Source organism: Streptopelia decaocto, assembly GCF_964273445.1.
Source record: "Streptopelia decaocto genome assembly, chromosome: 7".
Taxonomy (NCBI): domain Eukaryota; kingdom Metazoa; phylum Chordata; class Aves; order Columbiformes; family Columbidae; genus Streptopelia; species Streptopelia decaocto.
This window is the reverse complement of record NC_138661.1, coordinates 31,541,818-31,830,175: the sequence shown is the minus strand read 5'-3', so window position 1 is coordinate 31,830,175 and position 288,358 is coordinate 31,541,818. Positions and strand designations below refer to the sequence as shown.

The 288,358-nt window shown below is 37.7% G+C and overlaps 1 protein-coding gene across 1 annotated transcript; it reads right to left on the bottom strand.

Moving 5' to 3' along the window:
• Positions 1-85,706: 85,706 nt before the first annotated feature.
• Positions 85,707-213,594, bottom strand: STXBP6 (syntaxin binding protein 6). Its single transcript, XM_082058392.1, has 6 exons — positions 213,475-213,594; positions 176,935-177,120; positions 120,461-120,591; positions 118,669-118,834; positions 93,206-93,363; positions 85,707-88,828 (listed from the first exon to the last, which is right to left on the bottom strand). The coding sequence occupies exons 2-6, from the start codon at positions 177,086-177,088 to the stop codon at positions 88,805-88,807; spliced, it is 633 nt and encodes a 210-aa protein (XP_081914518.1). The 5' UTR covers positions 177,089-177,120; positions 213,475-213,594; the 3' UTR covers positions 85,707-88,804.
• Between the last annotated feature and the right edge of the window lie 74,764 nt (positions 213,595-288,358).

Genomic DNA, 288,358 nt, shown 5'->3' with positions numbered 1-288,358 from the left:
AGTAGCATCCATGTAATATAAAACATTTGTATAGGTGCTTATGCAGTTGGGCCCAGGGTTGGTGCAAAAGGAATTGCAGTTTTTTGTTGTTGAAATTTGCTAGTTTATATTGGAATACACTCTTAAATAAATGTGGTTATGTTATACATAATTTAAATGCACTTTTCTCACTTTATATATTTTTGCTACTGACTTATTACTTGCTGTTTATTTTATACTTATTTTAGACTATGGAAATTATGTTAGACAAAAAGCAAATTCTTTTTCACTGAAAACTGCAATGCCTGCAGTTGGTATTGGTCAACAGAAAGGGCCCAATTCCTCTTCACGACAACACCTGACCTCATATCACACAACCAATGCTTCAAAAGTTGAATGAATTGGGCTATGAAGTTTTACTTCATCCGCCATATTCACCTGACCTCCCGCCACCTGACTACTACTTTTTCAAGCATCTTGACAACTTTTTGCAGGGAAAATCCTTCCACAGCCAGAAGGATACAGAAAATGTTTTCCTGGAGTTTATTGAATCCCAAAGCACAGATTTTTATCCTACAGGAATAAACAAACTTTTATTTTTTTGACAAAAATGTGTTGATTGTAATGGTTCCTGTTTTGATTAATAAATATGTATTTGAGCCTAATTATAATGATTTAAAATTCATAGTCCAAAACCACAGTTAGTTTTGCATCAGCCTAATGAGATGCAGTTTGTCTTTGAGAATTGGATGCATCAAAACACCAAATTCTCTGGGCTAACATGACATTTTAGAAATCATTGCTTCTTTCCTTACTTTCACTCACCACAGGCTGTACTTGTTCTGCTTTGTGCTTCAGTTAATAGTGTCTTCATCTCTCTGCAACACCTATAGGCTTCATTGCCTAGCTACACTCAGCACAGTCAGCCTCACTGTGCCAGTCTTCAGAAGCTGTTATCCATCATTTAACAAATGTGTCCCAAAAAGTAGAGATCCCTCCTCCTTGACACACCTTTCTTTCAGAAATATATATTTTTGAATGGTTTGGTCTCCACAATGTTCATACCATACATCTTCTGGTAGCATTTAACCTCAAAGTTCAGCTGGCTTTGTATTATACAATTCTAAAACTACACAAGAACACAACATTTCATGAAACACTTTGAATAACCTGCAAGTGATATTATTGAGGAGCTAAAAACTGAACCCACATGGAGTTCTGATGGTTTTGAAGACGCTGGATACAGAAGCCACACCGTATGCTTTCAAATGCAAGACTGAAACTTGGCTAATTGGAGAATCTTAACAAATCAGAGAAAGCGTGGTGAAAATTGTGTGTTATGTTTCAAGTGTTCATCAGCCTTTATAATTATTAAGGAACATTTATCAGTCATGAGCTGCAAACAGTGAAGTAGATTATAGTCAGTCTGTTTACCACTTCATACTCCTGTTTCAAAACAGCTGAAGTAGATTCCACACAGACAGAACTTTCTGCCCTGCATATTTTGTATACGTACATATGTTGGATACCATCCTGCTTCCTGATGTCAACAGCTGCTATCATACTTTTTTATGATCTGTCAGAATAAAAAAAAATGTTTAAAACACTGATAATTTAAATATCAGCATCTGAAGGTGTTAATTCTTCTGTTCTCATACCTACTACATATGTGTGTCAAATTTTTTACTAAGTTATTTCAAAATTTCTATTAAAAATCATACTGGGATAAACCTGAAAAGGTGAAACAAGCAATGCACAAAACTTACAAAAATTATAATATATCTTACACAAAACCTAACACCCATTTAACTAAGGAGGTGCAGATGATAGGTGCAAGTATACAATCTGGGTACAGAATTGCCTATCTTGTCAATAACATGCTATGTCAGGAGATGCTTATAATTCAAACCAACAAGATACCCTCTCCTTTGAGCAGTCATGTCACATAAGATTGCACACCACTGTGTACCCAGCATTCAGTGCACTGATATTCGCTTGTCACTGTTTGTCTACACATACATGGCAGGTGACCGGCTACTTCTGCAGCCCTGGTCCCCAGTCATCCAGACCATTGAAAGCATTGAGCTACACTGCTGCTCTTTTCCTCCCTGAACATTCAAATTTCTCTTTAAAGGAAAGGAGGATGTGTGAGGTCTTGATGTGCATGCAGGTACCATTCTGTTATAAAGCCTTTTCTCATATAGTTGATTTGGCTGTGAACATATTGAAGAAGACAACTTATCTTAAAAATGAACTCAGGTCAGACTTTTCTAGACACTTTTGACAAACATCAGGCATCTCAACAGTGTATGATGCCCCTGTCTTCCTGTGCAGACTTGACTGAGTAATGAGAAACCCTTAGATAACAACAATTTACCTACAGGCTCCATAGGATTTCTATATTTAGCCATAAACAACGGCAGTAAAGGAACATACTGTATTTTCCTTCTGCTCCAGTTAGTGTTAAGTGTTATAAAAATTAACAGATACAGACTGTTATATTCGTTGCACCAAAATCTTTGTAGAATGTGACATCACCATGTACCTTGTAAGTGGTGAGACATTTTTTTCCCCACGTACTTTGTTTCTAAATAAAGCAACAACAATTTTGCCCTCCTCCCTTTTATCTCTGGTTTCTAATGCTGTGATATTAATAAGGAGTGACATGTTTAAAGTCTTTATTTATACTGGTGGAAAATATTTTACAAGATATATATTATGGTGCTCCAAGATGAGGACACTTTTATGGTGATTTTATGGTGGAAAGCAAGAGAAGATTTTCCTCACAAAAAAATCATTAGTCAAACCAGTAGATCATTATAGTAAACTAAGAGAGATAAATTATTTTTGTGGAAATTTCAAGCTGTGTAATTCACACAAGTGCCCTCTGCTAAAAGCTCTGTGATGAAATCTGCCTGATCTATGCACTATTTACTCTGGCCAGCCCATAGGATTAGATTCGGGCTCAAAGTGGGAATAAGAGGAATGGAAATGTTTTTGGTCTGATAGCAACAGCTGTTACAGCATAAAAATGAGTATCAGTGCTGCTGACCCACCTTCTTCATCTTGCCCTTCCTGGAGATTCTCTTATAATCTGAAGGTCAGTAAATTCCTTAAGTATTCAGTAAAATTTCCCAAGGCCTCCCACAAACATTAGGAGCTTCTGCTTGTTACTGGGGGTGGGACAAGACCATAATGAGATTTAGACTCTTTCTCCACAGTGGTGTGACAGATTTCTCCTTTTTCTTTTCTCTGTAATACAGAGCAGATTCCCAGTGTTTCTTTCTTCCAACCTCATCAAGTGAGAACATGCACAGCCAGCTTGATGCAAGAAAAGGAATAGTTAGGTCAAGTTACTGCATGGTAAATCCAGTAACTATCCACACAGGTGATGAGTCTGGTTAGATTTCGGGTCTTCTATGCTAGAAGAAACAAATAAAATACTTTTTGTAGTGACAAGAGGAGATAAAGCTATATCTGTAAATCTTCTTGCTCAAAACAACAGTGAAAGAAAATCAGGGCCTGCATATAAGGGATCTTCTACTTCGCACTTCTCAGAGCCATTCCTCAAGGACACAACTTCACCCTCGATAACCACACTTTTGATTTAAAAATGAAGGCACACTAAAGGCCATAATCTCCATCTCATTGGTAATTATAAGCTTTTAGATCATGCGGAAAAGTTCATCATTCTCCACTGCAGAAGGGAAACTAGTGTTGCAAATACTGACACAAGTGGCTTCCTTTTCCATAGTATAGTGATGTATTCTTTTCAGCTTTCCAAAACTCTTTTTGTAAGCCTGAGTTTGTGCTTAGTTTTGCAAACAAGCTATTTATAATGGCACAATGGCTTCGCGCATTTACTCCTAGGATCTACACTTATTAATAATCAGAAAGTTCTTTACTATATCTACTTTGGAAAATACATCAGTGTCCTAGGATATTAAGTCCTGCAGAAGTTTACAGACTTACTTGAAAGATTAGGCATATCTAAACATTGCATACGGTTCATTGCTGACCAGAAACATTTCTGAGTTGCTGAGTTGCTATCTTGGATTGTTTTTTTTCTTTTAAAAACCTGAGATTGTCAGTACTGTTTAAAAACATATGGTCTTACAAACAGGCTAAAGGCCATGGAGTAATGGAGGCTCTTCCCACAACTGTTGAACAACTGCGTGTTGAAAGCACCTAACACGCTATTATGCCTTTCACCTAGGTGGTAGACATTTCCTAGTCTAGTTCTGTAGGACAAGTAGGAGTGTCCTACTGCATGATCCTATTCCTGAATCCATTCCTAATTCTTTAATACCTCAAATTTTCTTTTCTGAAATTAAATTTTCTTCTGTGGTTTGAAAGTGTGGCCTCTGTGTGAAACAGCTGGTGCCTTTCCTAAACGTTTTTTCTTCCCTAGCTGGCATACTGAATTTACACAGAAAAAATTTACACTAGAGCACATACAGTTATTGAGGTTTTGTTGTTATTGGTCTTCTGCAAAAGCACTTTTCCTGTATACTAAACATCTGAATTGTAATGTTTAGAAGTACACAGAGCTTTTTTTTTTTTCATATTATGTGGAAGGACCATTTGGCATGTGTTGTCTGTTAGACTGGTTTGAAAGATATGAGTGACAAGTCACTCATGTTTGCTTGCACTGAAGTTGCTGCATTTTCAAAAATACTCTGTGCAAATATTCTATTGAATGCACAGCATAATGCAACACTGTGCCTGAAAAAATTGTCCAGATTTTCACAGAATCACAGAAAATTTGATTTTTCAGTTTTTATTAGAGCAGAAATCAGATATACAGTTATGATTGAGGAGTCCTGAGATGACATTTTCTTTACTTCAGCTGTTCAGTAATTTCCTACAGTATCATATTGACACAAAGGAATGGAAATACATTTTCAAAACTCTTCACTCAAAATAAGTGAAGGAATCATATTTCTTTCCACAAATTGAATTAATACATCTGGCTATATGAAGCCTTTTCCAAGATATGAAACCTCACAATGCATTTTCAAATTATTTTATGGTACCAGAAGGGTAACATCTGACCAGGGAACCTGGCAAACACTCCTCACAGGGTAAGTTCTGTAGAGTAAAGACAACACTCACCTGCTCTATCATTGCCTAACAGCTCACTCCTTTTTCTAAATAGTAGGCTAAGCCTTTTCAAAGATCTTAAGTTGCTACTTCAGACACATTTAGATGTTGATATGCCTCTACCCACTGTCTGACCCACAAAGTTTCATTTTGGCAACAGAATCATTAGTCAGTTCTGAAAATCCTGGCCCTCTGCATGGTTAGACAGCTGCACAAGATGCCGGGATGCCACGTCCAGTAAAGCCAGTTGGCATCTTGTGATATTGCAACAAGAAGATTTATCTGGGATTTTAAGGTATCAGGAATGAACCCAAATCTAAGTTTGACATCATGTAGGATATTGCAAGAAACAAAAGGGGAGAAAATAAGCACATATGTTTACTATGTTTCCCATTTCTAAAAAAAAAAAAAAAAGTATACAAAGAAGCTTGGATTTTTTTTTTTTTTTTTTTTTTCCCAAAGAATTTAATCATTGGGAATTTCTGGAATGTGGAGTCTTTTACTCCCCCCTCTTATAGAGAGTTGAATGCTATAAAATTGCATACAGGGAAAATTCTGAACATTAAGTGAAGTGGTCAGTTTTTAAAAAATATCTAATAAGCATTTAGAACAGTTTTTTGAAGATTTTTGAATGAATAAATAACAGATTTTTGAATAAATACTTTTCTCAGCTTGTCTCTTATTATTTTGTTACTGTTCCTACTATTACCCCTGATGTTTTCTGGTGTTGGGAGGACCTGATTTTGCAACATAAATTTCTGTAGCACCAAAACATGCATTATTTTCAAATTTGAAAATACAAGATTTGATGACAATTCTCTCTCCTTATAATAACTAATATTTAAATCATTTTTTCGACCCATTATTCTATATGAGAAAGTTTGGATAATACTAGATATAGGAAATAATATGAAATTTCAGTGCAACAAGAGGAACTCAAACATATTTTTGTTTTATTGAAATAGCATGTAACATCTTTGCAAATGTGGTAATCCAAAACTGAGACAGATTAATCCTTGCTAGGAAACAGATGAATGTATTTTCTGGTAGATTGTATCTAATTCTGATTTCATGCTGCAAACCAACTCTTTAATTTGTCTGATTACCTTCTAATTTAATTTTCAGCATCCATCAGTTTACGTTATAAAAGCCACTCATTACAGATCTTAGCATTTAAATTAATTCATACTATTAAACTGACAGCTAAAACTTCAACAGGGTTTTTACATTATTTTTGCCATAGCTAATCCTACATCCTTTTAAACAATAGAGTCTGAAATTTCACCAAAGGAAAAAAAAATCTGCCAGGTAATATTGGAATCCTTTTCTTTCTATTGATTTCCTAGTTAGTATCAAGCTTCTTTAAGCCCTTCTCTAAATCTGTGCTGTTTGAGCCACCCTGCGCAGGGATTGCTCTTCAGTCACTTATCTGAACCTGAGTGATGGCCATATCAGGTGCTAAGGAGATCACGATCAGAAAGGAGGCCTCTTGCCATGCTCTTATGAAGTTTGCTAAACCACTGGAAAAGTCTATTGTAGTTTAGTGGTATCTTATACACTGTTAATGTCACTGAAGGCTCAGGGCAATGGTGACTCTGGCTGATAGTGTTTTCATCCAAACCACCTGGAGGAATTTGAATTCTTGGAAATATTTCAGATGCTCATAGAACACATTCTTGGTCTGTTTAGCAAGAATATCTAAATACAAATTAGATTTTAAATGAAAATCAGACAATTTTTTTCCTGTGTTTGTCCATTAGAAAAAAATGAAAGGAAAATGAAGTAATATTCTTCAGGTTATTTCCCAAAGTATCTGATAATACTTAGTGAACAACAATTTTTTTTTTCAAACTCCCCTGTAACAAGCACCAGCTATCAATGATCTAGACAGAAGTCTGTTTCTTTTACTGCTTTGTAAGCTCTTTTCTTTTAATTGAAGCTATATTATTACAATTCTATTTTAGATATACCATAAAAAATGTAGAGACAGTTTGAAGACTATTTCAGCTATACACAGGAATAATTTGATGAATAACCATAACAAATACCTTTGTTTATATAAATAAATTCCCAGCTGTTTGAAAATATCATTCCTTTAATATCTCCTCAAGAGATCTACATGTTGTCTGCAATCAAATTTTTAATAAGATTTTATGTGAGGAAATGTGATTTTTTTTTCCAAAAATATTGTTCTGTTTTCCCCTCTTCTTTCCCTAACTTTAAATGAATTGGTGGTAAATATCAGACATATTTAGGTTAGAGGAACATGAACAGCAGAACTGACCGTGGAAGAAGATGGTATTTATGCTTTATCTGTAATGCTGCCAAATCATCTGCTAGTTGCCCTTTTAATAACCTCTTTTTATTTCACTTCTGCTAAAAATATCTCAAAAGCCCTTGGTGAAGACATAATTTAGCAAAATCCAATATCCTGTAAGAAACAACAGGTTTAGGAGTCCTCAACCATGCCCTAGAAAAACCAAAAGAACATGAACAATCTACAGTATTTCTGGGAAAAGACTGTGTTGTAATCCTTTGCCGGCCAGAATCAGCGGAGATTCTAAATCTTCTCTTCTAAATGTTAACCCCACAACAGACAAATCTCAGGGAAGAATCTTTGATGCTTCTCACTGATTTTAAGAATAGCTCAAACATTATTTTTCTCTTCAAGGAAATGGTACATTAAAAATAAAGGGGCGCATTGGAGATTAATTTTATTTGAACTTGCACAGTTTTATGTGTTATGTTCAGATATCAGAAAGCTGATGGAAGAATGCTTTAACAGCAGATTGAAACAGAATAATGAGTAAAATGTGGTAAGGTAGAGGGCAAAGGGTCAAGTCAGGATTCTGTCTTCATTCAAACCTCGTAGCCTCACAGCTGAGCTGGAACACAATTCAGAATATAGACCTTGAATTTCAATTACTGCTGCTATGTCAGGGCAGCAAACGAATGCACTTGTACTTATTTGGGATTTAGATCAAAATAATGCAATTCAACCCTTTATGCATTTGATGGAATTTCTGTTTAATCAACTTCAGCAAGTTGATTTTTTTCCCACAAGTACCTACAGAGGGATTTTTGCAGCAGAATGAGAAAGTGAAAGCATTTTAAAAATTTGCTATGGACTCCAATAGCCGATTTTTTTTTGACAAATCGTATCTCAAGATTACAGTGTTTCTATATGCAATTATCCTTTCCCATACAGCAAAGACACCATTTATCACATGAGATGTGAAATTTACTATAACCTTGGGTTTTGACAGCAACGTCTGAATGATCTTCTAGATAGCTTTGCCTGGGCAAATATCAAAATATTAGAATAAACAGAAGTAAATTATCTGTTTCATATGTTTAATCTCAGAACAAATGCTCAAAACCCAAATATTTAATCTGTAGCTTGATGTATGTCTTGAAATTTTGACACCACAGTCAACTCTTCAAAATCACAGAATCACAGAATCATAGCATCACAGAATTTTAGGGATTGGAAGGGACCTCGAAATGTCATCTAGTCCAATCCCACTGCCAGAGCAGCAACACCTAGATGAGGTTACACAGGAACACGTCCAGGTGGGTTTTGAATGTCTCCAGAGAAGGAAACTCCATAACCTCCCTGGATGGCCTGTTCCAGTGTTCTGCCACTGTCACCATGAAGAAGTTTCTTCTCATATTTAAGTGGAACCTCCTTTGTTCCAGTTTGCACCCATTGCCCCTTGTCTTTGGTTGTCACTGAGAAGAGCCTGGCTCCATTCTTGTGGCACTCACCTTTTACATATTTATGAACATTAATGAAGTCACCCCTCAGTCTCCTTCTCCAAGTTAAAGAGACCCAGCTCCCTCAGCCTTTCCATGTAAGGGAGATGTTCCACTCCCTTAATCATCTTTGTGGCTCTGCGCTGGACTCTCTCCAGCAGTTCCCTATCCTTCTGGAACTGAGAGGCCCAGAACTGGACACAATGTGGTCTCACCAGGGCAGAGTAGAGGGGAAGGAGAACCTCTCTCGACCTACTAACCACCCCAGTTCCAATACACCCCAGGATGCCATTGGCCTTCTTGGCCACAAGGGCACAGTGCTGGCTCATGGTCATCCTGCTGTCCACCAGGACCCCTGGGTCCCTTCCTCCTACACTGCCCTCTAATAGGTCATTCCCCAATTTATACAGGAACCTGGAGTTGTTCCTGCCCAGATGCAAATTACTTTAAGGTGCTTAATCAAATACTGATAACAATGCCATTTTCAAGAATTATTAAAATATAAAAATATATTTTTGCATTATTCTTTGTGAGTTCAATTTGAAATGGTTTCTCTGTGACTTCATCAATGTTTCAGAAGCCCAGATGTGACAAGGAGGTGAAACATCTAGTTTCCACCCTCTGGCATGGCTTCTCAAACACAGGTGCAGAAATCTGTGCAGACAAAAACAAGAATTCCCCTTACACCACATTTTAACAACTGTGATACACCTGCCTTCAGCACCACTGCCAGTATATGGCTGGATGGCTGGATAGTGGTGCATAAAGGTAAGTAACCATGAGCCAGTCCTTCATAGCCTGGCAGATCTGGGTTCAGTGCTGTGTGATAAAATGGCATAACTTCGAAAAGCAGTACAGTTTCATGTATGACCCTACATTTGAAACAGGGCTAATCAGTCCATCAGTACTGTGCTGATGTGGCTGTTTGTTTCTGTTTGGATGGCTAGCTGTAGCTCTGTAGTAGACACTCACACATATATGCATGTAAGATAATATTCATGCCTATTGTTAACATCTATTTTTAAAGGTTGAAAGCCCTACTTACCTCTAGCAAATGCTGCAAACAATTGACTCACAAGTGAACTATAAATAATGTACGCAGCACATAGCCCATGCAACATACTGTTCTAATGTTACTGAGTATTCAGAACCTGCTGCCTCTGGTAGCTATATACGTCATGTTCATGACAGGTTTAGGCTTCAGTAGCCTGGAGCCTAAGATCTGGCATGTGTTTTGGAACTAGAGCACTTGCAGATTAGTGAATACCAGCCATAGGGCCAGGTATGATGTGGAAACTTGAAAATACCATGTGTCTGTACTGACATCATGAATATTACCCCAGAATAATAAAAAATATAAAGGCTGGCAGGAGGTGAGGCGGAATGACTGACAAATTCTACCAAGCATAATGCAATTTAGGCAGCTATAGGCCCAGCTTCCAACATTTGAAAGCTTCTGTTTTAGTTAGCTTTTTGAAGGAAAGACTACAGGCATGGAAAATGGGAAGAAACAGGGTTTAGCAAGGATGGAACTTAGCAGACTAAGCTCATAAGTGGTTGGCCAACATCAAAGAAAATGTGATAGAAGATGGAAACAGCTCTGGAAGGGCAGCTGCATGTTTCTACCATGCTGTTTTGGCTCCCTTCCAGTCAACAAACCAGCCCCTGTGCTGTTCATCTGTACCCCAGGAAAGGGCAGAACACGTGGTTTGCTGGTGGCATCAAGGGAGAAGGAATGGATCTTCCACATATTGCCAGCCAAACTGATGTAGTAAGTCTCCAGTATCACCATCACAACAGGGCAGCCCTGCAGTCAGTTCCTTATTTGGAAGGAATAGAATAAGAGGAAAATGAAACACATGGGTTAAGAAAGGATCCCAACTGCTGTAGGCTGGTGCACGCAGTATCAACTCAGTGTCTATGTTCAATGCTGCATCATACCATATTCCAAGAAGGTTTATTGCCTTGGAGGCAGGAGGACAGAAGATCACAGAGGCAAGAATCTAGTAGTGAAATGGCTCACATATCACATAGTACTTATATAGTATTTTCACAACCAGAACCTGAAATGTTGTGATAAACACACATCTCAGCTGTTTCTGCATAAAGTCAGCTGGTGTTCATCACACCTAGTAGCTCAAGATCTGTATGGTGAGAATGTAGATACTTCTACAGATATTGAAAAAAACACCACTGCATTTGTCCTGTGTTACTTGTCAGTAAGCTTGCCAGACCAAAGCAGGTTGCACTGAGCTATCTTGGAGTCTGCACACATACAATGTGAATTGTGGGGTAACTAAGCAGTCTAGTTGACTAAATTAATGTATATACCTGCATATATGCTGTCTCAGGGCATATCAAGGATAGGAGGGTCATTAGGCGCAGTCAACATGGCTTCACCAAGGGGAAGTCATGCTTAATCAACCTCATAGCCTTTTATGAGGACATAATCAGATGGATAGATGATGGCAAAGAAGTGGATGTGGTCTATCTTGATTTCAGTAAAGCATTTGACACAGTCTCCTGCAGTATCCTTGCAGCTAAACTGAGGAAGTGTGGTCTGGATAACCAGGTAGTGAGGTGGACTGCAAACTGGCTGAAGGAAAGAAGCCAGAGAGTTGTGGTCAATGACACGGAGTCTAGCTGGAGGCCTGTATCTAGTGGAGTCCCTCAAGGAACCAGTACTGGGACCAGTACTATTCAATATATTCATCAATGAGGGAATAGAGTGCACTGTCAGCAAGCTGGCTGATGACACCAAACTGGGAGGAGTGGCTGACATGCCAGAAGGCTGTGCTGCCATCCAGTGAGACCTGGTCAGGCTGGAGAGTTGGCCGGGGAGAAATTTAATGAAATATAACAAGGGCAAGTATAGAGTCTCGCACCTGGGCAAGAAAAACTCCAGGTACCAATATGAGTTGGGGAACGACCTGTTGGAAAGCAGTGTAGGGGAAAGAGACCTGGGGGTCCTGGTGGACAGCAGGATGACCATGAGCCAGCACTGTGCCCTTGTAGCCAAGAAGGCCAATGGCATCCTGGGGTGTATTAGAAGGGGGTGGTTAGTAGGTCAAGAGAAGTTCTCCTTCCCCTCTACTCTGCCCTGGTGAGACCACACCTGGAATATTGTGTCCAGTTCTGGCCCCCTCAGTTCCAGAAGGACAAGGAACTGCTGGAGAGAGTCCAGCGCAGAGCCACAAAGATGATTAAGGGAGTGGAGCACCTCCCTTACATGGAAAGGCTGAGGGAGCTGGGTCTCTTTAACTTGGAGAAGGAGACTGAGGGGTGACTTAATTAATGTTCATAAATATGTAAAAGGTGAGTGCCACAAGAATGGAGCCAGGCTCTTCTCAGTGACAACCAAAGACAAGGGGCAATGGGTGCAAACTGGAACAAAGGAGGTTCCACTTAAATATGAGAAGAAACTTCTTCATGGTGACAGTGGCAGAACACTGGAACAGGCCATCCAGGGAGGTTATGGAGTTTCCTTCTCTGGGACATTCAAAACCCACCTGGACGTGTTCCTGTGTAACCTCATCTAGGTGTTGCTGCTCTGACAGTGGGATTGGACTAGATGACATTTCGAGGTCCCTTCCAATCCCTAAAATTCTGTGATGCTATAATTCTGTGATTCTATGATTTTCTTGAAATGCTTCTACGCTTTGTAGAGATATGTAACTTCAAGGCCTCTGACTAGTTACCAGGATGTCATTCACCTGCCAACCCTGAAACAAGTGGGGCAGGCTGACACTTGGTTGTTGTTTTTCAGCTCTGGCTGGGTAATGAACAAATCTCCATTCATAGTTTGATTTTAAAGTTATATATCAGTAATGTAAAAGGCTTGCATTACAAAAAAGCTATCACAAAGGAATCCTAAGGAGGTCTAAATTAGGCCTGACCTCTAGCAATACTTGCTAGCCACCTAAGCATGTTCCAACATGCTTATCTGTTTCTGTGGGACATTTCATGCTAGTAAGGTATTTTTAAGTCTTATTTCTGCATGAGGACACATTTTTGGATAAAGATAGAAATGTCTAAACTGGTTCTTTTTGTCACACTATGTTATCATCACAAAAGCACTTTAGGGAGAATAGATTCTAAATAACACAGTCTAGGTTCGGGCTAAAATCAGCATGCTCCTAATCAAAATCTCCAAACGGAGACTAATTAGACATGAATGGGGTCATCCTTGCTTTTTGCAGAACCAGAATCTGACCCAGATTATGAAAAACAATACCAATTGTATTTTTACCCAATTGGACATTAGAGGGATTCAATGGCCGAAAATAATCCCAGAAGATTTCTGGGTGGGTGTGCCTGTGGATTTAGAAGGTATCTTAATTTTTGCCTTCTAATTGTGACAACAGAAACTGAAATTATTTGTTTCAGCAGCCATTCTCTCCCCAAGTCCTCTTACTTCAGGAGAACACTGGAATGCTGTAGTTGTCAGTACAGATAACACCTTCACATGTATGCTGCTCGCTGACCTCAAACTACATGAATAAAAGGCCAAGAGAAACCATGGTAGAATAAGATGCAGTGTTTTAGTAAGGAATACATGTTTTATATTTTTTGGCACTGGGCCACTCTGTTCAGAATTAAGGGATGGATTATTGTGGATTTGTTTTCTTTCAGGAATTAGGGCTGGCCCTAGCTTAACTTCAGTACTGCAGAGGTATTAACTGCAATGCATTTCTGTCTTACGGCTTCATCCCATTTAGCCATTGTGACTTTGGAGTGACTTCCAAAGCAATCCAATCAGAATGAGTTGGCAGATTAATGTTAACTTTCATGTCAGGACTGAAGGCAATGCAAAATGAAAATGCTAAAAGTAGAGGCATTGCACCAGCCATACAGTAGATAAAAATAAAACCAAACTGTCTCATGTGAGCTAATGAGCCTTTGTTTAATCTACAAATGAGTGAAACATTGGTAAACTGCCTTTCTGCATATTAATCACTCTCAACATTTAAAAAAAATTGATGCTGTAGCCTCTGACCAGTATACTGGATCATATCCACAAGCTGCCTTTTTTAATCTAAAATTTTGGATTACCACAGAATTTTCCACCTTCCTTAGCCCTAGAAGCCACTGCATTTATGATATATTTTATACTGCAGTTCCTCAGGAAGAGTACTGGCAAGATTAGAAGAAAATTCACCGTTTCACCTTCTGTTTGGGCAATGATTCAAATTGTGCTTTCCTCCTTGCCACAAATCAGTGTGAAGTAGGCTGATACATTTTAGGGCTCAGAGGCCAAGGAGGGAGTTTGGAACAGTATAAATTAATTCCTCCATACAAGCTGAATATTTATTCTAATCCTTCAAAGATCAATGATCAGTGCAGCTCTTTGGCAGGACTGTATTACAACTAAGTAGAATCTGTATTGTTTTGTGTTACCCTAGCCTCTAGTCTAACACATTCCTCTCAATTTGATGGCTTAATTTCCATGTCCGTCTAAAAATAATTGTTTCTTCTCACCTGCATGTTGCTAGCTATGGAGATGGATACTTTTTGGTGTCACAACATTTGAACCCTGTATATGGAATGCAAACGATTCAACAATGTGTGGTACTCTTGGATTTCTGGTTGAACACCTTCTATTGAATGTCATTTATCATGGGCTAAAATGATATATGGCAAACAGCAATCCTGAAACATGTTTTTCAGCCATAGTCCATGGCTTTGGAGAGTCATTTTTTCAGTAGAAATTGTAAATCTTAGACAAGAATAAATAGTTAAATCTCAGTGATATAGCTGTACTCATAAAATAATTTCTGTCTACATTAGGTCAGTGAGGATGTTCTTAACAGCAACACAATACACTAACATTACAGTACCAATCAAGGCTATTCCAGTTTTAACTTCTCAGATCTGTAAGCAAAGCTGGTGAGTTCCTAGGTCATAATCAAATAAAACTAAGTTTGTTGTTCTTCTTTCAACATTAAAGATATTTTCTTTTTACCAGGGCATTTTTTTCTGTTTACTGTTACCCATTTTCCTGTATGTTAGAAGACAATTAAAAAAATAAAAAATCAGTCTTCCTGACTTTCTCTGTACGGTTTTAATAACCCCTTGCTTTCATATGCAAATATTCTTCTCAGTACTGTATTCCTTCCAAGATTCAAATATCTTCTGTTATTCACAATAGAATGCAAGTCTGGATATATAATTTTGTGTGCCCACACATTTTGCTTCATATAAGTTAAGTGCATGGCAGAAAAAAAATCTGACAGTGAAAAATAGCAGGCAATGGGTCTCTGAACAAATTATTGCTTTGATAATTTCTTATATTCACATAAGATGACACAGATGTCTTCTTAAAATATACTGAAACATTAAACAGTAAAAACAAACAAACAAACAAAAAAACCCCCAACATTTCTGACCTATAATAACATCAACCCTATAATAGGGTCACTAGAAAACAGAAAGATACCTCCCCATACTTACCATATGTAATTATTCTAATGAAAACATTCTAGGCTAATAATATTGTCAACAAAATATCATCTGCAAAGTTTCTGACATTTTCTAAAAGGTCAAAACCTGAGAAAAATTAAGTACAGAACTGATGGAAATAATACGAGCTAAGTTTGTTAGATATAAGTTATCAAATGCATTTTCACAGCTTCTACTCTTGGCAGCTTTGATCCTTTGTTTTATGCAGAGTGGACCTATTCACTCTGGAGGTGGTTGTTGATAGCTATGGATTCACATGGGATGTCGAGGTGGAGGACAGCTCCTCCTGCAGCCTTTTGCTTGATGCTAGCAGAACTCCTGGCACAGTGATGCAGTTCTTATATAACATCCCAGGGTTAAAAGCTGGGTTTCCTCCCATTTCCAGCAGTGTGCAGCTTGCATTTCTTGTTCTGCAGTATCATAGATATCAAACTTGACACTGCTGAAGGACTAATTAATCACTACTTACTACTGAGGAACCTCAAACCTACTTAGTCTTTAGGTACTATAAACTGGACAAAGCATTTCCATCTTTTGAACATTTCTCTTGCATTGTTTTAATTGCTTTTTCTTTTTCTCTAAATTTCACAAGCTATGTACTATGGTGATATTTATGGGGAAAGTTATCTTCTTCAAATGTTATTTATTACAACTCAGATGTCAGGATTTTTGCCAGCACACACCACTGAAGTTTTACTTGTACAATGGAAATCACTTGTTGGAAGACTTTTCTTTCCTCAACAAAAAATACAGAATAATGTATAGGACATTCCCCACAAGTCTAATATAATTTTGTAATGAGGAGTAGCAAATTCCCTACAAAAATAATTTGCTGCCTTCAATGTTTTTAATAGAGCATCACTGCTTACACTAGTCTCTTTCTCATCCTTTTTGATTTAATAACATCTTGTTATTAAACTGAATTAGAATAAGAATGAACCCTGGATGAAATAGTAAACACATTCATAACTCACAGTATATTATTTCTGCGAACATTATGTTTTGTCAGGTCTGTTCAAGTATCTAAGGGTGGCCTATAAGAAAGCTGGAGAGGGACAGTAATAGGACATGGGGTAATGGCTTTAAACTGAAAGAGGGTAGATTTAGATTTCATATTAGAATTTCTTCACCATGAGGGTGGTGAGACACTGGAACGGGCCTCCCAGAGAAGCTGTGGATGCCTCATCCATGGAAGTGTTCAAGACCAGGTTAGATGGAGCTTTGAGCAACCTGCTATAGTGGACGGTGTCCCTGCCCATGGCAGGGGAGTTGTAACTATATAATCTTTAAGGCCCCTTCCAACCCAAAGCATTCAAAGTTTCTAGGATCAAATAAAATCACCTTCTGCTTAAAATGATCCAACTGTTTTGCAGATCACTTTACCCTGGAAACAAAGAGCTCATAATATGTTGCTGAAATTATATAAGGAAAATAAAGGAAATAAAAACATCGATTTGCCTAGAGATAACAACATATGTTATAGATTATTCCGATAGCTATAGTTTCTCCAAGAAAATTAAAAAGCTTGGCAAGATTAACTCCCACATATTCATAAAGTCTGTTGTGTTCTGACTAGGACAAAACAGAGTACCACACGGTTTCATCCTGAAGATCTCTGAGCTAGCTCCAGGCTTGCTGATATGGTACTTCAGCACAATGCAAGGCTACAGCTAACACAGAGCTATCAGATAATATTTGAAAAAAATACAGCTGTGGTACTTCAGTTCTGCATCCAGGCTAACAGATCAGACCTGTAAACCAGTGTGACACTGTATTCAGACACATTACTTTTCAATATGGAGTCGAGTTGCAAATGTCATGCATGACACAATGTGGAAACATTTAAGTAATTTTATAATCTTCAGGATAAAATAAATAACAAAATGATCTGTCAAACCTAGATGAAAACAAAACTGACAAATTCTGCAGGAAGAGCATTAAAACATATCTCATAACATCATTCTGAAAAATAATATATTTTAAAATTATAGTGATTAAAACATTAAAGGTATAATGAAACAAGCTTAGTTGTTCTCTCTATTATGAGGACATGTTAGAGTTTAAATAAAATAAGTTTCCAACATGTTTTAAATATTGCAAACCACTAAATCTTAAAGTTATTCTAAAATGATATTTTTAAAATTTTTTTTCCCCCAAATATTGTTCAACCAAATTGGCTTGTAATAATTACACTTGAAAATACATGCATCATTTGCTGTTGTGGGACGATGTTATGCAAATATCTTATTTGGCTTTCAGTTGTCCATACACCACTTCATGTTCACCTACTTCAATTACACAGCTGGAGAATCTGCAACAGGAATGATTATTTTTCTTAACTGTGGATTTGCCCTTGCAGCTACAGAAACAAAATGTGTACATTTTTCCCTGAAATACAATTTAAAAATAGAAAACTGCAGATTACCATAACACCCCTAAGGTTAAAAAATAGCATTTCTTAATTTTTCTTTCTTTATATTTTTAGAAATTATTGAGTATCAAATTATTCTGTGAAGTAACTTTTTTATATCACCAGCAAGCTGAAATCTCAGATAAGACTAATCCTTGATTTGATTTTTTTTGCAGAGGCTATATAGTGGACTCCACTTTAATTGGATGCCAATTGTCCAGACAATCCTGACAAAAGCTGATTTTCCAGGCTAAATCCATTTTCTATTTGGCATATTGAACCCAGTGGAATATTTTTTAATTCATTATTTATGGTCACTCTTAACAAATTCCTTTCATCCACTAATTGTTTTCTCCATTCTCTTATGACTGTATTTTTTTAAGTGCTCCATGTGTGCATTAGATGTTGAAAGCAATTGAAAGACAGTACTTGTCTGAGGGAGCTTACAGCTGGGCTACGGACTTGCAAACAGTTCTGCACCTGCCCAGTTTCTCTTTGTGAAAAGTCCCAAAGAACTGTGATCCTGAGCAACATCCAGTTCTATATCATTTAAAAAAGGAAGAATTCAAATTGGAGAGGAACAAACTTCATATCTGTTGCAGGGATGTGATTTATTGCAGTGAGACAGTATATAAAACAGGGAGTAGGCAGTACTGAACTGAGAGATCAGACAGAGGGGACATGAAGCAACCAGAACTTAAATTTCCAAGTGGGATTAGCTTTAGTAATGCTGATTGGTAGGTACTTGTTCTCTAGTGAACTTGTCAGTCCAGATTTAGGAATATCTTGCACATGGAAAGAACCACGGTCCTAAGAATAGAACCCATAGCAGACAGAGACTAAAAAGTCACCCAAGCCGGTCTATAAGAAAGACCAATGAAGAAAAAGAAGAGGCTGTTGAACAGCAATGTTGCTGAGGCAGTCAGGAGGAAATGTCTTTCTGCAATATGGGGGAATTTGGATCTAGGTTATTAATCCTAGCTTCTAATGGCCTTTCTCTGGGAAAAACAGGGAGAAATTATTGTTTCTCTTTTTATACCACATCCCAATGAAGAGATTCAAGTTCTCACCTACCTTGCATGCCTGATTTGGAAGAAGAATTTGAAAGCATATCTTCCACCTCTGCAAAAAATGAACTAGAAGTGAATTATTCAGAGTTAACATAACATCCATTCCTCTGGCAACAGGACATTTGAAATCCGATTTGATAGTTGGCAAATAAGGATGTCTGTAAGATTAGTCCCAACTGAGAAGCCAAGTAGCAAAATGCTTAATTTGAGAATCTGCCATGTTCACATTCGCAGCTGCTCAGCATCTTCAGGATATGCATAGGATATCACTATCCAGCATCAGAAATCTAGGCACCTAGAAGAATTTATTGCTTGAGTATTTTGGTGCTGAGATAATTTCAGTGCCTTTCAGGTTAAGTAGCAGCTAAGCAGGGCTTTCTGAGGGTCTCACAGCTGGATTTAGAGCAATGAAGTGGCAGACTAAATTTAGAGAGCTGAAGTGCTATCTAAATTCCTTTGTGAAGCTATGTGGGAGAGGTAGGGAGCTAATCTTCTGTTGGGGGAGGAAAGCTACTGCCAAAGGCTTGGACCTAAGGTAAGCATGTGCCAATGCAACTACTGAGACACTGAGATTTCAGTACTTGCTGGTTTGTGACTATGCTGAGCTAACAATTATGTTTCTTGCATAGAAATATAGGGAATTGCTTGTACAGAAATATAGGGAAGTATTCACCACCAGTCCAAGGTCCCTGCTTAGCTCCGAATCTCCTCCATACTTAATAGAGTACTCAGAACTAAAGTATTTGAACTTAGATACCTTAAGTAGGTGTTGTCTATGTAGCCTGAAATAGATCACAAATGGGAGATCTGGTTACAGTCAGTTTAGTTTCTGAGTTTCTATACATCAATTTCTGCTTCCCAATGTCTCCTTCCTGTCCTTCAAATGCCTGTAGTAAACTAGTATGTAATCTGCTACCTATATATAGTACCTTCCTTTTTGTGCATTCTCTTATGCACTGCCTGCACACAAGACCACACTTAAACTCCATACTTACTTGCTAAAATCTGCTTCATAACTATTCTGCAAAGAAAATGATGATGACAAATAATATTATCCAAAAGTATCCCATTCTTCTTATGTGACTAAATTGCTTTCCTTTTGAGAAGCTGTGTATTAAATTTTAATCCTGAGAGAACATTTGTCAATAAATTACAGTTAGCTAGTAATTATATAAATTAATTTTAATGGAAATATTTCCAGAATTTAAGCCACAATATAATCCATATAATAATCTAATATTAATAGATAGTAATATATTACTAATAAATACTAATATATTTGTGATTAGATAAATAGCATACAATAGCTAATATTTTTGGCAGTATATACTGATTTGTAGAAACTCATACCATTTACATTGTTGCAGCTTGCTAGAATCTTCATAATTAATGATACTCTTTCACTGAATTTTCTACTAAACTTTCTTCTGATGTGGTAGTGCAGTTTTTGTCAACTTTGAATACCTCATTTTGCCAGAGGAGGAGCTTTTCTTCTTGTAAAAGGAAATTATAACCCTTTACACAGCAGACATGGATATCTAGTAGATGACTGCATTGGTATATGTATGGCATGTAAAACTCACCTCAAAGGCCTGTTCAGACAAGCAGTCACATCTGTGGAGTGTTTGCATACAGACAGAATTGCTCAGATGAGGTGGAGATTTCCATAAAGCTTGGTGGTTTCTAGATTTTGTTCCCAGATATACTATCAATGTGATTGCCTTTAACAACTTCTCATACGTGCATATCCTTGTGATATGTAATTGAAAAGCTAATGAATACCAAGTCGAACACAAGCCAGCAGTGTGCCCTTGCAGCAAAGAAGGCCAGTGGTGTCCTGAGCTGCATTAGGAGGGGTGCTGCCAGTAGGTCGAGGGAAGTGATCCTTACCCTCTACTCAGCATTGGTGAGGCCACCTCTGCAGTACTGTGTCCAGTGCTGGGCTCCCCGGTACAAAAGAGTTGCTGGAAGGAGTCCAATGTAAGGCCAGGAAGATGACTAAGGGACTGGAGCACCTCTCCTATGAGGAGAGGCTGAAAGCTGGGACTATTCAGTCTGGAGAAGAGAAGGCACAGGGAGATCCTATTAATGTATCTTAATACCTAAAAGAAGGGTATAATGAAGAGGGAGCCAGATCTTTTCAGTGCAAAATGAAACACAGGAGCGTCCATCTGAACATCAGGAAACAGCAAGCACTGACACAGGTTGCCCAGAGAAGCTGTGGAGTCTCCAACCTTGGACACATTCACAAGTCATCTGGACATGATCCTGGCAAACAGCTCTAGGTGGCCCTACTTGAGCCTTTCTGTAATTTTGTGATGCTGTGATTTTGTGAACTCACAGTGCACATGGAAACTAAATTTTCATGAAGTATAATGTATGTTGCACTGGGCTTATCCTGTACAGATGGTTCTTATATACACTTGGGTTTAATATACTGGATTTATTTATTATAGGATTCTGTATGAACATCTGAAATACAGCTCACAGAGACATTTTTTGAGACTAAGAAGAAATCTTGTTTTCATGCTTTATCAAGAATTTAAATAATTATTGAAAAATTGATTGAACTTTTAATTCCTATTTTTGTTGGAATTACACTGTAATTTAGCCTTCTTAAAACTGTTTCATATACTTGATATAAGCATAACCTAACCCTATTTCTTTTGAGATACCAGACGTATTGCTAAACAAATAACAGTTATTAGTGAGAATTGTGATAATCTTTATGATATCAAATGTCTGTTCCAAATCTATTTACAAAATCACATATAGATTAGTATGAGGCTTTTTTAAAAGTTATTTTGTGTAAATAGCATAAAAATACATTGCACTGTGCTTCACCATGTAAATATTAACAAAGTATTGTTATCCTATATACTGCTGGATCAAATGATCTATATTTCAAGATGAAAGGTTAAGAATGGGTTTGGACTGTTGTCTTGAAAATTCATGTAATTACTAGCCACATGAAGAATAATTCATAACAGTGTGATAACTGTATTGCTCTAAATGTGGGTTTGGTTTTGTTTTTCCTATCTGTATCTCTCAATAATGTATGTGCTAAAACACCCTTGAAGAATAAAATATAGAAATAACATAAATGGTATTTCTCCCCTTCATGCATGCTTGCTGTATCTAACAGTAGCGTAGTAGTAATTTCCTCAATAGTGGTTCATTACCAGCAGTTAAAAACGCCTTCTGGCAATTAACTAATTACCTTGCCTTTGACTATGGTGAAAAGAAATGACTATCAAGGGCATTGTTTGCTCAATTAACCAAAAGCAATAGACACATGCTTAGTAATAATTGTAGAAGGAAATGCCTCCAAAATGCACCCATCTTACTCAATTTTTCACAGGAGCTGTGCAGCCTGAAATGGCAAATTAAAGAAATTTAGAAGAACTAACATGCTTTTTTTTTTTTTTTTTTCTTTTTCCCCCAAACAATTGCCAGGACAAGAACATTCTTCTGTGAAATGTAAGTTCCTGGGTTCAGCTGAGGTTCATGGTATTCTCAGAGCTCATACTAGTGCAACCACGAGCAGCTCTGGCCCGGGATGGTCTCTGGTATCCCACGAGCTGGATGTAGCCCAGGGGATGATTCTGCTTGGCCAGCTGCCTTCTTCTCAGATGAGCTGCCACTGCTTCCTCCATGTGGGTGGAGAGATGGATGGATGGGGATGTCTGCCTCCTACAGAGGCCCCAGCAACACCTCCATATGGCCCATGCAGAAAAGACAAGACAAATCTGGTATCTCTCAGTAAAAAGATCGGGCTGTATCTCCCAGTCATAATCCCATTAGGATTTATCTAGTCTGTGTAATATTTGTAACAAAAAAGCCTCAACCCACCAATTTATAAACAGTTACATAGCATATTATGAACTAATTTTTTAAACAAAAGAGATGACTTTTGTTAAAAAAGTTGCTGATGTCATTTATCATTTTTCTTTTTTTTCAGAGGAAAAAATTACACTTTTTACATCTCATAACACTAAATCAGTTATCTAACAGGAATCATGAGTGACACAAATTTAATGGCAGTTCTTATCTTTTTCCTCATGTTCTTAATGCTTCTCAGTTCTTTCTGTTGTAACACCAGGACCCAAGCTGACTTCACATTTTGTCGTATGACCAAAATGCCACTGCAAGGTGGGGTGCTTTTTTTTCCCATGTCCCTAGAGATACCACAATAATTCATTTTCTTATAACTGACTGGTAACTTTCCAAAAACATTTGAACATTATCAGTGACTTCTCTTTCCTCCCTGTTAGTGTGATACTAAACTTAAAGAACCAAAAGAAGCAAAAACTCCATCTTCCCTGACCCCTCCCACACCCGGCCACAAACTACCACTATTTTCTGGCTAGGAACAAAAGCAAATTTTAGAAACCTGGAGATATGATAACTGCCAATATTTCTCTCCACTTTAGAAATAATTAAAACATCAATATGTTCAAAATCTGGAATTATGGGACCTTGTATTTTAATAACAATTACAAAGCATCTAAGAAAAAAGCCAGACTTATTTTCTTCTTCAGAAAGTAACATTTGTGGCCTTTCCATGTAAAACACTTTCCCATCAGTGATGTCTCTCTAAACTCAGTTACACCACTTATCTTCCTTAACAAACCAACCCAACAGTCCCCTACATGCAGTTTCCAAATTCTTCATGTTTCCCATTGTTTTGCCTGTTCTCAGCACTAACAGGATTTACTTTACATTTTGCAGTGAGTAAGGCTCTTTGGAAATCTCCTTGTTGAAGGAAAAGCAAGGCATAAAATGCATAAAGATGGAGATACCTTACATCTAATTCATTTCATTAAAGCCTTTTGACTAAATAATAAGATCCTTGTCCATGTCTAATGATCCAATTTCATAGAAAGTCTTCAAGTAATTTTAATGAGTGATCAAGACTTAAAGAAGGTTTGTAGAAAAATTATCTCATACACAGAACTGCATATGCTAATGTGCTCAAACCCGTAGTTAATGCTTATGCTGTTGAGTGACTCGATCTTCTTAAATAGATTTCATATTTATCAAGATGAAATATGTGCAACTGAGATTAATTGGTAAAAACCTGAATAACATTTCTACTACCTACATCAGGTCAGTCAAACACTGCACACTACTAAGTTGACTATGAAGACTGTTCAATATCCCTGTTCTCTCATTGCTTTGCTTGTTCTCATTTAACATGGAACTACAGGCAATACCCCTAGCAGATCAACTGATATATTAGAGCCTATTCTTCTACTAGCAGCAAAACTATAAACCTGCCTTTGTAATAATTAATATTATGTTGCTTCTAACCTAACAGGAAGTTTAATGTTTTTTATAATCTTCATGAATCACTAACCTATTAAATAGGTTAATGTTGACCCAAAAAGCTACTCTAAATAACACAGTAAAGAATCAACTGACAATAAAAATCAATGTGTACAATATTTCAGAAGCAACAAATCTCATGCCTGAAAGACAACTCCTGCTCTTTAGTTTAACTCTAGATGATTAAAAGCAGATGGAACTGAATGTCCATATGTCTTAACATCCTGTGGGCTCAGCATCCTGTGGCTTTCTTTTTCTTTATTCTTTGACAACCTCTATCAGTTCTTGAAACCTTGGAGAATTAAAGCAAGCTTAGGTGACTAAAAATGTCTAGATTCCCTGTGGCTGTTTGTCAGAAACCATTACTAATAAATGACGATTTGGAAAATATAGTCTTCTATTTTATTGCTAGAGTGCTAAAGACTTCTGCAGGTGAAGTAAAATGTTAATGTGTTATCCAAAGGAGGGGACAATTGCCCAGATGATTTTAAATGACAATAATGAAAATCTGCTTTTAAGAATTAGATTACATTTGTAGATAAAACAGAAAACTTTTGTTTACAGTAAAATTTACCATCTAGATGCTGCTGCCCTGTGATGTCTTAAAGCCTTTTTTAAAAATGTCTTTCAAATGAATGGGTGATGAAATCACAATAAAATAAAGAAGTGTACAGTGCTGTACAGTGTCTACAGTGTCTACAGTATAACAAGGATGAAGTCTTCACAGGACAAATACATATATTCTCTTGAAAAACTCTTGAACTATGTATACAGTCATTAAACTTAGAAATTTCTACTAGAATTGTATATATGTGAATACCAAAGTTCAAAATAATGAAATAACTGTCACATGACAGTGAAAAAAATGAGATCAATTATTAGGCTAAAAGAATATAGTTATAAACTTAGCTGAAAACAAAGATGTATATAATTTGCATAAAATAAGCCTACTTGGAGAATGTAAACAGCTGCTTATTGACTGAATTGAAGGTTTGTATAATCAGCAGCAACAAAGAAAAAAATTCTCTGTCTGTTTCCTTCTCTGTAATACTGTGTTGTCAGAAAAGACATTTTATCTGTGCTCTCCCTGTACTCTGAATGGAGGATCATGTTCCAGCTTAGCGTAAAGACAGATGCAGTAACACATCATGCCTAAAGTAATATGCCACTTACACAGCAGATGGAGCCCAGTAACTCAGACTAGTTTGGGAAAATGACCACAAAAGAAGTATTTTAGCATGAAAGGAGAACAACACAGCACAACAGAAGGCATTTTTATTCTTCCCAGTATATTCTCAGTAAGCTTACCCCTTACTGAAGAAAAAAGCCCATTGCGGTAATTGTCTCTCTCTGGCCTGCTGCAGCAGAGCAGACACACGCCAGTTAAAGATGTTCAGTGATATCACTGCAACAACCCTTGAAAGGGAACATTGGTCATTAATATTTTAGGAATAGCTTTTTCCCTTCTGAGGCAAATATTTCACCTGTTCATTCATCTGCAGAGTGCTGTTCCTTTTACCTTCCTTGTAGGTTTTCCTGAAACATGTGATGGAGATTTTCAAAAACATTTTGTTGGTGCAGCCATGGGTAAAAGTCCCCTTGATTTTCAGTTGGAGCAAAGATCTGTAAGTTCTACTTATAGTTTCTTCTTATGATAGGCTTCTGTCTTTCTGGCATCCTCATAATTTTTAATGCTTCTAAGCTATTTTTATCAGTCATTCAACAAATACTCAAAAAATAGTCTGCATACGATTAGTTTTGCAATTTTTGAAGTACAGAAACTATAACCTCAGACATAACAAAATAAATTTTTAAATATAATTATTTTCAATAGTTCAGCAGCAATAACTAGGATAACTCCTTCTTTTTGAGTTTCTATGAAACTGGATTTGTAGGGCTCTTAGAACAAACAGAGAAAATGCCTATGCCATTTTACAGGACACTTCAGAATGGTAACATCCAGGCTGCACAGAAAATGGCTGATTTCCACTATAAACAAAAAAGGCATTAGCATTGCATAATAGCTTCAGGGCAGGTTTCAGCTGCATTATGTCACATAGGGATGAATGTGAGAATTGCAAGGTGATCTGGGGTGAAAAGCACAGTATGTTTCCTAAACTAGAAACAGAAAAAACCTATTGAAGCATCCTGATAACACTTCCAAAACCACCAGAAAATCAACATATCTCCTTAAAAGTCTTCCTAAATATCTAACACCTCGGCTCAAGAATACCTATGTCCTTACTATAGAAGATTTTGTCTGGATTACAGATTACAGCTCAAGATAAATATATTTTAGTCTAAATCTGCAGCATCCTTGATGCTCGCCTCTGTGTGTATATGAAAGGCGTCCTTTGACACTTTAGCGCTCCCAATGTTTGTCAGTTCTGTGACTCTGGCTCCAGGCTCTCAGATAGTCATGAGACAATCTGAGGGAGTAGCCAGAGGTTTGAAGTTAACAAAAAGTGACTGAGTTTATATCTAGGACTATGTTAAATAAGGTTAGGTCAGCTGGTTTAAGTAAGCATGCTATTTATAGTGTGTGCTGTTTTTAAGTAAGTGTTTTTCAAATGAAAACTTAGGTTAATGCCTCATTGTGCCCCTCAATTTGTCCCTTAGCTCAAAGAGACATGTTTGTGAGATGTCATTCACAGATATCATTTAACATATTTTTTTTTACCTATTCATCTTGTCCTAGATGAGTTATTTTATAGGTGGAGGAGGAAACTAAATGTGTACATTCACATTAGAAGCTACACAATATTATTTAACCACCAAAAGAAAAAATATAAAACCACAAAATATTTGGCAAATTATTTGAACAATTAGTTTTGAAAAAACATAGTCTGTGTACAGAGGTTTATAGATGTTAGAGCTAAAATTAGCTAAATAATTTTTTCAGCAAATTATACCAGTGAACGTTAGATTGGGAAAAAGGCAGGGCCTCCACTTCAGGGTTATGATATTACTTTTCAGTGGCCTAGCAGTAGAGTTTCTGAGAAAATGTCATATTCTTTTATTGTCAAACTACTAGCAAAGATCTGTCTTCTTAGGGGCAGATAATGTCAACTCTGTGACAGACTGGGAGGACTATCTCTGAAAGAGAACTTTGAATGATAGCTGCTTCATACTGAACAGAAGGCTGGAAAAGAAAGAACAAGGGGTATTGTCTCAAGATCAGTGTAGCTGGGACCAGATACAAGTACCAAAGTATCAGTTCTGTGTATTTTGTGCTTGGGCTTCTTTTGATGAATAGCTAAAAAGTATTTAGTTTGAATGTTTTTGTATGCAGTATTGCAGTGTGAATGTTTCCTATGCAGCATTGCTTACAATGTTTCTCCTGAGTAACTACCAGCTGTAAGTAAACATTTCTGGAGCAGCTAATTCTGACAAGAACCACTAGATTTTCATACTCCTGCAACAAAGATGACTACACAGGCTGGAGAAAACCTAGTTGCAAGCTCTCAGACAAGTGTAATAGGCTGCAATACCATGTGGCCAGTCATGCAATGAATGGGAAACTCAAGATCAACCCTTATCACTGTGCCATTATAGTTTTATGAATGCATAGCATGGACGTTCATCTTGTGCTAGTTCGTCAGTGGGACCTCTTAATTTTACCAGTTAGCACCACAAATGTGCTTACATAGGATCCTTCTGACATTTTTTATTTTGTCTTTTTTTTTCTAATTTATGCTTGAAATCTTTTCTACCTTGATCATTTGCACATTCATTGCATGAATAAATTAGTGTAGAAAAGACGAATTTTTCTGCATTGTCTAAATTTTTCTTAAATTAATATATTTTAAAATTTTCTATAATGAAACATTCTGCACTTTTTCTGTACTAAAGTACATTCCAGCACCTAAAGTTTCCTCTGCTTCATTTCTTATTTTTCTTCTACTTCTCTTTTTTTTTGTTTGTTTGTTTGTTTTCCTCAAATGGTGCAGTGTAAATAATATACAGACAATTTCTGACAAAATCAGAAATGAGCATCATCAAGCTAACATTTTGTTATGGCACAATATCTGAGTAAATGTGTTAGCATCTGGTACTAAAAAGAAAAAAACCTGAGTGTTCCAGTTTAATGAAATGTATTTCTTAGTTCCTTAGGTAGACTGATGTAAGAACAGTAATTCATCATGAGACATTACTGGTCTAAGAGAATGCTTAATGTTAACGTATTAGACAAATAAAACTGAGATTGGATAAAACTGTCCTTGAGATGTCTTCCCATGAACTTCTCATTAAAGTGCTAAACATCACGTGCTACAATTTACTCTCTTGTATATGATTGTAGTTGGTTAAACATGTATACTAACCAAAGACCTAAGATGTCACCATTACATTCCCTTCCTAGTTCCCTGTAGTGGTACTGGGAACTAGTTGTTTCTCTGCATGGCACCAGTGCTTCATGCTGACCCCCTGATGTCCAGCATTGGTGGCAGAGAACAAGACTCAGCCCAAGATGAGGTGGGTTTATCCCTGTGGTCTAACATGTCTCAGTGTTTCTTCTAACACAAGGGTTGCAGCTGACCTTGTTGAAATATGTGTAAAGGAGGGCAAAGTACTGGATTAACTCAAAAATTTGCCATATTTTAGACTACAGATTAGGAATAAAAATCTAATTCTACAACATAGTCTCTTAGGTGAAGTATTTAGTGGACCAGTATGTATAACTAAGATTTTTTTTGTCCCAGAGATTGTTCTTCATTTTCAGTAATCTGATGAAGGCCCTATGTGAATATGTTACTTCTTACAGATTACTTGTAAAATACTGCTTAGAATAAGAGCTATTCATAACTTAATCCTTATGCTACCTACCACCTATTTTACCTACCATTCTTCACCAATGAGCTGTAAATGGTTGTCAAATTTGATGATGCGATGGGTCAAGTAAAAGGGGTGGGAAATAAAGATGAAAGATACAGTATCTCATTCATGAAGAAAAATAATGTACAAGGAGCAGTAATCTATAGTACTACCTTTCTGACCTTCGTGTGTGTCCCCAAATTCGTCAGTGCTTCTCAGCATAGTTATGTGAAGACTTACAGTGAATGTATTTTTAGAGGGGCATGTTTGTGTAATTGCACTCAACTATCTCCAATTCTACCAACACTCTCGTGACCCAAAATGCATTTTTATATGTTTGTCTACCTAACACAAACATGACTTGTAAAAAATGCTTGCCAAGCCTTGAACATTACACATATGAGTCAATAATCTTATCTTTTATTTTTACACATTAGTTATAGCAGCTGGTGGCACTAACAAGAATTAACATTCCATAATACTAGGTACTGTGACTGTTAGCAGGTGTTCAAATCTCTTATCTTCAAAACAAATGATGAACTGGTGCAACAAAATTTCGTACAAGCTATATTCAGGACAATGCTCTGAAGTCATATGTACACGGATAATCTCTAGCACCGAAATGAGAGAAGAATGAATGAAAATCCTTGTGGAAATCCTAAATGCTTCCGCTGAAGAAAAGTAAATGCACTGACAAGTGAAGGAGCATACAGGTCTTTGAGTAGATGCTATAATAATATGGATGCTAATTGCTTGTTTATTGCTTTTGAAATGTTACTTGTTCTACACATATTGATTAAACAGTATAAAGAACAACCCCAACAAAATCCATTAACTCACTTATATTGAAGATAAACTATTTTATGGTAATTGATTTTCAATTTAATTATTGTGCTCTGAGTCTGCAACAAGGCATGTGTAGCGAAACTCTCATTTTTTAATGGGAACTCAATATTTTATCAAGCGTTTCTAGAAAATATTATGCAAAACATTACTATAAAATTTGTAATACTGTAACCAGACTGTGGATCGTGTTACAGGGAATAAAGTGTAGTGATCAAACAGAACAACAAAATAATCTGCATCTGACAAGGATTGTCAAAATGGAAAAAAAAAATCAAGTATTTTTTTTAGTAGTGTCCTAAAGAAATAGATGCTACAAGGCCAACCTTTCTCTAAAAGTAGTGTTATGGTACTTAAACCAAACAGTTACGAGCAGTTAAGAATCTGACAGTTTGGAACCTTATTAAAAAATATATGGTATCTTATCTCAGAAATTGTATAGTACAGTTACCTAAGAGGATGAGTTCAGAAGAATGACAAAATATATCAGCTAGAATGATGAAACAGTGAAACATCATATTTTTCAATGATACCCACTAATATCAGAAAACAAGACTAGAAGGAATATTTTTCAGAAGAGCTGATTGCCAGATTAGACTGACAGGTGAGGAAGAGGAACATATGCTTTGGAAAGACAGGGTTGAGATACTGACCAGCAGTCTGAAGAGAAAACAAACATTCCTTACCATGGATCAATTTCTGCATAATCTATGAAATTGTTACCAGAGGTGCTGTAGAAATAAGAAGTTTGTCTTGGTCAAAGGATTATGGTGCCTGTGAGACTTGTCAGGACACTGAGGCTTGTATCATCAAGTGTGGAATACATTACACCCAGCTGTAGCCCTCTGAAAGTAGTTAGTCTAAACTAATCAGTGAGACACTGTCCCATCCCAGCCTGATGGGGTAAGGTCAAAGGTTAACTTTTGAATACTCTGTGGAGTAACCTGAAGTGACGACAATCATCCAAGAAGTTCAATTAAAACACGAATTTACTAGAAACCACTCAGTGGAATGACAATGAATAGTGGCTTGGCAAAAGTTTGTAACTATGTCATAAAACTTAGCAAGACTTTAACAACAAAACTCACAAGCTATTACTCTTCTGTGCCCAGAATAAAGTTAGAAAGAGAGAGGGAGAGGAAAATGAGAGATAGATTAAGATATCAGAAGAACAGTAGATCTCTGTTGTCTCGGTGGTGGGTGTGAAACTTTGTTAATGCTGCGCAGCACACACACACATATATACAAACATACACAAACATGCATCAGCAATGTCCCAAGTTAGGAAGTTTTATAACCCAGTGCATTTGCTTGTCTCTTCACTCTGCTCGCTCTTCATGCTAATTAAGAAGATTGTTCCAGAAATGAGTTGGTGGTTGAAAAATCAGATGAACGGTCACAGTGCTGACCAGAAGTGTTTTATCTGCTAGGGGTAGCTGGTGGCTCGTGATTTCTCCTCGTGGTTGATTGTTTGTTAGATGACCCATCTTAGTTCCATCTCAATTAACCAGGAATGAGGACTGAGACCCCAGTAGACCTCGTGAAAGCAACACTGTTGTCTTTACCTCAAAAACGTATGCCTTCGTTTTGCAGACACCTTGAGAGGAAAAGACAGTGTCTGCCTTCACAGCCACCTATCTGTTCCTGTCCAAAGTTGCAAAAAAACCAGCTGTTTAAGGCATAACATATACCATTAGTGAGTCTTCTGTTTTGCAAAGGATGGGGAGGGGCGCTTCAAGGCTGCCACAGACTCCCATTGTATCATAAGTATCCAAGGTAAGTAAAAGGTAGCAGCAATCTTCGACTGACTATAAAGCAAGCAAGACAATAGTCTACTGCATCCTGTTGAAAGTGAATGCAGTTGATTTCTTTCAAGATAACTTATTCTCAACATTTATGAGAATCAGTCATGAAAATTATTAAATCCTCATCCATTACCACCTTATGGCCAATGTGAACACACCAGAGGAACTGAGACAGCAACAAAAACACCCAATGGCACATCAGAATTAGTTAAGATGAATAAAAAGGATTCCAGAAGAGAAAGTAATACCAGCTGAGACTAGGTACAAAAAATGAAGTCCACCAATACCTTCTGTGCATGTTTAGAGCTTAAACAGCAAGGTTTCAGTATGGAAAATCCTGCTAAAATGTGTGCTATGTCTATGACTAGGACAAAATAGTAAGACAATCTTTAAAAAAAAAAATCCAATTTGCCAGTTGAATTACTTCTTTAATGAAATAATGGGAAATAAAGCATTGAGAAATGTCCCAGAGAATGGGAATGACCCAGAGAAACAGACCACTTTTTAAATTTAAATAATTTTTTTACTTTTAGAAGTATTATTGCTTGGTCAGAATACAAGGCTTTGTCTTCTGTAACCATTTCCTACCAATGCACAGCAAATGGCGTAAAGCTGGAGTTCTGCATAGGGTAGTTCCCACCTAGAACCTGTTGAGTGTTCTCTGCAGGCTGAGGGAAAATGCTTAGGGGATGATGCTGGGAACCTAGAGACATGCTTTGAGCCCAAATACGTTGTCAGTTTATCCCGAAGTAGCAATGGAATCAAGCCTGTGTCTTGAGCTAGATGATATATTAACACTCCATGGAAATATAGAAAAAAGATGCTCAGAAGAACCCAGGTCAACCAGTCTCTTCTTCTACTGCAGGTCAAGTTAATTATGATTAACTGACCTTTCTGACTGCTGGACCCTTTTAAAAGGTAATCTTCTCAGTAAACCAAGAGAAAAATACGTAAGTCTCCCAAGTCACCTGGAAATGCTAGTCTTTATCTGCTGTAGTTGCCAGGCAACCATCACAATCTTCCAGTTACTAAAAATGATCTGACTTAAGTTGACCTTACTTTTGTGCTATGGTTACCCCTACAGCCTTCCCCAAAATAACAAAATTCTGTCAATCTGCCAGAAACAAAATTCTGACATTACACTGAAATTTTGCAGCCCATTAGTCCATAATATGAACTACTGCCTTTAGGTGCCCCAAAGGGATGAGCTGCTAAAGCAACTAATTTATTTCTCTTAGAAGTGAGGTTTTTGTTTTTCAGTGCATGTGCATTTCTTTCTTTCATCTTTTTAAAATGAATATTCCTGTTCATTTTAAGCATGTAGACTTGGGGACCTATTCAGTATTGCAGTCTTAGCCAAAATCTCAATTACATTAGATAGGAACACAGCCTATTTTTAAGAATGCAGTATGGGGCCTTCATGGCCTTAGAGGAACAAAGCCTATGTCAGTAATTAATGTGTGTCGCTGTCAACATATAGATAAATATCAGCACGGAATTGACAGTTTAGAAATTCCATGCAAACCAAATCGCATAAGGTTTTAATTTATTTAGTATTTATCACTTATATTGTAAAAGAATCTCTTCTACAGAAGTAGGTAGACATCATTCCTACTTCGCAACCTGGAAAAATAAAAAGAGAGAGATGGTAAAGGTTCTTAAAGACAAAGTACTCAGCCTAAATTCAAGTGCTACTTCATAGTCCTAATTCAATGACATCTAAAGTTCTTTGAGGAACCACTCAGAAAGAAACAGTATATTAACGAGGGAGATACTAGTACAATCTTTAGCTCACCTAACCTTACCTAGCTTAAATGGTTGCATCCAGCATGTTTAGTGCTGTTGGTCACTTTTCCTTCAAGCTAACTCGTTTTTAAATAGTTTTACAATAATCTGATAAAAGCAATATGAACAATCAGTGAGTAAACCAGACCTGCAGTTCAAGTTACATTCTCTCTACTGGCAACGGAGAGAGCTCCCAAGGATGGTTCATCCCATTCGAATGGCATAATTATTTCTGTATTGACAAGAGTTAGATGCAATCCAGATGAGTAACTTAAAACAGATACCTAACTCTTAGACAGTTGAGGTTCAGTGAGTTGAATTACTCAGTTATAGGTAATCAATGGAATGTACTATGCAAGTGGAATTTAAGTTCACACTTCAATTACATCCAACAAAGGTAAAACTACTCTCACAGTGATTTATCCACTGAACACTACCCTTTCTGTAGACACTTCTAATATGTTGGAGAGATTTTTCTAGTACTTTAAAAAAGATCTTTATTAGATTAAGTGACTCACTGTTTCTTTCCAGCTAGATTTCATTTATGTTCTGAAAGCTCAACAGCTTAGCTTGGAAAGTGATATAATTGTATTATAACAATATGACTTGTACTGAACCTACTTAAAAAAATAGCACAAGGTTGTCAAGTAAAATATAACAGTGCTAAGTATAAGAAAGTTATAAAGACCTCCAACAAAGAACACAGTGATTCAGGATCCCTCTTTCTGAAGTTCCAACTTACCTTCTGTATCACTCAAAAAGAAACAAACCTCAAAGGATATATAAGCAAAATTTTCTTCTGCTTTACACCCTATTTGGACCTTATATTTAAGGTAATGTAACTTTGCATTTCTTTTCCCAAGATGTTGATGTTCACATACTGCCAGTGATGTTGATAATGAAATTAATTCAGTGATGCATAAACCTAACTTTATTTCCTCAGCCACTTTAAAAAAAATGAATGTGAAATAGTATCTTGAAAGTGATCTCCATATACTTCATAAAAAATTCCTCTTGCGCATGTCCTCTTTCTATATCATACGAAAATACTTCCTGTTGAAGTTTTCAGGGAGTTAAGATTATTATAATAGCCTTACAGTCTGCATGAAAAAAATGCTGATTCATGTGGTACCTCAGTAAGAACATATCTAATACTTCAGCTGTATTGTTGCTCAACCTTAAGCTGAGGCCACACCAGGCAATAATATCTAAGGTATTAGAAAATAAGTTTCACAAATACTTTGAGCCTGAGCAGTTGACCCAAAGAGATGCTGACTGCTCCTCATACTTCTTTTCATCCCTATGCCATTTTATTCCCTAATACCAGAAAAATTGTTTGTGGGGCTGCATAGTGAATGTACAGAGAAACTACAGACTGCAAGAACCGTTCCTTCAGTTCTCTATATTATCTGTCTGTCTATCTATCTATCTATCTATCTATCTATCTATCTATCTATCTAATCTATATATTATCTATATCTTGCTGAATTGGTTCTAATTCGGGTCATTTCCTCCACCCCAATTTTAGGTTCATAGCCTTATAAATGTGGCATATGGCATAAAGGTGAGGAAGGAAGATAAGATGGGACAGAGAGGCACAGAAACAGGAATGAACATGGGGGTCCATTCCGCTACTTGACTATGCTGATCTATGCAGATTTAATGTTTGTGAAAAGATCATCAGAGGCACCTGAACATTAGAACTGGAAAATGGTTGATACGGGCATGTTTAGTGCTGTTGGTCACTTTTCCTTCAAGCTAACTCGTTTTTAAATAGTTTTACAATAATCTGATAAAAGCAGTGAGTAAACCAGCTTACGCATATGTTTAAGATCAGCAGGTTTAGAACAGACCTGCAGGATTTTAACATATCAGATCCCATGGATATTTTGTTTCAATGGCACCTGCTGTTTTTCGTATCTGAGTACTTTCAATGAAGATATCAGCAGAGCAAGCAACGATGCATCTAGTGAGACTGCGTTCAAAGATGAATGGTATCTGGAAGCAGGACAACAGCAGACTGAAAGCAGATATGTTAGAGGATATAGCGTCAGTGGCTGGAAGCTATTTGGATAGCAAATGCTGCAAGTTTTATGAATGACTGTCAGGAGCCACTGGTATAAAATAAACCTTACATAAGCCACATAGAAGCTAGGGAATATACTTGTAAAATATTTTATACTCCCTTCTTTAGGATCATATGGCAGATCTGGTTCTAGGTCAACCTTGGTAGAGCGGTACAGAATCTCCCTGAATTAATTTCTAACCTTAGAAAAGCATATCTATCAGAGATAAAAATAAATACATTCATTAATATAATGATGGAAAAGTCAGCATGACATATCATTCCAGTAGCTAGTTATTCACAATTTTTAAAATGTAAAGAAACCTACTGTGAAATTATGTGTCTTCAACTTCCAGCCTCTGGATGCTGTCACATGTTTTTAGGCTAGTCTTAGAACTCATTCTATACCATCTAGCTGTTTAGATACTATGAACAAATCATCCCCTGACTTTCTTGAAGCTAGCATGAACAGATATTTCCTAGAACTTCTTGCTACTATGAATGTTTTTCTACTATTTTTATCATAGTTATGGTAAAGGCCAGCTTTAGGCAACCAGAAAAGTAGGTGTGGCAGACATGTGATGTCAACCATATGCCTCCAGGATGGACAGTTGTGGCTTTGGCTGCTTTGCAGGAGGAAGCAGGAGACAAATTATTCAAATAGTGAAACTTCCCAAATAATCCAAATCTCCATTTTCCATCCCAAATGTTTAACCTAAAAATGACAGAAATCAGCCTAAAAGCAAGAATTTCAATGACCGTAGTTGCCCAAATATTTTCCTAAAAATATTAACACTAATAAAAGGCATTTCATCCAAGAATTATATATCATTTTACTAGCAATCATACCCAATTTACAGCCATAAAGGAACTGAGTAGTCACTTGCCTAAAGTCAAAGTACTATTCAGAAACAGATCCAGAAATAGAAACAAACATTCTCTTTGAATATTCATCAGAGAATGCATCAAGTGTGTTCTGTGGTTTAGTATAGCTATTTAAAGCACAAGTGAAGTTTTTAAAAGTTGATCTGTCATTTAAATATTAAAATCATGATTTGGTATGAGTTCACACAAATGATGCTCCAGAGAAAAATGCACAAAGATTTAAAAAGAACTATTTAATCATCATTTAAATGGGAAGGTTTTTGTGGTTTTGTTTTGTTTTGTTTTCCCCTCTGCCATATTCTTTTCAATAAGTTTAAAACACACAAGAACTTTGAACCACTTGATTACTTGAATCTTATTTTATTTCTCTTTATGTCTAAATTTATTTGGTCAGGTGTGATTGCATCACCAGGCCCTTAGCATCAATAAACCATGCAGGTCTAACACTAGAGAATGAACAAATACATACTTGTGGACATCCGCTGTCCTGATTTCATGCAGCTGAAACTGTGGGTTAACCCAACAGCTGTTCATGTGCATCATTAGTGTCCTCTGCAGCACTATAATGTAGTTGTCATGTGCTGTATGACAATAAAAGTACAGACGAAAAGAGAGTCAGAGCTCTGAACACTAAGAAGTCAAAGTGTGAGAAGAATATGCAATTTAACAATACAGTAACCAGCAGTATTTATTTTATTTCCATTAATTTAAAATCAGAAGTGTGCTTCAATATGATTTCAGTTAGATTTTGAATCAAGATCTTCAATCACTCATGCAAGCTGCTGCACTGACATCAGCTATCAAACTAATGGTAAATTAGAAGGCTGATGATACATTATGACAGTTGTATGGCATTGATAGGAATGTGTGCATGACTAAAGTGATTCAGCACCCAGTAAAGGCCTTTCAAGGCCCATTCAAACTACAGATGTTCTCGACTTTGTGACTGTGCTACTCTTACTCTCTGTTTTGTGCAGTCTGTCATCACGTCAGTTATTGATTTAATTTACTCCACTGGCTTTACCCTGCTTAACCACATTAATCCCAAACCTGCTTACACCCACGTATCTTTCTCCCATTCCTAACAAAACTTTGCTGAATGCGAGTGCTAAAAATTTGCACCACTGTTTGCTTTTCATCAAAATCCTAAAACTGCTACTCACACCTTTACATTATCAGTAGTAGAGAAGCGCTCAATAAAAGGTCCATAAATTCTAAACTTATCTCCAAGATACGAATGATAAGAGGCAGCAAATCTGCTCTTCCACCAACTCACACTGCTCAGCTGCTGAGCTACTCATTGCTGGTGTCAGATTTTGCTTCCTGGTTCTACCTGTGTCATCTTCAGCAATTTTTCCCAACCAAGGCTGGGAACAAGGGGATGCATAGAAAAGTTATGTCTGTCCCATATAACGAGATTAGAGTTTGTAGGCTTTTATGTTTTAAAGTTTTCTTCAAGCACCTGTGGCAAATGTTTTGCATATTCTTCTCATTGATTGAAGAGGAGAAATCTCTGACACAGAAATGTATATAGGAGATCATACATAGGGATGGTGGAAAGAAATGACTAGGAAGGTGTTCTGCATTGGAACGGGTAAATAATGGGAGTTCAAAATGAGGTAGCTTGCTTATCAAGACCATTCAAATACTGTTACATAATTAGTGTTACTATGAGGTCTTGGGCATCAGAACAATTTGCTTACTATTATTGCAATTTTAGCTAAAACATAATATCAAAATGCAAATGCACTTTTGCACTGTTTTCTCTGATTAAATACAGAGTTAACAGGTGGTAATCTGTGAAGTAGTAATTTTAAAGTTATTTCATTTCCTGAGATTATTTAGAAATAAACAGAGATGATTTTTGGTATAGCTGATTGTGTAATAAAGATGAGGAATAAAATGCACAAACGAGCAAATATTTGACAAATTATCCAGAATAATCTAGGATTTGAACAGCTTCATAGGGTAGTAGAAAAATGCATATTTCTGTTGTCAGCTGATAGAAAACACCTAAGGCTGGATGTTGAACAGACAGCTCAGAGAGATGAAGTAACAAGTGTGAAGATGGCAGCTGAGACATACTTTCCTGACTCTTTAAATTTTCTGATGAAGCTCAGTAAGATGCCATAAAGCAAGGGCTTTGAAGAGGCAAAAGGCTGCTCAGGCATTTTTAACACTTGAGATAAACAAGACTACATTATGCCTCAGGAGAATGCAACATTTCTAGAATGGTACCAGGCTAATAAAAATATTTTCCAGAAAAAGAGCTGGCACATTATTGCCAGCAGGATGAAAATTTGTGAAACGTGCTTGGATCCTCTGAAAAAAAAAGGTAAAAAAACCTCACAGACATGACTGGCAGTAAATGTAGAAGAGCAAGTTGGATGTTTTGAGCAAGTTGGATGTTTTGTTTGGTTAAGAGGTTTTATTTGCACAGACCTTTTCTAGTATGTCACACACGGCTGAATCTTGATGGCCCTATCCAGGCTTTAAATTTTAACCCTCACTCAGAGGTCACTTCCCACAGGACAGTATCCTGTGGCTACTGCCAGTTCATAATGAGAACAACTTATAGCAAATCCAAGTGTTTGGAACATTTCAGTAGACTGTGAGTTTAAAGTGGACCTTCACTTTTTTAATGTCTAGCTTTTGAATTTAATAGCTATTTTTATCATCTTTATAACCTCTGGTCAAATGAAAATCTGTTCAGTTTAATTTTCAGTCTCTCTTTAGGGTTGACCTTCTAAAAAGGCAGTGATTTACAAAAAAATTCCCACTTTGTGAGACCACAAATAGAAGGGCCTGACAAAATGGGGAACATTATGATTTCTAGCCAAAAGAGCTCCCTCAAGCCTTGGCCACAGGATGCTTCTTTTGGACTTTGGCCTAATACTAAGATGCCAGTGTATATATTAAGCCACAATATATTCTAAGGCTAGTGAGAAAATCGGCATTCTGTCCCCACATGCAAAAAAACCTAGGAAATCTCCAGACTACCCTGAAGTCACTTGAAAAAGTTTTACTCCTAAAAATATTTTTAGTCTGCCAAAATTAAAATATGCCTGCTCCAGGGCTCTCTCCCTCACACTACTCATCAGGCTTCATATTCAGCTCCTGTTTCGTGCATGTAATCTAAACAATCACTGGCATGCAAACAGGTACCAATACCCATTTTGATGAACAACTGCATCAGGACCTGCAGCAAGAAAATGTCTGGTTAAAATACAAGCACTTATTTGAAGTTATACTTTGATAAACCCAGGGGACGTCAATGAATCCAGCTGCTGGTTTTTGTTGAACACAGGGGAGCAGTGCACTCTTGTGGTGACAGGGCTAGCTGTATACACAGATGGACCACCTCCAACAGGCCCAGGGAAATGGTTGCTCCCTGCTGCTTGCTTGGTAGCCAGGAGGCCACTTCTGGTGTACCCAGTCGAGGCTGAGACCATCGGAACAAAGAGATACAGGGAAAGTAGAGAAAGACTTCTGGAGGGTCACAGAGATGATAAGAGGGACTGCTACACATGCCCTGTGACAAGAACCTGAAGGAAAAGGATTTCTTGGGCTTCAAGGAAAAGGCTGCGGGGTACAGCTGCAGTCTATAGGTATATATAAAGGACGGTTGTAAAAATTCTGCCACTGAAACCACCAAATGTGTTTTTTGAGTTATTAGTAAGAGAATTTACATTTCCTTTCTGTGTTGCTCCAAATTTTGGAAGTATAAACAAATACAAATGTTTTGCATATATGTAATAGAAGATTGCCTTCTTCATACTCTTAAGACTTACTAAGCAGCACTGCAAATGAATCAACAGCAGTCAGGCACTAAAGGATGAATATTGATTCTACTTGACTGACACCCATTTAGCTCACATTCATGATCAGGTATGACATAATGGGACAGACGGTTAAATTGTAAGACTCTTTTGGAAAGGAGAATTATCAAAATGTTTGGACAAATTTATTTGTACCATTAGTCACCTCTAGATCTGGGAAGTATGACCAATACCATGCTACCATTAGTGACAGAGCAGAAGTTAAGGAATAGGAATAACTGTCTGATGAATTAAATATATATAAAAATGAATTTTATGTCTGCTCACAGTTTTTAATGCTCTGATTCTCTGCTTTCTGTATGTAGGACCATTTCAGTTTTGCTTTCTGTTACTGAAAGGCTCTGAATTATCGTTGATAAGATTCTTTACAGCTTTCAGCTGACAACTTTTTCTCTGCTTCAGCAAATACATCTTCTTTGTCTATACTTTTAAGCTCCAACTTATTGTCACTTATGTTTAATGAAAATGTAGAATCATGTATTTATAAAGCAAAGAATGGAAACTGTGGGTTCCTGCTGTGACTTATATGTCTACAGCACTATAACTCACTGGCAAAGGTGCTGCTTCCTTGTATTTCATACAGATGAGGACTGAGTACATTTATCTCCTGCAAATAGCCACTCACTTCCTTTATTACTATCCTGTCTTATCCCTAAGACATAATATCTATATTTGCACCTAGCTATATCTGCTAGGAAAATATCATCTGATGGTGTGGCCCATTTTCTACAGTAAAACTCTGCTGTTCCTGATGGAAAGAGTTGACTGTCTTATCTTAAATGAGACAGTAAGACTTTCCAACCAAGTACTACCTTCTGCTACTTACTTGTACACCATTAAGTGAAATTCTATTCTATTCTATTCTATTCTATTCTATTCTATTCTATTCTATTCTATTCTATTCTATTCTATTCTATTCTATTCTATTCTATTCTATTCTATTCTATTCTATTCTTATTCATTATGCCTAACTGAATTCATATACGAATTACATGTAACTGCTTAAGTTGGGGATTCCTGACATATTGGGAAGAAATGTATCTGGCTTTAATCCTCAGTCAAAATAATCCAAGAAAAAAACACTTCATACGGCAACATTATGTAAGAATATATTGGGATGGGGCTAGAAATGATGGTACTGGATGAGTCACTACCTTGATCACTTTCCTATAGCACAAAGAAGGTCTTCCATTACATGTCAGCCTTGACTGTGTCTGATGAAGAGCAGCAAGTGAACAGCCTAATTTCATGAAGTCTTTTAGAACACAATAAATTTATACTGCTTTGTTATCTTCTCCGTTGTATATGTCAGGAAAAATAATCAAGTTCTGGCTGATTTTTGTCTCAAAAAAATCTTGATCAAAAGCTGAACCTGCATGTCTTTTAATGCCTCATATAGTCTATGAATTATAGTGCTACATTTTATTACTTTGGCCTTTTCAGTATTCAGCAATTTACCTGACTGATCACTTTTGCTTTCCTCTGTTTATAGCTTCATTGACTTCCCTGGTCATTATCCAAAGTAAGCACATAAAAATAGAATTTGTACAGGAAAAAAAAAAAAAAAATATTTCAAAATGAAAAGTAGATGAGAAATTAAAATGTTCAACTTCTTCTGAAGTAATCTGAAGCCAAACCGGAATGACGTGTCAGAAGGTCTCATGGACACTAACGATAAGCAATGAAATCTTGACTTCAAAAGTGAACAAAACAGCTAGGAATTTGTCTTCACTGCAGAATTATTAATCACTCTAAATATACCTTAAGTATGGCCACAGTGTACAAATGCCATCTGTGTCTTAGGAGATGCCAATGAGCTGTGGTCTGTCTTAAATGCTGTGCACAAGTGTAACCCCTTCTTGAAAGCTAATTTCAAACTGATGGATCTGAAAGGAACATACATGACAACTTAATAAAACTCACTACCTCGTATCATGACTACTGCATAATGAGAGCACATATTTAGTCGCTGAAGTGCCAAGTACCATGTACTTTCCTACAGTTGCCTATGAGGCCAGAAAAAAACCCACCAGGCTCATTTTCTGAAAAACACTGACTACACAACTCATAGAATAGTTGTGCTTACCCTAATGCAAAACCCATGAGGATATGACCTCCAGGAGACTTGTTGTCTTACTCAGCTGAGTGCTGTGCCGACTGACTTGATCAGGAAAACTTGATTGTAGATGAGCAATACTAACTATGTATTCAGTACATAAATTTACCAACTTGTTCCTTGTGGGTTGTCTAAATTCATATGATGTGAATTGATCTATAACATAGTCTTATACATATAATAAGTTAGCTAGTCTGTTGTAAGAGTAGGCCTTGGTAACAGTGGGAATGCCCTGTAGTGGAAAAACCCGACGTGATGAAGCCAAGGACAAGAAACAAAGGACTTACAGTGAAAACCAGGTGTCTTCTCCTTGCAACAAAGTATATCCTATGATTATGAAGCTAGCAACTGTATATCTTATGACCATGAAACTAGCAACTATTAGCAACTATTAGCGATGGGAATGTAGCTTGTAAAATCTTCTCAGCCGAACTAACTTTGCAAAATGTAACTAATCAGTATGTAACACGTAAGCCTTAGACTATATAAATGTCTCGCCTCTGATCAATAAATTGGATATCTTGCTTGCATCAAGTCGTGTCCCCGTCTCTTAGTCGCGGCAAATGGTGACCCCGACGTGATAACGTGATGCGTGATCGTCTGTGACAGGATCGCAGGTCCATTAACCGCCTGCCTGGTGGCAGCCCAGGGCGAGGTGGCCGGCCGCGACATCCCGCAGCCGCAGAACTTGGGAACGAGCTGCTGAAAGGAAGCAGGACAAGCCGGCCGGCAAATCAATCCCTCCGTCTGGAACGAGAGGTGAGCCGCTGCGGGAAAGATGGGGAATCAGGAGAGTTCCCCCGAAAGAGACGTTTATGAGCACATGAAAACTCTGCTTAATAAGCAGGGAAGAGGAGCTCTTTCAGGACAAGATCTTAAATTAATCCTAAAATGGGTGCAAGTTACGGTCCCTACGGTGACTGCTTCCTCAATTTTTACGCTTGAACTTTGGGACAATATAGAGCAGAGGGAATGGAATGGAGTTAGCGGTGGAAATCATGGGACTGCCTTAAAAGACCTTGGGGTTGAACGATCTGCTGCTGCTGGAATTTTTGCAGCGTTGCAGCCTGATAAGTATCCTGAAAGTTGCTGTGAAGTTTACCCGGCTTGTGTCTGCGATACCCTCCCTACTCCATCCCCTGCTGTACTGTCGGCGCCCCCGATGGCTCAGCAGTCCGGGGCGGGGGGAGGAAAAATGCCGAGCGGGTGGCCTCCTGTACCATCGTCCAGAGGATTGGAGTCGGACAACTTACTCAAAGACCCTGTGAAAGCTGAGAATGCTAAAGTCGTAAACGAGTGTACTATCAGTCCTTTTACCAATTTTACCAGTTTGCTTTTACTGTTTTTTAACCCTCTAACCCCTACGAAAGAGCAGAGGGAGTCACCGGATGAGAACTGGGCAAAGGAACTCTGTGAAAGGTAACAGCTATAGATCATTAGAGACACTAATTGAAACACCGTAATCAGGGTCCCAATGAGACTTACACGCAATTTATTGACCATCTTCAAGAGGCCATCAGTAAGCAGGTTAAAAACTTGGAAGCTGAGAAAGCATTGGTGTTTCAATTAGCAGTAGAGAATGCTAATGTTTGCTATCAACATGTTATTTGCGAGTTTTACAGTGCATATTGTGTGTTTCTGTGTATTGCCTCTCTGAAAATCGAGCGGCTTGTCAGGAATGTGAGTTAACTGTTTTCAAGCAGACCTGTGCGTTTCCCCCCCCCCCCCCCCACCTCCTTCCCTCCCTCCCTCTTCTCAAGGTTTTTACTTGCAAGATGGGGTCAGGAATAATTGTTTTCAGCTGTGTTCCTAAAAAATCAGTATTGCGAGGTGTTTTAAAACTTGGGAAAGCACTCGGAATTATAAGGAAGGAAGATCTTGTTAAATATTGAAATCAGTGTTTGCTGCTGTATGAGTTAAATGATTAGGGAAAGTGTCCGGAGAATAGAATCTTGTTGCAACTAATGTTGTTTTTGAGGCCAGCAGAGCGGGACAAAATGAATCCCTGCAAGAGATCATTAAATCATCTCAGACAGCTGAGAGACTTAACTGATAACACACAAGTCGCGAAACTTGTTAAAGTCTGCAAGGTTCTTTCCTCATTAACCTGTGTTCTTTGTGGGTATCTGTTTAAGTATGTTGCAATTTTGGTAGGTCTGTGCTGTATGGTACAATAAGTTCACAGTCTGTTAAATCATGAGAATCCGTTGACTCAAAATGTGCATTTTGTGATGGTTCGGAAGATCATGAGTGATTTGATTCCTTGCTGCGTGAATGTGGTTGTAAAAATTTTGCGTGTAGTAGCTGTTGTTTTTCTCTCTAGCATGCTAGCTTTATTCCAATATCCAGACTTGCGCAACTCTGTGACAGGCTGTCTCTCATCTCGGTACACTAAATTTGGCTTTTTCATATGCACATCAAGTAAAGAATCCAGGTTTTGGATTAACAGTTATAGCGCACCAGATGAGACACTGAAAACAAAACAAAGCAAAAAGGAAGCCTTGCCCGGTTCAGCTCATTACGATGGCGGGGGGGCGAGTACTAATGGGCTCCGGCGCCGCTGACCTGTTTTGTCAGGGAGACCCAGAGGTACCTCCACCTGCCTGAGCAGTGAGCGGCTCAAAGGTGCAATGCAAAAATTGAGATATTGTCTTAAATTAGTGTGACTATAATCTATCTGCATATTTGACCTGGGTATTTGGTTTTCACATCTGAGCTCAGTATTTTGGTTTGCATATTCATATTTGGTACCAAAAGAATCTTTTCTGGGGAGATAATTACAAAATGGGAACCGGTTCCACTGCTAAAATTCCACCTTGCTCCCCCTTTAGGATGCATCCTTACACCTTGGAGCAATTGCTTATATTGTTAGAAAAGTATTTAAATTGTTAAAATGCTATGATAGATGTGAATTTAGAAGAGGTTGTATTTAAAAGTTGCTAGAATATTAACTGATTTAGATTTAGGAAAATAGAGTAATGGATTGAGGTTTATTATACTGGTTTATACTTTATACATGTCTAATTGTAAAAGGTAAATAGAACTAAGGAATGTGTAACTGAGAAGTTTCCCAGAGCCTCCTTCTACATCACTGCGCTCACCCCAAGTAGTAGAGCAGTTACTGCAAGAGATTAACAATTATCTATGGGACATATTGTACTCTCTACAAGTCCCTGGAATTCACCTGTTTTTGTTATTAAAAAACAAACTGGCAAGTGGCGCTTGCTCCATGACTTGAGAAAAATTAATGACGCTATGGAAAACATGGGAGCCCTGCAACCCGGGCTACCGTCACCTACCATGATCCCTCGAGATTGGCATTTAACTATCATAGATCTCAAAGATTGCTTTTTCAATATTCCATTGCATCCAGACGATGCTCCTAAATTTGCTTTTTCGGTCCCTAGCGTCAACATGCAAGCTCCTTTGCAAAGATACCAGTGGGTTGTGCTACCACAGGGAATGAAAAATAGCCCCACAATATGCCAATGGTATGTGGCCAAAATACTTAGTCCTGTCAGAACCGTGATGCCTGCTGCATTGTTATATCATTATATGGATGACATTCTAGTGGCAGCACAATACTATGAAGTTATGGAGAAAGCTGTAGCCCTTGTCATGGCTGCTGTAAAATCAGCAGACCTCTGTATTGCGCCAGAAAAAATCCAAAAAGTGCCACCTTGGAAATACCTAGGATGGCGTATAAGGGCTCAGACTATTACTCCGCAACCTTTACAAATACAGGCGAATGTAAAAAATTTACATGATGTGCAGAAACTGTTAGGAACAATCAATTGGGTCAGACCATTGCTGGGAATCACTAATGCAGATCTCAGCCCCTTATTCGAAATGCTTAAAGGAAGCTCGGACTTAAACGCTCCACGAAGTCTCAGTCCTGAGGCCATAGCTTCCTTGCATAAAGCTGCAACAGCGATTACCTCCAGACAAGCACATCGATGGGAACCAGAATTGCCTTTTCAATTAATCATCCTTAATCCTGCTCGACAGCCTCATGCACTCATTTTTCAATGGGACTGCCAGAAAACGGACCCTTTACTAATAATTGAATGGATTTTTTTGCCTAACCAAGCCACAAAGACTATTTCAACACAGCATGAGATGTTTGCATCTTTAATCATCAGGGCTCGACAGCGATTACTTACCCTAGCAGGCACAGACTTTAGCCTTATATGTATGCCAGTGACAAGTGTTTACCTGCAATGGTTACAACAACAATCAGATGCATTAGGCATAGCTCTAACTGGCTATGCAGGTCAACTCACTTCTCATCCGCCTTCTCACAAACTGTTAAGCATTGACTTTCACCTTTTACCTATTCCAAAGCAGAGTGACCAACCTTTACAGGCTCTTACTGTTTTTACAGATGGCTCTGGGAGATCTCACAAGTCGGTTATCCTTTGGTGGAATAGCCAATACCAACGGTGGGAATCTGATATCGAAACTGTTCAGGGTTCTCCTCAAATAGTGGAATTATCCGCAGTTGTTCGAGTTTTTCGTAAATGGTCTGTTCCTCTTAACATAATTACTGATTCTGCTTATGTTGCAGGAATTGTTAGCCGAGCCGAAGCTTCTGTTTTACGAGATGTTTCTCATGTTGCATTATTTGACTTGTTACAGGAACTTATCTTCCATGTCACACAAGCTAAACTTAGTCATTCTTTTTTCCACCAAAATGCTGGAGGCCTAAAACGACAGTTTAACCTTACCTCACAACAAGCCAATAATATTATTGCAGTGTGTCCTGATTGTCAAAGACACTCTTTTCCTTCCATAGCAGAAGGAGTCAATCCCAGAGGTTTACAGAGTCTTCAACTCTGGCAAACAGATGTCACTCACTTTGCCGAATTTGGTCGTTTAAAGTTTATTCATTGCTCTGTTGATACATTTTCGGGAATGTTATTTGCCTCCTGTCATACAGGAGAAAAAGCACGCGATGTGCAAAAACATCTAATGCGCGCTTTTGCCACTTTAGGGGTACCCTCTCAAATTAAAACAGACAATGGTCCCGCATATGTGTCTCAAGTTTTAACAACCTTTTTTGCTTTTTGGGGAATTTCTCACGTTACAGGTATCCCTCATTCCCCCACGGGTCAAGCTCTGATAGAACGCTCTCACCAAACCTTAAAACGCTTATTATTAAAACAAAAAGGGGGAATAGGGACTGCTACGCCAGAGGAGCGAATACAGAAAGCTTTGTACGTTTTTAACTTTTTGAATTGTTCTCTATTAGATAGCAATCCTCCGGTAGTTCGCCATTTCAGCACAAATAACCTTTTTGAACCCAGAGTGAAACCGCCGGTTTTGATCCGGGACCCAGAAACAGGTATGATAATGGGACCCTATCCCCTTGTCACATGGGGAAGAGGCTATGCTTGTGTTTCAACAGAAAGAGGCCCTCGCTGGATCCCGGCGAAAAACGTGAGACCCTACCGAGAAACGCTACAACAACCCTCTGATGGCGACCCCAGTCCTTCAAGGAATATAGAAGATACAGAGAATTTCGACGGGCACCTGTGAACTTGATCTCTGAGATTTACAAGTGGGAAACCGTGCGAGTATTATTGACCATATTTGAGACCCTAATATATGGCAGAAGCGTTGGAGCATATACCCATATATGAGCGGGCGCTTGACATTTCTTGGTGGAGGGCGCCGGAGCAAAGAGAATTAGAAAAGAGAATCAGGTGTAAAATATGGACTCAATTTGAAGAACAGTTGCGATACGTACAAAAATTCTGGGCAAGAGGAGATACTATCTCCTTCTGGGGTGTATGGACTCTTATACAACATTGCTTTTATTACTTTTATTGGGATATTGACCCATTGTGGGCAAAATCTTGTCTTAGCTGTCAAAAGCCTCGTTGTTATGCATGGGTTGCCCTAACTTGTGGGGGTTGTGGAAGAACTAACTGGAGAGCCCAGAAAAGGATTGGAAGTGTTTTTTGGTGTAGGCAGTGCGATAGAAGAAGAGGGAATGATTTGCTTTGGAACCGACGCCTGAAACGATGGTTAGGAGTACCCATACAAAGCAGTACTAGGGAAGCTTTAGATAACTTTGAGTCTATTGATCAGCTAGTGCTAGGGTTAATTCGATGGAGATTGGAAGTGGATATAAAACATTATAAGTGGCACATAAACAGTAATATTGCAGCAATCAGGTGTCAACAACTTGTACCGCTCTGTGCCAATAAGGTTATCCCAGTGACCTTGTTGGGAGTTAATGAGACATTAGATGTTGAAATAGCGGCCACTGCCCTTTATCATTTGAAATTTTGTGCCTCTGAGGAAAGTGCAGAAGAGAAAGAAAAGAAATAGAAAAAGGAGTGTGCTCAAGAATTTTAGAACATGGGCAAAGTGTTAGTCTCTTTGTCATTTATTATAGGTATAGGCTTTTGCTTTGATTTGCATCATGTTGACCCTCGCACTAACGTATGGCTTACCTGGGCAAATCGCACTGGGACTACAGATTTTTGTTTATCCTTAGCGCAAGTAGGCGATCCCTTTAGAACATGCTTAATAGGCTATCCGTACTTAGACCCGCAAGATTTTGTTAGATTTGTAAATACCTCTTCTTTAGAGAATGAACTCAATCACACGTATCATTCCTGGCATGAGCAAAAAGACTCTTATGGAGACTATGAAGCGGTAGGATGTTATAAGGAAAATGACTGGCCAGCACAAAGGGGAGCTCTTTATCAGAGAAGACTGATTGAATTGCTTAATATTTCTAGCCCTTTGCCGGTACAAGAGCTGCAGTTATGGGGCTCTTTTCCACCCTTGACAGGTTGGGCTGATGTTAGTCGATGGAAAAACTGTTCTTTCTTTACCCCTAAGGTACTTCCGGTCAATGGAACTGGAGTGATTGAATTTGGGGACCTTCTTGAGAGCTACTTGATACGGGAAGGTGATCCAAAAACACTACAAAGATTAATTTCATACCAAAATGTATCAGGTGCTTCATTCCATTGGAATGTGTCACGCAATATGGGTTCCACGTACATTGGTAAAACTTTTACGGGACAAGTGAAGCTACCTGAGGGATATTTCTTAATTTGTGGAGATAGAGCATGGCCAGGAATCCCCTACAAGCCAATAGGAGGTCCTTGTTATATTGGGAAGCTTACTTTATTTGCACCCCATATGAGAGACCTCTTTCATTCTTCTACTATCCCGTCTTCCCGAAGAAAAAGGTCGTTACGCCAATTAGGCCCAGATTGTGACGACCAAGTCAACCTAGGGTCTTTAGGATCTACTGTAGCCTTATCCTTCTTTTTACCTGGAGGAATGGCTGCAAGCAATTGGAATAAGATTAAAAGACTAGCCTGTTGGGCTGTAAAAGAATTCAACACAACCTCTGATATTCTTTCAGGCCTAGCCAATGATGTAGATAGCTTACGACATGCAGTTTTACAAAATCGTGCAGCTATCGATTTTCTCTTGTTAGCTCATGGACATGGCTGCCAGGAATTTGAAGGGATGTGCTGTATGAATTTGTCTGATCATTCGAAAAGTGTCCATAGGCAGATTGAAGAATTGCGGGACCGAGTACATCTGGTTACAGTAAGAACAGACGGGTTTGACAGCTGGTTGGCTTCTTGGGGTATTACAGGATGGATGAAAGATTTGCTCAAACAGGGAGTTTCTATTCTTTTAATAATTTGTGTGCTGTTAATAATGATTCCGTGTGTGTTGCAGTGCCTTCAGAAATCGATAACTGCTTCAATGAATAAGATCTTCCTTGTACAGCAACAGGGCTTCGCAAAAACCCCCAGTGCTGAAATGTTGGTGAAGCAAGATGTCCTGGAATTAGTCGGACGTCGACCCTGGGAAGAGTCAAATGATTGAAAACAAAAAGGGGGAGATGTGGGTTGTCTAAATTCATATGATGTGAATTGATCTATAACATAGTCTTATACATATAATAAGTTAGCTAGTCTGTTGTAAGAGTAGGCCTTGGTAACAGTGGGAATGCCCTGTAGTGGAAAAACCCGACGTGGTGAAGCCAAGGACAAGAAACAAAGGACTTACAGTGAAAACCAGGTGTCTTCTCCTTGCAACAAAGTATATCCTATGATTATGAAGCTAGCAACTGTATATCTTATGACCATGAAACTAGCAACTATTAGCAACTATTAGCGATGGGAATGTAGCTTGTAAAATCTTCTCAGCCGAACTAACTTTGCAAAATGTAACTAATCAGTATGTAACACGTAAGCCTTAGACTATATAAATGTCTCGCCTCTGATCAATAAATTGGATATCTTGCTTGCATCAAGTCGTGTCCCCGTCTCTTAGTCGCGGCAGTTCCTTTCTCAAAATATCTGAAGATTTTAGAGAAATTAGCTCTGGGAAATCTACTAGGAGAAATAGTAGGCTATTAATCTCATATGCTAAACTGAAGTGGCATTGTGACAATACCTCTGAAGTGTATATTCTCATCCAATGCTCAGAAGAAAGTCCAGTCCAATTTGAGGTAGTAGAGAGAAATGGCAGGACAGAGAAGATGGAAAATAATATCTAAAACCACCATTGTTATTTCATGAAACCGTATTATGTCTTATTTGTTCCTTTGTTTTTCTCCAGGACTTTTCTGAGGCATATAACAACACATGAGGCACCATCTAGTGGTGTCATAAAAATTTACACAAATTTTGAGACCATCTACATCAGGGGTGGCAAATTCATTTTCACCCGGGGTCACATCAGCCTTGTGTTTACCTTCAAAGGGCCAAATGTAATTTTAGGGCTGTATAAATGTAGGAGTAGTTACAGTCCTAAAATTACACTAAGCCCTTTGAAGGCAAATGCGAGGCTGATGTGGCCCCCAGTGAAAATGAGTTTGACACCCCTGACCTACATCGTTTTTAGGGACGTCTAACAAGTTACTTTGATATAGAATTCATGAATAGTGAAACCTTGATTTTTTCAGTCAAAATTGCCATAAAGGTGTCATCACTGATGCAAAGTCAGAACAATATGTTAGAAGCTTCTAAATGAGACTATAATAAAAGAATCTATCACAATTTCAAATTCTGATAATCCAGTGTCAGTTACTTGAATAAAGACATATGCAACCAATACACAGCATTCATCTTTGAAGTGAAATCCCCAGTCCAAATAAATGGCAAAGTCAAAGGAGAAGTCTACTCTGCAGATTCTCATTCGATGCTGAATTATTTGATTTCTGCTGCAGTGTATGTTGACTATTTGTGTAACACAATCTATTAGAGATGACGTCTTATGTGCTATTGGTTTCTGGGTCACAGCTCTTCACTTAAGTCTCCTCAGATCTCTCACCTTTGGAAACCAGATTAATGATTTAGGGTTGGAAGGATTTGCTTTCTTGAAAAAGTGGTCTTTTTAGATCTTCCCCAAACTGAGTTGATTTGCAGATCATCATTTATCTGTCCTCAGTCACTGAGTTGCTTCCACATTTCTAAAAATCATGCAGTTCTGTTGCTACATTTCCTATATCAGCCCTTCCCCAGTCCCACTTCTCAGGCAGGAAGTGCAGATCTATTTGATAAATCTGTGTTTTAGCATCTTCATATATCCATATAACACAAACTAGATTACTGTTTTTCCTACAAAATACTGCTCTTGTTTAGGACTGATAGGATTACCTTTCTGTGTTATGCAGAACAAGATGTACAAAAGCAAAAATATATTTTTATAGTAGGTGACACTACAAGAAAAACTTGAAGCTGTACAATGAAGATCTGCAATAGATCATTGTCATTGCAAAAGGCCCCCTTTTAATGGTCTTCATGAATGAAAATTGCTTTCCAGTGTATGTCGTATTAAGTTTGTAAGCCTTCTCAAAATCAGTGTGATATTTGTTGCTATTTTATCACTATCCTGGTCCATTTGTGGGATTTAAGAGAAGATGCTTAAAATTATGAGGTTGTTTCTAATTCTGAACAATTAGTCTATGGGGATATAGCTGAAGATTTGGCAAGGAGATTAGTTAAATGTAAATACGCTCAAGCGACTTGCATCTGTCTGTAGAAAAAGCACATACATCACACTAATTGTTTTACTGACCTTGTGTGCTTGATGAGTAGAACCTCTGTGTTAGATAACATAGGCCTGTGAGAAACTCTAGGCACCTTATCACTATGTCTGAGATCCCTGCTTTATTGTGGGAGGGAGTGGGAGGCTGCGTCTGCCTGAAGCCTTGAAATACAGGCGAGCTCAGCAGGCCCAGTGATCTTCCAGAAGGGCTGAACTGACCAGCGCCTGCATCCCCGCTGGTGTCACCTCTGCCTGGGAGCTCAGGTGTGGCTTCGGAGATCCCCCAGTAGAGAGGTAACTAAAATAAAACTTGCTCTTTGCAATGCATTTGTGACCTCTGGCTCTTCTTGCGACATGCCTGCGTATGTGTACACATTAGCAAGTCCCAAAAGCATTCAAATCAATGAAAAGGCTAGAACTAGAATTTTTTAAAAGCTGTGTAGTGATTATATAACTTCTAGAAAATACACTAGAATGGTAAAAAGCAACCTGTACAAAAAAGAACCTTATAAGTTCCTGCTTTTAGAAGGATACTTGGTACAGGCTGATACAGTGTTAGATTAAGATTAAAACTCCCTTCAGTAACAAAAAGATAGGTTACTTGTATTTGTGAGGAGTTAAGCAAAATTTCCTCAGTGTTTCTGGTAAATGTGTACATGGCCTTGTGCAGTCTGTCCCAGTCTCACTATGCCTTTACTTTGGAGTAAATTGCAATAACTTCAGGTTAGAAATAAATAACCTCTCAGAAAAGCCAATCAGTTCATCTGATGTGCCGCATTCACGCTGCTCAACTGCTTCTGTCTAGCTTGTAGGTTGCTAATTTGGAGATATGTTTATTTTGTCACATGCTATGGAGCTCATATATCCCAAATTTCCTTCTCTGAGTGAATTACAGCGTGTGGATTCAGCAGTCATGCTCGAAATAGCAGGTTTTAACAACCTAAAAAAACAAAACCAAAATCAAAACCAACCAAACAAAAAACCACTATCAACCAACCAACCAACAACAAAAAAGGTAATTTATCTCAAACTTTTCTTAGGTTTACAGTCTGTCCTAATTTGCAATTGCCTCCAAATGTAATTACTGCACAATTATTTTTCTCTAGAATTCCTGTGTTATGAAGATATTGTGAAAAAGTATTTTGATCCTTTCTCACTGACTTATTAATCTTAAAATTTGTTCTCTTATTAAGATAATTTTCTCATCACTACATAGTACTACATTGTTTCCACAGCACAATAAACAAACAAACAAACAAAAAAATTGTATGCAAAATATCTCTAAAAAATAGTCACTTAGTAGTGAGTCAATCCCACATGTATATATCCTCTTCTTATTTAAAGCATCTTGAACCTAAAATAGCTGCTGCTGGTTTTGTTACAATATCAGATCCAACTTAGCAAAGGACATGGTAATGACTTTTTTCCAGAGAGCCAATTGCAAAGAATGTTGAAGCAAATCCAGAGGCTGAAAAATGTATACAGGTCTCAGAAGTCTTCATGAAAACTTAATTTTAGAAGGATATGAGTATAGCCTCTTGCCATGTGAAACAATGGAGGTGAAAATCAGACTGCAGAGTAATGACAGTTAAGCATTTGAACTTTCCAAATGAAATACTGGTACGAATCCTCCACATATCCAGTCTTATTAAAAGTCTCCATGCTCCTCTGGAGAAAATTTCACTGAATCCACTCCTTGAAGTTCTTTGCTAAGCTACTTGAGAGAATACTTTCAAATCCTGATAACAATTCATTTCTTTACATCAACTGCGCTCAAGCTTTTAAAAATCAGCCATGAAAGCCTCATGTAAAGTTATTGGTCAATGAATTTATAGAAACACATAATTTCTCAACTGGGGACAAGGTTTATATGAGTATTGGGTTGCTAACTACTTCAATGCTTTGTTTCTTTTTGTCTGTCGTGCTGCCTAGTGAAATTCACATTGATGTTATAGTGATTGAGAGAAAGAGAGAGAGTAACAGGGATAGCCAGAGTGAAATCCCAAAAAGAAAAAAGTAGGTTTTGTTCTCCTTCTCCAGTTCAAGATTCACAAACATGAACCTGCTTTGTGGATGTCATTGCCAAAGAGACTTATCCTTTCATCCTCACCAAAAATAGATGAAAATGATAGAAAATAATGAAATCATTCTTCTGCTTTTTTTTTCCTGAAGAGTCAGTAATTAAAATAGTTAGAACATATGTCATTGGTATGAAAGTATCTCTCAAAGCAGCCAGTGCAATCTGGTCATTCAGATCAGGTAACGATTAGCAACTGCTTTCAACTGTCAGTTATACTGACTTTACAGGGCAGGCCGAGTAGGAGATGGTCAGCTTAGCAGCTGAGTAGGTCCTTAGTGAGTGCAAATGGCAATTGTGTACTGGACTTTGACAACTAATGGGCATGCAAACATCTAATACATCTAATGCCACCATCACTTAATGCTAAACAGGAGAGACTTCTGCCACCAAGTAGGAACAGTGGAATTTACCAATGTGAGCTGGATCAAATCCAAAGAGAACAACTTTGTGAGCAAAACTTCAGTAAGACTAGAAAAAGTTACTTTGACATCATAGCTGTCATCATCTAGTTGCTCTCCTTTACAAATAAAATTTTTGTTGAATTCTCTGTGATATCAGGACTTTCTGTGGCAGGTAAATGTTTGCCTTTTTATCACTTTTCCTTTGTAATGCATCATTTTAGGTTCTGCTCTCTGTGGAAAAAAAAAAAAAGAAAAAGTACAATGTCACAAATAAAAATTTCAACATTTATTAACTCAAAAAATATTACATTTTCCCATCTACTGAAAACAGGAAATTACTGTTAAGAGAGGAGTTCGCTGTCATTATACAGTTATAAACTAAATACAAATGAAAGCTCCTGCATTTACTGTGCAATCTTGCATGCGCCAGTGTGATACTTCTTAGACTAACACTAATATTCTAACTTTGGACATTTAGGCCGGTGGTAGCATTGATTCCATTCCTAGTTCATGTTCCAGTCATCCAGTTGAGATCTTATAGCCAGATACTTGCCCCTACTTAGAACTCAGGTTGCTTCTGTATGTCTTTGACCCAACATAAAAGATGTCTGCGGTAAGCAAGAGCTTGGGCATCTGGAGGGTGAGAACTTGTTATGAGGCAGTGTACTGTTAGCTTCCCTACACATAAGCAGTATCAGCTTTATGAACTGTCAATAGATGCAGTGGTGACCTCTAGAACAAAGCAGCAAAAAGTTAGACAGATATAGGTCACACGTGGCTCATATAAACTGGGAAAGAGGAGAAACAGGCTTCTCAGAGTTGACACCATGTTCAGTGAGAATGTAACACCAGAGAGTTCAGCCTCCTGGGAGAGGCTGCACCCTGTCTATGAGTATATTTGTTCTTCACTGTGCTTTACCAGGGGTAGAGGTTGACTTACGACAAGAGAAGCCAGACATAGAAAAGGGGCCTGCAGATGCAGATGCACATCCCAGCAGAGAGAGAGTTCTTTGTCCTTTATTCTGATGTATGCCGAGCAGATGGCTCAAACTGACCTCTTTGACTTTGAAAGGGAAGGAAACACAAGAACTTCATGCTTGCGTAGTTTGCATCAGTTTCACTCAGGAGGCTTTATTTATCTAACAAAGGACAGGGCCATCTCCTAGCTGTAAGCTGTGCCTCCTGTGCCCTGACATGAACTTTTCCAGGCCAGATTCTGAAAGAAAGACCCAAATAATGTACTGCAGACAGTGTCCCACTCGCTGGTGCGACAGTGAGAGAAACAGAGAAGATCTTGATGCTGCACAAGCATTGCTCAGCAATAGCTAAAACATCCCTGTGTTAGCAACACTGTTTTGGTCACAAACCAGACACACAGTTCCATAGGATGAAGAAAATTAACCCTATCTCAGCCAAAACAAGTACAGTGGCACAGATATCAATATCATTTTAGCTCAGTCATAAATGGAACTAATAAAATTACAATAAACTATAGGTAAGTTCATAAAGAAGTGTCTATGTTACAAGGTATTAGTTTGCTGATTCTCATGTTGAATTTAATCTGGGAAATCAGCTACACTGAAGTTGTCTTTTTGAATTTTTAACAGAAAAACAACATAAAATCTACTTTGAAAAAAAGAAAACTAAACAAAACAAAACCACACCACAGAACAGCTGTATTGAATAAAGTTCTAATGCCTAAATGCCAAGTGTCATATAGAACAAGCAGAAAGGAGGACTTGCCAAACACCTACAAACATTGCAAAGGTTTTAAATCCTCATGAGTGTCTGAGTGCATGAGATAACAAAGAAATATTATTTACTTACATATATCACATAGAAATAGTGTTACAGAATACATTTTAAAAAGAAAAAAAGATGCTGATGGCCAATGAAAGAACGAAACTGCTGATGATGTTGGCTAACAGATTTTATATGCTTCAAGGGAAGTGATGGGACCAGTCTTGATTGATACTAAGCTTGCCTTGATAGTCTATTTTTAGAGGACAAAAGGCTCAGACAAAATCCTCAGGACATATAAATTAGGACCATGATAGCTGACTAAGTCCTGCAATGACTGAGTTCCTGATCACAGGGTTTAATGTGCTTGGAGAAATGGAAAGTATCCTATTACTCCCTCCCTTTCTGAAACTCATTGAAGTAAGTACTTGACAAAAAGCTTTTAATTCAGTTCCTTTAAGTGAGAGCTATCGCTGTTCCACAAGTTCAGTACATCTGCATCACCCTTCTCTTGTTTGTGTTTCAGGACCATTGAATATAGAAAAAGTAGCAGAAAACAAACTACAGATAGTGTCTTATTCTGGCTCAGAAACTGCCATAAGCGAACTGGAACTTCAGAGGAACAAAACTATGGAAGAAGCAGACCTAACTGAGCAGAGTCTACAGTATTTTTCATGTTTATAATCATCCATAACGTCAGTATGCATAATAGTGAACTTCAATTTTCTCACATTTAAGAAGTAAATATAATTGTGTTGTCAAAATAATATTTTTTAAGTCTATCTAGAGACAAACAAACATATCCTTTGCCCAGGGACTGTTTCCACTTAGTCCATCAGTTTTAAAGCTATTTTGCAAGCTAGCAGGACAATATAAACACAATTTGATGGCTAAACAGGAAGCCTAAATGAAGTAGGAGACAGTGGGTAATAATTCGAGGTAGTACCATATGGGAAATTACAGGACCTTTGACATTGTGCACCCCACAGCTAATGATAAGGAATGCAAGGATCAAAACTACCTTACTAAGTCATCTTTGCTTTAATATAATACTTTGGACCTGTCGAGGGTTAAGATTGCGGGGTGACAATAAAACCCTGGCAGATGTATTGTTAACCTCCTCTCCCCCCCACTTCCCCCTTTTGCCCCTCCCTCTCCCCCCTTCCACTCAGCACAGGCGATCGGGAGGGAAAGAAGAACAGAGAGAAGAGAGTTGGAAAAATTAAAGATGTTTTACTAATGCTACTAATAAGAATAGAGAAAATAATACAAAATATACAAAACCAATCTTGAAAGTCTCAGCAACTGCAGAGCCGGCCACTAAAGTCCTGGATTAGACTCTGCAGCCAAGCGGAGCTGGATTCAGTCTCTCACTAGGCCTCAGTTCGCAGGGACGACCAGCAAGATCCTCTCCTAAGGTCGGCCATAAGCAGAAGGGAAAAGGGCAAAAGGCAAAAGGGACCAGATCCTTGTGATCTCCCACTTTTATATGAAGTATTCACGTGAATGGAATGTTATACACAGTTGGTCAGTTTCTTAGTCACTTGTTTCTCGTTGCCCCTCTCGCAAGATGTCCATCTGTGCTTATCAATAAGTTTGCATTCCATTGCTAGGTTTACCAAAACATGTGTCTGGTTCTCCAGGAAAATGCAGTTAATATGAAGGCTTTAGCTGACAGGCAAAATTCACTGAAAGAGAAACTTGTTTTTTAACAAAACCAGGACATTACCATATCCATTTTGGTTAGGTAAAACTTGTACACTATTCTGAACTGACTGAATCCCTCAGTCTCTACTGGATTTTGTTATAAGGCTATGAATTTTGCTGAATTTATTTGAAGGGAGAGACTGAGTGGTAAAGCGGTAATGAAAACCTACAGATTTGGTTTCTATTTGGTTAGCAGAGCACTAAAGAAAGAAGATTGAAGATAGCAATTATGATGGAGTCAAGAAGTGGATAGGGAAAGAAAGGTACTGGGAGTGACAAAAGGTCACTGATAGCAGGTACTGAGTGGCATCAGAACTGAGCTGCACTCTTGATTTTGATAATGGGAAGACCAGAAAATACAAAGTTTTCTATTTTCTCTTTTTCCCTCTTCCCTGCCCCCCCCACCCCCCACCCCGTATTTTATTGCTATGAGATCTCCTGAGTGCATGCTTTGTTTTTCCTTGAAAATATGTGCATAATTAACATGTGAATGTGTTTAAGTGGTAAGATGTATATTATCCTGCCATCTAGCAGACAATATCGTGAATCAGATTATGTTTTCTTCAGCTCTAGAAGCGTGTCTGCCTAAAAGTATTCTACCATACAAAAGGAAGTGGGAATTATAAGCCGTTCCATATCAAAACAGAGAATTTAAACAGAATGTGGACTCTTTATAAGTCACTGCCTAAACAGTAATTCAGATGGCCTTGCTGTCCAAATTCAAAAAGCTAAAGAAAGTCACTTTGTTAGTGCTTAGATGTTAAAAACCAGACAACTATACCGTAATTTCCTGTTTTGAGCTTCCCTGATGAGTCAGTTTGCCTTCTTCCTTCATTCTGTGTTACTGATGGATTTAATTTGATTGCAACAGTAACTTTGATTTGATAAGGGCATTGTTCAATTTTGTTCAGCATAATTTAAGTACAGAGGCTAAATTAGGATATTCATATATTTTAAATCTGATTATTTATTACCTTGCAATCAAAGTCATAGAAGGATATAGGTCTGGATATCCCACCTCACAAGGTTAAAATGTCATCCCAAATGATAAACCTGTAAGCTAATAAAATGGCTTCTAAATCTTTGTGTATTTTCTTCAAAGAACATATTATCATCACCATTCTTTGCCATAAAAAAAGGTAAATTGCACTTAAAAACTTTCCAAGGGAGATTTAGGTTGTATTCACATCAGCAAAGTTCTCCCTGCTACATATCCTTTTATCTTACAAATAAGAAATATTTTGTTTCTTTAAATTTTGTTTGCATTGCCTTCACTCATGCTGCATGAAATGAAACACAAAGGTCTCTCTCACGTTTTACCAAGTTTCATAGTATAAGATGAGATATTTTACTCTATAATTGTTAAAATACTGCCATAGTGAGTTGTAGACCTCTTATACCCAGGAATTATTTGTGCACATTAGCTTTCTGAGCTTGACTCCTGCTTCTTTTTGTACATCTGGACCAACGCAACTGGTCATTAAATTAGTTTCATGATCTGTAAATACCCACTGTAATTTGGCAGCTATAGAAAGTTTTAATAAAAACCACTATTTTGGAACCTGATATAGCTGAAATGTGCACCTCCCACAAGATTACTAATAGTCAGAACAAGCAGCTTAGAAAGCAGGCAGTAAATAAGCTCTGTAATTGGAAATGCCATGTGTTCTGTGGGACGAAAAGTTGATTTTAACAGTTACTTCAGTCTTATTGAATTGATTTCACTCCACAGGCCAGATAATATCTATGTAGAACAACTGCTGTAGCAGATGTAGAATAGGCTGCTGAATCATACGTAGAAAAGTAGAAAAGTTTCAGGACAAAGACAAATTCTGCTGTGTGCAGTGGCTCTGATTCTCAAGAAAAGTCATCATGATTATATACACAAGATAAGGTTAAACACTGACACAGTTTTTTGCAGATCTGGGCCAAATATGATGCATAAAATAAAGGGAGTATTTGCATAATAACATAATTTACTAAAAATAGCTACAATACTGTCAGCTTTGCTTCCACTATTTCACAGCAGTATAACAAATCTCTTGTTTAACTCAAGCAAATAGACAAGTTTTGTATTTTTTTTAATTAAGATACCAGGGCATCTTTTATTATTTGATTTTGTTCAATATTTCATCCCCAGTGATCTCCAGCTCTACTGGAGATATATCAACTTACATGTCAGAATTTGACACTAACCTCAGAGATTTATTTTATTACTCCTGGGCTTACAATCTTTATTTTGTTCCACATTGGCTCTCCCCCAAGCACAGCTTGAAATGGATTAAAACTGAATATTATTACTTGTGACAAATCCCCTGCTAAACATGCAAAAGAGCAATACATTGGAGATATCTGAGTTTATTTCTAATAACAAAATTGTGGCTAAAGTGGCTTCTGAAAATAACATTCACTGATTCAAAACTTTTGGACAGAATTATATTAATGGATTTAATTTACCGCCAATTCCTCTTGATGAATGCTAATGATTTTACAGTGGAATAAATCAGGGCCTGGGGAACGTTGCATGAACTTTCAGAGTTCATTTTGCTAAGACACTGGTAAAATTCAGCTTGTAAAATTCTAGGCATCTAACTAAGATCTTTAAATTAGAAAGCTGTTGTCTCTAGGATTCTTTTAAAGACAGCAGAAAGCAAGACTTCCACTGTGAATTATCTTCTGGAGGGCTCAGAACATTTTTGCTACAGGTGTATTGTGGGACAGGCAGAGTCTGGTCACTTTGCTATCAAAACCAGGGAGATGGCTGGAGTGCAAGACTTCCAGCTTTTAGGTTCCCTAACCACAGAGTCCAGACATGGACCTGTCACACACTTTAACCTCCTGCTGGTTTCACATAACCTCTCTTTCCATTTGGGGATGGTAACCTCACAAGCACCCTGCCTTAACCACCAGCTTTCCAACTTTTATTACACATATTTTTGCGCTTGGCAGATTCATGAAATGGATGTAGATCTTGCAGATAAAAAAAGTTTCCACATCAGCTGAAATTTCTGTAGAGTGCGATGGCTCTGGCTAGCAAAGATTGGGAGAGTTTGGAAGACCACTGTTGTGTATGGTTATCCCACATCACCATGTATGCACTGTTGCCTTAATGACATTTTTACAAAAGACTGTGTGGAAGTAATGATTTGTATGTTAATTTTACAGGACTTGTGCTGTTACAGATGTAAGATACTAGACTAACAATGAATTTATCTATTAAATGACTTATGAGGCTGTAAAAACAGAGTCCCTAGGAAATTGTCATTGCTGTTTCTTATGGCTGTTTATAGTATATGCCATGCAGTATATAATGTGTAGGAGAAAGTTTTCCTCTATATACTTTGAGCAATTATTTTTTACATAGAAAATATTTTCTTTCCTCTCCAAATAACCATTTATTCTGTTGGCAAGAAAGGTTTCTTTAGAGTAGAATTATTATTATGTAAGAAATCTGTACTGTCATGTTTCTGAAAGCTCCGATAAATTACCTAGCACTTTCACAGAGATGTGGTACATGACTGATGGTAGAACAGCTGTATTAGCATTTTTTCCTGTCTCATAAAGGCAAAAGGGCCAAACATTGTCATAAATAAGGGAAGTATGATTTATTTTTTATTACCACATACTTTTCTAATTTAAATCCAAAGAAAGTGTAACGTTTTTCAAAAGCACTAAAGCCCTAGTGTCCTTTCCAGAAGTTACTGTTACATTGGGGGCTATGGCCACAAAAAGATGTAAATGTCTAATGTGCCTGCTTAAATGCTTACTGTGAAACATGACATACTAAACTGAGATGCAGAAATTTTCATGTCCTCTTATTTCTGCCATAGGGCTTGCCAGAGTTAAACTAATCCTTACCAAACATAAGTAACTACAGCTATAACTCTCACCTATAATTGCATTAATTAGTGAGATGTATAGTTCATTTCATCTGTGGTACTTGTAGTAGTTAGCATTCCTGAGTATCAACTGTCCAATAAATGTGAAAGAGAAGGACAGCCTTTCACCCAGAGCTTAATGATCAGCATACGTACTGGCACGTGGAAATTCCAGCTTCATATTTTTTCTCTTCTTGCTTGGGAAGGTTTGATTCCATACTGACCTACAAGCAGAAAAACTAGTTTTCTGCCAGGCTAAAAAAATCTACAAGAACCCAGACTCTCTTGGTGAAGACTTTTGATTTTGTACAACACAAATATCTCTGACACAGGAACTGAAACCCAGGTCTGAAAGTGTTTCCACTCTGCTGGACCACTAAGGTGAGAAGAGTCTCCTTGTAGTGCTTTCTCAACAGATAACCAAAAGGGATTTTAAACGCAAAATTTTCATGCTATCATAGAATGTAAATTAGTGTTTATAACCTTTTAAATGCAGAAAAATGCACAATGACTGGTCCAAACAGGAAAACAATTTAAAAAAGATCGAGGTTTGATTCCAGACAACTCATTGTCTTCTCTGGTTGCAGCAAAATCTGTATGTCACTTGCTGATCTCTGAGGGAGTTTTTCCTCCCTCAGCTCTGTCCAGTTTGCTTCCTGTTCCTCCCAGCAGCAGTAGGATCTCCTCTCGGCCTTCACTTCTCCAGGCTGGACAAGCCCAGTGCCTGTTGCTACTCCATCATACGCTCCAGCGCCCACCACCTTGGTACTATCTGCTGTACTCGCTCCAGCATATCAGTATCTGTACTTGTCATGAGGACCCTCAAACTGGACATGGCACTTCTGACACAAGACCATTTCCCCAGACCTGCTGGCTATACTCATGTCTAATAGGCAGGGGATTTTTGCTGCATCAGTACATCATTGACTAGTGTTCTCCTTGTCATGCCTTAAGACCCCTAGGATCTTTTCTGTAAAGCTGGTACTAGCTGGTCAGTTTTCAGCCTGCACTGTTGCGTGGGCTTATTGTTTCCCAGCAGGATTTTGCACTTGTCTCTGCTGAACACTATGAGGTTTCTGCCAGCTCATTTCTCCATTCTTTTGACAGCCTTCCGAATGGCCTTACCTGTCAGTATATCATGGCTGCTCATTGGTTTGGTATTATCTGAAGACAACATTTATTTATTAATTTATTTATCTATTTATCTAAGTAGAAACCTTATTCGTTCTGGTTAAAAATAGAAAATGTCAAAGGAGTTCAAGAGAGAGTCTAAGAACTTCTGTTTATTACATGTTCTTTCTGTCCCTTATGCTCTGGGGAACATTTTGCAAATTTTTGTATTCCTATCAATATCAGACCTGCATTTTGGGAGGCTGTAAATGGGTTTTCCACTTAGATTATCTCTGTAACAAAGCTACTGATGCACAAGAGGGCAGTATGTCACAGGAGAATCCAGCATTTGATTTATAAAGTACAGTGTTACTGTTTCTGGCATAAAAAATATTTTGGGGCTGATATATCAGTTCAGTCATTTTAAATCCAGCCACTGAACCAATTTAATGAGCCCAGGGAACTGAGCAAATTAAACATGTTTTCCTACATTTTTCTAGCCTTTACATCTTTACTGACTATACAGGCTTTGTATATGCTATCTCATACTAATGAATATAGGGAATTCTGCCAAGAGTGACAATATTACAACATTGCTGCAAGCTGCAGCTAAAGTGTCATAATGGCAACAATTAACTCGGCAGCAAGCGTTGGCTCTGAAACTTCAAGGTCACCTTTCTGTACCAGCAGATGAACTTCCAAAAGCTGGTGTTTCGCCACCCTAAGGATCCTGGAACTGAGTTTTTCCTCCTGTGCAATTTCAGGAGACGCAAGAAAGATTTTTGATGAATATTCACATACCATATTTCAATGTGCGTGACCATGAAGTTAACTTTGCATTTTGCCTGGGATTCAGCATGACAAGTTAATTTAGGCTTTACGACATTTTTAAGCCCCCTAAGACACCAAACCATGCAATTATCACCATGTAGTCTACGCAGTGATCTGTTTTACATATTGTGAACACCTCTGTGGTATAGTAATGCCATTCTTAATATGTCTACTTTTATAGTATAAAAGAGCTAAGACTCAAAATGAATGTGTTTGTGCTGCAGGTCTGGAGAGAAGTATTTGAATACTGTCATAGTTCATTATTTTAAAGCACCTTGTAAACTCTTTTCCCACAGTATAAACCAGCAAAATACATCAATGTTCCTCTTTATTTCTGTAAGTCTCTCCTACTGAGGCCAGTGACTGGCATATTAGGGGGCAGCATACAGGTACATTTAAACAGCAGTGTGAGAAAGCCTATATGGTATTTTCCCAAAATGTGTGGCTCGCACCAGTAGTATTATTCAATGTACTCTAAACTTATACCTGACTTAAAAACAAAGTGAACAAGTCATCAGTATTTTATACTAGAAAACATTTAAAGGAACCAATATTACAGAAATGTAGAGCATTTACATGCTGGGGAAAAACAAACAAACAAACAAACAAACAAACAAACAAAAAACCCCACAAAAAGTATCCTATGAAATGTCACTAATTTACTTTTAAAGTACTGTCTTCTCTCAACTTCTCTCTTCATTGTTTGTGCAATCCTGAGAGAAATAATGCTCCTACAATTGTGCAAACCATTGATTATTTTGTGCTCTTCAGATTAAACTGTCCCTTAGCAAGAGAATATTGTTCCCTGACTTTGCAGAGAGAAGAGCAAAGAGGAGGGGAAAGAAAAAGCAAAGTCCAAACATGTTCTGTTGCGTCTCAGATATTTGAGTTTCTAAACCCGCTTTCAAAACAAGAGTAGAGGCAATACAGCCGCAAGACATCCTTCGCAAACTCAGTAGGGTATGCTGTGGAACACTAATTTAAAAATCTGTTCTTCAGCAAGAACAATCATTGGCATTACAATATTTCTTTACATGCAATCCTTTCCAGACGAGAAATCCTTCATACTAGTAAACTTCTTTTACCAGCTGCAGTCACTCAAATGAATATTACTCACTTGATATCATAGCATCTTGCAAAACAGAAAGAATAAAACATTCAGCAAATAGATATGCTTAAAAGGAGAATGACTTGCATCCTTAGGTACCAGGAGGCTGAAAAGCTATTCTCTTAAATTTCCTACTTCATTCCCAAGGGCTTGGAAATTTCTAACCTGGGCTGAAAAAAACATTTAAGCTATATGAATGGAATCAGTCTCTGAATGCTTAGAAATATAATTCAACCATCAGTTGAAACACAAGCCAAGTAATGCTGAAGGTATTCTAAATTAAACTTAATATTTTCATTTCTGTGTGCTTCTAATTAATTAATTGCATGCTGATGATTTGCAAACATTTTCAAACTTGATTCTGTGAAATTGTTTTTTGTTTTTTTCCTAGGATATTCTTTCACCCAAGAGGCAATTGGAAGTCTTACTCTAAACACCTTATCTACCGTATATAATACACAGACTGTCAAATTTTTCATACCATGCTTCCAGTGCAGAATCCTCTGGGTAGTTTCCACTTGGGGTATTCCAGATAATTTCAACAGCAGTTTTTCTATGCATCATTTCTTTGTCTTCAGAGAAACTGCTTTGAATTCGGTCTTAGGTTCATCACTGGTGTGTGAAACCATAAGCGCTTCTGACAAATCTGAAAACTGGATCGCTTCTAAGTTTTCTGAATTTTGACAGTTGTCAAGACCTGTTCTCAAACTGAGAAAAAACCCAATCAAAACCCACAGCCAAGCTTTCCTTCATTTTTATTAATTTGTGTTCAAATCTGGATGCAAATTTAGCAGCATTTATCTCAGCACCACCTACCACATTTTGTAATAGAGACAAAGCTATGATATCTTATTGTGTGCTCATTGTGCCAAAATATTCAATATGAAATCTAATCTTTTACACCTTAGTAGCAAATACTTGATATAACTGTAATGTGGATGTCATTCAGCTAGACAGCATGAAAATGTTATCACACTACATTTGAATAAAGGCTTGAACATATGTTGCTAAAATAGTGCTTCTTATAATTGCCAGGGGAATTTTGTTCTTTTTGCACACATGCCTTGTAAAGCACTTATTGTTAGATAACTAAAACATCTCACTTGTAGTGAACTTCTAAAATATTTTCAAAAACACCTTGAAACATCTATTATTTTAATTGGGTAAGTAATATTGGAAAATACTTTTTTTTTTTCCCCTATGTAATTTTTTATTGCAGTAATACAAATCTTCTGACATGAAATAGTTTAGAAATGCTGACATACTCCCACTGCCTAGCTCCCAGGTTCCACTTGCAGTCCTCCTCCTCACAATTATCTGTACTGATAGCCCCAAGGTGTTAGGTCAACGTCTATCTCAAATTCTTGAAAAGCGTGAGGGAGGTAGGATCTCTGAAGAGTCTTGAAGCCCAGATGTTTGCTGGGCTCATCCCAGTTGGACTAGAACATTCAGTTACTGTTAGCTACCTGTGCTTTTTGGATAAAGAAACAGTTTCTGAGCCAGTTGCGGCACAGGTAGTGCACTCATACCAACTGTAACAGGTTGTCTCCCTGGGTAGCCAAAAATGATGCAAACTGAATAGTTCTTGATGAGCTTCCCTGCAGTTAGAGTTGGGGCAGGACTAGTAGGAAAGTTCTGTAGAAGTTCACATACTTTCAGCCCTTGGCTTTTTGCAAAGCCATACAATGCTGTTAGATATTTGCATTATATCATTGCTGGGGTCTGTGTATTTAGAACTGGCAAACAGAAAATGCCCCCATCACATGGCACAGGCAGTTCATGAACACAGAGCTTAACAAAAACATGCTTAGACTGTGCAGCCACATCCAAGATAATTTCAGAGAATTTCCTTGATAGCCAGCAGTCCATGAAAACTGCAAGGTCCATGAATTTTTCAGTAAGGTTTCCACAGAGCAATGGAAATCCCCCTGCTCTGGACATCATTCTTCAAAGCTGTTAGGATATGGGAGACTGTAAGAGACTTTTTTTTTTTTTTCTTCCTCAAAAAGAGGGTTTAACAAGTAGTGAAGTGTGGAAATTGGCTGGATAAAAGATTAACTTCTGCTACCAATACAAGTCAAGGCTGTGGTCATTTCTGATTCTCCTTCTTAATGTTAGAGGGTTCTGCACTTTTTGATTCAGTCCATACCTCATCTGTAGGACTGGGTCTTTATCATAGTAATACCATATACATTAAAATAGAAAATACAAAATGCAAATGGGTAAGGTGGTAAAAATATAAAAGCTCCAATCACTTTTTTTCCTGTGGAGAAGACTAAAAAGCCTGAAAAAAAAATTGTTTAAAAATACTTTTACATCAATTGTTTGGTTTATATATCAAGATTTTTTCCAACACACACACACACACACACACACACACACACACAAATGTATTTTTTAACATTTTCCAGCCTTATTTTTAAAATAAGATACTTGTTATAAAATCCCCCAAATATCTCTAAGATTTATAAAAATCCAATTCAATTAACATTCAAACACAAGATGTTTTAGATTTTGCAGCTTCTTCTGATACAGTATTGTCTCACTGATGCAAGATTTGCAGTCTTAGAAAAGCAACACCCTCTTTGGAACTGGTGGAGTTGGTAGGGATTTCTCTTTGGATGTACTTTTTTTTTAGCAATTTCTATGTTTAAGGTGCTTGTGTAATTTTCTTATGTTTCCCTGTCAATGATATTTCAAAACCCTGCCCCATTGCTCATTTTTTTTTTGCTTTGATATTTTGCAGCTATACTCACTTAATGCTGGGTTACAGAGAATGGGGTAATTCCTATAGTTTCTCCCTCAACTTTGCTATCTCTTTTATTTATTTGGTTCACATCTTACTTTAAGTGAAACTAAAAAATCTAGTGTGAGACTAAAGACAGTCAACTGTGACAATGAAAAAAATCAGGATATGTTGTACTGAAGTTCATCAAGTTGCTTTTTATCTTATCAACTATTTAAACCATTCTGGTTTTTGTTTTCTATGTATCCTGATACAAATGCCTATCGTAGACAATATATAAAAGATTAATTCAGTTTATTAGCATTAGTACTCATTTCCACAAATATGTGTTATTGTCTTTTACAAAGTTCATCAAGTTACAAAGATGGATTTTTCAGTAGTCAAAAATGAATATATAATGAATTCCATCCAAGCCCTAGAGTATATTCTATTATGGACATTGCCCTGTATAGGTGAGAGGAATAATTGTTTTTCTGGCTTCATTTTCTAATGATGTGAGTAGCATAAGATATGCATAGAATAAAAAAGCATTTTGGTGGTGTTCACAAATTGTCCATGTAAAAGGTCCAATAAATTATATTGGTGATTGTTGCTGTCCTTACAACCTTCTCCTGTCTGCAGGAAAACTTCCCAGTGTGAAAACCAGATGGGATTTATCAGACAAGATGCTCAGCCACTGGAGTGGGACTGAACAAAAATGCACACCTTTAGTCATCATCATATATTCACAATCAGGTACACTTCCCGTGTATGAGCAGAAATACTTTGTCACTGGAACATATAACGGAGCTGGATAATTTGCTATTAAAAAAAAACCAAAACAAAAAGAAAACCAGAAAACAACCAACCAACCAACACCTAAACAAACAGGTAACTGAAAGCTAATGAAATGAATAGAAATTACATGTGTCCCATGATTTCAGCTGGAAATGCATTGAATGAAGAAAGAATTCTGGCTAAGGAGGAAGGCCATAATTCACATATGCTTGTTCTACCTTGTATTTATATACTTGGTTTATTTTTATTGTTAGCTTTATATTTTAAAAGATGCAGTAATGTGCTTTGAGAAGAAGAAAAAGACAACTGAATGTTCTGAATATTCTATTGTAGAAAACAAAATGAAAAACTGGGCAGAGGATGGATCATGAATTTTAAAAAGAGCTCATGAATTTGCAAATGTGCCTGCTTAGTGCAGATAGTAGCAACACCTCCTCAGACATCATGCTCTCTAATGCACTTCGACATGGTTACTTGAGAGGTAGTAAATGAACTGCAGTCCTTGTCCAGAATATTTGATCAAAAGGGAACAGTCACAATTGTGCCAAGCTTAATTCACAAAAAAAGGTATGGAGGAAATTAATGCAAGCATACCCAGCCTCTAAAAGGATTCCATGAACCTTTCTAGGACAGCAGCTTTTGCATAGCAAAAAAGCCAGAGGCTGGAAACCAATTTAAGAAAATAGGAAGCATTTATCGTTTGTATCAGCTGGGCTATGGTGTGTTGGCACAAGAAAATTTTCAATTGGAACAGCTATTAGCAGGGTGTCAAAGTAGACTTTATTTCAGAATCTTCTGGACTTCTGACCGTATTTTATAATAAAAAGTACAGTTAGAAGTTGAGTCTTTCTTCACACATAAGAAGATTAATGGCCCTATTCAGCTCACATTTTGCTTTATCCTTTATATTTGTATTAAGTATTAAAACACAGAGCAGTATCTCAAGAATCTCTGAACTACAGCTCCAAAGCAGAACAGAAAAATCTCAGATGTGTCTCCCACCAGCTTCAGCAAGGGGCAACCTCTGCCTTTCCTGTTATAATGTTGGGACTTTAATGTCTCCACTTTTTTTAATGCCTGAGCTCTCTTTTATTTTAAAAACCAAATTTATTTCTTTTTAAAACAAGTTATCCAGACTGCAAATCAAGCAATTCTATCTTTTCAGAATGATGAGACAAAACCAGTGTACTTACATGTAAAACAGTGACATGTACATATAAATAAATTAAAAAAAATAGAATTATTCTGAATATTCTTTTATTTAACTTTGGCCACTGTGAGAACTTCTGGAGTTAATTATAAAAGCAAAATGAATACAATACCTAACTTTTTTCATACTTATTGTCACAGACCTATCTTAGTTGGTCTGCTAACTAATAACAAAATAAACATAGATGTTAACCTGTATTCAGGAATGCTTTGTAGGTCCTACAAGCTGATCCACATGGAAGTCATGAGAGCTGCACATGTCTACAGGTGTTTTACTGAATCCATCTGTGCTGTCCAGGTCTGACATCACCAGTTTCCCTTACAACACATAATAGAAGTCTGTTACTAAGGGGGTAAAATAACAGTGTCATTAATTCTTGTAATAATGTTACTAGTTTCAAGGTATTTTCTACATGTCTTAAAATTCTGGTTGCTGAGACTCGTGATTATGAAAGGCTTTTGGCTTTCCTTGAGAAACGTGCTTTTCTTAATACCCCTGGTTGAAGAAAAGCTTGCATATATGACCTGATTGTATGCTGACAGTTCAAAACAAATCTGAAAAAAATAAGTAAAATATTTTTAGCATCTTGACAATTTTAAGCTAAACTCTCACATTATTGTCCTTAATTTCATTTCAAACACTTAGCATCATTAAGCAGCGTGGCAACCAGAAAGCCCTAATCTTAACTTATTAGTAGTACATTACTAAAAAAAAAAAAAAAAGAGAGGGAATATTTAAACTCATTTTTTTTTCCACAATCCTCTGTTACTCTGTTAAATGGTGTGGTAGCTAAGTTACCTCTCTTATGGGCTGGTACTTGGTTCATACTATTGGTCTTTAGCAGCTCAGCCACCTGTCCTGCCACATGGGGAATTCATTATCTTCTGGAAATTTAGACAACAAAATGAAAGAAAGAAATCAAGAATAAGAGAAAAAAAAAAAAAAAAAAAAAAAGTAGAAAAGGGGAATACATCTCCTGAGAAGAACTAACTTCTTATCACTCATTGGAATGAAGGTTAAAAGGATTATAAAACAAACAAAGAAACAAAAACCATCCAAGCAAACAAACAAACAAACCAAAAACCAAACCCACCCTGATTTTATTTCATCAATGGGAACTGAAAAAAAAAAAAAAATCACACAAACTGCTTTTTGCTATGAAGCTTTGCCAGAAATAACATATTACTGCAAGAAGCATTTGCTTGCAGATCTTTCAATTCCACACATTTCATAATGGACATGTACTATTTGGCATTTAGATGCATGTAAAGAAGCAATACAGCAGCACTTTTATTTTTGTTTTCAACACAGCGTTTAGGCTCTTGGTCCATACTTTGTATGTGATTCATCATACAAACACTATTCTGAACAGTAATTGATGCATTTGGCAACAAGTTCTCTGTGGTGGTTATCCCTGTATAAAGTCCAGGTTCTTCGCAAATAGTATTGATTTTTACAATACTTGCTATGGTCTGAAACACTATTTCCCATTTTTAGAGTTAGACTGAAAAAACACCAAAACCAAAACCATTATTAGTTTCAGGTTCATGAATCTGAACATTTATTGGAGCTGAATTTTTGAGCAGCCAAATGTTTTCTACCACCTATTATTGCTGAAGCACAGCCCTATCTGGATATACTTGGAAAAGTGCAACTCAGGGCATCAGAAAGGTTCACATCAGATGAAACAGGGACGGAATTCCACTCACATCTGATGAAATAGGGACAGAATTTTACTCCCCAAGGAAACATTTACCTGCCTGGGCTCTACAGCCATCTTCTTTCATTCTCCAGCCACTATATCTAAAAGGGAAAAAAACATGAAAGCAAGTTCCACAGACTTGCTACCTCTGCAAGACTATCATGTCTGGAATTAAGGCAGAGATCTGTGGAGAAAAAATTGTTGGTGACATGACTGCAAAATACTGAATCATGAACCTGTGGGAGTCAGTTTCAAGCTGATTGTACATAAACAGACTGGCCCTTCCTAACTAATATATGTACACACAGTAGTACATGCACGTATTTCTATCAAGCTTGCATATCCATAAAATCATCTCAAAAATACAGACCCAAAGGTTTTAATATAATTACCATTTGGTTACTGGTATAAGCATCTTTTATATAGTTTAAGACAGGTGATGAAGAAGGTGAACATATCCAATTAAAAATGCAAAGAGAATTTGATCCGAGAGAATATGACTACAGATTATGATCAAGCCTGTTGAAGATACAGTCTTGCTTTTACAAAATGTACACTGGCATTCCAAATGAACAGAAGTGGCCAGAACTAGCTTGAACCTCCTGCCCAAATGCTAAACATCTCACCCTTAATATCTAGGACTACAGTGAAGTTATTTAAGCAACTGCATGGGGAAATCCTAAAAGAAACTGAGAGAGTAAGCAAAATACATTTTCATATTTTTTATGCTTAACATCTGAACTGTATCTGTCAGAATTTGCGTCTTGGTCTACAACATATAAATTGCAGTTTTGTGTAGTATACAGCTGTAGAGTTTTCTGCTTCTGCACACTCAGACAGCGAACTAGGAGGATGACACTCAGTTAATCAAGGTATCTTAAGCCGAATTCTCCCCTCATGTACATTATGGCAAACATAGTCACTCTATCATTTGAGATTATATGGAAGTAATTCTAATAATGAACATAGTTAATTAAAAAGTGTGTGCTTATTGCTATAAATACAGAGGTGATTTACACCTTCAGATTTGAATTACCACCTTCTCCTTAAAAGTAGGATCCTCTTCCTGAGAACAGCAGGTTGTCACTGACAAGTAGAAGTCCGGAATCAATGAACTCAATAAGCATTATTTGACAAAAAAATCACCCACCATCAGTACAGAGCTGTATCAGGTGGAAATGTAACCCCTTAAGCATATTTCCAAAACCCGCTTTAAAGTGTTATCCTGTTAAATTTGAACCCTATTGGTAGAAAGGACACTTTTAAAAAAAATTTTAATCCTGTTTCTTTTTGATACATTCTGACAGAAAGACCACAAACTGATTTCAGCAAATGTGCCCACTGTTCCAATCACTTGTGAAACCGTAGGAGTTATTTTAATAGACAAGATTTAAAGTAGACCTTTACCAAGCATGACCTTCTATTTAAAACTACAAAATATAATGAAGTAATCCTTATGTTAAATGAAAGCTAAGTAAAATGCAGAAAATACAAGCACAGAGTTCAAATATTTAAACTTAGAAACAATTGTTTAATGCAATATTTTATTAGACATTTAATCACATTTCACTCAGAAAGTGAAAATAAAATCACAATCAGTAAATCACTCATTTCTTAACACTTCTAATTTTGTAAAATGAAGCTAACAGTACTGGATAAATGTTTTGAATTAAATCTTTTGACATTCACTAACAACTCCACTTCCATTCATGGGAGTTATGGTGTACGTGATTGCTGGTTAGAACCATATGTTTCATTGCAGGGTTAATCTGTTTTAAATGGAAATATAACTGGAGGTACATATTGGATCATCAACTAGATCTAAAGCTTGACAGAAAAAACTGTAGGAAATATGTATGCAAGATGTAGATCAATGGCTCTAAGCCTAAATTAAAATAATTAACAAACAAATAGGAAAAATTATATATGCTTTTTAAGAGGTCTGAACCATATTAAAAAAAAAAAAGAATGTTAGTGTTGATTAGAATGCAAATAAGTAATTTTAAATTACTATTTCATATGCTTCACAGAAACCATAGTGTAAAAGCCTTCAACACCTGTAAAAGTTGCAGTTTTTTTTGTACATTTACTTTAAAAGGTGAGTAGGGCTGATCATCATAGGATATCAGATGTTCAGAAAGACGTTAGTTTCTTTGGCTAAGGAGCAGACACACAATAAACAATGGAAGATTTTCTAATCTGTCAGTACCTTAGCTCCCGAAGGCCTGTAATGTTATCAGACGCTTCACCTTACTTAAGTTAGTTGAGACAATGTGGTCTCGTATTGAAGGATAAAATACAGCTGAGAGTGGGACAAACCCTAGATAAGGTGATGTGATATGCCTCACCATCACTGACTCCTGTTAAACCTTGCATCAGAAAAACTCATGGACCAAAGTGGCTAGCACATTGCTTTCAGCCAACTAAGCAACATCAGATGCTGCTTTGTGCAAATTACATGTGAAACATCTAATTCAGACAGAGACCTAGCACCATGGGATGTATTCCACTGCACAGAGTTGAAGGGATGCAATATAAATGTATGAGCATTCTTATCTCTGTCTTTTGCTCTTGATGTTTTGAGATATAATCCAAAATACTAATTTATCAAAATCTTCTACAGGCAGGCTAGAAAAAAGCAAACTTAACAATTCCTTTCTGGGAATGCTTCAATTTGAAGTTTTTATATTCATACTTACTATTAAATGTGAACAAAATAAGAAAGGAAACTAGAAAAAAAACAAACCAAACCAAACCAAACAAAAAAAAACAAACAAAACCCTCACATAGTAAGTGCTATGCATGAAGTCGTATTTTATTTCTGTGTAGCTATGCAATGATATTTGTCTTATACTTTGGCAACATAGCTGTTCAGTTACCCTCACAAAGATCTTAACAAGGCAGTTTTGATTAAAGCCAACTGCGAACTTCAGATCCTGCTCACAATGTTCAGCGACATAGTCTAAGATTATTCAGAGTATGACAAGCCAGTCAGTTTTCCTTTTTTTTTTCCTTGTCTTTGATCTTTATACTTCTTATTCCTCCTAATTTCCAAAAAGCCTTAGAATTCCTCTGCAAAGAGAGAGATGTAACCTCAATAGATTTTTCTACTGTCCTGTGTGCTGAACCGACACATAAAAACAGTCCTCAAGGAAAGGTCACTTACAATCTGATTTAATTCTCTGTGTAACGAGTACATTTGAGAAGCCACTACAAGGATAGTGATGATGTGAAATCCAGTTTGATTGAGTCTATTTAAGTGAACAGCCAATAAAATAGAGATCAGAAGTCACAGAACCATTAATGATATGGATGAAAATTATATTGAGGTTACCTACCCCAAGAGAGGATAAATCACACCTCCATCATTTCTGGTCTTCAGACCTCTCAGTGATGCCCATTCAACCATATTTACCTCATTAAGAAATATTTTCTATTGTCTAAGATCTGCTTTCCTACAATTGTAATACCATTGCTTCTTAAACTATCTATTATGAAACACTTTAATCCTCTTTAATCCTTTGTTCTTCATATTACCTTTTTATAGATTTGAAAGTCATTATCATGTATTTTCTGCTTTCCTTTGCTACACTAAATGACTTGGATGTGTTCAGACTTTCCTTATCGCTTACACTTTGCAGATCATTTTTGTTGCCCTTCAATTCTAGGCTACTCTGTACTCATGTCAGAACTCTCTCTGTGGAAGAGTCAGTCAAAATGCAATCAAGACTGAAATTTGTTACTTGTCCATAACAGAAGTAGTAAAAAGTGTTTGGGTCTGTGTGAACTACATATATATATATATATATATGTACACACACATATATATGCACGAGTGTGTATATGTCTATATCTATATTCAGATATAGACATATACACACTCGTGCATATATATATTTTAATCTGGAAAGGCAAAGAATGGAAAAAAAAATGATCATAGGAAATTTACAGTTGGTTTTGTAGTGAAAGAGAAATGATGAAGAGGAGAGCGCTGGGGAAAGAAGGATGCCAAAACTGCAAAACTGCATTAAGCAAAAAGAAATGGGAATAAGGATAAGGTAGAAATATACTCTACAATTGATAGTTTGAATGTTGCATACGTATGGGTGTAAGAAACTGTCCGAGAAAAACTGGATTATTGCCAGAGAGAGGAAGTTGGTCAACTAAGGTGTCAGAAAACAAGGAACAAGCAAAGCAGGTCAAAAATTAGCCAACATAACTAATTTGAGGAAAAAAAATAAAGCTATCTACCTGAACAAATGTATTGCTGTATGCAGAAAAAGTCTGTTTTTGTTCAAATGCAAGAAATACCTCAAATGGTTTTTATTTTAGATTTGTTGTCATGGTGAGGCTTCAGCTATGGTGTTACCCAGCCATGTTTTATTCTGCTGGTCTAAGACAGACAGGTTTCAGCTAGGATAGAGTTAATTTTCTTTCTAGTAGCTGGTATAGTGCTGTCTTTTGAATTTAGTACCAGAAGAATGTTGGTAATTCACTGGTTTTGTCGTTGCTGAGTAGTTAAGGACTCTTCAGCTTCCCATGCTCTATCAGGTGCACAGGAATTTGGGAGGGAGCAAAGCCAGGACAGCTGACCCAAGCTGGTCGAAAGGGTATTTCTTACCATATGATGTAATGCTCAGTATATATGCTTTAGCTGGCCAGGGGTGAATACCACTGCTGGGGAATAAAGGAGCTATTGGTGGTGTGAGCAGTGAACAATCACATTGTGCATCACTTGTTTTGTATATTCTACTATCACTGCTATTATTACTACTTTCTCTTCCTTTGCCATCCTATTAAAATGTTCTCATCTCAACCCATGAGGGGTTTTTTTCCCTTTCTGTTTCGTTCCCCCATCCCACTGGGGTGGTGGGAGGTGAGCAAGCTGCTGCGTGGTCCCAGTTACCTGCTGGGGTTAAACCACAAAATGGTCAAATACCTGAGGCACGTTTTTTAAAAACATAAAGCTCAGGTTTGCTTCATTAAAACAAACAAACAAACACAACACAACACAACACAACGAACCAAACAACAACAACAAACCTTTCATGGCAAACTCAAGAAAAAAACATTTGATGAAGACAAGGTGACTGTCTGGATAAGTATTAGAAAGGTGTTATTTTGAAGACTTTATATGCTTCCAATATCTTGAGCAAAATTCTGTGTTCAGTGTCCCATGTCCTTCCATATGGCTACTATCAAACATGCAAAAGACTAACAACTTCATTAGTCACTCTGTTCCTTTGGCTTATCAGACAACCTGCATTCCGATGAAAGCTTCTCGGATCAAGACAACAGTTATCACAGCAATATTCCTGCCTCCTCTGTACATTCACCAAGCTGCTACACTTTGTATTTTCTGACATAGAAGAATAATCTTTCCAAACAGTACAAAACCAGACAGTAATTGGTTTCTAAGAATAGAACAAATCACAGAGATCTCCTGCTGCTTAGCCTTGCTTTAACAGGCAACAGCAGAAAGTGAGTCACCTGATAAATACTGTAAAAGGGGTAAAAGTTACAAAAAATAATGCAGGCCATAAGGCTATGACTGCATACACTCTAACACACTGTTGGAGTTTCTTCAATCACAGTGTGATGAGGATGCCAAATCTGCTTTCTGCAGCATACAAGAACTTAGATTCATTTTTAAAAAGCCAGTGAAACAATGTCAAGATTTGTATGTAAATAACTTCAGTTCCAATACAAACATTTTTTGCAAATATAATGTGAGGAATGTATCAGCTAGAACAGCATATCAAACAAAAAGAGCCAACCTCAGGACATAGCAAGCCAATACCCAGGTCTTGCTTGCCAACATCCCATCTTTTGCTCACAACTAGGTCTTAGCAATCACAGAATTGGTGTCTGAACTTTTTTTTTTTTCCCTATTCTTTGCTATGCTAGAACGGGTTGGAATTTAAACTCTATTACTATGCTTCTCTCTTCACCCAAAATGATAAAAAAATCTCTGAACCTCTCTGAACTTCTAATGTCAAAAGAGAAATTCTGAGCACAGCAACCCTAGAATTTTGAAATCTTTAGAGGCCTAGGATACAATCACATCATATTGTAAGCAGGAAAGTAGCTGAAGGGCTTCTGGTTAAATTCTTTTCTTTGTCCTCTATGGATCTTGCATGATTTCAATAACAGCAAGTTGAGCAAAACATAAAAGAAATGGACAGAAATGGTGCTAAATTTATCTTGATCTAGTTTTGACCAGGGCAGAGTTTTTTGTTTTTATTTCTTTCTTCTTTTTTCCTTTTCCATTCTTGGTGAGGTGCTATAATCACCTGTTATCATCCAAGTTACAGACCCAGATGAGACCATATCACCACATCCAAGATGTTTTCGAAAGGACAGTACAGACCATACTCTTGAAGATATTGTTTCTCAGTCCAAAATACAGATCAAAGACACTTCCAAGATATTTTCAGGATGCAGGCAAATAAACCGCTTCCAATCACTTATTGTATTTTTTCAATGACCACAGGTTCATGGGACATAGGGGTTGGCTGATAAATGTCAAGTTAAATATCTCTATATACAATCTCAGTTTCTTTTGTGAGATATTCAGATACCATTTAGCTCAATAGTAATGACACTTTTCTTGGGAGTTTTTTCTTCTACATTATTCAAGTTCTGGCCTTTATGTGACTTGAAATGTGTCATTAATATATTTTTTCATTAGCTTTTTTTTTTTTTAACCTGTTTCACTCCCAAATACAATATTAGCAATTGTGTCTTTGAAACCAAGGTTATTTTGAGATTTGTCATAATGAACATTCTTCCAAGAAACAATACCAACTCTATTCTACTCTTTACCAGTTTGTCTAAGTCATGTGCCTTGTTTGCCAGCAGTGCAATATTGTCAAATCAAGTTCATTATAACTTTGCTGATACATGGCATTGTTTTCCTATTTCTAGCAACTGCATTTTTCGAAATAAGTTAAAATTCAAAGTTTCTTTTTTTTCTCTCTCTTTTTGTTTTCTTTTTCATGGCCAGCCATAATTATTCTAACAGTCCTTTGTGTAACTTTGCCTAGCATGTATCTATAGAAACTTACATAAACACCACATATATATATTTCTAAAGCTAGAGAAAATATCAGTGCAATGACTTGGGTAGTTAAAGAACACACTTCACAGAGCAGCTTGGATTGGCTTCTCAGTTGAAGGTCAGAGCTCTCATCTCCTTAAATGACATTCTGCACATCCTGATCAATCTGTCAGAACTCCTGCATGTGCCCTTCAGTGCTGAAGAGAAGCAGAATTTAACAGAAAGCAGATAATCAATAGTAGTTATGTGATGTAGCAAGGTGAGAAGACACATTATTTATGAAGGATGTTTAGGGAAAGATAGTTTATTGTCTCCTATATAGCCTGACCCGTTACCTAAGTTTAAAGAACAATTAATACAACATTGCAGTTCAGGCATATATCTGAAAGAGGAAACTAAATTCTGATGGAGAAACTGCTCTGGTTTTTGTACCTTATTTTTTTTTAATTAGTAATGCATTAATTGTATTATAGTATTTCATGTGTTGTTCTTAAAGAGTAAGACAATTTATTCAAAAGCACTTAAGGTTTTTAGAGCTTTTCTCAATTAATCTTTGTATGACTAAAATAGGCAAACAAAAATTATTTAATAGATGAGTACATTGATAACACAACCCACTATTTGAGAGTTAAAATTAACTAGCAAGAAAAGTCCCAGATGATTCATGTTTCTTGAAGACCATCTCTTGATGTTTTACAGGAAACCATTGTAACAGAACCCTGTGCTGGGACAATTTGCAGAACGTTATCTGAAAAACTTTAGAAAACAATCCCCGTTATTTGAAGAAGACAGCAGAGCATAAGCTAAAACAGAAGTGATAATATAAAGAATTGTGTCTGAAGCAGAATGACCATAACATAAGAGGTGACAGCTACAACAGTAAAACTAGATGGTATGGTCATTAAAACTGGAGCCTGCTCAAATTTTCCTCCTTTTTTGCTAGTAGTGACTTTCTTAACAGTTTGCACATTAAATGTGGGACTCAATGGAAAAACTGTTTTTTCAGAAACGTATAATGAATAGTACAACTGTTTAACATAGTTTAGGTGATTTTTAAAAGATCAAGATAATTATCACTGCTAGAACAGTATAACTGCTTATCAGTTTTAATTGCTTCAAGAGACAACTGTAATGCTGTAAGAACTACATATACAAATTCACATATACATTTATTCAGAAAAAGTAAAAAAAGATACTACAGCAATTGTACTTTTGCCTTTTCACTTGGGTGATTGATGAGGACACTTCTCTCCTTCAGAACAAATAGGCTTGCTTGAATTCATGACAGAAAAGCACTATGAAGAAAAATGCTGTGAATTGCTTCTTTATTTTCTGCAAATTCAGTATAATTATGCTATTACTAGCAACATATTTCAAGGACTAAAGTATCATGAGCTCTACTCTGCAGCTCCAGATATAATTTCTACTGTACAGGAACAAGAACTAGTTGACAAAGAACTCTGCTCTTCTTTGAGTCACTGTTTCTCAGACTAATTGTCAACTACTTAATTACTGACAATTACAACTAAAAGTGACTTCTAAAATCCTCTTTCCCCTGATGAATAGAAAACAAACAAACAAACAAAAGCACAAAAGCTGAACTGACATGGTTGGAAAACTATAGACGGGAAAAAATGCACACGTTCAATCTGACCTCAGCAGTCAGATCTAAGTAGGCAGAAATACATTTTCTAACAGCAGTTTTATTAGCACATTCTTTACACCTTGCCTCACTAAACAGTGGAATCTGAACTAATGGTTGAGATCATGATAGTTAAGGATTTATGATTAAGTAGACAAATACCCTACTGTTTCAGAAATAATTTTCTAAGAAAATATTTTATTTTTTGACAGTTGTCTGGTTCAGGTGACCTCATCTTTCATCTTACAGTGGTATAAATAAAAAAACAGGGATATGGGATACAGAACTCAGAAAATTTAGGATTTTTATGTGAAAAGTGAGTCATATTGTAGAGTCACATTACAAATTAAAAGTGTGATAGTATTGGGGATATGTTTTGATTATTGGATGTGTACGTATAATAAAATTTCTACATATACATTTTGTGTATCTGTGAATTGTTTTCCTTTCCATACAAAGCCATGAACAAGCACCAGCTGAGTGTAAATGAGACTTGTACAGTTCCCAGTCAGTTCCAACCTCCAGGAACAGTGCTTGAGAGATAAATGTTTACATTAAAAAAACAGTTGTTATTTTCATAGAAAACTGTGAATACACAATGAGGGAGATGATGATAAAAACCTGAAAAAAAATTAACCCCCAAAACAGAGGGTCCCTCGTGCCAGTGTCATTGCAGTGTTGCTTTGTTTGCAAATCAATAAAGATGTAATTTATTGTAAATTGAAACAGACTCCAGTGACTGCAAGGATTAATGATCACGACAAATCGAACCAGTGCATGCATTGCCTTGTCTAACTCCATTATGACCCAAAGTTATGTTGACCAAGAAACTGAATTTATAATTCTGCTAATTTTAAGTTGACATTAGGTTTCCAGATTTAACAACCATTACAATTAAGAAAGTACATTTCTTCATATATCTCTTTCTCAGATGCTCCAGAAAGCCCGAGAAATCTGTTTTTTTCTCTTACAACAAATCTACTGTGCTAATCCCTCATTTTTCAAAGACCTATTATTTTTTTTTTCTTCTTGCATTCCTTGCCTACAGCTGGTAAGACATTCTATGGTGCTCACAGAAGTAATCTATTTCTCAGGTCCTACTTCCTGTAATTCACACTTTGAGACATAAGGAATATTAACTTTCCAACCTTTTCAAAGGAGCTCTAAATGACCCGATTTATGATGTTGGGTGGGAGAGTCTTAATCTCTTTGGTCTGTCAAGACTGAAGGAAAATGTGATGTGCCACACATCCCACCTTCTCTTTTCCCTGGCTATCTCTAAAGAGCTTCAAAGTGTGTGGCTCACTTCCATCCTACAAGGCCAGGTTTTGTTCTTCCAGAGGCATACAGAGGGAAAGCACGAGAGGAGAAGGGAAACTTGTTATCTAACACAAGGCATATATCCAAGCTAATGTTCCACTCCAGAAACTGAAATCTCAGATCTAGAGGTATCCTTGACCACAAGTCAATTTTAACTATCAGGCTAAGAACACCTACAACAATAATAATGAATTTCACAAGAGAATCTGTACTCTATTGGTAATTTTCAACATTTAAGAGCCCAAATTATTAAATTGAAAGTTAGTTTCTATATCAGTGAATGTAACTTGCAAGATTATGTAAAGGACCATCACCACCTGTTCTCACTGCATGACTCCCGTACTGGGTGTCATCCATGGCTGGTGCTAAGTCTTGTTTCCAAAAGTACTTCTCATCCTATTCCATGTTGAACTTTTGCAATACAGTCTCTTTCACTTCAACTGACAATTCCAATGCTGAGTTTCTAAATTTCAGAAGCAAGGATGGGGAAGACTTTGAAGGGCTTTTTAATTTCATTCAGCTGAGTAAAGAAAACAGCTCAGGCTGCCCGAAATACAGTTTGCAGGATGAATTCCTATAGCAAATACCATGGCAGAATATTTTGGATGCTTTATTAGGATTTATCTTCTTTTCCTTGAATTACTTCACACTTTTAGGAGGGAGACTCCGTGTGTTTCAAAAGGGCAGCTTAACAAAAGCTGGCACAGACAAGGCACTCTGTGGGGCTCTGACACAGAGATGCTTTTGTCCTTTACACTAGACCAGAGAATGTCAAAGAACTGTCTAAGCACAAGGCAACAGACATTTTTTCCTCACAGCTGCTGAAGCCTTTGTCAAAAGGCAGACAAACACAGCGTTACCCAAAAAAACTTAAAAACTGGGTTCTTTCATTGCATTGATACAAATGCATTCGGCTTGAAAGCTGACAGCTTCTTGCAGTGCTTGTAAAGTCCAAGTAGAGAAGCAAGGAGATATATTATGCAACATCAGATTGGGCTTCGCAGGCACTGTATACTGTACATCGTGAAAGATATCATATTGCTAGACTGGGAAGGTAAAAAAAAATGTCAGAAGCCTACTTTTGTTTCTGATGCTTTTAACAAAATGATAAATTAAAAATGTTTCCATTATGATCCTGATATTTTCTACTAGGAATGAAGAGATTTGGGGTTTATATTCTCAGACCTCCATTCTATTGTTGCCCATTAATTTACCGTAAATTGCTTACTTCTATGCCTTAGTTTATACCTGTATGAAAGAAATTTGATATTCCTCTTTGTATTCTTATGGAAGGGTGAAGATATCTACATTCAAGATAGATACCTTGCATTATGACAGGTTCAGCATAGACTTTGGAGAAAAATCTTTAGCAAAATTAAGGAAGACTAGGCTGGTGATCTAGCACTATGAATTTCTATTAAATCTTCTCTCAAATCCTTTCAGATATGCTGAAAAACCTTCACTAAAACTTTGCTGTTGTGACGTGAAATATCCTCATTTTATGTGCAGTGCACATCTACATCTTCATCAACAAACAGTAAGAAACTTCAGCTGATAAATAACGCAACAGGAGCTGTTCAAAGTGTAAGGGCCAAAGATCATACTTCATGTTGGCCTTAAAAAATCCCGAGAGCTTAACTGTGGAGCAATCTCTTATGATGATGGACTTATGAGTAATAAGAGCAAACACATTATACCAAATGTGGAAAGACTGTACAGGAGTGGGAACTAGGAAAGACAGTTGGGGTAGTAAGGAAAGCCATAAATAAACTTGCACATTTACCGTGCCAGGCCGAGAGAGAGAAAAGGATTGTATGAAGCATACCCAGCCAACGAACATGAACACATAACCTCTTCCTTCCCACTTACTTTTCCACTTCCAGTGCCATTGCAGAGAATGTCATACAGAATAGAGACTTCAGGAAAAAAGGATTTTAATGTAACACTTCCTAAGTTGAGGTAATTAGCAATAGCAAACAGTTAATGATGCTTTCCTCATGAAGCATCCTCATGCTAAGAGCAACGAGCCCTTGCCTGGCAGATAAATGGTACCTTTCTCAGCCAGCTGTCTAACAAATGATCCTATATGTACACCTATTATTTAAGTCAGAAACTGGCAGCTCTGCAATTGTTCATGGCCTCAGTGAAGAACAGAACCTGTCGTGTAGTTTGAGTGCTTTAACAGACCTGGTTTCAGCTTGTTTGAAATGCCGAACAGCTGCACTTGGGGAAGTGACAGAACAGGTAAGGTAGAAAAACCAAGGGTACTCAGTGGGTTTAAACCCCCTCAGGACTATCCTGAAGAAATTTTGCTAGAATTTGCTGCTAAATTTGTAGATGGTTCCCTACCCATTTGTGAGAAAACACTCATGGCAAGCGCTCCACCACTGCTGTCCTCTTCCCTGGGAGCTGCATCATCACAGGGCTCACTTTTACGTTTGGTTTTTTTTTTACTTAATACTTGGCATTAACACTGATAATCTGCCATGTTACTATGTTTCTGTGTAACAGGATCTTTACGCACAATTTAGAGTTGTTCAGGCATTGCGAAAATAAATAGCAAATTACTTTTTTGTCTTGTAATTCCTTGTCAACCTTTACCAAAGCTAGTCACCATCACGTTTATTATGTATTAAGAAATACTATCACAATTTGGATTGCACGAGGTGACAACAGGCAAAAAGATGTAATAACTCAAATGATAATAAAAAAGTATAATTGCAACATACATATATTACCATAAGTGCTTCCAGATGATGTACAAACCCAGCCGAAAAAATATGCTATGAAATGGATGCTGAGGTTTCATCATTGTTGGAAAAATTAATATTTATATAAGTTCATGTCGTTAACCTCCTAGTAGCTGACCACTTCCATAAGGAACAATAATTTTGAAAAAAAATAAAGCAATTTTTATCCTGAGACATTGCAATCTTTAGTGAGTACTGCGTAGGTCTACTGATCTTCTCACTACTTGAAGTAGTGATATTGTGACTTGCAGCTGAAGGTGATGGGCTTCTTAGTTTCATTTTCTCAATCAAATGTTAGGCCTTCAAGAGTGTGACTGCAACAAGATTCTCCAACAGACTGAACACACTAGCGTATCTTTTACTTATAAATCCTAACAGATTGAATCAGTAAACAATCATGTTTGAACCTCTTCCATGACTCAAAGATCATTAAAAAAGCCCCCATCATCTTTATCATAAATTATACACAGCAGATTAGGCTGATGATTTATGAAAATCGCAAGATTAAAATAAAAATGCCAATGCGATGAAATTGATTAAAAAAAATGCTCAGAAAATGAACCAAACATTTTCTGTTCTTACAGGGTAAATGTACAATACCAATGGAAAAAAAGTGCCAAAGTGTTATGCATAAACTACACGAAAACGCTGTTCTAATCAAGTTTACTTCTGATCCACCAGAAATCTGTTTCTTTTACTAAGAGTTTCATGCAGTTTGGGCATTGGACATGTATGGCATTCAATGTCAGATGGATGACATGCATTCTAGTAAGATCTACCTAGTAACTAAAGTAATTTAACCAGTTGACAACAGATTAGGATTTTGGGGAACAGGTTTAAGCCTGAAAAAAGAGATGGCAACAAAGTCATTTCATATTCCATATGATTCTGCAAGGAGGCCTCATCTGAACATAAGGGATTGCTTCACTGTGTGTAGAAGAATTTTACCTTTATAGATTTATTCCCATAGGGTAATTAAAATTGTTTTTGCTTTGATTATAAAGTATCAATACAATTAGATGGCTAAAAGAATATAATAATGATTGGAAAATACGAATTTCATAGCAAATTGAAAGCAAATTAACACAGAAGTTGTCTTCAACCCATACAGCCTTTAGGCAGGATGCTAATTAAACCTGTGTTAACTGTTGTCTGGAATCTGCCTGGACATTAAATCCTTCAACCTAGTTCCCATTACTTTTTTTTTTAATAGTATTCTTTCTAGAGAAAGTTTTCATCACTACAGTGGAAACTAATTTTTAATTGAGTTTCGCTAGAGTGAAATATAAAAATGTGATTTAAAAATTATTTATATTTTGAACAGACAACTCAAATAATCCAAGGACAATTTTCATCACAGTTAAAGTATTTAATGACAAAATCAGGGTTTCCAGTAGTGACTCAAGAGAGCAGGTCCCACTTTTTTTTCCCCCAGAATGGCACAAAATTTCTACATCTTTGAGAACTTTCGAGGAATTGGTTACAATAGATACCAGCGAGTGTTACAATTTTGGCGTAACATGGCAAAACCTACCTACCTTTAAGATCACTTTTTAGATAGCACATTTTTGTTAATATTTCACATAATGCACAACTTTTGCTAGACACAAAAGTAGCCTTTTAAGACAGAGTTTGCAGTACAGTATTCAAGTCTAACAATACATTATTTTTATTCTTTGCAGAACTTTAAAAAGATAAAGAAACTATTGATGTTGTTACAATTTACAAATACATTCCTTCATATGAAACATTGACCTGAATTATAGTATATGTTATGTACATGACTATCTAATAATAATAGGTTGTACATACTACAAGCTAAGTTCCAGAAGAAATTACAATGCTATAAGATATACCTTTGGATAGACATTTATACACCTCTGATTTTTTTTTTTCTAAAATCTACCAAAACTTGTAGTTTAATGAACAGCAAGAACAAAGTAAACACATCGACAAACTGAATTTCCTTCTTTCGATAACACTAGGTGATTTAGAATTCCCACAGTAAGTGGCTTTTCATGGTTGGATAAAATCCTGAGTTATGATACATAACACAATACCCTTAACTGGAGAATATAAAAGAATGCTGAAAAACTGTCAGTGAGACTGAAGTAATGTTATAGAACAGTTCAACTCACAAAAGGTCTGGAACTTAGCAGTGCAACTGTAACCTTGTCCTGTCCAGCTGATATTCATGTAAACACCTGAAAACCTATGACTTTTTATCTGAATTTAGACAACTCATTCTTTTCAGGTTTATCTGATCTGGGCTTTAGACATTTCTTCTAAATTATTGACAAGCTTAGAAGGCCAGCTAGATGGCAGCAGTTCAAAACCTATTCCTTCTTTCTCTCAAGAGAAAGACTTGTGAGGCCAGCAGCAGAATACAGTTAAAAAGGTAAGAGTAGAAAAGATGATGACAGAATACAGCTATGTGGTCAAAAATGTACTCTCTGACTTGATTTCTAATGCAGCTATTTTTAAAAAATAGCCTAACATTTTGTCTCTAGCAGTTTAATTTCTAATGAGGGACTGTCTTCCTGGTTAATTTGCAGAAATACCATAGTTGTTACAATAGCCTGCAGAAAGCCACTGATGTTTCCTGGGCAAGGATTAATTGTATGCAGCCCAATGGAATGTTCAGAACCCATGTCGTTAATGAGCCTGTTCTGATTTATAACAGATGTGGCCAAATTCCTTTTCAGTTGTTGATGCTGGATGCAGTAGCTGTTAGAGCTGATAATAAATAGATCTCAATGATCGTATGGTACTACACAGATGACAAATATACCCCTTCTCTCAATTCCCAGTGTGATATTAAATAAAAAGCTTCATACAAAACAAATTTGAATTGCAGGAAAAAACCCCAGATGTAATGTCTGAATGGAATCACTTAACTAGACAGTGCCCTTAGTTCAAATGAGAATGCCAAGCACCTTTCTACAGAGTGAATATTTCTAAGAGATCTTCAGTTACTTCAGCTTGCAGTAACTAAAATATTCTCAATTACTACAAAAGCTTTTATCCCTCTTGCAAACACTGCTCTGAGGATTTTACGCTGTTTAGTGTCATTAATAATGCAAAAATCTTATTCTACATTGAAAATGAAAACTACAGTACATTCATATAATGCCAGCTTTCTGTTTTTTCGGTAAGATGAGGACAAAAATTAAGAGCAGGCATCTTTGGAAGATGAAGGCTGAAACTTCTAGGATTTCTGTATCTGGCTTACTGGTTTAAAATAAAAAGTGCAGCATCTTTTTTTAAATTTTTTTTTCCTTCATTCTAGAAGCATATTAGAACATCTTAAAAAAGAAAACAGCTGTGAAGAAAAAGAGTAACCTACTTATTTTTGTGAGGGAATACAGTGCACATATTGCATATACTGAACACAGAACGAAGTAGAGTCACCCTTCCAGTGACAATATATATTGAAAACTGAGACCCAAACTATAAATTATGATTCTGGTGCACTAAGACATGCTTTTTGAAAGCCTCTATTTTAAAAATCAGATGACTAGCTAAAAAAAAAAGTCATTCTAATCAGACAAATTTCTGAAGTGTTCCCAAAAATTCTTTCTGTAGAATTTATGAAAAACAGACGACATGAAAAATAGTGCATTCTCATTTTCCCAGGCCCTTGCATTCTCATTTACATAGGCCTTTAACCATGGAATCACAGGCAAAAAGAAAAGAAAATGTTATTTTATACCAGATTGCTAAATTCTAGATTGTGTTTGAGGCACAGCTATACGTGTATGGATGTAAAAATTACTTTTATCCTCAGTTTTGTAAACTCAAGCATACATGCTGTAGGTTTCATTATACTATTTAAATGATCAGTCTGGAAGAGAAAATAGGCATATTCAAAATGCAGCACTGGTAACAGATTCCCCTATGGAATTCAGATATGCACTTTGAATGCTGGTGATGGCACATGCAAAACTTCCTACGTTGGGCAGAAAAAACAAGTTTTTCCATTTCCCAGGACAAAGCAGCCTATTCTCCACTGTAATTACAACCACAGGTGTTTAATTCCAACATTCACATTCTGCCGATGCTACATAAAATGAAGAAAAGTATACCCCCCTTCTTTGGATTTTATTTCCACACAACCAGTTAACTCATTTTCTGTACAGCTGGGGAAGAATATTACTATTTTAATCCCGATCAGTTTGTCATTTGGTCCAGTTCCCCTGTTTGCTTTGACTCCTGTAACAACTGAAATACAGATAGAAAGTACTGCAGGACTGTGTAGCAGTATTACAAAAGAGCAACAAAAGTAAGTCAAAAAGGTAGAAATGCAACACTTTTTCCTGCATAGAAACTGAAAGAATGCATCTCCACTGAACTGGAAGAAAAAAAATACACAGAAGTCTGGACCTCCTGTAAAAATTGCTGAATGTAGCCTTTTCAGTTTCTCTTGGGAAAATTTCAGCTTTGGGCAGTATCTCAGCATTTGTGCTTCATGGCAAGCTGAAAAAGAAACAAAAAAATGAATTAAAGAGAGATCACATGTAACGATAGCTATATCAAGCTAATGAGGGTAGTCTGGATCAGAAGAGTTTGCAAACTGAATTATCCAAAAGATGCCTTAAATCTCTGATTTCCTTGCACACAGTTACGCAGCTGTTCCCTTTACTGTGGCAGATAGTCAAAGTCTCCTTTTGGTATCCTGAGGAGGCAGCTTTATCTGCTTCATAGCTGCATTTCCCCATGTTCTGGTATTCTGGTACCTACGAGGAGGGCTAGACCAAGACACTAGAAACAGAGACATACATTTAGACCTAGTGATTTGGATTGTTAAATACAATCAGAAATTCTAGACAAGTAATTTAAAACACCTGTTCAGCAGCTCTGCCACTACATAATGATGAAAAATTAAGGACTGATTGCCTTTCTGCCTCTGTGATTACTGATTATTTAAATTTCAAATAATCCAAAAATTGACTTAAAACTGGGAATGAGAGGGAGAAGAAAGAACTAAAGTAGTTAAATACTGTATAAAAAGTACAGACAAACTGACTTTGCCAAACAAGGCAAGGAACTTTTTTTAGGTTGTGTATAATAAAGAAATGATATCTGTAGATAATAGCATGCTAACAAAGATGAGATGAGTAAATCCTCTAGGAAGTAACCTAGATAGCAGGAACTGGTTGGGGGAGTTAACATTTCCTCATTTGCTGCCAGTGAAATGAGGACCAATAAATGACTCAAATTTAATCGATGTAAGCCTTTTATACTCAAGAACTTGGTCATAAATATGCCATTTTAAAAATTATGATTTGTAGAGATAAACTGGAAGGGCACTTCGGCATGAAAGAACTCCAAACAGCACTTTTCTTTCTCCCCTCAAATGACAAGATATTTTTCAGAAAAATCTCTCTTTAGCAGCCAACTCCAACAAGTTTTTATTATATAGAATCCATAACTCTGAGCTCTTATGCAGTCACCAACACGGAGAAGGAATTTTTTAGAGGCAAACAAAGAAGGTGGAGAAGATGTAATAAGGAGGATTTGATAGATACCCTCAACTAAGTTCCAGCCTTTCCACAACTAAATAGAGCTATATGCTTTCATTCAATAAACTCTGATAACCAAAACAGAATCACTCTGTGATTGCTACTGTTTCTGGAGCAAAACAAGTGGCAGTGGTTTCCCCACCCTGCCCCATCATGTGACTAAGGTGTTTTTTAAAGATGGCAGAACCTGACATGTAGCTGAAGTAGAATTATAGAACCACTTAGACTGGAAAAGACCTTTAAGATTATCCGAGTCCAACTGTAAACCTAACAATGCCAAGTTCACCACTAAACCATGTCCCTAAGCACCACATCTACATGCCTTTTAAACACCTCCAGGGATGGTGACTCCACCACTTCCTTGGGCAGCCTGTTCCAACACCTGGCAACCCTTTCCATGAAGAATTTTTCTCTAATATCCAAACTAATTCTCCCCTGGCACCATCTGAGGCCAGTTTCTCTCATCCTATCTCTTGATACTTGGGAGAAGAGACCAACACCCTCCATGCTACAATCTCCTTTTGAGTAGTTGTAGTGAGTGGATAAGGTCTCCCCTCAGCCTCCTTTTCTCCAGGCTAAACAACCCCAGTTCCCTCAGCCAGCCCTCACAACTGCTCCAGAACCCCTTGTGCTCCAGGCCCCTCACCAGCTTCATTGCCCTTCTCTGAACTCTCTCCAGCACCTCAATGTCTTTCCTGTAGCGAGGGACCCAAAACTGAACACAGGATTCAAGGTGCGGCCTCATCAGTGCAGAGGACGGGGATAATCACTTCCCTGATCCTGCTGCCCACACTATTCCTGATACAAGCCAAGATGCTGTTGGCCTTTTGGCCACCTCGGCACACTGCTGGCTCATGTTCAGCCAGTTGTCAATCAACACCCCCAGATCCTTTTCTGCCAAGCAGCTTTCCAGGCATGCTTTCCCAAGCCTGCAGTGCTGCCACAACTCTTCAGGCCCAGCCACCTAGACAGTTTTTTACCCAGCAACAAGTACGTCCATCCAAGCCATGAGCAGCTAGTTTCTCCAGGAGGATGCAGTGTCAAAGGCTTTACTAAAGTGTTGGCAGACAACATCCACAGCCTTTCCCTCATCCACCGAGCAAGTCACTTTGTCATAGAAGGAGACCAGATTAGTCAAGCAGGACTTGCCTTTCATAAACCAACGCCGACTGGGCCCGGTCGCCTGACTCTCCTGTACACGCTCTGTGACGGCACTCAGGATGATCTGCTCCATGATGTTGCCTGGCACCGAGGTCAGACTGACAGGCCTATAATTCCCCAGATGCTCCTTCTGGCCCTTCTACTGTAGATAGGTGTCACATCTGTTAACCTCCAGGCAACTGGGACCTCCCCGGTCCTCTTGAACCTAATAGATTCCCAGGTGGCTTCCCTATGTATTTTTGTGAGATAACAGTAGAAGAATTGCAGAACTACTGCACTTCTAAGATATAAGTCAAGATTTGGGGCACCAAGGCAAAAAAATTTGCAAGAAAAAAATGTAAATCCCATTTTACTATATTTTCCTTATAATCTTTAAGATGACAAGTATTCTCTTGCAGTCCTCTAAGAACCAATCTATATTTTGTTTTCTTCAAACACAAAGATGTTGTTTTCCTGTTAAAAAGACAAAACCCAGGCATTTATTACAAATCCTTCAGTATCAGACACTGCAAGACTTTCACTCTCCTGATTCAGGCAGTTAATTGGGATAGCTTCAACAGCACATGGCTTTACGCTCATCTGAGGAATCTCGTAAGCTGTAGAACTGCACTGGCAGGAAGGTTTCATAAATCTCAACCCAGCACACAGTCCAAATGGAGCCTATCCTTCTCTATTTTGCATCATTTTGACATTTGTCGCAGAAACTGTTCTCATCACTGCCACAGAGACATGTAAACTCAAACGATGATGTACAAAACCCTGATTTTTTCACATATTTTTAATTTGAATAACAAAATAAGAGACTTGTATTATGGATGGTTTTAGCTTTTCCTCCAATCCTGGTGTATTTCCCTCCAATTTTTGTTTCGAATTATTGCATCAGGATTTTGTACATTTTCATTTCTAAATATGGTAGAGCACAGGCTACCAAAGATGGTATTTTTATTACAATACTTCATTCTTTAATCCTGAGATTTTTAAAATAAGATTTTCCTAATAGAACCTGTTGAAAAGATTTGTTTCCATTTACAGGATGTTTTCATCTGTGGAACTGCTGTTCTGCACATGTGGAAGATAAAAGGGCAACAGACACTAATGAAACCTATTCAAATCTTAATTCATAGCAGCCCAAATACCAGAGGCATTTTTCACTTTTGAACTTGCTACCAAGCAGCACTCTACTCTAAAGTAGCAAACCTTTTACCACCAAAACTAAAGTCGTGGTAGCTGCTGTTTAAGCTTGGCATAGTTATCATCACTGGGGGAAGGGGTAGGGAGGATGAAAGGGATATTAGATGCAAGAGCCCAGGAGTAGGCTCATACCATACTCAGGCCATTAAGCTGAACCATGCTAATCTAAATGGACCACAAATTGGAGAATTATCCCAGCAAATATTAAAATAAATTGATTTGTGACATTTTAAAGACTACATAAGACAGAGGCTTGTATAGAACATCAAGATATCAATCCAGGATTTCCGTTGTTAATGATGTAGCCAGGCATATTTTGGTATACGCATGATAACGCCTAGTACATGTGCTAAGCAGCAAAACTATCAAACTTGCATGCTAAAATGGCTGTTGATGTTCAGAAAACATCTATCTTTTTTTGAAAAATATTTTCTCTGATGAGGATGTGTTACACAGCCACCAAATTGAATGCTGTAGATGCCTAGATTTTTTTTTGTCACAGAGATGGAAGCTCAGCACTATTCTGCAGTTGCAGAAGCAACAGGCACAGTACTATCAATACCTTCCACACATTCCCGAGAGGGAAAAATTCCTTAAAATCCCCATAAATAACATTTCCAGAAGTAAAAAGATACATCTTCAGAAAAATACATTACAGACCTATGACTACTTAGCAGAGAGTATTAACAGTAATTTCACTGTACTGCTGCACAAAATATGAGGAATAGTACCAAACAGTAGTGGGAAGATGGATTCGAAATATGCTTCAGGTGAAGGTAGGTAGGTACTGGAAATCCAGCAAACCTTAGATCTATGCACAGAAATTACGAACCAGAAATCTGCCACGTGAGGAACAGAATCAAGGACAATAGCAGCTGTTTATAAACGGTGACTGACTGTAATTCTTTCTAGAGCTTCCTCAAAACAAAGGATAGTGTGAATTTAACCTACTGAGAGCCTTAGCCTATCAAAATATTACCTTGTGTGCAGTTTCTGCAAACTGCTGAGCACTGTTTTTCAGCTCCTCTGTCTTCTCTTCTGCTCGACCTAGCCGTTCACCACGCTCATTCAAAGCCTGACTTGCCTTCTGTACTGCACTTGTCACACTGTCTGCTGCTGAATGGAGTATGCTATTTCCTGCAATATGAAAAGAAACTGTTAGAACACTCAAATATATATAAGCTTTGTATTAAATACAATTATTTTAATTTATAATGTTCTAGACCTGATACGTTATTTGCTATTTTACCATCTAGCTGCACTTTGATTAATGGGATAAGTTATTGTTTTCTCACTCAAGTCATATTATTAACAAATTATAAACAAGTACCCTACAGCAACATAATAGCAGGAAGTAGTGGACATAACTTAGCTATGTATTATTTTTTAAGCCTTATACTGATACATCATTTCAGGAAGCTATTCTATTAAACCAATGAAACCATTCACAAGCACACACAGCTTCTTCACAATGCTCTCATGTTAATACAGATTAACTTTCTTTGGAAGTTGCACTATTTCTCTAGAAGGTAAAAGACTGACACCGCAGGACATGTCTGTACAGATTCACTATTTTTTTCCATATTTGTGGCAGAATGCAAACCCCCCTCTCTCCCCCTCCCTTCCTTCGATATGGAAGGCGCAGACACATCTCCCTCTCTCTCTGTTGCTTGAGGCTAACAGCTTCTTTTGTTTGATCCCAGAGCCCGCTGGCCAGGGTCGTTAAGAGAGAGGAGAAGGGAGTGAAGAGGTGCCAAGGAGTTGCTGGGCATCCACGGCCAGTGTGGGGGATGCTTGGAAGCTTCAGGGGCACCCCACAGCCAGAGTGTGGGTGCAGAGAAGCTTCTGGAATGCCTACAGTCAGATCTGATCAGGCTATATAAAATGGGATTCTCGTCGAGGCTCCACCCGTTTTGCGTGGACCTCTTGGAGCATGAGCGAGATGCTGCCACTGAGAGCCCTCCCAGGACAGGGACGCCGTTTGCCTCATCTCCACATGTAGGTGTGTGCTTACTCCGTGCTTCAATATAAGCACGTGTATTTCTTTAATTCCTCGCAGGATCGCGAGTGCTTACTCTGTGCTTCAACATAAGCACGTGTATTTTCTTTAATAATTCCTTGCCAGATTCAGGCAAGTGTATACTTTTCCCAGACTCAGGGATGGCTCTGGCACTGTTTTTGGTGAACCATGTGTATGCACACTGTGGATCTCTAGTGGTACTAGTTACTGCACCTTTAATAATTACCTCAGCTGATACTCGAACCTCTATTCAAGTCACTTTGGAGAGCTAAAACCCCATTTTCCACCGGTCAAACTGCTGTACTTTTTTTTACCAAATAAAAGTTTGTTTTGGACCCTGTAGTCCCCTAACTAACTCCAGGGTGCCTCCGTGACAATATTATAATAATATTTCATGTACAAGTGCACCTCAAACACTATTACTACAGTTATTTTATGCTGCTCTGATTTATCTACCTTTGACCATTCTCCATATGGAGTACCAGCCATGTTTCATGTGACAACATACTTTATTTAAATTGTAGTATTTAAAGTCCTAGTAAGGCTCAATATCTTGTAACCCTTTAGCTTTACCATCCAAATCAACCAATCAGCTTCACTGTTTCTTCTCTGGTGTCTCTTCTTGATGTAGTATTTTCTTCAAGTTTTCAACACAACTGCATTTTCCTCATCATTCATCCCTTTTAAATGCTCATTCTTTTCAGTACTCCCTTCTATACCGTTTCTCAAGAGAAGAGATTATCCTCTTTTTGGAATGAACTGCTGATGAGTGTTTAAAATATGAATGACAGTACAAACTGAAAACTCTTCAGAGAAAGTTACATGTTATCAGTATGAACTGGTACATATTAAAATGCCTGTAGGACAAAAAACCCCAATATTTTGTCCTATCCTTTAATCCTTTTTATCAAAGGGACTAGTAAAAGTTCAGCTTTTTGCAACACAGTAGTCCCTTGGTGTCTTCCACAAGCTTTAAAACTTAATCTAGCTTACAGGGAATGTGTTATCTAGGAATTTCTTGCCTAGACACATAGAAAGGCACTGTGAGAACCAGAAAGCCAATACAGAAGGAGCATTAACCACCAGGCGCGTTGCCACTGCCAGGTTTCTCAGCTGCCCCAAATACTGTAATTGCACAGAGCCTTTTTGCACAGCATTAAAACCAAATGTATAATACTTTTAAATGAATGAGGCTGATAAAGGTACAAAACTAGTTCAACATACGAAGCTCAACTGAGCACTACAGTAAATCTGTTACAACAAAGTCTGCCATTCTAATGGACATACAAAGACAATACGAACCTACCGCTTTTATCCTTAATCTGAAAAGTGTGTCTACTTCAAAAATATTGCCAGGTTAAAAAATAAAACCCGAACATTAATTTGAGGGTTATTTTGCTATTAGTTTCACAAGAAGAACAAAAGACCCATTCAGACACAATTTACAGATAATGCTCCTTTCACTAGAAACAGCAAACAAACAACGAAGAGTGAAACTGAAGGTTGCGCCAAGTAGCCTGTGGAACAACAGGACGAGCTGCACATGCAGGAACACTTGAGATAAAAAATTGCCTTAGAAGTTTATTAAACTAAAACACAACTGGTATCAAACTATGGAGGTGGGGGAGGGACCCAAGAACCTACACACTGTGACTCACATATGATGAGTCAATGTAAGAAATACCAAGCAAAGAACATCCTGGTCCTCCTTTATACCAATATTGTTACATTCTTCACATCAGTAATTAAAAATAACAGATGTATAAGGATATGAAACAGCTACAGGTTTGGATTTTTCTATTGCTGCATGGAACAAAGAGGCTGCATTTAAAAAGAGAAAATAGGAAAATAACAATTGGCATTAATGTTTAAAAGATGAATATCTGATAACACTGTGAGCCGGAATTTGCAGAGACAGAAACAAAACTTTATCTTTTCAAGTGGTCTCTCTACAAGACACTGAGGAGTCCAATAATAAAACCAAGTAACTTCAAACATTGTATTCTTTCTTACTTCAAGATTTTTCAGTCAATTGTTACTTTGTTCATGATTGGCTCATTTAAAACCAGTTCTTGGGAGATTATTTTGGCTTCTGTTCAGGTAGCTTTTCCTATAAGCACACGAACTGGCCAACGTGTCACTGGAAACAGTTTCCCTTTTTTGGTGGTGTGATCTCTAACCTCTTGTATAAATAAGAGTTAGTTTTCTAGGATAAGAGTTTTAAAAGCTCTCAACACTGCATTAACTCTGTTGCTGCTTTACAGGATCACAAAACTTCTGCTAAGTTCAAGTGAAGCAGGGCACATGGAGAGCTTTATAAAACTAAACATCTTCTGAAGTCAAAACATGCTGGGGAGTAGAACACATTGCTGACCTTCTTTCAATGTCAGTAGGAAATCACAGAATGAAAATATTCTGTATTTTTGTATTCCTGAAACTATCAGGATTTGTGGTCAAAGATTGATATCTATTTCTCCACAGCACAGAAGAAAGAACTTGGAAGCTGCGCACAACGATAGTCATTGTTTTTCTCTCTAGCAAATACCGAATTGTGTTCTCTCCAGGTAAGATCTGCTGTATTTTTCTATGGGCAGTGACTTGCAGAAACTGCTATTCTGAGACTGTTTTGAAAGACTACCTTTGGATAAACCTTTCCAATGGAATGTCAGTAAAATAATAATTAAAAAATCCACTCCAATCTATGAGCAACACAGAAACCCATATGTCAGTAGTCTATTGAATTTCACCAGTGTATTTCTAGAGCATGTGTAGGTGGTTGCTGGTATGACTGACTGCGCCTCGTCCTTATATTAGTATCACTGCAAGAACAGCAATACTGGTACTGGATGTATTGAAGAATCATCCCTACTAACAAATCACCTACAGCCTGCAAAATCTTTAAGCTGTTTTTCAGAAGAGGATAAACTATTGGGATTCAAGATCTCCAGAGAAGCTTGTTCCATGACTGAACAACAAAACTGTCTGAACTGCACCCACGTAGGTGTAAACTTGTGCCCGGCAGCTGCACTGAGTCACTGAAGAAAAACGTAAAGAAATGTGATTGTCACCATCTCTGGAAAGGCTGTTTTCCATCTTTGTTCAGTTTTTACCAAAGATGTGACAATTGCTGTTAACCACCTTTAGATATATATATAGATACATATATATAGATATGTATATATACTTTTTTTTTCCCCTCTATGAAGACTCTGACAAATTTCAGGACTCTTCATCTACTAGGTTAGAGACACAAGCTCCTCAAAGGAAGATTTGCAATAGCTTTTCACATACATCTCAGGAAAATGATTTTATAACACTTGCAAGATGAGATAAACACCAGTAAAATATGGGTGTGGGTCAGCTGATGTTCTGAGGTGGTTTTAGTAAGAATGAACTTGCACTGTTCCTAAGATGTCCAAATCCAAGGGCCTGTGATCTCAAATTTTGCATGGCTACAAGTTCTCGCCGTGAGCAGCAAGAGTTGCATGCCCATGTTGCTGCTTTTTCTAAGGTATACAGAGATTCTCCCACTTTCGGAGCACACATATCTTTCTGTAGTTTTGTAGAACAGATCCCAGAGGTTGAGACTACAGATTTTTCTCTTTCAAATAAACATGAGAGGAAAATAGAAAGGTTTACATACGTTATGATTTTATTAAACAGTTTTTTTAAAGTCTCTATTAAGGGCAGGCACACAGCTGTCTGCTACCTAATAGTATTTGCAGACCCACTGAGTAACTGGAGTGAAAATATTCCCAGGTAACATGGGAAAAATATGAATTTATACTGAGTTTAATATAAAGTATTAGGTTAATATTAATTTCTAGTATCAATAAAACATTTATGTTTAGGCCAACTTCAGTTTGAAACTAAACAAATTGATCTTAATTCAGTGGGTTTCTTCAGTTTAATTTTGCTGTATATAAAAGCACAGAAACATATTCCTAATTGATTTTCAGTTACTGAAACAAGTGGCTTAATAAGGTCACTTCTAATACAGCTTTTTCTTCTATAATACTTTTTGTCTTATTATCTGAAGTTGTCTACTTAAAGGGACATACAGATTTCCAAATCAATCAATAACTACACAGCTTGGTAGTCCAATTTGCTAAGCAAATTATACATTGTATTTTGAATTTGCTATAGTGAAATATAAACCATTGGAATTAAACACCCCTTTCTCCTTAGAAAATTCCATTAGTGACCTATATTATTATACATAAAGTTATCAGGGCCCCGAGGCACAGGAACAGCAGAAGGGCAGTGGCCCTTGGCTGAGTGCTTTAGACCAGTGATCCCAGCAGTGTTACTTGCTTGTGGACTTAAAAACTGAAGAAATAACACTTTGCAGGAAGCACCGTCGCTCCTCTCAGACTAATGTTTAAATTTTTCCTTCTTATGTTCACAAGTGGTATCAGAGGGTCTTACAGCCCATGAAATCAGGTGACATTGCTTTAGGCCTTTTATCACGCACAAGAGAAAAGTACATCCTTAACCCAGTATCTGAAAGATAGACACTATCATCCATCAGCATGGGAACAAGTCTATTTGTTGAAGAAACTAATTGGTCTCTAGAGATATCATTATTTAGTTTGCACTATTTGTTTTATCACACATTCATAAAAAGGTTCATTGCATTCTTCATTAGCCGTGTCAAATATATTTCAGGGGATTTATCTGTACATTAGTAATAAGACTCTACAGTGACTAATTTGTAAATACAAGCATTAGCTTTTTAATTGTATATGCATTAAATACAGCATCTAGCAACTACCTTCTTCCAAGAAGGAAATAAATGCAGTTACCTATGATAATTAAGCAGCTCCATCTATCATGAGAAAACTTTTTTTTTTTTTTAATGTAAACAGATATTTATGGTTCCCATTGAACTACATAAAACTGGGCCTGTGTCACTAAATAAAGGCTGAAGGCCTAATGACAATCATTTCAACATCATTAATAAGATCACCTCTATCACAGTGTAATGATTCTAATGCTTACACATACTGTTTACAATCAGATATACTGGTGCCACTAAAAAGCTCAACAGAATTTTGGAAATATTGATTGTAAGTACAAAGAATAGCTTTTTTTCTCCTTCACTATTTTGTGTTTTGTTAACTGCCTGTGCACTCATCACTTAAGAACCAAAAGCACTGAACAATTAGAATATCAATACAAAACTAAAGGACTCTGCGGCAAAGGGAAAGGTGCTCAACAATCAAGAATGAACATCTTGTGAAAGAACGAAGCATCGCGGAGGTGCTTTTTGTAAGTGGGAAAGTGGTCTGAAGAAGGGAAGAGGCTACAGAGTAGAGCATTATTTCTCTTGTAAGTTACAAAACACTTACTGGAAAAAACAGTTAAAATTGACAAAAGCCAAATATAAAAAAAACACTAAGAGAGGAAGAGATGAATATAAATTCTGGTGTTCCTGACAAAGAATCATGAAAGAAACCTTAAGACTGGATTTCTAATTATAGCTAGGAATTAAGATCACTTTCCAGTTTATCTTATCACTCCTCAAAAACGGAGGTGACCAAGACAAAACATAGCTTCAAAAGGGAATTTTGAAAATAAATCACGTTTTTAATTTCCAACTAAATTTAATGATGATCCTTTTGACTTATATAACAGACCAGTTTTAAATTCTTCCTTCGTTATAGCAGTTTTCTAACCTTGGATAACAAAGATTATTATTAGACTCCATACACACCTATACAATTTGATTAAATTATACATAAAATCACAAAGAAAAATCCCGGTTTATTAATATTTTAATCTTGTGTTTGCAGGTTCCAAGTCTCTTACCAGCAAGTTACCCAAGCATGGGAAAAATGCTCAACATGAACATTAATTTCAGGCCAAGTATTTATGTGATTTTTAAAGATAATACATCTATTTTTAATGAACTTCAGAAATATAATAAAGTTAAGTTTTTCCCTTAAAGAACCACAGTTAATTTCTTAGGTCTCTCTTAGCATTTCATCCTGTCACACTGCTAAACAGCATGAGCCTTGGTGATGACTTAAAAGGAATGCCAGTACTAACTGGCTACCATTTGGACTTTGAACTGCTGATCATTACCCTTGATGTCCACCCACCCATAGCTTTGCCGTGAGGATGGTAGAGGAGACAGCGCTGAATGCCTTGCTGAGCCAAGGAAAATGAGATCTGTTGCTCTCCCTTCATCCACCAAACCACTCACTTCATCACAGAAGACAAGATGGTTGGAAACAAATTGCTTTTAACAAATCTCTGGTACCAGCACTCCTTGCTCTCTGTGTTTCTAGAAAGGTTTTCCATAAGGATTTGCTCAATAGCCTTAGAAAGGTAAAAAATATATTTCAAGTTAACTAGCAATTGAAGTTTTCAGGATAGAATTACTACCTGGCTCAAATAATTGTTAAATACTAAAGCTTCTCTATGGATGCAAATAGAATTCAAACTCATGAAGATCTCATTTAATCTTCAGTCCTACACATAACATGGCTATTCAGGTTGGATGTTGTCTTAACTGTCCATGTCAAGTATTAATTTTCAAACTCCAGGCTTGATAAAAATTACTACCACCATCTGCGTGTCTCAAAGTAGAAGCAGTGTGGCTTTTGTGTGTGTGTTTGTTTTGTTTGTTTGTTTTTCTTTCTTTTTGATTTGTCAAACCTTTTTTATCTAACTCCATCTTTATTTTCATAAAAGGTTTTGAAAAACACCTACCCATAATTACTGCACAGCAGAGATCCATAGTGTTTCCTTGACACTAAACTCATTCACTACTCTTTTTAATAGACAGTCATAATGAGACATTTTTTTACCTAATGTCGTTTTGTCTTCAAGAAGATGAGATCTTAAAAAAAAAATTACCTTAATTACCTTCAAGGTTCAACAGTTCAATATTTTCATTGCTAACAAGGAAGGCGTATCCAAATTCTCAATGTGGCTTGCAAAATGTTTAATTTAGAAAGAGCTGTATTACAAAAAAACCCTCCTTTTATGGTCCTACAAGGGACTACAGAAATCCCTTCCACATACAGCTAAGCAGGATAAGCTTTCTTACCACAATTGGAAGAAAATGGAAGTATTATCTCTGATCCTAGTGCTCTTTTATTTTAAATACTGACATTAAACAACATAGGGACCATAAAAGTGAAAAAAAAAAAAAAAGAATTCTTTTATGAGTCTCTTGATAATGAGATCTACTCAGATTCTCTTCTGTTTTATTCGGTACTCCATAGTAACACCGAGGAAATTATTCATACTTTTGAACAGCTAAACTAATATAAATGCTTTTATACAAACAGATTATTTGTGTTGACTGAAAAGATAAATGTTCTTACAGACACTTAAAGAAAGTTATGTTGCATAGACGATATGTGAAATAATGTTATCTAAAGCTTTACAAGTATTACTCTGTTGGGTGATCTAAGTAAGATCAGATTAAAAGGTGGAGAAACAGGATCAAAAAATATTTTCTCCACAGAAAATCTGTCAAAGATCAAGAAAAAGAAGAAAAGTCCTGCACAGGAAAAGTGTTTCTTAAGAGTGCCTGCACTAGGCAGGAAGAGACTGATCTGACCAAACTACTGATTCAAATTTCAAGGAACAAAATCAGAAAAATTAATTTAACATATCTTTGCTTCAATTTATTGTAGGAATTTGTCTCTTATTTTACTTTGCTCAAAATGTTGTTAATTCTTCGGGGGGTGGGGGAGTCGATTATGCTGTTACTTTTACTACATTTTAAGCAAATATCTTCTTACAGATAAATCCTGACATACTAAAATTGACATTAGATAAGATTTAATGGTGACAGTTAATATTAGTGTTCATATCAATGATAAATAATTACAGTCAAGATTATTAACCCAGTATATGACATACAGGCCAAATATACAGAAATTTGCACCTTTGGAAAAAGCTTCATATGTAAAGATTCAAGCTGGAAAAGACTTTGTATGTAATAATGTCAAAAACCTTGCAGGAAGAAAGCCTAATTTGCTGTCTAAAAAAGGTAATGTTCTTGGGGATTATAAGCCAAATAAAGTCTATAAACCTTACTGAGCAGTGATATTTAACCAGTATAACAACTAGGAGTTAAAGGGGCTCATTCTGGAAAAGTTCTGGAATTCCACAGGATCTCAATTAATGCCACTATTACAGTCAACCTGCCAAGGAGCCAAATGTGCAATTAAAACAAAGAACAGCAGCTCTGCACCATGGCGAGCTTCCATTAGAGCATGAGATGCCCCATTTAAACACTTAACTTAAATGCAGTTCTATTGGACCCACAAGTAGAAAGCTGTGAAAGGTGTGAATACTGAAAAAGCTTGCAAGCTTTGCTGCTTCCAGTGAGCTGACTGGTAAAATCACTGGAATTGGGATAGCTTCCATGTGGAGTTTTATGACATTGATATCATCCCATAAAGAAGAAGTACGGGTTTTTTTTTGGTTTTTTGGTAGGCAAAATCCTGTAGTTCCTATATTTCCTCATGACTGCAAGCTGAATTATCCAATCAAATTCTTTCAAAATCAGAATTTTTTCTGTAAGGAATATTCAGAAAGAGGAAACAGATTTCATACAGGATAAAAAGACAGTGACTACTATAAAAAGTTATATTTCATAAGACAAAAAAATCTATTTTGAATTAAAACCTGTGGTAGGTTGACCCTGGTTAGTAGGCAACCTCCTACCCAGCTGCTTGCTTACTCCCACCCACTGGGTTGAGGGAAGAGAATCAGAAGGGCAAAAGCAAGAAAACTCAAAGGTTGATATAAAACCAGTTTAGTAAGTGAAGGGGAAAAAAATAGAAAAAAAAACAGATGATGCAAAACTAATCACTTGCCAGTCCCTGAGCAATGGCTACCTTGGGAAAAGGTGACCTCAACCCAGTTCTCATTGCTGAGCACGCTGTTACATGCCATGGGGTATCTCCCTCATCACTGTGGGCCAGCTTCCCTGGATATGGCCTGTCCCAGGCTACTTGCTGGGGGCAGACAGAATGAGAACCCAAGAAGACCTTGACATGCTGTAAGCTCTGCTCACCTAAAACACTTGTGTGTTATCAACACAATTTTGGTCACAAATCTAAAATATAGCGCTTTACTGGCTCTGTGAAGAAAATGAGCTCCATCCAAGCCAAAACTGATACAAAACCTTATTAATGTTTACTTTCTCAAGGCAATCCAAAGGGCTTACACCTCTCCAGATGCAATTTTTTGTTGTTGTTTTGTTTCAAATTCAATTCACCAAAGCACTGACATTTCTTTTAGGGTGGGTGGGAGAATCAGGTAGCAACATGTCCTGAAGATAAAACCCAGTATTTTTCTAAACAAATGGACTGCTTACAGTCATTATGTCAATCCTATTGATTGAGCTTCTGATTAAGTAGTGTTAATTATTATTAAGAAACATAATACACTAACCTGCTACAATGGAGGCACATAACACAGTGTATTTGTCAACAGATTCACACTTCTAAATCAGGTAGGTGACAGTAAATTCATGTCTGCTACAAACTCAACCTGCGTATTTACAAAAAGACTATTTAAGTAGTATATTCAAAATCACCAACTTCTGTTACCACATAGGCTGAAATCAAGTTGTAGCTCATGTGTAAGAATGAAGAAGAGTGAGTAAGAAGTGGTCAAGGTCAGGATGGAGTCAGTCAAGAGTTAGAAAACATCAAATGAAAAATGCAGCGTCTGGCCTGCGACTGACTGTCTGTGCGAGAGCAGCTGCCCTCAGGCAGAACATGGTCTGGTAATCTAGGACCTACACATTTAAGGGAAATATTTTAGCAACATCCCAGCCATCCAGGACTGGTATAGCTATGTTTATGCCTGAATGTTTTTTCTGCTAATTGTGCACACTTCTCCTATGTTTTGATCAGCTATTGTCAATAATAAGAATCAACTTGAATGTAGCTTGTATCTAATAAGTCACTCTGAAAGAGAGCACTTTGCAAAAGCCACGTCCTCCTCTACCCTCTGTACTTAAGCACCAAAAACACCGCTACAAAAATAAGAAAGTGACCACAGGCAGCTCAGGTTTTTTACCTGGCATTTATTCAGATGGGAATTTAACTGCCTAGAAACAGATTTATGTTTTTTCCAATGAAAAGGGGAAAGAGGATGTTACAAATTTCTCTAGTCTGAAAGCTTCCCCTAGGCTGACAAGGCTCAGGTCACTCCCACATATTACCCAGATTCAGCAATCAAACTGAAAAATTTTGTTAGGAAAAAGAATCATAAATAAATAAATAAGAAAAAAAGAAAGCACTTGAGATAGTTGTTCATTACTGTAACACAGCACTGAAGACATGAAGGCAAATCTCTTTCTCCACTACCACTTCACCTCTTAAATAGCCACATGAAAGCCTTATTAAACAGCTTGAGTTATTAAGTAGAAGATTACAGAAATAGCATTTATGTGATTATAATCCTATTAGATAATTCCCTCTCACAACTTAATGAACTCCCGTATCACATGAATGGAATGTTCTCTAGATAATTTCAGTATTTTAATTATCAGCCAGAAGGGACGACTTAGTGATCTGAAAGACAGAACATTCATAGAAAGTAGTATTTTTGCTAGATTTATTAATTTAATTATAACTTTGAAGCACTTAAAGCTGCAAATTTAAATCTGAACATCCATTTCTCAATTTATCTTTCAAGGGCAATATCCTTCCCAACTAAAACTTGAGCCTTAAAATTTAGACATCTCCCAGCTCAGCCTGAACAGAATGATTTCCATAGACTTTCACCTTCTTTGAAAGGAAACAAAACAGTTCTGTAGGTCTTTGCACCTGTCTTGGTTTTGTTAAAAACAAGACCAGTTAACAGGTGACCTTGTTTTTTGTTAAAAACAAGACCAGTAACAGAGCGCATCTGCCATGGTTTATTGTTGCCTTGCCTTAAACCTTGACAGCACCTGAGTCTGGAAAGTTTATGACCTTCAAAAGAAGAATTATTTACCAAGGTCTGGTAACTGTTACCAGTGGTACATATTTTGCACTTAGTTCAGCCTGTACTGACCATGCAGCATTAAGAGTCGCTGTACTCTCAAGTCATGGATCAGTGTTTGATCTTTCTAAAAATCCGATGCTGCTCAGGAAAGTAATGCAGGTTTCAGACTAAAAAGTGATCTCAGATTAAGACTGATTACTACTTTCCCCTGTTTCGATGTGGGGTAGGCAATTTCTTCTGACACAAATGAATCTTTTAATATCTATTAATCCAAATAGTGGCCAAGAACAGCTGTGAATAAAAAAAGGAAGGCAAATATTGCATATTATTTTGAAGTAGAGAGCATTTTAGATTAAAAATCCATCTTATTTTGTATTTTGTCTAAAGCATATAGACAGAAGAAAAAAAAAGGGAAAACAAACAGTGAATTATGAGGACCTTTGAAACCTCTATATACCTCTTAAAATATGATCCCATTCTTTTTAGTCTTCCTGATTTGCAACATCTGAAATGAAGCTTACATTAGTTCTAGTAATTCAGAATATTTTATACTGCAACAACATGTTATAATGTAACCCTAGTTTATAACTTCATTGCTTTTCAATCTGTTACTTACATCTGGATAAAATTTCTTTATATGTATCTGTAATCTTGTAATGAAGTTTGATATATCAGTTCTCACATGAGAATACAGCAGATTTTTATTCCTGCTACCAGTTAAATAATATCTCCATCCTGGGAGTTAAACAGATGCTTCCAAGTTATTTCTAACACTAACAAAAAATACCTTGTGAATCGTAACATTATACTTTTTAAAAATCCTACTGATTATAAAGAATGTAGGAGGCAAAATGATAATCCTAACTGTTCAGCTGCAAAACCTTCATCAGCAAACAATAAAACAAGATAAACTTCATTGACAACTGAGATCAGTTTCCTCTGCTCTCATTATTCACGTCAGCTCTTTAGATTTGCAAGGTACATTTTAAGTTCCACAAAAAAACGCCAAACGAACAAACACAAAAATCAGTCTACGGAGTAACATCCCACTTTTCGTTTTAGCCTTGGGTTTAATGTATTTACTGGAAAGAAAGCTAAAAAAGAGAAGAATGTGCTTGTATTTCAGATTCCTGCAATGACTGCAGCCTACATAGCCATTCCAGATCTGGACTGCTAGCTACCCAGGGTCTTGCAACTAATATCATCACAGCTGCATGAAGCTCAGAAGATGCTGCAAGGTCACCTGAGGACCTGAGTAAATGGTCTGATTTTAAGACTGACATCATTAGACTACCGATAGTACTCTACTAAACTAAGTAGAGCTATGCTCAACTTGTCTGCATGAGCTTTTCATCATAGCTTTGTGCAACCTTTCTGTATTAGACACTGACGGAGTAAAGTTTCTTCACTTTTGCACCACTATCAAAAATGAACCATGTAGACCAATCACAATATCCAGGTGTACAACAGCTAAATAACTTTGAGCTGAAGTTCTGAGTGAACGAAGAAGAGTCTGCTATGGTTCTTGCAGGGAGGTGAGGGAAGTCTGAAAGATACTGCTGACCTCAATTCAGCAGGAGTAGAAGGATTTGATATTAAAAATCTGTTCAGGTCAGAATAGCAATGACTTTCCTAACTGCAAGTTAAGTGAACACTTGAGAGAACTTTACCTTCTATACTTTCCTGTCCCCATAACCAGCTTTACAGCATCATTGCAACACTAGACCTTTAGAGTCGGGAAGTAGAAGAGAAAAAAAAACAAAGAAAGAATATTTTTGTACAGGTTGTGCAAACTGAAAGTATGTAACAGTAAACAGAAACAGCAGCCAGTCAAGGTACTCATTTTATATTTTTGTCAAATGTAAGTAAAAGCAAAGAGGGAAAGAAACCATTTGATGTTACATCCACCGTTTGATGTTACATCCACCATTTGATGTTACATCCACCATTTGATGTTACATCCACCATTTGATGTTACATCCTATTAGTGGTCTGGCAATGGAAAGAGAATGGAAAATATTACATAGATCCATCAGTTACATATTACTTTAATAAAGAAAAGCTTCCAACAGAATGCAGAGATGAGAAAAACGTCTTTACAGAATTTGTTTGCAGCCTGACAACAGCACAGGATCTATCACAATTCTTCAGTATAACTGGTCTTTTGGTACCTTGGACCAACTTCTAACCTTCAATAATGGGAAAGTTAAGTGATTGCCATTTCAGATTTGATTCCACTCCTGGGAATCAAAACAGTGGTGTCCATACCAAGCCTCTTCTCTCACAATGTTCTACTGCTGCATGGTTGTAATGCAATGCATTAAAGTCCATAGTGAGTGAAAGTGATATAGATCCAATCTGGTTTGCATTTTATGAGTTTAAATACTGTGAAGAGAGAGGCAGAAAATAAATAAACTATATCCTTAAAAAATTACTATATTGCCACAGTGGGCATACTGAAACAATCCTTTTGCAAGAGAAGTAATTATGAACAGCAAAACCCCAACACTTTGGTCTAAGATATCATCAAGACTACATAGAGTGTTCTATTTCTTAAAATTTTATATTAAACAATAATGCTAATTCATGAAAAAGAATCATAAAAATATCAAGTCGTTGCAACTAAATTTTATGGGTTATTTTTCAAATGACTTGAGTAGCCTGGAAGACATTTTCTTACTTATCTCCTACCTAGAGTGATGGTCTACAACTTTGTATTTCAATTTATCTCTTCTCCCAGGTAAGAAATCTAAATAGTTTAGAAACCTGGGCTAGGAGGAAGTTTTCATATATATGTTCATCTGGAAAACAGATGAGAGATGCCAGACATCCAGAGACCAGCTTTTTCTTCTAAGCTGAAGAAGAAGAGCGACTGACATTCTATTAAAAAGTGGCTACTGGATATATCTAATTAAGATAGGATGGAATGGCTGTTAAAATTAGTGAGTGGGAAACAGAATTAGACAGAGTTAGAATGGGCTATTTTATCCAATGGCATTGCCAGCAGATTTTTTGTTTTAAACAGTTAAGTACACTGAACTGAAATAGAGGAGAGAGATGAAAACACAGAGGAACACTGTTTAGCAATAACATACTTACATAGCATTGTAGATTTAGTTTTGCTGGGAAGAAATTTAACTATGTATTAACACATAAAGGAACAATTTAAGTTGTTCTATTCCTTTATTCTTCTAACCGGCCTTCTAAATCTGGAAGTCCTACTCCAGGTGACCTGGAACGGATTATGTTTTTCTGCCATGTGGAACAAAGGGATCACCTCCCAACATCCCAGCTGCTGAATAACGGTTTTTATCCTCCTTCCTCTCATTTCCCAGAAAGTCTAGAGACAGAGTATGTAGTTCAACTGGTGTAGTTTGCCTCATCTGCACACAGATTTAGCATGGACTTTTCCAGTATTTAAATACTGTTCTCCAATTCATTTTTTGGAACCCCTGAACATGGGAAGGTCAGCCACATTCAAAAGCAGTTTGAACTGCAAGAACATAAATCAGAGGGAAAACAATCCTGATTTTTTTTTCTGCCACTGCAGTGGCGCATTCTGTGTTTCAAATACCAGGTTTACACGAAGGCAAAATGTAAGCCATAGACTTTCATAAACAAACAAAAAATCCCCACAAAACACAAACAAATGAAACCCAACCAAAATATGCAGCCCCTTTACTGTAGACATTACAAACTAAAACAGCACTATCAAAATAACATTGCATATGAACAATTAGAAAGAAAAACTAAATGTTAGAAAAACTAAATGCTAGTAAACAAGACTACTCAAACAAGGTCTTCTGCGCATTCTTATGCCAATATGGGAACTGCGGAAAATGAAGGAGATGCTAGAATCCTTCAGAAGAGAAATAACGTACACTATCAAAGCAGCAAGAGAGCCATTGCTATGAAACCAGATGGGGGGCATATGTGTACTGAACTGTTCTCACCTGTGTCAACAAGACAGGTACAGGAGACTGAAAATGTCAACACTAATGAATTCCTGCTAGTTATGAAGGACTACGCTGTATTAAATTTAGAATGATTTTTGAAATAAAAACAATGCTGGAGAAGATAATTTAGACTTTATTCAGATGTACAGTAATCTCACTGCCTCAGGACTTTTAAAGTTACAGTTTATGAAAAATATGTCGTATGTGATTTTTACACAGCAGATCAAGAAGTGATTCTGAGACAGATCAAGTCCTTTCATTTCTGACTGAAACTGGAAAGAATCAAAATTCAAAAAGATAATAAAGATACTCTGGAGAAAAAAAAATAATCAATTCATTAAGCACCAGGTGGTTCCAAGCAATGCTTTTCAAATGAGCTTGTGGCTGCGGGATTTTCAAAGAACATGAGGTCAAATGGCTGGAGCACTGTCATTTTAAGAAAAACTTACTTAATGTTTCATTTGAGTTTTCATGTCTGAAGCAACCTAAGAATTTACACAGAATTCATTCTCAAGGATTTAAAAAGCTCACAAATATTAAGAACTGGATTTGGATTCACACAAAGGTGTGTCCCATACAGGTGTTCTCATTAGTTCATTTGCAGTTGTTACTATTGATGCACCACTTGCAATAACTTTCCAGACTGAAGAAAAATGGCTTCACAAAATGAAACAGCAGTGAAAAGGAGGATTTTAGTTTTTGAAACAGCTGGGCATTCAGGTGGTGCAGATTTCCTTTTTAAGGATTTCATTTGGCGATCATACAAGGCTTTTTTTTTGGTGTGCATTCTAATAGTTCTGAAGTCATTATGAACATGGACAATTACTGTTCTATGCCAGAGCTCAGTTAGATCAAAAAGTTTTTATTAAGGATGAAAAAACCCTGGCTTGTCTTGCAAGGTTACACACAAAGGTGACCAGAAGACAGCCTTCACTGCTCAATTAAGGTACAGAAGTGTCGAAACAGAACACGCACCTAGTTCATTTTAAGCAAATACTGATGAATTCCAAAATGCTATAAAGTACATACAGAAAAGCAAACACATTTTATCTATACAGAAGTATACCTATATATAGATAAATATACTGACCATGTGTAAATTAGACTTGCATTTTCAAAAACCTACTAAAAACACTGAACTAATAAAGCTATACAAGGCAAAACAGTAAAAGATACATCAGTAAAACAAATCTGGGTCAAACTGGCAGTGAATAGCTTTGCCACTATTACCATAAATTATATTCAAGACAAATTCCACCCCTGGGGTAAGCAGCACCTAAAATAGTCCTTGAGGTGGGCTTACAGGATTAACAAACTGTGGATATAATAACTGAGGTGTGCTAAGACCAATCAGTCAGTAAAGCAGAAAAACATTAACTTTTCTTCAGCCTACTTACCAGGAATTTTCTTTAGGGAAGCACAGCAAGTATCAGCTACTCACATCAAGCATTTCAAAGATGTTGCAAACCTCTTATCAATGTCATAATTAGTTTATGAGTCCAGGCAGTTGCATTTCATCTGGAATACAGTAACTTTCTTTATAGCTGGAGGATGTGCTCTCTAGTGCTCACTGCAACGCAACATGGGACCCACATAAGCTTTTTCTTGTGGCAGGTAGCCCTGTGGCACTGCGCTTTCTCCTGGAATCAGATTTGTGGCCTGACTGACGTACAGAAACTTGGTTCTCTATCAAGTTTATTTTTACAGGCTGTTCACTTTGTTCCACAAAAGCACTTTTCTAGGCAGACCTCTAATGCACCAAAACCAACAGCACAGTAACTTGCAAGCCACAATAAACAATATACTCAGTTTAAATGCAATTTTCTAGGAAAATATTTACCAAGGCACAGACAAACAGTGAAACAAAATACACACAAGCATATGGCTCAAAGGTGCTGGAATGCACTACAGATACCACAACAGTTTGTCAGAACTGCATTATAAACAAATTGTATTTTATTTGTAGAGGAGAGAAGTAAATGGAACTGCCATAGTGGATCAGACTGGTGGTCCGTCTAGCAGAACACACTACCACCTTCTCAAAGGCATGTAATACTGCTATGAGGAAACTGAAGTAACTACACAAGGAAGTCATCCCCAAGCCTCAATAATTACTAGTTTGCTTGATGATCAGAAGAACAACAGAAGAGTAGATTACTTCCAATCTTTGCTTATTAATAAAATTATGACTATATTAATATCTTCATAACCTTTTAAATGTTTTTACATAGGCAGTACATTAAAGCAAGGAATTTCATAAGCTAAGTGGTTTTCTTTTTCTTTCTACCTTTGATCTTTTTGTCTTGATCTGGTTTTAGTGCTAATAGGTGTTCCATTTTAAAAAATGATAACATATTATCTATAATTTTTCGAGTCAATTACATTCACAGACTTTGGTTTCTTCTAGGGATCAACATCATTATTTAGTTTTGATGTCCCCACCTTCCTGCCTCCAAAATACAGTACAATGCAGTTCAAATAAAAAAATACAGTTCAAAGTTCAGTCAAAATTACAGAAATTAGAAATTAATAATTGAAGTCTGGAGAATATAATCCACAGAGATTAAGAGCCAAATCTACAGATCACAAATGTCTTTCAGCAAAACTTATTTTCTGTATTTCAAATGTACTTCTCCGGTTGTTGTTTTTAAATACCGGCATTGATGCCAGTACAGTACATTACTGTATATTGCAGATTGGCTATAAAACAAGGAAATATAAAATTTGTATCAGTTTCATATTACTACAACCTTTGCCTTCTTCCAAACTGAGAAATTTATTTAAACTTGAAAACTTTAAACTCCAATCTAATACATTTATAAAAATCAATACTAACCTAAGTTAGTAATATTTTCAATACTAACTAATATTTATACCTAATGAAAGTCCAACCAACCAGGAACTTCCAGAATCACTGTTGTGGTTTAACCCCAGCGGGTAAACAAGTGCCATTCACCTGCTTGGTCACTTATCCCTAACTCTCCAGTGGGGTCTGGGAGAGAATCAGAAAAAAACCCCACTCTTGTGAACTGAAATAAAGACAGTTTAATAGGACAGTAAAGGAAGTGAAACTACTACTTCTACTACTACTAGGTTAAACAAAGAAGTGATGCACAATGCAATTGCTCATCACCCATGACAGATGCCCAATCTGTCCACGAGCAGCAATTCCCTCCTCCAACTCTCTCAGTTTATGCACTGAGCATGATGTTATACAGCAGGGAATATCCTTTTGGCTAGTTTGGGTCAACTGTCCCAGCTATGTCCCCTTCCAGCTTCTTGTGCACCTCATTGGCTGAGCACAGGAAGCTGAAAAGTCCTTGACTGCTCAGAAACAGCTAAAAACATCAGTGTATGATCAACATTCTTCTCATTATAATCAAAATGCAGCACTATACCAATTACTAGGAAGAAAATTAACCCTATTCCAGCTGAAACCCGGACCATCAGTAATTACTACAAAAGCACAGAACTCCACTCTTTAAACACCAAAATCTGGCAATTTGACCCAAAAAGCTTCCTCATTTCTATGATATACAGTAATATTCTGCATCCTGAAGATAACATCTCACTTGTACCTTCATTCTTTAGAAAAGGCAAAAAAACATATTACTTAATGCTTTCTATACTATATTTTCTCAGAGTTATACAGAACAAAAAGGAATCAACCTTTATAATGATAAAGTCCCTTCTCATTTTATGTACTCCTACAGATTTTACAAGAACATAATGTATGTTTTTGCCCAAGATTCTCATTTTAGAAAGTTAAGTTAGAGCTCCTACTATACACAATATTTCTACGGAACAAGCAGTCAACTATTCTTATTCATTCTGATCTCAACACATGGCTTTTATTCTTAAGATAAATAAATAAAATCCATCCAGCTAAATAAAAAAATGGTAAGCAGAACTAACTTTGACACAAATATGCAGGGCATTAAAGTAACCAACTGAAATGCTCTTTGGCAGCAGAAGACTTATTTCTAATATGTCATCCTCTAGACTGAGAGTGGCCTTTATTTTCTCTAAAGCAAACAACTACATATTTGTTATACACTGACAAGAAATATCTTAACAGAATACAAAAAAATGTATTGTTTCTGTATGGAAACATTGCTAAGATGCACCTGACCAGTAATTTCAAAATGGCAAAACACCACCAAAATATACTGTGTCCCCCTTTTATATATATATATATATATATATATATATATATATATATGTTTTTTGTTTTTTGTTTTTTTTTTGTCAAATTCACGTGCATCAGAGTTAATTTACAAGTGAAAGCCTGTAGAAATAACATGTTCAATTACACACTTTTTTTCCCAATATTCAGTGGCTACCAGATAAGAATAGAAACCAAAAACTACCAGGTATCTGACAAGGATAGAGGGGAGCAATTATTTTTCTTCTCATTCTAATTCCTAATGACAAGTTTTCATTCATCTCCTTTAGTCAGTCATTATTCTTGCACAGTATGGTAAACACCACTATATGCCGATCAGGTCTCAAACGTGGTAAGCTAACACGAGTCAATAGCATATGAAAAAAGAATTACTCATTACTATTTTTATACTGGCAATATATTATTGGAGGAGAAAAAAGAATGATACACTAATAACTCCTGCCAGCTGTTGTAGAGAAAAGGTTACAGGGCAAAGATGTCATTACTTTGGGCTTCTAAGAATATTTTAATTAATTCAGCAGAATGGCTGTTAAAACCAAATCATATAGGTAAGACAAAACTCAAACCAAAAAAAAACAAACAAACAACTCACAAAATTACCACCTTTCTTCAAGCTCAGGTCTTGCTCCTTTCCAAGGATTATGCATTTTTAATATGTATCTAAAGGTGGCAGTAACTGTTTATTCTTATAAGCCTAGAATTAAACTCTGAAGAGCTTGAAATGTTGTATCACAGGGTTCTACCCAGAAATTAGAGTCAAATTCATCCTCACTGTCAGTCTAATGTTATGTCAAGAATTAAGTTGTTCTAATGAACACAATCTGTAGGTGATAAAATTTCTGCACACCATTCCTCTCCAACTTTATTTGTTACATTATTGATACAAAAGCAATACAATCTAATTAACCTAGTCACTGAGTAACAATTAATCTAACACAAAGATACTCCAAATTAGGCATATTCCAATATCAGAATCTGTATGTTAGAAAGATACAGAAGTGGAAAATATTTCCGACATCAGTCAAAAAGCCCTCTACCCCCAAATGCCTGCCTTTCCTCTCCAAAATAACATCCAGAATGCACGTAAGCTATGGAGAAGACTCTTCTGAATTCTAAACTGAAATATTTAGAACAAGATACTAGTGGGAGGAATCTTGTTATTGTCTTCCTAAATTTGAATTTGTTCTTTGTTCCCAGAATTAGCACCCACACCTTTAATAAGATCTCATTATTGCTGAATTTACTATTGTCATTAATCAAGTTACAGAAAACAGTCTAGACTATTTAATTCTACAGACTATATCCTTACATGGTACTCAAATGAAAATAAAGCAAAAAGTGGTTCTGGAGAAGAAGAATCACGAGCAGTCCTCTGGCTCATAGGGGGAAGTGAGTGAGTGAGTGAGTATTTTCTTTTGGAAGGAATAAGGCTCAATAAGACTTGTAAACAAGCCTTTCAAGCTCTTTCATCTTTGGGCCCACTTGGGACGAAGTGTTCTTTAGTGGAAGTTTTTTCGTTGTTTCTGAAAATATGCATTAGCTACAAGATACACATTACCTATATGATGTGCACATCTATATCATTACATACATAAAGCATGTGAGTGTATGCATATATATTTTTTAATAATTTATTTTAAAATACTTGTAGGATATTAGAAATTAAATTGACTAACCATCCAAAAAGAATATTGCTTTTCACATCTCCTAGAAAGCTCAAATAGTATCACTCAAAACAAATGCTGCCTTGCTAGAAGGGATGAAGGGGCATGCTTCATTCAGAAATCTGACCACACTAAAGTTTAAGAATTATTTGAACATACTGCTTTGGCTAACTAGCAAAATACCTTGACAAAACAATAACAACAACCACAAAAGCCAGGTTGCAAATTCCGAAATGAATTTAATTAATTTCAAGCTACATTCTCATGTATATGTTTTTTTGGTTTGCTCAACTACAGTTGGACCTTACTTTTTTCCAGTCAGGATGAATTTGAGATCAACAACACATTTCACTGTATTTTTCGTAAAGAACTCTGATACACAGAGTTTTGATACACAGTTGGCCCACCACTGGACTTCAAACGAGGACCAGAACTGCAGGTGTCTCCCCAGTGTCCAAGTCTGCCAACTACCAACTCACAGAACAGCTTCTAAAGTCACTGAACTGCTGCTCATGGTCACGTAATTACCCTGTTCACCTCAAAGTAATAGTCTATAACATAATCCAATGACTGAACTAACTTCAATGTATTACATATAACCAAGGAGACTTGCCTTTAAGTGGGTGATATTTCAAAGCTGCTATGACAGTAGTTTGCTTATTTTTAATCAGTGAAGGAAGCATGGCTCCACTAAATAAATACATCTAAATATAAAGTAATGCAAAAGGTTTTGAAGATGATGGAAAGATTAGTGAAATATAGAATCATAGAATCATTTTGATTGGAAAAGTCCTTTAAGAGCGAATCCAACTGTTAACCTATCACTGCCAAGTCCACGTACAAACCATGTCCCTAAAAACCTCATCTACACATGTCTTCAAACACCTCCAGGGATGGTGACTCAACCACTTCCCTGGGCAGCCTGTTCCAATGCCTGACAACCCTTTCTGTGAAGGCATGTTTTCCTAATATCCAACCTTAAACCTCCCCTGGCACCATTTGAGGCCAGTTCCTCTCATCATATCACTTGCTACTTGGGGAAGAGACCAACATCCTCCATGCTACAGCCTCCTTTTGGGTAGCTGTAGTGAGCAGATAAGGTCTCCCTTCAGCCTCTTTTTCTCCAGGCTAAACTGGCTGTTCCTCCAGCCACTTCTTGTAAGTCTTGTGCTCCAGACCCTTGTATACTAGAACATTAGGAAAAATGCTAAACAACATTGCAAAAAAACCTTTAAAAACTTAGCTCATTTTTTTTTTTTCCACCCAAAATTAATTATCTGTATTTTTAAGAATTACCAGCATTGGTGCTAGAACAGTGTTTTTGGAACTGAGTAAGAATTTATCTGTATGCATGAACACACCCATAAAGCTCGTAATTATAGTATAGATGTGGTATTTCTGTAGAAAACTTAGCATTGCATTAAGAATACCAATCTAAATACTCAAAGGAACAGCAGATATTTAAACAGACTATTGCACCTTACCTATTACAAGACAATTTTCAATAATACGATTGCATTACCTTTTATAATTATTGATATCACATACTGTGATACTGTGATTTGTAATGAGGACTTAAAAAAAAAAAATTGATAGGTTTCCCATTGCTCAGTGAGGCTGACACACAGAGAGTCACTGGAATTTAGGGTCAACTATCATTTAGTTTACAGTTATTATAGATTCTGTAAAATTTAAACTTATCTACAGGGAGTCTGTAACCCAGTGTGAGGAGAAAATGGACAGTGAGAAGAGAGCAGAAGCAATATATCAATGAGGAAATTTGTTAGTCCTTGGCCCTGTACCACGTCCACAGTCTGTACTGTGTGTGTACACACAGACTGCATCTGTGCACAGCCCAAATGACAGGCAAGGAATATGGAAATCGTCACCATCTGGTATCGGATGATGGCTGAATAAGCCTTTTTATAATAGTTATGAAGTTGTAATACAGAGAATGTGGGTATGCCTCATGGACATGGTATGGTCTAGTGTGTGTTAGAAAAGCAGAATTCAAGCAGAAGTTTAAGAATCTCAGTGTTTTTTTTGTTTTGTTTTGGTTTTTTTTGTTGTATTTGTTTGTTTGTTTTGGTTTTTTGTTTGGGTTTTTTGTTTGTTTGTTTGTTTTCACTATGCTGACACTTGTTTAGGATAAAGATTCATATTTGGGTCAGTTGAATCAGGAACTAAATTTTGGACAGGTCAAGCTTATCAGAATAAAAAGATTTCAGAGGCTTAAGTGTGTGGTAGTTTATTAGTACTGACTTGCTAGCAGGAAGGATGGAAGTGAGCATTGTTAGCAAACAGATGCCAAACAAAAACTTGATAAGAGATTTCATCCATATGAAATAGAAAAATTGTAGAGTATCTCTTCTCTCATCAGTGCAGAAATTGCTCCTCCCTCCTGCCCACCACACCAAAAAGAAAACAAAAGAAATCCTATTAATGTGAAAAGGGAAGAAACAAGAGAGGAAGGTTGCAAGAAATTTTCTTCCTTTTTACTTAGTTTGAGAAGACACTAAAAGGATGATTGACAGAACAGTTCTGACTTATGAAGAAAAAGTTAGTGGTAACCTGAGCATCAGTAGCTAAAACGTAAGCACCAAACTGGAGATTATTTCCCCCTTCCTCAAGTTTACCTTGGGTGTTTTAGAGGAAAGGTATGTAAGACAAAATAACAGCCAGAAAAAAGAACATATAAAGGTGGCTGCATAAAATATAGTTCTGATCATAGTGTACAGGAGCATATGTTAGATTTATGAAAGAAAAGAATTACCAGAAAGAACTGAGTAAGGCTCTCCATATTTATGATTGATGTCTATTAGGGGGAAGGAACAACAACTAAAAACCCCAAGTCATCTTGCACTTCTACAGTTTGGAGACTCAATGAGAAAAACAATTTTTTATTCCAGCTGTGACAAACAGTCAGTGTAACAGTTTTAAAAACCGTTCTGTTCTAAAGCAGACAAAAAGACAACTATTTTCAGAAATTTCAGTCTACAGGAACAACGAAACCAGTTTGTTTTGCTAGAGAATGCTTTGTGAAATATGTGAAAATCCTCCCCAAAAAACAGTTTTTATTGCTTGGGTAGTAGATGGTAAATACCAATTTCACATATTGACAGATTTATTTTTTTACCTAACCAGACTTTTTTTTCAGTGCAGCCCTGGAAATTCACCTTAACATCTGTGACTTATGAAACATAACAAAACTCTGTTTTCTGTCAAGATCAAAGTGAATAAAAAAAAAAAAAAAAAAAAAAAGGAAGTTTAGTACATATACTTGTGAGGAAATAGCAACGCAGAACAGGCTTTTACTAGGAAAATTTTCAGACCATCCAGAAATGTTTCTGGATGAACAAAAGTAGAGAGACAAACAGCAATCATGGTTGCTAAAAAGAGGGAGGAAAATAACTTCTCACCAGGTGGGTAGGGGATGTTGCCTCTGGAACTGAAGACCAGGAGAGCAAAGGTAGCGGAAGAGTGTGAAGTGGTGCTTGACTGAGAAATGCTGAAGCCTAGAAGTTTGCTACTGTGAAGTTAGCGTATTCAGACCCATGACTTCAAGATATAATTAGGCTGCAAGCTCATTTGAACACAGAATAGCTCACATGTAAATCCGCACAAAGTACTCTACTTTGATTGACTTACCTCCCATAATTTTAGATTGGCAGTTGATAAATTCTGGCTTCTTGTCTGTGAGGTATCGCTGACAAGTGTGATGTAGGACCTGAAAGAATGTGCATTTTTCTGAAGCTGTGCTTGCTACCCATTGGTCAAAAGCATTTTCAAATAGTAAATCAAATTCTGGGGAATCCTAGAAGAAAAAAAAAAACAAACACACTACTATTATTCCAGTTTTACAAATGATTTGGAGAAAGATATAGAGATATTATTTTTAAAAGGTATTATCTTGAAAAAAGCAGAAAGGTCATATATCTCAAGACCACCCTGGGATTACTTTTCCTTTGACTATTTTTGGATGCAAAAAAAGCGAGGCAGGAAGCTTTTTTCTTACAGGTATTTTTAATGAGTAATATTCAGCCATGACAAAAATGCCTGAAAACAAAATTGTTCAGACCAAAAAATTGAAAGTTGGAATCTCATAAGAAATTCTTGTTCTCTACAGAAATATAGTTACTTGTGTCTTTTACATTATGCAAGGATTTGTGCCTCTCAGCGCAAAATCTGTTTTCACACTATAGATATTATTCTGCTCTGGATGCTCAAACAAAGAAGGAAAACAAGTAGCAAATCCTAGTTATTGCATTTAATTTATTATCATGAAGTGTTGTATAGGTCTCGGCATAACATGAACAAAAGAGCGCTCCCAGAACAAATGAAAGCCCAGCTCTGTACCATGCATAGTTGCCAAAATAAAAGGATTTAATGCAAGAAGTATTGCTATATATTCAGCTAAATATCATTTTTGAATTGAGGACACTAGGAATTCACAGGAAGATAAGTTTGAAAGGAACATGTCTAAGCTTAAAACTTGATAGGACTTTCAATCTGAGAGTATGCCAAGTATCTGTTATTTACAGAGCTGCATAGGAGATGCTGCGAAAGAGCCTAAAACTCATATCCCTTACCTATTTGTCATTGCTTTCATTTTCATTATTCCTTTACCCAGCAAAAATACAATTCCACCCCTTACATTCCATTGGGCAGTGGCCAGAGGGTTCCTTTTTGCACAAAAGACTGTACTTGATGGTAACAGAATTCGCTGCACCACTGTTAAGAAGCCTAGGTGACTGATGATAGCACAGCTTTGAACAAAGAAAGGGGTTAGTCACAAACATATTTTGCCTTACCAAGAACACAGTAATTCACTTTGTGATCACACAGTATAAGCCACATTCCTAACTTGTAATTCTTCTTATTACTGAAGATTTGTATTCATGAGCTTATTACATATTAATATGACTTTGTCTTGAGACAGCTCAAGGCCATCTGTATATTCCACATTAAAGGAATATTCCAGAACTATTTAGTCTTTGTTTTGTTTTAAATCAGCGCTCAGGTGCCATTGGAAACAAAACCACACTACTATGCTTTGTAGAAAAAAAAAATGAAATGTAGAAGGATCTGAGGAGAAGACTGTCCTAGAAAAAATGCAAGGTACACAATATTTCACAAGCTTGAACCTCAGTAACCTCTCCTGACCTTGCTTCTACTTACTGCTCTATCTTACAGCACAGTTGCATGCCAAAATGGACCCCAAGAGGCTTATAGCTGAAGAGAAGGCAAACAAGGCTCTTATTTTGCTCTTCACAAAGAAGAGAGTGAGTAGGAAGAAAAGTAGGGAAAGACAGGAAGAAAAGCTACATACAATATAAGCTTTGGCCTCCTCCCATCTTTCCCATTAAAATCTATTTCACATATTCCACTGCATTATTTCTTTAGTGGCCAATTTTCATCTTCTAGAACTGTTCAAACTCACCCGATTAGGGTCTATACCGTTGACCTGGCGAAGCTGCTCGAGCATCCACTGTGTTCTCTTGACAAAAGATGTAGAGCCTTCAAATTGCTTCACCTTCGTAATAGATGCCTGAGCTGGCTTCTTGTTTGTCACTGAACATATAAAAGAAAACAAAAATAACCCCTGAAACGGGCTTAGTATTTCAGGAACATGCTGTTTAATTCACTGCATCCGTAGCTGGTTTGCTGGTATATTTTCTATAATGTCCCAAAAAGTAAATACATGTCACTGACTCTGACAGTACAAAACATTCCTTTCCTGGACATCATACTGAAAAGCACATTCCTTATTGTCAGAATGATGGTATGATGCTAAACAAGCATTATACTACACAAAATTAGATGTAACTTGGCCATTCTCAGTTTAAGTTGCCAATTCTCTGTAAAAAAACCCACTACCACCAACAAAAAAACGCAGAACTAAATCAAAGGTCTTTCCATCTGTGTTCTTAAAATGACTTTGCTGTTCTCTTTTCCCACACTAATTAGCTGAGGTTTCTCATACCCATCCTCTTAATTTCTTTCTCATCATTTTAGACAAGAGAACATGAAAAACAAACACAAAACCCCACAGTATCTCCATGTAAGTTTAAGCCATTTATGTACCTTTTTTTAAAAAAAACTGTTAGTTTAGACTGACTTTCATGTTGGTGATTGATTGAAAAAAAATAAAAGTTTCTTCAGTCTGTTCACAACATGTCACATGCAGGTCACACTTGTATAACACCACCAACATCTATGACATTCAATTCCCAGTTTCCAATCACACCTAAGTACATGCACTTACTGCATTGAGACAGTAAACCTAGCAAATCAGACAAGTCTCAAAAAAATAGGAACTTAGGAACTAAAAATCGCTCAAACCTCTCCAAAAAACATTATGTATCACAAAGACCACAAATAATGATCTTACCTCTTATAAACAAAATACATGTTAAAAACCACAAGGTAAATAATGGAAGTCAACATAAACCACTGCAATTACTATATCCTTATCTCAGCATCAGGTTTTCAAAGAGTACTTAAACATTAAAGCTAACTTTTCAACAGCAGGAAAATTTGTTTCCTGTATTAGATTTTTTTCTCTAAAAAAAAAATAAAATAAAATAAAATAAATTTCACCTGTATAACTTTAATCCTCCATGAAAATTTTATAAGCAGTTTTAGGTACTTTCTTTAGTCATACTCTGTATCTTATTTACATTTTATTTATCTGTTGCTGTATGTTAAGTCACTTCCAAACACATTTGCACTTTAGTGAGGAAATAATTTGTAGAATCATTGTACCACACCATCCAATAAAGATGTTGTGCCATTTATTTTTCTCCTTATTTCCAAAAATCTTTCTATCCATATGGTTCTCCAGAAGGAGTATTATTGAAAAGGTGACTTTTCTTTGCTTTTAGACGCTGGCAGTTGAAGGTCTTTAAACTAATCAAGACTTTAACAGTAAGATTGCTTATTTTTGTATTATATGAACAATAATAATAATAATTGCCTTTACCCAAATTATTATGAATACTAACAGGTTTCCCACTCTGAAAATGTATATGCTGCATGCACTTCTGCACTCAGGGGCACAGTATACAGGAATTAAACACTGACGTAATACCTCATCGTTCCGTAAATTTAGAAGGTTAATATTGACCGGACTACTGATAAGAATGTAATAAACAGATTGTGATCAGCAGATGAAGCACTAGAACCAAATTAGTGCAGTATGCAATTTGGAATCACACATCAAGTGGCATAGAACAGAGAAAATCAATGTGGTATCAGTAGGAAAATTAGATCAGAACAACTACTGAAATGTCAGATATTACTGGAAGTAAGATTAGTATTAAGGATTCATAGATTGCTCAATGGCCTATGCACTCAAGCCTAACAGTATCAATAATGCGAAGGTGACCGCCATCCTACCTATACTTACATAGTATGTACAGGTTCTGATTTTACTGCAAGTTTACACATCACTGAGTGGGAAACATTCAAAGGTTACACGAACAGAGCATAAACTTATGTCCCGACCTTCTCTAAATTCACCCTAATATTTACTCATGTATTTTTTGTCAACTCCAGGGATCACTTTGGCAGGCTCTATAGCATTCCGCTAGAACAAGCTTCACATATGTTCTACAAAGCAAGTGCTTAAGCTTTGGTAACTCTTAAAAATGCCTGTTGGTTATCAACTATAAAAACCATCTTGATTAGACAACTGTTTCTATACCATCTAGCACACAGTAACTCTGGTAGAGGCCGAGAAGGCTCCTCTCCTACAGAAGAGCTCATAAAAGGGTCTTGGATATATTAGTACCTTAAGTAGAAATTCAGCCTCAAGTAAGACGATGTGATCCTTTTGGAAAAACAGCAGTTCTCCCTTTAGGTTTCACGCTCATTGCGCACAGCCAAACAGATCTGGTTGCATTTCAGCTTTTGTGTCTTGGTATTTTAGGAAAATGCTAGCATTTCTAGAACACTCAAAAAACCCCTCAGCTACCCACGAACCAAACAAACATGCTTTAAAACCTTCATTTAGTCCATGACAGCTTGACAGTAGCATGGCAGTCATTACAACTCTGTGAAACCCTTTGGCAGCTGGGAAAACCACCCTCACTAGCTGCTCATTATGTTGCTTTGCAAACTAGAGCACTTCTACCACACAAGCTACTGCCTGGGTGTTACCTTGCAAACATATGTCTTTTCTTAAATCTGAAAAAAACTGGAAGCAATGATATGCTCCTAGTCACATTCCCTCTCTGACAAGTCATTCAGATGTGTTTGCTAAAATCTTCCACAATCATTATCTACCTTAATAAAAGACAATATTTATGTTTCATTTTTAGGGGTGTATTTGCCTTTTTTTTCCTTTTTTTAAAAAGGCAATAGAAATTAACATTATGCCTTCAAAATATGAAGCTGTAGTAGTGTGGACAAAGCACGTTTATTTGGAACCCATCGATCGACTATAGGTCCATACTTCAGATGCAAATAAATAGGCTTCTTTTTTTTTTTTACTTTTTTTTTTTTTTTTTTTTTTTTTTTTGGTAGGGGAACATGAAGGTATTGGTAAAGTAAGAAAAAAACTGTGAAAATTCAGACACAGTAATTTCTGATGGAAGACATTGTGAGGATTGACTTTTTTAAAGACTAGATTAACATACAACCAAAAGTTGCCAAGTCAGAAACAGCACTGTTTGTTCTAAGATTATTAACCATTTTGCTTAGTAAATAAAAATAAGTTACAGCACTAAGTTTCAAAGGGGTTAAATTTTGAGAGGCACATATGTAAGTGAAATATTCTGTTTCAAAAGCAGATGAGAATACAAGGCAGAAACAGATCAGAATTAGGTTTAGGGAATGCTGTTACAGAGTCATGAAAGTCACTGTTCTCATCATTTGGAACACATGGAAATAATGGTATTTGAATTCCAGACCTCAGCTAGAATCCAGCATCATGTGCATGTCTAGCATCTCAAGCAGCAAATCAATACAGATCTTCACACAGAAAGACTAAAGTCACAGTCCAGCTTCATCTCATCTGCAGTTCAGAATATATTTTCACTATTTTTTCAGTCTTCTAAAGTATCTTTATTTGAATGGAAAAGATAAAACAATGAAAAAAGGTTATTTCCTTAAATGCCTACCCCAAAATTCCTGGCCTTAAGAAACTGTCTGAAAACAATAAACTACCACACTATGAACTTTAATTTATTTTATCAGAATTTAAATGGATATTTAAAAAGCAATGTCTGTCCTTGAAGTCTGGACTCTGGATATCTGCGTTTGTTTTCGATATTCTTTAAATTTATATCTGTGTATTTAATAACTCAAACTCTAGGTAACTAGTAATCTTATGATAAATGGCTTGATTGCCTCACAAAATTTCTAGTCATATTGCAGTCTTAACTTAAGCAGCCTTAACTTTTATTGCTGTTGTTTCACTAGCTCTTAAGGAGAAAAAGAAAAAAAAGGAAAATACTGCAAAAGAAGTAAGAAATTACTTTCATCTATAAAATTATTTCATTTGTGAAAGTGTCAGACTGAGACTTATTCCTGAGTGGGCTTACAGAAGTCTACTGAAGGCACTGGCTATCAGTTTGATCAACATAATCTACCTGTGCGTCAAATCCTGAACAGTGGGTACTCATCCCTCAACTCGCAAATAACCAATGATGGTTCATCAAACTGGGGGTTAACAATTGATGAAGGGAAGTCTTTAGAATGCACTCAAGATAGCCTAAAGCCTTTTAAAAAAAAAAGATCTCTTTGATAAAGTTGAACTCAATACCATGGCAGTGTGATATGAGTTGATGGTCACTGTACCTATAATTTAATCATTCCTAACTTCCTGTAGAAATGGTATCCTAAAGCAAAACTCTTCTTTTCACAGTGAGATGAAGTTTAAAAACAGCCAAGAGTTTCCTAAACAGTTTTTGATTCAGTCAGAATAAAATGAGCAAATTTAAAAGCAGCAGCATATTTTAATTAAAATATTATTTAATATTTGATACAGATTTTATTAGTAAATAAGATTATATATTAGTATTTGTGGTATAAATGCATTTTTTTCAATCTAGTTCTTAAAGATTAAAAGTAGGTTATGAACAGACTGTGACAGAGATAATTACTCTTCTATACTTCCCAGTTCTCCAGAGTTGCATACTAAAAAGCTGTTTTCTCCCTCCAGACTTCTGTTTGTACAATTACATCTAATTCTCATTCTGCAAGTCCCTTCACTCCCAGCCACCAAGGAAACAACCATTTCTTAAACTTGCAAAAAGCTCATTGACTAAAATTCTATCAGTCACGTACACAATCCTAGCAAGCTTCAGCTACCGCTTGGGCTGATTATCTGCAGTTTCTGACTGCCGAAAAAACAGTGACTTTTTTTTCTTTGTCCAATTGCCACTCAATTCTGCAACACGTTTGAGCTTTTGCAGAGGAGAAAGCACGAGCAACTTGTGAAAATGCCTCAGAAGTCTGAGGAAACCCAGCACAGATTTATTTCTTGCCAATGGCATAAAGTACAAAAGCTCAAAGAAAAGATAACATCAATAAGATATCTACAAGAACTGACCCTCATTTGCTATTCTTGCCTATAACGTTCCAAAGGAAAATTCAAGAAAAGATTTCTCTCTATTCCTCTAACATGAGGAAGAACAAACTTAAAATTGTTTTCCCCCACATTTCAAAATCATTCTCCCTGTTTTCTTCCCAGAGTGAGGAAACTGGGACCTGGCAGGGAAAAGGACACTACATAACACATCCCTCAACCCTTACGATAGTAGAAGCTTGTGTTACTGCTGCTCTGCAATGCTCCAAGGTAGTTTGAACTACTACTGTTCAGACCACATGGTCTTATAAGCAAAGTATGGTCCTGGCAAGCAACTTCCAGAATTTCCTAAAGCAACTTTCCAACAATCAGGCAAATGAGACTGAGGATTAAGATGGGGCGAATAGGTACACTCTGACTTATTTAGGTATTAAAGAATAAGGAGCATGGAACTATCTTATTATGCCACATGAATTTCAGAAAAACTATTTCCAGTATGCTTCACATGATGGTTGCAAGCTTTGCTTTCTATCAACTCAGGCTTTGAGTATGAACACCAAAATTTGTAGTATTTCACATTTTTTCACAGCAGTTTCAACTAAACACTTATGTAATGTGGAGTCTACATGAATTCTAGGACTTTGAGTGTTCCCACTATGGTTGTCCCACTGCTGCCTCTTGTAACCTCCACACCTGCCGTGGTTCTTTGACCTCAACTACCTGTGATACAAAGAGATGCTCTGAGAAGAAAGTGCTAATAACCCTGACTTATGTTGCCACCTCCAGGATTAATTTTAGATAAAGGAAAAAAAAAAAACAAACCTCACTGAAAATCAACAAAAGCAGCTAAACTGGGGAAGGTTTAAATGCCCACTTGCTGCTCAAGGCTTGCCAGATGTCAAAATGCCAGATAAGTCAAGGCTTGACTTCTCAGAACTGCATTTCCTCCTTTTTGCCCATATTTCCTCTTTCTTTCCTTTGACAATGCTGCTTTATCACCACCTGGTATCCAAGGAGCTGCAAGCAGGGAGAAGCTGCTTCTCCACTTGCCAAACAGGACAAGAGAATGTTGGTGGCCCTAAACACACAGCAATCTGACCAAAAAGCAATTTGTTCTGTTTTTTGAGGCACAGTATAATGTTTTGACATCAAATTAGAAAATATTAAGAGAAGCTTTCAGATACAAAGGCAAACTGCCCGAAAGTCTAAAAACATACTGTTTTTTTTTTCCCAGAGCCCTTCCCAATAGTTCAAATAACAAATAATTTGCATCATCTGTCTGCTTAAATCAGCATCTACTGCACTGTCCATAACAAGTTGCCAGAATCAGTCTCATTGCTTGACAGATAAAAATCACAGAATCATAGAATGCTAAAGATTGGAGGGGACCTCGAAAGATCACCTAGTCCAATCCCCCTGCCAGAGCAGGAATACCTAGATGAGGCTACACAGGAAGGTGTCCAGGCGGGTTTTGAATGTCTCCAGAGTAGGAGACTCCACAACCTCCCTGGGCAGCCTGTTCCAGTGCTCTGTCACCCTCACTGAGAAGAAGTTTCTTCTCAAGTTTAAGTGGAACCTCTTATGTTCCAGGTTAAACCTATTACCCCTTGTCCTACCATTGTTTGTCACAGAGAAGAGCCTGGCTCCATCCTCGTGACACTCACCCTTTATATAATTGTAAACATTAATAAGGTCACCCCTCAGCCTCCTCCAAGCTAAAGAGACCCAGCTCCCTCAGCCTTTCCTCATAAGGGAGATGCTCCACTCCCTTAATCATCTTGGTTGCCCTATGCTGGACTCTCTCCAGCAGTTCCCTGTCCTTCTGGAACTGAGGAGCCCAGAACTGGACACAATATTCCAGATGTGGTCTCACCAGGGCAGAGGAGAGGGGAAGGAGGACCTCTCTCGATCTACTAACCACCCCCCTTCTAATACACCCCAGGATGCCATTGGCCTTCCTGGCCACAAGGGCACAGTGCTGGCTCATGGTCAGCCTGCTGTCCACCAGGATCCCCAGGTCCCTCTCCCCTACACTGCTCTCTAATGGATCATTCCCCAACTTATACTGGAACCTGGGTTGTTCCTGCCCAGATGCAAGACTCTACACTTCCCCTTGTTATATTTCATTAAATTTTTCCCCGCCCAGCTCTCCAGCCTGTCCAGGTCTCACTGGATGGCAGCACAGCCTTCTGGCATGCCAGCCACTCCTCCCAGCTTGGTGTCATCAGCAAACTTGCTGATAGTACACTCTAGTCCCTCATCCAAGTCACTGATGAATATGTTGAACAGTACTGGCCGCAGCACCAACCCTTGAGGCACTCCACTAGATACAGGCCTCCAACCAGACTCTGCCCCATTGACCACAACTCTCTGGCTTCTTTCCTTCAGCCAGTTCGCAGTCCACCTCACTAATATATATCACTTTATTAAGTTTTATTCACACATTGTTCAAAATATAGTTTTGTTTAAGTAATATTTTTTTCTTTCTCCATAAAAGTTATCTTTATCTACTGAATAATAAAACAAAAATAAAATACTAAAAAAAAAGAGTTACCCTGGAAATTCAGACTAAGGTATGTTGTATCTTCCCAAGAGGAAAGCCTAGACAAAGCAGTTTTCTAGTGTTCCCTTCCCCCCCAAAAAAACCCAAAAAAAACCCCAAAACCCACCAAAAATTACTTTGGGTGGTTATTTTCCATGTGTAAGACACCATGAAGTGCTATAAGCCTGGAGACTGTATGTTTTCCAAACATACCACCGAGTGCATTAATAAAATTGCTGCTTACAGGTAGAGTGCCTTGCCTTTCAGTTTTGCATCTAGTTTTCCATTATATTTACTTTTCACAGAACCATGTAAGTACATGCAAGTAATAGTTTGTATGCCTCTTCAAACTCTTTATGCTCCCATCATACCATATACATTACAGTCCTTACAGTTTGTTGACACTCATTTTTCATTCCTAACAAATTTTATAGAACTAGAAAGATAGAAGAACTGCAGATATAAATTAATTGCTTGCTGAAAGTTCCCTTCATATATTACAGTAATACGGTTTAAGGTACTGATGCCAAAGCAACTGCTTTTCCTATTGGCACAGTTATAGAGACAGATACAGTTAACAGTGGAAAGAATTGCAGGCTTCATTTTATAGCTAGAGAGAAAGCTTCTGCTTAACCGCAAATATTTGGAAAGGAATCTTATTAAAGACATATTCACTTCCAGAACGATGACTGAACTTCCAGGTTTTGTTGGAATTGCCTTTTACTATTCTGTATTGCAAAGCAGCCAACTTTGAAACTTTTTGCACCTCCACCTTCCTGCCTACAGTCAGCTCCATCAGAAGACTCTGGATATACTTCTAGTCAAATACAGCAAATCTGAGTTGTGTGTATGTTTTTAGTTTAAACCTAGTTGAGACAACAGGATGGTGCACTGACAGATCTATCCAGGCACTGTTGCTGCAGAGGAAGGTAATAGGTATTCCAGCCAGGTCCCAGGGATGACTTCCTTACAACCCAGGGACCAAAGTCTTCATCAGGGACCTCTCAACCAGTGCAGAGCTTCTGCTGATCCTGGCCTAGAGCATTGCATATTAGTAGTTCAGCTTGCCGTGGGATGGTAGAGCCTCCCTTCTTAACTGGAAGGAGTTTAGTGACTGAGAATTTCAGCCCACCATAGCATGTGCCCTTCTGTATTAGTCTGGATATCTGCAGCTTCAATCTTCTCTGCTCCTTTTTCCTTAAAAAGCAGCAGCATCCCACACAGGCTTTGTTCAACAGGATACCGTAAATAGCCTTGTAAGCATTTACGCACACTTCAGAAAATCCCACTTCAATCTTGTTTAGAAATCAAATCAGGGCTCAAGATACAGACCACAGTGAATATCTGTGTGGGTGGCTTCAGACACTCCTTTTATCACATTCTGGTCACTTCAGCACCCACAACTATGGAGAACAAGTTAAAGTCAATACCACAAAAGTACTTCTCAGCTTACTGAGTGGAATTTGGCGTAATTCCCGTACAAGTTAACAGATGTGCATCCGCATGCAGAGAGTACACTAGAAATTACCTCACCACCCTGAAAACAACGTTTGAACTTCACAGCAAGTGTCCTGAGGGGCAGGAAGAGGCTCTGGAAAATTAAAGTTTGAATTTGTTACTCAGTAACTCACATAAAAAGTATGGTATTAAGAAATTATTCTCCATTTCTAAGTTTGCTTAGATAACTTGACAGGCTTCAGATTCTGGAACAAATTAGCCAATGACTTTTAAGACCCTACAGGCTAAGAGGACCCTGTGGTAATGGGGCAGAGTGTCTACTGGAGCTTTTAAAGTGACTTATAAAACTGTGCTGTTTTCTTGATTTTATACTGAATCAATGACTTACAATATAGCAGATGAAACTCCTACTAAGGAAAATTCTTTGCACAGAGCAGATCCAAGAAAGGACTCTGTTACATCTGTTTAATACAAAATCCATAGCTTTTGCTATACAACGGCCTAAATCACAACAGCAGTGGGCAAATTATTCTATATTCTTATGACTCAAACTTTCAGATGGACACAATTTTATAAAAAACTTCACACTCACATGTGGCGTGCTAACACCAAACTGCAGTACAAGCAACTAAAAAAGTCTGGTAGACTTTGATGACTTCAGATTACGAAGAAATTAAAAACCAAACACATATGCGAACCAAACCAAATCAACAAGACTCCTAGAAACACATCTGTGGGGGAAGTACAGGGAGTGACTAAAGGAGTGGCCAAGCAGGAAGAAAAACAAGTAAGTGGGCCAACGGCTGCAAGCCCAAGTTACCATCATACATTATTTTAACTGAAACCAGCTATTTTAATCCTGTCCATTCAGAAACAACTAAACCCAGTATCTCAATCTATGAACTACTCTACCAACAGTGTATAACCCACAGCACATTTACTCAGCAGAAACCACATATCCAGCCTGCCTTGTGTCTTTTCACTGCAAGTGCAATAATTACTATGAAGGCATGTTTTAGATGCTGATGTTTTACAGAAATAAGTGTCTTGCTGAACTGGGACCCAACACTGGTGTTGTGCATTTACCCTCCATTTCTTTTCCACTATGTTTATTCGCCAGCTCCATTTTAAATTTGTACAATGATGGCATTTCTCAAACAGCCTTTTTTTTTTTTCTTTCAACTATTGATTTATTGCAGTTACCCACTGAGCTTGCTTCACTTTGTGAACAAGATGCAGGTAATGAAAGTGCCTAGAAACTAAAGTATGTGTGTAGTTTTCTAGCTTCACTATGCTTACTTACAAAACGACACATCAAAAGGCCCTACCATAATAAACTAAGAGCAAACAGCCACAGGCAACACCAGAAGAATGAGTGAAAAACACTGAATAATTGGCTACAAGTCTAAAAAATATGGAAAAATAAACAGGAAGAAAACACATAGTAGACCATTCAAAGCAACAAATAGCTATAATTTGGTTCCGTTCTCTTTAGGCAGCAAAAACAGGAAAAAAAATTCCAATTCAATTCCCCTCTCCCTGTCTCCTTGGCTGCACACTCCAAAATAATCAACATGATCCTGATTTCACTGACGGCACATGCTTTTAGGCAGAGTGACATTTTGGGGAAATAAATCATTAGCTGCTCAAAATCTAGAAGAGTAGCTCAGTGAATTACATGATATACATATCTTCCATTGTTAAACTACAAAGTTGTAAAGAAAGAGTGAAATAAAAGTATTTATGGTATTAACTGAGGAAAGGCAGCCTTCTACTACTGCTATGGAAACACACAAAAAAAGCCCCCACAACAAACTCTGGAACTCTTGCGTATTTGTTAATAGACAGACACTTTATATTAAACATATACTCAAGAACAATGTGAAATTATTATAACATTACTGAAATTAACAGCAAAGCAAATGTATACTTCATGTTATAAGAACTAATTTTCAGAGCTCCAGGATTATAGCATGCCATCATTGCTGTCAGGGTTGAGATTCCCACACATTGCACCTGAATGCATTTCAGTAGAACCATTTAAATGCCTTTCTTTGTTATTATTATTTTTTTAAAAACACAGCAAGTATCAATTGCTGACTGATTGGGTCAGTATCCTCCAAAAAGCAAAACCAATGCAGAAAGACCTTTGGGAATGTACTTCAACTGTATAAAGTTACATAATTTCTCAAGCTTTGAACAGACGCCTGAATCTGAGTATTTTAGCTTCACAGATTTTGCCCATGTTATACACAGCTGCTCATTCATCTTGGATCCCAGGTATGTTCACAGAGCAAATATATCCCGTAGGAATGTATCCCCCATTAGACTCCATAGAAACATGTTTGAACTTTAAGAAAAGTTTTCAACCTATATTCTACATCACAAATTTCACATTTCTGGTGGACTAGATTTTATCTGAAGGTGCTATGTGCAAATAACTTTCAGTTACTGTATGTCAGGGGTGTCAAGCTCATTTTCACCGGGGGCCACATCAGCATTGCAGTTGCCTTCAAAGGGCCAAAAGTAATTTTAGGACTGTACAAATGTAGGAGTAGCTACATTCGTATTACATTTGAACTACATTCAGCCCTTTGAAGGCAACTGTGAGGCTGATGTGGCTCTCGGTGAAAAATAAGTTTGACACCCCTGCTGTATGTAGTATCTTAAGTTACCTGACATATGAAATACAGCATACAGTTCTTTTTATTAACATAAAATGTATCACTGTAGGGACCAGACCAGAAACTGAAAAGTAAATACTTAGCATCTGAATTGTTATTGGTATTACTACTATCAAAATCCTCTGCAAAGCACTGAATCTCAGAGCAACTCTGTAAAATGTGCTTCTTCTAACTCAAGTAGTTTTATTGAAATAAAACTAGTCTCATCTGCCATTAGACAACCATGCAATTTTAAAATTTGCCTCAAATGATAGTTTTCTCATATTTCTTATTCTTTGGGAAAACTCTCCAAAACATCCGTTGTCTCTCTTTATGCCATTTCCATTCACAGAGCCTTCCTAGACTTTAAAGAAGAAAAAAACCCAGGAACTGGTAACAATTTATTGTGTTGAGTAAAACATCAATCAGGTTTAAGGGTGACAGAGAAAGGAAAGCATGCACACTGTTAGCAAACAATTGTAATAGTTTTTATTTCTCCAAATTAATCACTCTCCTTAAATCAATCACAGAATAGAATCATAGGGAGTTGGAAGAGACCCACCACGATCATCGAGTCCAACTCCTGTCCCTGCATATGACAACGCCACTGTTCATACCATGTGTCTGAGGGCATTGTCCAGTCTCTTCTTGAACACTGTCAGGCTTGGGGCCATGACACCTCCCTGGGGAGCCCATTCCAGTGCTCCACCACCCTCTGGTCTCCCCTCCGTCTCCTTTGAGCTGAACAAACCAAGTGACTTTAGCCACTCCTCATATGGCTTGCCCTCCAAACCCTTCACCAACTTCATAGCCATCTTCTGGACACTCTCCAGTAGCTTTATATCCTTCTTATCCTGTGTTGCCCAGAACTGTACACAGTGCTCCAGGTGAGGCCGCACCAGTGCAGAGCGGGACAATCACCTCCTTCACCCCGCTGGCAATGCTGTGCTTGATGCACCCCAGGGCACGGTCGGCCCTCTTGGCTGCCAGGGCACACTGTTGGCTCATGTTCAACTTGCCCAGGTCCCTCTCTGCAGAGCTGCTCTCCAGCATCTCATCCCCCACTCTGTGTGTACAACCAGGGGTGCTGTGTCCCAGATGCAAAAAAAAAACTTGCTCTTGTTGAACTTCACACGATTGGCGATTGCCCAGTTCTCCAATTTGTCCAGATCCCTCTGCCTGCAAGACTGTTGACAGCTCCATTTTTTGTCATTGGCAAACTTACTTAGTATGCCCTCAACTCTTGTGTCTAAGTCATTTATAAAGACATTGAAGAGTGCTGGCCCTAAGGTGGATCCCTGTGGGACCCTTCTAGTGACTGATCACCAGCCCGACATAACCCCATTTACTAGAACCCTTTGAGCCCGGCCCATCAGCCAATTTCTCCCCTGCTGCTGTGTCTACCCAGCTGTGTGCTGGACATCTTGTCCAGTAGGATACCATGAGAGACAGTATCAAAAAGATCAGGTCGACAGGTTTCTCTTGGTTGACTAGGTGGGTAACCTTGTCATCGAATGAAATTGAGTTGGTCAGGCAAGACTTTCTTTCCCTTGTGAATCCGTGCTGGCTGGGACCTATGACTGCATTGTTGTTCAGATGTTTTTCAATAGCTCCCAAAACAATCTTCTCCATGATTTTGCCAGGTACAGAAGTGAGGTTGACAGGCCTGTAGTTGCTGGGGTCATCCCTGTTGCCCTTCTTGTAGATTGGGACAATGTTTGCCAGCTTCCAGTCTTCCAGGATCTCTCCAGATTCCCAAGAGCATTGAAAAATCATGGAGAGAGGTTGCGCTATGATGTCAGCCAGTTCTTCAAGCACCCTTTAACAAATCCCATCAGGCCCCAACAACTTGTAGGAATCTAGTTGGAGCAGCAGATCCTGTACAAGTTCTGGATTGATTGGGAGTTTATCGTTCTTGCAGCCATGGTTTTCCAGCCCAGGGTTATGGGGCCCCCAAGTCCATCATCGGTGTTGAACATGGATGCAAACAAAGCCTTAAACGTCTCAGCTTTGCCTATGTCCCTGTTAATAAGGTGAACGTGCCCATCAATTTATGGACCAATGTTGTTTCTAGCTTGTCCTTTGCCATTAATATATTTTAAAAAGCCTTTTTTTTTCCTTCACAGTATCAGCCAGCTTCAATTCTAGTTGAGCTTTGGCAGCATGAATTTCCTTCCTACCATGGCGAGCAGCATCTCTGTCGTCCTCCCATGTTGCCTGACCTTGCTTCCACTAACAATGTAATTTCCTTTTCCACTGTATTTCAAGAAGAAGATCCCTGCTCAACCAAGCTGGCTTTTTACCTCACCTGCTAGATTTTTGGCATTTTGGAATTGCCTGCTCCTGTGCTCTTAGTAGGTGGTACTTAAAAAATGACCAACACTGACGGACCCAGCTTCAAAAGCTTCTTCCCAGGGAATCTTACTAAGTATTTCTCTGAGCAGCCTGAAGTCTGCTCTCCTCATATGTAGCATGAAGGTCTTGCTGGAAGTTTTCCTCCCATTAACAAAGATTTTAAACCTGACTTCTTTGTGGTTGCTGTGGCCAAGGGAGCCACCAGTTGCCACATCTCCCACAAAATCCTCTCTGTTAGTGAGAATCAAATCTAGGAAGGCACCTTTCCTGGTTGGTTCCCTTAGTAACTGCACCAAGATGTTATTCTCCAGATGCTTCAACTGGCTGTTGCTGCCAGCTGTATGATAATCCTAGTTGACATCTGGCAAATTGAAGTCCCCCATAAGGACAAGGGCAGATGATCTGGAGGTTTCACTTAGTTCCTTAAAGAATAACTCATCAGTGTAATTATCCTGGCTGGGTGGCTTATAGTAGACACCCACAATGACTTCCACTTTATTTGTCTGACCCTTAATCCTTACCCAGAAGTTCTGAACTTTTCCATTGCCAACTGCCAGCTCCATGTACTCCAGTCCCCCTGCTACATACAGTGCCACACCCCCCTCTACCTCTCCTGCCCTGCCTATCCCTTCTGAAAACCCTGTAACTTTCCATCATGGTGCAACAGTCACAGGATACATCCCAACAGATTTCACTAATGGCAGTTATATCCTATCTCTGGGACCAGGCCGAGGCTTCTAGTTCATCTTGCTTGTTCCTCATGCTGCGCAGATTAGTGTAGAAGCACTTCAAGTGTGGTTGATTGTGTCCTTCACTTCGTGGCGCAGTCTAAGGAACCTCCCTGCCAAGTGCCTCCTCAGGCTTTGGTGTGCCATCCCACTGCTCGTCACTGCCCTGCCTGCTACCACCCACTTCCCACTTCCAATCTAGTTTAAAGCCCTATCAGTCTTGCTAGCCTCTGGGTAAACACCCATTTCTCCTCCTCTGAGAGATGCATTCCGTCGGGTGTTAAGAGACATGGCAAAGGACTGACTTTCCCATGGTCAAAAAAACCACAAGTTCCATTGATGACACTAGTCGCTTAGCCATTTGTTGGACCTGTCTGTTCAATTTTGTATTCCTGCCCGCAACTGAAAGGGTGGAGGAAAAAAACACTTGAGCACCTGAGCCATTAACCAGCTGCCCCAAAGCTCTGAAATTCTTTTTGATTTCCTTAATACTACTTTTGCCTATCTCTTCCCTGTCGACATTAAAAACCAATAGCAGGTAACAGTCATAGGACCTTATCAGTCAGGGGAGTTGTTGAGCCACATCTCTTACCCTGGCCCCGGGGAGGCAGCAGACTTCCCTATGGGTTGGGTCAGGTGGGGATATCGGGCCCCCTGTTCCCTTAAGAAGAGAGTTGCCTATGACAATCACTCTTCTTTTTCTCTTTACATGTGAGGTTTTAATGTGTTTGCTGGGTTTCATATGGGGTGCGGGCTGCTTGGAGGACCCCTCCTTCCCAAAAGGGTCTTCACCAGCAGTATCAGCTGCTTGCCCATCCAATTCCAGGGCCTCATACCTGTTGTATACAGGCACCTGGGAAGGTGGGGCAGGCTGAGGGTGTGTTCACCTGCCACCCTGAGCTGTAACCCATTTCCATTCTCCTCCATCTTCTGGGTTGCCTCTTAGAGCCTGGTGCCACAGCAATCAAGGAATGACATACACCTCCTTGAACAGTAATTTTTAAAGGTACTCCACCAAACAAAGGTCCATCAGAGAACATTTTGTGTCAAGAGAGAATTGTGCACAGGTAGGTCTTACTTTGATATGCAACTAGGAAATAGCTGAAGGACTTTGGCAACAGCTTCCATATCCCAGAACATAAACTACATAACTAGCACAAGCTTAAGGTGAAGATCACCTCCGCAAATTGGAAGTTTACCTAAGCCACGTCTTCAAAATATTACATAAAGAGCTAACTTTTCAAAGTCATGTGAAGAAGTGACTTATGATGTTGCACTTAAACAACAGAGTATTTTGAAAAGGTATATTTTCAGAGTGCTCAACTGAACAAAAGCTAAATATCTACAATCACAGTAAAATTAAACATAGGGAAATACCCAATACATTGTCAGAAAAGCCAAAAGCTACTGGGGTAGATGGCTGGCTTTCTGCGGCTTTCTTCCATGAACTCTTGGTAAGTCAGTTACAACACATATTTTTGAAGTGTCTATATTTGTGCTTCCCCATAACTAGTTGTAAGAAATCTCAGAGAAATTGTTTGCAGTTCTCTTCATCAAGGATTTTACTGACTTCAAAGATTTTCAGCAGGTTCTTTACATCTACTAGATTTAATGTGATTAGGTATAGATTTAACCTAGTTAAATCTAGTAGATTTAATCTATGCTATTTAATACGGTGTAGTATAATAAATAGCAGGTAATCAAAGCAGTTTTCAGTCAATATGCTATTTCCATTTCCTAAAGGGTTCACTGAAATAATTTCCAGGCAGAAAAACACAATTAAAAATACACCAAAGGATAAAGTTTACCTTATTATTTATGATGCAATGTTTGGATAAATCTAACGGAACCATCTTCCTCATTATGTTTGTGTGTGGGCATGTGTACAAAGGTAAGACTAAATGCCACTGGCTTTTTTTCTCACCAGCTCTTTTTTCAGTTTGTATTCTTCTCCATTTGAAGGAGGCCTATTGATTTGTGTATCTTAAAATGCATAGCTCCTTATGTTATAGGATTAATTACTGATATTTCATAGGCATACTTCTCACAGGAATATACTCCAGGTAGTCTGTATAGGCCCCAAATTTTCTGCACAGTAAGGTGGAAGAATATGCTTTTCTCTGTATTCATAACCCAATTAAATAAAAATTTGGCTTCAGATTTAATCTTTCAGCTGTGAAGCTCAATGTGCCCCTGGCTATTACTTAATACATGAAATTTCAAACCAAATAAAAACTGGGAAATAGGTTTAAGACACAATTGATGACTCACACTTAATGAGAAAAATAGATACTGTACAGGCACAGAAATGTCTCAAAAAAAAAGAATCTAGAAATAAGTCTCACACATTTTAAATAGAAAATAGTATATTGAAAACATGTTAATGATCTACTCTGCTAATGCAGCATTATTTTTTCATTTGCAGTAACATTTCAGTGCTTATAGTAGCTTTTGATTTATGAAAATATTTCCTCTGAAAATTACTGCAAAAAATACAAAGGGAGTCTTCCTCATGAATTGATTTTAGAGCACAAAAACGAGTGACTTATTTATTTGCATGTTATAGATTCTGTACTATACACATTGTACTACACTATTATGAGAGACAACATCCTTTTCATTTCATTTCATAAAACTGAACAAAAACAACTGTTAATATTCCACACAAATTCCCTCCAGAAACTCATTACCACCTTAGAGACATGTTATTAGTTATAATTGAAAGAAAAAACCCAAATCTGTTACCAGTAATTGCAACAATCACTAGCACTGTCTTCACTAAACATTAAGATCATAATTTCCTTTAAATTTTTATCAAACAGGACTGCTAAAACCCATGTAATGTGAGTATGTTCCATAGTAATATTTTCATATTCTATCTCTGACAGGATTCAGTGCTTGCACCGCTGCAGATTAGCAGTTTGCAAAGAGTTTATCTGGGATGTATTTATGTTAGACCTGCCCAAGGAGACAACAGTTCCCAATGAAAATCAGAACAAAGGAAATAACCCACTGGTAGAAGTACTAAGAACACCTAAACAGATACTTTTTTTATTTTCCATATTACTGCCACTATGTTGCTCCACTTTGTACTTTGTGAAAAAAAATAAACAAACACCAAACCAAAAAAAAAGCCCCTAACCAAACAACAATCCACAATGATTTTCTCCTCTTCAGCTTGGCTTGCAATTAAAGCACTTTTCAGGTTGACAGACACTCACTAAAGCCTTCTAAGCACTGTGATCCTACCAAAATGCAAACAGAGAACAGAAGGAAAACTAACAGACCCAGAGGCCATGAAATAATTTCTGACACATTAAGTGATACCTTACAAAGTCAGACCTCAACTCATAGCTGAAATGTAAAGTGAAGCCAAGAGAAGAAAGAGATTTCAGTCTGAAAACATTCTGAAGTTTCATTTTTAGGTCCCAGTTCAATACTGAAGTGTTATTTAACAAGTTTGTGTAGACTGCACTAATTTTTCCATCGTCTGTAAATGTCAACAATAGAAGCTACTACATTCCAATTTCCCTCTACCAAGCACCAATTATCAAGTCACAAATGAAGTCAGAACTTTCAAAAAGTTACTTTTGTACTATACATTAGTGGTCACCATTCAAGATAGTCAGAGGCATTCAGTAGTATAGCATGGAAGTGCTATAGTGTGCACTTATTTCAACTGCCAAAGACAATTTTGATGCTGCTTAGCAGATTTTACTGATATGTCATTTTTTTCTGAAAGATTAAAAACAGCGAGTCTCTCCCTCTTCCAATAAGATGCAACCACAAAAGTTCTTCTCCTCCTTCACAGGGCACAAAATTAGCCACTATTTTCAGCGCTTTCAATATATAGACTAAAATACAAGACCTTGCTTTTTTTAGAGGATGAAGGATGGAATTCAGGTGATAATTAGTGAAGCACTCACCTCAAGAAGTACAAAAGAAGACATCAACATCGACGTTTTATGAACTGAGTTGGCCTTTTGAAAGGTTATTAATCATCCCTATACAGGGTCAACTGAGCTAATGACTCGGGTACTCTCAGTTAAGCTCTATGGACAGGGAATGCATACTAATGTCTGGTTTGAAATCCATCAGCAGATGAGTGTTTGAATACTAGCTGAGCTAAGCTTGGTCTGCTGTGGCACCTTTCAGAGAAAAACAGGAAAAGGCAAAACCTGTTCCTCAGAAAAGTATAAAATGCACTAAGACTGTTACACATCCAGCCCAAGCATCTGCTTTGCAAAACAAAACAACAAAAACCCCAGAACAAAACACAAAACCCTCACCAAACCAGAAATAAAACCACTTCTGTTAAAAGCACTACAGCTTGACTTTTTTTTTGGTTGGTTGGTTGTTTTTTTACACTATCTGAACAATAGGATTTTATCTGTCCATGTAGATAACTATGAATTATTTGGCTGGAAGTGTGTGTTTTGCATGATTTAATTGGATTAGTTTCCTACCAGAAAACAGCCAGTGAAAGGATAAATGAGTTTACGGTACACAAAGGATAACATAAAGGAAAATCATACACAGAGGAACGAGTACTTTCTTTAAAGCAATATCCATAGCGTTCTCAGACACGGTAGACTAATATTAGTCTTTGAGAAGGGAAAACCAATTATTTTCTTTTGCAAATGTGCTGGTTTGATTGAAAACGGGTTAATTCTCTTCACGCAGTTAGAAAACTTTCTTTTTCATAGCTAGCATGCTCATTATTTGGACTTAGTTTGAGAACAAGCAGATAAGACCCCAGCACAGAGCTAATATTTTTAATTGCTCTGGTATGAGAGCCAAGGACATTGTGAGTGCCTTGCCCACAGGTATGAGACAGTGAGGCAGAGATGGGGCAGAGCTTGGCTGACATCCAGACTGATGAGTAACAGTATTCCATCCCATTAGTGTCATGCTATTTATTTCAGGAGAGTTGGGAACTTCTGGTTTTGGCTCTCTGATCTCTCTGGTTCTTCCTTCTCTCTCTGTCTCTCTGGGGGTAGCTGGGAAGTTTCAGTTAGGACATTTAGTTTGGCCTTTTCCCATTTTGCAGAGGCCTCTGGGCTTTTCTGCCTTTTTCCTCTTTTTTTTTTTTTTGCCGTTGGGGACTGGGTGATGATTGCTGGGACTGGCTGCTCAGTTGTGGACAGGGTTTGTGTGGAATCGCCTTGAGTATCTTTTATTTCTAGTAGTGTACTAGTATTTTGTTATTTTATTAAGCTGTGTTTATCTCAATCCAAGTTTCTCCCTTCCCTTTTGAGTCTCTCCTCTGCTGGGGGGCAGGGAGGGGTTGAGCAAGTGGCTATCGTGGTTGTATTGCTAGCTCAGGTTAAACCATGACAGCAAATTGTGTGTATGAGTGATGTATCTATAGCCAAATTAAAACCAGGTGGAAGGCAAAAAAAAACCCACCCTGTTCGTAAGATCCTGATTTCCTCTGCCTTCAAAGGTTAAAACTAAAGATATGGTTTTGAAGCAGATAAATGCAACAGTTTGACAGATCTAGAAAGGAGAAAAAAATCAAAGAGAGGACAGGCACAAAACATAAAGGAAGTACAAATCACAAAAATCAAGAACCTTAACTATTTAAAATACTTTCACTATCTAGCAGCAGTTATACAACTAGGACACTCAATAGCTTGAACCTGTACCAGCCGGTGTGCCCCCTCAGCTTACAGTCCCTGCTGCGGTTGTTGGTACAAGAGCTATAATGGAGCGGAGCTACCTGCTGTCTTGGGGGTGGTCATACAGAGGACATTACTATACCACTACTGCAATCAAATTAAAAGAGAGTTATTCCCACAAACAGTCACATATCAGGAGAGGAAAAATACAATGCTACAACACTGAAAAAAAGCCCTAATCCATGGAAGCATCTGGAGGATAAATAATTCCCCAAAGAAACACCTAAGAAAAATCTGGGTATGAAGAAATGCTGCAAAGAGCCCCAACATTCTGCATGTCATCAAACGTCTGCTTGCACAAAAATCAGTGTCTTGACATAAAGAGAACTCACAGTACAAGCACCACTGTAACACCTTTATGATTTGTTCCTACTATTGTCACTATGTCTTCATTGCACAGTGCAATGAGAGGGATTTATTTTAAAACAGATAAACTGCTCATTACATCTCCCTGTACTTCTGACTGATTTTTAGCTTCTCTGTGTTAAGAAAGGAAGTGCACACCAGCATATGATCAGGCAAGTTTGGTACCTGGCAGGAGTGTTAAGATGAAAAAAAAAGTGCAACAAATTCCAGCAGGTTTTCTAAAAGCATACATCTGAAGTTATGATTTGTAAACACAACCAACTAAAAGAGACAGACAACCTGAAAACCAAAATCTGACAATGAAGCTTTCTTGTCTTAGGACATTTTATTTTCTCATGACCGATTTTTTTTTTCAGTCCTTTGCAGTGCATTGTAGGTAACTGTGGATAACGTATACCATGCTACATGTTTTTACAAGATACTCTCTAGAAATATGCTTGAAATGGAAAATGCATTTGTTTTCTTCCAGTCAGACACTAGAAGAATCAAACAAGACCAGGTGAAAGTAATGTTTCTGACTTCTTTAAAACAGGAGTCCCTAAATGAAACTACTTACTTCTTGTGTCTACAGTAATCTAGCAAGAAGGTTCAGCACACTTGCTGCAGAAGTCATAAGAAAATGGGTAATTTGTGCTCACTTTCTATGAACATCTGTTGCAACACAACTTAAAGCAAAACTAAGGTAAAGAAACATGCCAAATAAAACCATGTCCAACCAATAGTTACAGAATGAATACATAACAGCCATAACTGAAAAGTAAAGTAAGATTCAAATATCAACTTTAACAAATAAGATTTTACTGTGGAATCTCCTCATGAGGGAGATTTATCTGGGAAGTTAAAATCAAATACAATATCCTTCACAGTGTGACATTGTTACAATCTTGCCACAATTCACTGTTACATTTTGGAAAAGATAATCAAACTTGTGAGCCAGCAGAGATACTGTTGGCAATACTTACCAGGAGCAAGCATAAAATCAGTTTAGTTTTATTTGATAGGAGCTTCCCTCTCTCACTAAATGTCTTGCATTTACCAGCATCCTAGTTCATATGTAATGTATTTGTTATTAAAATAAAGTTAATTCAGGACTAACATGTCTCTAAACTCAGTCTTCAGGGGCAAAAATGTCCATTGGTATCAGTGACAACTTTAGGAGGAACCAAGCATGTTCACAACAAGATTTAAGTTAAATCTATTATTTTCCTCTTCCTCCAGAAAAGTTTTTTCACTGGTTCCAATTCCATTATGAAGTTATAAAGAAGCTCCTGTTGCACATAGTACTCAGTTCCCAAAACATTTGTGATTTCATGACAGACTGGAATTATGCTGGAGTTCCTCCACTGCCACCTGCTTGTCTTTCCCAAAAGGCTAGCCCAGTTGTGGGACTTCCATTTGTCTGCGTTGAACATCATGAAGTTCCTGTCTCTCCATGCCCCCATCTACAGCCAGCTTATAAGAAGTCCTATCTCCTTCCCTGCATATCAATTACTCCCCACCAACTTAGTATCACAAACCTGAGGGGAGCACAGCACATCACATTGTCCCAGCCACAGACAAGGACATGAGCTAGGACTGGCTCCAGGATGAATCTCTGCACCATGCCACCAGCAGCTGTCCAGTCAGGCTCCAAACCACTGAGGAGAAACAGAATCACACCTTTGAGCCCTGTGGTCCTCCCAGCTCTTCCCCTCACCTCACAGTCCACCTCTCCACCTGAAGTAGCCTATTGGCCTACAAGGACAGAAAGGCGAAACACTGAACGCTGGGCTACACTTCTACATTACTACATTGCCACATGATAACTGAGGGATGTTATATTTACTTGGTTTTAAGTGCACAGCATTGCCAGCCAGCGAGCGAGGTGATTGTCCTGTTCTACTCTGTACTGGTGCGGCCTCACCTGGAGCACTGTGTGCAGTTCTGGCACTACAGTATAAAAAGGATATAAAGTTACTGGAGAGTGTACAGAGGAGGGCCACAAAGTTGGTGAAGGATTTAGAGGGGAAGCCGTATGGGGAGCGGCTAAAGTCACTGGGTCTGTTTAGCCTGGAGAAGAAGAGATTGAGGGGAGACCTCATGGCAGCTACAGCTTCCTCAAAAGGGGAGGAGGAGGGGCAGGCACCAAACTCTTCTCTTTAGTGATGAATGACAGAACCCGAGGAAATGGCAGGAAGATGTGCCAAGGGAGGTTTTGGTTGGACATTAGAGGCTGGTGGACACTGGAACAGGCTCCCCAGGGAGGTGTCATGGCTCTGAGCCTGACAGTGTTCAAGAACAGACTGGACAATGCTCTCAGACACATGATATGAGCTGTGGGGTTGTCATATACAGGGACAGGACTTGGACTCGGTGATCTTTGTGGGTCCCTTCCACCTCAGGACATTCTATCATTCTATAAATTCCATTACAAGCATCAATACATGTATTTACTGTTGTAATGCAAAACAGTGAGCTATAGATCTTCTGTATTTTGATGTTGGTTTTATATAATACATAATTTTTATCCTCACCAATATTCTACTCTAGTATTACTCAATTATTGAAGGTTCAGGGCCCAACACATTAAATCAGACCAATTTTATAATGCCAAACATACTGTTTAAGGGTTCAGCACTGAGCAGTAACATTTACATCAGCTTACAGTGAAAACTTGAATGAACTCTAAAATCACATAGAAATTATGTATCTATTACTCAGAAATAATTCTATTATACAACTTAACTGCCCTCTTATTTGGTGTCAGCTTTTTCTTCTGGTCAAATTCTATATTCTTAACATTTGAATCACAGTCATTTTAGTGTGCTGTCTACCCTGTAAAAACTGCAAGCACTTTAAAGTGAGGGGATTAAGTAAAAGCCCACAATATTTCTACCAATTTACCCACTCCTCCACTTCTCCCCATTCAAGTTTAAATTAATATCAAGAAATAGAAGCATCTCCACACACCAGGACTCACAACTGGAATTTGAACACTTAACTAACCAATTCCTATTTTTCTTATATGAAATTTATTATTATGCAAGTTATGCACATTTCTGTATTTGCATTTGCCTTTTTAAAGTTTTGGTGTGGCTATGACTTTTTTGGAGTTTCTTTCTTATTCTCTGGTTCACATACCCATAAACCAGACAATTCTCATCCTGAAAACTCCTGTGTCTAATCAGATATATGTATAGTAGAGCATTTGTGCGATTTTCCTGTTCTCTAATACACGGTATTAATATATTCTAATATTCTAAGCCTCATTGCTTATAAATTTGCTGTTAATAAGTTCTTCCCACTGCATAGTTTAGAGCCAAAAATCACAAGTATTGGCTTGTCTGCTGCCTATTTTATGAAGGTTATCCTGTAATTACCCCGTTAGCGACATCCATAAATACTCGTTGATAAAACCAGTTAAATGGTGCAGCAAAGAGGAAAATATATGTGCTATCCTTACTGTAAATTGCTTAGTTTAAATGTATCAATGTGTTTCTGAAGAGCTTGAAACTACATCTGAATGTGTTATTCAGGTTGAGAACAGAATGGCCTTGAACTACAGTAGTGGCACTAATAACTCCAGAGCTTTTTCAGTCTCTTTAAGCCTTTATCCTATGTGAAACAAAATTCTTTCAAAGCTTGCTGGAAGTCTTAAGCATATTAGTAACTAGAGAGACCAATAATTGGCCATATTCTCCTCAAAGGACAACAGTTTGCATTTCTAAAATCAAAAAGTCCAATATAAAATCGTTTTATAAAAAAATTAATGAGAATGCACTTGCATTTGTTAAATTAATAATAGCTGTAGACAAACCAGGAACGTGGGACTGTGTCCTAAGAGACGTATTCACAAAACACATCAGTATCACTGCAACACATGCACTTGTATTCAGCTTTGGCAATTCAGAAAGTAAATTCTGAACACTGATTCAAAGCTACATAAAAGCACCTTGCTAAGGTATTAGCTGAAGTATTCCTGCTTATGCTGCATAAATTAAGACTATATTTTAGAAGATACTTAGAGATTTTACCACATTCTATGCTTCTTTGTTGGGAACCTCTATACTTGAGACATACTTGAAAGTGTTCAAATCTATACAGTTAATTATTCTCCCAGTTTTTTAGACTAACTAGTCTAAAAACAGCCTTTCCAACTTTAGAATCATAAAGTAAATTGTCACTACTTCCTTCACCTCCTATTAGTAAAATTACATATTTTCACTGTAGAATAGGAAAGATTTCCTGGTAAATCAGTTACTGATACACATCTTAAGTTTATGGAAGAAAAAGAAGTTACTTCACAACAACTTTTGAATTTACATTTGCCATTTGATATCAGTATGAACCGAGTACTTACACAATTCAGAACATAATTCACAGATATTTACGTACTAGTTTAAAAGCATTAAGAAAGAAAATGGTATACCTATAGATCGATGAAAGTCATAGCTATGTCTTTAATGCAACATTTGGAAATCGCATGATGAGAGCTGGCCAAGAAAACAAGGGTCAAAGCTTCCTAAAGAAAATAATCCTCCTTATTAGTAGCGTGTTTTGTCACTAAAGCTTCAGCAGCTTTGTCCAGTGATTTCAAGAGATTTACACTACCCAAATGACCCCTCAAAAGTATTCATTTTAGTATTCATTAAAACTTTTATAATTCCACAAAAACAATATGGCAGTCTTAACTCAGATACTGTGAATACTGTGAAATTATAAGTTTTTCATATATTGGTATGCAACTATTGAAAGCAGAAGTGATTTACCAAAAGACAGCCCATTTTACTCAGAACTTTATCATTTCTTAAAGACAAAAGTCTTGAAGTTCCTCTAAATGGACTGTGGTATAATATGCACTGTCCAGTTGGTCTATAAGCTGTCAAGAAGACACAAGTCCCAGTCTAGCCACAATTTAAACATATGGCCTTTAAGTACACACATTAGATGATGCAAATCAATACAAAGCCTTGGATGACCGCCCATACTTAAGGTATTTCACAGATTTAATAAACAGGAGGACAAAAACAAAGAACGAAGAGAAGCCACTTCAGTATCTATAACAGTTCCAGCTGGTAGATTCTTGTATTTGTTAAGAATGGGGGGAATTGACTGGCTGCACACCTTGGCAGCAACCTAGCTGTGTAGATGCACTCACACCTCTATTAAGGGTGACAATAGGTGGGGTTTTTGCTTGAGTTAACAGCAGCTCAATCCAATGAACGTGTCTGTTCTCCCTCTCGCTATAACTCCAGTTTCAAACCATCTCTTTCCAGTGTTTCAGAGTCACTCCTCTCCAACTGGCTATTGAATTTGCGCTGGTCCCGTGCTTGCTTTGAGCGAGTGTACACAACGCTGCACATGGCACCGCATGTGGCTACGGCCACTCCAGGCCCAAACCACCTCTCTGCTGCCCTATGCGTGCAGGTCAGCGCAGAAGGATTACAGCCGTGCCGCCAACATAGCTCTTCCGTTTCTGATATCCTGCTGACGTTGGGAAGGGTGAAGGCAGGGAATAACTACGTTCCTGGTCCTAACTTCAAGAAAAGCATGAAGATGATGACGAGGGAGTAACGACTCAGTTTTTCTTTACGATTTCTCACAGTAACTACAAGGCATCCAATTAAGTTGACCAAAAAAAAGGAAAAACATGCAACTCAAAATTAAACCGAGAAATTACTGACATAAAACACTAGGAAATCTAGATGAGTTTAAACATCAATTACACAAGCTTACAAAAAAAAGACTGTCAAAAAAAAAAAAAAAGTATAAAATCCAATATCAAGTTCAGAAAGTCTAAGATTTAGGAAGGAGCAAGAAAACATGGGAGTGAGTCTATTAAGATTTGTTTGCCCTTTCCTTGTCTTCACTCTCTAAAAACTCCATGATTAGCTAGTATCAAAGAAACTGTGGCGAGATGGATCCTTCTCAGTATCGCTGCCACAGACTAACCACTCACAAACAAACTCTTCCTCCCACGTGAGCACTGACTAAGCTATTCAGTCAAAACCCACTACAGAATGAAATCCAAACCTGCAGAATCCTAATGTTTCTTTGCAGGTTACCAAATGCTTAGCTGACTTCAAGGGAAAACAAAAAAGTACTGTGAGAATTTCGTGCTAGAGTTAGGTTATGATTGGACTCGTTACCCGTGAGGGTCTCTTCCAACTGAAAAGATTCTGTTCTACGATTCTAATTTCTCAGTTGCCTTCCATAAGTCCTCATAGGACTCCAAAAGGCTGGCCAGCAGGAATGGCCGTGCCGTGCTCTGGCCACTGTGACATCAGAGGGGACGAGTCCCCATGGGGCAGTTACCAGGGCATCAGCAGCAGCACTGCCCCAGTAAAGCCTAGGCCAGCGGTGAGTGTGCAGGCAGGGGGATGATGGGCTGGACAAGGGCTGGGGCTGAAACGTGGGCCCTGGGGGTGGGTTCTCACCCTCCATCCACAGCCCAGCCGCTCGCGAGAACATCTTGGGCAGGGCACAGTGCCGCCGTTGGGTCTGGGCACAGGCCTTGCTACCTCCCAGCTGCCTCGGCCCCTCTCCGACCTGCCCCCAGCTCCCTGTGGCCCCTGTCCCACTCAATAATACCTAGTCACCCTCACCCCCCCGGTAATTGAAACTCACCAAATATATACAGTTTCGGTTTTGCCCGCCTTGGGTGAGAACTCAGCATGCGAGTCGCTGAGCTCGGGCCCTATCCACAGGCCAGTATGAATGGCAGTTTGGGGGATTCCAGCTTGTGGGCCTGTGCGTCTCTCAGTTTTAATGAAAGGTCTTGTACCTTTTGTCTCCACCTCCTCTGTCCCCATCAACACTGTTTTCATCAGAATCTCCCCAGATATCCCCAGTTCTTGGCGTCTGTGCTCACAATCAGTTTCCTAATTTGGGCGACAACAGGTGGGGTTTTTGCTTGAGTTAACAGCAGCTCAATCCAATGAACGTGTCTGCTCTCCCTCTCGCCGTAACTCCAGCTTCAAACCATGTCTTTCCAGTGTTTCAGAGTCACTCCTCTCCAACTGGCTATTGAATTTACGTTGGTCCTGTGGTTGTTTTCAGCGAGTGTACACAATGCTGCATACAGCACTGCACACGCCACTGCACGTGGCTACGGCCACTCCAGGCCCAAACCACCTCCATCCGATTTTATTCTAAACAAATAATACTCTGAGAATTTCTCAGCTTCCTTCTGTCAAGTCCTGAAAGGACTCAAAATGGTTTAAGGAGGATGCTGAGCAGTGACAGCAATACTGTAACGAGTCTAAAGAATACTGGTATAAGGAAGGGAAAGTCTCATTTCAAATCCAAGTTTATTTACTTTACTGGGTCAGCTCTACACAGTTTTATGAAGTGGGGCTTTGTAATTCAGAATTGCAGCCCATATATCACTGTTTCTCAACACGTAAGTTAAGTGTATGCTTGTATTACAAGCCACTGCTCTCTGTCAAGTTCGGTCTTGTAACACTTCCCTTTCCTATCCGAGGCATGTGACAACAGCATGTCAACCTCCTTTAGTCAAGATAAAAGGCGAACAGGATAAGAAGCATTAGTACCATCCATTTTCCCTTAGCAGTTCTCTTCTGCACCATATTACTGCCAGCCATCCTCAGCTACAAGAGATAATACCAGATCTGTGGCTGCTTTTTCAGGAGGAAAACATTTCCAAGCACTGTCTTACACATACGGCCTAAGACAAATGTTTGTTTGTTTGTATTTAATTGAGGGAGATTTGAACCATGCAGAGTCAAACTGTGTCCTGTTTCCGTAATAATTAATTGCTTCGAACTGCTCAGCCTGTAAGAACTCAGTACGTTGTATTAAGATCTGTTTTATTATTGTGGTTTACAATTTGCAGTTGGGTCTCCAACAGTATGAATTAGGTTTTGTACAAAGAAAAAAAAAAAAAAACAAAAACAACCCAAAACTTCAACCAACGAATCCCTAAAACTTTTTTTTTCCTCCTTCAGACATGCACACATTTTGAGGAGACACAGGGGACAGAAGGGAAGCCATATGAGGAGCAGCTAAAGTCACTTGGTTTGTTCAGCCCGAAGGAGACTGAGGGGAGACTTCATGGCGGCTACAGCTTCCTCACAAGGGGAAGAGGAGGGGCAGGCGCTGATCTCTCCTCTCTGGTGACCAATGACAGAACCCGAGCGAATGGCAGGAAGATGTGCCAGGGGAGGTTTAGGTTGGACATTAGGAAAAGGTTCTTCCCCCAGAAGGTGGTGGAGCACTGGAATGGGCTCCCCAGGGAGGTGTCACGGCCCCAAGCCTGACAGTGTTCAAGAAGAGACTGGACAATGCCCTCAGACACATGGTATGAACAGTGGCGTTGTCATATGCAGGGACAGGAGCTGGACTCGATGATCCTGGTGGGTCTCTTCCAACTCCCTATGATTCTATTCTATGATTGATTTAAGGAGAGTGATTAATTTGGAGAAATAGAAACTATTATAATTGTTTGCTAACAGTGTGCATGCTTTCCTTTCTCTATTACTCTTAAACCTGATTGATGTTTTACTCACCACAATAAATTTGACATTCTATGATTCTATGATTCATTTAAAGCAAGTCAAACATGGTACTTTTATAGCTAGCTTCTGACTCTTTTCTACCCATAGTGCACCTCCATAACATTTCATTCTAGAAAAATCATATAAAGTATTTATTTAATTCATTTGAAATGAAAACAGACAGAACTGTTGCTAAAGAATTTCCATTACAGAGAAGAAAACAAAAAAATCGCTTTTCTCACAGAAGCAGTAAAAAAAAAAATAAATAAAATATTTTCACTGATTAGTCCTTACAAACTATTCAACAAACTTTTGACCTTACTGAGTAAATAAATGTCAATTTCAGAATAGTGTTATAAGCTGGAAACACAACTTTAATGTAAAAAGTGTTTGAAACAAAAATACAAAAATTTGGGTACTTTAAGATCTCTGAGCATTTAAGTTCAGCTTTCAGTTTCATATTAACAAAAATACACACAGGGTCTGCTTCACACCATAAAGATTCACCTTCACAACTTCAAAGAATTTACAATAACAGGATGTTGTCAACAGCTACCATAATTCCTGCAGGCCTGACCCTGACTCCCACTGCAACTAAGCTGGAAAATCAGTTTGTGAAAAATGAAAATGGAAAAGAAAAAGTAGTAATAAAGCCATTACATGATTTAAGCTGCTTAAGAGTGAAATTTCAGAGAAAATAACACCACAGAAACCTCCTAGAAACACAAGTTTTAAAAATTTAGCAGTATTCAATAGCTTAATTATGTAAGTACACATTAGTAGTGGCAGTTAGATACAGCACCTTAAAGGGGCAGGGAGGTGGAAGGGAAGATAAACCACACCACCCTACAGGCTAATTCTCTTAATGAGAAACATTTAAGTGTTTCACAGATACCCATTTCCATTACCTTTTCCATCTAGTAATTATTCCTATTTAGTGGCCTGTTGCAAACAGTACTGTTTCAGTTTATGTTCGTTCAGAACAGTATTCTGCCGCTAGGTAAGATGCTTCACTAAACCAAAGTTATTTTGCTTCTACAAAAGATCAAGAAATAGGACCTCTTCCTTTAAGTGGTTTAATTCCCCCTTCCTTCTGACCATATGAGGAAATAAAAAGAGTTAATATCAAAATTATGCATTAAAAGCCACTGCAGCATCCATTTCAAGTTCTCCCCTGCCTGGCACCTTTTCTGTCATTGGTTTTTCAAGAAGCAACAACTTTTCTTTCAAAACTCACTCTCTGTTCTCGGGGGATTGGACTAGATGATCTTTTGAGGTCCCTTCCAATCCCAAACATACTGTGATACTGTGATACTGTGAAACGGTAAATGGGACATCAGAATACCTGGGAACCACTGGGATACAGTTATTAGTACCCATCATCTGACCTCCCTAACTACTGCAATAGCTGTTCATAACATTTACAGGCAAAATCACCCGTGGCACTGGTGAGAGAATCACTGAACCCTTGTGTTCTTCTCCCAAGCCTGAGAATACTGAAATTGTTTGCTCTTACATGAACTAGAATCTTAAATCCACAAGATTACCCATGAACCTAAAAAAGGTTTTGCCAGCTAGAGAGAACTATGTACAAGCAGTACATTGCTGCATCAGCCAGTTTAACACTTCTCAAGCAGACACATCTGCATCCGAGTTCCAGGTTTTCACAAACCAACTCTATCACAGCTGTAAAGAATATGCTATTTGAAGCCAAAAGAAATGAGCACTATCCTAGAAAATTTATACTGCACAGGGACAGGTATTCAAGTACTCAATTCTCTGGCACTGCCAGAAGTGCAGGGGTGTGTCCCTACTACCATGTCAGGACAGAAACTGATGGTAATGAGGCCTTCAAAAGGCTCTTCAGAAGTCAATTTAAGCCTTGTCAGAGATTTATTGAATGTGGTATAATTGCAAAGAGTGCCAACACAAGAAGTTGAATGCGATCCAGAATAGCTACAGAAATAACAACATCAGGGAAAGAAAGCAAAGGCATCTGGATTGAAAGGATGCAAGGACTAAAATTACAGGGGAAAAGAGCAGAGCAGACCTATCCCATTTGAAATGTTTTTTCTTTATGTCTCACTCTCCTTGGTCAAACACAACAGCATGAATCATAATAAGAAGTACAGTACTGATGAAAAGACTGGTTGAAGAAGCATCCCAATAGTTTGCAAATGCTCAAAGATAACTGGACAATACCACAGAAATTGTAAGGATTCTCAGTTTTATTATATTTTAAAGGGATGTCTGATTCAGTTGTATTTTATGTGCTGAGTTAGGTCAGACCATTCCCAGATTAGCAAGTATTGAATATGACCAGCAAGATTTTAAGAAAATAACTAGGATCAACTTACTTTAATGTAAATAAATGAACCACATAAATTTCTCTTAAGGAGATGTGGCAGAATGCAAACCCCCCCTCTCTCCCCCTCCCTCCTTCAGCATGGAAGTAGTAGCCACATCTCCCTCTCTCTCTGCTGTTTGAGGCTAACAGCTTCTTTTGTTTGGCCCCAGAGCACCCTGGCCAGGGCCGTTAGGAGAATGGAGTGCTGAGGTGCCACTGAGCCGCTGGGCACCTGCGGCCAGTGTGGGGGATGTTTGGAGGCTTCAGGGGCACCCACACAGCCAGGGTGGGGGTGCAGAGAAGCTTCTGGAATGCCTACAGTCAGGTCTGATCAGCCAATAAAAACCGGGACTCTCGTCGAGACTCCGCCCATTGTCGTGGGCCGCCAAGAGCCCCCCTCCCTGAGATGGAGACTCCACTTGCCTTGCTGCCATGGGTATGAGTAAAATTTCTCCTCGCAGGATTGCGAGTGTATTTGCTTTCCGTGCACATATGCACGTGTAACTTTCCGTGCTCAATATGAACCCGTGTAAAATTAATCCTCGCATAATCGTGGGTGTATTTTCCTCCCGTGTTTCCACATAAGCACGTGTAACTTTCCGTGCACATTTGCACGCGTACTTTCCGTGCTTAATACAAGCATGTGTACTTTCCGTACACATTTGCACGTGTAACTTTCTGTGCTCAATACAAGCACATGTAAAATTATTTCCTCGCACAATCGCGAGTGTATTTTCCTCCCGTGCATCCACATAAGCACGTGTAATATTCCATGCACGTTTGCACGTGTATTTCTCCTCGCAGGATTGCGAGTGTACACTTTCCGTACTCAATACGAGTACGTGTATCCCTTTAAAAATAATCGCACACCGTGTTTAGGCAAGTGTGTACTCTTCCCTGACTCAGGGACTGCTCTGGTGTTGTTTGGGTGAAGCCATGCGCATGCGCTCTGTGGACCGCCTGTTGTATTAGTTGCTGCCCCTTAATTTTCCTCAACTGACATCCGAAATTGTATTTAAGTCACTTTTGGAGTGCTAAAACCCTGTTTCTCACTGGTTTAATAAAAGTTGTTTTGGACCCTGTTGTCCCTTAAACTAACCTCGGGGTGCCTCCATGACAGGAGAGCTGAAATGCACCATCAACCAAGTGTTGTTTCACAGCTACATCACTGATACAGATTAGGCATTTTAAAAGTGATCTAAAAAGGAGCAGAAACTTTTCCACCCTTCTGTGCTTATCAAATTGCCCAGACATAAGAGCTATTAATTTCATGTGAAAAGAGACCTTGCAGAAAGTTCCTCTGTGCAGTAAAGACCTTCAAGATACAGAGCTTTCCTATCCATGGAGCGCACACATCAGCATCATAAAAATGCAGGAAAAGGGACGCTATCTAATGCAGCTCTTTATATCCCACCATGAGATACTCAGAAGGATTGAAACAAGACAGGAAAAATAATAGAATGGACATAGTATACAACTACTTTTGTAAATATAATATTAAGGTAGCTAATTCATTGCAATAAATATAAAAATGAAGACTAGAGATCATCTACAAAGTTGATACTTACTAAGTCTTCAATGAATGGCAAATAAAGAACAATAGCCTGAGGGGAAAAAAAAATAATACATTTCACATAAATCTGGTGGGATAAATGCCTATTAGAGAAATACAATCTTTACAACGGGGCATAGACAACCATCTTTGGGAGGCTTTGCTGGCTGAGCTGAAACACTGGGGTTGTGAACTGCTATTCTGTGGCTGAGAACACCAAGTAGCTTGCTAACATCTCCTTTATGTAAGGGACTGTTGTGCCACTTTGCTTCCTCTGAACATGTCCTAGTATATATGACCAATTCATCAAGGGCTGGCTATGCAAACTACTGTTCTAGCCTCTGGAAAAAAACATTTGAAGTAACTATTAAGGCAACACTAATAGCTATTGCTTAGGAAAGCCCCTGCACAATACCTCAGCTTTATGAAATTCACTTTGTTCCTGTTTTGAGTACTTACACACAATATTTTTATTTTACTTCTAACAAATGCGTAACTTGTTTATGAAGACCTCACTTGATTTCACTAAGCTGGAAGACAGCTTTGCACAAAGACATGGAATCAGTTTGTTCATGATTTGTACCAGGACCAAACAGGAGCTGCAGCGCAGAGACATCACAGACTATGGTTAGAAGCTCAGTACCTGTACAGCTTAAATCAGGTACTGCTGCCAGCTACCTCCTCCCACTGCCTTGGCTTTCACTGTCTCCCATGCTGTGGCTTTCAGAGTCACAGAAAGAACCAGGCTGTAAAGTGAGCAGGCTGACAAAAAAACACAGGAAAAGAAAAATATTTTTCAGTTGAATCAGTTCCTGACCTGGGTCAGTATATGACTGCACAAGCTGCAGTGCCACTGGAGAGGGACAGAATGGTAGCTCCCTAAACAGCCACCAAAATGTTTAGAGTGAAGACTTAAGCTTAAGACTTGCCCTGTGTTGTGGTGGGGTGGTGACTAGTTCAAAACAGTTTATTGACCGGTGTTTCCCATTACACTTTTCAAGCTAGTATATGTGACTTGAACTATATTTTAGAGCATTTAATTAATTTAAATATTTCACCCAATTACTTTATCTGAAATAATGACACCTTAATATATGAGATTAAGAAAAGGAGACTGTTTATTTCAGCAAATAGTCATGTTTGGAGCTATCATCAAGCACATTTCCTAAAAGAATTCAATTCCTTTGTTTTTATAAATGCAATGGCTGAATAACCCTTACTGCCTCAGGACCCTATCTACTTCCCAATTAACTCACCAATATAATTAAAATAAATACTATGTGATTTTTGTTCAGGTGTAACATCTAATCTCTGTTATTGCTATATTAGCCAGAAACATCTCTTTGGCAATGAAGCACTGAAGTACACTTTTCCATGGCAGCACTGACAGTTAGGACTTGGTCATAACTGTTACCAAAAAATGACAAAATTAAATAGGAAATTAAAGTCTTATAACCATCAAAACAATAAGGACCACTGGACATATTATTAAACTCACCCAAATCATTACTGCTAAAAAAGCGCAAACAGTTCAGTATGTACCTATAATTAACGCTCTGGTAAATTCTCTGGGTCATGGCTAGGGACATTGCTGTTTGGGTAGGACTGGGAAAACGTGGCTTTATAAAGCTGCTTAAGACACTGTATTTCACATGTGTAGAAAGAAGATCCACTAGATTCATGTGACTACAAATTGAGGTAAGAAGACAAAACATTGTAATCTGGAAAATCAAATTAAAACAATAATGCAGCCTGATTTGCACTTGGCCCCCAAATCTTAACACACAATATATGAGTAAAAAACACTTTAAAACATTCTGCATAAGTATTTGTCATCTACTGCAGATCAATTATTTTAACACTATCAACCAAGACTATTATTTTAACATTTTGTTTATAAAGCAAGTCTATTTCCAGAAAGCTGAAAATAAAACCTAAGAGACATCCCCTATATTCAGGGTTCCTCAGATATGTCCTCCTCTATCTGGAAGCCTTCCCTAAACATAAGCTGAAGACTTAGAATACTTGCACGAGTTTTCCCACACAATTTGTTGCTCAGGTCAGATGACAAGACCAAACAACATATATATCAGGATCCTGAGAAACCCCTGTACAGCATGTGCACTGATTGTGCACTTGCAGTTCATCTAACACACTTCAGGACTTGGAATGTGTGCGCTTTCATACATATTTGTCTGGAAAACCCATGTAGAAATGCAGTAATTCTGCTTCAGATTGTTTGGAGTCCTCCTCATTACCACAAACATCTCAGTCAACTACTCCGTTACTGACAAAGAGCTATCAGAGTCACATATACTTCTCTCAATGGAGCAAATAAACATGGATTCAAAAGCCTGTGGCCTGGAATGCCTTGAGCTAGTTCAAGTACCTGGAGTAGAAACAACCTGATACTTGGCTGAGTTACTTCCCTCCCCCTCTGCTTGTAGCTGTTGGAGAAAAATCAGTCATCTCCATTATCCACTTAAAGTTCCTCTCATTTTTTAGTCTTCCACATACACACTGCAGACCAATTTTTGTGCTGAACAAATCTCAGAAACAGTCATGTCTCAAGAGATTAGAAAATACACAGTATAGGTAGAGTTTTGCAGGAGAATAACTCTTTTGTTTATAAGATTTTTCCGTGAACAAAGAAAGAAATCTTAATACTCCGTATTAAAGATATTGATGTTTTTAATAGCTGATTTTAAATCAGAATTTCATGCTGCACCTGTCACCATTGTCCTCAGGTTAATATCACTCTGAGTGCTTTCTTTTGCCAATACAGTATAATAACCAGTTAGCTTTAATAGGAATCCCAACTTCTTACTGATTCATTCAACCATCCTATGAAGCTCAGCCTTAAGTTTAATTTTAGAAGTCATACAGCAAATTCATAGTGATTTCTTGATATGTTAGTGATGTTGAACTTCAAAATTGAAGCATACTGCATAATACTACACAAATTGCAACTGTATAGCCCCAGACTGAAGTTAAGTTCTCTCACCGTTTTTTAACCTATTTGTATTTATACTTCTGTAAAGAAGATGTAATGAAAATGGTTTACTAACATGAGAAGCTGCATCTTGAAAGCTTACACAAAGGTTACCAGCAGACATCCTGTGGAATACATAATACAGATGAGACACAGCCAAGAGTGATTATCATGTGGATGACCCTGTAGAGTTAAAAAATACAGCAATGTGTAAGTATGAGGCTATTAAGTTTTATCACAGCGTTATAATAAACAGTGCTAATCTGTAGGCTGAGGTTACAGATTACACAAGAGATCTTGCTGATGGATGATTTAACATTACGTGACCATAGATATAGGACTGTTACCACAGATGGAGGTTTTGGATAACAGGATTTAAGGCTTGGGGGTTGTTTCTTTAGTGTTTATGTATAATCTACAACAGAAAGTAAACAGTTCCAAAACCATAGTCAAATAGGAAACAGAACAGCAGGATCTCACACGACAACCACCTTTCAGTGTTCCAATGAAGGTTTTCCAGACCGTATGTCAAGAGTACATTGAATAACCAAATACTTGAGAGCAGTAGTGGTCCAGTATTCTGGGGACTAGGAATTACTGCTAGGAAAATGTAAGGTTCTCCTGGAGTGCATCAAAACATTTGCATGAATAAGATGTCAAAGCTGCCTAGAACAATAAATACAAATGTCTTATGTAAAAAAAACTCCACTTAAGTGTGTGATTATCCCTGTTAGCACTCCTATGGAACACAAATAACCAAGTCCAAACACAACCCAACAGCAGGTCAGGCACAAGAGACACCTAACCAACTGTGTAATAACTTTAATGATGTTCTGAACAAATGCATATTTGCACTGTATATCAGATATAAAATGAGACTTGTTTGAGCTGGATATGGTAGTGTTCCCCTAATTTTACAGACCAGCTGTACTCTCAGCTGGACACACTGGCTGCAGATAGAACTATAACTTTTTCTCTGTCTCCTTCCCCCCTTGCCTAGGTTATACTTTCTGGAACCTCACCAACTCCCGTGGACAGAGCATGTCAAACAACTAACACACTGAATCTGGAAGAAAATAACATTAAATTATTCAGAAGAACTGTACATCAAGGACTTACTGGTACAATACAAAAGACGGGGAAGACGACAAAGCCATTTAAGAACATTCTCTGCATTTTGGAGCAATAAAACAATCCCAAAGGTGCACAAGTGGAAATGGTTAACACACATTATATTGCTCAGTATTTGCTTTTCAAGTACACCCAAGTTTTTAGAGATTTCCATAAGAATAACCTTTTACTGCTCAAATATTATGACCCCTTCCAGATTCTAGACCCTGGCAACACAGGGTTTGCATGTAGTGACATACATCAGTTTAGTAAATCAAACTCCTTTTATCTGCCTCAGTCAGCTTGTTAAATTTATTATAGTCAACACCAAAGGGAATGCAAGCTAATTCATTACTTCTATTGTTTGCTTTTTTTATACCTTATTAGAGTGGTGAAAATAATCCTGCAGACCTTCATGATATTTGAAATACCCAGAAATAGTGTTGTTTTGCTTTGCTTAACTGCATTTTGGATGTTCTGCAGCCATCATCATTCCCCGTGAATTATTTTCTTTCTGCTGCATTTTAATTTATGCCTGCTACTCCCTTAATCCAGAATCAATTTCAAGAAAATAATTTAAAATACCATTAGCTAAAATATCAAACCTATGAAAATGTGCTCTGGAGGTTCTGAGGCTCACTCTCCAGTGGCTGAAGATCTGGCCGTGCAGTAGTTGGGAGCAGAGCAGCTGCCCAGCTGCACCGTTGTCCTGGTGAAGGCTGCCCACTGTTCTGGGCACTGCTCTCACAGTATGGTAGTGGCTGTCCTGAGACTCCCTCTCACCTGCAACTCAAAGATCCTGCTTCCATTTACTTTGGAAAAACAAAAACAACAAAAAAACCACACCAAAAACAAAACAAAACAAAAAAACCACACAAAACAAAAAACAAAACAAAACAAAAAAACCTCAAACAAACAAAACCCACAACAACAAAACAACCCACTAGTCAACGTTCCAGGTAATAAGGTAATAGCATTCCTTGTGGAAAGGTGATCCTGCAATCAGCTGCATTATGATTCAAGGGTTCTTCTAACTTATTTTTTGGTACTTACTATCCAGCAAGATAAAACTAATTTCTATAGAAGCTGCAGTCAAAGAAAGAACCTGAAAAGTCAGACAAGAATTCTTAGTTTTATACTAGAAACACTAGAAGTGGGCAGTCTACCAATTTTCTTTACAGTACTAATTACCCCTTAGGCAAGCTTATAGTCACTTAGCAACTTGGTGGTAACTGCCTTTGTTTCAAGAATATTGATAACTAGATTATGAAACTACTGGTTCAGTAAAAATAACATCTTAAAATAAAGGACATGTCAGTCAAGTTATTACTATTCTAGGAAATTTTATGTGTGCTCTGAGTCAGATTGCTTTGACAGATAAAGCACACAGTCAAGACAGAGCTTGAACAAGGTTGCATGTGCATATATTATATTAAGTTTCTACAATGTATTGAATGTTGATGCCATCAAAGTCTTGAGATATTTGTATTATGTTCAAAATGAAACAAAATCCATCCTTTAAAAAACATTTTTATACTTAGGAAAAATGATTTTAAAATGAGCCCTCAAACTGATGCATTCCTGTTATGATTTAAGAGAAACTGTCTGCTTAGGCAGCACTTTAAGGCCCGAAGAATTTGCATTTCTTTTATTCTGTTTTCTATATGCACACAGATGTTTGACAAACTGTGTTATTAACATGTCACACTATCAGAGATAAAGCATTTTATGAAAAAGAACCTCACAGTATTACTCGATTTTTATCTGCATTCTTTTGCATGGAATGCTGTGAGAACTTAAATAGAGGAACTATGTCTAAAGCTAATTCTAAAAGACATGAGGATGGATGTGTTGAAAGAGATGTCAATTTGTATTCCTCTCTCCTGTGTTGTTCACTGAAGCCTCAACATATGGTAAATGTAATATAGTATTTTTTTACAGGTATACATGATAATATTTATGGAGAACACTGTGTAAAAAAAAAGGAGAAAAAGCTGAAAATTCTCTTTCTGTTGAGATTACTATGCAAATAAGCATAACAACAATAAAGCCAAAAAGCTCTCCTAGAGGGAAGGAATAATATGCTTTAACAGTTGAAAAGGAAGCCAGAGCACAACTAGTTATAGCAGAAGTTTACAGCTCGATTCCAGACTTAAAAAAATGCAACACAGCTGTTTCCAGTGTTCCATCCCCACAAAGGTGTCTTAATGACCACTCATTCACAGCCAAAAATATAGATCTGCAAGGCTGCTCTAATACTCATTGTTTCTTTGCTGTTCTGTGCACTTAGTTTTTCCAAATGATTTTAAAACCAGGCTCTGTGGCCAAAATAACCCAAACCATTTTTCAGGAACAATTTCTCTGCCCTTCTGCTATGTGACCCCTCCATACAGAGCTGACAAGCAAGGGCTAGGACTGCTTTAATCAAATATTACACAAATCAGCTGAATGATGCCTATTGATCTCCCAACAGACACTCACTAACAGGGCATGAAGTTCACAAAACGCACCAGACACAGCAAACATCCAAGTGGGCTGGAGGCAAAGTGTGCAGGGAGAATAAGAAATAGGAATTACACACTCCAAATGATTCCTCCTAAGCAGGGAATGAAGCCAAGTGATAGCATATCAAATTTTCACAGAAATGGCATAGCGGAAGCCTGCGTTTACAGCTGCAGCAGGATTCTAGAAACAAAGGAAAAGAGAAAAACAAAGCAAAGCAAAACAATACAAATATGGTCCAGAGCCGATGAGGTTTAGAGAATGAAAGAGTCTGACTGCAAGATGTAAAAGGTCAGAAGAGTGGACTGCTTAAAAAGAGTAGGAAAGTAAAAGGGGATACGATAATCACATGAGGTTAACAGACAATCAGCAACATTATGAGTCTGCTTTAGGAATGGAAGAGGTTTGCATAAGCAATGGCTGACGAAGGATAGTGTTGTGTTTTATTTGTTTAAAAAAAAGGGGTAGATTCTTGTGTAGAGCTGGACAGCTGGAAATTGAGTTAAGCAGAAATAGCGGCAAGTTGACAATGGCTTGTTACTAGTGAATATTCGCATTCAGGAAGGAAGTGCGCAAGATTAAAACAAGAATTAACTTGAAATGAAGGAACTATGTTTAGTGACTGAAATTTCTCCAAGAGGGTGTTGTAGCCTAGGAAAATCATAGAGACGATCAGCTGACAGAAAACAGTTGATATGGCAAGAAGCAGAACCAATGGCTGCAGAAAGAATACAATCATTAACCATAAAGAAAAAGGAAGATTTTAAATGTAGAATAAAGATAAACTTTGCCAAAATAAAACTTAGACAAATAAGACAACTACAACACGCTGTCCATAACAGGTTTATTTTAAAACAGGAGAAACTTACAGAAAAAAAGGGTATTTCAAACATGCCTTTCAAGGCATTTCAGATATGCAGAAAGGGGAAAGATATAACAAAAAAAAAAAAAAAGGTGATTCCCCTAAGTCACATGGGTTTTTTGTTTGTTTGTCTAAAAAAAAGAGAGATAAAAGAGCAAATGGAAAGAATGTTTGAACAGGTCTGCAGTAAACAGAGGTAAGAACAGTCTTTATGAAATCTATTAAGAAAGTGACCAAGACCGAGCTGAAACAGTCTGAAACCACAGGTTATGGGTAAATGCTTACAGCAGGGAAAGCAGAACTGTAGAAAGTCACAAATACAAGTAACTCTCTTGAGATTTTGTCTACTTCATTATATTTTGAGTCCAAAGTTAATAGTTCACTTCTGCTTACTCAAGTCTTCGAGACTGTGCTATCTATCTAAACGAATTGTTAATACAATTCTTGACAATACTTCTACTGTTAGACTGCTGGTCTGAATAATTCTAGCTGACTGCCTGAATGACATCACTGTCTCACTACACACTTTTAAAAAATATGTTATTTAAATGACTAAAAGTTTGACCAGATGATATTTCAAGCTCACTTCCAACCTGGGCTGTTATGCCACTCTATGAGTAAGGTAACATAGGGACTGAAATACAACTAAGGAAAAAGACATTTTTGTCACATGTAAAAGGCAATTAGGGCCTTTAATGAATTCTGTGTTATTTCTCATCACCTGGATCACAAAAAACCCATTATCACTGGAAGTTAACGATAAAGTGGCTTAGTCCTCACAGTATTTCCATATGGATTGAAAGACCTATCTTGCAAAATAGCAACATCATGCTCCAATACTTCATTAGAGTAAAGAAAAGTCTGTAGTTGTGTAGCTGCACACATTAATTCTTTCCATTCTGCTTTTTCTCTCCTGACCCTTCCCTCTGGCCAAGAAAAAAAGCTATTTGACATTAGCACAAAAATGTTTTATTTGGTTATATCAGTTTCTAGCTAGAACACAAACAAACCTCACCCTTGGTTAAAACAGATACATATTACTTTATAGAATCTGCTAGTAACACAGATCAGTACTTCAACAAGTTGACACATCCAAATGCAAGACTGCTTACCTTTCTGGAGGAGGGGGGAGAGGACACAACATGAAAACGTTATTTTTGTTGTTGTTGTTGGTTTGTTTGTTTGTTTTTGGTTTTTTTGTTTTTTTTTTTTTTTTAACTTAAATGTACAAAAATATTAGGATTGATTTGGGAGTACAACTGAACAACACATGAATACTTCATGGCTTTATCAATCAACATACAGAGTGGTCCATCAATTTGGAATTTTTCAAATACCACGGTACAAACTATCCCTTTTTCAATTCCTGACAGTTTTCAAAGCATCTCTCCAAGTCTGTTTCAATTTTATGTTCTCCACAGTTGATGACAATTTTTGTTCTTATGCTTCCCAAATACCTTCCATTACAGAATGGAGACTGGGTAAGCAACCACCATTCCCTCAGATGGTACAGCTGAGGGATTGCTTGTGTGTATTTGTATGCTAAATTTATGTGGGCTAAGCTTAAGAAAGCTAATCTGAAAAGAAACCGAGATATTTGAATACAAAAATAAAACAGAACACGAATTATTCCAAACTTTTTAAAAAGTTGCCTACCTAGATCTTGTTGTCTTCTTTTTAAGTAAATCTAACAAATTTCAGCTGCCAAAAATCTTACCAGATAGTGTTTTAGACATCTTTAGATATTCCCAGGCACTTGAACAGTCAAGATTTCTTTAGGAATCTGTCATTAATGCAGGTGAACAAACATAATGACTGGAAGTTGAAAGCTTCTATTTACTTAAGCTTTCAATTTTCACCTCAGTCAGAAAAAGCTTACTTTGTATAAATGCTTTAAGTGCTTCGTAAAAATGCTTCTCTTGCTAGATGTAAGAGAATATTCTTTTAACAGTTCTGTTCTCTTCCAAGTCATTGATCCAGTCACAGAAAAATGGTCTTGCCATTCCCACTGTGTTCCACAAAGAGTGACAAGAGGCAGAGATTTAAGAAAACTAAAACAGCAGGGGCCGATATCATATTATCCATGAAAAGCATTTACTAGTTATTTCATCCAGCAAGAAGTTTATGTTGCAGCTTCCCTTCCAGCTGAGCCTGTCCTCTGAAGACATGTCTGAGGAGACAATACAGAAGGACTGCTAGATGCTTAAAGCAATTTTCCAATAGCCATCTAGATTCAGGGGATAAAATTGCCTAAGAAGCTTCACAGCCTGATGCATATGGTCCACAATATTACAGAGCTATCTCAAACCTACCCCCTAAAAATGTCACCTAAATGGAAGTTTTCTTCAAAAGACTCATGTTAGGGAATCTGAGCTGCAGTAGAGTTTTAACTCAGTCATTCCCTATCGCTACACAAAGTTATTGTGTGCTGCTAAGCTCAGAAGAACACAGCAAGAGAGCAGCTCACAGGGTGTGTCAGACTTTATGAAGTTGTTCCAGCTAAACAGTTACTAGAGATTGTTTTAACTTGACAAACGGGTAGGCTCCTCCCTCACACAAGGACAACAGAACTTTGCACAGTTTATATTCTCTCGGCCTCCCCACCCTTCATATATTGTTTTTTCCTTCTTGTTAGGATATGAATAATCAGACTACAAAAAACAGGTTACGTAAAAATCTTAATGTAAGTAGGCTGGAGGAAAAACACTGCCTGTTGTAAATGCAGAACAATTGTTTGTGGTGGTAGCATATGTACATGCATGCACAAGACCACGACCTGGTTTTTATTGCTACAGCTAGAAATGGTCACATATTATACCAGTGAGAGAAAATTTGACAGAATTAGTTGAAAATTCCCTCCCTACTGTATTTTATAGATGGCATGCTACTTGGTTAGTATCTGAGCTCCTGTGGCAGCAGTTTTGCCTGTATTATCCGGTTTATCTAATCACAGCAAAAGATCAGGCTTCAGTTCTGATCTGTTCTTTTTCTATTTAACTCACTTTTAAAAATACTATTTATAGATTAAACTCACAAACAGAAAATATTTAGAGATCATGTCTGCATTATTCATCTTTTTCTTTGTCAAGGTAACAATAAAACCTACCTAATGATAGAGAAACATGATGTGATAATCGGCTTAGCAATTCCTTCATTAAGTACTTACATGCTGATCAGCATTGAAATCTTCAGAGGCCAGAAGGATGATGAAAACTTACAGGATTTTACTCCTACAGCTTGGAATACTATAAAAGGATAAGATTTTAATCTAAAGTTTATCTATTAAAAGAGCCTGTAATACACCAACCAAGGGTCAAGCAGAAAGAAAACTCTTTCTTCACAAGCTAATACAACTACTAGGAGCAGAGCTACACAGCAACTGACAGAAACATTTTCTGAAGTGCAACTACAAGGGAACAATCCAGATGTTTTCTGCTCAGTACAATTTAAGTTCAATAATTCATAACACAGTGAGTCAGAGTATTATAAATACCACTTTCCAGCACCATGAAAACTAAGAAACTGTTCAAAATTAATCTTAGCTTGAAGCAAAAGACATCATTTTTAACTCTTACAGTATAAGAATGGTTTCCACCAAAACTAGCAATTAGGGAATACTCACTAGGTCTATGTGCATGGTTGCTATACTTCAACTTGAAGGAACAGTTATCATGCAATACTGTTTAATACATCCTTACTTCTAGTTCTGCATTTTTATCACATATAAGAGTGCACCAGACCCTGCCAAAAGCCTCACTTGGCCAAAGAATGAACAAACTGCTTCCAAAGCCAGCACAACATTCAAACATTTTAACCTGGCATTGAACTTGATGCAAACATCTGTCACGTTCTGGGCAAAATACTGCAGTAAAATGTGCTGCACCCACTGAAGGAAGCTACTGCCAGCTCTTGAGGAATACCAACCCACCCAGCACAAGTAATTCCAATGAACTGATAAAGCACTAAGAACCACTATCCCCTTCTGAACATGGAGCACAGGAAAGCAGGTCTGCAACCTAACTATTTTGCGTAAGCCTTCACAGTAATTTTTGGATGCCTCCATTGAAAAAGGTACACATTTTAACTACATACAACCTCACCAAGCTTCTTTTATGATGAATGGGGGAATATACAACTTCCAGTATACAACTTCCAACATACAGCTCCAAAACAAACTGCTTTTATATGTAAAAACTTCCTGCATCAATACAGGCTTTATATTCATAAATATTAAGCCTATCCTTTTTGATTACTGAAAAATCACATCTGACTAGATAAACATATCCAATGCCTCACTTTTCCCTTCAAGTTTTCTATGGTTTTGTTTTACTTATGTTTTTTCCTTTCTTATTTTTCCAAGATATTCTCATTTGGTATTTTGGAAATCTTTCCAAGGAGTCCATGTGTGCATGAGGTGGAGGGAAAAGCAATTTCAAAAGCTCTGAAACAAAACTGAAGGCAACATTAGTAACACAAATTCCCTAGATTGACATGCCATTTTATAAAACCAAAAGTGATGCACAATAGTCAAGCATTGAGCTTTGTGTGACTGCTAGAATTCTGTTCTGGGGAAGAAAAAAATAAAAGAGCTAAACAGCAGACACATAACTGTACACCTTCACCTTGCAATTTAGAAGGTATTTGCTGCATGCAAATTAGAGCAAGTAGTGTGTTGGGAGGATGCACAGGAGCACACATACATTCTTTTGTCACTTTAAGAAAAAAATATCTCAGACTAGATGCTTTCAAATATGCGATTCTGTAGCTTTGCTATAACAAGATTCCCTCCTACACAAAGTTCTTGTGAAAAAGTTCCAGTTACATTAATGTGAACAACTCAAGAGTCACGAGGAATCAGAGCATCGATGTATATTAAGGGTATTATTCTTAATACGATCAATAAATGTAGCATACTCAAAGAGGTTCATCATTTCCCCTCTTCTATTTTAAATAAAGACAAAAAGATCAATAATGAAAAACAGGAGGTTAATCTCGCTCCCACCCAAAAGCCACCAGTTTTTCACTTATGTGATTTGATCACTGGTAAAGTTTTTCAGAAACCCTTACATTACTTCAGATATTAAATACCTTTTATAAAACAGAATTGGACACATTATCATTAACAGCAAGTGATATTTAAACTTCTAAAACTCATTTTGAGGACCATGGAATTAAAAATATCAGAAATACCTAACAAAGGCAGAACATGTTCTGAAAAAAGAACTGTATTCCGTATCAGAATCACAGTATCATTCAGGTTGGAAGGGACCTTTAAAGTTCATCTAGTCCATTTAGCAGGGAGAGCTTCTATAGTCAGTGATAAAAGCAAGACTAGTGAAAATTTGCCCCCCCCACTCCCTCCAGAAGGAAATGTGAGACCTGGTTACTCAGGATATGGAGGAGGCTGAGGTATTCAATGGCATCTTTTCCCCCCCTCAATCTTTACCAGCAAGTGCTGCAGCCACACGATCCAAGTCACAGAAGGCAAAGGCAGGGACTGAGAAAATGAAGAACCACCCACTGTACGAGAAAATCCGGTTTGAGACCATCTAAAGAACCTGAAGGTGCACAAGTCTATGGGACTTGATGAGATGCATCTGCGGGTCCTGAGGGAACTGGTGGATGAAGTCACAAAGCCCATCATATTTGAGATGTCGTGGCAGTCTGCTGAAGTTCACGCTGATTGGAAAAGGGGGAAACATAGCTCCCATTTTTAAAAAGTGAAAAAAAGACAAGCCAGGGAGCTACAGGCCAGCTGGTCTCGCTTCTGTGCCCAGCAAAATCATGGACCAGATGCTCCTGGAAACTATGTTAAGGCACATGGAAAACAAGGAGATGATTCGTGACAGTCAACGCAGCTTCACTAAGGCCAAATCATGCCTGACAAATTCTATGATGGGGTTACAGTGTTGGTGCATAAGGGAAGAGCAACTAACACCATCTACCTAGACTCGTGCAAATCATTTGACACTGTCCCACATGACATCCTTGTCTCTAAATTGAAGAGACATGGATTTGACTGATGGACAACTCAGTGGCTAAGGAATTGGTTGGATGGTTGCACTCAAAGAGTTGTGGTCAATGGCTCGATGTCCAAGTGAAGAGCAGTGATGAGTGGTGCTCCTCAGGGGTTGGTACTGGGACTGGCACTGTTCAGCATGTTCGTCAGAGACATGCACAGTGGGATGGAGTGCACCCTTGGCAAGTTTGCTGATTATACCAAGCTGCGTGGTGTGGTCAACACACTGAAGGGAAGGGATGGCATCCAGAGGGACCCTGACGGTCTTGAGAGGTGGGCCCATGCAAATCTCACTAAGTTCAACAAGGGCAAGGTCCTGCATGGTGACTGGGGAAAACCCAAGCACAAATACAGGCTAGGCGGAAAATGGATCGAGAGCAGCCCTGAGGAGAAGGACTTGGAGATGTTGGTTGACAGGAAGCTCAACATGACCTGGCAATGTGCACTTGCAGACCAGAAAGCAAATCGTATCCTGGGCTGCATAAAAAGAAGTGTTGACAGCAAGCTGAGAGAGACAATTCTCCCCCTCTACTCTGCTCTCTTGAGACCCCACCTGGAGTAGTGCATGCATCTCTGGGACCCCCAACATAAGAGGGACATGGACCTGTTGGAGCAAGTCTGGACGAGTCCCACAAAGATGATCAGAGGGCTGGAGCAACCCTCCTATGATGACAGGCTGAGAGTTGGAGTTGTTCAGCCTGGGCAAGAGAAGGCTCCAGGGAGACCTTATAGGAGCCTTCCTGTACCTAAAGGGGACCTAACAAGAAAGCTGAAGAGGGAACTTTTACAAGGGCATGTAGTGATAGGACAAGGGGTAGTGGCTTTAAACTGAAAGAGTAGATTTAAATCAGTTACTAGGAAGAAATTCCTCACCATGAGGGTGGTGAGACACTGGAACAGGCGGCCCAAGGAAACTGTGGATGCCCCATTCCTGGAAGCGTTCAAGGCCAGGTTGGATGGGGCTTTGAGCAACCTGGTCTAGTGGAAGGTGTCCCTGCCCATGGCAGGGAGTTCAACTAAATGATCTTTAAGGTCTGTTCCAACACAAACCATTCTGTGACTCTATCATCTTCAACGAGATCAGGTTGCTTAGAGCTCCATCCACCCTGACCTTGAATGTTTCCAGGGATGAGGCATTTACCACCTCTCCAGGCAACCTGTTCCAGTATAAGTTGATGAAGGCAATTACAGTTTCATACAAGCACTGCACCCAAAACCAACACTGTGGCAAATTCACTGAGCTGCAATACAACAGGGAAGCTGTTTTTGAGATGGGCATTACCCTTATCTGTGCTGTCAGTCTCCCAAACCACAACATGCGAGACATCTGAGCACACAGTCAGTTACAATCAACCAGCATTACTGGAAACAACTGCTTTCACAGTTTATACAAGCAGCCCTGGGTCTGGAAGCAAAGAGCAGATGAAAGCTTCACACACACGTATACATTTTATATATGCTTACTTAGACATGCACAGTACACTACATGAATGTAGCCATGCTAAGCAACAGTACCAGTGTTCTCCTTTACCCAACTTTATGGTCAATCCAGAGCAGTGAATTTAGGTCATTGAACTCACAGCAAGAAGAGCCAGACATTTATTTGCCCTACAGGTATCTGAATGATTAAACCTTCAACTTAAAGAAACCATTACCGACATGAAACAGTGATGGTTACAAACATTACCTTTGGAAGAGGTGGAAGGAAGAGAAGCCTGTTTCTTTTTTTTTCAAGCTCTGGTTTATGAAAGAAAAGTAAAAAAACAGAGCAAACGTATGCCCAGTTAGAGGCTCATGGTAGAGAAGACAAAGTTTGAAACATCTCTTGAAATTTATTTATTATTTCTCTTAGAACAGAAAATGACAAGGTTGTAATGGACCTTAGTTCACTCCACAGAAAGATTAATGATAATATGGCTCTACGTATGTAAACTTCTATTTCCTTGTTTTTTTAATAATAAATAATAATACTAAATAATAATTTTAAATAATTTTAAAAGTTTTAACCAAAAGCTTCTGATGATTTCTTAGGCAGCTATTTTGAAAGGAGAAGTAAAGGCAGACTAAATGTAAAAGAATTCCTTCAAGCTCCTATGATGGTTAAACAAGGTTAAAAGAAAACCTAGTAAAAACAAGTTAGGGGTACAGAAATTGCTTCAGTCCTATGGTTTTTACAAAGGATTTGAACTCCATGCAGAGTAACTTCTGAAGCAATGTTAGTAAGGGGAAAAAATTTATCCATCCATGAAAGGCCATAATCAGTCTTGTGTATTGGATGCTGTAAACATGTTTTCCAATTGAGAATTTATGTTATGCAGAAATTGCCTTTACAGTAGTAATCCTTACAGTTGGCAAGCATGGGAGGTTTTTTGCATAGCATTTAATGAAATTTTTCAGTTCAATATCATCACTGGAAATAACCTTGATAAGCAACAAATATGAGCACCAGTCTAAAATACACTCGGTGGTAAAGAAAATAATCTGCCATGTACACAATCCCAAGAAGGCATTATCTCTTTCAGAAGTAGAACAGATAAGCATTGGAATGATCAAATAAAGCAAAGAAGTGGAATGAAACTATTCCACTCTCCAAACATTGAGTGTTTCAAGGCAAAAAAAAAATACATATCAAAAAGGACACAGTTCTTGACTCTTTTCAATGTTTGCCACAGTCTCCTGACTCACTTTAAGAAATTCTCACATATGCCCTTAAACTTCACTGCAGAGTTTACATATTTCAGAAGGTTTCCTGGAAAGCTTCTTCAGTGAATGAAGTATTTCCCCAGATGAGAAAAGCTGATTTTTCAAGATTGAACCATGGCTAGAAGGATGAAAATTAAGTATTCCAGTGTCTTCCACAAGCTCCAATTATCAACTAAGTATCACACAGACAGTGTGCTGTACACACCCAGAAAATTGTTTCACAGATTTTCTAATCTGAAAACATAAAACGAACAAAAAAAAAAAAAAAAAAGGAAAATTGGAAACAAGATATAGCATATATGAAATAGCATATAAAGGCTCACAACACTTGTGTGTATTTACTTTCTGGTAGTAAAACAATTACTGTGTGAAGACTGAATAAAAATAGAAGGATTTAGTATGATCACATTTTACGCAGGTATATGCCCACAAACGTGTATCAAAGTATATCGAAAGGCATCTATCAGTATAATGTGGAACAAAAAAAAAGCTACTCTAAAATAAAAATAATGTAATAATGTATTAAAAAAAATAATCTCTTTAGAAGTAAACCTGAATGATCTCTGAGAGCATCTTCTTAACCTAATGGCAAAACCAGTCACCTTTAACGCCATTCCTGACACACTTCCACAGCTTTTTCCCAAAAGTCTTCAGTGACACACTATGTAGCTTTCCGTAATTATCTACATCAGCGTGGGCACTAGAAAGGCAGAGGCATCAGTCCACAGTAGTCCAGCAATAAACACGAACTTGCCATTAAACTAGAAGCTACCTACACATGTGTGGAAACCACAGAATGCTGTATCAGTTTAACTCCACCCACACTAGCAAATTGTATCACTTTGACTTAGTCAACATGAAAGCAAAATCTGCTCAAAACCTGTGCAATGCGGGAAGCAAAAGCAGCCACTGACTCTGCACAAAGTTTTAGAGGGATCAGTAGCAAAAAATATGAACTCTCTCATGTGCCTGTACTCTGACATTAAAAAAAAGCCAATGAAGAAGGAATAGTACATTTATTTTCTACATTGCAGAGTCCTGTCTATTGAATTCTGGAATAGTTTCTCCATTGGACATGAGAAAGTTATCAGGTATTTTCAGATAAAACGCAAAAGTGTTAAGCAGAGAATTGTTGAGGCAGCCACTCTTTTTACGCTGATGGTTAGTACTCATGGAACTTATCCAAGATGTAACAATACCTAACATCAGTCTTCTCTGAGGAACAGAATTTAAGTCTTTAAAGTCACCGTCTGCAACAGGTAGCCCTTGTGTTAAATCCGGGTACCAGAGATACTTCCCTTGACTGCACATACCAGCCTATACCCAGGTACCTCACCGTGCTGTGCCAGCCTGGGTCCATGGGGCTATGGACGGTACTACAGCTGGTGTGCAGCCGTCTTCAAATGTCTGTTCAGGTCAGAGCTTGCAGAAGACTGGACCACCATTTGGGATGCATGTTTTTCTGGGCTGACTGAATTTCTTATGTCAATCATGTTCTATTTTGCTTAAATAATGAAACATTCATTAGAGAGTCTGACATCTAAGTGTGTCAGACTCAAAAGGAATACCCTATGTCTGACCATGAACACTTAAGTATTCTCACTTCTCATTCCTTTATACAGATTTAAACAGCAGGGAAACGCACCTTTCCCCCGACAAACAAACCAACCAACCAACCACAAAAAGACCCACAAACACAAAAAATCCCACACAGAATACCTCAATACACCTTATGGGGAGGCAATTACAGCATTCCCTGGAAAGTCAGTGGAAAATCAAGTTTACTTTGGTTTCGCATATCCTGAGAAGTAACCACAAGAATCTTATACACTACAAGCTCCTGAAAATTGGATGGCTTTTTGTTTTTTTTTTTTCAATGAGAAAATACAGAAAATAAATTGGAAGATTGTATCTTCAGTACAGTAGCAAAACTCAAATGGAAAATGAGAGCACATTAATAGAAAACATAATTATTTTGATATGAAGCTCCTTCTCACTACTTTGCAATTTTGGTTAAGCTACCATGCTGATAACTCAATTCCACTTAACCTGCCATTGAACTCCCCATGAAATTATGGCCAATTTCTGGCAGCTACAGGAATAAGAGATATAGGTCATTCGTGGGTAATATTCTATTCCATGTGCAGCCACCATGGGACAAACAACAAATTCATATTTGGAACAACAACTTCACAGGACCATATGCTATAGAGGCAAAAAGCAGGATGCAAAGCTTGTGTTGATAGTGTAACCAACTGGTGTGGTTAGAGACGTGGTGAAGTAAGTGTGCTGTAAGAGCACAGGATATTCACAGAAGTATTTAAGCTAATAAGGTCTCTCTGTATACTTTGAAACAGAAGTTAAAACAAAACCAAAAACCTTCTGAGGTAACCACAAAGAGCATTCTAACCAATCTCATGCTCATCTTTTGAAAAAGTGTGTGACATGGTCAATAAGGTTTAAAGAGGAAGAAAAATGCACACACTGCCTCTGCATGTATATCTTATTTTTGTATATTATTTCTTACGGTTTCTTTGCATTTTCTTTTGCTTTTCTAGCACTATTCTTAAGAAATTGTACTTTTGCATAAAAGCCATCCAAAAAAATTCCTGAACTGACAATACGTTAATCTAATTTGGACATTGCAAAGAAAGAACACTATAAAACTTGTAACCACATAAGAAGAAGTTCCAGTTTAAAACAACTTCAGCTTTACAGTCAAATCCCAAGCTTTATAGCAGGACTAGAAAGAGCAGCACAGTTAAACTGAGTGCATTATGACACACAGGAATTCGAGTTCAAAAGGAACCATCTGGTTCATTCAGTTCACTGCAACTGCAATAGATTTTTAGTCCTGAAAGGTTAACACCACATCCGCATGTACAAACTGAACCACTTCCAATGCACTACAACAAATTAAAAACCTTTTTAAAAATCAGAAGTTACTTAAAAAACATAATGATAGTGTGTCAAAAGAAGTAACACACACACAGAACTGCACGAGCAAATAGGAGAGATCACCGCTGTCCTGTATTTCTGAAATGACCTTTTAAGTATTTATACTTAATTCAGAATTCTAAATAAGGCTATGAACTATTTTAAACAACTATGTTTCAATTATATAAGACAATGGTGACAAAATTAAAATGTAGATCTGATCCAATAACTGTCACTAGGTCTGGTAGTGCGGAGGAGGTGCTAAATATCCACTTTCAGCTCTGAATTTCTTGTATTTTCTCTGTGTCAAATCCTCTTCTAACTTTAAAAAAAAAAACAAAAAACAACAAACCACCACACAACCAAAACTCCCAGCTTTCATCTTCTCTGTTCTGCCTACAGCTACCCCACCTCTGTGTTTCCCATCTGTCTACTCCTTTCTTGCTCTTCAAGTAAGTAACTCCCAAAAGATCTCTCTTGGCTCTGCTTGCCAGTCTACCTTGGCCAGCCCCACCACACTAGCAAACCAGAAGACTTCAGGTAACTCAGCTGCCCAGTTTCCACCAGTCCAGCAAGCAGTCTTGCTAGAGCTTTCTTACCTTAACCTGTCACCAGTTTCAGATGACAGGCTTTAGGCACACCTTTTCAGAGCATTAATGAGTATATCCTTCTAACCAATTCAATATTTAGTATTGCCAAATAAAAGAATCCAGTACATACTTCAAATACAAATTTTAAGGAAGAATCTCCTTATCTTGTTCTATTCAAAAATAGATTCAGTTAATGCTTCACTGTCCCATCTCTTTGAGGCCTAAGGGCTCAGTGTCTCTATCCATGCTTACAAATATGCAGATAAACAACAATTACAATATAATGTATTTTCAGTTCAACACAGAAAGGAAAACATTTAACTCCCATTATAACAATTGGTGCAATTTGTCAGTTACCGACTGAGCAGTAAATAAAAGTAGCTGTCGCAATGGCTGATGTTTAATTTTCTGTATCCTATCTTGAACGAAACTCAACTAGGCAGGATATTTTATAAACCCAAATATTTATAAGTCCCTTAACAAGTCAGATTCTATGTGTATTCTTTCAACCGACAAATTCAGTTCTAAACAGTAAACTATCAAATTCCTTTTAGCAAAGGTCAAATTGAATTAGTCCAAAGAATCTAAGAACACAAATACACTCTGGTCACTATGTTTACCTAATACATAGCAAACCTGGGAAAAAGAGACAAGAGTCAAAGGCTGATAAAGGTGTTTACAATAGAGATGCTGTAACACTCAGCATTAAAAGCCTGTGTTGCTTGAAATGGGAACTAAAATCCAGAGGTAGCCACCATTGTGTCCCATGGATTGTACCAAATCACAGAAAAATGGAAGGTCATCAAGTATTTTCTGTTATCCAAGATATACTTAAGCTCAGATCATTTGGAGACACAACAGAACTGCCATCTCCACATCTATTGTCCTTACTAAAGGAAAACTGTAACTTATAACACAGCCTCTTGTTGCAACGAAAACCATTACTGCTACACAGCCATCAAGAATAGCAAAAAACAGTTTAAACCTGTCACAGTTTCCTTTAACCCCAGTGGCAGAAACAGTTGTTCCCTACCCCTTAGTCTTCTGCCATTGATTGTTCCCAACTAAATAACTAATTGCACATGACCCTATTGAATTGCATCATCTTTCTGATCAGATTGTTTGGAACTCTGTGTTGCCCTCAGACATGAACATAACCAGATAGTCCCTGCCCTAGTTGCTTGTTGTTTACTGAAATTACCAATCATACTGTAAGGTCCATAAAACAGAGTATAAACATATAATAAAACCAGTCTCATATCCCTGCAAAACCCCATTAACAGCAAACCATGCATGAGGGCTCTTCCAATAAGATTATGCAGCTTTTCAGTGCCCACTGTACAGTAATTTTATTTAGATCCTCAATGCTTCTCCTTGTCATCAAGAAACTCTGCTGAAGTCAGGATATCTTCTGTTTCTTCCTTACTCATAATCTTATTCTGTTGCAGAAAAACATTAGGTGTATCTAAGATCATTCAGTCTCTTAAAATACATGTTGGTTGGTACACACCAACATGGAGGTGGGGGAGCTGAAGGAAGGCTAGGCTCCCCAGAATGCTAATAAAAATAAACAAATAAAATCAATCTACTGAATAGCGTTAGCCTATAGAAAATTTTAAGCACAGATCACATCTTTAACCTTTCTTCATGAACGTGGGTATAAAACAGCTCAGTATTCCAAAAATTACTACACAGCCCTAGAACGGGATTGTTCTGTAAAATGAGATGACTTGTGAAAAAAAAAACAGACTCTTGAAAAAAATTGGCTGCCAAAGGAAGAGGAGTTTAGATCTGCTTCAAAAGGTTAGTGATTTGAACACTTCTTCAAGAGATGGGAGACCTAGATCCAGTTTCCTCTACAACCTGAGAGGATTAAAACCTGTAATCCTTAGATGCAAAAAGAGTATCCCAACCACAAGTGAATCAGTTTTTAAGCCCTTCCTGGAAGCTCTGTCTCTGGGGACAATGACAAGCAGAACACTCAGTTGCAAATAAGAAGTCATCTGTTTTGTCTCATGGTCCTCATTATGTGTGTGCATATACTCTGCAGTTTCTACCTTAATCTAAGCATTTGCACATATGCATACAAATAACATCTCATTCAATAACATTCAATAAATGTAAATTTCGCAGGCATGTATGTGATGTCTTATACCAGTAGTAGAGTCATTGGGGTTTACTTCCTATGTTTTGAAAGTTTCAACATAGTTTTCAGTGGGAAAAAAAAAACAAAACTGAACGTTCATGAAACAGTATCTTCCATTTAGGCAAAAAAATAACTGTGGTCTTCTGAGATTCACAAAGCATTTCTTCCCCTGACCACTAGTTTTACTTCCAGTTAGATACAGACACTCAAAGGGAGCAAACCTGAGTAACTAAATGACCCTAGGATAACAAAGATATTCACACACACTTGGCTGACAGAAACAGACACAACAAGGGATTTCTGCCTTTCTGGAGAAAGGGCTGGAAACCTAAAACTCCACTGAACACCTACCTCCAGGTAACTGAATTCCACTAAGTTTGAAAACAGGTATAAACTACAGGCAAATCAGGATCACAAACTGCTTTCCAACTGCCTTGAGACATAGTCTTAATTAAGCTAAATTTCACTACAATAACCAGAAAATATTAAAAAAAAAAGCCAGCAAAAAGCCTACAATACCATAGTTAAATACAAGTTACCCAATCAATGGCCTCCATTTATACACTTCAAAAAGAAAATAATTGTACTTTCACTTTTATTAAAAAAAAATAATTAAAAAAATAGAGCAAAATATTGTACAACTGCTACCTGCCCTGCTTCTGAAATCAACTCTCACAAGTTCTGGTTTGACCTTGGAGAAACTCATCTGAAACTCATCTGAACACATCAGCAGCAAATAGATAATTTCTCCCTGTTCCCCATGACCTCTCACAACACAAGCCTTTACACATCCTTTACTCATTCAATTCAAACATTTCCATCTTCATCCCTTTTAAAGGCAGGTGATTGACACACAGCACCACTGTTCTTTTCAATGAACTGAAAATATTCTGGCTGAAGGTTGCGTATCGAAGTACCCACTGAGCTGGTAAAACAGGCAAATAAGAAAATAAAAAGGCATATTTACTTCAAACAAAATATTTCAGTGCATTAAAAAGGAATATAATGTAAAGTTCACCCCTTCAAGAAAAATCTCAACCTCAATAAGCAAAGACTGTTACCAAATATTCTATTAGTTCATACTGTGCAGCTATGTTGTGAGAGAACACCTAATCTTTTTTAAAACAATGAAACCACCTGTTGAATTTATTATATGGTATAAATATTAATAGCCTCGAGCATGTGGTTTCTCAAGATTTAAGATATAAGCATCATAATTCTCTGGTTACATTAAGATTCAAGTCAACCAGCTCCGTATGGCTATGGATAGCATCTAATCAGTTAATCAAAGATAAACCAAACCAGATAACTGGATGTCAAAATCATTAATCTTACCTGACAAGCAGATGTATGTTAAATATTCACCCTGACCCCCAGTAGCTAGGAAAGGAATCTTTTTTTTTGTTCTTCTTTTCACTTGGACAGCTCCCAGCATCCTTTCATCATGTGGGGCAAAAATTTCTTTGCTGATTGCAGATTTGGCATTCATCGTAGATCACAAATATAGCAGACTGTTGCTCTCTAAAAATAAAATAAATAATTTTTAAAAAATTAGAAGCTTCTCAGTTATGTGACAGTCCAGTTAATTTACATGGGCATCAGTAGCTCTGACCTTGAAATAAAGTTTTTAACGATTCAAAGATTTTAGAATATAGTTTCATGCACTCAGATGCAGAATTTTTCAAGTATCTAAGAGTTTTCACAGAATTTGTTTTCCACGCTGCTTAAATTCTCCTAAACTAGCTTAGTTTATTTTGAGTAGAAGCTGTCCACACTAGCAATTCATGACAATGCAAAAGCTTCTCAGAGGAACACCCTGTAACTCCAAGCTGCATGAAAAGCTTAATTAATTCCCTCTCTGGTAACTGGAGGGAAACTCTACTGTCCCACGTAGACGGGGGAAGCACTGCACAGGAATGGGGAAGGAACACCATGGTTGAGCTCAGCAGTATCTTGATTGTGCTGCCAGACAAGAAATCACGTTTATAGAAGACACAGAAAGCTTTGCACTCAAGTAAGACCGTTCCTTCGGGAGCACAGCTCCTGGTGACAGCAACGGATTCAGCAGCTCCTGCACTTCTCGCAGCTTTAGCACCCCATCCCCTCAGCTCCTCTGCAATTACCAAATGGGCAACTGCGCAGAATCAGAAACCATTGGGATTAATAACACAGGCAAAACTGTACCTCCTCTTTTCTGCTACGTAATTTTGACCCACGTCGGTTCCTCAATGTGTTTTGTGAGAAAACAGCACAGTCAACTTAGGAGAGGCACTTGGACAAGAGGAAAAAAAAAAAAAGTAGAGAACAGGGAGGGAGAAGGAGGGAAGCTGCTTATTCAGGCGTGTCCAGCAAAAGAAAGCTCAAACTGACCACAACTTATAAAAGAGCCTAACTGAAGGAGAGACAACTCAGTTACAGAGGGATGTTAACAGGCCTTTTATGCAGACAGCACCCCAGTTATGAACTCCGATTAGTTCTGCACTGAATTCTGTTAGTAAGTATATAGGCCCCACCAGTAGAGACTGCCAAATGCCCCTTTTACTTGTTCAAGTACAATGATCCTCCAATACACATACATTAAATTCCACATCTCTATATTATTAAGACTTTCATAAGCCCACAGATTTTTTGTGGGGTTTTTTTGTGTTTTTTTTTTGTTTGTTTTGTTTTTTCTTACATTCTTAGGTTCTTAATACAAGTAACATCATGTTCAGGTCTCAACTACTGAAGCCAGAAATTCTGCCTGTGAGATCATTTGATATTAGTCACAATTGAACTATTAGAAAACAGACAAAATTTCAGTCAAAATAGATTATGAAGCCAAAACAGTCATGGATCCATTATTTTTAGTGTGTATACTATCACCAAAGTACTTGTCTTAACACTTTCAGTCTCAACATTTTGTTGCACATATTTATGATATGCTTGATATCTTAAAAAAAAAAAAAAAAAAAAGCTTTATTCATGGAGGTGCGAGAGAGCACAAATTAGTCCAAATCAAATCCACCACCTATTTACTTTGGGACGCAAATAGAATCCTTTGCCAAAACAATCAGTAATAGTGTACCTCAGTTAACCGATACAGAGATATGCAAATTCTGACAAGTTTTAGCATTACATGCACCTTTACAAAAATGAATAGCATTTCAAGAATGGCCTCAAAGGAAAAATCCAGACCAATTTCAAAGGAAGAAAAAATGCACGACTCCTGAAAATATGTGGTTTCATAACTCCTCCCATGTAAGTTATGTATTCTTTAACAACAAATATATCAACACAAAAAAGGAATTTAAAGTTTAAATTTACCTGTTAGTTACTTAGAAAAGGGTTTTTTTCTATTAGTGTTCATTATACCTCAATTTTCTCTTGTGTTAAAAAATATTTGCAGTATATCTTATACTAGCATGTGAGCTGCTGGCACTTTGTGACTAGTTTTAGGGTTTTTTTTTTTTTGTTTGTTTTTTCATGTTTGCTGGTTTTCTTTTGTTGTTGTGGGTTTTTTTTTTCTTATTCAAGGCTGCTGTCAATGACTATGGGTTTAATCACAAAGACCTCCTTCTGCCTGAGGTCGAGACTATTTAATCTTTGCAAAAATAACTTCAGTCTCAGGCCCTCACATGCTTAGAGAATTTTCAATAAATAGCTTATTGGGAAAACACACAAAAATACTGTCAGGTAAAGATATACTTGAGTCACAGCCAACTGAAAGTGTTCTCCACCTTGCAATAATCTGATACTGTTAATTCTGCAACTGAGTTGTTGAATAGGTGTTTTCAGATGTTTTCTTGAGGTTCACACAGTGCAAAATAAAGTGTGATTTCAGAGATGTACTCAGTGATATAAAGCTTCCAGGATTAAGATATAAGTTTTCCCTACCAATAACTGTTTGAGGCATAACGTGTTAATGGTTTATAGCTTCAAAACCTTCACATAGTACTTCAAGATTTACTTTAATGACATTGCAAGCAATAGGTTTCACTGTATATAGCTGCATTTGATAAGACCCTACTGAAAAAGAGGCAAGCCAAAACAAGAGATACTATCCAAATCCTATTTCACAAATTTCCCAAACCATTTTGTTTCATATGTGCACTGAAACTTACAGCACGAAACTAGAAAACAAAATAAATGCAAAACCTAGGAGATTTAATTAATATACCTCTCTATGTATACACACATCTATCTCTTCATGCTAATGCTTTTATACACAACCATATGAATCCAACTTTAAATAAAGCCTAGCTCGATACAATATTGCAAGACATACCAAATCTCCTGTTTCAGGAGAGACACAGAAGACACTTAATGCTTTCTTTGCCTCAGACTTTAACAAGTAAAACCAGTTGTGCTCTAGGTACACAGCCACCTGAGCCAGAAGACAGGGCTGGGGAGCAAAATGAAGCTGCAGTAATCCAATCCAAAATGGTTAGTGACCTGCTACACCACTTAGACACACATAAGTCTATGGGGCCAGATAGGATCTACCCAAGGATTCTGAAGGATCTTGTTCACCAAGCCACTTTGAATTACGTATCAGCAGTCCTGGCTAACCAAGGGGGTCGCAGTTGACTGGAGGTTAACAGATGTGACACCCATCTACAAAAACAACCAGAAGGAGGATCCAGGAAATTACAGGACTGTCAGTCTGACCTCAGTGCCAGGGAAGGTTATGTACCAGATCATCCTGAGTGCCATCACATGGCATGTACAGCATCAGGCCCAGTCAACATGGGTTTATGAAAGGCAAGTCCTGCTTGACTATTCTGATCTTCTATGACAAGCTGACTTGCTCATTGAATGAGGGAAAGGCTGTGGATGTTGTCTACCTAGACTTCAGTAAAGCCTTTGACACAGTTTCCCACAGCATTCTCCTGGAGAAACTGGCTGCTCATGGCTTGGATGAACATACTCATCGCTGGGTTTTGTGTGGATGGCTGGGCCCAAAGAGTTGCAGTAAACGGAGTAAAATCCAGTTGGCAGCCTGTCATGAGTGACGTTCCCCAGGGCTCAGTACTTGGACCAGTTTAATATCATTATCAATGATCTGGACGAGGGCATCTAGGGCGCCATCAGTAAGTTTACAGATGACACCAGGTTGGATGGTAGTGTTGATCTGCTGGAGGGTGGGAAGGCCATACAGAGGGATTGTTGGGCTGAGGCCAATTGTATGAGGTTCAACAAGGCCAAGTGCCGGGTCCTGCACTTGGATCATAACAATCCCAGGCAGTGCTACAGGCTCAGGGATGAGTGGCTGGAAAGCTGTCCCACAGAAAAGGACCTGAGGGTGTTGGTCAACAGCTGGATGAATATAAGCTAGCAGTGTGCCCAGTTAGCTGAAAATGCTAATAGCATCCTGGCTTGTATCAGGAATAGTGTGGCCAGCAGGACTGGGCAATGATAGTCCCGCTGTCCTCCACACTGGGGAGGCCACACCTTGAATCTTGTGCTCAGTTTTGGATCCCTCACCACAAGAAGGAAGCTGGTGAGGGGTCTGGAGCATAAGTCTTATGAGTAGCAGCTAAGGGAACTGCAGCTGTTTAGCCTGGAGAAAAAGAGGCTGAGGGGAGATCTGATTGCTGTCTACAGCTACCAGAAAGGAGGTTGTAACATGAAGGGTGTTGGTCTCTTCTGCCAAGTAACAAGCAGTAGGATGAAAGGAAACGGTCTCAAGTTGGGCCAGGGGAGGCTTAGATTGGATATTAAGAAAAAATGTCTTCACTGAAAGGGTTGTCAGACATTGGGACAGGCTGCCCAGGGAGTCACCATCCCTGGAGGTGTTTAAAAGATGCATAGATGAGGTTCTTAGGGAGTTGAGAGGTAGATCTGGCAGTGTTAGGCCTACAGTTGGACTTGATAATCTTAAATGTCTTTTCCAGCCAAAAATGGTTCTGTGACATGACACAGAACAATGAAATACTGCAGTTTATTGCTGCATGTTATTATTTACTTTGTGATTAAGCTGGTTGTACAGACATCCACCAGAACATGTACAGACAGATTCTGCATACACCAAATGTAACTGGAACCTCTGACTAAAGCATGTACTCACTGCCTAAGAGGTTGTGATCCTTTGTTCCAAATACTTAGTTTACAACAGCCACAGATCCCAGAATTAAGCAACTAATCTAATGCAGTGTACTTGATATGATTGCTGAATTTAATGTGGAAAATGACACTGTCCACAAACGCCTATTTATTAAAAAAAAAAATAAAAGAACTAACTGTGCCTGTATGCAAAGAGACTTCTGAGATTCAGCTGTCAGTATAGTTCAGATGAAACTGTTTTTCATGGGTCAAAAAAAAATAAATCAGCAGCTGTGTTTAAATAAGCTACCTTCTCCATGTTTATTGGTGGATCTACAGGAGTTGGACTTGATGATCTTTATGGGTCCCTTTCAAATTGAGATATTCTATGAAAAGCAAAGGTTGTATTAAAGGTTGTATTAAAGTCTTAATTAAGTACTCTTCTTTTTCAAAAGCAGGCATAAATCTTTTTGTTAGTCTTACTAAAAAATACAGAAGACTTGCTCAAGGAACACAAGTCTCAATTTTTCCCATTCTCCAACAAAACCACATATTTTCATTAAAAAAAAAATGCTGGCAGTACATGCAAAACTTCATGTAGTACATGCAGATTTCTTTACACAGTAATGTTTGTTCTTGATTCATGGTCCAGGATGAATTCAAACCATCAGCAGTTTCCATTCATGGCTCATGTGGACTCACAGACCTCAGAATGCAAACAGTTCCCCCTGTGCTCAAATATAAAATGCCTTAAAAGCTAAAGCTTTTACTGGAGGATTACTGAGCACCCTGAGACTGCACATTGCTGTTCACAACATTTACCCCTCTATGGCAAAAGGGACTTAAATGTTGCAGTGAATGTGAGTCTCTAAAGAGATCCCACATCTCCTGCCTCACATGCTTGCTTTGTTTTATGTACGTAATCACGCACAAATTATTAGAATTATGCTTTTGGCTGAATGAAGAAAATTCCATTTTCCTCCAGCTATCACAGTCTTATTGAAGAGGATGTCAACATTTACACTGTGCCTCCAGTGCTCAGCAGAAACACTGAGAGGGAAGATTCCTGTGCGGATTTCAACCAGGGCATGTAACAAACACACTGCCACTTCGCATCTCCTCAGATCGTTGCTCCAGTGCTTCTCCATGATATTTCTATCGACAAACCTCCTCCTAGGAACAGGTGACCATTCCTCTACATGTGCATGTGAAGACAGAGGGATTAAAGGTAATTTCTAAAGAATATATACTAAATAAAACCAAGATACTTAAGCTGATACATTCACAGATCACACATATTCAGTAGTAAAAAACTTGGACCATTTTCTGGCCAGCCAAAGTCTCAGACCGTTTTCAGGCAGAGAGCCAGCAAGCGGCTGACTTATCTTTATATCCAGATGTTTTATAGAACCACGCAAGTAAGTGGAAAATGAAGATTTACAGTATCTTTGTTGAGGTGTTGGTACACAGAAGGAACTGAGGAAACTAATCCTCAGCATGCAGAATTGAAATAGCAGTAAATTAAAAAGGAGAAATAAAATAACAAGCAAGGGAAGGAAGAGCAAGTAATGTTTTCCAAAAAACAAGAAAATATGTTCAGTATGCTAAGTCTTGCTGTTTTCAATGATCTTTATTTTAATCACAAACAGGGATGGGCTCCCAGGACAGACTAACCACTGAAATGTTGCCTGCAGTGTGAAATCATCTAAGCAGCCAACTATTGCTGGGCTGCGCTGGTAGCTCCAGCAAGCACTCAAATCTGGTTTTAATGAAGCCACCATCCTAACAGAGGACACCTACTTTGGGAAATCATTGTAAAACACCATTATTAAAAACCCTGCTTCTGCTGTTGTGGTAATTGCCTGGTATTTACTCGTTAGTGTTGAGACTACATATTTGATCATTATCATTCATCAAAATTCTGTATTTGTTATCTCAAACAAACAGCTAGTACAACTTCAAAGAAGAACAACGTAATTGCTGAACCAAGGCAAACGTATAGCAGTTTGTGTTGTTTCACATTTAATTTATGCCCACCTCATGAATTTGTGCTGGCAGAAACTATTTATTTCTCCACGCACTTTGCTTCCTTATGACAGCACAAGTGCTTATGTGGTAGTGCAGTGAACTAAACAAAAGAATTAATCCAGGTTTAATCCATTTTTTTTTTTTAAAAGCTAAATAGTGGGTAGTTTAGTTTTTACCCGTATCAGCTCCCTGAGGCAGTTCACCATGCAGCTGTGTGCCAGCACTTGGGAAGGAAGGGCAAGGGTGGGATTAGGGCTGCCTTGGCCACCAGCAACATTAGTTTACAAGGATCATGAAAGTGCAGTTTAAAAATAGGGAAAACAAGAACTGTGTAAAAGTAGTAAACCATCTGTTGGCAGTGTCCTAATATTTTCTAGCAGTTAACTAAATAGTTTTCTTTCTGGCAAATAACACAAGCTGAACACATTTCTGACATGCTTCATACTCCATTCCAGGAATCCTGAGACTGTTATAAGCATTATTCAATTCAAAATGGGTGAGCATAATAAAGCCTGCAAAACTGTGAAGAGTCGTGCAGACCGAAGAAACTAAGAAAAACTGGTCTATTCCAGTGTTTTGTTCACCTCAGGAATCATTAAAAATGCCATCCATGGGTTTTATCCCCCCCACTATATTTTATTGCTTAGCTCTGCACTCTTGACAGAATTCAGGTAAAAACAAACAAACAAAACCCACCAAACAAACACCCCCCCAAAACAAACACACACACACACACACACACACACACACACAAAATCAAACAAACAAAACAACCAAAACCACCACCCACAACACTGAAAATGCATCTTGTATATTTGAAGACTCTTTTTTAATTAATGGCTTGTTGTTTAGTCACACAGAAATCTGAGAAAAGTTAGAAGGGAAATTACTGTCTTTTCCTCTTTCTTGATGCTTTCACAGTAATTTGCAATCACTGATCAGTGGTAGAAGTACTCTATTTAAACAACTAGTAAATTTCCATTAAACATGGAGATGGTGGGGAGAAATCATCTTGTGAAGTGATAGCCTGTTAGGAAAGATATATTCTTCTTTTAAAGTAAAAATGAAGATACTGCTTCCCCCTGTGCACTCCTTTCAGGAACGAGGTAGTCACTTGTCGAGGATGTGAAAACTTTCATCAGCTTTATGAATCTGGACAAGCCAATAAGTTTTAGATTAAAATCTCTAACAGATCAGTCTGGTATGAATCAATATATGGGATACTTGTAAAACACATAATAACATTTTACAGTTCTACACTAAATTCTGAGATCAACAGTGTAACAGCACAGTAAGGGATGAAATAGGGGAACCTAGACAGCAAAACAAACAATAACATCCTTCTCTAGTTCTATTACATGTTTTTACCTTTTCCCAAAAGAGAAACAGTGGAATACCTTTCTCTTAAAGTTTTGACTTCAAACAATTGCATATATTTTGGACACCTGAACTGAGACGATACAACATGGAGGAATGAGAAGGTAGACCAAACACTGGCACCTAAGCTTGTATAAGAGACAATGTATGCAAGGAGGGGGACGGGACAGGACGATACAACACAACCTCCCTGCAATATTCATTTCATAAAGTTAGGAGTGATTCTATGCTTCTTGCACTCAGAACATACATTTATAGCCCTTCGGCATCTGCCCATTTCATGTATAGAGTATGATAGCTGTTTAAAAAACAAAAATACAATGTACATCTTCCATTAGACTGATCCCAGAAGATACCAGCACAATCTATGTATCAGATATCCTTCTAATTTCATTTCCACTCGCAACTTCATTGTGAATAATTTACATTTTCTAAACAGCAGGCACAGCTATGGACCCTGAAATAACACTCTCTCAATATATCCTCACAGGCTTACCCAAGGATAATTATAACATCAAAACTAAACCGAATTTAGAAATATGTATTTTGAAATGGACTAAGAATTTCAATCTCCCCCATAAAATTCAAAAGTATAAAAATTGACAACATCCACAGCAACAACTTCTCTGCAACAATTCTGTACCAAAATCAACTTCATACATCCCACATCAATGCTGAGCTGTAAACATTAGAGATATAATTTTGTTTGTTGTTGTTTCCTTGGGTTTTTGTTTGTTTGGTCGGTTGTTTTTTTGGTTTTTTCTTTTCTTTCTTTACTCAAAAGGACATGTAGCTTCTACTCATCCTAACACCATGCTTTATTCAAAACTATTAAACAATTTGGCCCATCAAGTAGTCTAATAATCATTGTAAGTAGTTAAAAGCAATTAGGTCCAGTTGGCAATTAACTGCAGATTACACGTCCAAAAAACTTGACAAGTATATCTTACATTAGACCATTTGCTATAGTCTTTACCTTTCATATATTCTACAGACATATAAGACCAATGCAAAACAAAAAATGAAAGGTATCAGTAGCATTATTTCCAAACTTGTAACTCCCGAAAACCACCCAGCTACAAAATCAACTACGTTAGAAGAAAAAGGTTAATTTAATAATGAGTGATACAAATCAAACTTCACTTTTTATTTCACACTGTGAGTATGTAAAGAAACTTGGTTTCAAGAACCTGATACTTGCCCTTTCATTAAACTAAACGACTATAACAATTTACTTTAAATATGTTCATTTCATAGTGGCTCACAAGATTTAGCAAAGAAGCTTTAGAACTTACACAGGTGGCTTAAATTCACAATACACATTTACAACTTCCACTACCTAAGGATATGCTTGCATGTTTAAGGTAACTTGTAATACATATAATTACAGAAGAATTTATATAAAGACTTGTTAAGACAAACAACGTACTCACAACCTTTGAGAAAATGACATTAAGGCTCATTTCTGTGCCTGGTTCATCCACATTGAAAACAGCACTTTGGTAACATTAAGTGCATAATACAGAAAAAGCTCACTACATCAGCCTTAACATTCAATCCAGACAGTAAGCAGTAGCTACCTTGTACACAGTTACAAGGAAGATCTAGGTGAAACAAACATATGGTTCTCAAAACAGTATTTGTAGAGCAAAGAAGCTTACAGAAGAGAGCAATCCCAGCTTCCTCCAGTGAAGAAAGGTAGGGAGACAGAACATTAGTTGAAATACCAGGAAAAAATTAAGCGAGAACAATAACCCCAAGTGCAAGAGGCCCTTGATTCAGAAGCTCTTGGAAAGTGGCACAGTTATAAAAAGGTAAAACTTGTTTCTTCAATCCATATAACATCATCTTCTAGCAGGAGAGCAGAGACATCCCACAATCTACCAAAAGAAGAAACAAACTGAGTATGATAAAAAAGGGGGGGGAAGTCCCATTTCTCAAAGTGCTATGATGATATCAAAAAAGGAATAAATAAATTGCACTAGGAGTATATATCTCCTCATTTTGTTCAGCCTCCACAGCTCTCCCCTCATGCACTGAGGAAGCAGTTTTATCTCAGAACCACAGAAGGCAACTTGTTCAAGCATGACTGACCACGTTGGCTCTTACTCCTCACCTTTTTGTCTTCCGTGTGTCCGGAAACACGTTTCACTGACAAAACCCAAGAGCCTGCTATGACTTGTTACAACAAAATGGGGGAGCAGGGTGGGAATACAGGGTAGATATTCTGTGTTTCACATCACTTACTTTGCTGCCTTCACAGTGTCTCTCAGTTGTGATCCTCTACACACCCTACCAGCACCTCACTGGCAACTTAAGTTCTGTAGACACTAATGTTTGCCTGCTGGACCAAGCACATGTTGGTGGCAGAGACTTAGCCCCAACAATGAAAAAGGATGGTATAAATACCAGTTAAGAAGGGTGGATCTTTAAAACTCATCCAATGTAGATGAGGAAGATCAAATGGCTTGTTGCAGCCCTGCATATATGGTCAAGCATATGCATGGGGTAGCCATAATATGCTTTGGTCTGTGCTTCTTAATTGCATTTTAAAATGAGAAGACTTTCTATAAAATACTCAAGCAACTCTAGTTTTGTCAGACATGGATAGAACATGTCACAATTCCTGCAATCGGCATTTATCCTCAGAGTTTATCCTGTGAGCAAGAGGTGAAGCAGCTAATGCTGGTGACAGCTCATGGAATAAGTCTGTTTAAGTTATTACACTATTCGGTTTCATAAGTAGTAATTGGCTGAAAAGTGGAGAACTTCACTGAGTGAAAAAGTAAACCCATTGTTTCAAGGCCATTGACTTCAAATGGATTCTACCCCAAAATGTCTCTTTTGTGCAAGGAAAATAAGTGTCCCCACTTACTTGCTTTTCATCCAAGTACAAGAATATGAAAGTAAATTTTTTCTTCTTTTACCTGACCCCTGGGCTGAGACAGCATGAAGAGGTACAATTCTCCCATCCAAGTGCAATCATACATGCTGAGAGCCAAGAAAGGAAGGCTTCTCCAAAAGACTTGAGCAAAACACAGCAGTTACAAAAGATCCCTGCTCAGCCAGGACAGAGAGACATTTCATTCTTCTCTGGAAATGGATATGAAATGGGGATGTGGAAAAAGGCGGCACCACCCCGACAAGGTTTCAGATACCTCAAAGGATACCTGGAAAAAAACTGTTCCCTCTCCAACACTGAACTGAACTTATAAAATGTCAAGCTTTGACTTTCAGAAATTAAAAATTGTTTTAGTTTTTGAACCTGCAGAGTCTAAATAAAACTAAGGTATTGCTTCAGAAGCTGAATTGCTTGTTTCTTTTACTGCAGAAATCTGGGTGCTAGTGGAGGCCAAGATTCCACTCAGAAGCACTGAAGGTAGTTAAGGTGCAGTGAAATTCAGACTTGGCCTTTACCAACCTGGACTACAGCTATGCCAGGGGCTGGCTAGACAAGGGGATGACTCAAAGGTATGGGAAGCAGTTCAGTGATAAACTCTCATGCTCTAATGGTCTTGCCAAGTACAAAAGTCAATTGTTCATGCTTTAACCATCTTAGGATAAGCCTTCTTCCTCAATTTATGCACAGTTATCTTCAAGTCATATTAATGCAAGTAAAAGAAACTTTGAAAATTAAAACTCTCACAGAAAATCAGATCCTAAGAGGAAATAAGACCATAGGAGGCCTATGACTAATAGCTGGAGTACAGGATTCCACTGCTCAAGGAGACTGCCAGACAGAGAAACTTAATGTGGAAATATATGCAAGACACCCAGAGACAGGGCCACTGACCACCATGGTAACAAAAGATCTCAGGAAGCACATGGGATCCAGCAGCTGAAGTACAAACAAATTAGATTCTTTTACAGGGCTGATACTGGGTAAGTTTCCATAGAAATCAAAGGAACATCAGAAAGTAAAGCTCAAGTGCAAAGTAATTATGCTAACCCAATTGCATATGGTTCAGCCAACAAAATAGTTGCTGTTCTCATCTGATGAACTACAGCACCAAATGTGGAGAATACAGTTAACAATATCCTTGCTAGACAGTATTTAAAAAAACTACTAAACCTCCTACAAAAGTGAGAAAGAATGGGCTGAAGTATTGAAAAAGTCACCTCAATTTCTTCTTGTAAATAAGTCATATCTCAACTACACTAATACTTCACAAATAAAACCTCAGAAAATTGAGTGCAGAAGAGAACAGATTTACTTTCAACAACCATTTACTCATGCTACAATATTGCTTTTCAAGTAGTTTGTGTTTAAAATCTGATTTTCTTTGAAACATTTCTGTATCACTTTTTGCTAGCCACTCAAAGTTTTTCCCTCCATGATGGTATTTACCCATATATAAATTCAGGTCAAAACCAAACTGACAACAACATGCTGTTCCTCACCACTCTTGCCATATTCTTCATTCCCTCTCACTGCATTGAGGTTCTTACTTTTACTAGTACAGAAAATTTTGTTCAAGTCCCTTCAGTGTGGTTAATGAGGAAGAAAAGGAAACTGCTCTCCTGGAAGAGAGTTCCTAGTACCATAAAGGCTCAAAAGTAGAAGGCCATGTGCAAGTGTAAAAAGAAACTAAGTTTTACTGACTTTACAATATATTTTTTATTTCTGTAAAGCACAGTCAAAACCCTTAAGTCTTCTGGTGATCACACTGAACAAGAGACCAGCACAGTTCCCATGAGCATGACTCATTCCAATCCCAGCAAAAAAACTGCTGGGGAGACAGATGTTTTGTTTATGATGACTTAATTTCTTCAGCATGTCTCGCTCATTAAAAAAAAAAAAAAAAAAAAATGCAGGCTTCACTCTGTATGCAAAAGATAAAGCGTAACAGTCATGCTCCTGCCTCACTCTTTTCTAAATGCTACTGTGTTAAAACTGAAATGGCAGTGGATGTTGCCAACACTTGAACAACTTATTTAGGAAAAAAAAAATATTGTCTTGCTGATATAGATTTAACTTCCCAGTTATGATGAGTAAAAATGTATAACTTCTAAATATTCAGTTTCTGGCTTTAAATTTACTTCCATAGGTTTTATGCAGCAAAACCTATTATTATTTGTTTCTAGTGACATAAAATTGAATCGAGGTCCAAGTCCAATTTATTAACAGATAATGAAAATGAATAACTTTCAGCATTGTTCAGTTTGACAAACCTCAAAACAGTAGAATGTTTTCATTTAGACAGGTCTATTTACAAATTTTTTAACTCTTTCTCAGTACACACTTGAATAACATCAATAGATTTATGCTAACTTAAGAGCAGTAACCAATACATTGTTTGCTTCTTTCTTGTAAATAAAATACTTTTTGTCTATCCCTAAAACACACAGAATGCCCATATCAACTAGTTCAGAGATAAGTTTACTTATGACGCACACTCACGTTCTCCTCCCACACTCTCTCTCATCACCATATCCTCCTTTGCACAGGGCCGATTGTTTTTTAACATAATACTTCCACCTTCTTATCCCGTTTATTTGTTACACTACTCTGAAATGTATCTAATTTGCATCTCTGTAAAGAAAATCTGGCATTTCAAAACACTAATGGAAGCTAAGAACCCATACCTTAGTGAAATCCATGGAACTGGAAACCATCTCCAAACACATTGTCAGAAATTCCTCACTTCAAATTATTTTATTTATGCTCAAAAACATTTGCATTTAAGGGGATCTCTGGTCTTTATTCAATGCCCTAGATACTGTTCAACACTGCAGAAGAAAGATCTTTCTCACAGCTTTCACACCAAATTCAAGAAGAGACATGTATCCATGCAGCTGAAATATTAATCTGCAAAAACCCTACGACAATTAACCAACAAATGTACGCAGTTACTCATCTGAGCTACAGATGTAGCCCAAACTCAGACTAATCTGAGAAACAGATGTAACTTGAGCTGGTGATGTCAGAGGTTAGTACCAGTGTATGATGCATGTAACTAGTTCCTCAGTAAGCTGTATGCTTATTTTGATATGGAAAATACAACCCAAAACACCCACTATCCTCCCTACCATCCTTGATTTTCTACTTTTGCAGCAAAGCAATCAACATGCAACTGTTAAATTCAGGTCTGTCAAAAGTATTGTCATCTATCTGACAAAGATACAAAAGTACAGAACATAACAGCTAGAGATCAGTTATATGTCTGTGGTCAATACACCAACATGGCCATTACCTGGTCAACGCCTGATAGCCAGAGAACTACTGCATTTGGAAAAGTGATTTTGTTACATTCCCACTGCATTCTTCTCAATAAATTTGAGATAAATCTAGTTTCAGAGCTATGAAGAGCAATATTAGAATTATCCCACTTTTTGTCTACCTTCTACTTTAAATAATGTTTCTCCTAAATGGTTGTGGTACACCAGAGAAAATACTCACAAAACCATTTGCTTTAGATAGTACACAAATATATAGCTCTACATAAATAAAGCAAATTAGTAGTGCTAAGAGCATAAAACAGGTCTTACTATGACACAAAGCAAAATTAGCGTGGAAGAAACTCTCAGACTTTTTGTTGTTGCCACAAACCAGATGATCTTTGGCACATCAATTATATGAAAAAAATTCTTTACATAGTAATTTTTATTTAGCAGAAAGGAGAAAGAAAAGACATAGAGAATAGAATAGAGGAAGTAATCCTCTTTTCTTAGCCAAGGTTTAATGTAGACTACAATTCTGCAAGAAGATATCTGCAAACAAGCGATGACAAGCTGTTATTTCCATAACAATCTGACCAAAAAAAGAAAATTGTACATTGAAAGTATCAGCAGGGCTACAGGAGTAGAAATATTACAATTGTACAGCACCTGTTATAGAAAATAAATTTACAATAAGCATGTCAAAGAAATATCTAGTCAAATTTTAAAAAGCTATGTTTTATGGTGTCAAAAAAGATTGCCAATATATTCATGATCTTTCTGTGCTAGAAAATATCCTCAAGTCCAGCCTTCTGCATGTGACAACTACCAGTGCTTCTGCTATGTTTTATTCTTTTCTTGGAAAAAGACAACAACAAAAAACAAACCACACACCCGCTCATATTTAAGTAAGCATTTTAAACTGCTCTATTTAGTATTTTAATTTCATAGCTAAAACCTTGTATAGGCCTTATTGGTCTTGCCTAGTCCTCTCGGGACTCTCCCGAACCCTCCCCACAGCCCAGGACCCCATGTCAGCCCCGGCGCCGTCAGTACCTGCCCCAGTGACTCTACAGCAGGGCTGGTCACCAGCTTCCAAGCTGGACCCACCAGCAGGCCCATGTCCCAACCCAGCCTCAGCCCATCCCTACAGCCCTGTCTGACCACAGATCTCCTCAATGGGCCTGATCCTACCCCCTACCTCCTGGTGGGCTGATTTCCTGGCCTGGCCTCAGCTTGTCCTCATCCCTAGAGAGGTGCCCAATGCTCCAGGCCAGGGCTGGGGGCCAGCCCTGGCCACAAGCCCCAGCTGGACAGCTTTAACCAATGTGAGAAACAGAAGAGCAAATCTAAACCATCAGCACATCAAAACATGAGAACATCAACAACAGCTTGAGTACTAAGCAAAAAGTAGGATCCAAACCCCACACTGACTTAAGCCTTTTGCTATCACAGTTATTCCAAGTCTCATTGTGACAAGGAAAGGAAAAACAAAGGAATCAAGCAAACAAAATTGATTTTTACTTGCTTCCAGAAGGTTTTAAGTAATGGACTACAGATCATGAGACTACCATGGAAGCTACCAGTAAAGCACAGCCAACCCATGAGAGCAAGGAAGCAAGAAAACAACAGAAACACCTAACCGCTGCTTGCACACAGCAATATCTCTGATTCAGCAGCAATAGCCAGCCTGAGCTATTTTTCTTTTTCAAGTAAAAGGTAATTATGCCAGAGACTGCCCAGCATGGCAGCAGGAAGGAAGACAGCATGCATCTGAAAGCTATACCACCGAATGAAAAACTTAGTGCTTATTTGTGGTTAGCAAGGGCAGCAAGGACTTCAGAACTGCGGTGGGAGATCTTCAGAGGGAGTGCTGCAAAACTGCTGCAGAATGACAGCAGCAGCCTGATTTTACTTTGACCTAGAAAGGCTACACCATCTCCCTTAGTCACCATGTCTCCTGTAGGCAAGCCTTAGCACAGAGAGCCAAAGTGACTAATGACATTCTTCAAAACACTCACCGGCATCACGGGAACATACTTAGTCCTCCTGTCAAACTCTGAGCTGAGATTTATTGGGGAAAAAAAAAACTATACAAGCAATTCTAGTCTAATAAGAGCACATTAAAAAATTGGTTCAGTGACACTGGCAAGAAATCTAAATTAGACAGGAGGCAAATGACCTGCCAAGCCTTGCTAGTTTTCCCACTCTAAGTCAAGATGATGAGACAATCAGTTCAATAACAGTACAATAAATAGAGAGCCCAACACGTTGTACTAGTGTCAATAAAAAGTCCTTCCTAATCAAACACAATAGTTCATGCATAATAGAGGTAACTGCTCAGACTGCAACTAGTCCATATCAATATTTATCAACATTTTGGGGGCATAATCCCATTGTAGTGACAAGATAAACAGAGCAGGCCAGAAAGGAGAATTATACACAGAATGGTCTTGTCCCATGGTTCAATATAGTTCCCCTTCCATATGGGTCAGCAACGGGTAGTCTTCCAAATGTAAGGGACACTCTAGTCCATAAACTTGAAGAAATTAAAAAATAAATAAATTCTCGAACCTATAGTCAGGCCTTAAGAGAAAGAAAAAAAGAAGTTCAGACATCCAGCATTGATACTGTGTAAGTGAAACAGTGAAACTAACATTTTAAATCAGATTTTTGTTCAATTTATGCAGTTTTTCAGAAAGAGTTAAAACCATTTCACAGATCACTAGTACATGTAACTGTCGAGAAGACATTGGCTACAAACCTTAACAGTTTAATACTACCTCTCAAAATGCTAGCTATATGTAAGAGACAGCAACTTCTCCCTGAGAAATCTTGAGGTCATATTTCATAATAAATCTTGGCAAATTTCAAAGGTTTCATTATTTCTCACAGGTTTTTTTCTCCAATTTGGTCAGTGGATGTATGAAATTAAGAGCTTAACTGCCCATTGTAAACAAGCACTGTTAGACCCACTTACTGATAAACTGATTCTCTCAGTTTTCTGTGTTACATAAGGAAGCAACGTTTTGAGATCTGCAACATAAATAAACCATTGCCAAGCAAGCCACCAGTTAAGAACTACTGACAGCAGAACACCAAAAACAACGCAACAACTGATTTCTAGGGGTAGGACTAGAGAGTTGGGAAGTGTTGATAATTAAAGAAGTTTAATTCACACTGAAAGTCAGAAAATAGATCTGGAAGGCATTTTAAAAGATCCAGTCCCTCCCAGGGAAAGCTTCAGCACACACAACTGGTATTTCTCTAAGCAGCTTATAATGCCACCCCAAGGTAACATCCTTCTAGAGGTGGTTTGTTTTCCCCAAGGAGATGAAATCTGGAAAAGCCATTCCTACGTCTGTCTAAATGAAAGGAAACCCATCATTTCATGTATATGAGAATAGATATAGATATAGATATAGATATAGATATAGATATAGATATAGATATAGATATAGATATAGATATAGATATAGATATAGATATAGATATAGATATAGATATAGATATAGATATAGATATAGATATAGATATAGATATAGATATAGATATAGATATAGATAGATAAAAAACCCCCACAAATCAAAACACACACACAAAGGAAACAAGCTATTCCTTGGCTTAATTCCCTTTAATTCTGCTTCCTACTCATGTCATCTATGCCACTCAAGCCTCAGCTGCTTGTGCATAATAGTTCAAAATCAAACACTGCCCAAATGCATAGGTATCTAAAAAAAATAGTAATAAAATAGCAATCCAAGTGTGTAAAACCAGAAACTATTGTCCTTGCGTTGATGTAAAAAAATAGTGTGAACAGCATTCAAAGAAATACAGATTTCAATCTTCCAAACCCAAATTTCCCTTCCAAACAGAGGAAAATTTAAGAGCTTTCTATTTAGTACCTGATAAACCTGTCATCTAGCATTTGACAGATCAGAACGCTGGACATCTGTCTGTCCAAAAGTCAACCATTTATTTGTACCAGTTTCAGAACATGCAGCTCATGTTTGACAGATACACGTCATGTTTGCACCACACCTAATTACATCATTCTGCCAAGCATTCCTCCATTACATGAGCTTTCTGCATCACGCAGCCGGGTTCATGCCCACGCTTGTGACACGCAGGCATGAGGTAACTGCAGTGCTTATGCATAGGATAAAGGTATGCAACAGACTCACAGGTCACGTGCACCCCTGCTAGAATAGCTCAGCAATTTAGCAGCAAGCAGTGGATGGTATGCTGTGCAAACTATAAATGGCGATGCTGACAAGTGTTGTAAGACAGGCTCCTTTCCGGCTGCTCAAGACATACCACAAATCCATTAAAAGCAGTACAAGGGGATTAACGCAATCCACAAGCAATTGGACAAAATCTCTCACTGTCTATTTAAAAGTGGATTTGAGAACTGTCATTTATACTGAAATTGTCATTTTCACTTAACTAAAAATCCACAATGAAAGCCATCAAGCATCGAAAAGGAGAAGGAGACCAGAGACATGGTTAGAGCATTATCATAAAGAGAGTTTAGGTGAAGCATTAAATGAATCCAGTCACTCTCCAGTGACAGTTATAATCAAATGAAAAAACTAAAATTCCAATTCCTTATGGTTATTAATTTCTTCAAACACAAATTATGTGCATTCCTTCAGTTACTAAGTTTCTGCCCTGCAGCATGTTCCAGACAGAAACAGACAGTGTTCCTTCTTTTCCAAAACGAGACTTAGACTGAGCAAAATTTGTGGAATGATGAAATGTGCTTACTAAGCACTGCCAAAAGAGAAACAGCCATGTACTATTCCATGTAACTTACTGGATATGTAAATTAGTTACCTTGAAGAACAGCAAAGGAAATTCAATATAAAGCATCCTTAAATTGTAGGAAAAACTAAGGTGCTGGTTACCACCTTCTAGCACAATCACACAAAACAAAAAGGTCATCTGTGAGCAGAGAACATACCTCTTCCTTTAAGCCAAAGAAGCAAAAGATACTATGAACTTCACATTTTACGCTAATAAGTGGTTTAATAGTACAAAGTGCTCCAAAATCCACCCCCACACCATGGCCCCTGAAAAAAAAAAAAAAAAAAGAAAAGAAAAAAAAGGAAAACTTTAAGCACTAGCTTTGGAAGTTTCCATTCACACTGAGTACCTTGTTATTCTGAGACAGCATTTCCACATATGATGCCAGAGGAGTTCATATGGGTTAACATGGTTTGTCTCCTGTATACCCATGCTGTTAAACCAACAAGAAAAAAAAAAGGAAAAAAGAAAACCCATAAGCAAAGGCCAGATTTCCAAGCTGTTCTCACTTGGTCATAGTGACATTATGGATATGGGGAAGGGGAAGATTCCCCATACCCACCTGCTCTGTTTCAAAATGGCCTTTCTTTCATTACCTTCAAAAGCTTGTCTTGCTAAAATTGGAAATATCTAGGAAATCGCTGTGGCCACTGGTGGAAAATGACAGGCAAATGGACCTTTTTCAGTTACTATGAAACCAGGATATGAAAAATAATGCAGAAAAAAGAAACCTTCCTGTAAAGTACCTACTAATAAAGTCTAGAATTTAGAGTAGCTCATAATCTGCATAAAGTAACCAGCACTGGCATTATGCAAGCTTCAGTATGACATCAATGCTCTTGTTTTAAAATGTAAACAATCACTAACTCAAATCACTAAACAGCATTGATGCCTACTGACTTGTAGATTTTAAAAAAAAAAATGCTTGCAAGGAAGCATTTGGTTGCCTTAAGAGACTGCATTTCTAGAGATCCATTTCCTGGCAATCTCAGTGTTGCACACATTAAGATCTCAAAAAATCATCTTGTATAAGAGAAACCACCACCTCCACCTCTGAAAGAAAAAAAAAAAAATCACGCAACTAACTTTATCAATATAGTTCCTGGCAAACACTAGAAATGTGACTGTCTCTTAGAAGTTACTGCAATGTTTCTTTTTATTACGCAGTTTAAGAAAAAAGTTTTTGCCATGCTAAATCAGCAGCAACACACTTTATATTTTAACATTATTATAACAATCCAGACACAAAGGAAAATACTGTTTTTTTCCACCACAGTGCTGCATTCTGTTCAACACCTCTACTCCAACTCAGCTGAGCTGTAACCCCTACTCTGTGTGTACTGTTTGGATATACTTTTAAGGAACACTTTGAGCAACTAAAATGCCCAAATTGCATTTTACAACCACAACACACAGAGAAGAAGAAAGATCTTAGCGGACACAGAAGATCAAATTCCCCCATTTCTGGATCTTCAGTACATAACTGAAGTGGGGAGGGAGGGACGGCACTACACAGATCATACAGAAGAAAAGGAATTAGGAGCAAAGCATTGGATCTGAATGCCACTCCTTCGGAACATTACCCGGTCTGATCCACACAAGTCTGCATTTATTGGCTTTTTGGGTGTGCTCCCTGAAGGAGAAAAGGTAACAGAGAAGTGACCAACTGTCACGTTTTATATAACTTCAGTTGCAAAAAACGTCTTAAACTAACCAGATGCTTAAGCCTATTTCTTCCAATTCAAATATATTACTAGACTGCATTTTTTACTACTTTGTAAGAGAAGAACAATAAATCCATCTTGTTTGAAAATCAGTGTTTGATGAGAGCAATCTAGGGCAGTTTTACAGTTTTGATAAGTGCCCTCATTGCTATTATTCAGCAACACACTTGCAATAAGACCGATAATTACCTTTATTTAAGGAGAGGGACAGGGGGAAAAATCTATAACACTGCAATCACATACAACTGAAGTTGGTGGCGCAATCCGGATTAACTTCAAAACATGAACAGAAGGGATGTAGGTGAGACAGAGAACAGAGAGCTCATGTGAAACCAACACCTGCAACCTCTTCGAGTTACCTGAGTTTCACAAACTTATGTGGTTCTACCTCTTCAGGGGCTTTTAAATCAACACCACAGTATACTTGAAATCAACAGGCTATTCTGGCTGCTACTGCTGTCCTCAGTGATGATGAAATCAGACAAATTTCACCTTCCCTCCAAACCCATGCAATTTGGTTTTCATTCTCATATTTGTCAACACTCAGATTATGAGTAGACTTCAGCCCTATTCCCTGGCTATACCATTAGTCTGCCAGCAAATTGCAGGATTTTTTCACGCAACACTCTCAAAACCAGTCAGCATGGACTCTGAAGCTCTCACAGGAAGGCTGCTCAATTCTCTCCTCCCTTGCACTACAAATACAAGACCAGCTATATTTCACATGCAGAAAGAATTAGGTCCTTCAAACACAACCAGGCTTTCTCTGCCTTTTTAGGAGGACTCAACATTCTCGGGATCTTATTTTGCAGTCACACAGCCAGCTCATACAGCTGTGTTCACACTGAGATGTGCTTCCTGCGTACCAGCATATTAGGTGCCTTATAAGATTACCCTGATACCTGTAAGACTGCCTAAAATAAAGGAGAAGAGTTTGCTGAGGATGTATGCCGCATTCCTTCGAGCTTTTGCAAATATCTAAACCACTTCAAGGCATTTGACACCCAGTAAGCCCAAGGTACAAACACTTGAGAAAAGCACACATGGAAACTTAAAATTGCTACTCATCTTATAATTGCCACAAGTTCCTGCTCTCCTGCTCTAAAAGCAGATAGCCTTGTTAAATAAACTACGTAAATCAGATTCAAGATCAAACCCAAACGTTTACTGTCCTTTTGTTGTCTTTGCTGCTATACAATAGATTTATTTATTTCTCTGATGCCTTTTCACAACTGCCATAAGAACAATTCAGATCTAGTATTTCCTCGTACGCATCTCTAGACTTCACCAGAAACACAATTCTCTCCTCTGTTCATTTCTGAAAGGAAAGAAAAATGGCTTAACTCAGGGGTTTTGAGCCTTGTTATGATACAGTGGGAAAGGCACAGCTGTGAGAGTGTATGTTGAAGTCAAAAGGGAAGTACTTTTAAACAGCTTTTCATCAACTAGAAGCTTGTCCTCGAATTGTTAAATCTCATTCAGATTACTGTTATTAATATTCTTTTGTGATCAGTACTCTTCACTGCAATATGCAGGGCATTCTACACCTTGTTAAACATCAAAGTTTTGTAAATTTTTGCTGACAGCTTAACACTTTTTTCTTTCCTTAAAGTCTTCTGCTTTTAATATTAAATTTTCAAACTAATCATGCTGTAAACTGAGTAGGCATCCTGCTGCAACTACCATCTTTTCAACCACTCATACCCAAGTGAAGTTTGGTGGAGGGAACAGGAGATAAAAGGCAATCCAAGTACATGACACCAGGATAAGAATTACGAGAAGGAAAATTGAGAAGGAGGAAAGAAGAGAAGGAAAGGCAGTCTAATTAATTTTCATGTGAAGACAAGTGTGTAACAGGGACAGATTTACAAGAAAATAGAAGTTTCTTCCTTCAAGAGGAAGAAAATCCATAAATGTGATGCATTCAATGGAAAGCCAGGATCCTGTATATAGTATCTTTAAAGTTAATGATGTTCTGTGCTCATTAAGTTCAACAACTAGAGAAATCCCTGAGAGAGATCTTCAGGACAGGTAGTTAAAGCCTCACAGATAATTCTTTATATTTAACAACTCTTCCAGTAGCTCTCCCAGTATGCAAGGAGGACTCAGCCATGCATTTTATCCTAGATAGTATCACTAATATAATACATTAAACACAATATAAACAAAAAACAAAAGAAAAGAAATCCAACCAAATGAAAAATTACCCATACCCCACAAAGCCAATAATAAGGAAGACTCATTCAATTTTGCACATATTTGCTTTGCAAATAATTTTCATCCCTGCTCTGGCAAGGATCAGTTATGTTAATTATCACAATGCTAACTTTCTGAGATTTTAATATGGCAAGTTTTAGTCATTAAAACAGACTTCCTGGTTTACAGAATTCTTCCATCTTCATCAACACTTCAGGTCAAAGCAGGACCCACATTCCTCACTGCAGTTTCGCAACTGTTTCCCAAGACATATCAAAAAACAAATAAACAAACAACAAACAAAACAAAAAAAAAAGGGACAAAAACAAACAAACAACAACAACAACAAAAAAATCACAAAACACACCACACAAAACACACACCAGAAACTCAAAGGTCTGAATTCAAGCCTTGGCAAATGTTGGGTTTGTTTTTTTTTTTTTGGTGTTATAAATAGTCTTTATGTGCAATGCAGATACACAGTATGTATTTGAGGAGTGATGCTGAGCCAAAATATAAACTTACTATACCCAGCACAAAAGGTACAATTATGTCACTGATGAATCTCAACACATACAGATAGGCAGAAAAGTTTCAAAAAAAAGAGAACCACTAAACACCACCATTAAAAGGGTCTAATGACACACTGGATACATAACATAACTATGTATGCTTTCTTCTGGTCATTCTCTGCTATGATACCTGAACTTAGTTTTCCACAAGTTCAGGTATTTTCATTAAAATTCCAACAGCGCCAAATGCTTTTAAAAAGTGGGATTCTATCAGGGCTGCAATATTTAAAAATCTTTATTATTCCTGTTTGTATATTAGAAAAGTTTCAAAGAATGAAAACCAGAGTCAACTAAACTTTCAAAGTTAATCTCCCAAACCACTCCGGAGGTGTGGGGGGGAATTCTTAGGATTTTTTTCTTTAAAAAAACAAAAACAAAAAACACCCTCCGTTTGTCTGAAGGAAAAAAAAAAAAACAACAAACCATACACACAAACAAACAAACAAAAAAAACCCCAAAACAAGCATTTCATTTGCAGAGTATACATGTCCTAAGGGCTACAGGATCTATTACTATTTGAGGCCTTCTGTCTGTTCAAGATTTCCTACAGGAAGTTTGCAAGGATGGGCAACTCTGGAAAAATCAGCATCTATAATGCAAGAGCCATGAGTGCAGACACACAGCATGGTACAAATATTGTTCTCACAACTTTTTAAAAGGCTTTCATTTTTATAATAATACCAGTTTGTCAAAAGATAAATCATATGAGAGCTGCTTCTAAATGCACAAGAGATTTTTGAGACTGAGAAGGACAGAGCTAAGTGCGTTCTATGCTTTTAGCTACCATGCCTAGTGATGTTTCATTCTTCCTTCCAAGACCAATCTTTTGTATGTCCATCTGCACAGCCAGTGAAAAAGTGAGAGATGTTTTTCAAGTTAGGATGATATTACAAAAATGGGGGTATAGCCCTAATAGTCAGATGCATATTTTGAATTCTTTGCAACTCATTATCTTCAGTTGCTCACTCAGCTTCACAATTCTAGCATCATTTATATACCTGAGACTATTTACTTACTGTAGGAAGGAAAAATTTCATAAAAAACAAAAACAGAATTAAAAGATTTCCACCTGGTATCAAGCAAGGATCTACTGTTAATAAACCTTCCAAAAATCTTCCAAGAACTGCTTTTTGCCTCAGCTGTCCATTCAGTCCGAATACAGAAGAATTAGTATTTATTCTATCAACACAGCAGACTGATCAATAAATCATCTACCAGGTTCTAAATTGTCAATCCAAACGTAATAGTGCTCAGATCACTTCCAGTCTAAGGTCTTCTGTGTGCTGGTGGTATTAAAATGAAGTTTTGCAAACAGATAATTGGTTTTATTGAGCTCCATATTCTATATAAGACTAGATTTTTACAGATATCTGAAGTTAAAACAACTCAAATTTGATTAAAGTCCTACATTTCAACTTAATATCAATCATCAAACAAACAAAAAAGCAGCACATTATGGACATGCAAAGACATAAGTTCACCTCTTAAAAAGCAGAGGTCTCAAATATCTAATTAACAAATTACATATTCTAAAGTTAACCCTTAATAATTTTAAAGAAGCACAATAGAAAATTCAGAATTATGAGAGGTATTACCAGTATTTGAAGTGCTAAAACTTTTTAGAACAAGGAAAAACACCAACTAGAAGAGAAAGCAACCCTTTAACATACTGTATCATCTTGTTATACAGATAATCCTACACTGAAATCAATTGCTCCTTTCAGTGAAAAGACTAAAAGATAACTAAGACATCTATTTTTCTTGCCTTTGAATGTACACTGCTCCAATTTTCAGCTTAATTACATACAGAATACTCTCCACAGTATTAAAATATATATTAGACTTGCCATCACCCTACTCTGAGGCAACAACTACACACCACCTCAAATCTGTCTTTTACTTATTTTAAGTGACCCTTCAGTGCTGGCACAGCATTGCCTTTTTTTTACTCCACTATAGCATAAGGAGCAACCAAATGGTTACCTGCCTAATATAATTCCAGGGCCCTCCCTCCATTCAGCTCCTCTATCCACACTTTTTACAGCATTTCATTTTAGGATTTTCTGGAACAAAGTGTCCAGTTCTGCTAATTTAAAAGCGTTTATTCCTGACAGCTATTATTTACACAACATGTGTGAAATATTTCACATCCTCCCATCACATAGAGCAACAACCTAACTGGAAAGACCCAGAACATACCATAGTGGCATTTACAGAATGCTTATCTTCCAACCTTTATCAGCAGTAACTTCATTGTTTTGTTTAAAGTATGCAACCCTCACAAGAACAAACTTTGTGAAAGGGAAGGAAAAAAAATGACAAGTAGAGAGAAAAGGGAGCTAGAAAGGAAATGTCATTTTACTCTCCCCAAAACATACCTAGTTTTCAAGATAACCTGGAAAAATCTGATTATTTATGAGGAAAGGGGAGAACTAACCTGTCAATGAAGTAAAGCAGTCTCTAGTCAATTTTTTTTGTCCAGAGATGCAGAAGTTCATGTTTAAGGTGAGGTATGACAGTGAAATACGCACCTACTAAGTCCCTTAAGTCATCCCAAGGGACTGCTAAATACAGTTTGAAACAGAGCAGCCTGATGATTAAAGACACATACAAAGAACGACTAAAAAACATGAGAAATGCTGAAAGAATTGGCAAAATTATAAATGCAGAAAAAAAAATAAAGAGTGAGATCAGACAGAGTAACACACAGCTGAGACCAGGTCACGGGGATAATCCTTGTCTAAGGAAGAGAACAGAACCAGTGCTACTGGTTCATTAATCAGAGGAACATCTCCAACAGCTTCCACACCTCAGTGTGAAAAAGGCTACTTGGTGCACCTGCCTTGTTTCAGTGGCACTGAGGTCTCATCTCCTCCCATCTCAGACATGTTTACAGGGGGACCGCTGCACTTTCTGCAAGTCTCATAATCTCTCTTTTCCATTTCCAGAAGAGTTTATTCAGAACAGGTTATTATTACACATTGTATCGTACTTTGGGTTCTGCTTTTCCAATCCCTGCTAACTGTGCGCCCCCCCCCCAACCTCGCCCAGGGTAGCTCACTGAACAAAATTAATAGGATTTTCGCTACTGCCAGCAAAATTACATATTTCCCACCTTTCAGAAGAAGGTTCCCTTTCAAAGCCATAACAGACATAAATTGTCACTTCTATGTCATACCATCTTTGTGGAGGGTGTTGGGGGGGACTGGGAAACATTGAAACGATAAAGGCAGAAATGAATACGAGCACTCACATCAAAGCTGAGCATGTCTTGAAGTTCAGATAAGCCTATGTTGTAAGAACACAAAATAAATCCATATAGTGTAAGGAACATACAGAAAAGTAACCTTGGATTTACAGCTTTGACACTAGCAGGAAGTGAACCAATGCACTCATTTAACTCTGGCTACCAAACCTGTCCACCCAGACACCTTCACATGGGTGGCTTCTATTGCTCCACCTGTGAAATTTCATTTCCTTCTGGTGCAGAAACAGGGTACATGCACAAACTATGTCAGACTACTGAGCAAGACGCAACAGACACACAAAGAGGTAGAAAATGTAATAGTGCATATATGTCAATGACTATTTTACTCTAGAAACCTAAGTAACTGTTTTTTTATGAACTAGAAAGAAGTTTGTGTTACCAACTGGGCAAGATTCTCAATGGCATAAATCCACAAATTCAAATACCAAGGGACTTGAAATGCACACTGAGTTGATTTCAAGTCTTTTACTGAACTGCTTAATGATAAAAATAAAGTCTGATACACTGGCCATCTATAAAAATGGAAACAGAAAGATGCATTATTATCACAGTTTTACCACTAAGTTATAATATGACTGTAAGCAACTCACTTAAGGTCACTTACTTCAGCAGCAAATGATGGTTCAGCCCACCCAGCTCACGAGTGTGTGGGAGAGCTCAGTACCTGGTCAGCACTTGTGGGACCCCAGGTGCTGGGTGCTGCTGAACGGCAGGTCAGTGCCGCAGGGCTAGAGGTCTGTGTTCCTCAGCCCCATTGCTGCCTGAGAAAGGGCTGGAAGGAAGCCTCACTGAGCACTCACCGCCACACCTGGGTACCAGCAAAGACAACCAATTCCTTCATTTTCCCAGTAGCCAAATGGAATATGAAGAACAAATTCCAAACCGTATACAGTTAACTTTTGAATTAATAACAAGACTACTTTCACACACACAAACCAGTCATCATTTAAAGCTACTCCAAGGTTTCAGATAAATAGTTTGAAGACAGCAGATATTACCATTTGAAGCAAGCATCGTGACTATATGCTGGTTCACAAGCTTCTATAGGGGACACCATGAAATAAACAAGTGTCTGATACCACTGGAAATTTCTGAGTTTTATTTACCCAAATAACCAGAAAAGTCAGTCAGGTCCCTAATAAACTAGTGACAGGGAAGAGGAAGCAGAGTTCCAAACATGTTATCACTTCTCTAATAGAGATGTGGCAGCACTGTTACTGCACTCTGAGCACAACAGAATCAAGCCTTACCTCAGACTGGACCTGCACGCTCTCATGCATAACTACTTATTTCTATAAAAAGAATTAATCAGAAGATTTATACATAAGTAACTAGAAGTAGGATTGGACCCACAAACATCTGGAACTGTGAAAAAGGAGTTTACAAGGCCCACAATAAGCACTTATTCTCTCACTCCAAAACATCACTGTCTCTTTCGCAAGAATAACCTCCTACAAAAAAAAAGGCAGTTTTATTTTACATGACATTACTAACTCTAATATGTGGTTAAGATGCACAATTCTTATATTAAAAAAAAAAAAAGCTACCAGAGTCTAAAATATTTTAACTGCATACTTCTTGTCCCCTAAATTGAAACATTGTCTAGCAATTGAACAGAACTTGAAACTAGACATCTTTTCTGTAATTCTTCTAAGGATCTGAAGTTGCCCAATACATAGCTCACATCTACTAGATTCCTTAACCAAGGTATAGGCATTTCATTTTCTTATTCCTTTAAGGGCTGGCATATTAATCTTCTGTCAGATGAGTGCTTTAATTGAAAAGATCATATTGGGCACACAGGTTTTACTTTTAAGATGTTAAATATCGTCTTTGAGATCACATCAAGGTATTAAAAATACAGGTCCCAACTTCATCCTGAGAAACTTCACAGATCACCGAGTTCTGTTACCTTCAAAAAGCTTTCTCAAGAGACACCCCCATGCAATTGATCCCCTGGGCTGGCGACAAGAACCCTCCACAGCTCATTATTACCTTGGTAAATTGGGTCATGCAGGGATGGTGACGTGCTAAGATGTGTAAATGGGATATAACCCAACAGACAGAGCTAGCATCACCTAACACCATCTAGTCACAAAACAGTATTGCCTTATTCCCAACTCATTTAAAAGCTATTTGCATTTATGCTTTCTAATACTGCTCACTGAAGTAATGCCATTACTATTTCATGAAACACCACAATGCTCTGGTTCACGCCCTCAAGGCTTCCAACTCCTTCCACTGACTAGACAGGAAATGCTGACACCTGAGGTCAGGGGATGATCAGGTGCCTGAAGCAGACAGTGTCACCTCACTGGAGACAAGGCATGACCTGACATAAGAGACTCTAGATTTAAGCACAGACTGAACCACAAATTGTATCTAACTGAAGGTTAATTAACAGTTTTGTAAAATACAACCAGTCACCATAAGAAAAATCCTTAATCTTAGATCTGGGTATTTCAACAAGAGATTTTATACCCTAACTATAGTCTTAGCACCTGAGAAACATTTGTCACCTGGTCCCATAGTTAAACATTAAAGGAATGTCTGATACCTACCCAAATACATAGGAGATAGAAAAGTAAAGCAATTCCATGAGACAAAGCATGTTTACCTGCTCTGTTCAAGTCCCAGTGAAGTCAACTACAACCTTTCCTTTAATTTCCATTAAGTCAGAATCTTCAAAAAACACACTTTTCATTAATTTTGCTATGCAGATTTCAGGCCCTGGTAAACTGAAAGTGATTCAAATACCCTACCTTAAAGCAACTTCAGTCTGCCAACATAACATAGTCAAACTACATAGTTTGTCATGCAGAAAAATTATTTAAAAAAAAATGTAAATATGCAGTCTTGGCTGCATTTTTCAAATACCAATCGTAGTATACTACCAGTGATGTGGGAAGTATCCAGCACTTCATGCACTGGTGAATCATTCCTTGCTCTTCTACACAGTGACTTCTGAACAGCTGCAAATGCATACAGGCTACAGTAAAACTCATGTTTTGAAAAATTAAATAAACAATTGACACATCAATTTTTTTAAGTTGGAATTTTATTAAAACCAGTCAAGAATAATCCTTTCCCAAATAATGTACTGAAAGTGTGTTTATACTGAAATTGAACTTCTGTACTGATAAAGACAAAAATAAATAGTTTGGGCACAATTTTACATTTTTCAGATCTAGTAACTAAGAACTCCATTCCCTCTGCCTAGAAACTGAATCATCCTTCTACCATTTCTAATACAGTATGGATTGTTAATGCAACCTGCCAACAGGAGAGCAAAGCCACAGGTCAGAAGCCACAGGTAAACAGGAGAAAAGTAACATCAACATTTCCCAAACATGCCTATGGAAGACTGAAAGGTCCCAATTAAGATGGCTCAGAAAAAAAATATAAGTTAGGAAAATCTCAGGTCTAGAAACCAAGAACTCCATTCCACCTGTGAATGCCTCCCTGACCTCACTCACATGTCTGCTTAAAACAAAACAAATAGGAAAGAACAAAACAAAGTCTCCTAAGTTTCATATTCTGCCTTAACTGGTGAACATCTGAATTTACAAGCAGCAATTTCCCTTCTACATCTTCCAAAACAAACAAACTAAAAAAAGCTAATCTTAACATAGTTTTTTCTAAAGAGACAAGTACAATACATCGGCAAAAAAGTACCTCCAGAGGTCCCATCCAGCCTCAGCTGTTCTGTGATGTTTTTTGTTTGTTTGGGCTTTTTTTGTACTTTTAAGTCAGATTGCTTTCTTCATGCAATCACTTTTGTGGAGATACAGATTTTAAAATGACGAAATTAAGTTGTGACTTCTAAGTTTCAACACTTACCTCTAAACCTGTGTTTAATAGACTAAGGGTAGCTGAATCTAAGTTCTTTTGCTGGTCTTTCCCAGAGGACAGATACATAGTGACACCAGACACGTTTTTTGTCTCTTTGCCTCTCCTAACTTGCATTCAGTGAAGGGAAGTGGCAAAGGCCACAGGTACACGGCCCAGCTGCTGTAGTTGCATATCAGCAAGGAACTGATGGCCACCAGGACGCCAGTAAGAAGTCACTTGGCATTGCCAGGCACAAGTGAAGCACATCTCTGAGCAGCAATCCCTCCCTGAGCACATGCTGCCTAAAAGACTAATGGCCCACTCTTACAGAATAGCAAAGTGTATGCTGTCAGAGGGTAGCGGTGTTTATTAATCTACAATGAACAAACTGTCACTCCACAAAACTAACTGAAGTGTTTATCCAGAAGTAACAAACGTGATAACATACTAGGCATTAACTTCTGGACAAATCAGAACATTTGGACACTTCATTATGGTGTCAGGAAGCTGCCATACAAGCTAAAAAAAAAAACCAAAAAAAAATAATTTAAAAAAAAATTTCAAAAGAACTAACAGGAACTCATTCTAACAGAGTAATACTAATCTGTCAATAATTGACCATATTATTTCTTTGTATATATGACTAACAATCATGACCTGAGCATTGTGCCTCTTTAAATGAAGAAAGCGGATATGCTCTGGAACAGCCCAGAAAAGCAAGCAATTCAACAGGAAGTTTGTGAACATCCTAGAACTTCTATTGATTACCAAGTGGGAGTTTCCAAGTGTGGATTGCATATGGCCAAGTGTTTGTTCTTCCCCTCCTCCAAAATACACCAGTAAGTGGAAAGGTAGAAATGGAACTGAAACACTTTCCAATTTTGCACTTCAACAGTCCTGAAAAAAATTGTAAGCGAACTTAGAGAATTACAGTTCTGGTTCTGTGAGCAAGCAATTGCAAGATACAAGACGGTGTTTTATAAAATAGCCTTCATGCATAGCACAGAATTGCCTGTGCAATGGAGACCCAAAACCAAAGTGCATATATAACAAGCTTGTTGGCCAGTACAGTTCTGAAGAAGAAATTATAAGTATTTATAAGGTACTTTTTGCAGATGAATTGCAGTCAAGTACCAAATTTTATAAAAGTTACACTAGTGATCTTACATTACAGTGATGCTTCAAGCAAAAGGAATTGTTTCCACAGCAGTACAATTTTATTCATGATTTAAACACGTTTATTTTGCTTCAGTTTAACTGGAGTAGGAGTAAGTTAACTTTTTCAATTGAAATCTAATTCCCAGCAAGTTTATTACTTATTACTGATATGGGTTTAACTGAACTGGTTTACGCAGAGACAAGACAAACTGAACCTACTCAGGAACCTGTTTTGCAAGGTCCCTCCTATCTAATTTGAGGTTTTCCCCTATTATTAATAAATCTGGCTGTAACTACACCACCCGAGTTTTATGCTACTTGGAAACTTTACATATCTAAAAATCACCTGCAATCTCTAAGAAAAGCTAATGAATGGAAAGCATCTGGAGTTTGCCACACAAGATAGTCAAGGGGCAGTGGAGAAGAAGGCCCTTGAGCTGGTACTGCTTTCATGTCTACTGTGAGACTAGAACCAAGTTCAAAGGGCAAGAAAGAAGAAGTTTAGTTTCAGTGCTGGACTTTAATCCACATCCGCTCATGACAGTAAAACTTTTAATAACTCATGTTCATAACAATTTGTAAGAGTTCTGCACAGCTGAGCAATCTTAAATGCTCATAACACTCCTGTTTTATTAAGGAAATGAAAATGTTATAGATCAGATGTCCAGATTTTTTTCCCTTGGAGCTACTGATGCTGCATTACCACTAACTGTGATCTACACATAAAAGCCGGAAGCTCACAACATTAAACACACACATGTATAAAAACCTAAATCTTTCAAGCATCAGAAATCCAACATAAGTCCCATCTCATAAATAACACAGTCCACCCCTACAGGAACATTATGGTCCAAACTGCTCCCAGGCCTGCAGCATTCCACCACAGCTGGGAATCTTTGACAACGCTATCTGCCAAAGAAAAACTATGAAAGGGAAAGTAGGTACACATAATATTCTTGAGCTAACCTGCAGTCACACAATCCCTTTTGCAAAGGAATTAGTATAGTTTATACTTAACAACAAAAAAGCCTCACAGCATTGTCTGTGTTAGAGAACTCAAGTGCAGAAGACCTCTGCTTAAACTTTAGGTGGAAAAAAACCTTAGTGCTCAACTATGAGCTCTAGAGTGTCACAATGAGCAACACTTGCCAAAAGTCAACTGGGCCTCCAACAAATGCATACTGCAGAAAAGCAAATGGACTACCAGAAAAAGATTTTCTGGGATAGAGGGAGGGCACTGGCAGTTTTGAAAGTATTCGAATACAATGATTCTGTAAAATGGCCTGGTGTCTTTTCTCCTCTCCATTACCCAGTGAGAACATTTCAGGACTTCATTTCTGCTATATATAGCCTCAGAAATGCATTTGCTCCCTGAGAAAGCATCATTCATTTCTTTGATATGAGATTACTCAGAGGGAAGAAAAAAAATAAAAAAAAGAGCAGGAAGATGCAACGTCCTTCCCCCTGCCCCCTAAAACCAGAGTTGCCCCCTTCACAACAAAGTATAAATGTTCCATGGCATCATTTGGGCAGGAAAACCAACAGTTCCTTCTCTTGGTAACGTATTTCTTGTTTTGAATTGTTGTGACTAGTTTGGTCTCCTCTTCAAGTTTAAGACATTTGTCTGGGATACAAAAAAAAAAAAAAAAAAAAAAAGGTTTAGTTGTTCCCAATTAAAGATTTGTGTAACCAAGGAATGCTACACAAGAAGCAACAAGAAGCAATCAGATAATGTTTATTAGCACTGGTAAGATCCTAGGTTTACTGCTGTTTGTGTGTCCTGACTCAGAACAACAAGAAATAGTCAAACCAAAAGCCTAAATTTTAACACGCTTCTATACAGTTAACACAGCACTACCTGCTGCAGTCTTATCCAAAGCATATAATGAACCCACTGGCATATCTGGCTACAATACAAATTAATGCCAAGACTTTTTAATTCATTCATTTTTCAAATTCCCAACGTCACTAGAAACTGCCAATCAAGGACTAAGCAAATCAAGTGTTCTCTTCAAGGGCCTGATTTGTCTCTGTACACACATTAGCTATAGAATTCCTGTTTGGTTGAAAACAAGAGGAATCAATTTGTCTTACCATCATGTTATCCAAACATAGGCTTCCAAAACTGTAATTAAAACACTTTTGTACAACCTTGGCAATGTTAACTTACCAGCTGTACACTGGAAGGGAACATTAAGTTACAAAGGAACAAAAAAGAAAGAACAGACAAATGCACTATTGTTTGGACAGCATACCTCCCCTCAAAACAGACTAACAGCTACTATTTTCCACAGTCAGCATTTCACAGAATTTTATTCATAAAACACAACTCACCCTATCCCATATAATTTTTAAAACTGCATTTTTTTTTTAATTAAAAAAGTATTTTTAAGTTCTCTAAAATGTATGCCTCGTTCCACTAACAGAACAAACAACGGAAGTATCTATTAATTCATCTATTTAAGAAGTAAACTTCAAGTATGAGTAGCCTGAAGTAGTGCAATGAAAAAAAAATGCAACTAATAAGGAAAAACAAACAAACAAACAAAACCCCACAAAAACACCTTCATTCTAGGGATTTTATAAATAGCTTATCTTTATATTAGTCTCACTGTCTAAAAAATCGCACATGCACACAAGAGTGAGGTGATATGATTACACACCTGGAAGAAAAAAAACACCAACAACACACATAAAATATTTCTCTTTCTGCTTTTTAGAGTACACGTTACTGTGCCATCGTCACACTTCCCTGACTTTAGATGTTCAGATCCAGACCATGTCTAGAGGCACACTAAGAAACATGAAGATAAATGAAATGGAGATGAGAGATCAACATCTGTGAGTGAAAATAACCTCAGTTCCCACAGCAAATACGCAGGGGTAAACCATCCCTTACTTTGCACAGCACAATTCTTCACAGACTTACTTCCACCTGGAAATTCCTTTACCTGGGGAAGCTATCACAAAATGGTGATTGGCTAACTCCCAAAAACTGCACTTTCATTCCTCTCTGAAAATGTCACAGTATTTTTTTTTCCATTGATTTATCTTGGTGCATCTTTAAAGGTGTCCTCCAACTTTTGAGGCATATTCTTGAAGTCAGGAGTATGCACAAAATAAATTAGTGTGGCACGGCTACCCCATAACTGCATTGCCCCAGGTAGAAAGGCCCTAAAACATTTCACTGAAAGAGACCTTTTCCAAGTAATTTATCAAGCAAACTACCATCAACCCCACTGGGGACCATCCTTCCTAGGGGCAAGAAACTGTAAAATTTTATTTCACAGAAGCTGTGGAAAAAACTCCCAACTCACCATCATGATTATTCACAAACAAACTACCCCAAGTACTGCTTTTGTGCTTGTTACATCAAAACCCATCACATTTGGAGTTTTTAAGGTCTCATTAAAATAGCTAACTACACTTACAGAAAAATTCAGGAATCAAAGGGTCCTTGGAAACGACCAATGCGGAAAAGAAACTTACGACTCACTAACTCAGTGCATTACCAGCAAAGTACAACTTCCCTGTCCTTATTCCTCTCTTATAACAGAAACAGAGGGTCAGAGATCTCCTCTACAGCTAGATACTGCAGCTTTGATTAGATATCATAATCAAACGAGAATCAAGATACCATATTGCCAACTTCCAGTATTTCAGGGTGGAAATGGGTAAGGTCCTGCCCACCTCGGTAACGTTAAGCACAAAGAGATGCAAGATGACTCCCATCACACAAGCAATAACTCTTAAAACTCTTAAGAGAGGTGTGATGGGTCTGCGGAGCCCGTTGAAGCACGGAAAAGCTGTAACACTCGTTCTGACTCACAAAAGGAAAAGAGCCAAGCTGAACACATCCTAAAAGACAGCTTGTATTTAGAGAACGAAAGAAGGATTTGCAAAGTGATGTAACTCCTAAAACATAAACTCCCCTGAGAGGGCAAAATAAAATGAAAAAAGATTAATACACTTCTCTAAATAACAGTGAATATTTCCTTGAACTTCAGGCTTCAGCAGCACCAGTGCAACACGAGAGCATAAACAAGACAGATGTTCTAAGTTTTACTTTTCCATTAGCAAAGCTCGTTCAAACAAAAGGCAGGGAGGGCTGCGGCGGCCGTTTCACTAGACTGTCAAGGTTACCCCTAAAACACTGGGGTGGAAGGAGACCAGTAAATCTGCTTAACGTTTGCTGCCCGGAGAATCCTCCCAGGAGGAACGACTGCTGCCCGGCTGCACCAGCGGCTCCCGGTGGGGCACGGGCTTTCGGGCCACTGCCAGAGCAAAGCCCCCAGCCGGGGGCGACTGCAGGGCCGGGACTCACCCTGCCGCCCCGGTAAGGACGGCTGCGCTGCGCTGCCAGAGCCACCGCTCGCCCCAACCCAGCCGCCCGGCGGACGGCACTCCGCGGCCGCGGAGCTCCGCGGGTTCCAGCAGCGGCCGCCTCCGCCCCGCCCGGGAACAGCCGCCTCCCCTCGAGGGCACAGACCGGGCTGCCTCGGCCCGGCACCTCCGGGGCGCACACGGCGCTCCCAGCGCTGGGTTCGAGGGACGCCGCTGTGGAGTTAATCGTTAACCCGCTGCCCCAGAGAGCTCCTCCCGCGGGCGCCGTGGCAGCGGGAGGGGAGCGGCGGCACGGGTCGGGAGCGGCGGCACGACCGCCGAGGGAGCCAGTGAGCCTAGCTCCCCGCCCGCGACACGCAGCACGGGGGCTGCCGCGCCCTGCACTCACCTTCCCGCCGGCCCGGCTCCCCTCCTCGCCGCAGCGGTGCGCGGAGCGCCGCGCTCTGCTGTGTCCCGCGGCGGCGCCCGCCGCGCTGCCAGCGCCGAGGCGTGAGGGCGGGACCACGTGTGCCGGCTGCACCAATCAGGACCGCCCGCGGGCCGCCCCCCGCCACCGTCCCGGGCCGCCCGCGAAGCGGCGGCGGGGTGGGTGCGGGAGCGAGCGGCTGGGGAGAAGCGGTGGCAGCGGGGGCAGGAAGCTGGTTTGAGAGGCGGGAAGAAATAAGGGCGCTGGGACGGGAGTTTGGGATCGTTGGAGGGGAGGGAACAAGGCAACATCAAACGCTGCTGATCGCGGGCTGGGTGCCGCTTCCGCGCCCGCGGGGCCGCTGCGTAGCCCGACTGGCGGGTGGGGCAGCGCTGCACCGCGTGCGCGCAGAGCGGCGGCGGCCGGGGGAGGCCCCGCGGGTGGATCCCGCGCTGCCGGGCGGGCGCTGGGCGGGCGGAGGCGCCCAGTGCTTGAGTTAAAGGAGTTTAGACGGGCAAACCTCCAACGTTAATTTCTTAAGCGTCCTGTGAGCTCTCTTAGGAGTTTTGCAGCGCTGAATGTGCTGAGGAACACAGCAACACCGTGTCACAGAGAGTCGGGTCTGGCTCTTCTAAATGGCTCGTAGGGAAAGCAGCGTTAAAGCACGGCTGGAGAGAGCCTCGGGCCCCTCAGGTGTGGGGATGGCTGGCGAAGCCCACAGTGAGCATGACAGGCGTTACGTTCTGCTAAACCAGAAGACTTCGAATAAGTAGTAACAGAGGGCTGTTAATCCACACCGAGTGGGTAAGACTGGAAACAAATTCTGCTTTGGATATTAGTGAGATACACAGTTTCTGTGCCACGTTGTTGTCATTGCTGTGTATTCACTGTGGCAACGCCAAGAATGCGATGCTTGAGAACCGTAAACTGGTTAGTGAGAAAATAAACATTCCTAACATAGGAAAATACTTCTGTACTTTATTTTACAATGTTTCATTTGTGACACTGCATTTTTGTATGATTGTCAACGTGAATTGCAGTTAGCACAATTTCTATTAAAGGAAATCTAAGTTGGTTGGTTGCTCAGTGTGTGTGTGTGTGTGTGTATCTCGATCCCATCATTTAATCTAATGGCTGATGTTACACAGTGGCAGCTGTTCACTACCACCTCAGTTTTTTTAGTCCATTACACACAGTTGAATTGCTGCACCTTTAGATGTCTCTTAAAAATGTTCTGAAATCCATTCAATGACTCATATTAATTTCAATAAATTTTGCATGGGTGTCGTGGAAACAGGCCAATCTACTTTTGTTGTAGGCAACAGTCTCCCACAAATGCCTTACTGCCTCCTCATCTTATATATAAAGAAGTTCAGCCCTTAGTGGTCTTCAGTTTTCTCTGTATATTAACAACACTTTTCCAAAAGATAGAACCCTTTTTTGTGTGAATCAAGTTGCCGATAGAGTTCAATGTCTTCAGCATCCACGGACTTCTGGACAGATGCACAGCTGTGAAAAGAAAACAGGAAAGACAGGTCACAGTTCTGAAAGGCAAAGCTGGAAACTAAGTTACTTTTTTGTGTAGTTGCAGAGGCAACCAGCATCTGAGTTCAGACCTTCCATGAGTTCTTAATTACCTTTTTTAGAAATACAAACTTGGGAATGTCAAGATATGTGATCTATTAATATTTTTATCTACTATCTAAATACCAAGTCTTTTAAAATGTCATTTTCTAACTTCTCTGCAACTATACAGACTACTAACACTGAAGCTGAGATAGCAATTTAATTGCCTGCTTTCCAGAAACCAAGAAGAAAAAAGCTGAATATGCAAATATGCATTTGGGAACACTAAAAATAACAATTTTCAGCCTTTCAACTGTTTGTCCCTTTTTTTCTTCTTCTCATTCTAGTGTATTTTGGTGAGATTTCATTTTTTTGTTTTGGGTTCTTTTCTTTTTTATTTTCTTTTTTTTTTTTTTCTTTCTTTTTCCCCTGTAGGTTCTCTGCAGGCAATATCTTTCAGATAAGAGTACAACTTGAAGTCCAGTTTTTATTTTTGCAGCTACTCAAACCTTTCAATTGTGTCTCATTTTTATTTCCAATATCTTTTGAACTGATAGTATTTAGTTTTGGTAAACTGATAGTTGCTTTTGGTTTATATTTAAGCATATAACCTGTCATTTAGAATGACTTGAACTTTTCTTGCAAAATGTGTGATTCAGACATTGTTTTCCTCCTGTGACTGGATAAATATATTAATTAGACAGATTTAGCACAGCAAGACTGTTCAACAGACTTGAGCCTTCATGCCAAATGGGTTTAGGCAAGCAAGTGGGTTTACATGTGTAAGTAGGCCTAAACAACACAAAAAAATATGTGTTGATCAACCATGTAAAACTGAGTGCCTAAGGGTTCTGACAAGTAATACCTGGTGGATTTAAATGAATAAATTTGAGAGATTAATGCTCACAGCAGTATGCCAGACTCCTTCACAGAGCTTGCCATCTTCATAGCAGAGCAGGACATGTGTTTGTGTCTCTCAGTACAAAGTAACCTCACCTCTAAGCTAAACATTCCTTGCAGCAATCTCCTGCCAGGAGGCAGAGCTTAAACCACTTCAAATAATTATACCAAAGCACATCTCTGAGAGTCATAGTGTTTGCAGGGTTGAGAATCAAGAAACAAAATCTGAGCTTGCCTGTATGTTCTGTAATCCTGTGGGATCGGGAGGGAGGTCCAGATTCGGAAAGATTTGCATTCCATCAGTTCCACCAGCATAGAGGTGAAATAGATATCGGTAATTTTCTGGGACTAAGACTCATCTGAGTATTCAAAAGCAAAACTTAGCCTGTGATCCAGGAGCACAGGAGACTGTGGACAATGGCTTGTGTGCAAGATACTTCAAATTACATTTCAGATAATAAACTGCTTCTAAAAAGTATAACCTCAGAATTTAGGCTGAAGAAATGTCATTCAGGCCTGGAGAACAGGAAAACTATTAGAGCTATGCAGCTGAACCACCTAGGAGTGTCACTGATAAACAGCTTGATAAAGGACTAATGAGCAGGATGTCTACAGTCCATCACAGCACTAACTATGCAGGACACCTGAAGTACTATATGGGAAATAATGTTCAAGCATAATATTTAAAGATATGTAGCATAAACTGAATGCACAAGGCTGCTAATGTTAAATGCTGGTGTTCATGCTTAGTGCATAGCTGAAATTAACCATTTTAAATGCTTTACAGATGCAAGACAGAGATAATAACTTGTAAGACAGTGCATGATATAATGTATTGATGAACTGTATGGAAAGGGGAGCTGTGTCCTGGACATTTGGATTTCTCAGGCTGCAGTGCTGTGGGAGCCAGAACCGTGTTCTGCTGTCACCTGCATCTGGTGTTCCTCTTGCTAATTGTTCCAGCCCTCAGATCAGAAAACCCCATGTGGCAAATCCAAGACTGTGACTAAAAGTAATGGTGTGAGTCAGAGGACGGGGTGGATGGCAGGGGCAGGCTCCAGAGCAGCCAGTGTCCCTGTGGCCCAGTGAGGAGGCAGCCAGCCTGGAAGAGTCAACAGGTGGGGTCTGTGCAGAGCTAACAGCAAGGGGGGTAGAACCTTGTGCAACATATGTAAAAGTACTTCAAAATATCAATAAATAAATATTTCAAAAGATAATAAAAGTCCAATACATCAAGGATGCTGTTCTTCCATATTGTCTTATCTTTCTTTAAGACAGACAAAATGACACACCACAAAAAGTCAAATAATATTTAATACTTTTTTTGTTTACTCTGTTTCTTCACTGATATGTTCTGATGTTTTTTTCATTTCCTGTTTACATTAAAAGTAATAGCCCTAACTGCAAACTCAAGTCTCTTCTTAGCTTCATCTCCAGTTGAAAATTAAAACATTTAATTAAGTAGGAGCACTGTCCAAAAGAAATATCCCTTGATTCAGATCAAATTAAGATAACATCGAGAGATATATATGTGTGTCTGTGTGTGGAAAATCCAAATCCCAAATTACTGAGGTACATTAGAACTGCCCAGCTTTCTAAAAGGAGGGTGCTGGAGCTTGTTGTCACAGGACATGCATGGACCAGTTTAAAAATAGCCATGTAAGAATGAGATGAAGAACGAGCTTCCATGAGCAGTGGTATCTCAGAAAGCTTTCAGACATATAGCAAGGTGGTGGGGAACACAAGTGAGTCTCAGAGGTCTCGGAAATGTTTGTGGTATTTTCCTAAATTTTCTGAAAAGATGCACTTTTCTGAAAAAAGACATACAATGGGTTAGGCCCCAGTGGGAGCTTTGAAGGGGTTTGATTAGTGTGTGCTTACAGGACTTGGAAGACCCTAGCATTTTATTAGATCTGGTTGGCTTAGTCACTAATTACAGGTTTCTCTTGAACAGTAGATAAAATCTATGCATAATGTTTATGATTACCAGGGGAGTGATGTCACATGCTGCCTGGGCTAACAAAGTGTGTGACTTGACCGTAGAAATTGTAGTGTGGTTTGTAATATGGTATGGGGAATGCAACGTAAAATTATATATCATTTGCATGGCGTGCCTTTCTGTTTATCATCACTAAATGGTTAGTATCGTAGCCATGTGGAGGCTAGTGTTAAAGATCATGGGACTGAGTATGAAATTCAGGCACTTTAGAAAGGTTAAAAACATGCTTTCACAACAGTTAATTTAAATTTTTTTAAAATTGAGGATTTTTTTGCTTTGGAGTCAAGAGTACTTACAACGTTTACAGCAGTTATTTGAAAAATGCCCTTCATGGTAAAGTGAAGAAAAAGCAGACAGCACTAGATAATTTACTGTGATGCCTGTACAAAGCACTTGTATAATGTTTTATTTGTTCTATAGTATTCTTTCCTAAATCATGTCCCAGCTTAGCTAACACAAATATATTCCTTCCTTAGAAACAAATTTCTTTTCAATTCAACTTGCAGCTGTGAATGAAAAAAAAAAATCTGATTGGTTTGGGGAGGTTTTTTTCTCCCAGAAAACTATTCTGTTTATTTTTTATTATTGCAGTGATTATAGAGCCTAATTTTGTTTAAGGTGTAAGCCATTATGTGGTTTTATCTTTCAGATATGAAAAAATGTACACAAAATGTATTTTCCTCATCTTAAATATTAGACTTGAAACAGCTTGATAATAATCAGGATGAGTAGATTTAAAGACTGTAGAGATAAGTAACTGAAGAGACACTATGTGACGGAGGAAGCATTGAAAATAGATTTTTGAAAATTGTAGTATTTTCATCAATATTATGATGTTGGCTTCACAATGGTTTATGAAGACGAAAAGTTTTCAAGAGCTCCTCAATCTGACTTCCATTTTCACACATGCTAATGACAAAATTAAGGTCAAATGACCTTACCTTTCAGTTGGCTGCGAAAGATAACTCAATGCTGTCACTTGTGTGTGCAATTGTCTAGATATATAACTAATTACAGGTACACACATATACACATGTACACACACTCTAAATTCCAATTTTCTGAAAAATTGTTAGCCATGAGAGAGTCAAGGCCACAAACAGAAATCCTTACAGGAATCCTTGGCGATACAATGGAATCCATATTTTATAACCCATTGTAACTGAAAAGAAAGCATCTTATACTTCATGTCTGATTACAACTCAGTTACTACCCTGTGTTTTGTAAGGTTGTGAGAATAACAGTCTTGCTGATATATGTGGAGATCCAGATGAGAGCTGGATATATTCCAGAGTAGTGGTGGGCACTTTTGAAGATGAAAAAAAGTGCTTTTAGTGGAAATCCACAGGTAAGAACAGTTTAAATTTAATATTCTAAAACAGTAAATAGGATTATACCATTTTTTGGCAATTAAAATGCATAATACCCAATGAAGTATATTCTAACTTTTCAAGTGAAGAAGCAAAGCCCAGAAATAGCAAAAACTGGATCTTCAAAATTGATCTCAAAGTTCTTGGTGTCTCAGACTTGAAGAACCATGCCCCAAGTAGTATATATAAGAAAAAAATGTATAATTAGAAGTAATTTTTTAAAATGTGACCATGATTGCACAGCAGCTGGTAGGTTTGGAATGGGAGAGTCTTTGATCTGTAACCTTTTTTGTTTTTTAAAGGGGCTTCTTTTCTCAACAGGTCTTACTGATGTAACTATAATAATTTTGCCACAACTATGATATTGTATGTAGATACAATTGGAAAGAAAATCTTGGTCATGAAAGTGACAATACACAGGGAGAGGTTGCTTAGGGGGGCATTTTGCAGTGCCACTTCCCAGCCATTGTTGGGAAGGCCAAATCTGTCTTTGAAGTTTGCCATGCTCTGAGTTTGGGCAAAATGACCTCTAAAGGTCCCAATCTATTTGAATTTTCTTGGAATTCCATGACTGAGTTAGATTCAATTGTCATCCTGAAGAACTGGGAGGAGGCTCTGTCTGAGGTGAGGATAGACATTCAAAACCTGCCTGAGAAAGTTTTATCCTGACATGGCACTGGGGGTTACATGAGGAGAAGGACCGGGACTATGGCAAGCTCTGCAAAGCTCTCCTCTGTCCTTATGGTGGTCAGGTCTCTGGTCAGACAGAAAATGTTTCTTATGTTTTCTGTAACCTCCCATATAAAACTCTTCAAGGAACCTCTATTGTACTGTCTTTTGGAACTAATTTCTTTATTGCTGAATCTTCAAAGTGGGAATAAAGAGTAAGAAAAATTGTAAGGAAGCATTTTGTTGTATAAAAAAAAAGTTAAACCTGTGCTTATAAAAACTCATCATGGAAAGGCATGCTTTTGAAGTACTCACTGAACTATATATATATTTTTTTTTTATTCACTAATATTGCTGCTTATATTAAAAAAAAATCTTCAAATAAAACATAAAAACAATCAGAAATTCCAGTTGATTCAGCATTGGTTAAAAACTTGAAGAACATAAATCTTAGAGAAGCTTCAAGATCCTACCAAACTTTATTCTCTGGAAATCAGATTTGTTGTTCTAATGATTATGTTTACCTTTGTTTCTGCAAGCAGTCTTGACAAAGACACAAGAAGGTAGACAAAAAATCCTGTCCTAGAAAGAATTATGCACTACTCCTCCTCAAATTGTTTTGATGTATTTTCAAATATTAATTTATAATACAATAGATTTCCTGTAATTTTGTTTTGTTTTTCTGTATTTACTACCACTGACCACCTGTCTGCCTTTTGTGAGGACACATCAAATTGGAAATAGTTCCAAAGTTCTCTGTATCATAGATTTGTTGTGAAATAGAGTTAAATTGAGGGCTAAATCTGACTCTTCTGGTGAAATCAACCACAGGCTCTGTTAAGGCGTTAACACTGAGTTGCACTTGTTGCAAATGCTAGAGGTTGTACTTAAATTATATTAGACACAATTTGTATGGACAGGTTACTTGGATAGAAATGTATGCCTGTGGGAGAATGTGCTTTTTTAGAATAGTAAGGATTGCTAAATAGAAGTCCAGTTACAACATGAAAGCTGCAAGATACATTGCCCACATCAATGACAATAAGTTAAATCTTGTCTTCAGAGACAGAAAGAATCAAATCAGTGGTATTAAGAAATAAATTAATATATTATTTAACAAACATAATTTTTAATGGTTACATGTATATCTATATCTATATCCTACATATGCATATAGATATGGAATCGTAGAATGGCTTGGATTGGAAGGGACCTTTAAAGTTCATCTAGTTCAACCCCCTGCAATGAGCAGGGACATCTTCAACTAGATCAGGTTGCTCAGAGTCCCGTTCAGCTTGGCCTTGAATGTCTCCAGGGATGGGGCATCAGCCACCTCTCTGGGTAAGCTGGACCAGTGTTTCACCACCCTCATTGTAAAAAATTTCTTCCACATGTCTAACTTGAATCTCCCTTCCTTTAGTTTAAAACAATTACCCCTTATACTGTTTAACACTATCACCTTACTGAAATAGCCACAGTCCTCAAAGACTCAGTACAAGTGCCCTGAAAATTTCTGCAATAGAGGTGAAATAGCCTTGTTCAGTGAGGCCTAAATCGCGCAAAGCTGTGTACTTACTCATGGCGTGGGCTCTCTGCTGCCCACGGGGTCTGTCAACAACAAATAGGGCTCACAGCCCTTCAGAGAGAAGACCCTTGGAATTCAGTCAGCTCCAGCACTTTAAACATTTCAAACTTCAAAAAAGTTTCACTGCCTACAGCAAAGGGCAGTAGCAAGTATGCATACTTAACTTTTGAGTTCCATTATGTATTTAAGAAAATCAGTTTTAAACCCATATGTAGCATAATACCCAGCCTCTCCAATCATTTAAAAAAACAGTTAGGTGAAATGGCTTTGTGTATTCTGATAGTGAATTAAATACCCAATGGACACCTGCACTCATTATTAGGTGATAAATTGCACCATTCCCTGATGGATCTAGTCAAACTATATTTGTCAAAATAGGCAGCTATACATATACACACTTACACACACACACATATATATATATATATGCACAGAAAGATAAAGCAATAGATGTTCAGTTTGTTTATTTCTTTCAAAACTGGAATCTGTTCAATACCGTGGTTTTTGACCTCAAATCACTTACCTAATAAGACAACTGATAGCACCATCAGGTTTCTTTAAATACTAAAAAATGCTGATTCAATAGCTGTGGTCAATATACAGAGATAATAAATTTGGGGATGAGGGAAGTGAATGTATTTACAATAAAACATTTGAAGGACTTGAGCATATGTGATGGGAAGCTGTTTTAAACAATAATAGTCTTGAGAATTTAAAAAAGAATGAGTGGATTTTCCTTCATATTAGAAAATGAATTTCACTACACACCTGTATATGACCAGTGATGTTAACTTCCCAAGAGGGATTATAAACTTCCCAAGTACTTGAAGTTTATTTTTCTGAATAGTCCAGAGAGTAATTTTAAAGTTCAGTTCATTCTGAAAAGCTTTCATTCTCTAAATAATAGTAACAATGGTCAAACTAACTTCCTTTTGTGTTGTTATTACTGTTTATTGTAAACATTTCTTAGGATAAATTGGGCAGAGCCACTTTGCAACTTAAGTTTTGTCTTCACTAGGGTTAACACTTCTGATAATGATCTAAAATTAAGAACAAAATGGATTGTAGATTGGTTTCTCTTTGCTACATTTTACTTTCTGCAAACTAAGGGAAGAAGAAAACATAGTACAACATTCTCTGTGAAAGAGAAGAGATAACTAAATATGAAAACAAACCAATCTCTTGAATAAATTAACTTCTCAAAGTACAATCAGTACTGTTAGTAGAAAAGTTTCCTGTGACACGTTTAAACTAATGATACATGAAATATTAGAGTTTCCTTTTGTTGCTAATCTATTGAAGAGAAATTGTGATGAATACAGTTAATGAATAAAATCCAGAATTTATTTCCAACAAAATAATCACTCTCAAGTGCTGAAACACCGACCTCAGATCTAGTAGCATAACTCCAACTTGAATTTAAACCTGCATTCTGTTAACTATTCCATTTGTGAGTCCCATGCTGTAGTATAGGATAACTGAGAAAAGAAAATCTGCAGAGCAGGTGACAATATGATATTGTACTTATAATTAATTTCTGTTCCATTTCTAGGCCATTTAGTTGTCATCTGGCACATTGTCCAGACGTGTTTTGTTTCACTACCATGCTATTTTTAACTTGCATATCTCTGGCAAACAGAATAAATTCTGTCCTTTAGAAACACTTAAGTGTCTAGATAAGCAATACTAAAATCAGCTTTCATTGACACCATCTTGCCCAAATGAAAAGTTTTAGATGTTTGCTTTATGTGATCACTTTTGGGTTTAAATGTAAACTTGGTTGAGTTTATTTCGCTTTGGTTTTGTTTGATGATTTTTTGTTATTTTTGCGTGTGTGTGTTTTATTTATTTATTTGGTTGGTTGGTGTTTTTTGTGTTTTGTTTTTTTGTTTGCTTTGGTTTTGGGTTTGTTTTTTCTTTCTTCTTTCTTCTTTCTTCTTTCTTCTTTCTTCTTTCTTCTTTCTTCTTTCTTCTTTCTTCTTTCTTCTTTCTTCTTTCTTCTTCTTTCGTCTTTTGTCTTTCGTCTTTCTTCCATTAGGAAAAAATAAAAAGAAAGAAAGAAAGAAAGAAAGAGAGAGAGAGAGAAAGAAAAAAAGAGAGAAAGAGAGAAAGAGAGAAAGAGAGAAAGAGAGAAAGAGAGAAAGAAAGAAAGAAAGAAAGAAAGAAAGAAAGAAAGAAAGAAAGAAAGAAAGAAAGAGAAAGAAAGAAAAAGAAAGCAAGAAAGCAAGAAAGCAAGAAAGAAAGAAAATTTGCCTGTTATGCAGCATCTGTCTCTTAAGACTTAATTCCCTGTAAGTCTTGATTCCCTGCTCTTGTTAATATCCAAATGCTAGTTTTAAAAGTTAGTGTTCCATGAGTAAGAATATTACCACAGCTAACTTGTGTTTTCCATTGCATGATTGATGTTAATGATAAATATTCTGCCGGGTGTGCTGACCCTGCTCTGAAATGCACACTTTGCTGTGTTCTTGTAGCTGGCTAATTTCAATGATGTTACTTCTTTTCATCTTGCAATCTTTCCAATTTTTCTATTCATTTTCCTTCAATAAAGTAACTGTTTTCCTTGCATAGCAGTGGAAAATATTTCTAAGACTGGAAAAAAACCCCAAAAACCAAAAATGAAAACTTTTTTTTGTTCAGCCAAAGTTTTTCACAAATACATAGAAAAAAACATAGGGAAAAAAAAAAAAAAAACAAACACACAAACCCCCAGAAACAACAACAAAACAACAAGCACTCTTCTACTGCTTACAGCCTGTAGGCCAAATCCAGAAGACTGTTTTTCTTTTCAACTGGCATCATCTGGTTGTCATTAATATTCTTCTGTGCAGTGGTGCAGATGCAAGTACTTATGATGGTAAAGCTTCCTCCCCAAGATAATACAGAGTACAGTGCAATAACACATAAAATGACATACAGATAACCACACTGTGTCCTTTATAAGGTTAAGATAGTTTAAATGGCATAAATCGAAAACTTCATGGATTTCTGTATTTTTTTCAGAACACATTTGTTTTCAAAATACTCAGTGGTCTGTGATTTTGTTTTCAGGTGCTAATAATGAGAACTCTGAGTCAGGGAATTATAGCTAGAATGAGTGTTTAACATAACAGAAAGCTAAATTAAGCCAAGGAAAAGCTTTTGGGAGAGAAAGGGTTCTGTTTGTACCTAAGGCCATGCATCCTTGTTCATTTAAAAGGGATCCCTACGCCCTCAGCTCACGCAGTAGAGCAGATTTGAGTAGGACCAGAAATGAATATAAAGAGCACATGCAGTGGCATTTACATCTGCATGCTCTGTGGGCATGTGGGCTGCTATTCCAGATTGCCTGGTGTTTTTCCGCTGCTTATCTGCATGGCATGTTGAGGAGTGCTTTTGGCAGCTGATGCCTAGGCTCTCCTGTTTCTGAGCTCAGCCCTGCAAAAAAGCCCCAGATAAAGAAGCAAATCACTGTCAGGATACCATTACCTTTCTGCCCAGTCATTTCCAGAGTGCTTTTTAGAAGCCTTTCTCATCTGAAACCTGACAGCAGCCTTACGTTGAGAACAGAGCTGTGTGGTCACGGTGAGCACGCTTTCCTGCTCTCCAAAACCCACAGAGGGAGGGAGACCGGCGGGGAGCAGAGCTGGCACTGTAACCAGTACATCTGGCTGCCAGATGTCTGTCTCATAAACATCCAGACACCTACACCAAATGGTGTCTGGACCCTGAGGAAGATATTGGCTGAGTGCTGCAGAGCGACTGTCAGTGAAGGCACAGCTGCCCGATGAAGAGTCGATGCCCACGTACGTAAGTCTGTGCTGAGTTTCCCTTTAGCTGCTGAAGTAGACAATTGACCTCAGAAAACTATGGGCTGCTGAAGAGACATTTCTGGAAGCCAGTAAGCCTACTGTTGACTATCATCTGGCAAAGTAATTGAGGAGGTGTCATTCACTAGTTTGAAAGCTCTTGCCTGTCATCTCTGTGAGTGGTGCATAGAAAAGGGATCATCCCTTGTCCTGTCTTCCCCCAGCAGTGACAGGGTTAGGTACATAATGATGTCCCCAGTCTCTGTTCTTCTTAATTCTCAGTTCTTCACCAATCAGCACCCAGAGTGCTGATTCCTCAGAAGAGGGGGAGTCACTTAGTGAAAAACTACCAACTTACCAAGACAGTAACTGACCTAACCCTAAAATTCTGGTGTTTGTTATAGATTTCCCAAGTCTCTTGAAAAGGTACTTATCCTGATAGCTCAAAGCAAATCAATATTAAAATCACTCGAAGTTTATTGGGCTTTCTGTGTTCAAGATGTTAGTTAAGAGAAGACGTAAATTTTCCTGTTGCCCTACAATCATACAAAAGTTTTTATGTGGTGTTTATTCAGACTAAGGAGATTTTCAACACATAAGGATTGGTTTAAAAAAGAGCAAGATGTAGGACTCTAATCAGATTATGCAAAATCCACAACTGATCAACTAAGACAATTGTTGGAAATTGAAACCAAGATGAACAAAGACTGTAGATGGAAATGACATATTAACTATTAAGTATTAGAAGAGTATGTTCTCTTAAGTGAAAATTATTGAAGTCTTTTACATGAATGGCACTGATTCTGCTGCCACCATTTTTGGATAATTGCTAGAGAAATAAGAAAAAGAAACTCTCTTGATTTTTATGTGATTTTTATTTACAGGACTTTGCAGACAGGATATAGTGAATAAGAACAGGTATATTTCCTCAAAAATAGGCTATCACGCTGTAGTGTGCACAAAATATTTAAAAATTAATAGAGTGAAGAGTGTGAATATTTCAAGGTAGGTATTTATTTTTAGGTGAAAACTCCATACAAGAAACACATTATGTTGAACAGCACTGAAAATTACTCTCAAAATTATGTTTTCAGTAATGCCATTTCAGGGAGAAAAATACTTAAAATACAAACAAAGCAGTCATCTTTTTAACAGTTGGAAATTGTCATTTTGTGTCATGACAAGTCAGGTAAGAGGGGAAAATAGTGTAGAGAGAATAAATATTATTATGTAATGTGATTTTTATTTTAACAAGCTTATAAAAATTTGGTTTGAAATTATGCTTATTCTAACTAAGGTGTCACATTGCCAGCATTTGATTCTCACACAACAGGAATAATTAATTCAGTTAGAACAAATTTTGCTGACGGGACTGAGAAAATACTTGTTGACATTACTTTGTAAATGAAAAGCCCTTCTCAAATGTTAAAAATATGATTCCGTTAATGTGCATACAAGAGTACAGAAACCTGTGTTTTGCTTTGCTTCAGAAATGTAGAAACCTGCAAATAAAACACAAATGCTTTAAACACACACTGTGTTTACAATAAGGAACATACACTTTCATGAACAAATGAAGGATGGGACATGAACTCAGACTCCTGATTTTCAGTGGTAGACAAGTCCAACAACAGAATGTTTTTCATTATTTTTAAATCACATAGAAAAAAATCCTAAAATTCCATACTAAGATAAATGAAGAGCATTTTACATCAGAACAGGTTTTTTTAAATGTCTTCATAGGCTATTATGTCTAACACAAAAGTAATGTCAATATGTGGTCATATGTTGAAAACATTTCTTGCATTGCCTTAGATGATAATAGGGGACTGTAGGGGTGTATTTTTGTTTCCTGTGAGAAAACTTAGATGCTTGTCTTTTAGGGTGCTGAATCCCACACTGCAGGTTTCTGAAGGAGACAGCATGCTTATGCTAGCTATTCCTCTAGAGAAGAAGGAAAGGCTAAGAAATTAAAGCAAAAGGAAAGAGGAAGGGAAAGGTCTGCTTTTCCTTTTCTTGGTCTAAGGCAATCTGCTAATCTGTTGTGTCTGTCCCAGCGAGAGGGACCAGTGAGCTCTGCACAAACTCCTTGCTGACTCTTGCCATCTTGGAAACCAGCGTGGAGATCTGAAATTGGTGTCCATACCTGCAACAGAGGTGCTTTGTGTGCTTCTGTTCCCTAGGCGCACTGAGGCATCATATGTATGACTAACTACTTGGGAATTTTTCAGTTCGTATAGATTTTTCCAGACTTTCATGCTACCCAGAGTTGCTTCTGCATGTAAATCGTTCTCCACATGGCAGGACGTCCACTGCAGGCCAATAACATGGAAAAGCCAGGAGAGAGATTGCTGAAGTAGTGCTCTCAACCTGTCCCCAACAGCTTGTGCAACTTTTGGAGAAAAATGTAGGTGAATTCCTCCTTGGGGAATTTACTGCCAAATTTGGAGAAGTGTCTTGGCCGTTCTGGAAGTGGGAAAGAAAGGAGATTTGGAGAAAAATGTGAAAAAGCACATGTGATTGACAAGGAGACAGAGAAACAAAACCAAGTTCTCTAGAGCATGTTCTGGCACCGGCGTATATGGCATCTTCATGAAACATTAGAGTCCTTGGATTGCATTTTGCATCTGCAATTTCTGCATAGAGCAGATTGCTATTGGGTACAGTTCAGGTTCTGGTGAAAGCTGGAGAGAAAGTATGGTGGTGATCAAGGTATCTTTGTGGACTGCCTAAGAAATTTGTATATGCCAAATATTCCCATATAGGCATATGATGCAGGCATTCATATCCTGAGTAAAAAAAAAGACCTGTGTATGTCAATGAGTTTCTAGATACCTGAAATGAGTTTTTCATCCTACTCATATGTGGTTGTTTTGGTGCCTGTAAGGGTAGCTGGGACTGAAATGAAAAAAGAGATAGTTGGGTCATGAGGAGGTCCTGAGGCTCTAAGGATACTTCTGCAGAAAGCAGTTATTCTTGTCAGATGAAGGAAACACTGGGGAAATGGATTAATAAGCACATTTGAGCCTCTGATAGTATGGTAGAGTAAGACACAGCTGTTGAAGAAGACAGCAAAATTACCACTGATTTGACTAAAACAATTTTCCCCTTAATGCTCCAGACTAAAAATGCATGGACATGTTTTTGCAGAGAGAAACTAAGAAGCCTTTTCACCACTCTGCCAAACCAACTGTTTATAGAATGGGAAGGGTGGAGACCCTGTTCACAGCAATTGCCTCTGCTTCAGCAACCAGAACCACAATTCCTCACACTCACCCTGCTATGGTGCTATAATTATACCTCAGTACTTGATGACTAATTGGAAGCCGAGCACTCTTAGAGGCTGCCCAAGTAATATTTTAAGTATATTTTTAGAATACAGGGTTTTTTTTGTTAGAAACAAAATTAATGAAACTCGAGTAGTTCTTACTACCTACCTCTGATACACACTGGATACAAATGCAACAGCATTTGATTGCACCTTAAGTTTGTGAAAAATGCTTTATCCTGGCTATGTAGGCTACAATTTCTATAAAAGGTAAGGGCACTTTGAATTTCAGTCGTATATAAATCTGAAGAATACAGAAGCAAGTTTCTAATAAATCTCTGCCTAGAGCTTCTGTGAGAATAAATAGTATGGCAGTTTCCCAAAGAGTTTAGATTAAGGCATAAAGACACAAAATAGGAAGGGACATTAGAATTCTTTCAGTCAACCAGTAAACAATTTCTTTTCCTTTGCATACTTTGCAGAGAGTAAGGTGTGAAACACTAGCTTAAAAGGTATTTTGCTTTCTAAATCCAACTAAAGTAAAAATAACAGCTTGTAAAAAAAGACTGAAGAATTTATGGTGTACAACAGAGCATAACAGGTCACAAATATCCTTCCACAGTTTCTGAAAGCATCAGTGTAATACTTTTCCTGCAGCAGAGGCAGGACCTTTATTTTCCCAGCATACACGTTTTTTTCCCCAGAGGGTATCTAGGAGTTTGATATTCATCTGTGAATACAAAGGAGCTGGAGTTCTTTCTGAATGCAGGCTGTGGGCACGCAGCCTTCAGCAGTTTACACTCTGTTGAGAGCAAAATCATGAGTCTCATATTCCTTGAAAGCACTTGCTTTTCTGTGACCCAGGCACAGGCCTTCTGTGGTCAGAAGGAATTTACATCTGGATTTTGGAGCCCTGCCAAGACCCCATTTTGGACTATAGAAATAGCTTTTTATGTATCAGTTTTTCTAGGTGCTTTGACATTGTTTGATGGATTCACAGCTTGTGGGGCTGTTCTTTTAGGGAAAAATACAGTCATCTTGATTCAGTCTCTAATATAAAGGCTTAAGGGTAAAGCACTAAAAGTAAAAAATAAACACAAATCTTTTTAATTTATTTAAAGAAAATACGTGAAGATAATTTTGAAGATGGTTCCATTGACAGTTATTAAACACAAAACTTTGCTTTTAAACCTCCAGCTTAACTGATTTGCCAAAATCCAGAAGGAGAAGAATCATATAAATGCCCTGGTTCTTGTACTCTTCCTTTATGCAAGTGCTGTCAGCCATTAGACAGACCTTTGCACTGATCCTGTGTAACATTCCTTATATTTCAATTTTCAGCTCCTGCTGAAAAGTCAGGTGAAAAACACAATAAGAAACCTCACAGTAAAAAAAAAAAAGAAAAAAAAACAACAAAAAAAAAACCAAACCAAAACAAACAACATACAACTAGTAAATTATTTAATACAAATGGTATGCAAAACTGGAAAAAATTATGAATAATTTGAAAAGAAAATTAGGGGTTTTTTAATTCAATTTTAATACTGTAATACAAAATTGGCAGACTAACAGAAAGTCTTCTATCTTAATATCTTGAAATAAAGGCATATATTATTGTGCAGGATTAACTTGCCTAGTTTCAAGATAATCATATTCCATTTCCTTTCAATCAAATTAAAATATTTTTGTGTGCCACCTCTGATGAAGGTCAGGGTCTGGATCATAAGTGATGTGAAAGAATTTCTGTGAGTTACTTCTGCTGTGAATCTTCAAATGTCATAAAGTACTGGAGAGCTCAACACAGTAACATACAGCTATTTATTTTACCTACCTGTGCTCTGGAGGAGCTTACAAGCCAGCTAAAGACTGTATCATGACACAGTATAGTCTGGAAGTATATAGATTTGTGCATATAGTACATATATCTATATATGCTATATATATTATAGCGTGTATATGCAAGTCTACAGAAGTATATAGGCAAATTCAGAGACAGGAACACAACAGACTACCTAAAAAAAATTAAATTAAAATTTAATCTAGGCATATTCAAAGGAATAGAAATACTTAAGCATGGTCAGGGATTTAATTTCAACTGTTCCCAAATAGGACTGGAAGGAGCCATGTGTGCAATCTAGTTCATCTTCCTACAATGTTAGCCAGCCAGGCAGCAAAATTTTAGTTCAGATCTCCACAACTGCTCCACAAACTTCCATATGCTTCCACATGCCTCATCTCTATCAGCTCCTGCCAGTAGTGTTGCATAGCTGCTTAGCTTGGATTTGCAGAGAACAATCAGATATGTCTACATACTTACTCACAAGCTATAAATGGAAATTTGGTTTACAGTCCTATATATTTCATTCTCACACTTCCCCCTGCCCTCCCCCCTCCGTTCTTTCCTTACCTTTTGCTTTTCAAATACATTTTACATCTGGGAAATACAAAGATCGAGGGGCTTGTATTAAGCTTTCAACCTGGGTTCCTTTCCATTGCCTCAATTATCTGCAAATGTGCAAAATGGGAAGTGTGATTTATACAAGCTAACTGCTCTATTTATTTAAGTCTGGTTCACTTCAGGATAAGTGGTGCAGTCAGATGTGAAGCAAGCAAGCAGATAAGTCTTGACCTGAAGCTAGATGGCTACCTATTTAGACACCTGTGCAGTGTAATACCAATATCTGAAAAATCACTGCCTCATGCCTGCAAGCTCAAAAAGCAACCAAGCATATTAAAAGTTGTGTGAAATCTTAAATTTTTAAGTGAAACAAAGTAAAAAGTGCATTCTGTATGGCACTTTTTTCAGATGATGCCTGAAAACACATCAGATGTTCGAAATTTAAAAACAAGCAATAAGCTGTATCTGTAAGATTCATATTTCTATAGTGGAGAAACATTTCATTTATGGACAATACAGGAAAATGAGGTGCAAATGAAACATCTGATAGTGCAAGTCTTTATGCAAAGTAATCTATTCATAGACAAGGATTTCAGCTGGTATTCATCTGATATATTAAAATTTCCAATTGTAGGTTATCTGGGCATTAGTTATAAGTATTTTTTAATTATTAACCAATCAAATGCTCTTATACTCGGAAAAGGTATAATATACAACCCTGTTTTTTCTGATATCATTTTCTCAAGAGTTTATAGGCAGATTTTTGTCATTTCAGAAGTATGAACATTTTTTTTCCCACTCATTTCTCTTCCCCACCTGTCAGATTTACCAATTCCATCTGGAATCTGAAAAAAGCAAGCTGTTCATTCCCTCCGCTCCTCTTTCTAATGAGGATAGTGCAGATGAAACAAAGCTGACAATTTGGATGATGTAGAAGGAAAGCTGCAGTCCAGCTCATTCTTTCATTAACTGTATTGTTACTATAACATCGAAGTGAAAAAAAAAAAATGTCCTTGACATTAAAGTAAGTATATTTGATGCCATGGCATTCAAAGATGTAGTTTCAGAGTAATAGGACCTCACTCTCTATAATGTTATTTTTCCTGACCGTAAACCTCTGCAAATTGGTTTATTAGTGGATCTCATTTTACTACATTCTCAAGATGCCTACAAGTAACGAACCAGCATGCATTGCTTTATCTATATCAAGAAGCAAAGGCCTCTATACAGCTTTAACAACAATGCAAGACTGCTTTATGAGACCAGAATGTCTATCTTCCAGGAAAAATATACCCTTCTTCATTTGTCCTTATAGCATCGTGGGAACATTCATCTGACTATTGAGTTCTGCTGTGAGTAGAATTACTGTATTCAGTATTTAACTGTGAAAAAAAAAATATATATGTATGATTTATGAAATCACAAAATAAATAGGAAAGAAAAGATGGCTGTCATCCTAAATGACAAGCTGATAGCAGCTAGGCTCTTTTGGGAAACTGCCAAACATCAGTTACCTCCCACATACGTGACTGCAGTTATAACATTAAAAACAGACATTAAGTTTATGTAAATATAACCAATTTTCTGAGATACAACAAGTATTAACAGTTTCACATTCATTCATTTAAAAGCATATTGGAGAAATAAATTCAATCTGCACTGACATCTGTTATTTTACAGTTTTTCAGTTAATGTATTACAGCTAAAAAGTGGATTATTTTTCCTTTCTGAAAACTACTGAAAACCATAAATATTCCTTTATTTAATAGAAAAAGCAATAGAAGAAGAGTTTACAGATGTGAAATAAGAGGTAAGCAGAGGATACTGTCTTTACTGTGTTTGGTGTATATTTGTGGCCAGAAGTGGTTTTACATATTATAAAGCACAGAGAAGCAGATAAGAGGCATAACTGGAATCGTAATAGGATATTACTTCACTCATATTGGTAAATAATAAAAAAAAAACATTAACATACATTTTATTTATCCATGTTATTGTCATATGAATTAAAGGATGTGAAAGGAATTCATATAGCTTCATTAAATGACAGCTGTGCTGCTCTATCCCTGAACACTGCACTAGCATTTAAATTCACCAGGGGGAACACTGCCACCTTCTGAACCACCATACTGACTTTCAACACCTGTGTCTCCGATCGGGTGTTTCCCTTAAAGAAAAAAAAAAAAAAAGGTAATTTCATCCTTTTTCATGGTCTGCCAAGATTCCTATATTGGGCTGTAAAATGGAAGCTTTTTCCACTTCAAGTTGCCAAAGATAAAAATTCCTTTTAAAAATTATTCATATAGGAAACGAAGATTTTCCACTTTAGAAAAATGGGAAAAATAAATAAACAAAACTCCAGGTAAAATAGAAAAAAAAAGTGAACCCATTTTTTTTCTAGCAGTGGGAGATTTTTTCCCTATCTATTTTTCTTTGTTTTTCTCTTTCTTCTGGGGAAAATGTGTGCCTGTGTATGCAGACAAGCCTGTATGCAATTTACTTTTATTTTTAAAAAACTCACAAAATGATGTACGTAGAGTTTAATTTTTAAGTCTATTTTCTCAGTCTATTTTGTATACAGAAGGTATGTGAACCAGCAAGACTCTTAAACAAATTGCATATTATCTTCTTATGTCATGTCAGCTCCCTGTATCACTGGATATGAACAACTTCCATTTAGACATACTTCAATCTTCCATAAACAAGGATGAACACATTATTAACTAACTTGGAATAACCATTAAGTAGTAATCTAGCAACTAATCAGTTGTAAATTGCTGATGCTTGCTATTAGTTCCCTGAAGATTTCTTCCATAGTATATAGCTTATTACACAAACAAAAATAATTCATAAAAAGGACACTTTATGAAATTATTTGGCATTAGTTTCAATATAAGTGCCATTCCCTTCTTGGGTCCCATGGCAATTAACACTTGCAAAAGGCAACAATAGACTTATAGACTAAATCAGGTTCTGAAGGTACTTTCTTTGGTTTTATTGAATGTCCCAGCCCCCTTAGGGGATTAAAATTGATTTGTTCAGACAAAAAAAAAAATTCTAACATTCCATATAATTTAAGGGCTCAGTTCATCAGTTGAACACCTTTGTCATATGAAAAATAACATTTTTCAGCTCACATCTTGTTAGCATAGGTGATAGTAAACGATAAAAAGCAAAAGAAACAACTGTTTACAAACTCTAATGTTAGACATTTATTATAAATGTATATTATTTATTTAATATTTTGGATTCTACTATCAAAAAAAATAGTTTTACTTCAGAAATATTGAAATAAAAATCTGATTTACTATAGATATTAGTAACATTAATTCATAAATATTTATACTTTCATTCTGAGGCATTATAAATTTAAATGTAGCTTGTGCAATTTTAAATATAATTTTCTAACTAATCTTCCTTCCTTGTATACAAAGAAATGTTCTTCTTTAATTGTAACATAAAGCTCATTCTAAAATCCTTTTCACTCATATTTTTTCTACTTTAAATTCAAGCCTTATTTTCTCTAGTTGCAATTCATCCCTGTAAGATTAATCCAAATTCATCTGTGTTTTGCAAAATGCTTGGACAAATGTTTAGAATCTAGTGAAGCTTAATATTATGGATAGTTTTTCCATTCTGGCCCCACTTTTTTTCTTAATCAGAAAAATTTGTGTCAGTTCAGGGAATCCTGTAATTTCACTTACTTTTGTGTAGCTGCCAAGGGAACAGGCTTTTATTATTCTCACTCAAAAAGAAATGCCAGGTTTGGTGTAAAATTTCAAAACCTTTTTTTTTTTTTTTTTTTGCGAGAACAGGATGAATTGGCAAAGGGCCATACATCCAATTTACTCTCTTTCCTGTGCATTCAACCACCTTGTTATCTGATCAAGCGGTGGGCAGGGCAGACACAGCTGAGAAGATGTATCATGAAGGCTGGATCCTGCAGGGCTGGAGGATGGGATCTCCTAGGAGGAAAGGAAAGAACTGGGTTCTTTCAGCCTGGAGAAGAGAAAACCCCCAGGGAGACCTTACTGCTGCCTATTAAACCCTGATGGGAGGATGGAGAGAAGATGTAGTCAGACTCCTCTTGGAGGTGCACAGAAATGAGGTGAGGGGGAACAGGCACAGACTGGAACATGGAAAACTACAGCTAGATATAAAGCAACTTTTTTACTGAGAGGAAAAGGCTCACCACAGAATTTGTGGACTCCTGAGTCCTCAAGCTGTTCAGGAACTGACTGGAGTTGGTGTGGGGAACCCTGGTAAAATTAGACCTGCTCTGAGCAGCGGCTTGGGATAAATGCTAATGGAGGTGCCTTTTAGTTTAAATTATTCTGTGATTCGGTGTGAGAAATGGCCAAATGATGGCAGCCAGGCAAACAGGGTGGATAGGTGATTTCCTGGCTGGCAAGGAAACATCTGGATGAACAGGTCACTTGTTCTGATATCAGTGTGTCAGTGTCCATTCCAACATCTAGCCATTGCTCATAACAAATATTAGCATTTATAAGCCCTGGAAGAACTAAAATATGCATGAATCAGAGACAATTTCATGAAGTTATCATTATTACTTCTATTAAAATGTGATTAATAGGAAATTATCAGGGCTTTCATTTTCCACAGTAAGAAAGACAATTCCTGTGATAGATTGGAAATTTTGTTTGCAAGCCTTAGATACTTGTTTCTGTTTGTGGGGTTTTTTTGTTTGTTGTTATTTTGGGTTTTTTGTGTGTGTGGTTTTTTTGTTGTTGTTTGTTTGTTTTGTTTTGTTTTGCTTTTTCTTTAAGTGCAAGCACCAAATTGCCTATATCCTACCTTGAAGATTACCCCTTCTCTGCTTTAGCTCATACATGCCCAAGCACTTTTATTCTCTCTCTATTTAAGCTTCAAATCAGTAAAATCTATATTGCAGCTGATAAAGCTGTCTCTAAAACCAGAGGCTAGTTAATCTCCAGAATTACCTCAAAGGAGTTTGTAAAGAGGTGGGTGTCAGTCTCTTTTCCCAAGTAACAAGTGATAGAATGAGAGTAAATGGTCTCAAGTTGTGCCAGGGGAGGTTTAGATTGGATATTAGGAAGAATTTATTCACCGAAAGGCTTGTCAAGCACTGGAACAGGCTGCCCAGGGAAGTGGCTGAATCACCATCCCTGGAGGTGTTTTAAAGACATGTAGATGTGGTGCTTCAGGACATGGTGGGCTTGTCAGTGCCATGTTAGTGGTTGGACTTGATGATCTTAAAGGTCTTTTCCATCCAAAATCATTCTATGATTCTATGACTCCTAAGGGGCCAAACTGCAACTGTCCTTGTATAGATGTTAATGGAAAAGATCAAAGAACAGCAGACTCAGTCTTAGGAATTATAGACTTGAAATGTGAGCATGTTAAAATGTGGTGCTCTACTGCCAGAAAGAACAGATACCATTCTCTCTCTTACCTTCATATATTATCAGAGAACAAGCTGCACAGGGAGAAGCACCCCACTCTTCTTAAAGGACTATGTTGCATCTTTGAATGTGTTTTCCTCTTAATATGTGCATGGCCATTGTCCTATGTGGGAGGCCTTGAGCTTAGTTCAGTTAGAAGATATTTTGATTTTAGCCTGAGCCTGAAAGATACTGAAAGGAGATTCCAATAGTACAGAAGCACAGTTTCATGTTTTGAAGTATCTTGAAAATAGTTTCATTTCTGTTAAAACACGCTATTAAAATACAGGCTCTATAAAAAGCAGAGTAGTATGTCCTGCATGAATTCTCAAGAATAGAAAACTGAAGCTAAGCTTTTGTTTGAAATACTCTTTTAAAACTCCTAAAGAGCCTCAACCATTCTTCTAATAGTAAAACCAGACTTAAAGAAGCACCTCAGCTCCAGGAAGCCCCATGACAAATGGTAGCATTCTTCATACAATAGAATGAACTAAAATGTGCTTAGCCTGGACTGACCCACATCTCAGTATAGGAGGTCTAAGATAACACCTCATTTATTCCTTTTCTCTGCATGACCAGGTGTACATCCTAGCCCGGGACCATAGAAGTCCCACAAAATTGTACTGTCCTTTACTTCTGTGTAGGAGAGGGCAGAGGACTACAGGGGAGACCTCAAACACTCCTTTGCATATTTTGCCCAGTTCTCCAAATATAAATTTGATGATATTTGGAGAACTCTGATGTACATCAATTGTTCATATGCCATTTTTTGGCCTGTGGAGTTCCACATTGTACCTTGTTTTCCAGCACACACAACAGCAAGGATCTCAAATCAGTTTTAGTGTGGAACTCTAACCAGTTCCTAGTTCTGTTCTCATGTACAATAGTCAAGATCCAGCTATGGTGAAGTTCAACAGTATCTTTCTGCTTTTTTAATGCCACAGAAAATCTGAGCATACATCTGTAATAGGTTATATTTTCTTGTGATATACTTGGTTTCAATTCTTCATAGAAGGTTTTAGTCAATAAAGGAGATGATCAACAGTAAGAAACTGCTGACTGAAGAGAAAATATTTCCCTTCCTAAAGGAAGCTTTATGCCAGACTTAAGTAGCAGAAGAAAAAAATGAAGGTTTCAGTTAAATAATTTTATAGATTGTGCATTTGGCTGTAGGAATCATATTTTGCTATTGGAGTTGGCACTGTTAGAAAGAAGAATCTCCTACAGAAAATGTTATGAACGAAGAGAGGAAAAGCAAAAGACAAGCTATTTGTTCCTAGACAGAAAAAGTGACCTGTATTTGGCAGCTACACAGAGTACAAATTGGCTTCATGATAGATTCTTCGAGCTTCTGCAACTGCCAGAAGATTGTTGCCTGCTCGACAATCCAGTAGGAGCTACCAGAAAACAAACTTTCATTTTCATTTGATACATAACTGTCAAAGAAGTTTCACTATAGCTTATTACTCACAACACTGGATTCTGAACTGATATATAAAAGGTAAGTAAATATCATGACCAATGGGATGCCTGGGTTCATTAGCTGACCAGGCTAGGTAACCTGCTTATAGCTGAGGAGGTTGAAAGAAGATCTTAAATCCTAAAGTATCATTGAATAGATGAAAATGGTGCAACTCAGGATAAATTGCAAGAGATAAACATGTAACAGCAGAGTAAAAAAAAAGTTAGAAGTATGTTTATTGTAGCTTATCCTTTCTGATCTTTACTGGATGTTTGTCTGTTTTACTTGCTTAGATAATCCTGCTACAAATAAATACTGCTAATAAAAAGTCAGCCTGCCAATTATTTTAGAAAATATTTGAACCAGCAGAGTAAGCTCATACCACAGCCTGAGTCTGGCGATTCTCAAATGGGAATTTCTCAGCAGCCGTTTCAGCAGTTATGGGTCACCTCTTCCACCTAAAGAGGTCCTAGTCATTCCTTACCTATGTGCTCCCTATGTTTGAGGCTCAGTTGCATTTTTTATGTGTCAAAGTAGCAAATCAGATGTAGGATTTGAACTGACAGAAAATGATTCCTCCCTCTCTCTTCCTCCTTTCCATTTTTATCTGCTCAGCTCTCTGACCCAGTTCACTGTATAAAGACACACAATCATTTGCGCTGGTATAAGGAATGAGAGGAATAATTAATTAATTAATGAAGACCAAGAGGCCTCCCATCTCCCTGGGGTGTAATCGGTGTGCTCAGCTTGCTCTCTGTACACCAATGCACACAGCATGGGGAACAAGCAGAGGAGTTAGAAACCTGTGTTTGGTCAGGTGATTATGATCTGGTGGCAACTACAGAGACATGGTGGGACAGCGGTTGAAGCGGTAAAGGAGGGCTGCTTTGGTTGCAGCGACCATGGGATGGTGGAGTTCAGGATCTCATTTGGCAGGATCAGAGTACCAAGCAGAATCACAACCCTGCACTTCAGTAGGGCCAACACTCGCCTTTTCAAACAATTTCTGGGGGAAATCCCATGGGCAAGAGTACTTGAAGGTAAAGGGCCCCAAGATAGTTGTTAGCATTCAGGGGCTGCTTCTACCAAGCTCAACATCATAGCATCCCAACACGTAGGAAGTCAAGGAAAGGAGCCAGGAGACCTATGTGGTTAAACAGGGAACTGCTGGGGAAGCTCAAGTGGAAGATGAGAGTTTACAGATCATGGAAGGAGGGGCTGGCCACTTGGGAAGAATATAAGGATGTTTTTAGAGGACGTAGGCAGGCAACTAGGAAAGCTAAGTCCTCAGAAGTAAACCTTGTGAGAGGGGTCAAGGACAATAGAAAGAACTTATTCAAATACATGGCAGATAAAACTAACATCAGAAACAATGTAGGCCCATTGATGAATGAAGTGGGTGCCCTGGTGACAGAAGATACAGAGAAGGCCAAGTTACTGAATGCCTTCTTTGTCCCTGTCTACTCTGCTGGAGGCTGTCCTGAGGAGCCACGTGCCCCTGAGGCCCCAGGGGAAGGCAGGACAATGGAGGAGTCTGCCTTGGTTGATGAGGACTGGGTTAGGGAGCAATTAAGCAATCTGGACATCCATAAATCCATGGATCCAGATGGGATGCACCCATGGGTGTTGAGGGAGCTGGCTGAGGTCATTGCTAGGCCACTCTCCATCATCTTTGCTAAGCTGTGGGAAATGGGAGAGGTGCCTGAGGACTGGAGGAAAGCAGATGTCACTCCAGTCTTCAAAAAGGGCAAGAAGAAGGACCCAGGTAGCTATAGACCTATCAGCCTCACCTCCATCCTTGGAAAATTGATGGAACAACTTATCCTTTGTGCTGTCTCAAGGCATATCAAGGATAAGAGGGCCATTGGGGGCAGTCAGCATGGCTTCACCAAGGGGAAGTTGTGCTTAACCAGCCTCATTGCCTTTTATGAGGACATGACGAGCTGTATAGATGATGGCAAAGAAGTGGATGCGGTCTATCTTGATTTCAGTAAAGCATTTGACACTGTCTCTCACAACATCCTCACTGCTAAACTGAGGAACAGTCATCTGAATGATCAGGTAGCAAGGTGGACTGCAAACTGGCTGAAGGAAAGAAGCCGGAGAGTGGTGGTCAATGGGGCAGAATCCAGTTGGAGGCCTGTATCTAGTGGAGTGCCTCAAGGGTTGGTACTGGGACCACTACTATTCAATATATTCATCAACGGCTTAGATGAGGGAATAGAGTGCACTGTCAGCAAGTTTGCTGATGACGCCAAGCTGGGAGGAGTGGCTGACACACCAGAAGGCTGTGCTGCCATCCAGCGAGAGCTGGACATTATGGAGAGTTGGGCAGGGAAAAATTTAATGAAAGGGAAAGTGTAGAGTCTTACATCTGGGTAGGAACAACCCCAGGTTCCAGTATAAGTTGGGGAATGACCTGTTGGAGAGCAATGTAGGTGAAAGGGACCTGGGGGTCCTGGTGAACAGCAGGCTGACCATGAGCCAGCACTGTGCCCTTGTGGCCAGGAAGGCCAATGGCATCCTGGGGTGTATTAGAAGGGCGGTGGTTAGTAGGTCGAGAGAGGTTCTCCTCCCCCTCTCCTCTGCCCTGGTGAGACCACATCTGGAATATTGTGTCCAGTTCTGGGCCCCTCAGTTCAAGAAGGACAGGGAACTGCTGGAGAGAGTCCAGCGCAGAGCCACGAGGATGATTAAGGGAGTGGAGGATCTCCCTTATGAGGAAAGGCTGAGGGAGCTGGGTCTCTTTAGCTTGGAGAAGAGGAGACTGAGGGGTGACCTCATTAATGTTTACAAATATGTAAAGGGTGAGTGTCATGAGGATGGAGCCAGGCTCTTCTCGGTGACAACCAATGGTAGAACAAGGGGCGATGGATACAAACTGGAACACAGGAGGTTCCACTTAAGTATGAAAAGAAACTTCTTCACAGTGAGGGTGACAGAACACTGGAACAGGCTGCCCAGGGGGTTTGTGGAGTCTCCTACTCTGGAGACATTCAAAACCCACCTGGACACATTCCTGTGTAGCCTCATCTAAGTGTTCCTGCTCCGGCAAGGTGGATTGGACTAGATGATCTTTTGCAGCCCATTCCATTCCCTAACATTCTGTGATTCTGTGGATAAAGATATGAGCACATTTTTCATGGTGACCAGAATGCCTTTTCCAATATCTGTGCTAGTTTATGCTTGCCGTGATTCTTGAATAACCTAGGTGACTAATAAATTTGATCTAAAATTTAATAAGTGCTTTGGCTTTGTGTTATGTACATATTCAGGGATATTTTGATCAAAAGAAGTCATATAATAAACAAATTGTTTAAATATTATTGATAATTGTAACTAGCATATCTTTTAATATACAATTAACTTCAGGGAAAAATACATGACCCATAATTTGTCCTATTTTGCAATAGCAACCAATTTCTTCTTACTTCTAGGGCTTTTATTCTCTTATTTGAAAAAGTCCTTCTTTTCTGTCCGACATTATCTGCTGAACCTCCTCAGAGAATAAATTCTGGACATACATCTCTTACTCATCTTTTCAGGCATGCACCCTTCTCAATTTCTGCTCTGTCAGTACCCTTATTTCACTTAAAATCTTGAATGGCTTGAATTTAAGCTTCAGAAATGTTTTATTCTGTGTAACACATCTTAGTTCAGGCAAAGTCATAACTCCCTCCCCCAAAAAAACAAGCCAGAAAAAAAAAAAAACACAAAAACAGGTGTACTGTGGAAGTTTGAATCTAGCATTGCCAATCCCAAAGCTTTCTAAAGCTACTAAGTTGGCTTACAAATCAGTTTGTGTTCCAGATGGGATTCCATCTTTGTTCCTTCTTCTGTTTAGCTTTTATGGGGTCATGCTCTCAAGTTTTTCAGTGAAGTAATGAGAATAAAAAACCTGAGGTTCCGAGGTAACTTAGATGCTAAGTGCTAGAGAGTTAAAAAAAGCCAACCAAATCCTACTAGATAATATAGGTATCAAGGTAAGAAAAAATCCTGTAACTTTACTAACATATTGCTACTATTACACTATAAAAATTGCTGGCAAACAGCACAATAAATACAGAATATCGGATACCATCTGGTCTGTAGCTTAACAGTTCTGCCTTCTCAGTAACTCTATTTACAGCACTGCAGTGTCTGTTTACTGCTGCTACAGCTTTGCACCTGAATTTGGAAGTCCAGTTTAATTTATGAAGCTCCTTAAAGTTTGATCAAGTCTGGAATAATACCACCCTGGAATGGGGACGAATAAAAGCATCCCTAAGATGAAGGTCATGTGATAGAGAACGAATTACCGGAACATATGGAATAATCACAAGATGAGTTATTAGCATTACAGAAGAAGGGTTCTTTCTGTGAACTGAGTTGCTTTCTGTTTTCCACAGCTCATATTCAGAGTGAAGGAGTAAAGTTGAGCACGGGAAAACGGGGGCAGAAAGCTGTTGTTTTAATTTTTGTCATTGTTTCTCACTACCTATCTATTTCTCACTACTATCTGTTTTAATGGGAAATAAATTTAATTCATTTTGGCCAAGTCAGTCATTGGTAAGTGATGTCCCTGTTTTTATCTCAGATCACAATCTTTCTTATCCTATCCTAGCAGTCTAGGAGGCTCCTGGAGTATATGGAAGACAGCTTCCTGACACAGCTGGTCTGTGAGCCAACTAGGAAAGGTGCCTGCTGGACCTGTTGCTCACAAATAAAGAAGGATGTGTGGGTGATGTGATGGTTGAAGTCCATCCTGGGCATAGTGATCGTAAAATGCTTGAGTTTTCTATTCTTGGAGAAGTAAGAAGGGGTTTAGTAGAACTGCTGCCTTGGACTTCTGAAGGGCAGACTTCGGCCTGTTTAGGAGACTGGTTGACAGGGTCTCTTGGGAGGCAGTCATGAAGAATAAAGGAGTCCAGGAAGGCTGGTTGCTCTTCAAGAAGGCACAGGAACAGGCCGTCCTCGTGTGCTGAAAGATGAGCCATTGGGGAAGAAGACCAGCCTGGCTGAACAGAGCTCTTTGGCTTAAACTCAGGAAAAAAAAGAGAGCTCATGACCTTTGGAAGAAGGGGTAGGCAACTTACAAGGACTACAGGGATGTTGTGCCATTATGCAGGGAGAAAATTAGAAGGGCCAAAGCCCAACTAGAGCTGAATCTGGCTACTACTATAAAAGAGAACAAAAATGTTTCTATAAATACACTAGCAACAAAAAGAGAACTAAGGAGAATCTCCATCCTTTATTGGATGTGGAGGGAAACATAGTGATGAAGGGTGAGGAAAAGGCTCAGGTACTTAACATCTTCTTTGCCTTAGTTTTTAAAAGTAAAACCAGTTGTTCTCTAGGTAGCCAGATACCTGAGCTGAAAGGGATGAGGAACAGAATAAAGCCCACATAATCCAAGGGGAAATGGTCAGCAAAATGCTACACCACCTAGGCACATACAAGTCTATGGGGCCAATGGGATCCACCCAAGGGTAATGATGGAGCTGGTGGGGTTACTCAACAAGCCACTTTCAATTATTTATCAACAGTCCTGGCTAGCCAGGGAGGTCCCAGTTGACTGGAAGTTGGCAAATGTGACACCCATCTACAAGAAGGGCCAGAAGGAGGACCTAGGAAATTACATGCCTGTCAGTCTGACCTTGGTGCTGGTGAAAGTTACACAGCAGATCATCTTTAGTGCCATCATGCAGCACATACATGACAACCAAGAGACTGGGCCAGGCTATGAAAGGCAAGTCCTGCCTGACTAAACTGACATCCTTCTATGACAAGCTGACCTGCCTAGTCCATGAGGGAAAGGCTGTGGTTGTTGTCTACCTGAACTTGAGTAAGGATTTTGACACCATTTCCCACAGAATTCTCCTGGAGAAACTGCTTGCTCATGGCTTGGATGACCATAGTCTTTACTGGGTAAAAAAACTGTCTGGATGGCTGGGGTCTAAAAGTTATGGTGAACAGAGTTAAATCCAGTTGGTGGCTGGTCACAAGTGGTGTTCTCCAGGACTCAGTATTGAAGGTAGTTCTGTTCAGTATCTTTATCAATTATATGGACGAGGGGATTGAGTGCAGATGACACCGAGTTGTGTAGGAGTGTTTATCTGCTGGAGGGTGGGAACATTCTACAGAGGGATCTGGACTGTCTGGATTGATGGGCTGAGGCCAACTGTATAAGGTTGAACAAGATCATATGCAGGGTCCCGCACTTGGGTCACAACAACCCTGTGCAACACTACAGGCTAGAGCTGCCCAGTGGAAAAGGGCCTGGGGATGTTCATCAACAGCTGTCTGAATATGAGCCAGCAGTGTGCCCATGGGGCCAAAAAGACTGACAGCATCCTAGCTTGCATCAGAAATAGTCTGGCTAGCAGAACCAGGGAAGTGATAATCTCCCTGTACTCGGCACTGGTGAGGCTGCACCTTAAATACTGTGCTTGATTTTGGGCCCCTCACTACAAAAAAAGGCATTGAGGTGCTGGAGCAAGTTCAGAGGAGGGCAATGAAGCTGGTGAAAGGTCTGGAGCACATGTCTTACAAGGAGCGGCTGAGGGAACTGGGATTAAGTCTGGAGAAAAGGAGGCTGAGAGAAGACCTTGTTGCTTCCTACAAATACCTGAAAGAAGGTTGTAGAGAGGTGGGTTTGGTCTCTTCTCCCAAGTAAGAAGTGATAGGATGGGAGGAACTGGCCTCAAGCTGGGCAAGAGGAGGTTTAGATTGGGTATTTGGAAAAATTTATTCACCCAAAGGGTTGTCAGGTGTTGGAACAGGCTGCCCAGTGAAGTGTTTGAGTCACCATCCCTGGAAATATTTAAAAGAGATGTAGATGTGGTGCTTAGGGGCATGGTTTAGTGGTGAACTTGTCAGTGCTAGGTTAATGGTTGGACCTGATGATCTTAGAGGTCTTTTCCAACCAAAATTATTCTATGATTCTGTTTTCTCTCCCTCTCCTGCTGCGTAGGGGGACTGAGCTAGCAGCTAAGTGTGAGTTTGGCCCTTAGCCAAGGTTAACCCCCTACAGTAAAATGGATTAAACACACAGTTTTCAACTTTTCTAACAGTTCTGCTTGTGGAAATCATCTGACTCATCACAGCTCCCTGCAAAACGCTTGAACAAATGTATCAGAGCTTTAGCAATGAAACTCCAGGTTGTTGTACATCTTCATTACAATTTTCCCTAGAGTATTTGTTGTTGTGTTAAACATGTTGATTAATCAACTGCGATTAGAACTAGAAGTAAAGATTGATATCCTGAATTTTTCATCACTGTACCCTTCCTTAGAGAATTTCTTTTGTAGAGACAATGGAAAGCTAGTTTTATGTACGGAGCTAATGCTGATTGTATATTATGGTGAGAATTCACACATGGTATTATTGCACATACTTCAAATGCACTTCTTCTGCAAACACAAATAAAGGCTTTATTTTAGAGAAATATGTTTGGTTCTGTGCAGAAAATGCTTGAAGAAGAAGATGAATGAAAGGAAGTTTATATTCTGCTTTGGTTTCTGAACATAGACGTGCTTGAGAAAGAATCTTTCTGTAGGCATTGAATATTGATACTGATTTGAGATATCAGAGGAAAATGATTGTTTATTTGTTGCCTGATTACATAGGTTAGAAGTGAGATTTGTGCATGTAAACAAAGTAAGATTATACTTGGAATCAATTATTGAAATCTGGGTACCGCCTTTTTAAAAAACATTTTGTTATATGCACGTCTATGACCTACGAGGGAAGAATTTACTTTCATTTTTGAATAATAAGAAGAGAAACAGTACTTGAATTTCTAGAGAAAATTATTCATCAAGAAATAGAAGTAGTTGGATTTCTCTTTCTTTTGTGCTTGGCAGAGGAAAGCATGTTGCATAATATAGTACTGGACACTATAGTTGCATGACGCTAACCTAGTCACCTTGTCTCTCTGTGCTCCACTTCATAGTGGAAAAAAAAGTGTTTTGACATCTATTTCTAAAAAGACCTGTATGAATTAGTTGCTGTTATTAAAAGGTTACTCTTACCTTTCATTATGAATATTGAACTGTGTATTAATGACAGACTACAGATCTGTCAGCAGGTGATAATGAAATTAAAGATCTGTCTTGTTTTTGAACAGAATTACTGTTTATTCTTATTATTTAAACAAGGCAAGGAACATACCTACAAAGAAGCAAGGCACTGAGGAAAAATTTTCTTCAACATGTTGGAAAGTATACTGCATGATCACTTCTCCTTAGCCATGCCTCATATTTAGGGATGAGTTATATAAATGTTTAATTCTTTAGAGCAATTGTCTAGCAATGAATCAATAAACTAGCCGGTGAGTAAAAGATCAAAGGGAAACCAGATGCAGTGCTTCGAAATTTGCGACAGCATCTCCAGGCACTGGGTTATGCATGAATTAGAGTGGAGTCCTCTGGTTATTGATTACAGGGGGGAATTAGTAGTTATTGACAGGACACAAGGCCTAGAAGTTGTTGATCACATTTTGCACACATAATTACACCTAAAGCCTAATCACAAGCTATCACATGTGAAGAAATTGCTACATAAGAATCTGTTAAGTGACACAGCTGGCCAGTAGCAGCTCCTACTAATAGAGAGCATTAGGATGATAAAGATTTCAAGAAAGTTCCAAAGACTTCTTTGGGTCTTCATGAAATATTTATCCTGCTGCTTAGATCATCCTGTTTTATCTAATAGTCTTCATTCTTAGACCTTATGTAAGAGATTGAATGCAGAATCCTGTATGAACTGTGTAAGTATACAAGCATCCTTCTCTGTGGCCCAGCTGCAGCATTTTAATTCTAATTTACAAAATGTTACAGCATTCTTGTCTACTAAAAGTAGATGTAGAGGCTAACACCAAATTGGGTCGTTCCCTGATGTGAGTTTTAACTGTAGTTTCAGTAACTCATTAGGAAACAGCTCAAGGAAGTCAGAGTAATTTAAAATGTAATTTAATTTTTTTTTTTTTTTTCCACAGGTAGGTCTCTAAAAGAAACAATTTAATCTGTACCAGTTAGTCTTGCTTGTTTACTTAGAAGAAACTTATGCTTTATTTCCTGCAGGCTTGGTTCAGAAATGCACTGGAAATAGTTCAGTATGAGAAACACCACTCCTTTGGTGATGACTTACGAAGAAAGTCTTATTGTGGAAAATCTATTCTGTCAAAGAAAAACATTTCCACTCTGGGTCACACTTCTTGGTAGTGGAGACGTATTATTATCCAATAAAAATATTTTTAATATTTAGCAATATACTGAAAGCAATGCACAGAGAAGTCATTATATTCCACGCTTGTAAATGCTCATTGATGTTCCCATCCTCTAATATGAACTACTTCTGCAATCAAGTCAAGCAAATCCATTTGTGCTCATTAGTTTCACTAATCACCATTAAAATTTGGGGAATGCTGAATGTGTTCAAAATATGAGATGCATATTGAAGTTATTGGTACTATTTTTCAAACAGAAATTAGGAAGCCTGTATAATTGTGCTCCTGGGCAATGTCCAAAACTGGCTCTTAGATAAATATCTACTTAAAGAAATGTCCAAAGAATGGAAAGAAAATCTATTGTCTGAATTGCTACTTTGAATTAAAGCTGCTGAGCACTGGACTTCTGCTAACACTGCAGCTTCTCAATGCAAGATCCTCAGAAAGAGATCAAGTCTATATTTTTCAGACAAAGAATAGTGTGAAGTTACGTGCTGTGTCTGCAATTGATTGCCTCGCTCCTTTTTCAAAAAGGTAATATTCAAAGATACCATTCCAATCCCCGAGAAACTCCGTTGCAAGGAAATCTGCAACTGTAACCACATTTACAATTCTTTAAATTAGGTTATTTTCTCACATCCTTCTCTACTTTCTCTTTACTCTTCTGATATAAATGAAAATAACATTTATTTCTCAAGCATTAAGTTGATTTGATCAGATAAGGATCTGATCCTTACATATGTATGACTGAACACTTGACAAGCACAGGTCATGTCAAGGACAATAGATTTCTAAGGTGGGGACTGTCATTGTGACAGGTTTGCATACATTGCCAGCAAAACAGGACTGTGACTTCTTTCTGGGGTTTCTAAAGAATAACAATGAAAAGTCAGTGCTCAGAAGGTATCTGAAATGGTATTTAAAGGTTTAACTGTTTAAACACCCGGGCTCCCATTGTGCTTGTGATTGTCTGCAGATGCTGAGGATAAGTTCTTCAGTTTTCTAGTTTTTCACTACAAAATGCTTCAGAGTGGAAGAAAATTGCCTCTACTTAAATCAGAGCTGACGAAGACGCACAGCAAAGTAAAAACCTGATGGCTATTACATCCAGCTCTTTCCCAGAACATGTTTTCCACTCACACCAAATTATAACTCTAGACATCTGAAAAATCACCAGTCTCTCACATTTTCCTCACTTTCCCTTCCACTCCCTAGGTTTACTTGTCCTTACTTTTTGCTTAACTGAATGTTGTTGTTTTGTTTTGTTTTCCCCAACTCCTGTGTAAAACTTAAACTAAGAAGCTGATTCTGTTAATTATTTGAAATTAAGTCTTACAATTATCAAGAAGTATATGGAGGTCAGAATTTTAATACTGAATTTTACTGAGGAATAATGGTACACCTAGGAAACTGAATTGGATATTTAAGCACTTGCAGTATGCAAGGTTAATTTCAAGGAGAAATGTTTCACAGACCTTTTAAATAACAAAATATATGAAGCTACAAATCTTACTACTGCAAATTTATTTGAAACAGGCACAAACGGTTCTCTTTGCCTTAGAACCTGCTGACAGATGCCCAGTCAGTCCCCAGGCAATGGCTGCCACCACCTTGTCAACTTCCCCAGTTTTATTGTTCAACATGAAAACATACGGCAATGGAATATCCCTCCGGCCAGTTTGGGTCAGCTGTCCTGGCTGTGTCTTCCCCCACCTTCTTGTGGATCCCCAGCCTCCTCGCTGGCAGGGCAGTATGAGAAGTTGAAAAGTCCTTGACTTAATGTAAGCCCTGCTCAGCAACCACTGAAACATCAGTGTGTTATCAACATTATTCTCATCTGAAATCCAAAACACGGCACCATACCAGCTCCTGGGAAGAAAATTAACCATATCCCAGTTGAAACCAGTACTACAGAATATACATTTTGTAGGATATAGGCATTCTAGATGCAAAGATTCACCAGATTTTGAGTCAATCTTGGCTTGTATTTCAGTGAGTGAAACTTTTGAAAATGAAAAAGAGGCAAGTTTTCTCTTGAAGCATGTTCAAGTTAAGATAGTACAAATATTGCATAACTGTTTGAACAAACATGATAAGTCTAATACCTTGAAAAAAAACATTCACACAGCTGATAAATATTACCCACTTTTGTTCTTTTTATTTTCCCTTATTGTTTCACTCAAATACAAAGTGTCTTCTCAGAAACTGTAAGAGTCCTGTCTGGTACAAGCATTAACTATGAAGAAGAAACAGGCAGTAACTCCATATATGTGAAGGTTTAAATTGAAGCAGATGTTTACAACATTTGCAGCATTAAGGACTTTATAATGTCTGATTCTCTGCATATTCTGTTTGTACTTGACGATGTACTGCCACTTCCAAAAAAAAAAAAAAAAGGTTTTTAATATCAGATACAGTAAGTTTGCAGCTTATGGGCACACTGTTGTACCTGCCTAAGGCCTGCTAGAATTCAGTGGGATTTGTTTCTGAATTATTTAAGAATTAATTCTCTTCAGTCACATTTAAAAATAGTAATGGAATTGAATTAATGATCTACAGAATCATGAATTTACAACTCAGATCTTAAAAGCACTTTCACATACTTCTATATTTAGGAGGAGGGAGCCATATTTTACCCTATAACATTTATGCAAGAATATTTAAGTGGTATGGAGGATCATGTGAGCTTCTGAACTGTAATATATTTGACTTTAGTGATTGCAGGCTTGTAAAGTATATTCTGTTAGTTGGAACCGAAAATATACGCCATGGTGCTGACATTTTCTGAGACACTCCTTTGCATGGAATGTGACATAAGTGATATCCTGGATTTTTATCTGGAATTCTGTGAAGTTCTCACATTGCTTTATTTCTGTCTCTTTTATTACAAAATATTTAAAACTCCCATCAATGGTACAAGTTTGCAACCAAGACAATTTTGTCAAAACGTAAAAGTTAATCAAAACGGACACATGTTGTCTTAAAAATCCTAGGAATATAAGGATTAAAATCCTCACTAAGCTGATGAGGTATTCTTTCATACTTAGCAGGATTAGATAATCCTTTGGCTAAAGGAATATAGGTGAGAACTTTGAATGTGAGCATGTCTTCTGAGTGAGATTTAGATGTGTAAGCTAAGTCTGACTTTCTAGATAGCTCTTTTATCCAATAAGCAAGCACATAAAAGGAAAGTGATGTCCATTTTCCCCCTTTTCTGGAAATTGTTTTATAAGAAAATAGCCACATACTCCCACACTAAAGACAGCCCACCTCAAAAAAAAGCAATTCAATGATGTGGACTGCAATCTCACACACTGAACTCAGAGTTTCAGCTGCCTAAGACATCCAAAACATTTAAGAAAAAATCTTAAGTGTTCTTGTGAGGTTTACACATCTGCTCAAAAACGTGTTTCTTGGGAATTCCAAACCTAGTAATTTCTTTCCCCATCTTCAGTCTGTGGCAAAATCAGATTCTTACATGTTGCTGAAACCAGATATCTGAAAGCAGGAAGGTGGTTGTGAAGTTTGACTGCAAACACCAGCTGTAGAAAGTTAAGGATAGTGTTAATCCTACACAGCTACAGAAGTTTACAGGATAAACAAGTATATCTCAACTACTCACTCTGTCTCATTTCTCATGCCAGGTTCTTCAATAGATTATGTCTAATACTGTTTATGTCTAATACTCACTTGATTGGCTAACACAGAAGACTTTTTATCCCAGTCTACATGAAATCAGTCCTTCAGGTTATGATCTGTGTTATCTAACTTTAACCATCTAGAAAACACCTTCTAGACTAACCCAAATTGTCAATAATCAATGAAGAGAGTCAGGCAACTCCAAGTAATAGTTTATTTCACCTGTTCTAGTCACTCTTTCAGTCTGAGATAACCAACTATTAGATGTTCTGATAGAGATGAACCCTATAACATAAAAACTTTTGCAGAAAATGAACCGTATTATTGACTTCTGATACTAGATGAGATACTGAGTAAACAAATGTGTTTGAGCCTGATTTCACAGAATCACAGAATGCTTGAGGCTGGAAAAGACTTTTGGAGGTCATCTGATCCAACCCCTATGTCTAGGAAATTTTTGAATATTTCCAAAGATAGAGATGATGTATATACTAGTTTAATTTTTTAAGTGGTAGATTACTAGGTTTATCTTCTCTTTGGAGAATTAACTTGGACATAATTCTGTATTTCTATCAACAATATGATCAGGTTTTTCTTCTAAGATGAACATATACAATTTGAAATGCCCTTAGGACTAAGCACATTACCCTTGCTAGAAAAATCTTGTCAAATAATGATAGTGACTTGTTGCAATTGATTGGACTAAATAAATTTTAAAAATGAGATAAAACAGTTCATGATCTTACAAAATTTTTTCTTGCTTTTTTTATGTGAAGAAATCATTAAGAAATCTTCTTTTATATGTTTTTCTTTCTATATATTTTTGGTAAATTTTTCATTTAGAATTATGTGACATATGATTGGGATTATTTGTGAAGAAAATAATATTCTTTAAAAACCCCTGTAGTTTAGTCTAATAGAAATAAAGCATAAGAAGTAAATATGCTGAAAGAACATTAATGTTGTGATGCTGAAAAAAGTATCTAACAGCCTCTTTAAACGATGCCCTGTCGCAGATTAAGTGCACTGAGCTTACTAACTAGTTAGGATTGAAGATCTCTGTGAATATCAGAATAATGCATGCTGTAATTTACGTGTGAAAATCAGAATAGAACAATTAGATTGCTGTGGCACTTAGTCCCATTCGAATTCACTCACAAGTATAGTTTTTTGATACAGTCAAATAAATTAATATAGCTAGCATAACACAATACAATTTTATGATAATGTTTTCAATTAAATTTTGTCAAATTCTTCATTTTTTGGAGCCTGAACTTTCCCCTTTTAAGTAGGTTGCAAAGCACATTCTTTGAATTCAGTAGAAATAAGAAATTGTAATTACTATCTAATATTTATATAGCACTTTGAATCCATTAGGTCTTAATAGCTGGGCACTCACTTTCCTGATTCAAATTCTTCCTGATAAAGAGAGGGTTTGGCAAGCAAGTGACTTACCATTCTGAAGTGGAAAAGCCTTATTCATGGTTCAGAACAGTAGCTTGAACACTGGTCAGTATTTTGCATATTAAAAGATATATGTTAGATGTGGGATAGAAAGTTTGTCCAAGACTGCTGCTCCTTCATTATTAGAATGAAAGTTGAGAAACTACTTAATTATATGTTATTTTATTGATCAGTTAGAGGAATTACTTCTTTCAGAAGCAATTAGATGCTTTCAAACACAGGGAGACAGTGCCCGTTCAGAGTCAATACATGATTAAGTCTCATCATTACATGAAAGTCCGACATTACTTTCCCAGTAAATACCTAGTTAAGGTATAGCTTGATGTTTGAAGTGTCACAAAGTTTAAGGAAACAAAGTAGTAGAAAATAATAAAATAACATTAGAATTACATACTCTTGGAGTAGCCCACAGCACAGATTACAATTAGTTTTCACTTAACTGCTTCACAGAATTAATTACTAGCACATCAACAGCAAAACTATTACTCAGTCTGAGAATAGTTTCTTAATGCCAATGGCTATTCTGTGTTGCTGGAACAAAAAAAAAAAAAAAAGGAGAGTAAGAAGAAAATGCACAGATGTAGAATAATAGAAGTATACATTAAAAAAGGCTTTCCCAAATGTTCTGGCCTTGAACTTGGCTTTTTCATGACCCACCATTCTGTCAGCACATTGATTTTCAGTCCCCTCACTGTCAACTATTTCACATAAAGTTTCCCACAGAGTTGAGCAAATAGAATAATTTAAAATTCATTAGTACAATACCATCTTGCCTAGGAGAAGGATTAGTCTGCTGTGGGATTCTGATTTTTGTTCAGTCTGTTTCTGCTGCTGTTAGTCCAGCAGTTGTTTCAGTCCTTTCTTAGGTTCACACAGAAGGGCTCTCTCTGCGTTCAGCCCAGACTAATTGTCAAGCCTGGAAGTGGGTGTGTTTGAACTCCGTGTTCACTCACATTAACAGATCATCCTCTTTACAGTGAAGCAACAGTGAAGACACTTAATTGTTAACAATCATCCAGTGTCCTCCCACAGTTTCCTCCTGGACTCTGACTAGACCAGACTAGAACAGGCGACCTCTCTTATCTGCCTTACCTTAATGCATTAGGAATCCACAGCAAACTTTCCACTAGAAAACTTTCTGATCTCATTTACAGAAAGGCAAGTAAGATACTCGAAAAAATTAACAGCTGATATGAATAGATAGATTCCAGCATCTTCAGACCAGTTTGAAGGGGTTGTTTTAATGGGAATGGCTGAATTCTGCACAGTACAGCAGGCTACTTACCTCAAAGTCCTCACAGTGCAGCAAACTTGAACGGCTTGTTATTACTTTGAGGTTCAGGCAGGCTGAAGACTGAGAAGGAAAGATTGTAGCCATCAACAGCATTTCTCCTTGCTCTTTTACAGAACTCAGTAAAATATGTTATTTAATTGTAAGGTAGCTGTGTGTTCTGCTTTGGATTAGCAACAGCATCTTATATGAAGCTACGAAAACTTAACGGTGGGTGTGTTGTGAACACTTTTTCCAGTTTTGATCTTACAAACCAATGATATTTTTACCGTTGGTGTTCTAAAAGCACCATGTAGGTCAATATCACATCTCACATGGAGACAAACTTATGAAAAGTTAAACATTAAAAGGCTTTAAAAAGAGACATATATTCAATATTCTGTGGATGGTACATGGCATTACATTTTTTTCCTTCATAAAATTCAGCTAAACCAGAAAATTAAAGATACAGTATGTCCCATTAATTATTAGTTTGTGAAGAATTAATTATGTAGTTGGAGAGGACTGTTATTCTGAATTAATTGTTCTATCCTGTTGGACCCTAAAACATTAATTTGATAGGGATCTTTGGGTTCTTGACACTATGTAAGAAGGTCACAAGGTTTGAGTGGGTTATACTCAGTTTTAGAAGCCTTCATATGTAACAGGGATGGTTACTGAAAATACAACTGCCAAGAAAGTATGTTACATGGCTACTTCGGTCCAGCTCTCAGAATGAGTGACATATGCTTATAAAAGTTCTTGCCTACATTTGCATTTTTTCTACTCAAATATCTGCAAACAAATTTAAAAGCATCTGTAAGGTTTATCTTTACTCCCACGTTCAGAAGATATAAATGTGGAGTATCACTGAGAACAGGTATCACTATTATCAGCTGGAAAAAGAACAGAGAATGAAACTGGTTGATACAAGACAGCTGAGTTAATGAAAACAGAATTGCTGTCAATACTTTTTCTCCTGAGAAACTAGCAGCACAGGCCACTAGAGCAGAATATAGCTTGACATTATACAGTTTAGTCATGTGGACTGGAAGTCTGCTGAGATATTATATAGGACATAGAAGTGTGTGGAAAACTGACATTTTTTGCTCTTAAAGAAAAAAGACATTTTTTTCCCTTAAAGGAAGAGACCTCAGCTGCTTAGCATCAGAGAGATCAAGCTGGCTACAGAACAGGAGATTTGAGCATGTGGGACCCAAACTTGCTAAGGGGCTCAACAAAAGAAAACCCAACTTTGATGACAAAACACACTTTTCTAGAAAATGCACCAAAATTCTCCAAATGAGAGAAAAGACAATATGACAAGTATTAATTCCATTCTGCTGTGAAGATTGGTATTATTTTTTGTAGTTTTGGAGTGGGAATCGGGATTGGAATGTCAATAATCAAGTACACCTCAAGAAAGCATATCATACTGCTGCAATTGCCAGCCCTGCAAAAATGTTTCACACAGGATGGTTGACTAGGAAAATGCATTTTTTCTCTTTACAATCAATATGAACTACTCATTTTAGATTCATAAATCAAGAGAGATTAAAGTGTTTTGATTAAAAAAAAAAAGATTAAAAGCAAACCTGATTTTCAAATATAGGTTTCCAAGTTCTAGAGGATGAATGACCAAACTAAAAGTTAGAAACTTCCTTTGTAGAGCTGTTCCTGCTGCTGTGGTAAAGGTTCAGCTCATACCTCCCTGCAGCCAGGGTACAGGTCTGGCAGGGCTTCTGGCTAGCTGGCAGCTTGCTTGATGTGATCCCACTGTGTATTGAGCTGGAGGTGTCTCCTTTGGGACAGGGGCTGCCCCGTAAGTCAGGGTCTGGCTGGCATGGCAGGGATGGAGCCCCTTTAGTCACTGCTTTCCATGTCCAGTCAAATGTACCCAGAGGGCCAGTGCTGGTGCTGCCCCTCCTGCTGTGTCCCCAGTTTCAGTGAAGCACCGTGGCACCATTGCACTCCAGAAGCAGACAAAGTAGCAGTAGGTTCTGGTGTGTTTATCTCCCTGGGCTGGGATGTTATTTTCATGTGTAGTCATAAGGAGGAGGAGTTGTTTTTTGTATGGTGTCTTTGGATTTGCGGATAACGTCTTACCAGACTACTGGCCTGTGTCTCCTTTCTCAGGGGAGACTATTCCTTGGGCTCTTGTCCCAGTAGGTATCCTTGTGTGCCAGAGTGAGGTCTGTGGTAGCTTTTCATGTCCAGCCTCGAAAGTCTGGAAACCTGCAGAGGGATTTGGAGTTTCCTTCTCCACTTGCAGAAGAAGGCAAGTGTTGGAAAGTAAAATGTGGGAAAGCAAGATGTGCGGTTCCAGCCACCTGGATGATAAATGAAGATCAATACTATCATGACCATCTGGACGGTCAAAGACATAATACTAACCTAATAATGTATAAAGGGCCTTGGACAGATTATTTTGAAGTACATTTCTCATAATTATAAAAAGTTATAGCCCAGACTCATGAGAATGGTATCTCGGGCCGAATAACCACTCCCAAGTATATGGGAATGTCCTTGGGCCTGGTCTGTGAATGAGTGGGAACATAACTGAAACAAACATAACATGAGTGTGGTGTTTTTTTAATAACAATTATTGGAAAAACATCTTATGTAACATCTTAGTCCAGGCCCGTATCTGTAAATCCTATAAATTGTCACTGGCTAATAAAGAGAGGGTCTCAGCCTGGCTCAGCTCTCTGCTCGACCTGGCTCTGCGATCCATCCTGAACAAGATTTCTGCCTCTGTGTGAATCTCTGTCTGTGTCCTGATATGCGCCGTCCCTAATCGCTGCAGGCGAGAAAGGCTGAGGTGATGGAAAACAATGTAGAGATGTCAGGAAACATCTATGGCCATTGCTTTTGTGCCATGTTAAGTCTTTCCTGTTTTGTGTCACAGTAGCCCATGTACTCCTCTTCCCAAGTGTGAATTAGTTCTCTCTATTTGATTTTAAAATCAAGGAGAAATAAATTTTAGTAAATCATACCCATTACTAAAATGAGAAGAAGGTACTTAAATTGTGGAAGAAAATCCTTGCAGCATAAATGGTGTGTGCTAACAAGTAGACTTAAACATGCGTTTAATTCAGAAAAAGAGCTAAAGTAGATGAAAACAATGAAAAAAAAAAGAAATTTAAATGTTTAATTGAAGACTCACTTCTTCTCTGTTGTGTACTGCTTTTATCTTCTTCTGTTTGGATTTTTTCAAAAGGAAGCCTCATTTTATTTTGTATCTTCAGATGTAATCCATTATCAATGTACTAAGCCCTTCTACGTGAAACCATCTTGACAGATCTGTTGTAGAATCAAGTCTTAATAATAGAAATTGCTGGTGGGAAAACAAATTGAGTAACCTGTAAAATGGCTAACATTAAACAATTACCAAGTAATGAATGACAGAGGAAGTAAATTAGTGGTGAGAATTTTGAGGAAACTATTCCTGATAGAACAATTAAAAGAAAAAGTTGGTTCTGGTTGCTTGGATTTTGTCTGCAATATGTAGGCAAAATTTGAATTTTTGCTGCAGTATTTATGATCAACAAAGGCAGCATCTCCTGTAGAGAAAGAGGGTAGATCTATCTGTATACGTACTACAGATTAGCTATGGAAGGAGCAACTAAAAACCCTGAAGACTTTTGTATGTCTGCTCAGTGTGTACTATAGGCCTAACTTTTGTAGCACCCTGTGAAGGTGTAACCCTTTATGTAAAAAAACCCCAAGCTGTTTGGTGCCAACAAGAGATAAATGCTGTATTACTTAAATCAGGTAAGATAAACAATTATATCATAAATCCATCAAAGTCCAATGAAAAAAGGTCAGTTTGGGATCAGGCCGAGAACAGGTTTACAGGGTCAACTGCAATGAAGAATTCTTAGGCATAGGATCTACAGACTAATATAGTTAACTACAGTTTCTGAACTATGAGCATAGGTCTGGCACATTTCTTCTCTTATCATCGCATCATTCATCTTTGTATTTCAAAATTTTTTGCAGATTACTGTTTAAGAGCCATTTCTGAATGAGGTAAAGCTGCCAATTTCAATACGTGACAACCTGCTGCTAAAATAATGGTAAATGTTCCAGAATTTAATCTTGTCATAAGAGTGGCAATGTTGTTGCAGCACTGATCATCCAAGCTATGACTGTAAATCAGAAAAGGGATGTGAAAAAGGTAATATATTTTATAAAGCTGGAGGATATAAATTTGGAAGACAGACATACTTTTGGTAAAATAGGCCCTCTTTAGGGAGAAGTTTTGCAGGGACCTGGAGGAGGTTCATGCATCCATAAGTGTCTGTTGTTTCCCATTTTTGTTAGCTGGTTTAATAAAATATATTATTCTCTTTATAGATTCAGACCCTTTAAACGGTACACACTGCTGTACTCCTTGTGATAGCAGTATTATTACCATGGCTCATCATTGGTGGCTCCTTGGCTTTTTTTACTAGTGAGGAGCTCAACATAAAATTTTTAGCAGATGTATGTATTCACATTGTCCTGTATTATGCAACAGAGGTTTAAGAGCATAGTGTACAAAACAAGAACAGTATGGTTGTTCATCATCAAGGCAATAGTAACAAGATAAGAAAATTTAATTGCTATCAATTATAAAACAAACAAAACCAGCCCAGCCATTATTTTGTAAAGGAGCTTGTAACAGTCTCCTGCAGACCTTGTTTGGTGCTCAGTCTGAGCATGAGAACATTGCATGTCCCTTTCCACAAGTTTAGAAAGACCCAGCAAAATCCCCAGTGAGGGCTATTGCATGGGTACATGGATGCATGATAACCTTAAAAAGAATTTAAGAGCTGGTTTAAAATAAAGGAATCACACTTGTTATATAATATTTATTTATTACATGATGCTTTCATTGCTTTATATCCACTGCAGGTCAATGAACTCAGAATCACAAAGAAAGATTAAGGGATTGCCAGTGTGGATGGACTCTCATCTCCAGAGCAGGAGCTGCTTCTGCCATGATGACAGGTGCCTGTGTTCATATACTAAAACAAACAAACAAAAATTCTGGAGGGGTATTATTTACTATGAGGGTGGTGAGAAACTGGAACAGGTTGCCCAGGGAAGCAGGGAATGACCCATTTCTGGAAGTGTTCAAGCTCAAGTTAGACCAGGGTTTTGAGCTAGCTGATCCAGTGAAAGATGTTGCTGCCCACAGCAACAGGGAGGAGCTAGACAATCTTTAAAGGTCCCTTCCAAGCCAAGCCACTTTATGATCCTATTCTATGGCATTGTGACTGAAAGGAGTTTATACTGGTGATAAGCTTATATTATCATTTCATAAGCTCCTGTGTGTAGCTGGTTATTTAAGCCTATTCCTTTTCTAATTTAATGTCAGGATTGCCAGGATATGAACGTTGCTATGTTTTATTTTTAGTTACAGTAACATATCTTTCTCAATAATATCTGCTAAAACCAAACCAAAGCAAACCAAGAAGTCTACATAATGCTGTTTCATCATATCATAGCATATAATAATGTGGGTCAGAAGCTATTAATATTAGACAACAATATGTTCAAAACCATTTATCTCCACTTAGCTATATTATTAGAAATATGCTTGACAGGTATTCAGAGAAGTATTAACAGAGACAAAAAATGTTGCAAAGTCAGACTTGCAGACTTCCTACGTGTTTTGCAATTAGCAGTGAAGAAATTAGTGAACCTCTTCACTTATGTATATCTACATAGGACCTTTCAGGGGAAATACTTGCAAGTCTGACATCACACTTTCTTCCTGAATATGTAACAGATCCAAACATTGGTCAGTGTAGAGCAGGATCACAAAAATGATCGAAGGGCTAGAACACATCTCCTATGAGGACAAGCTGAGAGAGTTGGAGCCTGGAGAAGGCTCCAGGGAGATCTTGCTGCAGCCTTTCGGTGCTTGATTTGGGCTTATAAGAAAGATGGAGACAAACTTTTTATCAGGGCCTGTTGCAATATGACAAGGGGTAATGGTTTTAAACTAAAAGACAAGAGAATCACATTAGACGTGAGGAACAAATTTTTTACAGTGAAGGTCGTGAAACATGGAACAGGTTGCCCAGAGAGGTGGTAGATGACCCATTCCTGGAAACACTCGAGGCTGGGTGGGATGGGGCTCTGAGCAACATGATTTGGTTGAAGATGTCCCTGCTCATTGCAGGGGGGTTGGACTATATGAACTTTAAGGCTCTTTTCCAACTCAAACCATCCTATCATTCTATGATTGTATATAAACTATGAAGACAATGGCAGAAATAATTCACTTAATCAGATGTTTACTTAGCTAAACAAGATTTGTGTGAAGATTCTTCTTTAAATCAGTCTTAGTTTTTCATACAGTTTTGAATGTGAGTCTTGAAACATCATGTAAACAGTGATGACTGTTTCTTTCTTCAGAAAACTTCTGAAAGCAGGACTCTTGTAAACAGGGCAAATGGTGTAAACAGGAAAACAACATGAATGTTGACATATTTTCAAGTGTTCTGTGCTACACAAAAATCTTTATTGGATCAAGGGGAAGAATAAAAAGCAAGTATGACCAGTGGGATTCAATGTTGCTTGTAACAAAACTAGTAAACGGACCATTAAAAACCAAAAGGTGATTGTTTTTTGTTTTGTTTTGTTTTTTGTTTTTCTACAGCAGAACTTAGCATGAATATCCACAGCTGGGAACGTTTGTTCCTGTTTATATTTCTACAATTCACAATTCAGTGTAAATATGGTGAAGGCTTTTATATTTACAAATTGATGACTAGTATCCCTGGTCTCACCTCACTTCTATACTTTTTTCCCTTTTTTTCTCAATATTCTCCTGGCATGTTTTCCTGCACTTTAGTTTCTTTTCCAGAGAATTAATTAGAGAGATGAGGACAAGGAGTCTGGTTTAGAAAATATAAAAATTTGTCTCTGAGTATTTTTCTTTGCATAAAAATGAGTTAGAATGTCTTCATTCAGGATCAGCAAAATCTGTTGTAAAGGGATTTCTGATGTAAGCAGCATTTTTTTTTTCTGTTTTAGGACATGGTTAGGAAACGCCCCTTTTTATTTCCATGCCCTACTGTGTCTATACCATTCCAATGATTCCTCTCCAAGAAGATTACTGCTCTTATGTGGATTCTATTAGAGACATTCATTAAAGAAATAAAAGAGAAACTGAAGGGGTATAACATTCCTTTCTTCCAGCATGTTTGGTCGAGCAATATGTGAATTTGCATGATGAATGGAGCTCCATTGTGTTAGGAAATTCCATGTGCTGTGGCAGAACAACTGAGGCACTCCTGGACTCCTCTGTACCTGTGTGGCAGAATGCAAACCCCCCTCTCTCCCCCTTGCTCCTTCGATATGGAAGGAGCAGGCACATCTCCCTCTCTCTCTGCTGTTTGAAGCTAACAGCTTCTTTTGTTTGGCCCCAGAGCACCCTGGCCGGGGCCGTTAGGAGAAGGCAGTGCCGAGGCGCCAGGGAGCCGCTGGGCACCTGCAGCCAGTGTGGGGGATGTTTGGAAGCTTCAGGGGCACCCCACAGCCAGGGTGGGGGTGCAGAGAAGCTTCTGGAATGCCCAGAGTCAGATCTGATCAGGCTATAAATAGAAAATGGGACTCTCGTCGAGACTGCGCCCCTTGTCTCTGATCTCTTGGAGCATAAGCGAGATGCTGCCGCTGAGAGCCCTCCCCAGGATGGAGAGTCCGCTTGCCTTGCCGCCATGTGTGTGAGGAAAATTAGCCCTCGCAAGATTGAGAGTGTATCTACTTACTGTGCACATTTTCACATGTATTTATACTTTCCGTGCACATTTGCATGTGTACTTTCTGTGCTCAATACAAGCACGTGTATAAATTAACCCTCGCAGAACTGTGAGTGTATTTTCCTCCTGTGCTTCTACATAAGCACGTGTAACTTTCTGTGCACATTTGCATGCGTAATTTCTGTGCTCAATACAAGCACGTGTATAAATTAATCCTTGCAGAATCGCGAGTGTATTTTCCTTCCGTGCTTCCACATAAGCACGTGTAATATTCCGTGCACATTTGCACGTGTATTTCTCCTCACAGGATTGCAAGTGTATGATAAATTTACCCTCGCAGAATTGCGAGTGTACACTTTCCGTACTCAATAGGAATACGTGTATCTCTTTAAAATAATCTCACACCGTGTTCAGGCAAAAGTGTACTCTTTGGCTCCGGCATTGTTTTTGGTAATGCCACATGTATACACACTATGGACCTCCTGAATTATTAGTTGCTGCCCCTTAATAATTTTCCTCAACTGATATCCTAACCTGTATTTAAGTCACTTTTGGAGTGCTAAAACCCTGCTTCTCACCGGTTTAATAAAAGTTGTTTTGGACCCTGTTGTCCCTTAAACTAACCTCGGGGTGCCTCTGTGACAACCTGGATCCCCTGAGATAAGATGGGTGGGAATCACTCAAACCCGTTCTCCAAAAGATTTAAGAATTTTGAGATATCATGATGATGTTATGGTAGTTCCTGGAAAAATAATTCTGTGGTGCTGTAGAAAGTTTTAACAGAGGTTCAAGGACGGAAAAACAGATTCATTTTCACTAATAATAACAAGAACTGTATTGCTATCATGTGTTTTATAAAATCAGAAGATCCAGTTGTCCTCATATGAAATGTTACTTTTAGAGTGACTACTGTCCCTTTCAAAGAATTAAAATGAAGACCCTGTAAAAAAACACAAAAAACTCTCTGGGAACAACAGATATGACCCAATCAACCTTTATTTCATCTCAGATGCTTTCTGCTTCAGAGAATTACGGATAGTTGTATATAAGTACTGGAGATGTTAGAATTATACAAGGAAAAATAGGCCAGATATTTATTTGATTCAGTATTGACCCGCGGAAACAACTTTACAACCTATAAAGTCATAAAACTTTACAACTCACAAAGTTATAAAGCAGGTATGTTTATTTTGAAGTCAGGTGCAAGGGGGATCGTTCCAACATTCATGCGCACCTTCTAACAATAAGAAGTGTGTTTAAATACAGTAAGGTGTTACATATTCATAATGACCCCAGGAACGCCTATACATGTTCATAAACTTTCCCCGCTTCTTATTAAAATGAGTCCCAGGTAATCATTTCCATAGTCTCCTCCTTGACCCCGCCCTGTTGCGCCTGTGCAGTGCCATCTGCTGGTCTTGAGGAGGGTTCTTTGGGGGTCTTTGGATGAAGGCTCCTTTAGCATCGTCGCAGTGAACTTTTTACCTTTGGCTCATTATGTTGAATTGACTGGAACCCAAGCTGCCAAGTCGATTGAAACCAGACTGGCGCCCCCTTTTGCTGTAAATCTTCGTTATCTTGTCTCCTCAAGTTTACAGTTAGGTGCAGTAAAACTTCTTATCTTGGCATTCGATGAGGTTCTGTTTTTCTTAACATAAGTTTACATAAAGCTCTAAACTAAGCATTTATTGTGTGGCTAAGCCTTGAAGTGTTAGTTTGTTAGTAGGCACCCATTATATGTTTAGTTAATCCTTAAAATGTTAGTTCCCTCTATCAGTATCACATGGATAGCCTCTATATGAGAAAGAAAGGACAGTCTTCTGTGCTTCCATATTCAGGAATGGGAGATTGATTGGTCTTCACAATCTCAGGATAGTGAAATTTTATATTCCCTCCTTCACTTTTTTACTGGCAGTGACACTTCATTAGGAGTGATTGTGGTCCAAAAATCGGGACATCTTCAAGAGACGTACGAAAAAACTTAAGGCTGAAATTCCAACACCTGCATGTTAAATAACAAAGTCAGTGTAGGTATGAGGAAGTGGTATATTTTTAGACTGCTGGTTCAATTCTATTGACTTTATTTTCTTTGTGAATCAAACAGGGAATAACACCAGTGTATAACAAATCAGTTCCAGAAAAGAGAGTCAAGAAAACAATGCACAATAAAGCTTCCCTCACAGCAGGGACTCCATTTGCTGTTGCTGTACTTTAGCTCCTTTAACTAAAGGGTTAGCTGGCTCCTGTTATTTTTCTGCTGCTGTTGCTGTTTCTCAAATTAAGCTGACAGCTCAGTTTCCACAGTCTACATCTTTTCATGCTGAGAAGCTCAGTAAAATGGTCCAAAAATCGTACTGCCCAGGCAATGGGTCAAAAGTTATCTATAAGTATTTGATCTTAAAAACATAAACTAAATAGAATGTCAAATATATTTCCACACCCCAGAGAAGTCACTAAAGATGAGTAAAGAGAAAGACAACCAAAGAAGAGTCCAAAAAGATCTGTGAAAAATCACGTTTGCAATTTAATGGGCCTTAATAACAAAGCAAGACTTCTGGCAAGAGCAAAAAAATGGCCTTAAAGCATTTCAACAAACTTTTGTCTGCTTTCCCTTCTGAGATCCCTAATCAAAAGGAAAGGTACATTATTCTGTGCAATTTCTACTATCCAGTGTCTGAAAGAACTGTGTTACCATCAGTTTTGATCTAACATTCTCATTTTCAAATAGACTCTCTTTCATTGATATTTCCATAGTAGGTGTACAGTACTCAGACTACTGCATAAATTGGTAGTCTTTAAATAGCTCGTAGACACTTTTCAAAACCTGATGACTACTACGTAGCTTATTGTAACGGCCATCATGCTGACATGGTGATTGTCATTCTCACCCTTGCTGTTCCCATTTGCCTCTTATACGCAAAACTGAAAACATGATCAGGAAGGAAGCAGCACTGATTATGTAGTTACGCCGTGTCTGGCACAGTCTGTATTGTATGATTGTGACAGATGATGACACCAAGTGATTTCTTCTCCCCATTGATTATGAGGTGATGAATTCTCAAATGTTGATCTTTCATAAAACCCCTAAAGATGCCGTCTTCAGACCTCCATCATATTCTAGGTAGTACATATCCTAGGTGCTACATTAACACTTGCTGAATGCCTTAGAGCTGCTTGATGGCAACCACAGTGTTGCTTTAAACAAGTACTCATTCTTACTTGACTGCTCTCTGAGGTACCTGATGGACAAGCAGGGGATACTGTGTGTGTTCTGTTCTCTCTTGTCACTTAGCTAATTCAAATTCACTTCAGTCTTGCATGAACAACATTTGCTGCACAGAAACTAATTTCCAGATATTTTGAATCATTAGTGTAATCTGAAAACAACCCTGATGAAGCCCAGTGGTTGAAGCTGTACTAACATTGGCCCTCTACTTCCCTCTTCTGTCTAAATATGGCAATCTCTGTTGAGTTTCATGTGGGTTTGCTTTCCCTATTTTTCCAATGAGTTTAGTCTTTCAATGAACAAGTCATTTGCATAATGCTGTGTAAATGCCTTATTTGCCCACAGAAGAAAACATATTCATAAAGACAGGATGTGTTCAGCCAGATGTGTTGCATTATAGTGTAACTTTCAGTAGGACAAGAATTTCAACATGAGGCAACTAAATATGAGCTAAAATGGAGTATTCCTCTTAGCAGATAACTTACGTAACTACGATTTTGCGCTGTAAGCATAAGAAGGTGGGCTCAAATTTCTATCTTGGATATTGAAATACTGCTTAGTTCTATGCTATATTAATTTAGGCCCACATTTGAACTGAAGCTTAGGTCTTCTTATGTCCATGGTAATTATGGAAGGATAGACACTTGGACTTGATTCCAGAATAAGCCAGCTGGCTCATGGGGTTTTCAGAGCTGTGCTTGATTTCCTGATTTAGGGAATCAGTGCAACCTCTGAGCCCTCTGTCTTTTTTGTGTGTTTTGTTGTTATTGTTGTTGTTGTTGTTGTTGTTGTTTTTCCCTCTTGTTTTTCCTCTCCTGGACTTCTATTTTTCCTCTCTACATAGCCACGCTATAGACTGAACAGGCATACACATCATTGTTGCCCCCTTCCCTATCCCAAAAAGGCACAGAAGCCTCCTGAAAAAAATCCACATATATAGTTAGAGTAAGATAAAGCCCCAAAATGTGATCAGAATGAGTTTGCAATCCGATATTGTGTGACAACTAATAGTTCAATGTACGGTTTGACTACTAGTGAATATAATGTCAGGTTAGATGATGATATAATGACACAGAGTGAAGGTGAGTTTGCTGATGACACCAAGCTGGGAGGAGTGGCTGACACACCAGAAGTCTGTGCTGCCATCCAGCGAGACCTGGACAAGCTGGAGAGTTGGGCAGGGAAAAATTTAATGAAATATAACAAGGGCAAGTGTAGAGTCTTGCATCTGGGTAGGAACAACCCCAGGTTCCAGTATAAGTTGGGGAATGACCTATTAGAGAGCAACGTAGCGGAAGGGGACCTGGGTATCCTGATGGACAGCAAGATGACCATAAGCCAGCACTGTGCCCTTGTGGCCAGGAAGGCCAGTGGCATCCTGGGGTGTATTAGAAGGGCAGTGGTTAGTAGGTCGAGAGAGGTTCTCCTCCCCCTCTCCTCTGCCCCAGTGAGACCACATCTGGAATATTGTGTCCAGTTCTGGGCCCCTCAGTTCCAGAAGGACAGGGAACTGCTGGAGAGAGTCCAGCGCAGAGCCACAAAGATGATGAAGGGAGTGGAGCATCTCCCTTATGAGGAAAGGCTGAGGGAGCTGGGTCTCTTTAGCTTGGAGAAGAGGAGACTGAGGGCTGGCCTCATTAATGTTTACAGATATATAAAGGGTGAGTGTCATGAGGATGGAGCCAGGCTCTTCTTGGTGACAACCAATGATAGGACAAGGGGCAATGGGTACAAACTGGAACACAAGAGGTTCCACTTAAATTTGAGAAGAAACTTCTCCTCAGTGAGGGTGACAGAACACTGGAACAGGCTGCCCATGGAGGTTGTGGAGTCTCCTACTCTGGAAACATTCAAAATCCACCTGGACACCTTCCTGTGTAGCCTCATCTAAGTGTTCCTGCTATGGCAGGGGGATTGGACTAGATGATCTTTTGAGGTCCCTTCCAATCCTTAACATTCTGTGATTCTATGATAAGTTATTAATGCCATTTATATTGTAGCTTCTTTGCATCACAATAATTCTACTTCATACAATGAAGTCCAAACATTTTTATTTACTGTAGTAAAATTACAAATTAAAAGTAGAACAATATAGTTGAAATATATTTCAAACTCACTAAATGGAATAATTCTGATAGATGCACTACAAATGTTCACAAAATCAGTTATTGCTACTTGAAAGACATAGGTATTGTTTAATCAACAGTTTTAAATTTAAAAAATTGAAAAATATCTGTATGAAGTATTTTAATCTGCTGCATTACAGAACTTGTTCCAAAGTCTATAAACTGATTCCCTGTAAAATTTTGTACAACTTCTTCATCATCAAAACATGTTCTAATCGTCTTCCAGTTTTGCTGCTGATTACCAACTGAAATCCAGTACTATTAAGAATGTTTGGCTATTTCTTTCATCTTTAGAATTAGTTAGTTGTCAGGAATAATGACAGTGGTTTTATTGCTTACTTGCTTAGTGCATGGCCTGGAGAGCATGGAGAAAGGGTAAGAATACAGCATTTGCAAGTAACGGCTCCCCAGAAAATTCTCCTGCATTTATCCAACATTTTACAGCTCAGACACTCAAAACCCAGAAGTGGATGCTTTATTTAGCAGTCCTTGAAATTATTTTTTCTTCCTTGGATGCAACCTTTGGCTTTTTTTTTTTTTTTTTTTTTTTTACTTTTGTAAACATTTAGCATCTACAGTTGCTTGTGACATATGTATTGTGTGAAGATCCATTTCCTTTCATTTGTTTAAACTGTCACCCTGTAGTTTCTTTCAAAGCCCCCTAGTGCATCCTTTTTGTAGATGCCATATACCTTATTAAATTGTCAGTGAACAAGGCACTGATAAAGTAATGGAAATTAGGAATTTTCCCTGGTTACACAGGAAATCAAAACTAGCCCAGGCTGTCAAAATAAATGACTCCTGGACTATTAGTTGTGATCTGTAAAAACAAATTAGTCCTTACATCTCAATCAAAAAAGTTCTGCTTCAAACCTACTTAAATGGACTTGAAATTCACTTTGATAATGAATGAAGTGACATCTGTGAAAAATCTTCTTGATGAAGACACAGGCTAAATAGACAGAGAGACTAACAAGAAGGGTCCAAACAAAATCATGGTGTCAACATCTTTTGATGTTGCGGACTGACACTTGAAGAATGTGCTAGTCCCTACTCAACTAGTGTGAAAACCTCTTCCTGCTTCAGAAAACTTAATGGAAATGAAAAATTCATATGGAAGACCAGGAATTTATGGAGCAGGGAAAAGATCAAGGAACCCATTTCTTTAGGGGAACAAAGGGTGAGTTGTGAGAAAACAATATAAGACAAATTCCTCACAAACAATTTTGGCCATTTTTTTTGTCTATAATATATAGATAGCCTAGAAACTGGCAGCAGTATTAGCTCTGAGGGGCTGAGAAAATATCTTAGTCATACCTGCTAAGTAAATGCAATAACCTCACTAATTTAGAAATTCCATCTTTTTAATCTCTTACCTTAATTTACAGTCTTGTGCCTTTCTTTCCTCTCCCATTATTTCTGTGCTATACATGGTTCATTATTTTTTTTTCATTATTTCATTTTCATTTTTCCTTCTTCTTATTTAGAAAGACATTTTTTTCCCCTTGTCCTTTTCAGCATTCATCTTTGACTCATACTTAAATTTCTTTGGTACCTTTTGTTCTCCTTATCTCTTTTTTCTTTTTTTTTTTTTCCCCCAGCTAGTTGCTGTTATCTGTTTCGTGTCTCTCTCTAATAATTATCATATATATATAGTGCTTTATAATAGTGAAAATATCCATCTTCTTACCTGGAAGAGTGGAAAAATTCAATCAATCCATAGAAATAACAGGAGTCAGAACTGCAGGCACTGGAGATTCATGCTGCCAATCCAATTACTGATTTTTTTTCCGTGTCTACAGACATGTCCGTCTTTGAAGACAGAGATATTACCAGCTTTTGAGGACAGGAGTTGGCTGATGTGCGGACAGCTGTCTAGGAGCTGAGAGGAGGCCTGTCCTGACTCTTGTCAATGGCAACTCAATCACCCAGTGTAATTAATTGTACTGGATTTTCCTCATATTTTGAAGAAACCAGCCACACAGCAACCTGATATGAGTGACTACAGAAATTTGAGACCTATAAAAAGTCTCTGAATTTGGAAAAAAATTTTGTGGTGGTCGATCTGTTAGACCTACAGTCAAGTTATCATTAATAAGGGCATTGCATAGGTAAAGAACACTGACTGGGCACTTAAAATAAATGAAAGAAAACTGTGCTGAGAATTTATGATCCTCTGTTTCCCAAAGAAGCCCTTTACTGATCTGTAGCAATCCCTGAATCAAAGTAAACTTCTTTAATGCTTTAATAGGTGGTGAAAGAGTTTTGAGGCTTTTCCCAGTAATACTTAGTACTGCAGTGGGGAAGGTACTCAGGCAAATACAATCCATTTTATTAAAATTAAAGATGAAAATATTCAGTAATAGGCAAGTTTTTGGGCAGTATGAGTTTAAAGAGTTTATAGCATAATGTATTTGTACTGCAGTGTAGGTATATACATCAGTAACCTTGAGTATCTCTGGTCCACAGGGAAGCTACAAAATTTTGTTAATGCAATTTGGTGTCTTCTGAACAAGTCTTGGGGTTCAGACTTTTATGCTAATGTCTCTTTGTATTCAATAGGGAAAGATGTGAGTTTTCAGGAGCTGCTTCAGGATAAGATGAGTAACACTTTTGATAGGCAATAAGGAACTAAATTAGAGGTGGAAATTTACACTGTAAGTACCTACATTTGATCAAATGTGTCTCCCATAAAGTGTCTGCACCACTGGGAAGCAGTGGTCCTCCCTTTGTATTTCTCATCATCTTATCTGTCATTTTATCATCAGTCATTAAGTGTTATCAGTGCAACAATTCACTGTCAGCTTAAAACTGATTAGCCTGAATAATTTCACATCAGCAGCAAAAAGTATCACTTTGCTATTCCTATCTATTTTGTGAATATGTTGAACTACACAGAAGACCTTGTTCCTTTGAACTCCCAAGGCAATTCCTCAGAGTATGAGAACTTGAACTTAACTTTCCCAGATGACATAACTGAAACGGTTAGGGCAGCTTGCTGTCTGAGGGCTTTGGTCACAAGGACAGTCTTTCAGATTTTGAAGGATCTACGCTACCCATTACACAAGGGTATTTATATTTAAAATAATAAGTCTTTCTCTACAGTCAGTGCTTAAATGAATAATAAATGTCACGTTCATCTTCACAAACTAGTTCCTCAGATGTAATATTAAGAAACAGTCCTTGAAGTATACCTTCGGGGAAGTCTAGCTGAGTTTCTATTCATACATAGGTAGATATTAATAATGCACATGCTGCTCTGTATTATTCAACACTTCATAAATGGAATTACAGCTTTTAGATTATTTTGCAATTGTAAAGGGTAGTAATAAACCATTGGCTTTCATTGAGAAACTTCTCATATAGAATGTTTCCTTTTTAATTTAGGTCAGATCAACTAACTTCTAAATTTCAACAACGGTGGCTATAGTTATTAATTGCGATTAAGGTATTAGTGAATATGATATCAGACAATTAATCATCTCCTATTGGTTCTGATTCATCCAGGCATGTAATTATGAGGAAATAAAGATGGCTTGTTTGCATTTGGACTAGTGTCTGAATTCAATGGTGAAACTACAAAACTGCCTTTATATGCTCCACAACACTCAAGACCCAAACCCCAAATGTACAGGAATTCTGTAACACCATTACAAACCATGTGTGTGGCCTCAACATAACCAGACTTGTTTCTAGAATTACAATGGGATGCACTGGCACCGAATTTGTGTTTCAGTGGACTGAGTGCTAATGAGCACAGTTAAAGGTGAAAGACCTGCAGCAGTGGCTGCAAGGAAAATATCATCTGCAATTCAGCACCTCATCTCATTCTACATCACTATATAAACTCCAGGACTTTTGTTTAGCTCTTCATGGGTCCACATGAAGACTATGTTTGGGCTTTATGTAGCTGAATTGGAGTTTCCGTCTCATGAAGAAGTTACAAAAGAGATAAAAAGTGAAAATCAGCTTTTTCTTGAAACAATAGCTGAAGATTTAGGGCTCTATCACAAATGAATGTCACAATTCACTGTGTCCCAGCCCTGCTCTATCTAATCTGTTTTTTGCCAATTCTATCCAATACATACAGGTTCTTTGTACCTAATGTGTTCAGCCACAGATCAGACACTTAAATAACAGTGATCAAATGAAGAATCACCTTGGCATGCTACACTACAACCTTATGACCTTTAAATGAAACATCTTTAAGAATATCATTTTCCTAAAAATTATTCTACAGCTAGCCCATATAACCTAATCCAAAGTACGGTTTTCCTTTGTGGTTCTTAGAGCTGGTCCCTTCAATACCATCACTGAGCTAAGAAAAATATGTCACCTTCATGATACTTCTGCTGTATGACTCTATGGGAATATTTCTATCACAGTCTGTTCTGCCTAAATCTTAGCTGCAAATAAGCGCTTAGGTGAGACTTAGTTAAGCACCATAATGTTCGCATTCTGTACTAAAGTGAATTTCACTAACTGAAGAAGGAAAGCTGCATGTGTTATTGCTAGAAGTCTTTTAAAAACTGTTTTCAAAATATAAACAGCATATATTTTTAGCTCAAATTCTATATTCCTAACTTATAAAGTGTGCAGAGCTGTAAACCGTTAACAGGCATTCTACAGTTTCAAGATTTTCATGTCAGCATTTTCAGGATTCTCAGTCCTGTTCCAGTTTGTGTTCAAGGTATATGAAACAATATAACTGTTTATTGTTCCTTTATATTTACTTCCAGAGGCTATAAAAATGACACAATGTCCTGAAATCCACCACAGATTTAGAAATGAGACTACTATTCTGCTCCTGTCTACAGAAACCCTGGGTCTAATTCACACAAGAACACAGCAAGCAATAAGGTCTCATAGTGTAGCTACCATTCCCCATAGTACTGATAGTGATCTCCAAGTAATCATTATGTAAGACACTTCTACCTTTTCTACGTCGACACAAGCTATCAAGAATATGAGTTATTAAAAATTCATGAAAGTCTTCAAAATCTCTTCTCAGGTTCAAATGCAGCCAAGCGTTTAGTGATACACTAAATTATAAGAGCAGTTGCTACACACTCATGCTTCAGGAATTAGTAGTGGAATTACTTACATGGTTAAAAATACCGCGTATTCTAAGTGCCTTATTGAATCAAAGGTTTTATTTCAATTAGTTTTTTAATTAAAAAAAAAAAATAAATTACTCAAAAACCTGCAGTCTTTTTATTTACTTTCTGGAATTTATTACCACTACAAGAGTAAGCAGACCAGAAATAAGTCCTTGAAGGGGATAATATGTTAATATCCACCCTAATTAAAAGAAATCCAGTGGTAAGAACTGGTCAGGATATGCAGGTGTCTGGCTTTTACTCTGTTAAGAAGACTGTTGATTGTCATTTTATTAAAATTTTAAATAATAAAATAATTGTATGCTCATGTAATTATAAGAAATCTGAGTTTTTGACAGTTGTGTTTTTTTTTTTTTTTCAGAGGATGTTAATTTTCTTGCAATTTTGGGGTCAGATTTTTTCTTTTTACTGTTGTGCATTCCAGATTGTCTAGTATCATCAGTGCTATCACAAAATTACATGATTTGAGTTTGCTCAAAAGGTAATTTCTTACATTGAATGAATTACTCTACCATGGTGTGTGAAGTACCCTATAATTGTTATACCCAGTTAGTCTCAAATAAACATATTTATATGTGAATTATTAGGCAAACAGGACTCTGTTTTTCAAAGCAAACTTTTAGATTTCTTTAGCTCTTTTTTTTTTTTTTTTTTTTTTTTAATTAGGGTTAACCTGTCATACCTTCTTCTTGCATGTCTTATAAAAAATCTGTTCAGATGAGTGAGAGGAAATAAATTAAGCATTAACAATTAAGCATCACTTAAAGAGTGTGGAGTGCGGGCTGTGGAGTCAGATGGGGAAGTGAGGAGTGCTAGTAAAAGGAAGTGGTTGGGGAGGAAGAAAATTAGGTGAGGTCATAGGATACAGCCAGGAAACATAATGTAGAATTATCATGCCGTAGTCACATCCACCCAGTGGCTTCATGACTATTTTCTGCCTCCCGATAACTGCCATGAGAGGATCTACTTTCCAATTTGCAAAGCAGTGACTAAGAGATTTTGTAAATTTCCCTACAATACCTGAAAGCTAATGAGAACTAGCTATAGATGATACTGGTGTTGGTAAGAAAATTAAACCAGAATGGAATAACCCAAAATCCCAGCATAATAACATATATAGCTTACATATTGGAGAAGTAAATTATTGGTAGGTATTTCCATGAACAACAGCTCAATTCCTTTCACTTGGTTTTCAATGTCTACTGTTATTGCAGTAGAAGTACCCCATCAAGCTGGGATATTTGAGCAGGACATTACTTCAGGCAGATTTTCTCAGATATAATATCTCAAGGCTGACACTCAGAATATAAAGAAAGTGGTATGTGCCATATTACATACAGTGTAGAAAAGCATTTTAACCACAGTTTTGTTCTCTTTGTCTATTATTCTCCCAGCAATTCTCTGCTCAGTTTTACATGCTCCATTACACTCAAACAATCTCCCTCTACTGTATCTACCAATGACATCTATGGTTTTCTTCTCTCCTTGCAGGGCATGTATTAACCATAAACCTCCTGCCCAAATGAAAGCACTCATTGAATTGAAAAAATAAAAATGCATTCATTGCATTTGGAAGACCAATAGGTATAAAAAAAAAAGTTCTTTGACTCACAGTTTGATCAACACCCTGAGGGTTTTGCCACCTTTACGTTATGAAATAAGGTGCTCAAATTATGTTGAAGATGCCTTTCAAATTTAATGGAACTCATAAGTATCCACAGTAGGTTTTAATGATTCCCTTGGCATTATTAATCTCTGTAATTTAAGATAATGTCTTCAGAAGTCTGTTTGCTTTCTAGTACACTGTGTGGTACATGTTGTGCTGAGACTAAGTATGTCAAAGCAAAGATGATACTCAATTTTGGCACATGTATTGTAAGCTACTGCCATGTTGCCAGGGCCTGCTTTGCTCCCCATCAGCATCATATGTGGGTGTATTGCCCTGACAGAAAAGTGCTGCTTATTGTTCTAGTTTGTCCACCTACCATTCTAAGCCATTAGCAACATGCTTCTCACAAAAAGCAGCCTCCAGCGGGCCTGGTTCAGAGATCATTTGAGTCTGATTATTTTCACTATTCTGGTACTTTTAAGTGATTCTATCCTGAGAAAATTCCCATAGACCTTGTGAGGAAATATTGTTACTAGGAATGCCTGTCTGGAACAGGGCAGCCACAGGAAAATATGTAGCCATAGAAATATCTGGTTGTTTGTAGTCATTTGGAATTAAGTCCTAGTTCTAAGTGAAAATCTATGCTGTAACACCATGATCTATATAATTTTTAAAGTCTTACGTACTGAAGTTACATTTAAAACTGGAACTTGGACATCAAAGTAATGCACGTGCTGTTAAAATGGTCTGCCTTCAAGGAACAGAAAAAATACAGCTTAAAGCACTATAATATATGAAGTTCTTCCCTAAAAAAAATAATTAAGGGAATACTACCAGCTACATGTGAAAATGGGCAGTTTTCTGTTTCTGGCAAAGAATAGCAAATGACTCTACTATTATTTTGTATCACTCATTACTTAAAGGTCTGAGCACCCATTTGAGAAAATATTAACCTCAGATTCTCACAGACATTTGTTTTGAGGCAATGGTTGTAGATGCAGTCATAGACATTGCTTGTTAATATTGAGTGCTTTTCCTTTCATTTGTGTGGATTGGTGTCACTAGACAATCATTGTACTTTAGAAAGCTATGTTTTCTTCTCATTTTAAAACACTGAATTGTATTTTCCAACAGCTATATTCTGTAGCTTATATATCTGGAATACCTCCACTGCTAACGGAGCACACACACAAAAAATAATTTCAATGTAGAAAGTATGTGCTTGGAAAAAAAATATTTTGCGAAAGCTGTGTTTTCAGAACTCCAGAAGAACCACCTGTATTTTGAATATAATCACAGCTATCCACTATGCTGCCAAGCGCTACTGATACAGTCAGACAGTGACTGTAATGGAAACTTAAATAAACAATTCTGTTGCCTCTTAACATCATGGTTTCTTTACTTGCACATCAGGAAGGCTGTCACTACAAGATCAGAGAATGAAAACTCACACAAAAATTATTTAATGAACAATTTACCACATAAACTCATGTATCTTCTTGTTTTTATTCTCTATTGATGACAATAAAGTATCAATATTTCATCTAGAAATGCTAAATGAAACACTCTGTATAAAAACACCTTATATTTTCTATATTAAATGATTGTCAGAGGTTGGTAGTTTTTTCCTAAATATTTTTATGTGTTCTGTGCTGCTTGAAGCCTAAAATTCTTTGTACATTTTTTAAGCACTGAAAAGCTCAAAGCACTGTTTAAGTTATAAAAAGGTTGTTACATACTAATGTTATTACTGTGAACAAAAGTAAATTCCAGACTGTATATCTACAAGACAAATATTTATTTTAAAATACAGAAATAAGTGGCATAAAACTGCAGACCTGTCACACGAGAGTAATCTTTATTTACTGGGGTATTTACTGAGAACCTGCATCAGACAAATTTTCCCCCACATGGTTTTCTCAGGGCAAAGTCTTATCTTTTTTGTTCTTATTGAGAATAGTCTGTATGGGAAGGAGTTTGTAATTTTAATGGGACTTTTTACCATGTATGAAAGTAGAAGCGGTGGGTTATGAAGATAGATACATTCTACAGCTTGCTGGAAAGCTGAAATGATGTTGTCTCTGTTTTTTGAGCTATGAGCTACAGGGGGTTGTCATGTATCAGAGAATGTCCAATGCATTTTGCCCCTGACTTTACACTCCAATGGCTGTACATAGTATAAACCACATTCTTTACTGAGACTGTAAATACATTTTAAATTTTTTCTTTAGGGTTATGACTTGACAGGCAAAAAACCATGGTTTTGTAACAGTGAAATTGCATTAGAAATCCAATATGAAAATTTTTCTCCATGGTGAAGGTAGATAACTCAGAACAGTTTAGGTTTTTAACTATTTACATCAAGCAGATGTTTTCCATTGTCGAATAGTCACTGGAAAAAATAACCATATTTGAATTCCGTGTAGTAACTTAGAAGAGCAATACTGACACAAAAAGCAGAAGCTTAACTTTTATGCAGTGTCTCATCTCAATATTACTTCCTGCCTTTGGGATACCTAATGCTTTGTTTAAAAACATTACAGAGCAATAAGACTTGCTTCATAATATTATCAACATTTTGTTTGCATTACTGTACTGTTGGAGAGAAGGACAGAAAACTAAGATCTGGGAGAAAACCTACCCTTACCCTTGACTTCCAACATGTTTAGAATATCCCAGTGTAACTCTGAAATTGTCTATAGAGACCCCAGCCTAGCTTCTAAGGAAATGGATCCCACAGATTTTCCCAGAACTGGAGCTACACAGATGACTCAAAGCATCTTGGTTCCAAGAAAACAAGTCATGGTACTTGGTGTTTGGTTTCTGCAGAAAATATCTCCTTAACTAATTGAAAGTTGATTGCCTGGGAACAAAAAAGATTGCTATAGTTGCTTTTACAAATATAGTTTTTGTAAAATGCATTGTAGATAACATGCTTGAAATGAACATTGAGATAGGCAAGAAGGTTAAGGTGACTTCATTAGTTTATAATTACTTTGAGAGTGGAAGGTATCTAACACTATAAAACCTTTTTGTCGTAGTCAAAAGCATTTACAGATTTAATGACTGAAAGTTAAATTCCTTAAAGCTGAACTAGAAAGAAAATTTATAATATTAACAGGACACAATTGATAAGTATGCTCTAAAAGGTGTACCATTTCAACTTAATTAAGAGTTCAGCTCTTCTTAAAATAGAAACGTCAACTTAAAAAGAACTGTTGAGCAAGCTAGATAAGTCACTAGGCAAAATCTGGCGGTCCATATTTTTCAGATCAGATTAAGTAGTTAAAAACACCCTTTATGTCTTTAAAAGTTACTGAATACTCAAATCTTTCAATCTAAGCAACAACAAAAATCATGAGACAATGAGATGAAGTTATGAGAAGAAATACAAAATAATACACTATAAATAGGTGGGCAATTTATATCTTGATAGTTCTTATTCTTCAAGACAATGCAGAGGTGTGAATGTGAAAACAATAATGGAGAATGGATTCAAATTATTTAGAAGAAAGAAGACTGTTAAAGAAAGTAGAAGGAAATATAGGACCCTAGGTAGGAAGATATTTGGTTGTGTCTGGCAGAAATGAGCAGCTTTGATTTAGAATGAACCAGTAAGGCAGTAACAGGATGATCTGAAGAAAGCCACATGTTAGAAAGGGTGATACAATCAGGGCCTGTCTTAATTGACAAGTCAATGGCTATATAATGTAAGACACGTCTATGTTCGTACTTACATAGTCAAGGTCAACTGCAAGCAGGAATTCTGTTGCTGACCTCACTTTGTCACTGACATCTATGCTTCCAATGGCTTGTCTTGCTCTAGTGATTTAATAGCGGGATAATTTTTCCTTATGAAGTTAATCAATTCTGACCTTCTAATAAGTGGAAGAAAGGGCTTTTTTTGGCTACAGTGTTAGCAGAGTTCTAAAAGACAGACTCAGTAATAATACTTATCTGAGAGACCCATCCTAGGGCTTAATTAGTTTTTGTAAAATATATAGAAACAGGAAAATTTAAAATCATATCTTTTAATTGACAGGTAGCATGTAACTATGGATTTTGTTCTCACAATGTGATAGCACATAAAATAGTGTAGGAAGATGGAATTTTTCCTAGTACTCATAGTTTAAACAAACAAACAAAAAAACCCTGAGAAAATATGCATGGAAAAGAGTTGTAATGTCACTATAATGTCAACCTCAGTAGTTCACTTAACTGAAATCTCAGAATACTATTACTACTACTACTACTACTACTACTGCTACTACCAATAAAATCAGGCACATTGAACTCCTATGTTTTTGTTCTTGATTTTTTATTTTTAAACATATACTTTGAGTTTATATGAACATTTAGGCAGGTTGGTTTTTTTTTGTTTGTTTGTTTCTTTTTTTTCCAGCTATTTTTAACACAGATAATATGTGAAATGGTATGTACTACAAAGGCCGTGTAACTCTCTGTTTGCCCTGCATATATTCTTGCCATTCACAGGCACTTGCTTGTTTGTCAGTCACATAACTGTGTACAGATTTTTCTGTATTGACCATAAAAAACAACACAAATTGAGAACTGGAAAAGTCTTTGGGAGTTAAAGGATTCATACCTGTTCAGTTTTTATAAAGAGCATAAGTTGAATTGATTCAGTTGAACACAAATATGTACTGCAGAGAATATTAAAAAATACAGTATCTGACGGAGAAATGCAAATCAAAGGTTAAAAGTGAAACCAGTCTCAAATTATTCAAAAGGTACATGCTGGAGTGAGTAAGCACTGTAGTAGCATAAAAAAAACCAAACCAAAGCAAAACAAAACCTGCAGAAAGATGGAATCCTTGTTTCTTGCTGTCCTCAATTCAGAACAGGAAAAATGCTCAATTCAAACACAATTGCTTGGATTCAGTGCAAGCTGGATGAAATCCTACTCTAAGAAGACAGGCTTCGTGATCAAGTGATCCATTTCTACTTCATAGACAATGAATGAATCACAGAAAACCTTAATGTCATCAACAGCTTTGCATCACTAACATTACCATTTACACTGTCAGCTTAGTTTAGGCAATGTTTTATATTCTTCCCCGTTGAAATTCTTGTTACAGAAGACTCTGCAGCACTTTTTGCATAGGTAAAAACATCTAGATTTTATTGCTTCACCCATGGATTTTCACTTTTACAATTGTTGTGGTAAGCGGGTAGATGAGTGAACACAAAGAGCTATGTATAACTTTTCAGTCAGATTCTTGGACTATTGATGCCCTGTATTTCAAACAGAGTTTGAAAGCTGCTTAAAGATGACTCACAACTTTTTATAGCTTTGTAAGAGCAGATTTTCTGCAAACCTGTCTAATACCAATAGATTTTGTCTGAAAAGAAGTAGGGCTAATTTAGAGTTCTGGATGGACACCACATGTCATGGACAGTTCTGTTCCGGGTAACTTGTAATTTTAAATACTTGCTCCATTTTATTGCTTTTCTTTTGTGCTTTAATATATTGAAACTGAATTGCAGAGAAACCGTAAGTAATCGTATCAAAAGCCAAAAGCTTAATCCAAGGAAAAGTGCTGAGATTCCCCACATTTTTTTTCTCTGTATTATTAGTGATCCTGAGAAATGATTCACAGCCTAATTATAATTATAATTATTAATGTCATGTAAATAGAAAGGTTGACTCCCCTATTGCTATGTGCTGATGTACCTCCATTAGTTCAAGGGAAGTATTCCAGTTTACAAGAGTGGATGGTTTGGCTTAGATTGCTCCTTTTTTTTAATCCTGTGGGTAAGATCCTTGTGAGATTGTATTTTTTTTTCCTGTAATTTGCACTGAATTAAACTTCAGAAAGATGACTGCTTAAGGGAATTAGCAGTTATAAATTACTGGTGTAAGGTATTAATATAGAGCTGGATTTTAATTTCCCAAATTCATGAATTGCCTTCAATAGGACTGCTCACAATGAAAAATATTCAGCATCAGAAAGGTTATGACAATGAACTTCCAAGTCTTCTGCTCCTACAGTATGCTTTATTACATATGGTGTACGAACAGTGATTTTTGTTTCCTATCATAAACAAGAAATTAAAAATACAGGTAATACTGTGTTCTATGCAGAGTAGCACTATTTTTAGCTCTGAGCAAACTGAATGTGTTGTGCTACTCTGAAGAAACTACCTTTCTGTATAAACTTAACTTAATGAGGCTGTTGCTTTTGACCAAGTGTTCACAGTAGAACAATAGCAAAAGTCAAATCAGCCTTTTGTTAGTTTGAAAAGATTGCATTAATATTTTTGCTTTTCAAGTTTTATAACATTTTAACAAGGGATTTGACTTAAAAAAATCATCTACAGTACATCCACACATTTTGGACACATGCTATAGTAACAGAACATTGATGTGATTTATTTTTGAATGAATTTTTGATGGCATAGATTAATTCTCCAGACTAGAGTAATTTCCTTGTTGGTGTTCTACTCACAAGGGCAAAAGAATCAATAGTATGTACTCCTAAATGCTGTAACTTTAATAATATGCAAAAGATTGCATCTATGGCAGTTTAGGAGGTTATCTGTTCTTATGATGTACTTCAATAGATGAAGAAAAATTCTGAATTTTGTTTTACTGAGATTTTGAAAGCTGACTGATAGCTTTTATGACTTGGTCTTTTTTGACAGGCACTTTTCTGTAAATCAGTACAAATACAGTAGTAATACTACAGAGGATAAGCTCTGACAAGGTAATAATAAACATATGTTTAGCATACATAGAAAAAGCATATGTGCTTAAAATGGATTTACAGAGAAGCTAAACACACAGTGCTTCCAAGTTGCTTATCTGGGACCTCTGTTCTGTCTTTCAAAGTTGATCTTCCTGGATTTGAAATCATTACCTTCACTTGTTCCTCTACAGTATCTCCTACACCTGATCTCCTAGTCAACAAAGTTTTAAAAATGTATGAATAACAAAATGCATTTGAAGTTTCAGCAACTGGAATGAAATGTCAATGTGATTTAGCTGTATAAGCATCAGGTGAAATAAATGCAGAAAGTCAGCAATGTAAATAGATTATTTAACCAGTAGTTAAAGCTAGACACATCCTTACACGTTTTTTGAATTGAACCTGATGATCATATCGCCCTTAAGGAAAATTAAAGGCAGGCTGTTTCATGTGAAATAGCTTGATTTTCTGTAGTAGGCAGTTTCAATTCAATAGTCTGGGAATAAAATGAAAAGCCCACAATTTTAAAAAGTTGTGGAAGTTAAGAGAAGTTTGATATTGCACCTATTTTGCAAAAGACTATCTGTAAAAGTGATATTCTGAAAATTAAGTTTACATGGTTACCCCTGGATAGACTCCCAGAAAACTTTCTTTTTAGACAGTTTCTTCTGTATTCTTATTTCTTTCTTATTATCTTTGACTTTTCAGCAGATTCTCCATCTTCCCCTGTGTATTGATCCTGACTGGAAGCCCATTGCATATTGAGGAGTTAGTAGTCCAAATAAAAGTTACCCTGAGTATGTCCAGGGCTGTGCTGTGCTGCACATCCGGCATGGCCTTCAGGACTGCATGGTGCTGCAAAAGTCCCTTGGTTGCAGGATGAGCTGAGCCAGCTCCCACTTGGTGCTGGCAATCACATTGCCTGTGTGGCCTTGCCTTTATCTAAAAGTGCAGCAAGAAGTTCTCTTGTGAAAAACCCTTCTGTCTGACTGTAGAAAAAATAGATTGAGTTATTTCTTTGGAAGAAAATCCAATAAGAGTTCAAATGACCAAACCAGTAGAATCTCTTCTAAAGACAAGGTCTGCATTGCATGCTGCATGTGGGTTCCCAGCAACGAAGGCGATGTAAGATTATGCTATTCTCTTCTTACAGTTTTAGCTCTATTAAATGGCATTTAAAATGATACTTCACAAACTCTGAGTGCCTTTCTTACAGGGACCATAATGGACCAGCACTTCCCGTTGCAGAATACCCTGTAAAACAATAATTCTATTTGCTCTTTTCCCATGATTACCATAAAGGATTAAACTATAGGTAATTATTTTAAAGATAAACATAGTGGGAGTGTACCGACCTTCAAGAAATGGTTTAAGGGAAAAGTTAAGAGAGAGATTAAAAATCTTAGCAGATAAAAGTGTTTACTTCTAAGAAGTAGTAAGACGGTAAAGAAGGAGGAGATCCCCCACCACTCTTATTGAAATGGGAATTGATTCAAGCCTCAAGACACATAAGTTACTCAAATACGTAATGTGTTTCTGCAAATACCAGGAGAAAGCTATGTAGTGAGACCTGGCTACGTTTCATGTCTTCCTGTATTACGTACTATTGAAATACTGAGAAATTTCCAGGGTTTGGGCTGTTCTTGTAAGAAGCTAACTCAGCCAACTGAAATTGTTACAGCCTATTTTAGTTTTTCTAGTTGAAAAAACTGTGTCAAATGCCTCAGGAAGGAAAAGTTTTAGTTTCCACACTTACAACAATTACATGAAGGACTACTCAGGTCAGCAGTAAGGTCCATTACATGCCTATTCCCCATGAGTTCTGCCGTGAACTTGTAATCATGTACTGAAGTCACAGCTTGTCCTCCTTTGCTCCCAAATAATTCTCAAAAGTTATCTTTTCTTATTAACTGGCTGTCTAGAAGCCTAAGTTTGCTTGTTCACTTAGTGACTTTGAGGGAAAAATTCAGTGGAGAACATATTTAAATCAAATGTGGTAATTGTGCATAGCTGGCAACATTTTAATAATGTGCAAAATGAATTTTCCATCCATGTTTATGCTCTTCTGGTGTCAAAAAAAGGACAAAACAAGGACAGATGATATTATTTTTAGATCTGGAGCAGGTCTTGTAGAATGTACTGTAGAACCAATACTACCACAAAGTGAAGAATGATTGCAATCAAGCTCATGAAATTTTAACACAGAAGTGGCAGCATTATTTAGAACATTAATATGGTTTGAGGAAAAAAAAAAGTAATTACTGGTTATCTATTGCCAGAGACATTGTTTGCTGTCTAACTTCATGGGGGCTGTTTATGTATGAATTAATGCAAATTGTTTCAAATATTTTAAGTAAGTCTACAGTAAATATTTTTGTGTCCTTCAGCTGCCTTTGGTTGAAGAAACTGGACTGGTACCAAACAGAATATAGGTAATTTCTCTCTAATTATGGTGAATCATATTTTTTTCAGTTTTCCACAGTGATTTACATTGCAGAATTTTCCTCGTTATAACAAATTCCTCCACAGCTCTGTTAGCATGCGAAGCCAAAAAAAAACCTTGGGCTGCTCAATAAATCAGGCTGTATCAGCAATAAGAAAAAAAAAATAATTGATAGCTACTCTCAGTTTCAAATTTTGACCACTTGGAAGATGAAGAAAATATGTCCTTCCTCATATTGTTGCGTGTTACAGCAAAATGCAAAGCATAGCAAGTGATTTTAAATTTGGAAGATATGGAGATAATCCATGTGCTCTGCACCACGGCGTGAGGTGAGAGAGTGAGAAAGAGATGATGCAGGGTTCTTTATCTCAAGAAGAAAGGTCAAGCGACAAATGCTTTAATCAAATAGTTGTTTTAATAAGATAGAATACAAATATAGGTAATGAGTAAATGTTACCTCGTCTCAGAGGCTGGGAACCAAACATTCATGTAACATCAGATGGACCCTGAATGGTTTTCCCACAGCATGCTGCATAGACCCTCTCCATGGAGAGAAGCTGCTCCTTTTTGGCCATTCAAGCCATTATATCATTTTCATCCAAGAAAGCAACTCTATTTGTAAAGGATGTTTGCATGAGGATATTTTACTACACTTTTAAATAAAAACAAGGCCATACATGTTCAGGTCCCCATGCTTACGTTCAAACTGTTCAAGAACTTAACAGTCAAAAGGGAAAAATGTGAAGTCGCTGTTTACTTACATCCTTGCTTGAACTGGCAGCTCAGACCACAGGGGAACCCTGCCTGGTGTGTGGCAGTGAGCAGCTTCCCAGGGAGCTACTCCCAGCACCCATGGAATAGCTGCTGGACAAAGATTCTGCAGTGTGAAACTCTAAGCAATTGCATGACTACTAGCTTCAGCTTAAATACCACAAAATGAGCTTCTGTATTTTTAGTAAATACCTATCTAGATATGTGCCTGGCACAGCTAGAAATGCTATAGTGAAGTTTCTGTTCTATATACTAGAAAGGTGACAGATTGTGATCTAGACCTTTCTTACCTTTCTCTCTTTTACAAAAATTTTTCTTCATTAACAGTATTTATAATCTAAAGAAAAGAATGAAGAATTATGATGCCCAGAAAATAAAAAAAAAAAAAAAAAAAAAAACAAAACCCACAATGCTGACTAGAGCTGGTTGGAAATGTTACATTGGAAAGGTTTCAGTTAGAAATTGCTGATTTATTAAACAAAAAAATTCAAAGGGAACACGTTAATTCAGATAAAGTCAGAAGTAAATTAAGATGATTGTCTGTTGGAAATACATTTTGATTCTTGATTACTTCTAATGCAAATAACATCCTGGCTTTTAAAAATTATGCGTTACCTTATTTTTATAGTGGCCTAACTGAGCTCATTTTATTATTGCGGGTGGCTTTTAGTAACATCAGATAGCATACACTAAATGAGAGTAGTGAAACAGTTCATAGAGGATTTCCAGTTTTCCACCCTGTTCCAGAAGCGTCCTACCATTTTTTTTTAAAATTTCCCGTTTAAAGGAACATTTTTTCTTAGTATTACTTCAACTGTATTTGTTTCCATTAAATAGATCTGTAATCTCACAACAGCAAAACTGAAAAATCCATGCTCTTCGGTGGACAGAATTTTTTAATCTATTTTTCTTAGCTTAATGTAATGTATGCCCTGTAAAGTGATCTGCATTAGGTAAAGCTGCTATACAGTGTAACAGATGATCGTTCCATAGAGTTCTTCTGTGAGTTTAAATGTGCAGTTATTTACTAAAAGGAGGTATAAATGATGAGACCAGAGTTCATTACTAACTGTTCATCAGATTACAACATTAAAATGTCACATAAGTAATAGACCCATAAAAATTTAAACTGGCCTGTAATGATTTAGACTAGCTACAGATTCACCAGCAGAACAGGTTAAACCCCCGCCAAGCATTACTTGCATCACCCATTTCATTGTGCTAACACACCAGTTTTTTCCATCTGTTTGTTGAACAGTCAGAGAACTTTTCTGTTTGAAAAATAACCTGGCTAGAAAAAAAATTAATAATTTCCCTGATTTTGTTTAACATGAGGTCTTACAAATGTTTCCAGAAAAACAGAGAAAATTGGGATTTATTAGACCAGCTTTTCTGCAAAGAAAACCCAGAAACATTCTGTCATAAGATTTGACTACAACACAACTCTTATTCATTTCTGACCTTTCATTGTTAACTCTCATGTTCGTATTACCTGTCTTTGTGAGTCTTAAAGTACCCTTTGGATTCATTTAACAGATTATCAATTTCCTTTATTAAAATAGATTTTCTCAGTCCTCATGGCTTTAGAAAAATTAAGGTCAACTGAACAATATTGAATCCTAAGAGCAGGGCTGAAAAATAAAAGACTATTCAAAAACTGGAAAACTGACTTGGTATTTCGGGATATTTAGAGCTGACAATACTGCTGATGCTCACATGTCAGTGAACAGTTAGGTCAGAGCTATTTTATGGACTGGCTGCTATGACAGCTCTATACCACCTGGAGAGTTTCTTTCTGCCAGCTGCTCTTTGACAGCACAACTTAACAGGAACAAAGGACTAAAGTCTCATTCCTCATCTTAGACAATTTAACAAAAAAACTACCACAACATCTTCACTGAATGGAAAACTCCTCTGTGACACTCTCCCTAATAAAAATATATATATATATATATATATATATATTTAAAAGGAGCAGAATGCTAATAAGACATTTGAGAAATACAAAGACATTTGTAATCTATTGAGCTTTCTTTTTGTGTCTTTATGTTGCATGAAGAAAGCAACAGGTAACCCAGTTATTTTGGAACTTTAGTCTTCTGTGAACTCTGAAGAAAAAATTACCACACTGATGCTAATTCTGACACCCAGGCTCTAAGACTTAATGTAGGTTACTAATCAATTTAGCCAAAGTGAAACTTCTGACAATTCTTACTGTTTAATTGTATTACTGACTGTGTATACACAGTAGTGTTATGAATATTTTGGTTGTAATTTTGTAGCAAAATGTTATTATCAGTCTTTGTCATTATATTTTTTTCAATATAGTCCTAAATAATGTTTTTTAAAACTGCAAATGGTGAAATCTGGTATCTGTTTTAAAGGTGAATCAATAGGATTTTCAGAACCTGAATGTGTGTTGCTCTAACAGACCAGAAGTGGAGCAGTGTCATAGAAACATTTTACCTGAAGCCATTGAAGTGATATCACAATCCTTCTGAAAAAAGATGGCAGGTAAGGCAGATAAATGAACCTTGACATAGGAGAGAAAGAAAAAGGAAAGGGTTTTGAAGAAGGAAAAGAAAAATATTTTGGTATCTTAGATGAAATTGAGGGTCAAAAGCTGTAGAATAGACCCCCTCTGTACCTCATTTTACATGATCTCATGTTGACATTCCCTTAGAAAATGCTCAAGAACTGTGGAGAGATTATACATATATCATTGTTAGTTTTGTCTACATCTATATAGCATACTTGTAAGAAAGAGCACTCCAGCCATGCTTTCATATTATGATTTTGGCCTCCACACATAGAACTTTAAAATAACTAATACCTGGACTGGCACACAATTAAGCAAATCCACACAGATACTTCTTCCATAATCTCATGTCCAGACTTGAAGTTGGCTGGATGAGTCTGATCTGCAAACTGAAGGCCCTGTATCCACTTATGTTGATAGCTCACAGCTAGCAATGTTGGAAAGGAACTTCACAACATGTGCCAAGAAACTCAGGGCTCAGCCAAGGCTGGGCTTTGTGAAAGACAGGAAAGCTGAAAGCAGATGAAGTCCATTGGATGGAACTCAAATGCTACAGATGATTGACTATCTAAAAATGAGTCTTTGGCCAGGGATTTGACAAATTTGCAGATAACTTTTCACTGAATATCTTATTTTGATTCCTGTCATTTTATCTTTTTTTTTTTTTTTTTTTTGGCTACAGTCATGCTTAGTAACATGAACATTTAATGTTCTTTTGTAATGTTCTGTAAGTGCACACTAAAAATTGTTTGCATGGGGAAAAAACATACTCTTCTACTAAAATAATAAGAAAGTTTGCATACATTTTGCCTTCTAATGAAAAGTATGTTCCAGAATATAAAAACAACTCTCTATGAAATTATCATTTGCTTATGTAGAAGACATTTTCAATGATTTCTGAAAACGAAGTACTATTTTCCTACAGCTCTAAGCTGTAATATTCTCCTCTCTCAAACAAAAAATATTTGTCAGTTAGAAAATAATGTTCTATTTCAAATTTATTTTTACAGAAGAAAAAATAATCTTAATTTTTCCAAGGTGCTACCTAAAGGATTCATTCTGATCAGACCTCGTGACCTTCTGAGATGTTTGGAAGACTTTCTTTCCTAGGTAGTTGAAAATGAGAGATTCATGATAAAAGGAGTGGCAAAATAAAGAGGAGAAAAGGATTCTGGGATATGTTATCTCAAATGGTTTCTTTCAGGAGATATGGCATTGTGCTAGAGACACCTACCCGTATACTGTATGCACATTTCTAAATAAAGTAGTGCAGGATACACTGTTTTTCTACAGATTACATCTATTTTACAATTATGGCATGGTGCTCCAAAAATTATTTGGCCTGGTAGCATTGCTGGTTAGTGTATTATTCTCACCCTTGACCTCATTGAAAAGATTTTAGAGTTTATAGACACCATTTTGCTGTTCAAGTTATAGGAAAATTTCTGACAAAAGAAAGGAAATGTGTCATGTTTCTTATTAAAGGTTTATGAATAAAAGAGAACCTAATGACTGAGATATATTAAGCACCTAATACAAAAATTGTTGCAGATTATTAAGCATTTATAGGTATAAAAGTAGAAGGTTTTACAAATATTAAAAGTCATGAGTATTGACCCATTACATATTAAAAATTCCAAATATGTTAGATAATCTGGCTAGTGTACCTTTGAACCTCCTCAGGCTGAGAGATGTGTATATAATATTTTGTTTGGGGTGTTAGGTGATCTTTTAACTCTACAGTGTACATGTGTTGCAAGGAATTAGTTTAGAATATATATCAGACTTCAATTTGTTTCAAACCTCAGCAATAGTCTCAAAGACTTGGACAGCCCCTGGCTATCCTCTTTTTGTTAGCAACTGCAACAATAATGAGGTTAAATAAGCTTCAGCTGTAGACTAGGAAAGTAAATATATTTGAATACAGTTTTCATTACTGTATTAGAAACAGAAATTGAGACACTCTAATAATCATTATCATATGACATGGATTTCCATTAATGATAATTTTATGGATTTGTTTTTGTTGAATTAATATTAATAAATCAAGACTTATTCTTGCCGAGAGCATTAAGTATCAAACAGTTGCTTTTGGTATAATTATTGTTCTGCTGTACTGATTTACAATTAAAAATTAAATGTCTCACCTGCCTTCCCCCAGGTCAGGTTCCCAGTATATATTCATAACTAGATAAACTAGAGTTAACCTTAGTAATGGCACTTAAATAAAGACGCGGTTTCCAGACTCATTATGGTGCTGTCTCTTGTGGCACTCCTTACTTGACAGCACAAACTCTACATTGCAAACTGATGTGCATAAGTGTACCCAGACTGGCTTGGCCAATGCTCGATGAAGTAAGAGTTCCAGAAAGCCTCAGATTTACACTATGCCCATGATTCCTTTCTGCTTTTAATGCAGTTGATTAAACTGGTAGACTAATTTTACAGAGGGTCTGGCATATTGAGAATAACTCATTTCAACGAAGAAGCACTCCTCTTCTTTGAAGATTAATTTATGTTGTAGTAACTTTTACCATTACAATTTTACATTATCAC

Coding starts and splice junctions, on each gene's coding strand:
- STXBP6 (XM_082058392.1), bottom strand. CDS start 177,088: ATGAATGCCAAATCTGCAATCAGCAAAGAAATTTTTGCCCCACATGAT. Junction 118,835..120,460: donor ACGGTATAGACCCTAATCGG/GTGAGTTTGAAC, acceptor TTTTTCTTCTAG/GATTCCCCAGAATTTGATTT. Junction 93,364..118,668: donor CCAATCTAAAATTATGGGAG/GTAAGTCAATCA, acceptor TTCATATTGCAG/GAAATAGCATACTCCATTCA.